Source organism: Ornithodoros turicata, chromosome 5 (assembly GCF_037126465.1).
Source record: "Ornithodoros turicata isolate Travis chromosome 5, ASM3712646v1, whole genome shotgun sequence".
NCBI lineage: Eukaryota > Metazoa > Arthropoda > Arachnida > Ixodida > Argasidae > Ornithodoros > Ornithodoros turicata.
The window spans coordinates 38,518,248-38,806,605 of NC_088205.1; the positions used below are offsets into that span (position 1 = coordinate 38,518,248).

Consider the following 288,358-nt stretch of genomic DNA (forward strand, 5'->3'; position numbering starts at 1 on the left):
AAAGCTGCTTCACCACTACAACAAATCTCATCCTCAAGCCATGCTCAAGCAGCTCAAGCAAATAAACCGCTGTCTGCTAGCGCATGCGTACGCGAAGCGAGCAGACTGCAAGGTGCAAGGCGGCGGCAAAGAAAGACACGTGACATCACTTCTAGCGCATGCGCAGCGCAACTGATTTTCCTCTCCCGAAGGCCAAGTCCTGAGGAGGGCTGGTTCCACCAGGGGCCCGAAACTCGCCAGTTCCTTTGCGTGATAAAGTGAGGCACTTCATGCGTTTCACGTCATCGGACGTCAGAAAACGTCATAAATTGAACGTCATGAAGACATCCGGTGGCTAGTGATTACTGATTGGTTCCCATGAGGATGAATTCGTTTTCTGAGCGATGATTGGCCGTTTTCAAATTTGTTCGCGAGCGCTCAAAAAGGCGACAGCGCGTCGGCTGTGCCGGCTGGAACCGGCGTCCACGGAGTCGCCGGCGTCCGTTTCGGACGGCTCGTGTTGTGTAGCGGTTGGGTTGGAGTATGAGTTGTGATTTTTCCTGTTTAAAAACGCAAGCTGTATCATGTGAGTGCCCTTGAACAGTCACATCTGCCAGGGAAGATGCCTGCGCAACATTTCTGCTTTGCTTCTTGGTGTAGAAACGATTCGAGAGTCCGAACGCCTCGTACCCGATACCCGGTCAAAGACTGCCGACAGGTAAGTCATTTGTCATTGCTTGTGACTTACAACACCGCATTCACTTCGTGTATTGTGAATAAGTTGCTTAACAGTCAGTAAATCGGGACCGGAATACGCTCTGACCGAGACAGCCAGCGTAGCTTTGCAGATACGATAGTAGACTATATTTCTGTTCGTGGAACAATATCATCTAAATGTTATGATTAAACACCCGCTCACGTCGTACCATATAAAGGTATGACGCTACTGTAAGTCTGACTCTCGGTGATTTCGCTCGACAAGTTTCGTCCGACGTTGACTTAGTAGCTGTTCTGTACGTAGCACCAAAGCCAAGTTTGTCAGGCTATTCGGCATTAATATATAATTGTCAAGTAGCGCAATAAAAGGTATTTTTTGTACTAAGGTCACTCATCACACCCCATGGCTACGAGCTTCTCACAACCCAACAACCGCGTTCTCAATAACACCTTTATTCTTTATATTTTTAATTGCAACTTTCACATGCATAGCTGTATATCTGATACTAATTTTCATCTTGCAGCCACTGAGCTCCAGTCCCCAGTAGCAGTCCTTGCCAGAGGCAGTCCGACATTATCACGCTTCTTCAAGCAAATTCCGGAGCAATATTGGTGTTATGTTGTTTTCGTTACCGCAGTCATGCTGTATACGTCTTGCTTTGTATAACCGCATGTCGCACAATAAAATACTTCATGTGACAAAAACAACCAAGGCTCAGTCGTATTCCTGTAACTCCCACTGCATTCCGACAAACTCGAACCAAAAACAGTGAATGGAAGAAAAACAAGGAACAACAAAAGAGGACGGGAAGCAGAGCAGAGAGGAGGGGAGTAGGTGAGAGAGAAACGGATGACACGTCATTTACGTCATTCGCGACATAATCAAAAAAGAAAAAAAAATAGGGTGGCTAGTCCTCAGTCATTGGTCCAGCTCCGGAGGTCACGTGAGTTTTCAGCTACAATAGATTTATACTACAGGTTGGCGCCCCTGGTTCCACTTACGGAATATTTTCTGAGACACGGAAAGAATCGTGGCACAATTGTGACATATCTGCACAGCTTTCCCGTTTTATTTGCACATGATATTACGTTAGAACTCAGTACATTAGAATACAGATTCATTATGAACGACATTTCAACATTAAGATGCATAGTCACACGACCGACAAAGAAAAAAGACTAGCACCTTATCTCACGAAGCTCAATGAATACCTAGCAACCAATGGTGAAAACCTTAGGCGAAAAAAGCAGAATACCTCGCTTGATTGAGTTGGGCGCAAATGCTTCTTGATGATCTACATTGAGTTTGCGTGCCCGCACGCATTTTTGCTCGTATATGAGCGCAATATATGCATTGAACAGTCACCTTCAAATGATTTTCGACAAATGCATGGTACGATCATCTGCATGACTGTGGTCCTACAGCCAAAGTTTGACAGTACAGGATGCAACACGCTGCGCCGGACTCACAACCAGAACGTGTTGGTGGCCGAGCTGGGTGGGGTCACCTGAAAAATTTCAGGGGGGTGTTGCAAAAATGCAGGGAGGGTGTACACCCCCCCCCCTGGGGGCAGTGTGTAGGGAAATCCCTGGATCAGCCGCACCAGTGGCGACGATATTTTCGAAGCGGTGCGTTTCGCTTTAGAGCTGACGGCTGACATGGCTCCTCTCGGACTCCGTGCCATCCGTGACTCTGTGCCTCTCCTCTCTGTTTTACCCTCTCTTTCGACCACCGTCCCAGCTCCACGTGACTTCTGCACCGCGTGACCATCTCCTTTTGAATTTGCAAGTCGGTACCCGCACTTTTCGCTCTGAGAGCCACCTCGTCCGCGTTGAAAATAGGTCGCGCGATTGCAAATGTTTGTGAGCAATTCCTGCATAAACAACGAGATTTGGCCGAGGCAGACCAACAATTAGGGACGACACAGACAAGTACACCCTAATTGTTGGTCTGCCTCGGCCAAATCTCGTTGTTTACGTCGTTTACAATCGCCCTGCCTCGTGTCTGAATGAGAGAGTGAGTGAGAAAGATGTAAGAGAGAATGGGAATAGCGTGGTTGGTTGTCCGTCCCCCCCGTACTTGAGAGGCGCTCAAAGGGAAACGGCGTGCTGGTGTGGTGTAGCGGTTAGCATATCTGACCGGAAATCAGAAGACCCAGGTTCGATTCCTGGCGTCAGCACCTCTTTTCCCTGAGTTGTTTGAATTCCTGTTTGAATGTTATACAGGTGCTGTTGTAACTTCATACTGAAGTCACTGAAGCTCTTACTTCAAGCTATTGTTTGTCAAGCTATCTGTGTAACATTGTACTGCATGTGGAAGCGTTTGAGTTGTTTGAGCTACAGTCTACAGTCGCCGGCGGTTTAGTCTGTTGGTTGTGGAACGTCGAAGTTTGCGGTTGATTTGGATGCTGGTTCCGAATCTGAAGCTACTCCCGAGTTCGTTTACTGGATTTCAGCCGCTTTTGAGGTATGTAGACGATGTATCGGATATGTTTCGTGAGTGACAGGCATTCCCGTTCTTTTTTTTTTGTGTGTGTGTGTGTGTGTGTGTGTGCTTTTAGTTCTGCTTGCAGGCATGAGCCCAGATAACACATGAAATCCCGGGGACATCCCATATTGATCCCAAGGTCCACGTCCCGTGTAGGACGAGTCTAGAAACCCCCCAATAATCCCTGACGGTAAGCTCTTCGGAGACGGAGATGCTCGTAGGACGTCCTAGAATCGCAGGAAAGTATAATATACGAAAGGATTTTCATTTCACTACTGCACTGCTTACGCCTCATTTGTTTGCAGCTAAGATTGCTGTTTATTATTTTTTTAGAATTCTATTGCATGGAAGTTCTCATGTAGATTAAATATACGATTTACGAAACGGCCGCTTACCTTGTTGAGTTAGGCATACTCGCAGGTGGAATCGCAGGCGTCGCAGACCTCGCAGACATGTCGCGACCAGGCAGAACACCATCTCCCATGGACGTCCGAAATAGATCCCAATGTTCATATCCGAAAATGGACCTCCGTGGGACTCCCCTGGGATATTTATGAAGGGATATACGTAACCGTATACCGCAGGAGGTCCTGTTACGGCTGTTTCACGAATTGTCAGAATCAGCTCCGTCATGGGATGCAGTATGGACCATGTATTGCAAGAGAGAGAGAAACGCGGGAAGATATATAGCACTGCACAAATTCGACTTTCCATGAACCAACTCACTTTCTGAAACCAAATGAATCAGAAACGGATGCATTACCTCCACGTCGACTTCATACGCCAAACAATTTCTCATTTCACTGTTGTTTGTGTACGCAATCGACTTAAACTTAGACATCTCACCCTTCATTTCGACTCACAGGCGAACAGGTCTCTCGAATGTGTAGAAACTCGCAGGACACCAATGTACAGTTTCTGTTTTCTATTTGGAAATGAATCAGATCCCTTTAGATCCGCGTAAGCGGTGGAGGGGGCCAAACGAGAGCCGGTCCCTCACCGGAGGGGGGCCCTTTGATAACGCGGTCCACCCCCGGGTGTGCCGTGTCTATGTATGCGCTGCCGATAATGAGGTCGTCGGGGCAGTACTGCTTGCGGTGCTGTTCCGGGAAGGTCTTTTCTTGATCTTCATTTCCAAAGCTTTTCGGCTGAGTGGCCAAGTCTCTTGTTTTTGTTGCTGTTTCCTTTCTTTTTTCTTTCTTTCTTTTTTGAAACGCCGCGCTGATTTTCCTTCATTGGAAACAAAGTTGAGCAACAGAAAATAAAACGACCGGTGATGGTGGCAGATGTTAAAAAATGTGGCGGAAACGCGCTTTATATTTTACTACAAAGCGTATACTGACTTTTGAAAAGTAAAAAAAGTAACACTCGCTCGAGATGCACGCTGCATCCCAGAGAACTCCTGCTTACGTCTGTATCTCCTGGTTATCCACAAAGTGGACGGTCGTAAGAAGTTCGAAGCCCGGCCAAGTGGACCCCGGTAGTATATCCGCTGGAGGAATTTCATTATTCTGCGGATATCCGTATCTCCGTGAAAGTATATCACATGGACATCTGTGGGACATAATTTTCTGACTGGGGCGCGCGCCTACATGAATAGCAAAGTATAAAGAACTAATATATGTTTTTAGAGTGTCATATATGTGTCTCTGATAGCGCCTTTCTATTATTGTCTCTGCAACACGCTCCAGAATGGTTTGAAGGTGTGTCCAAATTACGTCAGCCAGGATGATGTGTGGAGTGTGGACCCTCTCAGGATGCACTGGGGTGTACCACTGATAGGTCCAGCGTACGTCCCACAGACATCATAGCCAATTTTCTAGGACATCCTGTAGCTCCCGTGCTGGATGCCATGTGACGTCCCCTGGATATCATTGTGTTGTTTGGTAGCGCTGATATGAAGATCGCAAGATGTAGTGCGGTGAGACAGTTACTAACCGCTCTCTGTGCAAACGGTATGTTACATGCTTTGATGACTCCTTCACAGTGACATGCAGTTCTAGCAATGTGTTTTGAAATGGTCTTTCTTGCAGGTTAAGTTCGTACGTAGCGGCAGGCAATGGATGGAGTCGTTGCGAGCTGGTAATGAAACTCGTTCTCGCCGACGTTGGATAAAGGAAGGCGAACTGGACGGGAAATCACTGGTCCCCAAGTCTACGAAATGACAGAAGAACACCATCGCCGAGGAGCTGACTTCTTGACGGAAAAATTTGGTCGTCGTTACTCGTTGGTCGGACATTGCGAATACGTGCCCCACGAATTTAAGCTTTGTTGGATACGGCGTGTGTGTTGATGATCAAGGGTACGCTTTCAAAGACGTGTAAGTGCTGAATCAAGTTTCTGTTGTACATGGTTACTGTTTCGTGTGGTTGCTGTGACAGCTAGCCTCGCTCCCTATCGAAACGGATTTGTGGAGGCAAGGCAAGCAACCACAGCCTCACTAACTAACCTGAGACATCATAAACTCGGTTAGTTTAGTGATAGGTTAGGTTAGTTTATTGCGGCCGTGGCAGCCTGCCTTGCCTTCCCAAATCCGTTTTCGATTATGAGGAGAAGCCAACTTTCAAATAGTGACGCCTAGCAAGGAATGCGTTGTGTGATTTGAGGCTGTTTTGATACTGCTACTAATTTGAAGAAAGCGCAAGAGGCGCAGTGCAAAGGAATGAATTTGGACCTTGCTTTTCCGACGTCACAGAGCATTTAGGTAGCAAATTGCAGACTGATATTTACATCAGGGTCATTCTACGCCGAATGATTCAATGGTCCTACGCCCCCCCCCCCCCCCATCAGTTTTTTATGAAGGAAAAAAATACTTCGGACTACAAATAGGCATTTGCCGAAGTTTCACTAAAAAATATCGAACCTTCCCAGTCAACCACATCTGTCCTACGGATGTCCGGTTATTATCCCAGAACAAACTGCCTCAATCGATGTCCTATAGATCTCCGTAAGATACCCTTTAAAGGGACAGTCGCATTCTCCGAGGTCAATTTCGAAACTAATGCGAATTCTAATTCCTTGCCGACCACTGAAATGGGCCCGAAAATACCATTTCGATCCGCGGCGTACTTTTCGCGCAATCCGATGAAAAGGAAACCGGAATCCTTGCGCCCTCGCTCTCTAAAAGTGGGAGCAAACGTCACCCGGATAAGGCCAATCAGCGCGCGCCCTGGGTAAATACGAGCCGCGCGCCTGTTTGCCGATCGCGAAGCGAAGGCGAAGGTAGCAAACATGGAGTCTGAAAACGAGAGTGATGTTTCTCTGTCTGGGGGAGATTCTGCTGACGAACATGTAAGCGGTAGCGGCGACGAGTTAATGCTAGATGATGACCCAAACTCTACGGACCCAATGCCTCTGGAACCCGCCGACCATGCACGAGATGTGGCTGCGGCTAACCCGCGGGATGACATTTTTAGGTGACGTATCTCTTTGCATGGTTGCCGTCGGATGTGCGAAATAGTTTAGAATGTTGAAATTGTTGTCGGCAATGAATGTCGAAATGTGCAACAGTGCCGCCGTGCAGTGCATAACACAACACCCATTACCATCTGCCTCCATAGGGAGCTTCTAGTGGTGTACGCGCCTCAATTCTGCCGCTATGATCATTAACATTTTAGGCGACTCAATCCCCAGGACCACAGGTAAGCCTGCTGCAGTGCTCTTCCGTTTGCTGTGATTACGACCGTAATGATTTTTTCGGTTTAAATGACCTCCCATCAAGATTCGGAAGGGTAAACTCGGGTGCTAGTCGGGTGTTGTTGGTTACGCAAATTGTCGAACCTAAAGTGGACAGGGGTTGTATACAAAAGGGCGGCTATTCTCAGCAGCTTTTTGGCCTACACAAGTTTGTCCCCCATAAATCATAAGCGTGGCCGACAGCCGTGGAACGACCCAGAATCCTGGTCCAAGAATTCCATTAGGAAAAGTGAAGCAACACAGTCGCGACAAGCAGCAACAGCAAGACAAGAGCAACAACTCATCTAGTCGCGACATGCTCTCAATTATGCCAGTTAGCCACGGCCTGATTGGCAACACAAAACCCTGATTGACAGATATCCAGTGGGAATTCTGAAGGATAGTCTTACAAGTCTGAAAACAGAAGCATTTTGGGTGCCAATAAATGGGGGGGGGGGGGGGGGGCATGTTACTGAAGAATGTAAGAGTAATATATTTTGGGAGAAATTGGATTTTGCCGTAATTGGAGGGAAGCTGGTTCGGGAGGGAGTTAGCTGTTGGAATCGGGTTCATCCTGAAAGAGGCGGACCATTTTTCTGTTGTACTATGGTGCACACCTGCCAACCTTCCACATTCAAAATGCAGGAGACCCCGGAACTAAGAAAGGAATGCACAGGCTTTGAACTCCAAGGTTGGGATAGTGTCTGTTCTTCTGTTCTGGCCATTGTCTTCCTAACACTGTGGGAGATTTGGCAGGTATGCAAATGCCCACAAGATATAATGCTAAAAAAAAAGAAATGTCATGTGGATTTGTCTTTTCCAGCTGCCTAAGGTTCACAGCATACTCGTCATTCACGAGATGGGTCTGGGGATACCTTGGTCCAAGGAACAGACGACAGGTTCCTGGATGCGTTGTCCGAGCCATCAGGAGGGAGTTCCCATCTACCTCCTATCAAGGCTATCAGCGTTAGGACCATCGAAGCAAGGGTGTCTTGACAAGAGAGACAAACTGGTGCATACTGATGGCTGGAACTGGAGACATGTAGTGGCAAGACAAAAATTTTGCTGACATAGGCACACTTTGTGTAAATGAGCCCATGGTCATCCCCCTTGCCTCCCATCAGAGGTTTTGGAGGATACTATAGGTGTGTGGTGTACGGATAGGTTTATCCGTACACCACACACCAATAGTATCCTCCTAAACCTCTGATGGGAGGCAAGGGGGATGACCAAGGGCTCATTTACACCAAGTGTGCCTATGTCAGCAAAATTTTCGTCTTGCAGCAATTTTCGTCATTGCAGTGTGGGGGATGTTTTGTCTTGTCACTCTGTATCTCCAGTTGCAGTCAACAGACTGTCTACCCATCTGTACAGCAAAAACTACTACACGTGGCAGTATTAGCTCTGGCATCAAATCCAGACTGTACTGCACTAAGTTAGTGCCGAGGTGGGAATATTTTGAATTCTGTGCACATTGTCAATGCGGTGTAGTGACGGGAATAAAGAATGACCCTATAATTGTATCGATTTATTGTACAGTGGAGTATGACGGAGTGGGAATAACGAAATAGCATAGGTTTATTTGCCTCCCATTATGTATGGGAGGCAAATAAACCTAAGCTATTTTATGTTGTGCTGTGCTTCTACAGTAATATGGTGTGAAGTCTGGGCGGTTACAGGTACGCTGCCACAGGGATGTTAAAAGGGTTCATGTTGGCAGATCCATATCTGGTGTACTAATACGCTATGCAAGTCTGTGTCCATTGTTTCCTCTTCCTGGAATCAGGGGATGACAACCCCCTTGTGAGATGCGCCGTGAAGTGGGTCCCCAGCACTTGCTTCAGCCATGACCTCCACATCTGAAATATGGCCTCGAGTGTTAACACTCAAAAGAATACGTTGAGGGCCTAGCAGGTACAATAACAAATATAAAAATGACTATGCAAATAAATCTTCCCCTTCGCGGTCCCTATTTCACTGGCACAGTTATTTTCCTGTCGACATTACGTTATAAACGCTGGCAGCCGCATCACACAAGGTTCCTTTCACACAACTCGACAATCTTCAGGGCTTGTACATATCCATTATTTTGTGGGACGTGCAAAAAGAATTGCAATATTTTCGTGGCTTGACAAAACATACCAAATCCAGTTGATTCCGTTGACGTGCTTGCTGCCGCCTGAAATAGAGCCAGAAATTAGCAACAAGGCTGCAGTAGAATACTGATGCAAGTGTCTCGGACGTAGCCAAACACAGATTGCGATGCTTTCACATCCCTGAATGCTGCCATCAGGTTTACACTATGAACTGTAGAAACATCCACTAGCTGCAATAAGATTAGAATAATGCTGTCATGTGGGAGTGTTACGTTACTCCTGCATAATACTGGCGACAATTAGCACAGCAACAACACACCAATCTTTTTTCTCTAGAGTACGCGTACTATTGCGTCAGGATGCTGCAATCATTGTAATAATTTGTGTACATTAGTAGCCGGTGTGACTGTGACGTTACAATCGGCGGCGAGGCCAGGTGTTTGCGATTATGTTTACTGTGACAACTGATATTTTTCATCGCAGCGTATAGCTGTGACCACGCAAAATTGTCACTTACCTCCGTTACTGGTTCCTGCCCTTGTTCCTGATCGAATGTGGTAGGCACGGCGTCAATCTTCAGCCGCTTCTGTTTCTGCCGTAGCCCAAGCCGAACTTGCAATACATCTTCATCAAAATAGGCGTCGTCGGCGAAATGACAGGAACAGACGCGTGAAACATTCAATCCTTGGGCCACACCACGGTAGTGGCTGGCGATCGCTGCCTCCCACTTTCGTTTCGCCATTGCGAGGTCGGTGAAATGTAAGCTCGGGATTCGCGTTGTAAGTCTTTCTGCACCCGAGCACGTAGCACCGGTTTCCTGGCTGTGACATCGCACGTCAACGGCGTGAAATCCTAGGCCACACGCTGTAGTTCAAAGTACTTCGAAGGAAACGCGACAAGACAACAAGAAAAAGGGTCAGACGGGTCAGACGCACGCTCAGACACACACAGAATCTGCGGCGGGAAGGAGCACTGATCTCTATCTATAAAGGCTGGATGGCGCATGGGAGAGGGGCTCGCGGGGGAGAGGCGTGCATTCGGGCCGCCATGTTGGGAGGCCCTAAAGCGCAGTGTGCGCCCATAGAAAACAATGGGAGGCAACGGAGATTGTGAGTATTTATAGCGCTGCAGGCGTTGATCGTTGCTTGTCATCACACAATTTTGTAAGGTGCCAGTATACCGATGTATCCTAACAGTGTTTCACAGGTGTCCTGCCGTTCGATTCTTAATTACGTTATGTTTTGCATTCCGAAACTAGACCGTCACAGCAGTGCAGCGCTGGGGATTGTACTACAGTACGTTTCCCAGCCAATATTTCAACAAGAAACGATGTGAGGTTAACAACCACCATGTATGTAATATCCCGTGCTGCGTTCTGGACAAAAATTGTCCCATAAAGAACGGTCCGGGAAAGGATATACTCGCATGGTAGAAAGAGATCGTTCTGTAGAATCACAGCCGTTGTTTTAGCCGTGTATCGGTTTCGTATGATTTATATCAAGCACCGCCGCAGAAAGTGTCTTTTAGTGAACGACTGCGGTGCTTTGCCTCGCACATATGGACACACCGAAGCAGCCCAAAAACGTTGTGAGCGTGATCTAATTGCTTCACGCAATTAGAACACGCTCGTTAGGACAGTTAATCAGGTAGTGATGTAAGCTTAATCAATTAAGTTACTTAAAAGTGGTAACACCTCCTTGAGACGCAAGATTTACCTTTTTTTGAAGTACAGCCCTTCTATGTATGTTTGTTTCTTCCTTCATTTGTTCTGATTATTTGCAGGCGCGGTTGTGCCAAACTGAATGTCCTTCTCGAGTACTCACATGCTTTTGCTGAATACAACTGCAGCGTGAGCAAAGCTGCTTAGGAACGGGGGCCTGCTATCCAGTGCTCACTTTGTCATGCTTGTTATGTGGAGCACGTATGGTCTGCAACAGGATAATTGCAGCAGGACGATTTGGAGCTTGAAATAGTTGTGATTTTGTCATATTGGCCCTCGTGTACCCCGTCTGTGAAACGTAAACAAAAAAAATCTAACACGATATGCTTTTGTAAAGAAGGTCACTGATGGTGAGTAAAGAGAATATACAAGTTCAAGTTTATTCAACATTTTATATCAAGTTTATACAACATCAAGTTTATTAAAGTTATTTCTTGCACTTATGCGTTTCAGGATACAATGAACGTGCAGGGAGGTCACAAAAGACTACATTTATTGTTTTATGACCTTGCTACAATGACAATATATATTTTAGGAATGACAATGGACAGGTACTCTCTCTAAATTTGTAGCACTCAATTTTAGGTTAGAATGAGCAATGAATAGCAACTTCCCTCCTGGTATTTTCTTATATATGATGAATTTTGAATTTAATGTGATCAAATATGTGTTAATATAATAGTATATATAAGAATATAATACGTGATAAATGAATGTGATCAACAGTAGATGTAAACAACACCAGTAGCCAGAGAAGTGCATTCTCAAGAAATAATTTTCTTCTTATAGCATATATGTGCATGCCTATTAACTGAAACAATTATCACGGTTCTCACGGTTTTAATTTCTGAGAGTGTACTGTAGAGACGGCTTAGATCTACAACAGTTAATACAAGGTATTATATACTGTGAATACATTTAAAAATCCCATGTGACACATACTTTCTGGAGGTGCTGTGGTAATCAAAGTTTGTGGGCATTACGCAGGTTCTGCACCCATTTCTTGAGTATGTCGAGGCAGCTGTGAAGTAACCTGCATTGATGATGATTATTCCAATTTTTATGGTGCATCGACAACAAAGGAAATAATACATTAGAACATTGGTTTGGGTGCAACCAGTTAAAAATGAATATGTTGTTTAATAAATGCATTGGACAAATGTTAAAACATCAGTTTAAAACATGGTTTACAATCCCTGTATCTTCTAAAAATTAAAAAGATGAAAAACTATTCTAAAAAGAATATCGGGAACTCTTCTAAAAAGAATTATAATCTCTAATTATTATATTGCTGGGCGAAGGAGCCTAAAGTGTAAGGTGTGTTTCTGATGTGAACATGTAAGAAAATATGCAAAACTGAGAGAGGCTAACCACAGTGCGTGCACTGAGGTTGTTCCTTCCTGTAAAGTAGAAACCAGTGGATGAGGAACGTGATACTTACCTGTACACCCAGCCGTATCACACTACACAGATTATTCACTGGGTAGCCCTCATGACGAAACCTGTATTGAGAGACCACTTTTGCCTTAAAAACTGCTTCAAATAGCACGACACGCTACAAATTATTACTATCGTAACAAGCTGACGATACAGCTCAGACAAAGGCGTTATTCAAGTCGCGCCACACCATCGTTACGTAGGATTCTTTGTCACAAATCAAACCAAGGCACAAAACAATACCAATACATGAAAAAAGGTGACAATCGTGGTCTCATTATGACGTAATACCGAACTTGTGCGTGAAGGTAATTCAAAGAAATGAATGTGGCACTTGCTTCCGCAGAGAACACCGTGTACCATGCTAGCAATGCATGCAAAAAAGCGCTCGAGTGCTCGCACATATATTGATGACAACATTACCTGTGTAGTGTAACGTGTTCTTTCAAGCATATTATGCACTCAAACTGTATTTGCCGCCGGGTAAAATGCAAGTGTGCTCGATTGAACGTCGGAAGACCGATCAAGCAACCTGCATCCAGTGATCGTTTTGGACAAAAAAACACTTCATAATGGTCAACTAAATATACAGAATGGACGCCTATTTATTCTTTGATGAAGAGTGACTCACCTGTATAAATTTAGGCCCTGTAACCTTGCCAGTACGGTTGGTACGACCGTAATTGCAAGAAGTTGCCATGATCGCTGCGGCGACTGTTGTGAGCACCGTAAGATGGCGGCCGGTTTCTTCACGCTCGCGCTCCCTATCCGCGATCCAGCCTTTTACAATCGAGATCAGTGGGAAGGAGCGCCTCCCAGTGTTGCCAAATCTCGTTCGCACGAAGTCGCTAGTGGCGCCCCGAAAAGTCGCTAAAATTGGAACTGAAAGTCACTAAAAAAGTCGCTGCCGTTATTGTGCCCTTTTTCTTCGTTGCATGGTATGAAACAATATGGTGACAGTCCTACTAAGATGATTCAGCGAATGAGCGCAGTGGATGGCCAAGAGAGAACATGAAGAAATGGGCATGAGTGGATAAGAATGAGAGAAAGTAAATGAAATTCGGCACCTTGAACATCTTCTGCAGAAGTTTTTCTTGTTTTGTCCCCGGAGGCACTGAACATGGTTTGTTTATTGCTTACAAAAAGTTCCGATGCCTTCTCCTGTTTTTGCGACCTGCTTGTCTTTCAACCTCGCATAAATCTCACGCTTGCAATATAGGTGCACAGCACCCTTGTGTCAGTCTTTGACTGGACGAAGCTATCCCTTGAATACTGGCAGCATCACCTAGCTCATGCGGTATTTCTGATGTTACTTAAGAGGTATTTTGGAAAGCGCTTGCGTCTAGGCCACGTGGCGCGTCAGAAATGGGGCAAACTGGAAACAGCTCAAAGAAACGAGCGCTGCGAAGAACAACAACGAAACTGCACGACTGCGCGCTGCAGGGAACACGCTGAGAGATCTCCGTTACAGGTTATTGGCCCTGAGGAGTTAGGGCCAGCGAAAAGTGGCGCGATTTCATATTATTCTTCGCTAGAGTTTGTCGGCCACTGAAATGTGACAGGAAAATCACGATTCTTCCTGACTTCATGAAGGAATATTTGTGTCGCTAAAAAGTCGCTGAACATGTCCGAAAGTCACCAAAAAATCCGCTAATCCCAAATACAAAATTTTGTCGCTAAACAGACCCCGAAATCCGCTAAATTTAGTGACTTTTCCCCAAATTTGGCAACACTCCTGATGGTTGATTTATCCGGGTGACGTCATCCAGTGTCGGCGCCTTGCGGGGATTGCCGTGCGCGCCGGAAGCGCGAACATTTAAAAATCGTTTCTGAGTCAACTAAGTGGATTTGTGCGGAGAAAATTTGCCGGCGTACATTATGAACGACAGGGAACATGACCATAATAGTTCCGGAACATGCTTCCGGATGCGACTATCCCTTTAAAGGATATCTAATGTCCCAAAATTATACAATGAACTACGGACGTCGGATGGACAGAGGACGTCGTGTGGGCATCCGTGTCAGAAGACTTCGCAGTGAAATTCGATTACAATTAGTGCTGCGACTTCAATAAGCATTAATCTAGTGTACCTGGCTCACAAGTTGGCTTTATTGGTACTTGTGATCCCAAAATGCAGTTCATTACCGCGACGCATTTTTGACTGGGGTAGGAGATCATGCACGAAATCGAGAGCAGCTCACGGCTGGCAACAGTGGGCAGGCGGCCGTGGCGGTTGGTTTTGACCAGTTTGCCCGTCGATGAGTGTGTCAGCTACACAAGTTGGTACTTGTGCACGCTTCAGTTAAAGTATCGCTGAAGCAGCAACGTGTACGACAGGTAAGCTATGCAAAAACAGAACGTGAGCAGACGCCGCTCATAGTCGTCTTCCACAACAGGTCAGGCAGCAGGGAGCAACTGAGCCGGCCGCCATATTGCTGTCTCCAGGTTATCACAACAGCTGAGGACATCAGCTAATGGATATGTCAAACAACAAACGGTGTTCGCTCAAGCGGTGGCATCGCTGATCGAGGTGGGTACTGGGTACACCTATCCTGTCAGAGTGCAATATATTTCGGATAGCGAAGTGTTTTCAGGTAGTATTTCTGATTTGGGTTCACAGGTTCATTTTGCGTTGTGACATATGTATCTGCGTAGGTCTAGAACGACGCATGGAATTAACTGACGGTGACAAAATAAAGCTATGCTCAGTGTTGTAAAAGCTATAGCTAGGATGCTCCAGAAAAATCTTAAACCTGTTCTTTTGCAGTGAAGAAGTAGGAGCTGAGTTACACGCCAACTACATTCCTCCAGTCTAAGGGTCTGTAGCACTCGCAGATGTGCCGCTTTGAAGTTTCTTATTGTGTAATAAACGTTCTTTGTTCTGTATATGCTGTCTGTACTGTGTAACCACCACAAGTAAATAAAATAAAGAAATAAAATAAAATCATATACTACCTGTAGAACCCAATAGAAACTTGCCACAGCGTCCACAGGTTAACCACAGAACAGCCCCTACATGCCTCAAATTATCCAAAATGTGTCCTCTGTCCGTCGGCCAGGATGTCCTGTAGACCGGTTCGGGCGGTAACATTGAACAAACTATGTTAGTACAATTTCCATCCGTGGGAAGTTTCCCGACGTCCTGCGGATGTCTGGTTATCCGAGGTCGTTACTCCATGGGACATCCTAAGGTTGTATACGGCTTACTGGCTGCAGTTACGACGTCTGTAAATTGATGCATTTGGGCAAGTCCGCCCTCTCGGCCTCTTGCTGCGTAATTTGTGTGAATTTTGACTCCTCAAAACTCAAGAAAAGTTAAATATTTTTCGCCAACACATTGGCAAATTCTTATTGGTAGGACGGATTATCTATGGTATTTTTTAAAGAGAACTGAGGGGCGTCGATCACATACCTGCCAACTCTCCTGGATTTCGTTCAGTCTCGCGACTGTACGGACGCGTCCTCCAATCTCCCGGAAAATTGGGCTTTTATTCTCCAATTTTCTTTTAAGTGCTGCGCGAACGTATTCCTGAAGAATTAGACAGCCCATAGCACGTGTTTCGCGGCATGACCATCCATGGCTGGAGGTGGCGGCAGATGGCGTGTTTCGTTCTGTCAGTGTTTCTCGCAAAGATGTGCTATTGTCCTATCGTCAGTCCACTCTGGTACAGTAGTTTCGTCTCCTCCGATCGCGCTCTCCAAACAGAAGAAATATCTGTACGTGTTCGTCATACATGTAAAGTGCCCTTTCACAGGTTTTCTGGTTGAGCACGACCAGTCACAGAGTGCATGCGACTACGTGTGATCGCTGTCCCAGAAGATGTTCCCAAATTGTGACGGAGCGAAGGGCTACAGGTGTGGAAGCACGAAGACCACTGCAATCATCACTGAGACGAGTGCGGCTGCACAAAATGCAGTGTCCTGAAATGATGAGTCTTCGCAATTGCGGTTGACGGAAGCAACGATAGCGCCTCGCAGCTCCACCCGATAGTGGCTACTTATGACATAGAGGAATTGCAATACAGTGGCAGTACTATTTCAAATGCACAAGATTAATGTGTCCTCTCTCCCCAGTCGCACAACAGGCAGTCTCCCAAATTTGAGTTTCTTAGGTGGGCAGGTATGCGACCAGGACGTTTGGATAATTTGGCGAATGAATGACCCATTAAAATTGCCTGGTGTCTTTTTTTTTTTTTCAGAAGACAGCTTGGTCTGCCTGCAGAATTCGGTCCATTAGAACCCCCTAAACGCAAGACGAAGATGACTGCGGAGACCAGTACCCAAGTGGCGCAACCTGTGGCCACGCCCATAGCCCCTGCACGGTCGCCGAAGACATTCAACGGGGAGTATTACGACGACGTGGACGATTGGATCGACCACTATGAGCGGATCGCCAAGTTCAACAACTGGAGTGACGACCAGAAGCTCGTCAACGTCTATTTCTCCCTGGAAGGCACCGGGAAGACATGGTTCGAGAACCGGGCGACTTCGCTCACGTCCTGGGACGTCTTCAAAAGCAAACTCCGCGAGGCGTTCGCTTTTCAACAACGAGCTGAACATCTGCTCCAGAGACGGACCCAGCTGCCAAACGAAAGCGTTACAGGCTTCGTCGAAGATGTGTTGCGGCTCTTCCGGCGAGCTGACCCCAAAGCATCCGAGGAGAAGAAGGTTCAGCGACTCATGAGGGGCGTAAAAGAAGGAATTTTTCGCGCCCTGTCCCGGGATTCACCCGCCACGACCGACGCTTTTCTGGACGAAGCCGTCCGCATTGAGAGGACCCTGCTCTCTCGCGCTACCGTCAACGAACGACACCAGGGCTACGAGGCTTTCTCCACGACCGCTGGCCTCGACGTCGGATCGCTCAGACAGCTGATTCGAGAGGTGGTACGCGAAGAAGTACGAGCTCTCCTCTGTCCTGAGAAGGCTCAAGACCCTTTGTCTTCGATCGGTACGATCATCAAGGACGAGGTTCAGCAGGCAATCCAGACATCGTCAACCCCGACGCCGAAGTACCGAGACCAACCTACGCCGCCGCTGTGAGACAGGTGCCACCTACTCGTCCGTCGTACTACGGAAACCGTTGGACGCCTCCTCGGCCTGTCCAACCTACTCCGAGCGTCCCGCCACACTCTCAGCCGTTTCGCAAAACGGACGTTTTGCGGACTCCCGACTTCAGACCGCTCTGCTACCACTGCGGAGAGGCCAACCACGTCTATCGCCGATGTCCCTACCGACGACTTGGCCTTTCCGGTTTTTTACCCGACGCCCCCCGCCCCCAGCGCGGTAGTCGCCCCGCCGCAATTGAAGACTATCTACGGCAGCAGAATGCTTCTGCTGGCTCGCGACGCGACCTGTCCCCGAGCGTCCCCCACCGCAGCAGGTCGCCAGGAAGAGCACGTTCACCGTCACCGGCAAGATGACCTGTGTGGCGCAGCCCTAACCGGGAAAACTGAAGACTGCAGCTCCGGGAGGTGAAGCTGCGGACCGACGACAAGTTACAATTCCTCCAACTCGACGAACAGCAACGCAGCACCAACACGACGCTCGAAAAATTAGCAATAACCTGAAAATACTCATCGACGGCCATGAGATGATTGCGTTAATCGATACCGGAGCCGACGACTCTGTTATAAGTGGTACGTTGGCTAAGAAGCTTGGTGCAAACGAAGTGGGATGAGCCTAACATCGGCACTGCTGGTGGACACGTCGTAACACCGACTGGTCGATGCACGGCAGTCATACAAGTGCATGACATCCAGTACGTCGTCAGCTTTGCCGTCTTGCCGAACTGCCCACGGGATGTAATACTCGGAATGGACTTTCTAGTCGAAAACGAAGCAATCATCGACTTCACAAATGGAGTTATCTCTTTTAAAACGCCGGAAACAGCAGAAGACAAGTGGTGGGCACGAATAACCCCGGAGAAACGCGCAAACACGGATGTAACCGCCGTGACGACTCAGCACGTCAACCTGCCTCCCTTGTCGTCAGTCCTTGTGACCGCTACGTGCGAGAGAGCACCGACTGGCTGTTTGTTGGCTGAAGGCAACACGCAACTTCTCCTCGAACGAGGAATTGGGATAGCAAGAGGAATTGTGCCCGTAAGAAACGGAATATTCGAACTCCTGGTCACAAATTTTCGCCCGGAGCCACAACACCTGGCGAACGGCACGAAGATAGCCGTCATCGTAGATCAATACTCCAACACGGATGTTTGCCTGATGGACACTGCTCGCATCGCGGTCACCACGGAACACGAGGCCGAACATTTCGACGTAAACCCTCAACTCAATACAACTCAAAAGCAAACCCTTCTCCAGATGCTCAACGATTTCAGTGACTGCTTCGCTGCATCGTCGAAAGTAAGACAAACGCCCATTGCGAAGCACCGCATCATCGTCGACGAAAAGGCCCGTCCAATTCACCGCATGCCGTACCGGGTCTCCTGCAAAAAGCGAGAAACGATCCGAACGCAAGTAGAAGAGATGCTAAGAGATGACATTATCCAGCCGTCGGCCAGTCCGTGGGCATCGCCGGTGGTACTAGTGAAGAAGAAGGACGGAACACTCAGGTTCTGCGTCGACTACCGGAAACTCAATGAGATAACGAATAAGGACGTCAATAAGGACCCGTTACCGTGCATCGACGACACGCTCGATCGCCTTGAAAACGCAAAATTTTTCTCTTCCATGGACCTCAAGACGGGGTACTGGCAAATTGAAGTCGACGAACGGGACCGTGAGAAGACTGCCTTCGTCACTCCGGATGGACTTTACGAATTCAAGGTTATGCCTTTCGGCCTTTGCACAGCACCAGCGACGTTCCAGCGTGTTATGGATACAGTTCTCGCTGGATTGAAGTGACAAACCTGCCTGGTGTACCTCGACGATGTTGTCTTCGCAAGAACATTCGAAGAACATTTTGAACGGCTAAAGCAAGTCCTCGAGGATATCAGAACTGCAGGGCTGACGTTGAAGCCTCAGAAGTTTCGATTCGACTACGAGGAACTCAGATTTCTCGGCCATCTCGTGAGCAGCGACGGCGTACGCCCCGACCCCGAGAAGACGGCGGCCATCGCAAATTACCGTGTTCCTTCTAACGTGACGTTCGAAGCTTTCTTGGCCTTTGCGCCTACTACCGACGGTTCATTCCGAACTTTTCAAGAATTGCGTCACCCCTGAATGCCCTCACGAAGGACGGATCCACGTTTATCTGGAGTGAAGCCCAGCAACAGGCGTTTGATGAATTGAAGACGTGTCTACAGACCGCACCCGTGCTTGCCCACTTCGATCCAAACGCCAAAACAGAAATACACACCGACGCAAGCAACGATGGTCTAGGAGCCGTGCTCGTTCAACTTCACGACGGCGTCGAACGTGTCATCGCTTACGCAAGCAGAACGCTAACCAAGGCAGAGAAGAACTATTCGACGACCGAAAAAGAGTGCCTTGCACTCATATGGGCCATCACAAAGTTGCGCCCCTACCTGTACGGACGGCCGTTCAAGGTGGTAACAGACCACCATTCTCTGTGCTGGCTGGCTGGTTTAAGGGACCCCTCAGGACGCCTAGCGAGATGGAGCCTCCGATTACAGGAGGATGACGTAACCCTCACTTACAAGTCAGGAAGAAAACACAACGACGCCGACTGCTTGTCCCGAGCACCACTCCAGCGACAGGACAACAGCCTCGAGGACGACGACGCCTTCCTCGGTCAAATGAGCGCGACTACCATGTCTACCAAGCAGTATAACGACCCCGAATTGAAGACACTCGTCGACTATCTGCAGGGCCACGCCGACAATGTTCCTCCCATCTTCAGAAGATCACTCCCAAGTTTTTCCCTACGCAATGGTGTTCTCTACAAAGAAAACCACGCACCACAAGGCGCTACGTGGCTTCTCGTTGTGCCTGGGGACATGCGCATCGAGATTCTTGAATCCTGCCACGACGAACCGTCATCAGGTCATTTGGGATACAGCCGGACACTGGCCCGTATATGGGAAAAGTACTACTGGCCAAAACTGGCCAAGACCGTACACCACTACGTAAGGACGTGCCGGGAATGCCAACGACGAAAAACGCCGCCGGTACGACCTTCTGGGTACCTTCAGCCAATCGCACCGCCGTCGGCGCCGTTCGAGCAGATTGGGATGGATCTACTCGGGCCCTTCCCACGTTCGTCTTCCGGAAATCGTTGGATAATCGTCGACACCGACTACCTGACACGCTATGCTGAGACTAAGGCACTTCCAGAGGGCACAGCAACAGAAGTGGCGAAGTTCTTCATCGAGAACATCGTACTACGGCACGGAGCTCCGACCGCCTTAATCACCGATAGGGGAACGGCATTTACAAGCAGGCTAACGCAAGAAATCCTTCGACTCAGCCACACCGCTCACCGGAGGACAACGGCGTACCATCCGTAGACGAACGGGCTCACCGAACACCTAAACAAAACCCTTGCCGACATGATTTCGATGTACGTCGACGTCGAGCACAAGACATGGGACGAAATACTGCCTTACGTCACGTTCGCCCATAACACGGCTGTCCAGGAAACAACGGGATTCACACCGTTCCGGCTTGCACACGGCCATGACGCATCGACTATGCTGGACGCGATGCTGCCCCACGAACCCAGTGATGTAGAAAACGGCGCTCTGGACTTCACACAGCGAGCAGAAGAAGCCCGCCAGCTGGCCAGACTACGGATTAGTCAACAACAACGCGTCGATGAAAGAAGATACAATTTGCGCCGACGAGACGTACGCTTCAGTCCAGGCGACCTGGTATGGGTTTGGACGCCGATTCGACGACGAGGCCTGAGCGAGAAGCTACTGAAGCGGTACTTCGACGCATTGGAGACCTGGATTACGAAGTGGTACCTGAGGGCAGCGTTCCCTCTCGACGACCCCCGAGGACTGAAATAGTTCACGTCGTTCGACTCAAGCGGTACTACAGCAGGTAGCGCTGAAGACTGGCTGCAATGAAACAACATGAAAAAAAAAGAAGAAGAAGGAGAAGAAACGGCATCGAGACGATGCCCCGTCTACGGAGAGGGCAATGCCACGAATCATCATCGCGAAACTTCCAGGGCAGGCACGAAACGGTACATCTCATCCCGGCGCATGCTGAAGAAGAAGCAAGAAGCTTCCAGACACATCGCCTGCTGTCTGGCAAACGCACGTGCTCTTTCTAGACTTTTCGGCGCGACGCTTAAATGCTTGTGCGCTCCAAGCTGGAGCATTCATTCTTTGGGCTCAGTTGTGTTCAGAGAGCTATCACTCTTGTGTTTTGCTACCAAGTAGTCTAATAAACCGTTCGCTGTTTATTCGACGACTCGCCGACCCATTTCGCTTCGTGACAATATATTGGTATGTGGTGTTATGAACATAGCATTACTATCTGGTCAATGGCTTTCTGTATGTCGCTTGGAAGGCACTCAGCAGGCATTCTACCAAAAAAGGTAGAACATTCGACAGCTCTTTTGGACGCTCAATATCTGTTGAAATTTGTTCGTAAATTATTCGAACTTGATATTTTGCATTTTTGGACTTAGAGTCAGCCTACGGGAGTTCAAGATGTATCTTCATGGACCATAAGTAACTGGAGTTTGATATTGCAATATTATTTCTAGAAGTTCAACAATATGCGTTGTGATATTATGAACATTACTATCTAATCATTGTCTAGCCCTTGATAAGTGCCGTATCATCATTGTCTTGTCGCAATGCTCCGCAAACGTAAAGTGCATACGCTGGTGACTTTTGTAGTGTTTTAATAGCTTTACTTAAAATAAAGTTTTGTCAAAATGTGCTTCGCGTATGAGCTACTGCATGTCACTTTCACACGCACAGCTCACATTCCTGAAACAGTACACACATACAGAAGACCTTTTAGGTGTGGTCTAAGTAAAGGCTAATGAAGGTATATTCCTAGACATTATGGTTAATTAAGGGCTAGTACAGGGCTAGAAGCTGCCTCAGCCTGCCATATAAAAGGTCTAAAGTTAAGCTAGGGGACGTTGCCGGATGTCTAAGTCGAGACGTCTAGGTGGCGTAACCTTAGCTATGCTAGAGGAAGTTTAGAGGAACTCCCCTAGACATTAAGGCTATTGGGAGACATCTACTAGACCTGCCAGTCGTCCAAATTTAGACGTCGATTAGACATTTATTATTCCACCTTTGGCTACATGGGAAGGATGCTTCGCTTTCCAAGAGTGATGTAATATTGCTTCACCCTTCTTGCATAACTTCATGTTAAGCACTGTTGCATTCACTTTGCACTGTAGCTCTCAAGAGGCCGCCTGCAACTGCAGTCCTGCACTGGGAGCTGCTCTACCAAAACTCCAAGGTCAAGGTCCCCAAAGATGAATGAAGGGAAGTACCAATTACTTCAGATACGGTGTTAAAGGAGCACTAAAATGCAAAAAACAAGTATAACTTTACATTGCGTTACATGCAATCAGAGACGTTTCGAGGGGGGGGGGGTTAGAGGGGCAGCAGCGCAGCGGCACAGGGTGGTAAGTGTGGACAGCACGGTGCGCAATAAAGCGACAGCCGGCATATTTGGCACCCGCACCCAAGTAAATTAGCTCCAGTGTTGCTCCTATAAATTACTGAAAGAATAATAGGAAAGGGCGGTGTTAGAAAAAAGCACCACTTAGTTCTCTTTGTAGCACACTGGAGTCATGTGACCAACTACTGCAATTCACACGGATAAATTGGCACCGGAAACCGTTTGTCTCTGTCAACTGCTCCCTCACCCGTCTTCACCTCGGAAGGGCATGTTGTGTTAAGTACTGGGGGGTCTTCAGCTTTATCGTGCCCCAGGCGGACTTTGACATCGCGACTGCTGACATGGTAACATACTAACTTTGCACTTGCCATCATAAGTCAATATGTACATTGATTCCATTACGAAGGTGCAGTCAGAACTATACCAGACTCCTTGCTTCGGCACGAATGCAGTGAACGTCTGCCGCACGTGCTATGCAATGGCGCAGTCACTGTGAAAAACAATAGTGCGAGGGACGTGAAGATAATTGTTGTCAGTGGAACATTTGTGATAACTGTTGTGGGCAACGATTCAGTAAATCTGTACTGAAAAAGTGATATGACCAATACACATCATGCCGCACATATTATGGTGTACGTGCCACGGCCGGCCCCGTTCCAAATCCACATGAACACGAAAGGCAGCGCGTGCTTCTCCTGCTGTCTCATTGGGTGCTGCCAATCTTTGCTTCCCCTCTTCAATCGTACTCATTGCTGCCAAAGACTGTTTACATTGCGTTTTTCTTCAAATGGTTGTGCTTTCTGAGCTAGCTTCGATTACATTATACTATAATCCGAACACGTACTTTCATGTAAATAGTTCTTTTTGCATTTTAGTGCCCCTTTAAATAGAGCCGGTCTGCCTTCACCAGGTTATGTAACAGTTCTTTCTGAATTTGTAGCATAATAATCAAGTGGTATGTTTATATCCGAACGCGTACTTTCATGTAAATAGTTGTTTTTGCATTTTAGTGCCCCTTTAAATAGAGACGATCTGCCTTCACCGGGTTATGTAACAGTTCTTTTTGAATTTGTGGCAGTAGTATGTTGAAAACCTATAGCCCAGAATATGAACCTGTAGCCCGGAATGTAGGTGTCATCCTCTAGGTGCATGCAATAACTGGACCCTGAAATTTTAGGATTGAACCTGATTCTTCCCTGAATTTGCAAATTTGCAGTGCATACGCTTTTCCTTGCTTTCCGTTTATTTGCCTGTTACGCCTGTTATAGAATGCCAGACGCGTTTGATATTGTTTTACTTGCTTTTCCTTGAAATCTTAATCCTTTCTCCATAAAGGTGCGTTCCACAACCTACCTCCCCATCTCCATACTCACAAAGTGCATGAAGGTGCACCTAATGCTTCCTGATCCATGAATATGTCTGTTACGATGCCAGTGATGATAAGGTGGCCAGCAGAACTTTTTAGTCATATAAAGTGTTGCGACTCCTTATCTGAGGTTTTTGTTCATTGAAAGTACAATGTAAACTATACTGCAATGTGACTTATTGATTTGACTTTGTTGTATTCTATGGTATGAGAAGTACAGGACTGCACAGACAGATTTGCAAATGTTTTGTAGGTGTCCGTCTGTGGCATCATCATGCCACGCAACGCTTTGTACAGTGCGGGGAGGTAGGTTCCTAGCGAGAATGAAAAAGGAGATTGGTGCCATGCGTCAAAAGCTTTTCTACTTTTAACCAACTGTCAAATGACCATGGCAAGACGGTAATGGAAAACTTTACAACCACTTACGTACCACAGCATGTTAGAAATATCACTGTCACTGTCCGCTACGTCGTGATGGCTGTAGCTGCACTCTTCTCTATATAATGCTTTCAGATTGTAATTCCAGTGTATTTTTAGAGCTGAGCGCGGCTATACCCGCGGGTACCCGCAGTTACTCGCACATCGTCACCAGAGGTGGGCGTTTGTCCTCATTAGCCTCGCCCTCACCTCAATTTTCTTGGAGAAAAATTTTTTGAAGATGGTGTATTCGATGCGCGTTGGCTTTGAGTGACTGCCAATGTAAATGCATATACCTCAAGCGTGAGTGCATACAGGGGGCGGCACGAAACGTGTCATTTGACCATTATAAGAAAACGGCTTAACGGAAAAATATGGGGTAAACAACTTTCTTCTGGACATTTAATTTGTCACCAAATACAAATAGTTTCATCAATTTGCCATTGAAATACATTTTTGAAATTGAACTCATGAAATTGCTTAGTCAATGTAATGTTCTTTTTTTTTCTTCTTGGTGGTGGATTTGGCCTAGTCAATCACAGAAAACGCTTCGTGGAACGATTGTTATACCCGTAAAAGTTGCGCGGAAATTGAGGTTCAGTTGCGGGTATGCGAATGACGTGCAAAGTCGGGCGTCAGATCAGCGGCGAGAGAGAAGGGCAGTCCCCGCCCAGATGAGAGACAGAAGCTGCGGAAAGAACGAAAGATATCCCGTGTACGCGAAAAGTTTTCATAAAGTGCGCATTCATTAATTTTCCTCGCCTCACCTCAAAAACTTTCTCATAGTTTTCCTCACCTCACCTAAAAGAAATTGAAAATTTCCTCACCTCAAAAATTTCTTAAAAGATTTTCCTCGCCTCACCTAAAATTTTTTTAAACATTTTCCTCACCTCACCTCAAAAATGTTTTTGAAAATTTTCCTCACCTCACCTCAAACATCACCAGAAAAATTGGCCCTCACCTCAAATATCGTGAGGTGAGGGTGAGGAAACCCTCACCCTCGCACGCCCTCGTGAGGGTGCCCAACTCTGATCATCACGATTTGCTGGTAGGAATTCGCGATCGCTGCGGGTAGCGGGTAATGCGGGTATACCCGCGGGTATAGCCCGTATGCGTATATAGCCTGTATGCGGGTATACCCGTATTACCCGCACTCATAACCAACTAAGTGATCCCTCTCTGTCACACGCGAGTTCAGCAGTGCCCTATGTCGTTGGCTGTATAAATCCATGTGCCAGACTGCAGCACGTAAGTGCTCACATATAAAAGCCCCTGGGTGATTTGGGGGGATTTGTTGGACAGTCTTTTTTGAGCATGTCCGATTGGCCACAATGTGTACGAGAGGTGCAGGGTGCACGCCCGAATCTGTTGCATCTGAAGCATTCCATGTGGATGAGAACGTGGAGCTAACCTCAGCTGAAAGGTATCCAACATTTCCAACAGTCCAGCTTTTCAGGAAATGTAGGCCAACCAAATGTCAGTATAATATTCCTTGTTGTCACAGCAGACTGATTCGTTATTCCTACTACCTAACTGTTACTTTTTGTATATCAACAACCTCATCCTTTAGTTCATCATCTTCTGCTACAGGCCAACACAAAGTTTCTCCTCCAGCTTATACCAAAGGTAAAAGATACAAAAAAATTATGCTGAAACAGCCTTGGCAATACAAATGTTCGTCATTTGTTTATTACGAAGCCAAAACGGTGATGATCCGATGTACATGTTATTTCCAAGTGATGGGTACATCACATTGTATAAATAGCAGTTTATATTACAACAAGGGCACTTCCTTTGAACATGGCTTTGGCTTTATATGTACAGTGGCATGCATAGCATAACACAGATGCCTTGCATTTAAGGAGAAGCAGATTATCCTCATGTCAAAAGCCAGGCCATTGCTGTAGTTGCTGTAACTGTGAATGCAATTTTTCTTCCTTTGCTCTTCGGACATGGCTCAACTGTGAAAAAGAAGCAAAGGTGATAAATGCTAGCCATTATCAATGTTTAAAGTTATGTACAGGAAACATAATTAGCATAATAATATACCCAAATATCCTCATAACCGATACCATTTTGCAAGAGAAGGACAGATACAATAATAAACAAGAAAGAAAACTGAATTAACTATGTTTTTAACACAGCCGGGTCTGTCACTTACAGCCACCATTTTATGGAACGGGGGTACATACAGGGTGTCCCAGAACACATGATATTCAATTATAATAAACTACACGACCTAGAATCACGCGGTTAATGGCATTTGTTCTTACTAGGTTTTTGTCACTTCGTGATGTGAATGTCATCTAACTTAAGTTTTATTATGTAAACATTTTTACGAACTGAACTCTATAATTTGCAAAGTAAAGGTGGCTTTTTTACCCCACCAAAGTGAAGGGCATGCCAAATTTACTCTAGAGCTGCCAGATTTAACATAAATAGCATATAATATAATAACTTAACTTAACTTAACATAACTTAAATATAATTATAAATAAATAGACAAACAGGAATTTTGGCACAGGGCATGAAATTGAGCTATCTGTAACTTTTTTATCAAATGGTCTCAGTTCTACAAAATGCAGCGAGCTGGTCATCTATCATGCTCAGTGCTAAAAGAGAGAGTGCTGTGTGCATCAAGGCCTGGCAACATCTGACAGATATATTGAGCTGACTTACCATCCGCTTCTCCATGAACTTCAAGAGGAATGTGTCCGTGCTAGTTTTGCCTGCAAGGGACAACTCATCTCAGGAGCCACATGTAGAGTGCAAATAAGAATAAAGGTATGGCTGCATTATCTTAATAAATATTCTGAATCCTTTAGTCCCTGTTAGACTGGTAATGACCCCTCTTCCTCCTTCAGCAGCCTTCAATGCATCTGTTTCCTAACAGCTTATATCCATGGATGAAGTACCAAGAAATAATATGTGCACACTTAACAGATAACTGTCAATTCAAACAAAGCTAAATAAGGTGCACTCTGAGGAAAGCGAGGGACAGAACATCAGCTGGCTGGGCCCAGCTGAACCTGAATGAGAAAGATCCAACAAAAAAGAAAAACTTCGAAGAATTCAAGGAATCAAAAGTGTTGCACACCAATGGAGCAGCACAGCATTTGACTAGCAACAAAGCTTTCCCGTTAAGTAAGGGTGAACTGACTAGTTACTTGTTGCACAAAACAAAAGCTGAACTACAAAAGGGGATTCTCGTTAATTCAAACCCTGATAATTTAAACTTCCTGTTATTTCAAACAAATGTGAAATTTTTGTTTGGCCTACTATGTTTGCTATGTATTGAAAAGCCGCTTAATTCAAACTGTACCTTTGCCTAATTCAAACTTTTTACTCCCTTTTAAAACATTCGTGCCAGCAAAAACAGCCAACATAGTGTTGCTTTCACTAAGCGATACTGCATTGGCACTAAGCTCATAAAAAGGGAACTTGAAAATACTGAAAACACACTCCTTCTGTGGCTACAGTGACTACAGACAGTTTAAATCTTCCAGTAAGTGGGTCAGTCTTGCAAGGGAAGTCGAAACTAGCTTTACGGTTTAGGGTAATAGGTCTTCACGCACTGTGATAGTCCGATAAGGTGGTGTGAGGAATAGTATGGTTTATTATTAAAGGTGATCAGCAATGTCCGTAAGCAATGTCACTATCCTTCAGCATACAAGACCACAACAGTATATGCCCCCACAACATATTATCTTGTGGCATACATTTAGATGCAAGAAAACCCTAGAATCTCGTCACAATACCACGCAACTCTGGCATTTGGGCAAGGTTGCTTTCCTTACCATTACCAACAACCATCTGGAGTGTATTACTGGCGATGTTGATTGCTGTTTTAACAGTGCAAAAGCAGTTGAGGCTACAATGAACCAAACGATTGCCAATGATAAAGAAACCAGTTCAACATTATGGTGATGTCACAGAATCAGACATTTTGCTATTACTGCCAGCATGCTCCTGTCCTTCTACGACATCCCGGGGCACCACTGTGTCGAGGGGTGTGACCAGTGTCTTTTGTTAGCTTCCTTTGGTTCCTGGCTTCCGCCAATGAATGCTAATCCTTTCGTTTCGCCTCTTTAAGGAGAAGATTTGTACCCCCATATCTGATTGGACACTGCATCACGGGTCCAGTGATCATAAGAACCCTGCGTGCAGGCAAAGTAAAATCATCTGTTGAGGTGCACGTCTTCTAGAATATTGTTATTTCGAACCGTTATATACTAAGTGGAAGTGTCATTAGTGGTACCAAAGCATTGAAGTAAAACCAGATGCTGTATGGGTTGGTTCATACATTTCGCACTGAAGGTTTTGGCCTTCTGACTTGAAACATATTGAGGGAAGCTATTAGTATCGGCAGGGCCTTTCAAGCCTAAAGGGCTGCTGACAAAACATCAAAGCTAAAGGGTAAAATAAGGGCAAAAACAAAACAAAACGAGGGCCCCTACAAAACCAACGTGAAGGCTCCACGTGGGGCATTCGGTCCAACATGTAGCTTCCAGTCAGTCAGCACTCACTAGCCTTCCAAGTCTGAATTAGTTGTGTTCTGGAAATTGTTCTGAGTTTGTGAAGTGATCATCTAAAATCTACACTACTTGAAGAGGATCGTCGGGAAGGCACGTCAACTACAGCTCCGAAGTCAACATCGGTTAGAACTGAACTGGAACTCCACCTCCACGATCCAGGCTTTCCTTTTGCCTAATTGTTGCCTTGTTAAGCAAAATTTGTAATCAGTGTTAATGCTGCCCTGCGACATTGAATTGTCTAGTGTCAATTTAGAACCAATAATGTTTGTTAATTAAATAGAGTTATTATTACCAGCACCTGGACTTTTCCTTTCTCTGTGTGTTGTAATGTGTGTTTGTCAGTTAACAAAGAACAGTCCACCCAGTTGTTCTGAATAGTTGTGAACAGTATAGCTGGCGCACTGTAACAATAATTGGGGGGTTTACGTCGCGAGACAACTGAGGTTGGCGCACTGTAGCAGCCACACAGCTCAGCCCTCCAAGTTAGCAAAGGCCCACTCGGTGCGATCGTTTCATAGCCACAGTGTGATTGCACACAAATAAAGGGGCATACCGGCTTTCCGTGACAGGTGATCATGTACAAGCCCGAATGTTGACCAAAGTGTGGCTAAAACTCAATATGAATGAGCAAAATGTTCATTATAAATGTCACAGGTCATTAACATAGGAGATACCTCTAAGAAACTATATACCCTTACAAATCCTCTAAACAGGGATCACAATCGAGCAACAGGCTTGGATGAAGTGGTAAAAAGTATCAATACATAACTTGCAAAAAAGATGTTGACACCGTTGTTCATGTAAAGGGCATGCATGACTTCCAAAAAATGGCAAGAACGAAAGAGTTGAGTACAAATACTAGATGGAGTAGAAACTACATTACAAGTTTTTCTCAAGCTTTCCAGAATCATTCATCAGTGTTGTACGTATCGCCGTTACAAGTAACGCCGTTACAATAATCTATACTTTTTCGGTATCGGAGTGCGTATCGCGATACTTTCTTAAGTCGGTATCGGAAAAGTATTTCCGTTACAAATTTATGGTAACGCGATCTCTGTATCGTTACCGATACCGATACTTTTTAGTGCCCCACCCTTTCTTCTCCGACCATATTTCTCACTCTTATTCATTGTCTATGGTCCGCCTAGCCCTCGTCAAGAAGCTTGTGGACACGCCTACGTGCTCCGTAATGGGAATTATGGAATTATACCAAACACGTGTTCACCGTTTTTCTTTGAAACTGAAGGAAATAACCACGCTGTGTTCAACAAAAGAGTTGAGGTCAACGAACAGAGGTCAAGACTTTGACAGTGCGCTCTGGATTCCACTGCTAAGGTGCGGTGTCGCACTGAGTCACGCTCACATATACATGTGGCATTGTTAACTTCGGATAGGATTCCTTGGTCATTGGACTCCATGGTATGTGTGGGCCTGACACTAACGTAATTGTCACACTGGCCTCTGTCAGCTGCTGGAGAGACCACGGCTTGCAAGGATGGCAGAAGAAGATTTCAAGAACCAGCTATTGATAAAAGTCAAGCATAACGTTTCCGAGCTCCATATGAAATATGCTGTTTATTCACTGCAAAACTGTTCACGTAAGCGATATTTCTATGTTGCGTCATCTCCGTATTTCAAACAAAAGTATCGCCCCAAGTATCGCGTTACTTTTTTTTAGTAACGGTAGCGGTACTCCGTTACTTTAAAAAAGAAGTATCGATTTCGGTATTTCGATACTTTTTACTCAAGTAACGAGTATCGGTATCGCGATACCATATTTCGGTAACGGGTACAAGACTGTCATTCATACACCAGGTCAATCTGGTTGCACAACATCAAGCTAGGCTTACGGGTAAGTAAGTAGAGTAAGTAATGGAGTAGTAAGCACTGGTGAGCAAGTCAAAACTGGTAGAAATGGTAATGACCAGGATAGCAGTATGCCATGTTCACCAGTGTGACACTTTGCCATCAAGTAGAGCAATTCCCTGAAATTTTAAGTTGAAAACAAGCAGTTCCGACAATCTCAAGATGCGATGGTACGGGAAAGGACAGAAACAAGGATGATTAAAACGTAAGACAGCCTTATCTGTTGGTCATCCTTGTCTGATTTCATGATTGTTTGCCAGATTGCAATTGGTTGCCAGAACTTGAAAACAGCACTCGTGCTTCGTCGCCTGTGTACAGTTAAGGCCCTGTGTTTTGGGGTTGTATGTTTTTTTTAAATGGGAGGGGGGAGGGGATAAAATCCGGTGTTATTTCAGGAGCTGTTAATCGGGGTACAACCAGGTGATATCACATGGGAAAGTAGATTTTCAGGTGCAAAAAAAAAAAGAGTGCTTCTCGCATTTTAGATTGACAGAAGATGTGGAACAGCTGTTGTATCGGTTATCAGTTCAGGACACGACGCATCCCATGCATGACAGAAGGACACTGTCTGTTTATTCCAGGCGGGCTGGTTAAATAGTACAAGGGGGCGCTCCTGTGGCGGAGGTTGCCAACAGCAAGTACACATCTGATACAGCTGTGCTGGGTGTTGAATGCTTAGAGTTCTCCACTGCACGTATTGGTGGCTCTATTGGCAGTTTTCCAAGTCAATTCTCCGGTGTCACCTAGGGATAATGATGATGATAGAAATCGGGATTGGGGGTGGGGTACAAAATGGGCTTTACCCCAAAACACAGGGCCCTATGCATATTGTCTCAGCAGTTTCATTTGAATTTTGAACGGTGAACATCGGCAATGTCTTTCGTTGGCAGGCAAGTGTGTTCACGGTCTCATCAGTGTATTATTGTGTTTAATGATGTTGCAGTGGTGTATCCAGGGGGCCGATCGCTCCCCCCAAAAATGTCAGTTTATACATTGAATTTCCCTCTCTCCCCTCTCCCACTACACGCTCCGACAAAGAAACCCCCCCTCCAAGCCGAGGGTCTGGATCCGCCCGTCATGTTGTACTATTTCTTGACACGAGCATCAGTCTACGAACAGCTGATTGGATTTCAAACTGTAGCAGTGTTGCCTATGAAATTTTTGGCTGGACGAACACATTCAAGCACGTTTGCAGTGCAGTGACAAGAAATAGAATTCATGAGGCAGCATCATTTTATGTTTGACATATAGCAGGCAAAGACAGGACATGCTCATCAAGACATTGTGCACAAGCATGTGACGGATGTTCGTTGTTGGTAATACACTCTGTTGATATGCATGGTTTACAAGTTTTAAGTTGGTTGCAGTGTGCAAGCAAGTGTTATGCAATGGACTCTGTATGCTCAGTGCATGTATGTGCACCGGCCTGCCAGGTGACTATGTCAGTATGATGAATGAAATAAATTTCTGTTGATTGCAACACTTTTAAGAGTTGTTTTGGAAACAAAAATAACTGTATGACGTGCATGAAAGCTAGTAGACATAGAAGTCAGTGGCAGCTGGGACTGGCCAAACCAAGCGGCGAGCCAGACGGCAAGGCTTCTGATTGGAGGATTGAGGGAACAATCGCAGCATTCTGACTGTTCATGTGCCCAGTGTTGATTGAATTGTCTTATACTACAGGTTGTATGAGGAGTTGAGGCGGGCGGGTCCTTGTTCAAGGCAGCGTGATATGTTCTGGGACTTCTGGTTTCCATGCGATGGAGAAACGTACAAGCTACATGTCAAAGAACAAGCTCATGGTAATCTGGCACGCAGAGGAGCATAGAAATCATGACGCTGCTCAAAGATGACGCTGCTCAAAGATGACGCTGCTCAAACGAGACCTAAGTACGATACCAGAGGAAGGACAACCTCGTGGCGACGAAGAAGACACAGGAGGACCTCAATATCCCCCAGTCACGAAATCCCTGATCGCGTAAGATGATATGCCGTGTTTTAAAAACACGATATCACTATTTAACCACTCATTCACGTGTTTTCGATGCCTGTCCAAGTTGTATTAGCGAACGAAAGCCACATTTAGCAGCCACTCCACTAGGGCGGACACGACAGAGTGCAGATGTTGGTTAGTTTATTATTAGGTTAGTCCAAGTTCGGTGTTTGCATTTCTATGTCCAGGTTAGTCTCAGTTCGCTGTTGGCAGTTTCCCGTGCGCAACTGTGCATTTTATAGTCAGATAACTTCAATTCACAGTAGTTTATTTTGCAACGGGGATTTCAATCACTTTATTTCGAGGTACATCTGAAGAGACGCATGGCATTCCGGCATTCCAAAAAGCAACAAGCTTCCGGAAGTGGAAAATGCTGTCCTCACACGTGTGCTAGAGCTTCAACGACAAGGACTCGCGGTGAGATGCAAGATTATCAAAGTGACAGGGCTAAAGTCCGCCATGGACAGCATGGAAGACAATCTTCTCTGGGAGTGTCATGTCAACACTAGCAACAATGACAAAGAAAATGCACCTTGCGCTTCCGAGGATGATGATGATACGGACACGGACCTCTGGCAACCAAATCAAGTCTTATGTACTACTATGAGTGGAGAGTAGAGTTTTGTCCCTCATATTGGACGCCCCCTTCTTTTGAGTAAAAAATGTATGCTCTATATGCGAGCAAATACGGTATGTTGTAAGGCCAGATACATTCAATTCTCCACTCGCTTTTGTATCACCCCCCCCCTAACACACACACAGTGGCTCAAGAAGCCATGAGTTGACCAATAGGGAAAGGCATACCATCTAAGAACTCTTCAGCAATAACTTCTGACTCTTCTTCTGCAGACGAAGTGGCTACGCGGAGATTATCCTGGAGCGTAGACAGGTGGTAGGCTGACATGTGCAAATCCAAGACTTGACTGCATTGCTCAAATTCTTGCTTAAGCTTGTTTACCTCGTCAAGCTGAATCAAAGAGAGGCAGTCAATCAAGTTTAACTCCATAAGAAAAGTTGTTCCAAAAGACACTGTTGGCCGGTTTCACGTCAGTTCAGGCAGCGAGGTCCCATCGACCTCCTGGAATTTCATTATTTTTTTATATTTGGAATGAAAGGAAAGTTAGGTAGCAAGCGAGCTGGTGGTGACGATCCATGACTTGAAAACCGAGACGAGGTAGGGACGATAACAGACAAACACAAACACGGTCTCAAACTCAACTGTCAGGTTTATTGCACAACAACATTTAAATAGACACTAGGTGGGAGAGTGGGGAAAAGCCAACAAGTTCTTCAAAGCGGGAGACAAGGTCAAAGAAGTTGTGCTGACACAGTTCCCATAACTGAGGATACAAAGAGTTTCCCGAAGGAGCCTTCTATGAAGGTCAGCCTCCCTGGCCAGCACCATTGTTCGATTCCATAAGGGTTCACGTTGTTACAATCTTGTAAATGTTTGGCTACTTCTGACACACGGTCTTTATTCCTCACCTTCAAGGCATGCTCACGCAAACGGTCATTTAAGCAACGCTTACTTTGCCCAATATAACAAAAGCCACATTTACAAGCAATTTCATAGATGATATTCGATTGACACGATACAAACATTCGCTTATGATTTTTACAACTTTCTGCAGATTTACTGAAAGGTGTCAGGGTGTCCAGACGAAAGTTATTGCGAAAGGCAAGGTCGATATCGAATTTTTTGGCGACATGTAGGAGATTGTGTGATACGGTGCAACGCCTAGTATGCTCAATGGCAAGCTCTAAAGGACTCTGCTTTTCTGTCGAACTTTGCAAAGTTGAGGAGTTCATTGCCTGCACCACGTAAGCCCGAACCTAGTCCTGTTTCACGTAATATAGTCAACCTTAGCAATGTTCCCTTGTCTTCTTTTACTGCTAAGATCCTTTCTAATGGACCCAAATTCTGTCCAATGTAAAACCATCCAGGCTCGATATAGCCGCATGCATAACGAAGATCTCTTCTGCTATCAGTGACCCTCAAATGGCTTATGGCTAATGGCTCAAATGGTTTACCGATCAAGCTGTAAAACGGATCTTGCACTGTATGAACTCCTGTCTGCTTTCAGCGAAACGTAGCCTTCTACCATTTTCCTCCATAAATGATGAGCTTCGCTCTAAGAGCTTGCATCTGTTACAAACGAACAAAAGTGCTAGTTTTACGGTCCTCCATGTAAATTCTTTCGAAACTAAGAAACAGGAAGCTATTTGTATACTTTTGACCCCCTTTTCCGAAAACAATGGCCTTTTGAAGACGCAAATATGCTCGGTTCTCAATGATAGCAACCTTCAGTCACTATGCAAATCGATACAAGCTGCACCGTTTGATACTCTTTCTGTCAAATTTCTTATCAAGGATCAAAAGCCTGAGATGCCTTTAAGAATCGTTGTGAACGAAGGTCGTACCTGGCAGAAAATTGTATCTGCTTACATTCAGCAATCTTTGTCCACTGTATTTGAACCTAGTTCTCTCGTCCTAAGGAATTCAGAGTGTCTGTTTGAGTCCTTGAACCCCTTTCATGGTAAGAAATGTTTTTGGCCTTTCTTTGGACATTAAGGATCTATATTACTCCCTGCAAGTTAACCTTCTATTAAACAGAGTAAGAGACTTTTTAGAGCAGCAGCTGGTACTGTTTCAGTCCTTAGCAGGTATCTCAGTCAGTGATTTTTTGCGAATCTTAGAATTGTACCTCAAGTCCACTGCCATCTACATTGATGGCGTATTGTAGACTCAGAAAACGAGTATTTGTATCGGCTCATCTATTGCGCCAATGTTGTCAGAGATTTATCTACGGACTATTGATAATGCTATAGTATCGTTTCTTTCTGCATTCCGCTTCCCTTTGGCACTTGTAAAAAGATTTGTTGATGACCTTCTTATACTGTCTTATGAGAATGAGGGTCTTATTGATGAATGCCGCAGTGTAATAGCGTCTGCTGCTCCTGAGTTGGCCTTTACCTTTGAGCGACCTACCGGTAATTCTCTTCAGTACTTGGACCTAAGAATTACGTTCAATCAGGCTCAGTGTTGGTCCTATTGCAAAGAAAAACCTAAGCCGGTACTTCCGGCCCATAGTTGTCACTCGAAAAGTGTGGTCTGGTCTCTAGCTTACTGTCAAATGCCGCAAAGAAGTCGTGCATCCATAACCTTTGCTCTTCTATCAGCCACCAAATGGTTCGCCTGGGTGATGCACGGTATTCTCAGTCTTTGGTGATCTGTGGTTTAAACCTTATTAGCGCTAAGATGTTCTGTCCAGCCAATGACCTTGTGAAACCCCAAAAAAAATTCAATATCAACCTTGCCTTTCGCAAGAACTTTCGTCTGGACGACCTGACACCTTTCAGTAAATCTGTAGCAAGTTGTAAAAATCATAAGCGAGTGTTTGTATCCTGTCAATCGAATATCGTCTATGAAATTCCTTTTAAATGTGGTTTTTGTTATATTGGGCAAAGTAAGCGTTGCTTAAATGATCCTTTGCGTGAGCATGCCTTGAAGGTGAGGAACAAAGACTGTGTGTCAGAACTAGCCAAACATTTACAAGATTGTAACAACTGTGAACCCTTATGGAATCGAACAATGGTGCTGGCCAGGGAGGCTGACCTTCACAGAAGGCTCCTTACTTAAACCCTTTGTATCCTCATTTATGGTAACTGTGTCAGCAAGACTTCTTTGACCTTGTCTCCCACTTTGAAGAACTTGTTGGCTTTTCCCCACTCTCCCACCTAGTGTCTATTTAAATGTTGTTGTGCAATAAACCTGACAGCTGAGTTTGGGACCGTGTTTGTGTTTGTCTGTCATCGTCCCTACCTCGTCTCGGGTTTTCAAGTCATGGATATATTTGGAAGCTCATCGTACATAATGATCGACAGCGGCAAAATGAATAATTTCTACCAAATAGTTTTCGTGCAAAAAAATCGAGAAAATCCGGCCCTGAATTCTGAGAAGTTTTGCCGTGTTTGCACGCGTATAGCTCCTGAGCTTTAAAAGATATTGTAGTGAAATGTTTTAATGCTTTTGTATGCCTACAGGCCAGCAGTCAGAGTGCAAATTTTGGGCGCAGGTGCAACGCTTTGTGCTATCAAAAATGGTGAATATGCTCTCTCTCTCAGTTTTCTTCCAACTTCGACGTGTGATTTCTCTGGCTGTAGGTGTCCCTCATGACCATACTTGATATCAGTTCATTCAGCTTTTAATGCTCTTTTATCTGATGTGTCTAACGTGTGTATGCCCCCTACAGGGATCTGCTGAAGCTGGCAAACGTTTAGGCATATTTCGAAAAAACAAGGATTTTGCGCGTCCATTTCTCGAAAAGGCCCCTTTTGATTTCATTTATATTTTGCCAGGACATGGCCTGATGTTAGGCCTTTCATCTGACATAAAAAAAATTATCTGCTTCAAAAGGCATACACTGGTGATGAGCACGTTAAAATGTGGCCCTACAGTGCATGCGTACGCGTCTGAGCCCGGTTGGCGGTACCGCGGGATGGTGGATGTCTATCGATGTCTTACACGAAAAGGGACAACTTTGTATAATCAAAAGTAGTAGTTTATGTCGATATATTTACAAGACCACAAAAGCGGAAACAGTATTTTGCAATGACAGTGACAAATGATTTCACAGCATCAGTGACAAATGATTTTCTTGCTTTGCCACGCATGCGGACTTTGAATGCCACACTGATGTGGTATACACTTACCCATCCCTTTTTCTTTTACATTCTAAGTAGTACGTAGATGGAGTAAATGGACGCGCTTTAGGTGTTTTGGCAAGCATGTTATCAGATCTTGTGACCCTAGGATGACATCTTGCTCGAGTGAGCGCGTGGCATGGTGCTTGATTATTCCACCGATCGTGTCACACGCACTTTTGTCGTGGCCTATTCCTGTGAACAACCATGCCGCGCTAGCAAAAGTAGATTTGGAGAGCTCATAGAGCCTATGCTGATTTTTGAGGGGGAGTCACTTCTTCAGAAATCTATGAGCGATTTTCGTTCGAACAAGACCCGTGAACGCTCTAAACTATCATCATAATATTGGTACTGGAGTGCTCTCTTGGCCTTTCTCTAGTAAATGACATATTTTTTAGGGGACAAGGTTGAGCCGTTGATTTCTAATAAATTAAAGTTTGGTGGGTCTCGAACATGTGCTGCCATCTCGATACAGTGTCGCACACTAAAATATTTGCGAATTCGGGCTGAATACAAATCAACGGGTAGTCCTGGAATTCTACAAAATGTGCCATTGACAAGGGTAAAGCAAGGAGAACACGCCAGTGCTTCTGTTTTGACGATATTTTACGCCGGTTCTGAGCGCTGTGCAAACAAACTTTCTCTGTTGTCTTGCGCAGAAGTGATTCCCCCTTAAAATGTCTCTCTGCTCCATCTCACACGTAAATCATTAGCTCCAAGAGGAACATTCTCGTCAAGCCACTCTTCAATCGCAATGGAAGCTAACAGTGAGGGTGCTGAATCGTGACACAAGTCTTCGTTCACCACACCAAAACTGTACGTTTCCATGCCAGCTGTTACCACAAATGTGAATATGGAAATCTGTTTTCCCCAGTGGCACGTCCATAGCTACTGTCCAGTTTTCAACGAAATCAAAGTGCATTATGTGCATCTTGGAAGGTGGATTAATATTCTTCTCCAGTATGGCTTTGCTCTGAACGTCTCTAATGTAATCATGACAAATGTGAGATCCCGCCCACTTCCTTAGCTCTGAGAGGAAATGTACTGCTGCAACTGCAGCACAGAACACGTGTTTTGTGCTGAAAGCCCTCTGCATAACTTAAAAATATCATAAAATGAAGTAAAGCTAGCTTCGTAGGAACTTGCGGGAACCCTGGAAAGAGCATCTCCTAACACAGTATTTATTTGTACAGTATGCATATCACCGTGTACGCAGCTTGCAAGAGAGAGGTTCTTCCGCATCAGTACGCATAGATACTTTCAATGCCAACAAAACTAGACCTATCGTCGCAAAATTCTGTTCCTTCAAACTCAAGGATAAGGTCTTTTCAGCAGGCCACCAACTTAAGGGAGTCGGCCTGGGCGTCTCTAACGACTACTCCGCCTCCACTTGTTTGGCACGGCGACGTCTAGTGGAGCTTGGGAAAAGCCAATCCCTGCTGTTTAAACTTAAGTTTGACAAGTTATTTGTTAACTCCAAATGCTACTATATTATGACCATGGTGAATCCCGTGTTAAGGAGAGGGCGGCATAGCTACGAAATATGTACTGTCATCAGCTCGGGGCGTAGTGATAAAGCACAATCCTCTTCGCTTTCAGTTATCTCCACAAATATTCCGAGTGTTCTGAATAAACTAGATGATCGGTATGGGCTTATGTTCACCACTTCCTCAGACATTGTAGTATTGACAGAGACTTGGTTAAAGCCCTCAGTCAGCGATAGTGAACTTAAACCATGTTTCCGCAGCTACTCTATATTTAGATGTGATAGTGTCGAAGTGAGGTGGTGGCGTACTGATTGCTGTGAAAAGTTCCTTGTGCCTTACCCTGATTACCCATCATGTACTTGCAGACATAGAAACTGTCTGGATATGGCTTTCAGTGACTTACCCAAGCATTATTATTGGTGCCTATTACAGAGCTCCAGATGCTAGTAACATGTTTGCTCAGTCATTGCATGGCATCCTTGCCCATATCACCAGTAATCATGCTAATTCTCCCCTCATCCTACTTGGTGACTATAACTACCCGAGTACTGTCTGGCAGAATCAAGCATGCGCTCGAATTCATTCCTCACCTGAAGGGAGGGCTGTCCTCGATCTTTGTCAAACCTTCAACCTGTCTCAGCAGGTATCACAACCAACCAGGCAAACCCCCTCGTGCGTTTCGCTACTGGACTTAGTACTGGCTTCCCGTCCCAGCGATGTTAGCTCCCTATCAGTTCTTGACAGTCTTAGCGATCACAAGGTTATTCATTTTCATCTGTCATCAACACATCCATCAAATTGTGTTCATACAACGAAGGTTATCAGGGATCACAAGAATGCGAACGTTGAAGCCATTAATGCTACTCTTCGCGCCTTCCATGACGAGTTTGTCTTGGGTTTCCATCACCGTTCTGTTGAGGATAACTGGTGTCTCTTTCGTGATACCCTGAATAAGTCTTTCGACCAGCACGTCATCTATCCGCTCGTATCAGAAATCGCCTTGGTTCAGTAAACACATCAAAACACTGCTGAGCAAGAAGAAATGTTTGTTCAAGCAGGCCAAGAGACATAATAACCTCGATACCTGGAACGCCTACCGCGCCTGTGCTGTGTCTTACAAATCCACAATAAAACAGGCTAAAAAAAATACATGGCGCATGACCTGCCATCACTCCTAGTTAATAATCCCAAGAAATTCTGGAAAGTGATATCACCCAAGACTAACAACAGCGTCCGTCTTACCGATGCAACTGGCAATCAGATTCCACTTTCTGATACTGCTTCGAAGTTTGCCACATACTTTTCATCTGTTTTTGGCCCTCCAACAATGGATCATCCCGATTATGTAGCACCAAGGCAACATGCACAGATGGATGGCATCCTGATTTGTAAAATCATCGAATCACTGAAGCCGTCTACCAGTTCTGGCCATGACGGCATTTCTGCGAAAATGTTACTCATTACGAAGCACATCTCCAACATAATCTTAACCTACATCTGTTCACAGTTGCTTCAGGAACGGGTGCTCCCCACCGACTGAAAAATAGGAAAGGTCGTTCCAATTTTCAAGGCAGGAAGTAACCAATTATCGAGCAACTACCGTCCAATTTCATTAACTAGTGTTTGTTGCAAGATTTTCCAGCATATTATCTACTCCCACACAGTTAAAGGAGCACAGAGGGCCATCCAAAAAAATTTCAGATTAAGACATCTGATGAAAGTGTGTGTGTCATTATACCGAATAGCGTGAAAGGTTTTGATGTGTGCAATTTGTTTCCCAGAAAAAAACTCACATAAACCACCCTTAACTCGCCACTCCAGCTATAACAAGGATGAGGAGGTATGATGGCACGTCACCGATGACGGCATAAGGAGACTCGTTCTGGTTTGCCGGTCAGTGGGGGTCAGCGCATTGTCCTTTTGCCGCCGTAAACCTGTTTTGCCAGTTGTCCCGGAGAATTGGGGAGAGAAGGAGCGGCCGAAGCATTACCGAGCAAGGAGAAAGGCTTTATCAGAACCTCGAACAGCCGAGTAGCAGACGACAGCGGAGTAGCAGACATCATTTCTCTAGGCCAATCAGCAAGCGTTCTCCTTATAGCGTCAGCGCGAGGTTCCAGGCAGATCACAGGCTGGTACTGCTCTTCACCACCGTTGCGCACGGTCACTTTTTGCGGCATATTTTAAATTCAATTTCTGCGATAATTATGACTCCGTGGTGTAAATTACTTCGCATGGTGCATCTTACTGGCCTACTTAACAGTTTTATAGGAAGAAAACTGGGTGTTAAAAATGACTTCTGTGCTACTTTAAATTCCTCGAACACAACAATTTTTTCTACCCCATGCAGCACGGCTTCCGTCGTAACTGTTCCTGCGAAACGCAATTCGCCAGATTTTTACATGACCTACTTACTAATTCCGGCTCATTACTTCAGACAGACGCGATGTTCTTGATTTTAAGAAAGCTTTTGATAAGGTCCCCCACGAGTACCTTCTTCATAAGCTTTCTGTACTAAACCTCGACCAATTTGTTTTCGGTTGGATAAGTGAGTTCCTCCCTAACAGGTTGCTCTTTGTGCTGTGTAATAACAATCATTCCGACCATATTGCAGTCACATCCGGTATCCCACAGGGTTTCCCACAGGGTCTTTATCCCCCACAGAGGGGGATAAAGGCTGAAGTCCTGCCACCCTCTGTTCCCAAAATCACTTTTTCACAAGCATGGTGCCAGCAAGATACAAGCGAAATAAGGTGGACAGCTTCCTACATAGATGACCAGCACACTGCATTTGCAATGTAAATTGATCTGAAACCGTACTGAAGCATGTTGAAAATAAGTCTGCCAGCCATGCTCTATCAGAGGTCACATCGGTGTACCAGTTAATCCACAACACAATTCCACTGTCACGACACAATTCCAGTACCAGTAAGCCAGGACTACATTTAGTTTTCAAACCACCACCAATCATACATGCGCTGTTCTGCGTATGCTCCTCCACTTCTGATGTATCTGACTTATTTAATTTTTACTGCTCATGTGTAAAGGGAAATGTTGGGCGCTTGCTTTATCACAGATTCTTCCTATAGAGCTACATAACTGGCCTACTCCATTCCTGCTTCATTCGGCGGATGAACGCTGGCCATTCACCTTTCAGAAAATACAGCAGCTGCTAGCAGAGGACGGCCGCGATGTGTGTTTGGAAACCCAGCATGTGACAAGTGTCCGCGTGGCAACTCCTCCCTGAAGAGCAGACACCGCAGCGCGTGCTTACTATACGTCCTCGTCTGACTGCTAGGTGAAAATTTGCGAAATCCATGATATGGAAACCAATGTGCCCTCGTTCATGCCCTTGAACCTTATGCTGACTTCTTATATGTCAGAACACTTTCGTTGCGAACCGGTTACCGTCTTTATTTTTTCCAGTTCTGCTCCGGTTCGGGTTCAACAGTGCCACGAAAATTTCGGTTCGGGTTTGGTGCCGGCACCAATAACGGTTTGGGTATGGTTTTCAGTTCGGATTCGGTTCGACACCCTGCTACTAAGGCAATAAACAGGGCAGTGGTCAGTTATGTGCAGATCCATAACACCGCAAACCACTTTAGTATTCTTCGGCAATAGAGTATGATCAATCAATGACCTAGATTCATTTGATACTCTAGTATGTTCACGTATCACACTGAACAAGCCGAAGGATTCTAGCAATGACGTGTACTCTACAGGTTTTCCCGCTCATTTTAATCCATTGGACACTCAATTTAATTCAAGTGCTACCCAATTTAATCCAAGCAACACGTGTAAATATTCCATATGTATTTCGTCAATGTATCATGAGTTTATGACTGCTGATCCAACAACTCCTTGTTTTTGCAGTGTCATGCAATGTTTTATGGCTGCTGCTTCCCATTATGACATTTCATGCCTATTTTCATGATATGTACTATGAAGCAATTATATGGGACTATGCTTGCTTCAAACAGTGTCATATAGTGTCTTATAACTACCGTCAGCCACTATGAAATTCCATGACTATTTTCAGGATGTGCCATGAGTCGATTTTTGGGACTACTGCTGCTTCAAACAGTGACACGCTGTGTTTTATGACTAAGATGGACATTATGACATTTCATGACTAGTATCATGTTATGTGCAGTGGATCACTTTAGGGAACTACCACGGTTTCAAACAGTGTCAGAAAGTGTCTTATGACTACTGTCGGTCATTATGATATTCCATGACTATTTTCGTGATATGTGCTATTTACTGTATGTTTGTTTCGGTACGTTGAATCCGAAACAAACTCATGTGGGCGCGTATTTCTGTTATGCACGATACGTACCCGTGGTACTCGTTGAGATTTACGTTTAACAAAGTTTGATACGATTTGTTTTAGATGTTTTCGGCACATGTTGCGGCTCGTATGCCGCTTCCTAGCGAAACATTTCTGCTTCTTCTCTTAGCAGACGACAGTCTGTTTGCGATTGCTTTGTTGCGAGAACGACACTTTTAGCCGCCCTTCTAACGTTTTTATTTCATTCATTTTGTGTCTCTATACAGTTTCATTGGACTCTATTATTCCTGTTATTATATTTGTTCGTGTTCCATTTGTTTCTGTCGTATTTTGTATCCTTTGTGCCTTGCTGTGCGCCAGTTGACGGTTCAGGAGTGTACACATGTTGATTCAACGTCACTAGCGCCCCATGCAGAAGCTACAAACAACTATCGACAGACTGGCGTGTTTACGTCGGTATAGCGCATAGGAAATGCATGAAGACGAAAGTTTGCGTGGCCGTATTTATTTTGTTACGCAGTGCCTGATATCGACGATTTTTTTGTAGGGTTTCCTGCCGTAACTTCTTCACTCTGCGGCAGCGGAAGTCTGTCTGTCAAGTAGGTATCGCGCCACGCGCGAAAATGTGACTGACCTTTTATAGCATACACCCTGTACATTTCGTTCGGCTCGTGCCAGCTCAGTGACCCATATAACTGCTTTGACAGATGAGTAACCAGCACGCCTCTCTCTACCACGCATATGTCACATGGCTACGTAGCCTTTTAGCGTCCAATCGGGGGGGGCCGAGCTCCGAACATGATGTTTCAAATTACCAGCCAATACAGAGGCTTCATTATCAGAGTGCTCCGTTTGTTTGTGTGGAACTACATTTTGTGCTCCGTAGTTCTGAAATTCAGCGTCATGACATCTCTAACATTTTCAGCCGGTGCAAACTTCAACAATTGGACTTCCATCATATGACACGATTCGAACCCGTGTACCTCCCAGTCATGGCGTGACATGGCCAGCACACTAACCACTGTGCCACGCCAGCTGGTGACGCGACGCTGCATGGCTCAAACCAAAGTATGGCAGCCCAGTCGTTGAATTTTGAATAGAAGACGACTCACATTCATCTAGTCCATTTCCACAAATGAAATAAAATCATAGGTGGAACCCTTAATCATAACTGGTGAGGAAAGCGCCACGTCAAAATGACGTAAAGTGCGAGCGCAGGGCGGAGCTAAAGAGCGAAAGAGTGCAATGAATATTTCATCCGTATGCAAGCGCCTTTTGGTTTTGAATGCAAGTAATTGCAAGGGGTTTTCACTGGCTAAGTTGCAATAATATAACACAGAGAAACGCGTACCTTGTACACCTGTTTACGGCCCCTTTAAGTGAAGTAATGTGAGGCAAAGATATAAACAAGTATCCCGGTATGTCATAGGTTTCACCCAATTGTAACCAGAGTTTGAGGTAACTCGTTACTGTAACTAAGTTCCTTTTTTGGTAACTTGTAACTTAGCTCTTAGCTCTCTCTTAGTACTTTTGCGCTGTGGTAACTTTCAGAGGAACTCGTTTCTTTTTAGGGTAACTTTGCCAAAGAAACTTAAGTTAAGTTCCAAGTTACTATTCATTAGCTTTTCGCTCACGTCCACATATTTTCTTGCTTTCTCCCCAGTTCCTTCATAGCATTCTTTTTTTGTCGTAAAATGTGATATTCAATCAATGACAGTATTCTCAGGAAGTAAGAACCGCTGCCATTGAAATGAAGCATTGTGTGCCCAGAGGGAGTAAGATGCAATGCGTTCGAATAGACTTCTACCAGAGAAACGTCATCATGACGTTGGTAGATAGACTGAAACCGAAACAAATCAAAAGGAGACGGCTGGGTTCCACAAACAGGCACTTGTTCGCTGCCTCCCATTGAAAGAAAAGTAGGACCGAAGGTCGCGTCCCTTTCAGTGACCATCGTAATACCCTCAAGACCGTGGCTTTCGGGCACGACCTTGTTCACCTCTAGCTTCAAGCGTAGTTAAACTTTACCAGATTTGTGGCGCTGTCGAACACTATGACATCATTTGTTTATAAACAGGAAGAGGTCAATTGTTGGACATAAACGAAAACGATCTAAGCATGTTGCACTCCTCCGCAGGCAGCTCAAGGTCTAGAGTAGCTTGATGGGCTTGTTGGTACATGACTCGGAGAACAAGGAGCAGTCTAAACAAGGACAACGACACAAGAAGACACACAAACGAACGTTGATAGTGGAGCCTCTGTTTGTGTGTCTTCTTGTGTCGTTGTCCTTGTTTAGACTGCTCCTTGTTCTCCGAGCTCAAGGTCTACCTCAACTGCTCACGCGCGCTGCACCTGCTACAGTAAACCTCTGATAACTTGAAGTCGTAAAAACTGGAAAAACTTTCGAGATAAGCAGGGTTTCGAGTTAAGCGAACCACGAAAATTACGTTGCCACGATGTTACCACAATGCGCTATGTTATGAAACGTAAAAAAAAAAAAAAAAGCATTCCTACAGTAATAGTGCTCGTAAACAATTTCGAAGCCATTTATTTTTTAACATCATCTGAGAGGGAATAACTGCTTAGCATTCATGTCTGGGAGCAAGAAAGCATCTTCAAGCACTTCAATGCAACGCATGAGAGGCTCCTCCCGTCACGTTACTACCGTGTCACTCAGTTCCCCGCTTACTAGAACATCGCCATCGCAAAGCGCAAAGTCCTCAATGTTCAAGTCCTCTAAGGCCCGGTTTTACCAACACCAATTAACACTTGAACCAAGATCAATGGTCCTTAACTTAAATTTAACGCTCAACTGTGCAACCAACGTTTACAAAAAAGAATTGAGCATTAACTTAACAACGCTCTCCCCACAACATGCGAGGCGCATCACGTCGTTGCACAATTCATCACAGCCATTGAACTCGTCTGCTGGCTCCGGTACGGCGGTAGAAGACCAGAAACCTGCATGAACGAAACAGATAATGGCTTTCACGATAATGGCTTGATGAACTCCAGGCCTTTGACAAGTGCCACCTTCCGCTCCAAGGTCAGGGACTGTGCGTTGTTCACCCGCAATGAACGAAACGAAACGAAACGAAACGACAAAACTGAGAAGCTCACACGAATGCAGAGGAGGAGGAGGAGGAGGAGGAGGAGGAGGAGGAGTGACGTTGGATGGAAAGGGGAGTCCGGTCTGCCTGCCACAGCTAGCGGCATGTTGCATGGATGAGAGTGAGTAACTAGGACCACGGTCTGTGCTAGGACTGGAAGGCTCTGACTTTGACCTAGCCTGGGGAACCGAAGAATGCACGTTATCAGTCGTAGATACGGTGCCCTACAGGTGATGGAATTTCGAGATATCCGTACTCGGGCAAACAAAAGCTTAGATTCGAAAGGGCGCAAATACATAGGAAGCATTGGGACAAGGATCGGGACGCAAAATAAATTGGAGATATTTCGATATTTCGAGATAAGTGAGTTCGAGTTAACGAGGGTTTACTGTATTACCTAATGCTATTTTGTGTCCGAAGTAACTTGGAAGTAACTTGTTCTTTTTTTTAAGTAACTCAGTAACTGCGAGTCACATTTCAGGCTGAAGAACTTCGTTATTAACTTAGTTACATTTTTCACACGGTAACTTAACTCGTAAGAAGTTGCTCTTGATGGGTAACTTCTCGATCTATGATTGTAACCACATTTCGGAGAGACATGTCACGTCATACTTTACAGAGGCTTGGGAAAGCAAACATAACAGTGCATCAAAGTTCCTCCGTATGCTCCGAATATTGAGGTGTAGCATATTTAACGGTATATGGTTTCTAGGATCTCCTGTCATATACATCTGGACATTCTGTTGATGCCAAACATCACCACCCCCATCATTGGCTGCAATTTGAAGCCTCACCATCTTCATTTTGAATTTGGGCATCCAATGTAAAAGATTCATCTAATTTGCCCAGATATCGTTTTATTATTTGATTGTTTGTTATTATGTGTTGCCATGTGGCAGATTCAATGACACATTTAATTGACTGCGTAATTTGCTCCTTGAAATGCCACAAAGCCCTAACCTAATTCAATGTATATAGCAATTAGACTATTACTGATGTCTCAGCCAACACTGCAACTCAAGCCCACAACAGTCAGCTGGCAAGCCAACGCAGTGCATTTACATGGATGAGCTTGACGTAGTACAGCTTAACGTAAAGAATCTCAACCTGTACAAAGCGGTGCGACACATTGGAACCACTTTAATATTAAGTGCCAATCGTAGTTTTGTTTCTTGTCATTATATGAACTATGTTTCAAGTGGAGGCAGTCACTTGAGGGTGGCAACCCTCATTAACATCCTGTGGTACCGACAGCCCTTGAACTTGTGCCCACATCTAATTGTAACCGAAGATAATCATCATCACTATAAGCGAGCACACACTTCCACAGACATTGTTTCTTCTCCCCCCCCCAAAGTTTCGTTTACATGTAAATCGATGAGAGAGCTGACGTGAAACGCCAAATTGAACGAAATATAACAAGTTGCATTGAACATTGTAATAGATGAGCTCGAATGTATTATGACATTATTTCTGCCAACTTCCGAAATATCTCCGTTTTTCTGTGCACTTTGCAATATCTGTCCAAGGTGTGTCACGAAGCAGGAGTATGCATAAATTTCATTATTCATGCTTCACAACCAAACTTAATCCTTTCTTTCTAGTTGTATTATGTGAATAATCAATTTTATTAACCTGAACCTCCTTGAACTAATTTCTAGCATGGTCCAAAAGAACATCTGTATTGTTTTACTTCAAAAAGCATAGAGCTCACCTTAGCCAGGAGGTCACTTTTCCTTTGTTCTATGGCTGGCTTCAGTGCCAAGTTTTTTCCTGAAATAGTTTTTAAAATATTATTTAAAATATATATATTTTTAGATTTTCAACAAAGTAATGATACTAGCATCAAGCCAGTAGCCAACCATGCAAGGAGACAATTTGTTCAGGAACAACAAAAGAGAATCACAAATTGTGAACACATACCTGTCAGTGCAAGGACATTTCTAAGGAAAGCAATTAATGCATTTGCTCGTATAATTAACCCACTCCAAGCATGCACATTGACAGTTTGTACTTTAGTCTTCCCCATGCATTTAACACCCTGCGAATGGGTATTTAATGCATGACAACAACTGTCACATTTGGTTGTTGGAAATAGAAGTTAGGAACTTTACTGTCCTGGAATCCTCCGAGCAAGAAGACTGCCTTCAGGTTTGGAGCAATCAGTGCACGCAAGCACAAAGAAGCTGTGCTCTTAATCACTAAACAGACGGGCCCTTCAAGATAATATACAAGCAGAGATATAATGTTCTCAGCGGTTACTGCGACAAAACTAAACTTGCAAAACGAAATAAGGGCTGGTCTTTGATGTTCAATTTTGCAAGTAAATCAAATTCCAGCATTAGGTGTTACACCTTTGTCCTTCGTTGCACCAGTGACATTTCATCACCTATTACTCAGGATATACACCAGCACAAAACAGTTGAGTGAGTAACTCAGTGATAAAAAGCACAGAAACAATCCTTGAGGCCCACTACCAATCCTTTCCTTTGTAGTCATGATCATTAATCAGCAGGTGGTAAGAAGATGTTTTGACAATACCTCCTCAGAAAGAGCCGTTTGAAGGTGTTTGTATTATGCTGCATCATCGGTCTGTGCATTTAACTTTTACTTGCTCCTGTGTTATGTGCGGTTGCTAAAGTTAATTGTAATGATCTTCACATGATTATTGTAGAAAGCAAATTGGTGGCTACTTCGTTACACATGACTACTTGGACTACATTTTGGCACCCAAATGGCTACATTTCATGTCAGTGAGTTGACAACACTGTCTGGCAGTGTATCAACAGATACAGGTTTGAAGCATACAAGTGCTTGTTGCTTTACACAACACTTTTGCTTTCTTGGCAGTTGACAGCGTTTTGGAGGACATCTACCCAAGCTAGTTCGAGAGAAGTGGAACACAAGTCCCGTGCCAGAGATGTAGGTGTACAGTGCAACAACTGGATGTTTTCGTTAACAAGCCTTCAGAGAGAACATTCGATTGTACATGGAATGGGGTGTTACTACAGAACACGATATGACGAAAAACTGAGACGGTATAAATTAATAATGTGGGGCTTTACGTCACGAGACAGCTAAGACAGGGTATAAAACAAAGTGAGCTCTACTTTCTGACCTGTATATACGAGGAGGGGACCCACAAATAACAAGAAATTTTTTTTATAGAGGTAGGAGGGATGTTAGTACTGACGTGTGCCGCTAGGCGCATGTACCGATTGCGGATGTGAAAGCATGTGTGTTCCGTTTCCTTTTGGGGAAAATAGCAGCAAAAACTGTCACTGCTTCGAGAGGTTATCAAAGAACTATTGAGCCAGGCAAGGGTTAACGCATGGTTTTCGCAGTTCAAGACCAACCGTGACCTGGGCGTTGTTCAACAGGCAGAACCGCCAACAACATCCAAAACATTTGCGGTGCAATTATGTCTGATTGTCGCCGAACAATTGGCAAATTGGAAACATTTACTTGAATTTCTTGGAGTTCTTGTCAACGGATTCTGAAACAAGAACTTCATATGAAACAAGTCAATGCAAAATTCATTCCTTGTTTTCTCTCTAAGGACCAGAGAGCCAACCACTTGGACATCTGCAGTGATTTGAAGGATCAATTGGGAAGACTTTTTGTCCCAAATCGTTACAGGAAGCGAATCATGGTGTTATGAGTACGTCCTGGAGACCAAGTAGCAGTCAAATGAGTGGAAAAGTGCTAGAGCTGGGAGAATATTCGAAATTTGGAATACAATTTGAAATTCAAATGGTATACGCAACGAATTTTGTCTACTCGATATTTTCAAATAGTTTTCGAATAGTTATGAAATAAACCACGGCACCACTCCATTAGTGTACTTCGACCCAATCGCCATCTCCATCATCATCATGGTGGGTGCGTGCATTTGAGTTTTTTTTTTTTTTTTATGCTTGTTACGCTACATCGCCTTGCGGCATAGAGTAGCGGGGGTACAAAAACAAACAAATGAACATGAACATAACATTACAGCCATCACAGCAATATCACACGCGTCAAAGCTGAGAAAACCAAACTAAAACTGATACACTTCACTGCCGAACACAGTTTTCATTAACCCAATCAGTACTGTTTGCATTATTAAAAGTAAAAATATGTCTTTTGTATGTGTATGAACGAGGAGAGAAGTTTAGTCTATGAGCTTTCCTGTACACTGTAATTCCAGTCGTATATAGTTTTCGGAAAAAATGAATGCTTAAAAGCGTCTGTTTTACAATGATAGGGCCTCAACTTCCTGTGATGGTCTAATCTTGGTGAGATAAATGTAGGAGGGCTCAGATATAAATCCTTAGAAATACCAGTCCTGTCATTTACGATATCACCCAAAAACTTAAGTCGCAGTTGCCTTCTTCTCAGTGATAAGGTATCCCACCCAAACTTTGCCTTTAATTCAGTCACACTATTTCGGGCACCCATACAGTTGAATACCATTCTTGCAGCTATGTTTTGGACCTTTTCAAATTTTTGAATCAATGTAACTTCGTGAGGATCCCATACTGTACAGGCATATTCTAAAATCGGCCTGATCATTGTAGTATAAGAATCGCTTTTAGCCTTGAAATTAGCCTGCATGATGTTGCGATAAACAAAATGAAGCATTTTTATAGCTTTTGCAGAAACATAGCTTACATGCGAGTTCCATTTGAGGTCATCTCTAAAAATAACACCTAAATACTTATACTCCGAAACTATTTCTAGGTTGGAAGAGCACAACTGTTCTATACTGTTTGATATGGAAGTCTTGCAGTCTTGCACTGCCGCAGCGTGGTTCATATGGAGGAGGAGGGGATGCTTCACTAGCCACACGCAAAAAGGAGAAGTGCCTTATGGAAGTGCGTTGACTACTCCAAAACCGCTGGAACATGTAAAACGTGTGGCGCAACACTACGCACCAGACGGGCTCAAAGACACAAATCAGCGAAAGATAACTGACATGATGCAGCCCAAACACAGACTCCCCTGGGCAAAGGAAAGAGGCACTGGACGCTAAAGTTGCACGAACTGTTGCAATCGATTGCAGCCATCCTCCCAGAGCTGTTCTCAGCAGTATCCAGTGTTGTCACACCTACATATATTTCATGAGATCTACATACTTTTTGAAAAATCTGTAGATCTACAGAGATTTCTGAAAATCTCACGATTTTTTGCTCCAACAAATGAGTCACCAGACCCAATGTTTCACATCGATGCACAAAACAACGATGAAAAGCATCAGCAGAACGCTGGAATGAGTGCTTTAGTGACTGTCTTTAGACCACCATCAGTCAGGCTTCACTTAGCAGGAACTGCGATCCCTTGTGGGAATGAGATGGCGAAACGCTTTCAACCATCACATTTGAACAGCGGCTGCAGCAAACATGCTCGTTACATGACTTGAAAACCCGAGACGGGGTAGAGGACGATAACAGACAAACACAAACACGGTCACGGGGCTCGGGAATCGTGCGTGATATCACCCAGCTCTGAGATCGATGAAGAAATTCTAACTCAGCGGGTAGGATGGAGATTGGCTAGTCGATGAACAAGAGGACGAGGACACATTGCTTCCGTAACAAGCAACAACAATTTACTCTTTCGCAAAAGACATAACATCAACCAAAATAGCACACAACAGGAAATGCGCAAGTGTCAATCAAGACACACAAATGAGACAGGTATCGCATCACACGGACGCTACCGACTACAGTCGCCGGCCGTTAATTCGGACCCTAATAATTCATACTTTCCAATAGTTCAGACAAAATCTTGGACTCAATCAATAGCCCCCATAGAACCAATGCATTTCAGCTTCCAATAATTCGGACCGTTTTCGGGGCGACGGCTCGATAATTCAGACGGATTTTGGCCGACTTTCCCTACTTTTTGTGAAAATCCACGCTCCTAAATTCAAAATCGGAATCTCGAGCTTCCGACTCCCGCTCGCCGCCGGGCTGCCCCTCTGCCCCTCCAGTAGCCAGAGCTCTGCCAGTAGCTCCCGCGCTCTGCTCCCGCGGAGCGCCGCCTGCGGGGAGGGGAAGAGGGGAGGAGAAGCGCGCGCCCGCGCGAAGTTCGCGTTCATGTGATCGACGTTGCTGTTCAGACGCGCACTTCGCATGCAACATTCGAAACTGTGGAAATGTCGTCGTCTCCGACAACTGACAGTGATGACAATGCGATCAGTGGAGGATCTGCGCGGCTCGGGAATGGCGATTCCCGCTTCCATATCGTTTGACGATTACGCTGAGGTGGACCGCTGCACAGAATTTTGCGCTGAATTCACCGATGATGAGGTCATCGCCGAAGTTCTGAACCTGCCTGCGGATGGATCGGACGACGACGAGGATGACGCCGAGAACGTCGGCGAACCTCCGTCTATTGCGCAGATCCTCGCGGCCATCGATACGCTCGGACGAGTTTATTCCGACAGTGTGACATTATCAGAAATGCAGCGTGACGTTCTGTCTTGTGCGCGCGCTGCTAGACAGACGCGTATCGACACTTTCTTCCGCCCCGTGTAAATGTTTTTGTAATAAACGCCAGTGTGAGAGTGGATTTTTATGATTAACTACTAATTCGGACTGCTCGATAATTCGGACAAATCCCGTGACCATTAGAAGTCCGAATTAACGGTCGGCGACTGTAATGCGAATTACACACAAATAACGGTGTGGTACAATGTATATGATTAAACAGTAGCACACAACCAGATAACCAGCGTCAGGGATTCTACGTTCGAACATCATTCCTTCTGCACTAGAGGAGCGGACGTCAATATCCACACTGTAAAACCTATTTATCACTCAAGCCATGCAGGTTCCAGTTTGGAAATCAAATTTTTGTTCTTTCAGAGCACATCCTCTCCTGTGCGAGTGTCACCCAGGAGAATGGAATATGCCATGAGTACATAAAAAATAAACAAACGCAAGGGTTGCATACAAAGCATTTAAACCTGGAACCGAAACTAGACACACCCTTTCTCTTTTGCTCCGCATGAGTATTTTCAGGGGACGTGTTCCAGAGATGCTGATGAAATATTGAACATTGGGGAATGCCAGCACAAACAGTTTCTATGCTTGTTTCCAGTATATCGTGTTGCTTCTGCATTAACCTAGAATGTCTAAAGGTACCGACAGAGACTTCGACGTGGCGGGCCTGTCATCGTCAGCTAAAAAGAAAAGGTACGATCAAAAATATAATCATGCATGGGAGAAAGCAGCAGGCAGCTATGCAGCTGGCTAGCTCCGAGCAAGAAAGGCCCCCCTTTCGCGTTCTGCAAGGCATGTGGCATGTACTTATCGATAACCTCTGAGCGCTTCAATCAGCAAATCCACATCGCAACAGAAAAACACAAAGAAACTTGCAAAAAGTTAGTTGGACAACTGACACTTCTGGATGTTGCAGCACTAAGTCGAAGCACGTCCACTGAACAAGTCGACAAGAGAAGGGGAGATCAGGATAGCCACTTTTATAGCCGAGCAGATTGCCCATTCACCGTTGCTGACCATCTTCCTGAATTGATACAGATGATATGCAAGGACTCCGAGATTGCAAAGAAGCAGGCGTACAGAATAACTAAAGCGACAGGCATTGTAACAAATGTGGCAGGAAAGCAGAGTTCCCAAAGCTCATGTGAAACTCTTTGCAGCGAAACATTTTTGGCGCTAATCGATGAATCGACAGACCTGTCCATGCACAAGCACCTGTGCATTGTCACACGTGTCTATGACAAAGGTGAAATGAAAGACTCACTTTTCACACTCGTAAGGATTCAGGACTCGTTGGCTGCGGGAACCTACAATGCATTTGTTGCTGAGTTCGAGAATGCTCAAGTGCCTTACAAGCAAAATATGGTTGGGTTTCCAGCTGATGGCGCAAGTGTCATGATGGGCAAAAACAGCTCGGTAATGACACTGCTCAAGAGAGACGTCCCTGACCTCTTTGTTATGAAATGCGCATGCCACTCATTTCATCTGTGCGCGTCTTACGCTTGCGCTGAGTTACCGCGTGTTGTAGAGGATCTCGTAAGGGACATCTATAACTACATCGTGGTAAGCCGAAAGTGTGCCAAAATTTTTGAAAAATTTCAGCGTTTGCTAGAGCGCAAGCCTCACAAGCTCTTACATCCTTTGCAAGCGCGATGGTTGCCACTGCACACAGCAGTAGCTAGAGTGCTTGAGCAATATGATGCATTGACAGCGTATTTTTAGCCGCGGCATCCATAGAACGTCTTCTGGCGCCTGGTACAATATTCGAGAGGCTGGCAGACCCAGTGAACAGAATCTTCCTAGAGCTTCTTGACTTCATTTTTCCTACATTTAACAACTTGAACAAGTTGATGCAATCTGAGGAGCCCCAGCAGCCGAAATTCTGCGTGGCTGTAGTCACTGGTACCAGGACAATCATGGACAATCTGCAACATACCTATGTTATGAGCACTCCAGTGGACCAAGTACACTACAACGACCCAACACATTACTTGCCGCTTGATGACATCTACCTTTGCGCAAATGTCACAGCGACTTTGTCTAGCCAAGTCAGAGAGGCACAGACCTCTTCAGTAATGCCTTTAGCCACAGCATTTCCACGCCTGCTAAATGAGCTGAGCACACTGTATCTGGGTAGGAATAGCGAAGCCTCTGGAACACTAGCTTGGAGCACATATGGTCGGACTTGCCTCTGGTGAAATTCTGGAGCAGCGTGTTCCAAACCACTCATGGCAACGGCTCACCAGCATTTCAGCAAAACTCTGTGGGTGTGATGCTGTGCATACCCATTCGAATGCTGCAGCAGAAATAATATTTGCTGCAGTTAATTTGATGAAAATGAAGCAAAAAAAAAAGAAAGCAAGACAGGCTCGCAACGACCACCGTAACTGGCCTCCTGCACACAAAACACATGCTTGATGGGTCAAGCTGGTTCGCCTTTGCCGTTGACAAGGGTTTGATCCGTCCATCATGAAACTAGCAAGACTCGTCGGAGGAGAAGGACGTCGTAAGCGAATGAACCATTGGCGAGCCTCATACTAAATCAGTTTTCTTGAGTGTTGTGTGCTTGTGTGGACGTTACCAATGTGCCTCAAAGACTTGACTTGACAGACTTTGCAGTGAAACGACAACGTTTATAATTTGCGTCATACATGTACGCTTTCATTATGTTTTGTGGAAATAATATATAGAGCTTTATTGTTTTCGTGGTGTATTGTGATCCTTGCCAGTGCGCCACAGCAAATTCCGGCTGTGGCCTTCATCAGTCAAACGAAAAGAAGCCCTTACTCCACCACTATTTAGAGATGCAGGCAGACATTCCAGTTTTGAAGGCCAAACATTCAATACACTGAGCTTTGAATGGCTACAGATTTTTCAGATTCGGATCTACAGATAAATTTTTTTTTACTGTTGGAAACACTGCCAGTATCTCCCTGTGTGAGCCACATCAACACCAAGTGAGCGTCTCTTCTCTGTGTCAGGAAATATGTTAATTTATGGTGATCTTCACTCAGCCCACAACATATAAAGCAGCTTGCTTTCCTGCATGACAACTTGTAGTGCTCATAATGTATTCCTATCTAAGTTCACCAGCACAGTTCCGCTACATTATACGTATGTGCTGGTATATCTCCACTACATATTAGTATAATGTACAATGTACATTACAACTGTTTACAGTTTGTCAGCTGATGTAGTTTCGAAACTAGAGAATATGCATTGCTCCAGAATGCACTGGATCTTCAGACTGCCACTGTCTAAATAATTCATCATATTTTTTTTTACTTTTTTGCTTATATTCTGACAGATAATGCCTTGGATCAGCAGTACCTGTTTGCTGATGGACATACTGTGACAAGAATTAGCGACATACGTATTTGAAATATTTGAACTGCCATCAATAAGTATTCAATTCGATCTGCAACCAGAAAAAAATGTTTGAAATGTATTCACAGTGTATATGAAATATTCATAATCAATTTGAGACAAAAATTTTGTTATTCGCCAAGCTATAAAAAGTGCATCATCTCCGAGACTGAAGAAGGCAAGACAATTGAAATCAAATGTGAGAGCAATGCTGATCGCCCCCTTTGTCATGAAGGGCCTGTCCATTTTGAATTTGTACTGCAAGGTCAGATGGTTAAAGGGGCAATAAACAGGTATGCAAGGTGCACTCTTTTTGTAATGCAGTGTGATTCGTTTCCTACAGGGACGTTTAGCAAAAATTTTTGTCGCAAAAAAGTAAATAATGGCTCCAAACCAACCGAATATTCACTGCACTCTTTCGCGCTCATGCCCCGCCCTGCGATGCCCTGGCGACAATAGCGACACGTCATTTTGACGTCGCGCACCATCAACCATTCAAAATGCGGGGCGCCTATACACCGGTTTTGTTTTAATATCGAGTAGTGAGGTCAATTCTAAACATATTTACACTTGTCAAACCCAAGGTAGCCAGATCAAATGCTACCAAAAGCCCACAATATTCCATTTCATGTGCACACTATGTTTTCAGCGCTGTATTGCTCCACGAGGTCACAGCGGTGTTCTCACAACCGGTTCTCCCCGCACGCTGCTGTTTGTGTCAACGAGGCCCGTTATTGGCTAGGAGTATGAAATCTCCCCCATCTCCAGTGACTGGAATGCAGCTTTGCTACACGCGCGAGACGTGTGATGTAGGTACTCTCCGGGTAGGAAGGAGAGACCTACGCGGATTATGCTCTTTGAATGGCACTGTTTCATGGTAAATGCGCTCGCTAGAAGTAAATGAATTTCATAATTGGATATCGTGAGCCACGTTCTTTCATAGAGCATAATAACTGGAGAATATTCCTGGAGCTCTTTAGTACCCCTTTAACAAACATTTTTACGTTGGCTCGTGGCTTGTGCATCACGACAACGCTCCTGCACACACAGCATTGAGAATGTGGCAGTTTCTCACGAAAAATAGGATAACAGTTCCCCAGCCCACCCCGACCCCCACATACCTTGCAATGTTTTTATTCCAAGACTGAAAAGGAACCGTAAAGAAAAAGTGTTTTTAAGATGTGGAGGAGGGAAAGAAGCAAACAACTGAGGCACTGAAGGCTATCACTAAGGCCCCCAGGTTTCCCCAATTCCACAGAATCCCGAATTTTGCAGAATTTCAGGTTTTGCTCGAAATTTCGTGGAATTCTTGGTTGTGCACGGAAGTTAGTGGAAATCTGATTGGGTCGAATATCGACCAGTTCCTCTCGCAGCGCTTCCATGGTCATTACATGCACCACAGTCGGACACTGACACTTTAGCACGCTCTAACTTTTATTGTACGAGGAAAAAACCTTCAACTTTCTGTACACTCAAATGTCATGTACGGAAGCATGTGCTATGTAGTTCGAAGAATTTTCTAGGTGGGGTTTTCTAGATATGAGCACTCCAAAACCGCATTTTTTCGAACGTCACGTGCTGTAGACGCCTCCATGCGTGACACCAACCTGGCCTAGACTCCTAAATTTGATATCAAATTATAGAGCTCAGTCTCCACTACATGGAGATGCCTTTCTCGTTTCACTGGCATGTACACAAGTGCCGCAATAGCCACAAGAATATGAGCGATTTTCGTCGTCGCCACCAACTTTGAATATTTTTATCTGCAAAATAACAAAATCCCCGCCGGAACCGAACCCAAGCACTAGAAGCCAACATAGCTGACAGTGCGTGAAAAAAAATTCAAAGCCGTGAACGCGTTCATTAGACAGATATTGAACGTCAAAATGGCTATGCCTGAAAGCGCGCCGGACCTGCCATATTCTTTCGGATTTTTTTCCTCAGGAACTACGGAGGGTAGAGAAAAAATACTTGCTGTCTCATTCTCAGTTTGAGTCAGGCTACAACATATATTTTTTCAATAAAAATCACTCATGGTGTCCGGACCACCTTGCCTGAGTGGAGATGGAATCACCCTCCTCCTTTCTGCTCTGCTTCTTGTTTTTTGTTGTTGTTTCTTGTTTCTCTCTTTCACTGTTTTTTGATTCGTATTTATTCAAAGGCAGTAGAAGTTACAGAAAAACGACAGTGCCTTGACTGTTTTTGTCACATTAAGTACTTTATTGTGTGGTACACGTTTACGCAAGCGACACGTACACAGCATGTTTGCAGTAACGAAAACTACACGACATTAATATATTGCTTTGGAATTTGCTGGAAGAAAACTGATGACGTCGGACTGCCTTTAGCAAGGACCGCTGTGGGGTACTGGAGCTCAGAGAGAGAGAGAGATTATGGGTTTAATGGCACAAAGGCAACAAAGGCCATAGAGCGCCAAAACTACGGTGAGCCAACAAGATTAAAATTAGGATCAGATATACAGCTACGCATGGTGAAAGTTGCATGATGAAAGTGTGCAGTGTAAACACAAAGACAAAAGCTGGTATTCAATGAGAGAAAAAAGCTCGATAGCTATGGGGTGTGATGAGTGACCGAAGTACAAAAAATATTGTATATGATGTATTGTGCTACCTCACAATGATATACACAGGCTGAATACCCAGACAAACTTTGCTTAGGAGCTACAGGACAGCTACTAAGTTCACAACGTCGGATAAAGCTTGTCGAGCAAAATCACCGAGAATCACAGACTTACCATAGTGTCATGCATTTACATAGTCCAACGCGAGCAGTTATTTAATCATAACATGAAATATTTTTTACGGAAAGAACTACGATCTCCCATCGTAACTGCAAAGCTACGTGGGCGGTCACAGCGTAGTCCAGGATTTACAATGACTGTTGAGCTACGTATCTATGAAACATGAAGTGAATGCTGTGTTGTAAGGCAACAAGCAATAACAAATGACTTACCTGTCGACTGTCGTTGACCTCAGTATCGGAAGAACGAGGCGTTCGGACCTCTCGAATCGTGTCTACACCAAGAAGCAGAGCAGAAATGTTGCGCAAGCACTTCCTTGGCAGCTGTTTCTTTTCGAAGACACTGACATGGTCTGGCCAGCGCTTTTAAACAGGAAACATCGGAATTCATAGACCATCCGCTACACACGCCATGAGCCACCGAAGAAGGACGCCGTTTCCAGCCAGGGGTACGAAACTCGCGAGTTCATTTGCGGGATAAAGTGAGGCACTGCATGGTTTTTCAGTCATCGGACGTCGGAAAACGTCACAAACTTTACGTCATGCCCACATTCGGTGGCTAGTCCTTACTGATTGAACGAATAACCGAGAGACACTGGACACGCAGACACACACGAAAAGTTCTCAAACACAGTAGATTGTTCAAACCCTTTCCTTGGACAAAACCCCGGTTTTGTTGAAAATAGGCTCACAGTTGTTGCATTGGTGAAGATGCTCAACGCGCTCGCTAGAGATATGGCTCTTCTGTAAGTTCAGCTGGTGTTCTCGAAGGCGGTCATTCAAGCAACATCCAGTCTGCCCCACATAACGAACACCACAACTTAAAGGAATAGAATAAACCACAGCACATGTGCATGATACAATTGAACCTCTGTATGCAATAAGGGGATAAGTCGAATTATCCCCTTTTTAGTGTTTTTGTTGCAATGATATCTACATACCAGTATGTACCTGCTAAATAAAATTTAGGACCATATTGCAATTTATTGACTCGCTACAGGAAGGTAAGAAACGGGAAATGCATGTGTGTCAATGGGATGGACAGCCAGATCAGGCCCCTTTTCTACACATGCATACAAATGGCGTAGCTTAAATTTTGCTACTATGCGGAAATGAACTTCGACTTCCATTCGAAAAACATGTTCTTCCTACCTCACGTGATCGTGTCAGCAGGGCTACTGAGCGTTGTAATCGGAAAAATGTGCGCACTGTGCTAATAAGTCATATTTTACTGGTCATGCAGAACATTATTTTCAAGATTGTGCTCGTTTAGTAATGCTATAATCACTATCTAGGGTGCCCCACCGCACAAAGGTAACTTCGGCCATCCTGCCATCACCATGAAAGCTCGACTCGTGAAAACTTTTTTTCCTGCACGAAAACCCGGCACATGCGTTGTTATATAGAAAAAGGGGATATGTCATGCTGCTGGATTTTGTTCAATTTCTGCTAAATCACACATACAGAAATGATGCGAATGGGACATGCAATTAGAGCAGACACATGCATACGTGTTACACATTTTGCATTTGCGTTATTCGAGGAAACTTACCTGCAATTACTTTACCAAATATTCACTTGCAGTTTCCTCGGTTTGGGATTTTTCCACTTATCCCCTTATTGCATACAGAGGCTCAATTGCAGACTTATGCTTTACAGTGCATCCTTTTGGCACAACATTGAATGGAGTCAATTTACTCATCTTATAGACATTAGAAAAAAACACTTTCAAGCTAAAATCCCTCGGAACAGATAAAACGTTGTGGGAGACAGAATGACAATTATGTTGTCGGAAGATGACTTGACATCCTCATGGCTGTTGTCCAGCCGTACCTGTACAGCCAAGCTTGCATAAGAGAATAAGAGCCCTGGAGGGAATCACCTGCATGTCATAACCTGCTTGAACAAGTCTGTTGACCTGCCGTGAGATACTTGACGTAACAGAATGAAGACAACTTTCTGAAGAAGCAACTTTTAACGGGCTTCACATGATCCCAAGACATGATCCCAAACTTAACAAACCTAGAATGTGAACTAGAACATGGAAGGATGGGTTTGTTAGCATCGTTACCATTATAGACCAGAATGAGACACCAAGGGAAGATCAAGGTATTTCAACTTACATATTGCAAGAAGGGCACTCAACAGAAAATTTTAACTTGCTCCGGAGCAAGAGACATAATAGCATCGGCAACCATGACAGGTGACAATGACGGCTAATTATACGTAACAATAATATCGTCAACATAACGGTGAACGTATATGGTGTTATCTAAGCACTGAGTGTCACAGAAAAATTGAACAGCATTGTCAAGAGCACTAAGATAAATCTCAGCCAAGATCGGCACAACAGATGATCCAATACATACCCTGTTGGCTTGTATAAATGGCATGTTGTCCCTGGTTGCAACCATAGACTCCAGGTAAGTTTGCAAAACAGTCAGAAAACTCCCACAGACCCCAACTAACAGAGTTCTAAAAATCCGTTAAATTGTCATCGATGAAATTGAACACGCTGAAACACGCTGAAGCAACAGATGAATGTTCATGGAGTAGTATAAGTCTTTAATATCAAGTGAAAACAGTTGAACCTGCTGGGCATGCAAGGGCTTTGTGTACTCAATGAGTTCACTGGAGTTTTTCAACGCGGTAGAGCCTGAATGGGCGATGGATTTTAGAGCTTGTGGAAGAAAATCTGGTAAGTTCACTGCCATGAACCACGTTCAGATACCACAATATGTAAGGGCATGTCTGGATTGTGATCTTTGAGGAGGAATTTCATATCAATGGTGGAATAATTACATTTCTGGATAGCAGAAGCAAGGAGGTGTTCACAGCTTGAAAGTAGACCGACGAGAAGTGACTTGGACTTCTTCAGGGAACCATTAAATGGCTAAAATAGTGCCGAAAGAGCAATATCCACCTTAGACTTGAAAAGTTGGTTTTGGGAGGACAGCAAATTTTCCAGATTTGTCACTTTGAAGGAGCTTCAAATCCAAGGATTCAAGGTTCTTGACCACGTGAGAGAACTGACATGGCAGTGGCTTGGTCTTTTTTGATATGGCGCTTGCAGGAATTTGGGAAACACATCTAGCAGCGAAGAGGTTCTTAGCGGAGCGGTCAGCAATCTCGTAGGCAATAGAACCTAGCATAGAAGCCACATCAAGCTTAGTTGGCTTGACAAGAAGACAGAACTTCAGTGTTGATGATAGCAAGTCAAAAATGGGTTTCGGCAGCGGAATATTGCAAGGATTGATCACAGAGCCACTGATATGTTGGCCATGGTTACGTTGAGAAGATGGCACAGCGTGCGGATGAAGCAAACCCTTCTTGAAAACCACACCTTCGCAAAGTTCCTATTTTTTAAGAACACCCACTGTCGGAAGAAGATATGGGAATGATACCGGTTACCAAGAAGCTTGGTCCAGATAATGGATGAAATGCAGTACAAATCTTTTATGTGAGAAACAACAGATGACTTGTGAGCACGAAGGACTTGTAGAGAGAGATGCCACGGCAACACATTTGAAGAAGACCCCACTAGAGGAAAGGGTGGTACAATCTTACGACGAAGTGCAAACGTGAGGACACAAACATCCACTTCCAAGGAAGTAATGGACGTTTTCAAATTTGTGCGGGAGCACTTAAACAAGGCAGCAGCGCGTCAGCAGAGCTGGCTGGAACCGGCATCCATCTTCGGTGGCTCATGGCGTGTATAGCGGATGGTGTATGAATTGCTATGTTTTCTGTTTAAAAGTGTTGGCCGGGCCATGTCAGTGTCTTCCAAAAGTCACAGCCGTCAGGGAAGATGCCTGCGCAACATTTCTGTCGAAGAGAGAAAAAGTACACAAGCGAGCTGGTGTAACGTTGAAGTAGGAAGCATCACATTGAGCATGAGGAGAACGAAGTACTATACAGGAGGCTCACGAACCAGTAAATGAACAGTTTATGAACAGTACCAAAATCAGGTTGGGGAAAGTAGGCCACAGAGAGAGGGGGCTAGGGTCACTGTACTAGGGGAGGCAATTGTAGCAGCTTTAAGAATGATTCTGGAAAAAGGGTGAATGTTTGGGCCTCTTGGTACATACTAATGGAAGAAGGTAACCAGCTGTAAAAATCAGGACAAGAGAAGTAGAAGAAGATACACGGACGCTGGAATGAGTCATAATGATTTGGGACAGGTTATTTTTAACGAGATAGAGGACTCAGTTTTCGGAAATGTGGGAACACAATCAGAGCAGAAGATAACGTGCTTGGCCAATTCTCAAGGATTTTTTAAATTTTTAACTGAGCACATGAGTTCTTGGATACGTTCGTTAATGCAGCACCTCGTTTGCCCAATATAAGTCATGCCACAACTGAAGGGGATTGAGTACACGACCCCCGTCTTGCTCGGCACAAGTGGATTTCTGTGTCTTCTTAGTCGTGTCAGGAGGAGCCAAAAGAAGCCAAAACAGCTTGCCCAGAATTGGTCTTTATGATTGAAACCCCATGTGATAATCATTTGAGATTCCTGGATGTTACCTTTTCCCTACCTAGCGTGTGTTGGTCGTATGGGTGTTCAGACCTCAAACTGCTGTTGTCCCGAAATAGTTGCCATCCTAAGTCAGTCAAGCATGGCATCGTTAAGAGTCTGCTATCTTTGGCTATGAAAAAGTTGCGTTCGCATTTGGTCGCGTCTTCCCTGTACAATCAAATTTCCCGCCTTCGGTCAGCGAGATACTCCCGTGATGTTATTTTCAGGCACTTAGAAAATGTAATGGTTCCAAGCCCCCCTTCTTTCCTTTTCTCTCACGCGATTTCGCATTCCTTAGGAAAGATCTTAGCGTCGAACAGCACGGTGTGGTATATTCTGTCCATAGCAAGCTCATCAGCCTCACTACGTTTCTCCGCCCCAATCCTCCAGCCAGTGTGAAAAAACACAGAAATGCACTTGTGCCGTGCAAGACAGGGGTCGTATACTCTATCCCCTTGTGGATGAGTGGAGTTGTGGCATGACTTACATTGGGCAAACCAGCCACTGCATTAACGAATCCAAGAATACGTGTGCTCAGTTAAAAATAAAAACAATTCTTCGGAATTGGCCAAGCACGTTATCTCCTCCTCTGATTGTGTTCCCACATTGTCAAAAACTAAGTGCCTCTATCTTGTTAAAAATAACCTGTCCCGAATCATTCCTGAGGCTGCTACAATTGCCCCCCATAGCTATTGTGTAAGCCAACACTCAGTGACCCTAACCCCTTCTCTCTGTGGCCTCCTTTCCCCAACCTAATTTTGGTACTGCTAGTAAACTGTTCAGTTGCTTGTTCGTGAGCCTCCTGTATACTTCGTTCCTCATGCTCAAGATGATACTTCCTACTTCAACATGTCTGCTTTGCTTCTTGGCATAGTTCCGATACCCGGTCAATGACAGTCGACAGGTAAGTCATTTGTTATTGCTTGTTGCCTTACAACACTGCATTCACTTCATGTTTTATAGATAAGTAGCTCAATAGTCACTGTAAATCCCGGACACGATGTGGTTCCAGTGATTCAAGATTATATTTTTTTACGAAAAGAAATATAATCTACCATCATAACTGCAAAGGTACGAGGTTGGTCACAGTGTAGTCACTGTCCGACAGCCCCTACCACGTGGACAGCGCCACCCTGAAGGTACTATTAGAAGTGATACTAATGCTGAACAACTTCCAATTTAATGGCCAACACTACGTCCAGATAAATGGCACAGCTATGGGCACAAAAATGGCCCCAAACTACGCGAACATCTTCATGGGTAAATTGGAAACATGTTTCCTGTCGCGGTGCCACATCAGGCCATTCCTCTATAAGAGGTATAACGACGACATATTCATAATTTGGGACAACACTAAGAGTTCACTACTGGAATTCATTCGAGACTTCAACAACGCGCACCCCAGCATTAATTTCACCCACCACTATTCGACCACAACTACGAACTTTCTGGACGTCACAGTGACAGTCAGAGACCAGTCACTGGAAACTAAGCTGTACCGAAAACCAACTGACAGTCATCAATATTTACACTTCAATAGCTCACACACCCGTCACTGCAAACTCTCTCTACCTTATAGTCAAGCATGCAGATACCGCCGTATTTGCACAGAGGACAGCGATCTCGAACAAAACCTAGGAGATCTACGGTATTGCATTCATCGATCGCAACTACCCTCCCGATGTCCTAAATGACGCAATTGAAAAAGCTCTCCGTGTAGGTCCCAACCAGCCCACAGCTTCCTCAAAAACCAATGAGTACTGCGCACCAAGCTTAACTTTAACCTACAATCAAAATGTAGCTGGCATCGGATCCATTCTGAAACGCCATCTCAATATTCTGCACCAATCCGAACATCTTCGTGAAGTCTTCCCAGAGGCTCCCAAGATTGTTTATAGACGACCGCGAAACTTACAGGACGTACTGGTGAACTCAAAAGTCACGAGGGAACAAAAAGAATTCCTTGGCTGCATGCCTTGCAAAAAACCTTGCTGCAAAATTTGTCCCCTCAGTTGTCAGCACGGGACGTTACCAGCACCACCACAAACTTCAAATTCCATATCAATGGCACTTTTGACTGCGGGACTCAAAACGTAATATACCTTCTACATTGCACCATATGCCAAGCTCAATACATTGGACAAACCTGCACATTATTCAGAATTCGCTTCAACAACCACAAGTCCCACACCAAGACAAAACTGGAGCTTCCGCTATCTAGGCACATGGCCCTTCCAGAACATGCAATCGAGAAACTCGCTATTGCCATATTACAATCCGGATTCAACAGCGATAGGGATCGTGAAATGAAGGAATACCTTTTAATACATAAATTCAATCCGGCCCTAAATGAACACCCGGGACCGCTGTCCACTGTGAAAAACATGAAGAAATAATAACGCCTACAACACAACAAGAAGCTACACCCGTTCCCCCCGACGCAAACGAGTCCTTTCCACACAAATGCTTCATAGGGAAAGTCCCCCCCCCCCCCAAAAAAACCCCACACACGTGTGAAACACACTCGACAGGACTCCGCAAACAGAATTTATTACCTCCCTTCGGCGACCTCAACGCACTGCGATTTCCCTTCCCCCACCGCTGTAGAAGCACACGAAAGTGAGTGTTTTCTGTTTGACCAAATCATTATATCTTTTCACTTGAAAAAGAACGGTCCACTGTTCGAAATGTCTTGTCTATGTAATTTCAAAATGAATTAAATGAAGTCATCTCAAAATATTCCTTTGGTGGTGCTCTGTGCGAACTTATTTCTTCTGTGTATTAATACGGCGCTGTCTGAACATTCAAGACCTTCGAGAATATACAGTCGCCGTCCGATTTTTCGGACTCGGCGGGGATCGCGCAAGAGTCCGAATAATCGAGCAGTCCGAAAAAACGAATTTCGCTTCAAAATAAACTTCACTAAGCCCTAGTAGGCTGGAAAAATTTGTCGATGCTTTCCTAATGCGCTTCCAGCTCTGCCTGATAATTTCAGCTTTTATTTCCCGAAGCGACATTTCGTCACTGTAAGTACACTGACAGAGGCACCGCCGTCATCAAGTCCGCAAGTCGGCTTCACCTAACGCATGCGTGCTTTAGGTGAAGCTCGCTTTACAGCGCTGTCGCGCGACTCGCAGGCGGACAGCACGTGCTGGGCCATTGGCCAAAAACGAAGACGCAAAAGCGCTACGACAGACCTCTTCTACTCAGAGGAATGGGAAATGAACAATCATCACTGCCTATTTTTTTGCCTCAATATTTTAGTTGGTAGATTTCTTTTGATACGAATTTCAGATGATACCAATGTTTTCCGTCCCCCCATGAGAGAAATTCGCGGGTTGGGCAAACAGAGTCCGAAATATCGAGCGACGGAGCTGCACGGCGTCCGAAATTTTGGACGTGCTTATACATCACCTCTATGGGACCCGCGGCCGTTCCGCGAACGAGTCCGTATAATCGAGCATGTCCGAAAAATCGGTCGGCGACTGTATATATATATATATATATACAGGGTGTTCAAAATTAAGCTATCACAATTAAAAAAAAAGAAACACGAGTGGCAGGAGGAAGCCGCTTGTGCAGGCGGGTTTTGCGACCAGGCGGACACAAGGTGAAATGATGGTTGCCGCCCTTAAACTCGTAATTAACTAAAATCTGTTAATTAACTTTTTAATTATTGCAGTTAGCGGGCAAGTTTATATTGGAAATTTGGAGGCAGTCGCGTTCCTAGACTATTCCACTTTGTAGAATTTTCCTAGCTCACCCGTAGTCCAAGATATTCGCCTTCAAATTTTCCACCGAAACCGTCCAATTACGGATGCAGAACGAGAGCATCAGGCTGCTGACCCCGCCCCTTTGTGACGCAGCTGTTGCGTATGGTGGTCAGGTGGGACATGGGCGTGCAGCTTCAAGTGAACCTGATAACTCCGTTGTTCCGGAAGGTCATTCTCACACTTCGTTATCAGAGTGAAAGGGAAAGAGTTATCAGGTTCACTTGAAGCTGCACGCCCATGTCCCACCTGACCACCATACGCAACAGCTGCGTCACAAAGGGGCGGGGTCAGCCGCCTTGCGCTCTCGTTCTGCATCCGTAATTAGACGGTTTCGGTGGAAAATTGGAAGGCGAATATCTTGGACTACCAGTGAGCTAGGAAAATTCTACAAAGTGGAATAGTCTAGGAACGCGACTGCCTCCAAATTTCCAATATAAACTTGATTTTAGTTAATCACGAGTTTAAGGGCGGCAACCATCATTTCACCTTGTGTCCGCCTGGCCGCAAAACCCGCCTGCACAAGCGGCTTCCTTCTACCACCAGTGTTTTTTTTTTTTCATTGTGAAAGCTTAATTTTGAACACCCTGTATATAAAGAAGCATGTAAATATCTTGGTGTCACACTTACAAAAGATCTCAGCCAAGCTACTGGCGGAAACGATATAATTGAGGGAGCAAACCAGATTGTATGGCCATTCTGCTTGGGAATCATTCTCTCCCCACGTCAATCCTATGTGTGTCATACTCGTTAATACGACAGTTATATCAACAGATATACATCAACGGATATTAGAATTACCAAGATTATTCATACAAACACATACACATTCTCATAAAGACTTTACCTTTTAAACTTATTTTTTTCATCGACTCCTTAGTTTTTTTATAAAGGAGTTCAACTGTGTACTAAGTGTTTCATGTAGGTCTCCCGGCTGAATAATTCGTAAACAGGTGGCACCATCGAAGAACTTTGGTAAAGATCATTGGGACTGAGTGATCGTGAACCGTGAGCGGCTCATTTGCATACGCTCACTAATTAAATAATCATCCTAACTTTTAAATGTTACTTTGCACGCTTTTGGAACCCCTGTTTTACGTATCGGGACCTTCAGTGGAAAATATTCTAAGAAAAAGAAAAAGAAAAGAGGAAGAAAAAGAAAACAAAAACGCACTGACACGTTGGGATTTTTTTAGAGTAATTAGTCAGTTTCCGTTCACATATTTTTTGCATGGATCAGCTACCTGAGTGTCAATTTGATGTTCATTTGCCTGGTTGACACACGGGGGAAAGAAGATAAGGAACACATGTGCACTTTGTCTGACACTGTCCCTGATATCTTTGTGGGCATAACAAAATATTTTTAAAAATGAAACCAAGGAAAAAGCATTAAACAAATAAGCCCAACACATCTACAACAGGTATGCCACTAATAAATGAATAGCTCCTATGTGAACCCACAATAGGTGATGTGTACCGCTCGTATAGAAAAAGACATACTTGCAAGTGCTTCGTTCTGGCACATCATTTGGTTCTTTATTTCTGATGCCCTGAGGACCTCTGGTAGCTGCTCTACAAATTCAGAGAGTTTCTTCTCGTCTCTGGAGAGTTCTTCCAGCTGTGTCACACTACAAAATGGGCATTTCTTTAGGGAAAGGTACCATTGTAAGTGTGATATTGGTATGTCCACAAAACCAAAAGGAGAAACAGGGAGCTGTCCAAATATGCTAGTTATGACATGTCAGTTTTAGAAAGCTCTCGTTCTTCCCCAAATATTAAACATCATTTTAGCTCAACTACAACAGTTTCCAATGTTGTGTCTCTATCCAAACCCACTCCTTCGCCTCAAGGCAACTGATGCAGAAAAAAGTCCAGGAATATTGTTTGGTTTCCAATTGATGTGTGCTTTGAAGCTAATAGAGATTGTAACATAAGATGCTCTCAAAAGGCAAAGGTAGAAATAAAATTCAATGAAAAGCTTTGACAGGCCTGCGATACCTTGTACCTCCATCTTATAAGCAGTGGCGTGCCACGGGGGGGCTAGGGGGGGGCCTGAGCCCCCCCTACCTGCCACTGACCAACCCACGCAAATCGTGCAAATGCGAGAAGAAAATAATATATGGGGGGGGAGACCAGTGTGACGATCCCGAAAGTTCTTACAGTTCATGGCGTCTATCTAAGCGGCACACTTGAATGGTTTCCAAAGTATGAGCTTTTCAAAATCCTTCCAATCTCGTGACACCACCTCACTGGACATCAGAGTATAATCGTATTGTGAATGTCCAAATTTTTTTTTTCAACCCCATGCTGCGGTGTGCACAAGTATTGTGTGTTGTCGCACCCAGGATCAGCGGGGAAAGGGGGGGGGAGAGGGGGGCGGGTTTTCGTATAGAGCCTCCCTTTCCTTGGAGGTCTGGCTACGCCACTGCTTATAAGTTAGTTATAAGTTAGGTATTTTATACACAGGTTAATGGTAACCAAGTGGAATTACCAGAAGGTCATACCGCTGTTTGTCACACCAGCTTCAAAATGCCGTTTTGTGTTGCCTACACAGAATACTAAATATCAGCGGTGCCACGTATGCATGCCACCATAACCACGTCATGCCACATCATGGTTTTATTTCTCAAGCATTTACGGAGCCATTCAAAGTTGCTCTTACCTGAGCTGATCTAGCTGAAGAAATTGAGAGCCCAGCTTCGAGCCTGATACTGTGAAAGGCTGCAAGATAAAAAAAAAGTAAACTAACAGGTCAGCAAATCTGGCTGAAGCTTGCAAGATATGAGAGCTGCGCACACAACCCACGTGTGGTTTGTGACATTGAAAACAGTGTATATGTGGAGAGGGGAATACCCCCAACAACAACAAAAACTACAAAAAAAAAAGATAAAAGAACTGCTTAGTTATAATAGACACATTTACACTACACTCAAACATTCAAAGTACTATGAACCTTGAACAACAACTTTATTACAAGATTATGACTGGGGGGTTGCATCGCCAGGGGCGATACTCTACCCCACTGCTGGTGGTGAGGAGGGAATGAAATAATGAGCCCCTTCACAATAAGGATCGAAGTCCTATGGTATGCAGAAAGGTGAAGAGAGCTTTAAGGGCAGAGCGTTAGATTGATGTGGGCAGCGTTGGATGGATGGGCTGGATGTGGCCAGGGACCAAACAATTTTGTGAGAGAGAGGGGGCGAGGGTCTAGCTCGTTAAGGGATCCGGAGAGTACGGTTCTGGAAGGTTGGTAGTGTGGCCAATGGAGAAGAATGTGCTCTAGATCTTCTACAGCACCGCAGTGACTGCAGTGGGGAGAGTCAACTTGCCTCAAGCGGTAACACCACTTTGCTGTGAAAGCCACACTGAGGCGCATTCGATGAACTAATGCGGCATCTTGACGAGAGATATGTCTAGGCATGCAGAAACCAAGCACTGGATCAACTCTGCTCAGCATAGCTGGGGGAAGAATTTCAGCGGTCCATTGGCAGGTAGCCAGAGGAGTCACGAGGCGTCCAAGTACGGACAGACAATCTCCTCTCAGCAGCGTAATACGCGTCCGTATCTGAGACGAGAGAGCTGCTTTTGTGGTGCTGTCGACCTGTTCATTGCCTTCGACACTGCAATAGGCTGGAACCCATTCGAGAAACAGCCTGTGCCCTGCTTCGTAGACAAGTCTGTAAGCCATTAACACATCCATAACTAACGGTGTGGATGAGCCTCGGATGCCAGAATTTTCAATTGCTTGCAGCGCAGATGTGGAGTTAACGAATACGACCCAATCCTGTGGGGTAAAGTGAACTATGTGCTGCAGAAAGAAAAGTATGACATAGAGTTCCGCAGCTGTGGATGAGGTTTGATGCGAATGACGTTCTTTCACTACGGCTTCGGATGGGCTGACGAATGCCGATATGGACATGCCATTTTGAGATGCGCCATCGGTGTATGCTGCAGCAGAGGTAGAAAGCTTCGCGTCTACCAGAGCATAAAAATGGTTTCGAAGGACTTGAGGGGGAATCTGATCTCTGCGGTCCTGGATGTCCGGAAGACGTGCGAAGGTGGGTGGCACAGGCAGAGACCAGGGGGCGATCGGCGGTGTGATGTCCTTAGCTATGAAGCCAGTGAGAGCCTGGCGTGTCCTCTGCGCTACGCGATGGAAATCACTTTCAGGACGGTATCGGTACAGAATTAGCTTGCATTGGTGTGAAGCTTAGATAGTAAATCTGTACTCTATTATGCATTGACCGGTCTTGCATGGACCATATTTTTAGTAATGGAAATGTTGAACGTACCTTACTACATGATGGAAACTCTAAAGAGTCTGACACATTAAATGTGCTGTGCACAGTGCAGTGCATACACTTGCAAGCTTGTGCTAAGAGAAAAATCAACTGCTAACTGCAAAGATCAACAGAACACATTAGCTGGCATAGCAGGTGTCAGAACAAAAGCTCGGTTGAGATGCATGATGCATGATGTAAAACCCCGAGACTAGGGAACACGAAGGGACAGACACAACACGAAGTCTCAAACACAGCTGAAAATTTTACTTCACATACAAGAAATATATACACAACAGGGGGAAGAGAAACAACCAGTTGAGGACAAAATAGGAGGTCAGTTCGGGAGAACGAGAAGTCTGCTCAAGGCCGGACCGAGAATTACGGATGAGTGGCTTACAGAGTTCCCACAAGAGGTTATGCATTAGGTCTCTCTGAAAAGCCTTCTGTGAGGGTCCACTTTGGAAGCCTTTACAATTGTTTCATCCCATAGAGGGAAGCAATCTGAGCATTCCTCCAAATCCTTGGCAATTTCGGAGTTTGAAGCTTTATTTTTTACTTTTAGTGAATGTTCTCTCAAGCGATCATTTAAACAATGCTTTGTCTGGCCAATATAACAGAAACCACAAGCTAGGGTGATCTGATAAACAACGTTTCAAAAAATAGGGGATGAATTTGTTCCGGTGATTCTTGCAGATAACTTCAGGCCTGGCGAAAGGCGTGAGGTGGTCAAGACGGAAGTTGTTCTTGAAAACAAGGTTAACTTGAAATTTCTTCGCAACAGCCAACAAATTGTGAGACACTTTGTGGAAGTAAGGTAATACCACACGTTTGGAGACAGAGGGCTTAGTTTCAGGCGAACCAGGAAGCAGGGTGTTTAACAAACCATTTAAAGCACCAAGTAACAGCATAACCAGCATCAGGTAACCATCAGGCAGGTAACCAGCATCATTCAAATGGAGAAGCTGACTCTCCGCAGAGGGAAGGATATGATGACAACAAGATTTTTTTTACGGCATTTGATAGGATACCTGTGATCAAACCCCGTTCTACAGTTTTAGAGCGGGTTGTAACAAAACACTGATATCAAGAAACTGAAGCACGCCAACAGGGGGGAACGCAGCAGTGAACACAAGCTCCGGGGCCGCGGACAAAATTACATTCTTACATTGAGCAATAACACTCTCATTGGTGGAAACGAAAACCAGATCATCTACAAACCTTCTTACAACGACATCATTTCAAGACAGAGAGGATATAAAGGATAAAACAGCATTGTCAATTACACTCAGGTAAATCTCTGAAAGAACAGGCGCGATACTCGAGCCAATACAGATACCAGTTTTTTGGGTGTACAATTGCCCGTCAATACTTATGGCAGTTGATTTCAGATAAAGTTCTAGTAAGCACAAAAATTCAGTGACAGATATACCAACATTCGATTGAAAGCGCACCAAATTATCTTCAAGAAATCGGCATACTCTATTCAGCAACATATTCTCTTGCAGTGAATAGTATAGATCCTTGATGTCCAAGGAAAAAGCAAGGCATTTCTTTCTATGGAACAGTTGTAAATCCGAAATAAGTTGTTCAGAATTTTTCAAAGTTAACGCACTAGGGAAAAAATTGAGGAAAACCCATTTTGCAAAAAGGTCGAAACAATTTTTTGCTGGGTTTGATTCTCATTGATTATGGTTCTAAGCGGCATGTCCACCTTGTGATCCTTGAGCAGGAACTTTACGGCGAAAGTTCCACAAGAAGCAGAGCGTATACAGTTACATAGGCCAGTCAGATCATCGTCAAGAAGAAAAGAGCAAATCGACTTCTTGATCTCGTCTAAAGCATGGTTATACGGTTTCAAAGCATTTCCAACAGCTGCCGACCTCTTAGATGCAAAAACACTTTCAGGTAGAACAGCGAATTTTGCAGACTTATCAGTTTGCAACAGACATAAGTTCTTCTCAGACAATTCATTACGCACTAACTTAGCAGGAGAGAGATTACGGTTCAAAGGACGGTTTCTGGAACCCAAAGTATGCGAAATGTGGTGTACTGCCTGAGTAATGAAAGACGAGGATAAGGATGGATCAGTTATGACAGATGAAACCTTATAAATGCAAGCAGGTGGTGGCAAGTTGGTGCCTTAAATGGTTTGTTAAACACCCTGCTCCCTGGTTCGCCTGAAACTAAGCCCTGTGTCTCCAAACGTGTGGTATTACCTTACTTCCAGAAAGTGTCTCACAACTTGTTGGCCATTGCGAAGAAATTTCAAGTCAACCTTGTTTTCAAGAACAACTTCTGTCTTGACCGCCTCACGCCTTTCGCCAAACCTGAAGTTACCTGCAAGAATCACAGGAACAAATTTGTCCTCTGTTCCTCAAACGTTGTTTATCAGATCCCCTTAACTTGTGGTTTCTGTTATATTGGCCAGACAAAGCGTTGCTTAAATGATCGCTTGAGAGAGCATTCATTAAAAGTAAAAAATAAGGCTTCAAACTCCGAAATTGCCAAGCATTTGGAGGAATGCTCAGATTGCTTCCCTCTATGGGATGAAACAATTGTAAAGGCTTCCAAAGTGGACCCTCACAGAAGGCTTTTGAGAGAGACCTTATGCATAACCTCTTGTGGGAACTGTGTAAGCAACCCACCCGTAATCCTTGGTCGACCTTGAGCAAACTTCTTGTTCTCCCGAACTGACCTCCTATTTTGTCCTCAACTGGTTGTTTCTCTTCCCTCTGTTTGTGTATATATTTCTTGTATGTGAAGTAAAAATTTCAGCTGTGTTTGAGACTTCGTGTTGTGTCTGTCCCTTCGTGTTCCCTAGTCTTGGGGTTTTACATTATGCATTTGAATACAGGTTCACGATGATGCGAACAACCATCTTTTACGATTATCTGGGATAACTTGAGATGAAGCGTCGTTTTGCTTCCTCATGTTCAGTTGGACGTGGATCGGATAAAAATGGTGAATCTTCTTCCATACTAACTTTGTAACGTGCACAGAGCTGTCCACAGCCAACTAAGGCTGCAAATAATCTATGTTACATTCATCGGTGTTGGAGAAGCACTTGGATCCGGATTCTTCCTCTATGCGTTCCGTAAGCGCGTGGGGTCCCAGCGCATGACGCAAGAGCGACATTTCACGAACGCCTTTGGTTGGTTGGAGGAGACATGTGCTCGCTCCAAAATGCCGCTCCAAAGCTGCGTCCAGCCGAAGCGGAGCAGCAAACAGCGAATACGGCTCTGATATTGGCATCAGAAGTGTCGTTTTTCTTTCGTGATGATCTTGGCTGTTTGAACGTACTTAAGTTTGACTTCCTAGACATCTGTATTAGCTCGAATGCACGTGATTCATTTAGAGATCGTTCATACAGCGTGAGGGTGACGCTGTCACGCTATGGATAGATCCAGTATGCTTTGCGTGAGTGCCCCAATGGAAATGGGAAATGTAGTCATATGGCATGCTACATTGCTGTATGCTGCCATCAAAGATATGTCAAAGACTGACGTACTGCAACAGCAGATACACCGCCACAAAAGTAGCATACCACTAGACCTGAACAGTAAACTGAGTAGTGTATTTAAGTATATTATTTAAAAAGCCAAATTTAGTAATCGAACTTGAATACTTTCTCTGTACTTCTACGCATTTTACAAGTTACTTTGAAGATACTACTTTGTGTGTCACCCGGAGGTCAAGTGAAAAATTATCTTTTGTTGCCGCAATGCGTCATGTACATAATGCTTCAGCGACTGGGATATTCGGGACATCCACGTCCCTCTTGGAAATGGGGTAGCGTACAGCGCCTTGTGTTTGGCCGGTTTGGGGCACGTAGGAGGCAATGTGTGGTCCTGAATGATATGCGGGTAAACTATCCAGACCCCTATCAGACAGGATAGAAGTGCAGCGCCGAACTGTGACTTCAAAGTATATAGAAAGTAACGAGTTACTTTTAAAAGCCCTGAAGATGGTGCCTCAGTACTGCGGTGTCAAAGTAACGGCTACAAACAACTTTGGTATCTAGCTTGACAGTAGCGACGGTTGATCACCTCCTCTTACCGCTCACTGTTTGTCTTTTGGAACATGGAAGACAGATACCCCATCCAAGTGTCCATAACACGTATTTACCATTTCGTTGCTTAAAAACGATGTATAGCACGAGAAATGCACAGCGTGAAAGCGACCGATCCAGTTTGTTTACCTTTTTCGCTGCTCGCACGTGGTGCAATGGTCTTCTCCACGAATAGGAGCACCCTACACCACCACGCGTGTCACGCCACTCTCTCCCCCTCCTCTTGTGCGCAGAAGCTCACTTACAAAGCATATAGCCACATACTGCAGTAGGCTGCTGCTCCATTCACTTTACTTGCAGAAACGTAACACAGCATGTCTTCAACTGCTACGTATCCCACTGCATGCTGTGTGACGTCACACGCTGCCCACGTGGTTGCATTGGGAGAGGGAAATAATACGTCCTCCTTTCCACAGTCCCGTTTCGGTTACTTATGTATTTCATATTTGAGCATAATACAATCGTACAAGGAGAAAACAAAGTTTGTGGTTAGTGGTTAGAAAACAAAGTGGAAAATTCGAGAGCTATTATGCACCCAGCAACTATTTATTACTTTTTAGCGATTTTTTATCGTTGCAAAATCTCCCTTTTTTTCTCACCAAAGTTTTGAATATGAATCGAATATCAGAAATATTTGATTCATATTCGATATTTCACACACCTCTGAACGACTTGAACATGCTGAGCCAGTTTATGTTCAGTGTCAGACCTTTTACATATAAGCTGGTTAGCCGACACCGTAAGGTAGAAAACACTGTTGTTCAATTTCGTGGCGTCGTGCCAATCGTTGTGCACACAGAGCCTTTCGTGCACTACGTAGCGACTCTTGCTCTCGAAAGGAAGTGCCCCACAAGGAGCTGCTACTTAATGCTCCGAATCCTCGCCTGCTTACCAGCCACCCCCTATCGGCTTCTGCTGACACCTATTTATGCTTCGGAGTGCTTGGCTTGGCCCCAAAACGCCATAACAACCCAGACAATCTGTTCCCTTCAATATGTTGCAAGTGTGTTGCACCAATGTTACCACAGCGTTGAAGTGTTGCAGAGATGTTTCATGCCCACATTCATCGTTGTAGCAATATAGTATTTGTTTCAGTGTTCATGCTATTTTTCAAAGATTGTGTAAAGCTAACATTGCGGTGATGCTAGTGAAGCAGTGTTGAATATGTTACGCTGAGGTAATGTGGCGCTTACATTGTTGACGCAATGTTGCGCAAGCAATGTCAATGCTGTGTTGCAATTACATTTATTCCAAAATGCTTTTTCAGTAACGTAAATTCAACATTGGTGCCATATCTTTATTTCAATGTTTGTGCTGCATTTCAAAAGATGCGTAGAGCTAACAGTGTATTGTGCTGCCAAAGCAATGTTGCATATGCTACTAGACAAAATGTCCCAGTAACGTTGTTGATGTGATGTTTGGCAAGCAATTTTAATGCAATGCTGCAGTTACAATTTGTAATAGAGATGTTACTCTCTAGGTAACACCTGAAACATTGAGGCAACATTGAAACAAACAAATTGCGGGGCCATTCCACGCCAAGTGATCCAGAGGTGTCGCTCGAGAATTTTGTGTTAATTTTTTTGGTAGCTCCTTATGACTCTGAAAGCAACAGAACATTGGTCTTTTCTAACGAAATTGAAATTTATGAGGTGCAGAGCCCCTCAAAGATGCAGTGCTTGGAGAAGACCTATGTCGTTTTAAGCAGGCATTACGGCCCATGTAAGGCACGAAGCATGTTAAAAAGTGTCTTATTTGATAGGGGAGAGTTCATTTTACCGTATCTAAGCAATTTTCACCATCGCACTCGACGAGCTCGACGCTTGTGGCGTGCACGAAATTTGCAAAGTTTGTTCAAGTTTACCAATTTTTTTGCAATATAAAATTCTGGAATTTCTTCAAAATTTTTACATATAGCCCCATGCTGTACTTTCAACACAAAAAAATCCAACCCCTCCGGTGCACTGTGAGCCACAGTAAAAATTCTGAAAGTTGTAAAAATTCGACAACATGCACATTTTTTACCGAAAAATTCGGTGTGAAGAGGTCGGGATAGAAGCGGGATGTAGGTGTCATTCAATGCACCGTCTTCCTAGCAAGACGTAGCAAAAAAATCTCAGAGGTACTTTTTATTAAACTCAAATAATAATTTTATAATTGAAGGTAACTTCGCAAAAGTGTATGCGCGCTGCGGCGCATCGCACTGAATGAACAACTGAGCGAGTCACTCACAAAACACTAGACGGAAAGAAAACATTAGGCAGTCACATTGTTGAAGAGTAAATAACGGTTGCAAACACGTGTTTGTCTCTTTCGAGACCCGACGGTTGTGCAGTGAGCGCTCATCCCGATGGCCAACTTGCGCTCTAACGAAACTTTTCGTCAGCTCACGGTGGTGGTAAGTGAGAGATAAGTAAAGACACGGAGATAGGGGTCCATTCAGGCTTCATGGTACAATGTGGTTGATTTTTGGCTGTGTGGCATCCCGCATCCGTCAGTCGAGTTGTTGACATGACTAGAGTAATCACGACATGAACAGTGATCAAGTACTGCCTGCACCGAACACAAGCGTAGAATGCTTTAACCAGTAGGTTCCTTGGATGTGCGATTGTTCCTTTCATGTTTTTTTTTTTTCATGTGTGTGTTAACTCATTCCAGTATTGGGAACAGAATCTTTTAGCTGTCATATATATAAAACTTACTTAGTAGCTGTGACGTACGATCTTTTCGCTTTGTGCGCCAAGAGTTGAGACATACGTGCAAGAGAAAAATTTTGTCAGTCACGGGTGCTATCACTTTTGATATCGGATAAGCTATTTCCAGACATTTCTGTTGTGTACAAAGCTATGATACTGGGTTATTCAGGTCAGGTATAACGTTTCCTTGATAGACATCTTTCATACGGGAGATGGTTATTTCAGAGAAACATGGGCGAGCGTACGAGTACAGGCACATTTATACTGCTTGCCGTGTGAAGTCTAGCGTGTAAGCCTGACCTTAAAAATGACTTCAGGGAGATCTGGGAGTTTTCGCCTTTTTCCTTGGAGTCTGATCACTGCCATGGAACAACAGTAACCATGGGTTAAGTTAGCGGTTTTTTGTGAGTTGAACTGCGAAAGTCAAGATCTAAGCCAAGGAACAAGTCAAAAAGTCCCAGATCTCCCTGAAGTCATTTTAAGGTCTTGCTTATACACTAAAGTGTCTTCACATGACAAGCAGTATAAATGTGCATGTCCTCGTACGCTCGCCCATGTTTCTCTGAAATAACCATCCCCTGTATACAAGATGACAATGAAAGAAACGTTTAACTGACCTGGATAATGCAGTACATGTATCATAGCTCTGTACACACAACAGAAATGCCCGGAAGTAGCTTATCCAGTATCAAAAGTGATAGCACCCGTGACTGACAAAATTGTCTCTTATACATACCCCTTTTTTCCAAAATCGACAATCCAAAGTAGGGGGGTCGACTTATAATCGGGATCTACGCAACCACGTTGCTCTGCGGCCGAGGCGCTGGTCACGCACGCTTGCTTTCTAACTTGGAGGGAGAGAAAGGGAAAGGGGTGAGAGAGTCATACACATGACAAACGACAGCAATAACAGCAGTCAAAACGAAAGTTCCTTCTTCCGTTCTCGGCCATGGGTAGGGTTGCCACATGGCCGGTATTATACCGGCACGGCCAGTTTTTTGCTGGCTCTGCCGGTAGGAAGGTGATACCGGCAGCCTTTTCCGGTATTTGTGGCTCAAGATCTTTCATAGGGGCTTTTGCGGGGTTTTCCCTACAACCTTCCTCTACAGCCCGAATAAATCTGGAGCACAGATGCAACTCCGCAGTCACCAGTAGTTTTCTTAGTTATTCATTATCATTATTATTATCATTATTATTATATCTGTTATTATTATCATTGTTATTCATTAAGTCTTGTGTTCGGAGGGGACAAGATCAGTTGTTGTGCAAAGCTGTTGGTGGTTGTGTCGAGCCAGCTAGAACTTAGGCTGTATACAACCACCTCCGCCTGCAAAGAAGGGTTTGTCTGTGTCTATGCGCTTTTCAAAGTAAGTGGCAGTCCAATCCGGTTGCTCCAATACGATCCAGTGTAGCATTCATGTCTGTTTATAGCAATTTCTAACATCAATGATCCAGGCACACACAGGAACATATGTTTCCTCGTATTATCTTGGGCGAGCACGCTCACTCTTTCTCTCTCTCCATGTGTGCTCGTTCGACCCCTCACCCACTTTCCCTTTCCCGCGAGCCTTTCCTCCTTTCCCTCTATTCCACCTCCTCTTCCTCAGTCAGAATTTTTTACTATGAAAGGTGGCAACCCTAGCCATGGGTAAAATGCGTCATTTCTACCAGGCGTCATTCAGGTAACGTGCGATACTATTTCCCGAAGAGAGCAACAACTGCGCTGCAGAATGAGAATTTGGTGTTTCTGAACGCATCGTCAGAGAATGGAGAAAGCAACGTGAAGCGACCTTCAGCAGCAGCGGGACATGCAGCGGATTCACTGAAGACGGCAAAGCGTGACAGTAAACCCCTTGTAACGTGTGACATGTTGCACGAGGAGGCTAGGCGTCTTGCAAGTGACTAAGGAACAGGCCGTGCCCAGCTTACGGCAAGCCGTCACTGGCATGCCGGTGATACACGGCGGCCTGACAAGCCAGCTGCCACTGCTTGAGGTCAGCTTAAACAAACCGTTCAAAAGCTATGTCAGGCGGCTGTACAACGAGTAGTCGGCAAGATGAGGGCGCAAGATGACTCCGACAGGGCGGGTCAAGCGCATGTCGCTGTCCGAGGTCTGCAGATGGGTTTCGGCGGCGTGGGCGGCAGTGCCGTGTGACATGGTCATTCGTGCATTCAAGAAGTGTGGACTACGTGTTGACGACGATGTCTGCTCCACCTCCGACGAGATCAAGGAAGTGTCTTCCAACGATGAATAAAACTTAAGTTTTCGTTACCACACGTTTTTTCTTCTTCCATTTTCATGAACCTCGAAGTGGGGGGGTCGACTAACATTCGGGTAAATACGGTACATCTGAACTGTTGGCGCACAAAGCGAGAAGATCGTACATCACAGCTACTAAGTAAGTTTTATATGCTCGCAAGAGGAGTGGACAGCTAAAGGGATCTGTTTCCAATACTGAAATGAGTTAACACGCACATGCAAAAAAAAAATTATGAAAGGAACCATACCAGGAATTTACTGGTTAAGCTGACGAAAACTTTCGTTAGAGCGCAAGTTGGCCAGCGGGATGAGCGCTCACTGCACAACCGTCGGGTCTCGAAAGAGACAAACACGTGTTTGCAACCGTTATTTGCTCTTCAATAATGCGACTGCCTAGTGTTTTCTTTCCATCTAGTGTTTTGTGAGTGACGCGCTCAGTTGTTCATTCGGTACGATGCGCCACAGCTCCCATACACGTTTGTGAAGTTACCTTCAATAAAAAAATTATCGAGTTTAATAAACAGTACCTCAGAAATTTTTTTGCTATGACTTGCTAGGAAGATGGTGCATCGAATGACACCTTGATCACGCTTCTATCCCGACTTCCTCACACCAAATTTTTCTGTCAAAAATGTGCACTTTGTCAAATTTTTACAACTTCCCAATTTTTTACTGCGCCTTACAGTGCACTGGCAGGGTTGGATTTTTTTGTGTTGAAAGTACAACACGGGGGGTTATATGACAAAAAATTTTGAAGAAGAAATTCCAGAATTTTATATTGCAAAAAAATTGGTAAACTTGCACAAACTTTGCAAATTTCGTGCACGCCACAAGCGTCGAGCCCATCGAGTGCGATGGTGAAAATTGCTTACATACCATAAAATGAACTGTCAAATAAGACACTATTTAACATGCTCGGTGCCTTATGTGGGCCGTAATGCCTGCTTAAAATGACATAGGTTTTTGCCAAGTCATCTCTGAGGGCCTATAAATTTCAATTCCGTTAGAAAATACCAATGTTCTGTTGCTTTTGGAGCCAGAAGAAACCACATAAAAAATCACATAAAATTCTAGCGGGGGTCAAGCGGAACCTCTGGATCACTCGGCGTGGAATGGCTCTGCTGCAATGTTGCAATTTTTGTATGCAACATTGCCGAGGCACTTCAGTGTTTCAGTAACACAATGGTTGTACTATTTTTTTCTATCTGTGATTCCGACCAATAAACAATGAAACGAAATTCTCAGAAATTCCCGTAATGTTCGCCAATCATTTATCAATATGTTTTTGACGATGTGTTCAAATGTTGCGGAAATGTTTCATGCACAAACGGAATGTTACCACAATGCTTCTATTTCAATGTTGGTGCAGCATTTCAGATGTTGCATTCTAGAAACATTACGATTATGTTGCTGAGACAATGTTTCATGCGCTGCAGTGAGGGAACATTACAGTTAGATTTCTGATGCAATGATATTGAAGCAATATCGTAGCAATGCTAGGGCAACAACAGACCCTCGGTGGTAACTGAAAACTAAATAGAAAAATAAATTCAGGCAATATGCCAAAGAAAATGCAAAAAGAACACATAAGATGTCTGACAATGTTTAGTGTGACCTTTATGGGCAGAATTAATGCAGACTGTGAGATACATTATAATCTGGGACAACACTATGGACGTGCGATGGGAGACTACTACGGACAAAAGGATCGAAACGCAGACAACATATGCTCAAAGAAAATTAATCTAGCCCAGAACTTGAAATTAATTACAATTCATTGTTATGCACATGCAAATGCGTGCTTGGATACCCGATATGGTGTTCTTCCATAATAGTATCAGTGCGACCAGAGCCCTTGAGCCCTCGCGTGGCATAGTGGTTAGAATGATTGCCTTCCACGCCAAGATTAGGAGGTAACAAGGGCTCGAATCCTGGCTGTGCTGTTTGCGGTTTTCCCAGGATTTTCCAGTAGACTTTCCCAAACGAATGTCAGCAACGTTCCCCGTCTCTCCAGGACGATTACTGAACTAAGCACACTGTGCTATATAGCACATATATCACCGAGACAACACCGCAGTGCTCCGCCAGTGCTACTTTTGTAACGTTGCTACAATGTAAAATAACTTGCAGTGCAACTGATGACGATGAGCGCAATGCAATCATTAGCAATGTTGCATCAGCATTACAATGTCACATTTTTACAATGTTGCCTCTGTAACATTGTTGTAAAATAACAAAGGCAGTCCCTAGCAATGTCACATTTTTGTAATATTGTTTCCATAACATTGTTGCAGTGTAACGAAAGCGGTCATTTGCAACATTACTGCAATGTCACTGCAACAATTTGTGCTGGCTGGGACCAGCCAAAACATGTCTGACACGTCTGTGAGCTAGCGGAACTACGTTTCTACACTTCCGTGCCACTCCTTTCCACTTGATCGCTCCGTTTCTGAGATGGAGTCACCAAGTTTGACTTGAGTTATGGGCACCGGGAGTGTATTTGGCCGTTTAGTGGGTAGTGTCATAACTCCTTTGACGCTTTATTCTCCTTGTAACACACTCAATGTCCAACGAATCCATCCCAGAAAACGACTGTGGATGACGCTGCCGGGGCGGGGTTCGAGAGGTACTGTATAAGTAGTAATTTTTGCGAGGACCTATTTTTCGCGAACGCCATTTTTTTCCAGAATTTAAAGTCCCGCGAAATATTCGAAGCAATGACAGAAAAACACGATTAAGAAATAACGCCCAGGATGCTGATATATCTCATGTACGTGTTTATTACGCCCTTATACAGCACTTTCAGTTCTGCACCTGACTTCAGGACTATAGTTGTTATAGTTGCCACGTTTACACTTCTGGTTGTGCCGATCAGCGACTTCGCGAGAGACATATTCATTGGCAGCAGAAAAAGTTTATCTCCTACCGTATGGAGGATGGCATTTTCGAGCAGTTCATACACGTGGTCGCTGGCTGAAGCAGCAGGACGCGGCGACGTTGGCTTTATGTACCGGAGCAAGGACGTGGCGGTAATGAGTCGAAAAATATGAAGCTGTCAGGATGTTTACTGTGTCGATGTGGACACAAGACTGACGGGAGACACAGAAAGTCGGCAATGACCCAGATGCCACCCGAGTGATAACCCCTCATTGTAGCACTCTGAGTCAGAAGGGGTTAAAAGGGATGAAATGGGTTACGGGTTGTTGTCCTTTTGTTAGTTCAAGGTAGAAAGTTCCAAAGACGCCTCGTGCGGGGGCGACGCACTGCGGTACCGCGAATTTAAGGTTCCACGAATAATTGCCTGATCCTGGCTCCTCGCAGATTCGTGAATTATCGAGCCCGCGAATTTAACCACTTATACAGTAACCACTGGCGGGTGGTCACTACTATTGTTAAGTGATTGTAGATAATGAGAGACTGAGCGGAGTTCCAGGGTATGGGAAATCGGAGGAACCTCCACCAGATGTGAATACGGAAGACAAAACCGGTTTATGAGTCAGTAAAGGCCAACAAAGAAGAAACAGCCCGCTCGACACCAGCGACGGCGATGAATCTGCTTAACAATACATATGTGCCATATATCTGTACTATACAGGGTGTCCGGTGAGAAAGTGTCATTAAATTTCTAAAAATAGGTTTAACTTCAGAAAATTATGAAACTACTTGGAATGCACACACACACATACTTTTGCCACAGATTCAGGCCGTTTGCATTTGTGTCACACATTAATTAAGCTAATTTTGCTAATTGAACTCGAAAATTAGCCAAGCAAAGGTAACGTTTTTCTTGATGAATTTGGAAGCCAATGGCCATAGCACACTATTCGAACCAAAATCCCAGGTTTTTTCAGAAGATTTGTACAAAAGTTTGACAGCCGCTAAACCGTCCCCGTGTGAGGTGCGCTTGCTGATATTTATGTTTGCGGAACTTTTCGTTCCATCCAAATACCCTCCCTCCTATGCGAACAAGGACATAATCACGCCTTCCGCCCTTATCAACGTGCATACCGTCAGTCCCCAGCCACTGATAACGTCGGATACCGCGGTAATGCCCTCGATCGGGTGTGGCTGTTTCCACTTTGTCTCGATAAAGGCAGAGCCAGCATTTACGCAAACGCAAATTTCATGGAGCACGCCTTGCCAAGTGATGGTTTTGCGGGTGTCAAATTTTTGTATAAATCTTCAGAAAAAAACAATGATTTCGGTTGGAACAGTGTGATGTGGCCATTGACTTCCGAGTTCATCAAGAAAAAAACGTTACTTTTGCTTGGATAATTTTCGAGTTAAATTAGCAAAATTAGCTTAATTAATGTGTGACACGAATGCAAACAGCTTGAATCTGTGGCAAAAGTATGTGTGTGTGTATTCCAAGTAGTTTTATAATTTTCCAAAGTTAAACCTATTTTTAGAAATTTAATGACTTTTCACCGGACACCCTGTATATGCACCATACATGTTTAGTTCAACATCCGACTGTCTACATCGTATTCGCTTCTATTTTAAATTACTATGTGCACAGCCCTACTCACAACACACACCAAAAAAACCTACCAAAAGGCCCTAAAAGCCAGCAGATATGGGTGTCACAAGCACCCTGTGGAGTTCCAACAGCCTACTGAGATGAAAATCCTGAGCAAATCCCTCCTTTAAATATTCTGAAGCACTTACTTGCTGAACTGGCCTGTGATTCTGCTCCACAAATCCTTTCTGAAAAGTGGACGGCAGTGCCACTGGAACATTTTTTCTGCAAAAGCAGGGCCACTAAAGCTAGTAGGAAGTGCACACATACTCTGGAACAGTGTTCACTTACCCTGAGTTTGTGCACGGTGTTGGTGGGTGGTTGAGGAACTCTGTCACGATTCCATTAATTATCCTTCCCAAATCAGCATGCATTGAGAACTGAAAAAAAAAAAGAAAAAGAAATTAAGAAACAAATTGCTACATACAGTGTAAAAATAGACTGGGAGTGTTAACAAAACAGAGACTTGTTGTGTCGTTCCTTTTTCATTCCCATGTCTCCGGTGTTACACTCAGTAGAATGCTTTTTTGTTTGTTTTGAAATGGTTGCAACCACTTTGTGTCATAATCGCATATATATTGTTGCGGTTGCACCAATATGCCATTGCAAAAGCACACCCATGATTGGTTGTAAGATATTGACGGGAACACAAGATTCAATTGTTACATCGAAGTATCACATTAACAATGTGACCATACTATTCCGACACCAAGGTGGAACACTTTTTTTTCTTTTTTGGAGGGGGCAGGCTGCTGTCAGCCAACAAATCAAATACATCTTACTTTGCCGTTAACCAATGCCATTATTTTAAATCGATTTTCAATTTCTATTCTTTTTATTTATTTTTTGCATCTGACATACTGCCTGGCACACACATCTAGTACTATGTTGTAATCTGAATTGTCTGTAATCTGAAAAATCGTGGCAAAATGACTTCATCAAAAGAGATAACATTCGCGGTACAGTGGTAAGGCAGAGAACACGCCAGTAACGGCGCTCTGCACATGAGCAAGGAGTTGGCACTGCGGTCACCCAGCAACACTTTAGCGCAACAGGCCCATAGCCGAAAAAAATTTCAAAAAATGTTGTATTGAGGCGCACAAATTGTCATCCAAGCTCAGTTCTCCATCAAGTTTTCGCAAGATGCACCAGAATAAAAACTGTCACCTGCCCTTCCTGTTTGCTTCTCCTTTCAGATAACTATGTGCAGCAAACATGCTGCTATTATCAGCAGAAGCTTGGAAAAGGGAAAGTGAAAGGGCAGGTACATGGCCTCCTTGCATCACCTCTTTCGGAGATCTGAGTGCAATCGACACCCTGTGCGCCTTGAAACAACAGTTTTTGCAATTTTTTTCTGGCTATTAACATTGCAGTAGTGAATGTATTTTGCATTAGACTGTGGTAAATCCAGCATGCACTTTCTGTTTCTGTCAAGAAAATGTGAGGTCGACTTGGAAAATCTCAGATCTCAAATGGAAAAGTTCAATTTCTTGCGCATTAAGTTTGATGGAAGTGCTCAGAAGTCATGGTAAAATCTCTAGAGCTGTGCGAATAGCAAAATTTACATAAAGAATAGTTTACGAATATTTCACTTACACTGCGAATCGAATTCGAATAATCAGAAAAGGCCCAATTCGAATAATTTTGAATACCTCACGGTGAAATATTTTGTGGTGTTGCGCTCATAAGATGATGTTCTGTTCCAAACATGTGAGCCTTTTCAACCAGCATAACATGCCGTTCGAGGAGAGTCCCCCCCGTGTCGTGTATGGCAGGACTGCAATAGTGGGATGAACTGCATTCAGAATTAGTCAACATGTTCCATGCAGCCCACTTTATGTGCATCTCGTCATTTCTATATTTACATTGGGAATTTCCTGTACTTTTTTAAAAGCTGCACATATTTCCATCTGTTGATGAACATAATAAAGCGGGCTTCACCTAACGCTCGAGAGTAATGAGGTGAAGCCAACGTGCAGAATGGAGCCGCACACCAAAAGAGCAATGGCAGTAACATGAAGTGGGTATCACCTAACCTAACCTAACCTTGGATGTAATGAAGCAAAGCGCACTTGCAGAATGACGAAAACGATATTTCGCTTCAACGGGAAGAACAAGAGAAGCAGGAAGAACCGAATGAACAAGAAGCACATATAAATCTTGCTCGATGTCACCAGTAAATACTCCCCATCTTCAAATATATGCTCGCCCTTATCTGTCAACACCGGGCCACAAACACAAGTGCTCTCCGCCATCTTGTCATCTGCACCCTTTCGTTGCCCGACCAGGATACGTGGTGCATGAAAATCGAGAACTAGTGCAGAACTAGGTCAGCACTTCCCCAAAAAGAATGGGGACGCGCAGGTGCAGTGCCAGTGTACGACAAAAAGAATGAGAGAGTGTTGCACTCCTTGCACTAGTTCAGGAAGTGCAGGTAAAAAGAACACAGCGAAGCTATGGGCTATGAGATTTCAATTCTAAGTAATTCAGTTTGAATTTGTTGAAAGACTTTGCATTGTAGCTCTGCACCGTAAGATCCCAGGCAACTTGGTTTTCCTAGCATGGTTCAAGTTCAGACTGGCAAATAATTATGGGCAAATTTGCAGTTATTCATTACTGAAAGTATACAGGTAGAGTAAACGAATGGGTCTTTTTCACATATGCTTCGTATCCCAATGGCTCAGAGCGCGTCAAAACAAATCCACGTGGATAGCACAAAGGACCAAAACCGGTACAGAGTGGGACCGACAAGCTTGCGCCATTCGTGCGGTCTCCCCACTTCTTTCGTCCCCATACTGCGCCATCTAGTGAAGATGGAGATAACCCTCTCCGGCACCTCAAGGTCATGCGCAAGGGCCGTTGCGAAAAAGGTCCATTACCACAAAAGCAAAATCACTACTAATTCATTTTGTTGTTAACTACATAGCATAAGCGGGTGTAGCGGGCTCTGCGAATGAGCCTGCTTTTCAGACTGACTGCCTTGAATTCCTGCGTTCTCAGCCTGAAGGGCAGTACATTTCACCTTCATGGCTTCAGAGCTCTTAGCAAGACTGTCAGTATGGAAATGCATCCACAAAGGGGAAGTACATTTGGGCACGTTTTCGCTCTATGCCAAGTGTCTCGGTGAATATTTGTCCCCGTAGATATGTTAATGTAATTATCTCACCCTCAAAAGATGTAAGAATGTAAAATCAAGTGTGCGTCCTGTTATCAAGATGACACTGTTATCTTTGAAACTGATGTCAGTATCCAACTAACTTTTATCCTGTGCTGATGACAATGACAATACATCACTGCAGCAATTTAGAGGGAGACTGCTACAAAGAACGTGTTGCTATAATAATGCTACCTTAGTTCATACCACATGAGATAACGGTAGGAGCATTACATGCACAACTGCAAAAAGTACTATTATGTATGCTCTTTTGAGCACCCCAGTGCACTTCCATGGAAAAGGGTACAATCTCGCTTCTTACTCTGCTGGATATTGCTTGCAAACTCTTACAACATAACGTGTAGCAAGAAAGATTAGGAAGCATACTATCAGGAGCTAGGGTTCTGTCATAAGATTTTCTCCTACAAACAAGCAGTGGATGACCAAACCAAGATTGTTCCCACTTTTTGGAGACCTGCTATTAGCTTCACTGTTAGTGCAAAAGCCCAGTAGAGTCTCCCTTTAAAGGGGAATGGTAGATTTCAAGTGCACCAATATGAGATATCAAACAGTCCTCACTGCAGTCAAGGCAGGAACACCAGTAACGTGTTGCTCTTCGTCCAGCAGTGGATGTTCCACAGGTGGGGAAACCTTGAGCTCTGGTGATTCATGTGGAAAGGAGGAGGGCAGACAACTGGATAAGACAGAGAAAAGAAAGCTCTGTCTGAAAGTCTGTAATTATCTATACACTTGTAAGACATCTGTAAGTCGTCAGCAATCTCACAAAGGTCACCCATAAAAAATATCTGAGGGGTTGGATAGATCTGGAAAAAAATGAGGTTTCTGATGTCATTGGCTTTTGGTTACTCTGTTCATTAAAGCTATCTTTCGTACTGAAGCACACTGTAAGTAGAAAACATGCTAACTGGTGTGGAAAACTGAAATATTTTGCACATGTAGCAAGCACAAGTGGAATGCCCAACAAAATTGTACAGTTGATGCAACAGGGCCACTGTCAGTTTAGGGGATGAGGCAAGCAAACACTGAAGGTCAAACACAACACAAGCCTTAATATGGTGGCTAGATGAATATTGTCTGGTGTGAGAGGCGGCGCAGCCGAGGCGGCCCGTTCGCGGAAGACGTCAGGTGGCGCGCAAACACGGATGTATGCGAAGATTCTCCCGAACGCTCCCGAAGCGCGTCTGCTGAACGGGCCGTTTTCGCCCATGTGGCCGAGAAGTTTTGAGGAGGAATGGAACGGTGGGGGGTAAATATCAATGGAAAACAAAACAGTAATGGTAATAGCTTAAAACACATTGAAGACCGCTTATTCAAGCACGCAAATGAACAGGTATTCAGCTTCGTATGTCCCATGCGTAGCTTGGACGTCACAAAGCTGATGGCAACCCTCCTTTTTAACTTCTGTATCTCTTTCTTTTATCAGGTTACTTTTCTTTGTTCATTCTTACTTTTAGTTTCTTTTTTTTTTGAATGTCACAGCAACGAGGCCAGTTAATCTTTCTTTTTGTTCCTCGATATATAAAGTTTCCTATCAGACAATGAAGACACGATCATCTCCAAATTTCAACCTCGCAATGTCAAAACAAGATTTATTATACACAGCAATAGCAACAACCTGTTTCGTCCCCCCATCATGATATATATATATGTACATACATATGTACACAATGAAAACAAAGAACATCTGTACACGAGTCTGAATGCTCACATAAGTGTATTCACTGATGGAGACGCGCCTCCTTTGGAATGTTGATTTTTGCTCCGCTCTGCGCGAGGACGGTTAATGCCCTTTACGGGGTAGTGCATCCTCGTCATGCATAGAATTTTACAATGTTCATTGTGAGATATTCGCTATGGGTTTAACAGCCAACATGCTCAAGGCTTCGCCTTGTCAGTGATGGGAAAAGTATCTCAAAATTATACTTAAAGTAAAGTACCAAGTACCTGGCGTCATTAGTACTACAAGTACAGTACAAAGTACTAGGCAAAGTACTTCAAGTATTCATCAAGTACATTGCGAATTTAATTTGTATCACTTTGCATTTCACTGTTTAGCATATGTGTCTTGCTTGTTTGGCAAAACTTTAGCGAGCATTCTTGACAAATGCTCTAAAGCCATTAAGTCCTAGGTTAAGTGCTAACCCGTGAATATGATCTCAATCAGATGTCATAATTTGCAGTTTCATGTAGAGAGGTAACGAGTCATCTGGGCTGTGATTATGTATTATACCCTGACTGATCGAAGATCACCTGCCTAGTGTGGTGTTCCGGTACTCACCTTCTGTTATAACAGGCTAGGAAATTTCAAGGGGGAAAAAAGTACAGGCCAACGGAGATTATATATTTCTGGGCATTCCATGGTGCTTTTTGAAATACAACATGTTTAAAAAAGAATACCAAGAAAATAAAAAAAGATGAAGCACAATGCAAGCCATGACTTTTATAAGACTGTGATCTGCTGCAATCTAATCCATGTGACCAATTAAAAAACGTAAAATGTAAAGCATGTTTGTCTTTCAGAGTGTTCATCATGTAATGCAATCACACACTGTGATATAAAATGATTATTAATTGCTAATGAACGAGACAATATAAAAAAACAGAGAACCCTGCATTGGAAGAACTGAAATGACAATTTACCAAGTCATTGTGCTGCCGGTTGCAGTGTTATAATGTGGGATGTCTGTGCATTCCATTCGTTTTACACAATCGTAGAAGTGTTGATACGTATTCAACGTTCCAAGCCTCTCAACAATAAATTTGCTTCAACAAATATGCTCTTTAACAGCACAAAAATCCTTTTTGGTAAAACGTCAGACGGACTCTTGGTACAGCATCCCACTAAAAGCATTGATGGGCATGTGATGAGCATTTTTGATACTCTTTTGTGACTTTTTGTCTGGAGCCAAAGTTTGTGTACTTGAGTACTTCATGGGAAAGTATTTGGAAAAAAGTACTTTAAGTACGGTACAAAGTACGCGGTTTAAAATGTACTTAAAGTAAAGTACAAGTACACAGAAATGTACTTAAAGTTCTACTTGAGTACTTGGTACATCAAGTACTGCCCATCACTGCCCCTAGCACATGCCAATACTTCTAGAAGAATGTCTGCACTGCATGCACTTTATGATATGACAACAGCATTGTGAAGGTATCTTCAAGTTTGGAGACAAGCTTGAAGAGTGTTTCTGAATAGTAGCGTGGGCCCCACTGTTGAATTCGTTAATGTACGACGACGGATGATCGACGCTCTGTTCGCTTTTGCACGCCACTTTTTCTTCACAGGGGCGTCAGAAGTCTGCTAAAGGTTCACCATTCCACAGAAACAGTGCACAGCCGACGATAAAGTAAAATAATGCACTTCAAAGACGCGACAGCGTCGCTATCCCACCCTCTGATATGTCATGGCGAAAGAACTCCGCCCGGGGACCAGCCAGAGCGCCCAGAAACTAGCATACATCCGTTGAGCAGCGCGCCTGGTGGCCGTCTTCCGCAAGAGTCCCGCTCCGTCGGATTGGATGCTGTGGGCGCTCCTCACACCAGACAATATTCATCTAGCCACCATAGCCTTAAGATGCCCAGTTGCATACTTCAACTGATGAAGGTAGCTAGCATGAAGTAATTGGTCTCTGACTGACAATCAGGGGGTGTGAGTTCCAATTCCACTGTTGGTGCCTTTTCCTCAGCTGTTATCATTAAATTGAAGGCCACCATCTTCACTTGTGTCACTGTATGTGACGGACCTTACCATAGAACATATAAAAAAATCTCTAGGGTATTTTTTTATTAGTGCGAGAAAAAAAATTTTTGCCGACGGGTACGTCGCCACTTCGCTGGGTAAATTGACACCACGCTCGTGCTTCCCCAGTGAATGTTGGTGGCCCCTGATAGTTTTCTTTTACTATTTGCTGTGCATGTCTCGTTCGTCCGGATAGGCCGTCGAGTTTGTGACTTCCACATCAACTCACCTAGTCTTAGTCTTAGACTAGTCTTAGATTGAATGGAACAGTTCAGTTTCTCTTGATTTGTGTTTGCGTAACTCTTATTTACTGCGGTGAGACTTCTCTTTTTTTCTGTGACATTTTCTTAGCGTTGTCGGCGCTAGAGCCCTGCACGGGCATGGCCCCCGACCCGGCCCTTGGGCTGGGCCAGGCTTGTTATTGGCTGTGTGCTCTGGGCCGGGCCGGGCCGACAAAATACGACAACACTGCGGGCCGGGCCGAGAAGAGACACCAGCACGGCGGGCCCGGCCAGCAAACATTTTCCCAAGATGAAAGATGAAAGTCACTGAAAAGGTTAGCCAGCTGTAGGATTCGAACCCACATCTTCTGGATGTTCCCAAGAGTCACGCTCGACCAGGTCACGCAACTAATCCCACGCAATAGAGGACTATACTTGCGTAATTCATGTGCATATATTTGCAAAAACAAGCAAGGGACACTGCATTATGCGCCTGATTCGACCCTCTATAACATTCTCAAGGCGCCTTTACAATGCTCCTGACTCTTCACGTACGTATTTCACAAGCACGTTCGACCAGCTCCCTTGGCATAGGTGATCGCCATCAACTGGGAAGTGACACGTGTTCAAATCCCGTTACCGGCTGTGCTGTCTGAGATTTTCCCTGGGTTTTCCGAGGACTTTCCAGACGAATGTCGGCACAGTTCCCCTTGAAGTCGGCCCAGGACACATACTAACCCCTGTGTCTTCCACTCCTTCCTGCTGTCCTCCCTCCATCTGTCCACGTCTGTACGCCGCTCATAGCCGCATAGCAGTTGCTTTGCGGCGCTAACACAGAAAAAAAAAACAAAAAAAAACAAGCACGTTCGCAAAGCTTGGTGAAAGGGGTAAGGATTGGGAGGAGTTTGTCGACAGCATCCTCACACACAGCAGCCGGCGTGCATCCTGGATTTAGTTTGGTCTCGTGCTTTTGTGGTGTTAAACCGACTGTTCTTGTATGTTTGTGGCCCTACGTGTCTTGTCTTCTTACAAATTTACTGATAAGTTTGTGTGATAAGCGCTAGAGACGCGTACGTCATGGCTGGAAATACTAGCCCGGGGATCTGCGCGCTGAGTCACCGGGCCCGGCCGGACCGGGCTCCATTTGCTGAGTCACAGGGCCGAGCCGAGTCGCATAAAAGCATGAAGGCCCGGAAAAGTCGGCCCGTGCAGGGCTCTAGTCGCTGCCTCTCAACCCACCATGTGTATCGTTTGATAGAACAGCCCGCACAAACCACGCATACGCTGCTCTCCTGTCCTTGCCTCCAGGTAATTTGGTTCACACGTGGATAAAAGAAACCTACCTGGCGGAACTGCAGAGATCATCCAAGCTTCCTGATGGTCTCGCTTCGTCCATCATGCACAGACAGATCGACGAACGCGACGCTGAATATTTGTGTTCGACGCGTCGCGTCTAGCCTTACGACGCCGTAGCGAGACGCAGATCCCCTCGTGGAGACGTGGCGATGTATCAATCGGCAAAAAAAATTTTTCTCGCGCTTATCAAAAAATACCCTCGAGATTTTTTTATATGTTGTATGGGAAGGTCCGTCGCATACAATGATGCAAACATTATTTTTCCAAATCGACCTCCTCATTTCGAATTTCGCCTCTGAACATTGAAGATTTCGCTAAAAATGGCTACTTTACCAATTTTTAATACGTTACCAACTACACTCTCAGTTATGACGATTTTTTTTGCATGAGCGGCATCACGAGAGCTACCAGCGAAAAAATATTCACAAAAATTTAGCTGACCCATCAGGTGTAAAAAAATCACAAAATTACACGAAAATTGCGTTCGTGACTGGTTCCGTTGGCAATGACGGGGGAAGGTAAAAACACTGGAATTTTGCTGCGATTATAAAATAGACCTCCTTCTACGATTTAAAACAAATCTCAAGTTTCTAGGAGATCCCGGAGTGTCGCTACAAACTTATGGGAGAATGGTGGTTTCTACAAGGAATTCCCCCTTTAATGGCGCCTCCGGCGACAACTGTTGCTACTAGAGCATAAATATTTTGTCATGTGACATTATACATCCCTTGGAGGTGCCACGATTTTTTTCGGCTCGAATGGTGGTAGGTCGAGCGCAGTCATTGGATCCTTTCGCGTGGAATGACCCAGCTGTCACTAAGCGCATAAAATCGCCTGATGATTACGTAGCACAGGTTACGGGTGGGTACCTTGTGGACTGCAGAGAACTTCAGAGTCATTGGATCCTTTCGCGTGGAATGACCCAGCTGTCACTAAGCGCATAAAATCGCCTGATGATTACGTAGCACAGGTTACGGGTGGGTACCTTGTGGACTGCAGAGAACTTCAGACACCACTGTCGTATATTCACCACATATATGCACAGTTCGAGGTAACTCGTTACTGTAACTAAGTTCCTTTTTTTGGTAACTTGTAACTTAACTCGGTACTTTTGCGCCGTGGTAACTTTCAGAGGAACTCGTTCCTTTTTCAGGTAACTTTGCCAAAGTAACTTAAGTTAAGGTCCAAGTTACTTTTAACTCGCTTTTCACTCACGTCCACATATTTTCTTGCTTTCTCTCTGGTTCCTTCATAGCATATTTTTGCCATAAAACGTGATATTCAATCAAAGACAGTATTTTATTCAGGAAGTAAGAATCGCTGCCATTGAAATGAAGCTGAACCATTGTGCGCCCACAGGGCGTAAGATGCATAGCGTTCAAATAGGTTTCTACTAGAGAAACGTCGTCATGACATTGATAGAGAGACTGAAATCGAAACAAATCGGAAGGACAGGGCTGGGTTCCACGAACTGGCACCTGTTCGCTACCTCCCATTGAAAGAAAAGCAGGACCAAGGGTCGCGTCTCTTTAAGGGACCATATCGTAATCCCCTCAAGACCGTGGCTTTCGAGGGCGACCTTGTTCACCTCTAGCTATCGAGCGTAGTTCAATTCTACCGAATTTTTGGCGCTGAAGAACACTATGACGTCATTTGTTTACAAACAGGAAGAGGTCTATTGTTGGACATAAACAAAAACGATCTAAGCGTGTTGCACTCCTACGCAAGCAACTCAAGATCTAACTCAACTGCTCATGCGCGCTGCACCTGCGTAATGCTATTTTGTGTCCGAAGTAATTTGGAAGTAACTCGTTCTTTTTTATCAGTAACTGCGAGTTACATTTCAGGCTGAAGAACTTCGTTATTAACTTAGTTACATTTTGCACACGGTAACTTAACTTGTAACGGGTTCTTTTTGACCTGTAACTTCTCAATCTATGCATATATGACACGTCACATAGGATGTCACCACATATTTCACTGTATTAAAATTGTTAGAAAAACTTCATAGCATTAAATAAGACATCTTCTAGATACGTACATTTCTAATGTCAGAGGAACATTTCCTGCAACAAAATTAAGGTGGTATTCTTGGTCTGGCTGCACTTCAACAACACTGAAAATAAACAGAATTCCTGTTGAAGCTATGCAATATATTCAGTGGCTTTCATATATCACTGTAATCCACATGAGCGAAGATATTTTTCTGTTGTTACTAGGGGGAAAACCATTTCAATTTGGGCCTGCTGACACGGATATACACGTGGATTAGGAGTATTTCAAAAATCAAGTATCAAACAGTCCCATGCGTCGCACGTGATGGTATAATTTCAGCTAATATTTAACGTACAGAGATCGTGTCCGTGGGAAGGAAGTGATGCGGTGAAGGTTGTTTCGGCTTCTTACAGTAATTGCAAGAAATACTGCTTCTGTGAATCTCTTTTTTTGACACAAGGCCAATCAGAACGTAGATCCGAGACAAAAATGTAGAAAAAGCGTTAATGAAGGAATGGTCCAACCGTCTGTTGTGCGAAGTTCCTTACTTTGGACACCAAGAACGAATTGTTGCGACTTGCCGCTGTCTTTGTAACTGCAGCGGTGACTGTGGCACTGTTTCGGAATTTCTACGTCCGAATATCGCATGAAACATCGCTATTCCGCAGCGATTCTCAAGAAAATTTGTTACAAGTTGCCTCTCGCACTGCCATATCAGTGAATGATGACATCATCGCCGGACAGGGGTAAGAGAAGCCAGCGCCTCCTCTACACACAATGCCTGTCAAGTGAGCGCCAAACCAAACCAAACCGCCTGTCAATTCCTCTCCCTCATACGCGCCGAATCCTCCGCTTTGGCGCTGCCTTCCACACCGTCGAATTTAGCAGACGACATGCACGACATGCACCGCCAAGAAAGTTGCCATTCCAGAACGGTCCGCACTCAAGAGTGTTTCGGTTTCGCTCTAGCGCAAGCAAGCAATGTATCGCATCCTGCGTGGGTTTGAAAAGCTGGAGGCCATTGACGATTTTTTCGGAGAATCACACCTTTGGAAGGGCCAGTTACTAGTCAATGTTTTCGGCGTCGACGAAGCAGCGGTCGGTAGCGAAATCGTCGTTAAAGCGAAGTGCGCATTTCGGAATAAGTGAAGGACAGCGTGGTTTATAACGTCCGGTTCGAGGTGAGTCGGCGTGATCGTACCTAATATTTGTTCACTGTACATCAAAATGATATACCTGATCAGAAAAACATTGAATGCACATTTTACCCGCACTGAAAGTTGATTTAACTCGATTTCGGTACCTCTCCGCCCGTGAACAGTTTATGTTGCGCCGTGTACCTGTAAAGCGGGGAATTGCGGAAAAATGTAAGCACGCGGCAGCAGTGCTGCTACCTGAACAAGGAAGAAGACGCGACATGTACGGGGCAGCCACAAAAGAGGGGCAAGCCAAGCTCAAAGCCGCAGGCGTGACATGACAAAGCCCAGGGAACACATGGTAGTCAACTAGACGTCCAGACCTGTTCTAGCCCTAGACTTTAGGGATAGTGCCCAAACTAGACGTTGCATAGACGTCTAAAAGTCTTACCGTTATTTAGACGTCTAAAATTAGTGATTTACTAGACATCTTGTAGACATTTAGTAATTGACGTCTAATTGTAGACGTCTTGTAGCTGGCCTTGTATATACCACATATTAGAAATCATCAAGATTTTTGTTCTATTAGCTTTTTAAGAGGTGTGAACACATTCACACATCAAATACAGTCACTATATTATAAGAGGTGGTTCTAAGCTTAGCTTTCAGGCTTACAAAACTGAAGTTCAATTGTTACAAAACATATGCAGGAAACTGAATTACTTGATGGCAGAGTTAACATAATTGTGGTGTTCAAGTTGTCCGTGAACCGGCCCTGGTGACTGAGTCTGTTCGCCTTCTGATCCCTGGTTCTGTTCCCTGGTGATCGCTGGTTCGAACCCGGCCAAAACTAGCAGCAACTTAGTGCCAGGATACAGGTTGCTTAGACATGCCATCTTCCACAAGGAACATTAAATACGGTGTGTTATGTGGTGAGCTTTCATTGCACATTTAAGGACACTCAGGTGTGCAATCCACAGACCAACTGCTGTGGCGTCGCTCATGATCTCAGTTGTCTCGCAATGTAAACCCCAATTGTTATTAAGTCTTCCATGCTGGTATCTGTCCACAAGAGTCGTCACAAGAAATCCAAAAAATGTAGCCAAATGCAGAAAGAGAACTGGAATTAGGAGGGCCATCCAAAAATAAGTTTCCCGATATTTGTTATTTAAAGGAAACACCACTAGGACAAACTGAATGGTGTAGTAGTTGGGTGTGACATCCCGGCACTGCAGATGTTGGTTAATGGAGTGCCGTTCACCTATGTGTCAGGCATTCAAGCATGGATGTAATATTTCCGAGTACGTCTGACTATCCTAGTACGGAAGAGTTATCCTATTTTTCGTTAAAGAATAAAAGAGTGAAAGAGTACTTTAGAGAATATCCACTGATAGTTAACACCTGTTTATACAAAACACTTTACAGGCATTGAAATGGTGTGTCCTCTATACAGGGTCGTGAAAATCTGCACAATGAACAGTACAGTGGGAGATCAGCTATAACACCACGAAACGACGTTTCTTTTCTGAAATTCTGAGAATTGTTAACGGAGACTGGCGGGTCACTGGTACTGCACTCTGATACTAATGGGAACAAATTTCCTTCAGCATGGTCAACAAAAGTTATGCGAGATGGGGGCCACATTTGCTCGGTAACGTTCGTAAGGAGCAACGAATGAATGCAGCTTGCATTTTCCTTCAATGGTATCAAGACGGTCAAGATGAATTTCTTGGAACAATTATTATTATTAATGAAACGTGGGTGCATTATGCAAGTGCTGAGACAAAATACCATAGGAAGACATGATGGGTGCCCAGTGAAAGCATTCTGAAGGAGGTCAAACTCGCGTTTTCGTCTGGAAAGGCTATGCCGACAGTGTTTTAGGACTATCGTTGTGTGCAACTTGTAGATTACCTAACACGCACAATGACAGTAAATGCAGATGTACTGCGAGATCCTGGGAAAGCGTCAAACTACAATGAAACAAAAACGCACAGGACTTGGAAGGGTGTAGTACAACCACGTCAACGCTGTCTGCACTCGTCTTGAAAGACTCGGGATTTGTTCCAGAAATTCATCTGGAAATTTGCCAAAGAGAGAAAAAGTACACACGCGAGCTGGTACAACGTTGAAGTAGGAAGCATCACCTTGAGCATGAGGAGAATGAAGTATACAGGAGACACACAAACGTGAGTTTCCTTTTCGTGAGCTTCCTGTATACTTCGTTCTCCTCGTGCTCAAGGTGATGATTCCTACTTCAATGACAATTTGCCCAATCTGCTGTTCCATCTTCCTCTCAAAGCACCCCTCGACAGTCACCAATTCGAAAGTGATCATGAAACACAAATTGATCAGGTGAAATGCAAAGTGAATGCCTCACTTTGTAAACAGGGCATAGCATGGCACAGACAACGTATTGAATACTTGGTATCACAGTATCAAAAACGTTCAGCTAAATAAGGTGACTGTACTAGGGAGTAACGTTGAGCTCTAATCTGTACATAATTTTTTTCGATGTTGTGCTATACGTTTATTATTTTGATCACAGCAGAGGAACTTTTGTTGGATGATCCTCATACATGAAGGAAATTCCTTATTCTCTTACTTTCCATCACACGTGTGTGGAGCAGCAAGTACAATCTGTTTGCAAATGATCATACTGAGGTAATAAAACTGGACTCTGCAACAACCTTCAGAAACTATTAAAGGAATGGACCACATTAACTTTGTCCAATTATATTATGACCAAATGGATAGTATGTAGTCTTTCATGCTATGTGAGTTGTATGCCCATATATTGTAACAAAAGATCAGTCAGATGAAGGCAGTCTGACTGAGGTACGTAGATAATTTAAATAATGTCCATACATATGATGATCCGAGTGTTTTTGGCTCACTGACATGCATATACACTGACAGCATCCACAACTAGAAGACATTACCAGAATATAAGTGCTGTGAAGTAATATTTTATTTTACTGAATATATATCTTTTTTTTCTTAACGGAAGCCCGCATTTGTTCAGAGCAATGTTTCTTGAACTATCGTTCCTGATGGCGTTACCGTTGCTGGTAAATGTAAATTTTGTACGTTAGTAACTCCCCTGCACCAACACCTTATTGGTGTTGGTGCAGGGGTTGGTGCAGTGTAGCACCAACTGCTACACCGACTTAAAGAAATCAGCAACTAAATTATTGAATCACTGAAACGTCAATAAAAAAGACGACGACTCTGACGAATCGTGCAGCGCAGCACTATAAACCATAGCTCCACAAACACAGAAGCACTTTGCACGTAGGCAGCAGATAGCAGATGTCTGTTTACTGCACATAACATCTTCCCACAAGCTACACAGCTGCAGCAGTAAAATGGAATCTGACGTGACTCAGGGATTTCAGGACCCTTCAAAAAATCTTGAAACTGCCCATGGTATCTTTTTGAAACCGCTGAACAGGCAATGCGCTACATATTAGGCACACCTGTAGCTCAGTAGCAAAGGCACTCATAAAATGTTTGCAAAAAGAACAGCGATTTTCAACACACACATCACAAAATACGACACTCGTCGCTGCAACAACGATGGCGATTGCATAATGATGATGATGTTGGTGTCACTTCCGCTGGATTGGCATATGTGTTATTTAACATTTAACCTCCACCACCCAATTATAATGAACGGCCACGGAAATTAAAGATATTACAAAAAATAAGTACTCAATAAGCACGAGCTAAAGCAATGACAATGACGTCTGCCCGTCTACCCAATCACCATCCATCATCCATCCATCCAACCAGTTCGAACCAGTTCAGTTTCAACGGTTGAAACTTCAAACTTTCCGGACGCGCAACGGGTAGCAGTTGGGGTCTTCGCGGCTGCATGCTGCATTCCACTGGTTGTTATACGAAAATCTTTCGAAGTTCTAATCTCCCGCGCGTTTTGTCTTGCAATTTTTGAGCATAGCGAGAACGTACGCCGTACTGTCCAGTGATAAAAGCTGTTAAGCGCAGCGCCAGAGTACTGTGGTGGACAACGTTTCTTTGTTCTCTGGCTTTCAAGTTTAAGGGGTGAGTTCACTCTTCATTAAAGTATGTGCCTGTTTCTGTGCACCAAATCGCATGTAGTAGAGATGCGTGGCATAATATCGGAATATCGTTTCCTTTATTTCGGCTTCGTATCACCGATTGAAGCATATTGGAAGTGTGGGTTGACCTGACTGCACTTGCATTCAAAGTAGTGATTAACGTTGTATGTTCGGCAGTACAAAGTTTCATTAAGTGCCTTGGTTCGTCTTGGTGCTAAAATAAATACGGTATCACTAATTAACCATCGAGATTAACGAGTTTTCGATGACTGTTGAAGTCTTGAGTAAACGAAAGTCGACAGTTACGGTTTGCAGGGCGGACATGCCGGAACATAAATGCTGGTTAGTTCATTGTCATGTCAGCCCGACTTCGGTTGTTGCATTTTTCGCTGGTAGTGAAACTACACACTGAAAATTTTGCGCAAGTACTTTTGTTTGCATATCATGGTTTCATAGCAACTGGGTTTTTCTTTTTATAGGTGCTTGGACTATCTCGCATCGGTGGATATGAAAATAGTGGTAACCTACCCTACGAAACAGCTATTTGCACATAAGCTTAACAGTTCCCTGTGAGGTGAGGGGAAGCAGTTGTCACTGACGTGTGACTGTGTTGTCCTCCAATCTTCCTGGTGTTCGATGTACCCCCTAATCTTACTCTGGAGGGAGCCTCTTTAAATTTTTTGTCAACAAAGTATTGCAAATATAGTTGGTGGAAGACTCTAACTGCTTTCCATTTACATGGTTGTCTTGTGGTTAACGAAATCAAACTTTTTTTCAGATGCTGTGAAAGTCAGCAGGCAAGTGCGATGTAGAAGAAATGACTGCCAGAAGCTTGCTAAGGAACCGCACAACCTGTGTGGGCAGGAGACAAAATATTCATCAAACGGTACAAAACTAGTATTTTTGTGCTTGGTCGTTTTGAGACATCCTTGGTATTGTATTGAGAACAGCGTGACTATGTCATTCCGTCTTACTTCACCCAAACAGCTACCGGGTAGTAGTGCAAGATTTGAGTTCCTAAAAGGTTTATTCACTGAAGTCACCTCAGCGCCATACTATAGGTCCCTCAATGTTTAGTCCTTGCATTTGTTCGCTGCATTATGCTTTTTAGGTGACTATTAACACAAAAAATATGGAAATTGCTCAGAGATTCTACAAATCACAGAGCAACAGGTTTTAAACACGAGATATACGGTGAGTATAATATCGGTAACAGCTTGACTGAAATCTACAATAAGGCCGATGGCAGCAAATCTGCCTGCTAGCGACAGTGGCAGTCTCCTGCGGATGATGTCATGTGAATAAACTTGTATGCTACTTGTACGTACTTATAATATTTGACATAGTGATACAGCTCTTGCTTTGTATTGTCTTTTATAATATACACAGTGTTTATTTTTATCCTGTACAGAAGTTTTGCACCAAAGTTATGAGAGCAGCACAGATGTTTTTTTTTAGCGTAATGGACTGATGGAAGTGCTGCGCCAATCATGGAGTGCTTAGCCGTCGCCTGCTCGACCAGGTAAGGTCGTGTGTCACGAGAAAACGCCTGTCACATTGATGTACTTTCACAGCGACAGCTGTTACATCCTCATTTCACTGAGATCCTGGCAGCGTCCGCTAGAGCCCTGCGCAGATAAGATTTTTAGCATCCGCGTACTCGTTATCTGATCCGCACCGTTGCATACACAACCGTTTAGATCCGCAAGTTTCGAAGGACGCGTAAACACAGCCGGAAGAATGTTGGTATAATTTCGGATGCCTCCATGCTCTCATGGAAGGACTCATGGCGACAAGCAAAGGTAAACCTTTCAACAAACGCGATATGGAGAGACTTCTGGAACGCTTCCTCTCCGGTGCTCGTGTGGACGCCAAAATGCCTTCTCTCCCGTCTTGGCCGTGCATGGTTAAAGGTGAACCTGGGCATGCGCTCGCTGTCGGTGCGCAATACAAATAAATTGCTAGTAGAAAAATTACAGCATGCGGTATATCCGCATCCGACCTCGAGCCATCCGATCCGCACACCGCAGAAAGTGATAAATTCTCATCCGAATCCGCAAGTATCTTACTGATATTCGCTTCCATCCGCGGATGGTGCAGGGTTCTAGCGTCCACATCAGGTAGTGACGCGCAAACAGATTTTCAGCTGTTGCTGCAATTTGTGTTGTGTAGCTGTAACAGTTCTGTGATTTTTGTACGTGCAGCGTCTTTTCTTTGTGTCTCTCAGATCAGTGTTGATACAGCTTTTACTCTTATGTGGCCAGACAAGCATCCCGTGAAAGAGTGTGCATAGCCACTAAACAAACTAGTTAGAACTAGTAGGCTACATGATGCTTTCTGACATGGTTTGTTCTATTTTCTAGCCACAGTGAGTCATTGGAGGCAGTGCTGCAGCGCCAACAATCACTCATTGGAAGAAAGGAATGAGGTGGCCATCAACACCCTGCTGCCAGTTCAACACTCCTCAGTCAAAACACAAGACACCTGCTTGGCGGCAAAGTCAATCCAGTTTTAGACAGAGTTTTGTACCGTAGACTTCGTGTGTGGTTTACTGCAAATAAATGTTTATGCTGAGATCCGTGTTGCTATCAATTATATCACATTTCTGCATGAATGCATGCCAAGACGGTAGCAGGACTAATCATGGTCTAAAATAGGTCTAAAGGTGGCTAAAGTAAGGTACAGGAAATGTATAACCCTAGACCTGTCGCCTGAATGGAGGGATAAAATTGGTCTAGCTGTAGACTTCATGTCTAATACATGGTTAAGTGTCTGACCCTGTTCCAGACATCCAGGTCAAAAGAAAGTCTAAATCACGGCTAGGTACATAGACATCGGATGTCTAGGGCTAGATGGCTAGGTGGCGTAACGTTAGACGTGTTATTTGACGTCTAGTGGACGGATACTAGACATTTGGTCTAATTGCCTAGACATTCTATAGACGTTCCTTATCTCTTTTTTTAGACGTCATTTAGACGTTTACTAGCCCACCATGTGCTCCCTGGGAGGGTATCGCCGACCTATTTCCGAGTACGTATGTATAATGTGGACAGTGTGCTTTCCTTTAGACAGGAGCTAAGGTGCAGACCTTTCATATTGTATTTTTAGAGTTGATGAGGCTACAGTCATGTCTGCTAGGCATCGTTGATCATTTGCCAATGATCTTTCTCTACTGAATGCTGCTGATGTATCCTGCTGCATCGTTGATCGCGTTGGTTAATGGTAACTCTTCAGCATTTTTGTTGGAATGCTATTATGGAACACCGTGCGTGTCCATCTCGATCATGACCTTTAGGAGATCAAATAGATTCTCCGTTTGCTCTCCCATTATTACATTGTCGAAAATGCCATTCAGAACCTCCCACTGTAAGGCCCCCCTCGCTGTTCAGACTCCAGGCGGTTTTCTTTTTGCAGCGGGGAGACATTTGGTTGACTGGATGAAACATGTTTCATCCAGTATTGAACCGTGTACCTAGTATGGTGCCTCAAAACAATGCTTTACTGCTCTTGGTAATAAACAGCTTGCATCTGATATATTTCTCCTTGTTTGTGTAGTGTACCTGTACAGGTATATCAACCAAATGTCTCCCCGCTGCAAAAAGAAAACCGCCTGGAGTCTGAACAGCGAGGGGGGCCTTACAGTGGGAGGTTCTGAACGGCATTTTCGACAATGTAATAATGGGAGAGCAAACGGAGAATCTATTTGATCTCCTAAAGGTCATGATCGAGATGGACACGCACGGTGTTCCATAATAGCATTCCAACAAAAATACCAGGGGGTAGCTTCATAGCGGGTCTCTTGGATAACATAAGGTAAGTAAGGTCATTGCTTTTTTCGAAGTACCCTCGAATTTGTGATGTATCCAAGTAAATTTCTACCGCAAGTTGTTTGGGTATAAGGCCAGTTCCCACATATAGCGCTTTGCTACATAGCACTAGAAAATTGCTCTATATTTTCCTCCTCGCATTGCTAAAAACCGCTATAAAACCGCTCTTGTCGAAGTAGAGCCCCGGTCAACTTTTCTAGCGCTATATTGAGCGGTGAGTCTGCGTTAACCAATCGTGAGCTTCTTTCAGCCGTGACGTCACGGAAGCTGGGGTTTGTCTTGCTTCTGATCACTCGAAGCTGCAAGACGGGAATGCGACGACGACGACGCGAAAATGGCCACGAGTTTCATGGGCCGATGCATGGGTGTTTGGTTACTATAGTCTGGTATCACGGTCACAGCATCGAAAGTGTCATCCACCTTGATGCTGCGGATACCCGACGCCGACAGTAAGCAATCACGGCAGCACCGGTGCATCACGTCGCAAAGAGATATCCCGTGACCCCAGCAGGATAGCGCTAGGTGCTCGGTTGTATATGAGAACGGCAAACGGAAAAACAGCGCTAGGTTTCGAGCGCTATTTTCTAGCCCTATAGCGCTTTGCTACATAGCGCTAGAAAATTGCGCCATATTTTCCTCCTCGCATTGCTGCGAACCGCTATAAAACCACTCTTGTCGAAGTAGAGCCCCGGTCACCTTTTCTAGCGCTATTTTGAGCGGTGAGTCTGCGTTAACCAATCGTGAGCTGCTTTCAGTCGTGACGTCGCGGAAACTGGGGTTTGTTTTGCTTCCGATCACTCGAAGCAGCAAGGCGGGAAGGCGACGACGGCGACGTGAAAATGGCCACGAGTTTCAGCTGCCAATGCATGGGTGCTTGGTTACTAAGTCTGGTATCGCGATCAAAGCATCGAAAGTGTCATCCCCCTTGATGCTGCGGATATCCGACGCCGACAGTAAGCAATCACGGTAGCACCGGTGCATCACGTCGCAAAGAGATTTCCCGTGACCCCAGCAGGATAGCGTGCTCGGTTGTATGTGAGAACGGCAAACGGAAAAACAGCGCTAGGTTTCGAGCTCTATTTTCTAGCTCTATAGAGCGAAGCGCTATATGTGGGAACTCGCCTTAACTCTATATTATCTCCAGGTGGAATGCAGAGCGGAAACTTCGCGGCGTTTTTAAGGGGTATAAACGCTTTCCGCCTTTCTGTCTCCCAAAGTTTTTCGAGGAAGCGATAAAACCTTATTTTTTGACGTTTTGGAATCTGTTATGGTAGCCAACGACGCAACAGTATACTGTGTTCCCGATTTGTGGTGTGGTTTGCCGTGCGTTGGCAATCTGAAAGGCGGCATATTTAACCATGATCATAGCTTCCTATATACTTCAATGGCTTCAATGCCTGCCCAGTTGAGGCGGAACGGCCGTTCAGCGCACTATGCGGCGGCGGCGCCACATGCCTGGGGTTGTGATGATCATATCGCTGCGCGGGGTTGTGATGATCATATCGCTGCGCTTGCTGGCGCATGATGTTTCGGTTTCGTGTCGAATGTGTCGAGCGTCGTCTGCCACCGCGCATACGCCGAGATATCTCGACGCGCCCCAGGTCACTAAAACCGCGTGGAAAGGTTCTCGTTACCTGTACCAGGAGTCTCTTTTTTCAGTTAGCAAGGTCGCATCGTTTAAGTTCGTTTCTTGGGTGGAAGAATTGCGGTTTTTCGCTATAACTTTTGATTGGTGAGGTGCACTCCGTGTTCGGAACATATACTACAGCATCAATTTCTGTGGCACCTTTAGCGCAATGTGCGCTCCATTTTTCGCACAGATGACTTTTCCATACACACGGACTTTTTTCTTTTTCTTTTTTACGGCGGTGCTGTCCTGATCATCACATGTCATCAATGGAATAAAATCGGAACTTACCGTAGTTAGACCTTGAGTGCCTTCCTCGAAATCGGCTTCGCAAAGAAGATCTTTGCCAGATCGCATTTGTCCGTGACAGTCATGGCATAATTTGTTAGGACTTGTCTGAAGAACTTCGTACACAGCATGGTTAGTAAACGCCTGTGATGCTCGGAAGCAGGGCACTTAAGCTCGTCGCGTCCTGTGAGAACATCCACTGCGTTGTTAACAGCTTGCTGAAGTGGTGATTTTAACTTCCTACCCCTACAGCTGAGGAATGTCTCTATGAAGTCTTTCAGACCAAAGAGGACGTGCATTAAGCTATAGGACGGGTACAGGAGGCCGCCCCGGTCTTGGTGGTGAATTAGTCTGTCAGCTGGAGCACAAGACTGTGGTCTCACGAGCATAGCAAAGCACAGGTCGCAGTCGAGCTTTTCCTTTACGCAGCGCGCAAGGTACCCTCCAACCATTGACAAGGCTGCGTCGTCGGGAGTAGCAAGACGTCGTTGAGGGTTCGACAGGCTTCGTACGAGTGCTTGACAGGCCTGCTGTGGGAAACGACTCGATACGATTTCTTCGAGTGCTCCATGAGGGAGCGTAACGTCCGAGATGGTGCTGTCGTCGTGCAGGACGTTACTGTTTGCAGACACTGAAATTATTCCTGTCACGAGAGCCTTTTCTATCCCTGAGACAACAGTTCTGGCGTCGGTCTGGTCATTGCCTCCAGAAGATTTCCTGAGCCACCCGAAGAAAGACTCGATTGGGTCGGACGACATTTTTCGTGTGAGCACAAACTTGACGCAGTTGACGTTCGACAGCGTGGTGAATACGAGGCCTTCATAAGTCTCCTGGCTTAGGAATTGCTTTTTTGTGCTTTCTTTCTTCATGGTGTTAAGGTAGCTGAGGAAATCGTCTTCTAGCCAGCCAAGGCGCTCATCACCGGTATGGCGGTACTCTTTGCACTCAGGCCGATTCTGGTGGATATGCTGTGTACAGTTACTCACGTCCATGAGCAGGAACCAGCGGTGAATGATTTCCATGAATTTTATGGTGGAAGCAGCATTCGCAAAGCTGAGGTCACAGGCATGGCCAGCCTGTTCTTGAAGACATTTTAGGGCTGCTGACACCGGTGTGGACAGAAGCTGGACAGCGCGTTTCACGTTCATTTTCTCCAAGTTTGTTGGAAATACGTGTTTCCGCGTCATGAATTGAACGGGCTTGACCGTACTGTTCTGCTGCATTTTGTACAGGTTCTTCACGTGTACTGAGGAGATCTGCCCGTCCTTTCCAAGATCACGTGCTAAGAACTGTGACAGGACGTTCTTCAGGAGGTGGCACTGGTCGAATGCTAGGAAGAATTTTCTTGTCGGGTCATTTGGATGCTTGATGATGTGCGACAAGTTTCCACCGCACAGTAAGCGCATAGCAAGGACATTGACCTTGTGGTTGTCCGTTACGATGCGAACGACCTCGAACCCGACCTTTTCCACCTCTTGTAAAACGTAGAGAATAATCTCATGAAGCTGAGAGCCGGTGCAGTTTCTTGTCAGAAAATATCCTACTGGAATTCTGAGAGGGCGCGAGAGTCCATTCAGAACGAAGCATATTAGGGCATTGGCCAGAATCGGGTCATTGGATTCGGTAGGCTCTTGATCAGGTCCTAGTTCTACCTCCCCAACAAGTGCGTCACGATGCTTCAAGTACTGCAAACGCTCTTTGATTTTCATTTCGTCGACGACCAGGGAGCAAACTTTCGCTTGAGGCGCGCTTACTGCGTCAGACTCCGACTGCAGCCTTTTTTGAACCAAGGGTGTGAATCCCACTTGTCCGGCAGCCGTGCAAATTTTCCCCGTGTATCGCTCAAGCGTGCTCCGGCTCGGCAACTTTAAGAGGTCCTCAGGTAAGCATGCGTGGACAGGCTCTTCAGCACAACGGCATGGCGCAAGGTCAGGTCGTACCATGATGGTGTCTTCCGTTTGAAATTTTTGACCTGGTCCAACAGGAAGCTTGCCCGGTCGTCTTTTGTCTCAGCGGCGGCTACCACATCTAGATATTGAGACGCATTCCTTCCCTCCTTCAAGTTCTTCAGTTCAGTTTTAACGCTATCAAGCGAAAACTGCAGCTTCCTGATCCGGGATTTTAAGTCTCTCTCTTTACGTAACCCCCTGCGACGTTCGAGCACAGATGCGGACGTGCGGGCTTTAATGTCGACTTGGACGGCTTGGTCCTTTAGCGTGGGTGTCACATTTACGCTTTGCGAGAAAACGTTCACGTCTGCACAGCCGCTATTGAGACCGGAACCTTGCGACGATGGGGAGCTGAAAACTCGCCCCTCTTGCACAAACTCCACGCCATGGACAGTAAGTGGCGGCTGCAAAACGCAGAAAGTCTGCGGAATATTGGCATTAGTCTGTGCAGCTCCGTCCTCGTCCCTTTTCTTCTTTGGAGCTGGAGGGCTGCAATACGTGTCTTCAAACACACTCGGAACCGCACCCCTTTTCAGCCGACGTGTCTTGCAACTTTCTTTGAAATCGGAAGGCGTGAAATGGAGGCTGCAGACCGATGGATATGTTTTTGGGCACCAGTCAGGCCGAGAGATGGCTTTCAGCCACTGTACTCGAAGTCGCTCCTCACTTATCTCATGAAACGAGATGCCTTTGACTTTGTTCTTAGAGTCAGACTTGCAACCAGGCAAGCAACAGTATGACATGCCGACGTCTCACCTGTGCCAGGAGTGAAAGTGCACCACGGAAGTTTTCCTGACGCCGTCAGGGCGTCTCGGTATGCTGCCAGCGTCAGTACACGGTATGGCGATAACAGAAGGAAAATGCCCGGAACGAGATTTTCCAGACATCTGTCTTGTCAGACGGTCTCTGTCTCAGACGCTCTCGATGTGAAGAGCCACAGAATCATCCACCAAGTCATCCCCTCCCCGTAAAAAAAGTAAGATCAAAAGCAGAAAGGAGATAAGAAAGGAGCGAACCCGTGACCCTTCGAATCATGACAATCGATTGTCGTCCGACGTACGATATGATTTCGGCAGGTGATTCAGCAGTGCAAAGGCGCAGGGGAATTCATCTCCGCGATCGAGACCACAGCTATGAGAGGCAGTGACGTATAGCCAGAAAAAAAAAGTTTCGGGAGAGGATCTATGGGAAGCTCATATGGGAACTCCATGACTCAAAAGTCTGACTCTGGACAGAGATGCAAACACACGACAAGGTCCACGACTGAGTCCCCTTGTCGTGTGTTTGCATCTCTGCCCAGACTCAGGCTTTTCCACCAGCTTGTCTGTGTTATGCCATTTTCTCCCTTATATGGGACAAGCGGATTTCCGTTCTTTGTCCTACCCCAGATGCACTACGATTAGGTATGGTTTCGAGGGGGGAGGGCTAAAAAGCTCACCCCCCCCCCCCCATCGCTACGCCACTGACGAAAGGTCAGGCATATCCTAAGTTGCTTCGCGTTGTGTCATGGAAGCATTTGTTGATGTGAAACATGCAGGCAGTGGACGTGCTTTCAGGGTACAAAGAACACACCAAGCCTTATCCGAAAGGTTACAAGTGCATACTCTAGTTACGCCTCTAGTGCCTTTCTGGCTTCTCCGCTTTGGCAGAGGCGAACCCGAATACGCATGCAATCATTACGGAAAACCTACTATTTGTTGCTCACAGAGGTGCACTTGATACCTCAAAATAAACGAAGAGCATACAAATTTTCCAATTTATATGTATAGTGACAGGCTTGGAAGCAGATGAGGGTATAGGTTGACACCAGACAGACAGAACAAGCTGGCAGGCAGACGACGCTGCAGTCACGCGCGAAACCGAAACATCACGCGCCAGAAAACGGAGCGATATGATTATCATACCCCGTGTATGTGGCGCCACTACAGTGGACGGCCGGTTCGCATGGGTTCCGCTTCGACTGGGCAGGCATGCCACGATACATGCTTGGCTGCCTGGCTGTGCGGACCAGTCACTGCTCCCGCTTGGGTCCCGATTGGAGCTCGCGTCGCCGGGCAAACTTGAGCCAAGGTGACTTGAGCGCATCAGGCCTATTGTCTTGTTTGAAAGAAGGAGAGGGCGGGACCGGGCAGTGCCGTGTATGCCAAAGCGAGTCTGGCCATTAGGAGCAGCCTAAAAAAGAGGCTCGACCTGCCAATCAAATTGAGCGTTTTTCATTGGCTGCTGTTTTCTACGCGGGCCGCCATGACACCAAAGTTTTCCCGAAAATGGCGGCGTAGCTTGGAACGGCGAAGCGAGGATTTCATAACATTTTTTTTTCAAAAATCACGTCAATTTTATTCCGTAAGTGTACATTGTGTTGCAATTATCTTGCAAATCACCTTTAAATTACACTCCAGTGTCGATGTTTACCTGAAAAAAATGTTTCGTCGTCCTTTTAGGCCTATAGTAACGACAGCGATCACAGGCAAATAGTAAGAAAAAACGCTACGGATGGCCAAAAATTTGCATTTGATGACATACTTTTATCCATATACACACCTTTGCCCGTTCTTGATTCAATCTTGTTATATTTCATAGTTAAAATACGTATAATACCGGCAGTCTGTTCCAAGTAGCGGTTCTGCCGGCCAATCCAGTTTCCCGAAAATGTCGGTGTAGTGGTTGTGAAGCCACCGGTCAGTGGCGCCACCTAGGCGAACGGGTCTCCGATGTAAGCTATTGAATAAAGACTTTACTTGTTGTTTTGGTATGGGACGAGACGGGTCCTCTTCACTTAGGCTCCGGCTGCCCTAGGTCCTGCCTACTGGGCGCGGCCTCCGCGACATGGTGTCAGAAGTGTTGGAAGAACTTGACTACAAGACCAAAGGTACCGACCTCCGTTTGGTAACTCAGCATGGCAAAAACCTCGTCTGAGGCAACCGGCCAGCAGCCTTCGTGGTTAGGCCTAACGCTTCAACAACCGGAGCCATTCGACTTCAACAACCCAGCAAGTTGGGCCTCGTGGAAGACTCGCTTTGAAGACTATGCCGTAGTTTCCGGATTACAAGAAGCTACTCCGGAGGTTCGAATACGCACGCTACTCTACTGTATGGGGCCGGAAGCTCGCCCGCTTCTCGGCACTTTCTCACTCGACGCAGCTTCGCTGCAGTCGTACGACGCAGTAGTCAGCAGTTTCTCCGAGCATTTCGTGCATCCGGCGAACGAACTTTATGAGTCCTCACGTTTCCACAAACGTGTTCAACAACCAGAAGAGAGCGTGGACGGCTTCTATGCGGAACTCTGTAAGTTAGTGAAACGTTGCAACTATCCTTCGGGGACAGTGGAAGAGCGGCTAGTCCGCGACAGGTTCGTCGTTGGGCTGCGGGATGCAAGGCTCTCCGAACACTTATGTCGTAACGCGAAGCTTACACTCAAAGAAGCATGGACGCAAGCCCGTCAGTCGGAAGACGCGGACAAGCAACGAGCAATGGAGCAATCTCAATCTTCCAGTGAAGTAACCCGGGTGTTGACCATGGACGCTGCGCAAGCTCAGAAAATGCCGCCTCGTCGACGCTCAAACGCCAAACGAAAAACTGTTCGCCCAGGTGAAAAGGACGGCCGTTATGGCGACTCGACATGTTTCTTCTGTGGCCGTGGACTTCACGCGCGTACAGATTGTCCAGCGCGTAACTCTGTCTGCAATTCCTGCGGGAAAAAGGGCCATTTTGCGGAAGTTTGCCGTTCGCGGAAGCAGAAGTACAGCAACTTGAACACTATTCAGCTGCACTCTCTGGGTTGCCAACCCTTATTGAAGGCCAAGTTTGTTGACATTACGGTGGACGACTACACTTCACAGTTCAAGGTAGACTCCGGAGCCGAGGTTTCTGCAGTCCCCAGTGGATTTCCTACAGTTCCAGCGGAGCTTGACAAGGTTGAGGCCCTCTTGACAGGTCCTGGAGGCCAACCATTACAAGTACAAGGCTCGTACGTGGCACGCCTTTACTGGCACGGAAAAGAATCCTCGCAGCGTCTCTACGTCGTCGATTCACTCACAGTGCCTTTGTTGGGTTTTCCGGCTATCCAAGCCCTCGGAGTTGTTAAATTTCTCGGTACAGTGGCCACTCCTGAAGCTAGGCTGAATGCCGAACTGTTCCAGGGTCTTGGTACGCTGAGAGAGGAGTACACCATCCGCTTGAAGCAAGACGCCGTCCCATTTTCACTGAGCGCACCTCGTCGAATCCCTATTCCTCTTCGGGAGGTTGTTCGTCAAGAACTTAACAAATTGGAACACGACGGTGTGATTCGCCGTATCGAGAAACCTACTCCCTGGTGCTCTGGGCTAGTGGTAGTCCCGAAACAGGATGGGAATTACCGTCTTTGCGTTGACCTCACACGACTAAACGAAGTAGTTCTCAGAGAGCGCCATATCTTGCCAACGGTTGAACAAGTTCTTGGTTTACTCGGTAATGCTGCCGTCTTTTCTAAACTGGATGCAACAGCAAGTTTCCACCAAGTCAGGTTGTCTCCCGAATCACAGGACCTGACGACCTTCATCACTCCTTTCGGTCGCTATTGCTTTTGCCGGCTCCCCTTTGGAATCACCTCAGCACCTGAGTATTTCCAAAAACAGATGTCGAGGATTCTGGAAGGTCAGGAGGGAGTTGTCAACATGATTGATGATGTCCTGGTGTTTGGACGCAACCAGGAAGAACACGATGCAAGACTCAAACAGGTGCTGTCTCGTCTTGCGGTCGCAGGAATCACCTTGAATCGAGACAAGTGTCGTTTCGGTGTGAATGAAGTTTCGTTTTTGGGAGTCATCGTTTCGGCACAAGGCATAAAGCCTGATCCAGCCAAGATTGAGGCAATCCAGACAATGCCACCTCCCACAGATGTCGCAGGCGTCAGACGTCTACTTGGCATGGTTAATCATCTTGCACGATTCATACCACACGTGTCAGACATCACGGCACCAATTCGTGCCCTATTGAATTCCAAGGCCAGTTGGGTTTGGCAGCACGAACAAGAGACTGCATTCACAAAGATCAAGGAACTCCTAACGTCGAATCGGTGCTTAGCAAAGTACCACCCATCTTATGCTACCACAGTTTCGTCTGATGCAAGCTCTTTTGGACTTGGGGCCGTTCTCATCCAAACGCAACCAAGTGGCGAACGCAGGCCGGTGGCCTTTGCTGCCAGGGCAATGACTCCCACAGAACTCAGGTACAGTCAGACAGAAAAGGAGGCCTTGGCGACAGCATGGGCAATTCAACGGTTTGACGAGTTTGTCAGAGGCATTGCCTTTACTGTGGAAACCGATCACCTGCCCCTCGTTTCGCTGTTTGGCAAGATGGAACTGGACATTTTACCTCCGAGAGTTCAACGACTAAGACTAAAGACAATGCGCTATGAGTTCCAGATGCTCTACGTCCCAGGGAAGTTGTTAGCCACAGCTGACACGTTGTCACGGTGTCCTCCTGTGCCTCATGTGGATGCGGTGGAACTCTTTGCAGTAGAAATGGTTACACCAGAAGTGTTGCCTGTTAACTTACAGGCTGTAAGAAACGCACAAGTCTGCGATGGGGAGTGTAGCACTCTAGTCTCCTTTTGTGAACATGGCTGGCCACATAAGTCAAAGTTGCCAGTCCATGTGACTAAGTACTTGTCAGTGAAAGATGAACTTTCTGTTTGCGATGGACTTCTTCTCAAAGGCACTCGCCTTGTCATCCCGGCGTCACTGCGAGCAGCAGTTTTGTGTCTTCTTCATGATGGACATCAAGGTATCAACCGTACGAAGTCCCTTGCTCGCGAGTCAGTATGGTGGCCGGGAATATCAGCAGAAATCAACTCCCTCGTCACAAACTGTGAAAAGTGTGCGGGTACCAGACAAAACCCTGCACAACCGCTCATGTCCACTGACCTGCCCAGTCGTCCATGGGAAGTTCTAGGCTTAGACTTGTTCCACCTTAACGGCCAAGTGTTTGTAATGGTCGTGGATTACTACTCACGCTATCCAGAGGTAATGACACTGAGAAGCACCACAGCCCAAGTTGTAATTGGGGTACTTAAAAGCCTTTTTGCCCGGCATGGGATCCCTCAGCAAGTACGTTCGGATAACGGACCCCCATTTTCGTCGCGGGACTTTGCAGCCTTCGCCCTGTCCTATGGCTTCGACCATGTTACAAGTAGTCCACACTACGCACAGTCTAACGGAGAGGTCGAGAGGATGATTCGGACAGTAAAGGACCTACTACGTAAAGCAAAGGACCCGCATCTAGCCCTCCTGAACTACAGAGACACACCGGGAGTGACCGGTTTTAGTCCAGCGCAGTTACTCATGGGGAGGAGACTCCGAACACGAGTCCCAAAAACTGAAAATCAACTTCGTGCACAGTGGCCGAAAAGGGAAGAGGTGGCAGGCAGGGGTGAACCCTACAAAAGGAAGAAGGCCCAGGACTTCAACAGGCATCATCAGGCTAGAGAGCTGCCGCCACTTCAGACTGGACAGCAGGTCTGGGTGCGTCCAGAGCAGGTACGCGCCACCGTGCTGAGCCCTGCTCAGCGTCCAAGGTCTTTTGTGGTCGAGACAGAGCGTGGTGCAATTCTACAGCGCAACCGGAGGCACTTGGTGCCTTTCCTACAAAAGCTTCCTGCTCTTCCGGTACTACAGCCTCCAGTTTCAACGGACTCTGCACCAGGGACTGGTACCCCGGTCCTGCAACACGGTGAGCGTGACGGTGCCGGGTACACCCGTAGTGGCCGCCGTGTGATCCCACCGGACCGTCTAAACTTGTGACTCTCAAAGGGGGGAGATGTAGTGGTTGTGAAGCCACCGGTCAGTGGCGCCACCTAGGCGAACGGGTCTCCGATGTAAGCTATTGAATAAAGACTTTACTTGTTGTTTTGGTATGGGACGAGACGGGTCCTCTTCACTTAGGCTCCGGCTGCCCTAGGTCCTGCCTACTGGGCGCGGCCTCCGCGACAGTCGGCACCCAGTGAATACAGGTAATATATAGCTTGGATAGCCTGGGATTAATAGCGAACTGTATTTTGGCTCGTGATTGGCCAGAGAGCTCAAAAAGTGGGTGGAGCTGCAGGTCCAGACTCCCTTTGGCATACACGGCAGACCGGACAGAACCGTATATTAAAAGGGAGTCTGGCCATTGGGAGGAGTCAGAAAAAGAGGCTCGACTTGTCAATCACAGTTTCGCTCCACTGATTGGTTTGCTCTTTATCAAGGGGGTCGCCATGACACCTCACTGCCACCCAAAATGGCGACGAAAACAAACACAGTGAAGCGGGGATTTCGTGACAAAAAATTTTCACAGGCTATTCTGATTTTACGCTGCAAATGTACATCCTCATATACGTTTCTTGGAAATCAGTTTCAACTGATGCTCATCCATCGATATCTAACCGAAAATAATACGTTTTGTCGCCGGTGTTAGGCCTAGTGAGCAGGGCGATCACAACGAAATCATAATAGAAAACGGCACTGTGCTGTACAATCTTATATTTAATTGCTGGATTTCATGGATAATCATTCTTGCCTTTTATATTCCAACTATTCATTTAGATTTGTTTCAAAATCGTACCGACGACAGAATGTGCCCCAGCAGGTGGTTCTGCTGGCAGCGGTACAACGACGGAAGCAGACGACAACTCCCGACGTTCCCCACGCACTCTAGGTGGCGTTCATCAAATTTGCACCAAAAATCCACTAGTGTTGCAGATAGCGAGAGGTATCCATTTCAATCCCATCCAATCCACTTGCCACCCAAAATGGCGCTGCCCATGTTGGATAGGGGGACAAATAGTGAGGATAGGTTGATTGATAGCGCCCGATATTTCAAGACTCTATTGGTCAGAAAGCTGAAAAAGTGGGTGGAGCTTCAGGTATAGGCATGACCCATTAATGGCCAGACTCCCTTTTAATATACGGCTCATTGGGAGGAGTCACAAAAAGAGGCCCGACCTGTCAATCACAGTTTCGCTCCTCTGATTGGTTTTCTTTTTACCAAAGGGGTCGCCATGACACCATACTGAAAGCCCTTAGAAGTCGGCCCAGGACGCACATTCCCCAGGGCGTCAGTCGTGACGTTGCCCACATACGTGAGGCCGACAACGGCAAGCCCTTTCACCATCACCACCACCATGACACCATACTGCCACCCAAAATGGAAACGAAAACAAACACAGTGAAGCGGGGATTTCGTGACAACAAATTTTCACAGACTAACCTGATGCTGCAAATGTACATCCTAATATAAATTTCTCAGTAATCAGTTTCAACTGATGATCATCCATCGATATCTAACCGAAAATAATACGTTTTGTCGCCGGTGTTAGGCCTAGTGAACACGGCGATCACAACGAAATCATAATAGAAAACGGCACTGTGCTGTACAATCTTATATTTAATTGCTGGATTTCATGGATATAAACATTCTTGCCTCTTATATTCCAACTATTCATGTAGATTTGTTTAAAAAGCATACCGACAACCAGTGGCGTAGCCACGAGGGGGCTGGGGCCCGAGCCCCCCCCCCCTACCTGCCACTGACCGACCCACGCAAATCGTGCAAATCCGAGGAGAAAATAATATATGGGGGGGGGGGGGGACCAGTGTGACGATCGCGAAAGTTCTTACAGTTCATGGCGTCTATCTAAGCGGCACGCGTTGAATGGTTTCCAAAGTATGAGCTTTTCAAAATCCTTCCAATCTCGTGACACCACCTCATTGGACATCACAGTATAATCGTAATGTGAATGTCCAAATCAATTATTTTCGTTTTTTTTTTTTTTTTCAACCGCATGCTGCTGTGTGCACAAGTCCGAATAGTGATGCGTCGCACATGCCGTCATAGGGCTGTTGCGCTAAAGTTTGAGGAGGGCGACTGGAGCGCCACTTTGACCCCTTCCGTCGGAATGCTACGACACGCGGCCGCTCTCGCCCCGTATGCATAACTGATAGCAACGGGTAGGACGCGTCAAAGAGTGCGCCGTTCTTTTTTTATTTTTTCCGAAATCGAACTCTATTAGAATGGAATCGAACTCTACTAAAAATCGCAAACTGCTGTTGTGTCGTACGCATAACAGCAAGAAGATGGCTACGGCAAAAACTTGCCCGCCCAAGAAAAGTCCCCGAAAAAGATGTCCCCGAAAGAAATGTCCCCGACTGGCAGCGCTATTCCGGCTGCCGGCGATATGCAGACGGCTGTATTATCTACTCCAGAACTAGCTAATTCTTAAAATATGAAGCCCTGAAATAATTATTCCTGACTGCTGCCGCCGTTTACCGTTTTCAGTCATAGACTTACATTGCGGCTATGTAATATACAGGTATAATTATTGCAGTAGACAAATATCGGCACCTGTTCTAATGAAATAGAACACAAAAACTTTGACCATGTATACTTTTCGTTTTCTTGTATTTGCTTTGCAGTTTTCCGCTTTTTATATTAAAAGTCGACTGTGCAGCCGATGCTTCGGATAATTGTCGCTGTGTGACAGTAAGATCTCGAGTCTAGTGACGACGAAAACAGACACACACAGACAGAGTTTGGAGACATCTGTATGTGTCTGTTTTCGTCGTCCCCAGTCTTCGGGTCTTACTGTCATTAATTACACTCACCAGCTGACACCAGAAACTCCATATATACATATACAAAGAAAAATATAGCCGGAGCTCTTGCGGACTCTTACAAACATATGCATATACAATATATAGCCTCGTGTATATGTGCACAACCTTCGTTTCCGTACGCATTAAGTAAAAGTTAGACGTCTCTTTGAACGAGGCGGACATATGATAGCTGATTCCAAATCTAAATAGTCGAGAAGTTCGCTCAGAGGTCCCAGGAAAGAGCAACTATTTGGGGTTTTGAACCACAAAACAGTTTGTGTTTCTTTTAGATGTCCCGTTAATACTGTTCAACTATCTTCAATTATAACAGCGAGCGTTTTGTTAAGTCCCCATTGAATTCGATGAGCACCCTGCGAATTAATATTTGCCACGTTCTTGTTAAGCCTGATTTTTCTCAGAATGAAATTTATACTTTTACTGGTGCGACATACACGCGTTCTGCATATGTACATCGTGCCGCGCATTGTACACATGTTTCAGCGACTTTTTTAGAAAGAATTTGTCGATCCTTTTGACTTTTGTTCTATCCGGAAAACAGATGATAAACGATAACGCCACGCCAAGTTAGCCAGCGTAGACTGAGTGTCGTCTGCTAGGGAGCGGCCGTGTGTTGAAAAGGTCGCCGCTAGCGGCGCTGACACACAAAGTTGCTGCGCCACCTGGCCCAGCGCAACAGGCCTATAGTGTGCGTCACATGTGCGCCTTCGAGCTAAAGTATTCGAACGAGCACTGTGAGCACCGTTACGCGCGCCATCTACTGCTCCTCTTCTGCAACGACATTTAATACAGTGACACCAGAGGGCGCATAGCATGAGGCGCGCAAGTCAAATATATGTACTAGCAGACGACAGTTTTTTCTGGGAGTCTGGTCATGGAAAACGAGGAAATGACAGCTTGTTTTAGCGCTACAGTACATTTGTATGTCCACAAATATTGTGATAAATAATATGAAAAGAATCCGTGCACGACGACAACTGGAAAGACGGAAAGTAAGCGCACCAGTGTGTGTTGTTTCACGTTATTAATACTGAATATGCTTTCAGAGAGGCCCGTACTGCAACCCCAACATCAAAAATAAATTTCTTGTGTACCTCAACGACGAAGCAACGAACTTCAAGTATCACTTTAGAATGTCTCGAAGAAGTTTCGCGCGTCTTGTGAACATCTTGTGGGACGGGCAACAAAAAAACAATGGATGGGAGATGGAAGTTGAACTCATGATATTCCTTTTTTGGCTGGGGTGCGGCGCGGCATTTCGAGTGGTCAGCGCCAGCTTTGATGTCCCACGGTCGACGACATTCGATGCCGTCAACAAGTGTCTGCATCGCGTGATGACATGTCTGAAAAGGATGGTCCATTTCCCCAGAGACGAAGAGTTGCAAGGCATTGAGGAAGGTTTTGGGCGTCTTGCAAGGGATGCACGTTTTAGTGGCTTTGTCGGGGCTATTGATGGCACCCATGTCAGGATTGTCCCACCTAAGACAGGACGAGAAGACTATATAAACCGAAAAAAATTTGCCTCCATTCAAATGCAAGCGATCGTGGATCATGAGTGCTTCTTCCTCGACATTTTCGTTGGCTACCCAGGAAGTGTACACGATTCAAGGGTACTGCGAAACAGCCCAGTATATCGGGAAGCCATGTATCCCCCCAGAAGATACGCCCTCCTTGGAGACTTGGGGTACCCGTGCCTTGAAAACCCCATCCGGATTATCACGCCATACAAAAACTCAAATGGTCCAGTGCAGAGCAGGTTCAATCGAGCGCACGCGAGAGCACGTAGCGTTGTCGATAGGGCCTTTGGGAGAATGAAGGGCCGCTGGCGCTCAATCTTTACGAAAGCCCTCGAAGTCTCCACTAAAAAAGCACCGCTTGTAATAGCAGCGTGTGCCGCTATGCACAATGTGTGCATTCGCGAAGATGATATCTGGGACGAAGAACTCGTCGATGAGACTCACCCGGATGGTGAAGCTTCCGCTGAAGGTGTCGAGGTGTTGCCGCATAGGGACAGGCTGGCAGCACATCTGTCGTGCCCTAGCGATGCAGCGGTTCCCGATCATGACTACCACGCAACCTCATGAGCAGCTTCCTTTGCTATATGTGATAGGGAACCAATCACACCAACCACGCGTGGTACTGAAGCTTTATTATTGTTCCCATGCTATCGATCAAACTTTCTATACTTTCAGTTCGGCGACCCGATTCTCTTTTGATTCTGATTCGGTGAGCGTAGAAGACACTACAGTACACACACACACACACACACACAAAGCCGAAGTTATTTATTGAACGTGAGAGTCAGTCATATCGGCGTGCGAATAAAGTATAAAACTGTTCTAATAGCTGAGTCTGCTTGCGCATTTCAATGAGCATTTGCTCGTCAATACTTGGAGAAGAGTCACGGCGACTGCGACGCCTTTCAGGTCGCTCCTCCCTGATGTCGTCCTCTGTGTCTCCGCTGTTGCCGTCCTCTGCCTGTGTGTGCTCCTGAACAACAGCCATCGGTTCGGCCGACGACACGAGCACCGGAGGAGCGACTGCATGGCGCCCACTCATTACGATGTCCATGACAGTGTAGTAGGGCCAACGGTCTGACAAGTTTTGTTCCTCGTCGCCTCTGACAGATTGTTTGAGGTCCTGACGGTCAATGAATAGCAAAGCAGAGTAAAAGATATGAAAAACGCTTGTAAATTTAAAATGAGTAAGGCTGCTGGTAAGGGATAAGGAGAAATTTAAAAAAGTGCGATCGCGTATATACGTCATTCCACAGGTATTCATATACGTACACGAGTAATGAATTTCAAGCGATGTAACCAATGCACATACTTTGTATTTTTTCACCAAGTTCAGCCACTTTTTCCGGCATTGTTCTTCTGTCACAAGGTGGCGAAGCCCAAGCGCCGACAACACAGCCCTCGCAAAGGAAGCAAACGGAATTATCAACGTAAAGACACGAGCGCTCTGCGGATCACATAACAACTGTACAACGATGTGTGCAGTTGTTGATACTCACCCCCACCCCTGCCTGCCGGCATTACGTCTCCCCGTGAATAAGTTGGAAAGTTCGTGACGCTGGAGTATGAACCTCTTTGTCATTTCTTGAGAAACTACATTACCGAAGATAAAATGTTTTATTCAAAGATCTATGACGCTAGACTAATCGACGTGTACCACAAATGAAATGATACTGGACTTACATACGTAATTCCGTCCTGTGTTTGGCAAAACTCCGCGCGGTTCCTCCGTGGTAAGAAAAGCGCTGTAAATGTCGTCTGCTAACTTTATCGACGAGCGCGCCCTCCACCGTTTTTTTGGGAAAGCGCGAAACGCACCTCGCGAAGCCTGCACCGGAGCAGACTTCCCGAAGTGCGCCTTCTGTGACGCACACTATGCGCCATTCGAGAATTCGGATGGCGCACCATCATGGCGGAACTTCCGGTGTGCAGTATGCGGTGACGCATCTCAGGCTATTCGGACGCACCCATTGTGTGTTGTCGCAACCAGGATCAGCAGGAGGGAGGGAGTGGGGCGGGTTTTCGTATAGAGCCCCCCCTACTTTGGAGGTCTGGCTACGCCACTGCCGACAACAGAATGTGTCCCAGCAGGTGGTTCTGCCGGCAGCGGAACAACGACGGAAGCAGACGACAACTCCCGACGTTCCCCATGCTCCCTAGGTGGCGCTCATCAAATTTGCACCAACAATCCACTACTTTTGCAGATTGCGAGAAGTATCCATTTCAATCCCATCCAATCCACTTGCCACCCAAAATGGCGCTGCCCATGTTGGATAAGGGGACAAATAGTGAGGATGTGCTGATTGATAGCGCCCCATATTTCAAGACTTCATTGGTCGGAAAGCTGAAAAAGTGGGTGGAGCTTCAGGTATAGGCATGACCCATTAATGGCCAGACTCCCTTTTAATATACGGCTCTGGGACCGGGCAAAGCCGAGTCTGGCCATTGGGAGGAGTCACAAAAAGAGGCTCGACCTGTCAATCACAGTTTCCCTCCTCTGATTGGCTTGCTTTTTACCAAGGGGGTCGCCATGACACCTTACTGCCACCCAAAATGGCGACAACAACAAACAGCGGTGAAGCGGGGATTTCGTGACAAAATTTTTTCACGGGCTACTCTGATTTTACGCTACAAATGTACATTCTGATATACGTTTCTCGGAAATCAATTTCAACTTACGCCCATCCATCGATATCTAACCGAAAATAATACGTTTTGCCGCCGATGTTAGGCCTAGTGAACACGGCGATCACAACGAAATCATAACAAAAACGGCGCTGTGCTGTACAATCTTATATTTAATAGCTGGATTTCATGGATATAAACATTCTTGCCTCTTATATTCGAACTATTCATGTAGATTTGTTTGAAAATGACGACGACAGAATGTGTCCCAGCAGGTGGTTCTGCCGGCAGCGGTGCAACCACTGATCTCTATAGTAATAGGCTGGATAGCGGATTGAGGGTGCAACCGTACGGTCGCCGGCCGCCATCTTGGGAAGCTCAAAACATTGCCGTCCGCCACTCAGCTGCATTATGTGCATGCGCCTTTGCGTAGCACTTTTGTGGTGTCATGCCCGCCTGCTGTGGTTATGGGTGTGCTGACCGTACTGGCAAGGCACCGGGGACGACATTTCACAAGTAAGTGACATGGTTTTACAAATAAATGTGATTTATTAGTCCACGAGCGGAGTGACAAAACGTTGCTGTTGATGCATGTGCGCGGCACTTTGTGAATCGTATCTCAAGATCTAAGCGTTAAACTTTAAGCCGTACGTTATCTGCATAGAGTCATTGTGATAGTCTAGCCTTCCTGCAGTTCACGGGTATGGTCTCGGCACTCAGCAAGCGTTGAAGTGCGCTTGTCAGCTGTGATATCTACGGCTCAGTTTGTTGGTCACGGTATCGACGATTGCTTGCTTGGATTAGCCTTGTCATTCCTTCCGTAATTGATGGCATAAATTGTTCAATGCAGGTTCCCTCACGGCCGCCCAGAACATTTAAACAAAGTGTGCGGTAAATGTCAGGCGAAAGGACTGGACGCCGTCGACGACATCACTGGTCTGCAGCAAACATTTTAAAAACAAATGCTTCGACAGAACGGGCCAAACCGTTCGACTGAGGCCTGACGCTGTGCCCAACAAGTTCGACTTCCCAGAACACCTCCAGAAAGTAATAATGCATGCGACATATGTAGAGGCCAGATTTATATCCACTAAAAGCTAGTTGAACACACATGCATGAAAAACTCATTTATCTTGCTCAAAATATGTACCACTAGGAATTCACTTGCATGCATTTAAAATACGCAACAAACTCACTGGGGCAAAAGTATCTTACTTTATGTAGTGTACAAAAAGCCTGCAGAGTTGAAAGCATAGATCGAGAAGTTGCCCGTCAAAAGGAACTCGTTACAAAGTTACCGTGTGAAAAATGCAACTAAGTTATTCAGCCCGAAACGTAGCTTGAAACGTTACAGAGTTACTTAAAAAAAAGAACGAGTTGCTCCCAAGTTACTTCGGACACAAAATAACACTACACAGGTGCAGCTGAGTTCGACCCTGAGTTGCCTGCGTTGAGTTTTCGTTTATGTCCAACAATTCGAACGTGTTACATCTTATTCCCTGTCTGCACACGATGGTTCAGCTTCATTTCAATAGCAGCAGTTCTTACTTCCTGAACAGAATACTGTCATTGACTGGACATCATGTTTTATGACATAAAATGCTGTGGAAGAACCGTAAAGAAAGCAAGGAAATAAGTGGACGTGAGTGAAAATACAAACACACCAGCCACATGTCTCTTTGGTGCATTCCAGCATGTTTACTTCACTTAGAGACAATAAATAATTTTTCAACCTCGAATGTCTACTCTTTATTCTCGCTGCTTAAGCTTGCGACAACACATGTTTGAATGCAGCCCAAATGAAAACAATGTGATCCGTCTGATCAAAGAAGTTTCCCAGTGCTACAGCAGTATCGGACTGTACCACCTTGCCAAAGAATATACAGAGAAGGTGACAGCCAGGCCTCAGCTACGAAAGAAATTGTCAAGGTTGATCATATTCAACAACCAGTAATGCACTCTGCCCACTTACCTGCTTGACTGCTTCAAACTTGCTGTTGCAACTGGACTTGTGATACTTTGATGTTGGAACTTTCACCACAAGACCTTGCTACTTAGCCTTTTTATGACTTATTCACTCTACCTCTAGTCATTTTGAACTGTCTTTACCGCCATTTATTTCCCCAGTGCACATATTTCTAGTCGGTATGTTTTTACCGTCATATAGCCTTTATATCACATATCATTCTAGTCCTTTGGAAGTGCTTTAGTGCCGTTCGGCATTTCGTGTCATAACCAGTCATATCTAAACTTCCTGTGCAAAGCATAATGTTTATACCCAAGCATATTAAGGTAGTTACATAAACAAACGTGCCAAACATTCCCTGGCATTCCGCACCCCCGAGCAGAAAGGAAATGGGAGAAACACGGGAAGCAACACGCTGACGGACGACAAAGGAAACGTAACACAACAAATACAACACCACACAAAACCAGCAAATCACATAATCGTAGTTCAAAGTACAAGATTGGAACGACACGCGCTCACTCGAGTACAAAATAGACAGGAAATAACATGTATGTGACGGGATTTCACACAAAAAACGTAAGGAACTCAATCACGAGGGATTTCTGCAGCGATCCGTGGCAAAATTTTAGCGAAGCAGCAAGGGAAGCGCTCACAAACAGCAAAACTTGTCACAGCTTACATGCATTCCTATGGGCTGTAATCGCTCTTTTGAGCACCGCAATATGGCGGCCGGTGGTCGGTGAAGAAACCGGCCGCCATCTTACGATGCCCACAACAGCCGCCGCAGCGATCATGGCAACTTCTTGCAATTACGGTCGTACCAACCGTACTGGCAAGGTTACAGGGCCTAAACTTATACAGGTGAGTCACTCTTCATCAAGGAATAAATAGGCGTCCATTCTGTACATTTATTTGACCATTATGAAGTGTTTTTTTGCCCAAAACGAGCACTGGATGCAGGTTGCTTGATCGCTCTTCCGACGTTCAATCGAGCACACTTGCATTTTACCCGGCGGCAAATACAGTTTGAGTGCATAATATGCTTGAAAGAACATGTTACACTACACAGGTAGTGTTGTCATCAATATATGTGCGAGCACTCGAGCGCTTTTTTGCATGCATTGCTAGCATGGTACACGGAGTTCTCTGCGGAAGCAAGTGCCACATTCATTTCCTTGAATTACCTTCGCGCACAAGTTCGGTATTACGTCATAATAAGATCACGATTGTCACATTTTTTCATGTATTGGTATTGTTTTGTGCCTTGGTTTGATTTGTGACAAAGAATCCTACGTAACGGTGGTGTGGCGCAACTTGAATAACGCCTTTGTGTCTGAGGTGTATCGTCAGCTTGTTACGATAGTCATAATTTGTAGCGTGTCGTGCTATTTGTAGCAGTTTTAAGGCAAAAGTGGTCTCTCAATACAGGTTTCGTCATGAGGGCTGCCCAGTGAATAATCTGTGCAGTGTGATACGGCTGGGTGTACAGGTAAGTATCACGTTCCTCATCCACTGGTTTCTACTTTACAGGAAGGAACAACCTCAGTGCACGCACTGTGGTTAGCCTCTCTCAGTTTTGCATATTTTCTTACGTGTTGACATCAGAAACACACCTTACACTTTAGGCTCGTTCACCCAGCAATATAATAATTAGAGATTATAATTCTTTTTAGAAGAGTTCCCCATATTCTTTTTAGAACAGTTTTAATGTTTTTAATTATTAGAAGATACAGGGATTGTAAACCATGTTTTAAACTGATGTTTTAACATTTGTCCAATGCATTTATTAAACAACATATTCATTTTTAACTGGTTGCACCCAAACCAATGTTCTGATGTATTATTTCCTTTGTTGTCGATGCACCATAAAAGTTGGAATAATCATCATCAATGCAGGTTACTTCACAGCTGCCTCGACATACTCAAGAAATGGGTGCAGAACCTGCGTAATGCCCGCAAACTTTGACTACCACAGCACCTCCAGAAAGTAAAGGGATATGTGTCACATGCGATTTTTAAAGGCATTCACAGTATATAATACCTTGTATGAACTGTTGTAGATCTAAGCAGCTTCTACAGTACACTCTCCGAAATTAAAACTTGTCAGGGAACTGTGATAATTGTTTCAGTTAATAGGCATGCACATATACGCTATAAGAAGACAATTATTTATTGAGAATGCACTTCTCTGGCTACTCATGTTGTTTACATCTACTGTTGATCACATTCATTTATCACATATTATATTCTTATATATTATTATTATATTATCACATATTCGATCACATTAAATTTAAAATTTAGCATATATGAGAAAATATCAGTGGGGAAGTTGCTATTCATTGCTCATTCCAACCTAAAATTGAGTGCTACAAATTTAGAGAGCGTACCTGACCATTGTCATTCCTAAAATATATATTGCCATTGTAGCAAGGTCACAAAACAATAAATGTAGCCTTTTGCGACCTCCCTGCACGTTCATTGTATCCTGAAACGCATAAGTGCAAGAAATAAATCTTGAACTTGAATAAACTTGATGTTGTATGAACTTGACATAAAATGTTGAATAATATAATGAATGATATAAAATACTGAATAAACTTGAACTCGTATATTCTCTTTACTCATCATCAGTGATCTTCATTACAAAGGAAATATCGTGTTAGACTTTTTTGTTTGCGTTTCACAGACTGGGTACACGAGGGCCAAAATGACAAAATCACAACTGTTTCAACCTCCAAATAGTCCTGTTGCAATTTGAAGACCATACGTAGAGCTGCATTGTTTGGAACATGCTCCACATAACAAGCATGACAAAGTCAGCACTGGATAGGAGGACCCCGTCCCCAAGCAGCTTTTCTCACGCTGCAGTTGTATTCAACAAAAGCATGTGAGTGCTGGAGAAGGACATTCAGTTTGGCACAACCGCGCCTGCAAATAATCAGAACAAATAAAGGAAGAAGCAAACAAACATAGAAGGGCTGTACTTCAAAAAGAGATAAGTCCTGTGCCTCAAGGAGGTGTTACCACTTTCTAAGTAACTTAATTGATTAAGCTTACATCATACCTGATTAACTGTCCTAACGAGTGTGATCTAATTCCGTGAAGTAATTATTTGGGCTGCTTCGGTGTGCCCATATTTGCGAGGCAAAGCACCGCTGTCGTTTACTAAAAGACTCTTTCTAAGGCGATGCTTGATATAAATCATACTAAACGCATACACGGCTAAAACAACGGCTGTGATTCTACAGAACGATCTCTTTCTGCCATGCGAGTATATCTTTTCCCGGACCGTTCTTTATGGAACAATTTTTGTCCAGAACGCAGTACGGGATATTATATACAAGGTTGTTGTTAACCTCAAGTGGTCTCTTATTGAAATATTGCCTGGGAAACGTGCTGTAGTACAATCCCCAGCGCTGCACTGCAGTGACGGTCTAGTTTCGGAATGCAAAACATAACGTAATTACGAATCGAACGGCAGGACACCTGTGAAACACTGTTAGGATACATCAGTATACTGGTACCTTACAAAATTGTGTGATGACAAACAACGATCAATGCTAGCAGCGCAATAAATACTCACAATCTCTGTTGCCTCCCATTGTTTTCTATGGGCACACACAGCACTTTAGGGCACCCCAACATGGCGGCCCGAAGGCACGCCTCTCCCCCACGAGCCCCTCTCCCATGCGCGATCCAGCCTTTATACATAGCGATCAGTGGTGCAACTATGGTGAGCTAGAAGGAGCTAGAAGCTAGAAGGAGCTAGAGCTAGCTCACCATAGTGCAACGACGGAAGCAGACGACAACTCTCGACGTGCCTTACGCTCCCTAGGTGGCGTTCATCAAATTTGCACCAAAAATCCCCTAGTTCTGCAGATTGCGAGAGGTATCCATTTCAATCCCATCCAATCCACTTGCCACTCAAAATGGCGCTGCCCATGCTGGATACGGGGACAAATAGTGAGGATAGGTTGATTGATAGCGCCCCATATTTCAAGACTTCATTGGTCGGAAAGCTGAAAAAGTGGGTGGAGCTTCAGGTATAGGCATGACCCATTAATGGCCAGACTCCCTTTTAATATACGGCTCTGGGACCGGGTGGAAGCTCTCTGCGAAACTTTTGGCAGGCGCAGAACAATATAAACGCGCGCGACGTGACAGGCATGTAGTATTGTGCCATAGCCTCCTATATACTTCAATGCCTGCCCAGTTGAGGCGGAACGGCCGTTCAGCGCACTATGCGGCGGCGGCGCCACATGCCTGGGGTTGTGATAATCATATCGCTGCGCTTGCTGGGGCGTGATGTTTGACTTGATACCTCAAAATAATGGAAGAGCATGGAAATTTCCCAATTCATATCTATAGTGACAGGCTTGCAAACAGATGAGGGTATTGGTTGACACTAGACAGACAGAACAAGCTGGCAGGCAGACGACGCTGCAGTCATACGCGAAACCGAAACATCACGCGCCAGAAAACAGAGTGATATGATCATCATACCCCGTGAATGTGGCGCCACTACAGTGGACGGCCGGTTTGCATGGGTTCCGCTTCGACTGGGCAGGCCTTGGAGGAAGTTGGAGGAAGCACCATTGAAGGAAGGTAGGTGAAAGCCATAGAGATCAGTGGTGAAAGCACTAGCACTGGTGTCGTCATCGATTTTTGCGACATCTTTTACTGACGTATCTATTCCCAGCATTCACAATTCACATCAACGGGATCGAAACCGTCGAAAATCGTCTATTATTATTTCAGTGAACTTTCACGTTGTTTGTGATTGGTTTGCGTCCAAAGTATGCACACTTGTTCGTCGTATCTCTGAAGTAAGCGGTGTCACTTCTTTCTTATTTCCTGAGCTCGTACGAGCTTCTTGTTGTCCGTGCATATGCCAAAACGTGCCTATTGAAGCAGTGGTGTCCGCATTTGAAGCTAGGCCTAGTAGTGGTCTGATCCGCGTAAATTTCAGTTAAATGTTTGGTGCTCCGGATGCTTCGCTGTGAGGAGCTGCCATGACTGTGGTTCCTCAGTGTTAGAGCCATCGCCACTCTTTTGAACTCGCCGAAAAGCCACGATCAGCCGCAGTGAAAACTGCCTATTTTGGTTGAAAAACTTCACGACCCGCTGATACGGGTAAAGCTGAGTCGGATATTTTGATTCATTTATTCGTTTTCCCTGTTCTGCATTCTTGTTTTGCACTGTGCAGTTGCTTAACTATAAAACAGATCCAGTTCATTGCTGCTATAGGAGGGTCCTTTGTTCGTGCACATGCCTTGTTTGCTTTATTGCTACACTACGCTAAAGTAAAAACACACAAAAACATAGCGCATTTCAGAATAACTTACAGTCTGAACATTAGGAATTACAAGTGTTAACACGTGCAGCGATATAGCGCACTTTGACGCCATGTACGACCAACTAGCTTGCCTCATCCTGCTTTGTTCATTGAGATTGAAGTCAGGCGTTAGGGTTTATTTCAAAGTTCAACCACTGGTCGCCCCCTACGGACAAAGACTATAGTGGCGTGTCAACTTGAACTTGTTTCGGAGGGAAATTTATTATTATCGTTATAGCAGCATCTTAAAAACTCATTATGAATACATGTTGTAAACAATATGCAGTTGTGTAGGTGAACTGTAAGTTAATTTTTTGGTTCTACAGGTCGTAAGAAGCTGATAATCCTGGTGGCTTGTTGTTATCATAGGCATTGAAAATTGCCAGAGTCACCAGGATGAGCATTGCTGGAGCTACCCACTGCAGCTATGATGTGAACAAAACAGACTTGCTGTTGATCCTATGCAGATGAAGCTGGTAGTTTGACCCAGACAGGGAAATGTGGTTACATACACAGCAGCCTATATTAGTTTATGCTACGATTATTAAATGATTATATCTGTCACGTTGGTTCTTGTGAATCACATGTTGAGTGTCACACCATCACACAATTACGTATTAATCCTTGCTGTACATTGCACAAAAAAAAAAAAAAAAGCACAGAAATCACTTCAGTCACTTACATTTTTTTTTAAACCAAGTGGTTATCCTGCCTAATAAAATGCACCATGCAAAGTGATGCATTTGACAGATGCATAAATATTGCAAAATTTGATTTAAAAAATTGCAGCTAACTGCCCGCGTTGCTTTGATGTCATTACGGTACAGCCTGCTGATTGGTTTAAAGAAACGCCTGCTGCACAGGGACAACTCGGAGAGAGAGAAAAAAGCTGTCCTGATTGGAGTGCTTTGGAACTGTAATGACATCATCATTGATGTTTTTTTGTTGTCCTCCTCCTCGTTTCACCCTGCTGGGTGTGTTTCTTATATTGCATAGGGAGAAACTTTCTATAATAGTCATCAATTCAAGTGACATCCTTTCATAAGGTTTCAGAACGAGAAAATATTTGCTTTCTCTGCTCCTTTAAAGGAGCATGGAAGACCCTTTTTACTGCATCAAGTGAGCATACTACTACTACTTTCAGGAACTGTCACACAAAATACTTCATTTGGGAAGTGCGAATTTACTGAGAAAATTGCTTTGCAAGAGAGTGCGCAGTGGTGACGACCTCGCCCAGAGGCTCTTCGCGTCTCATGACGTCAGGTGGCAGAGCGTTTTTCATTGGCCACCAAGAATTATCTGCTAGCAAGAACGACCAGTCGAGACTCAGGACTGGTGGCGCTGGCCTCAGGCGAGGTACATGACGTTTCAGACTGGCAGCCAAGGGGAGCAGGTTTTCTGACCCGTGGGATTGAAAGCTTTCTTGCGCTCCAGGATTACGTGCTATACCAGCAGTTTTTGTGCGAATGTGTGTCACAGGGCTTGTGATCCTAATTTCTAGTTCTCCTGACGTGTTTGTTCTCGAGTCTTTCCATGCTCCTTTAAAAAGTGTGAGGAATGTTACAAAAAAAATTTTGCTCCTGAAGCATCAGACCCTATGCAAGGTAGCACCTAACAATGTGATAATTATTTGTATCAACATATTCATCATGGTTTTATGACCACAGGAAAAGTTATATACAAGCATCCCCACAATCATTTTTCGTCTCGATATACCAAAAACCTATTTTAGAGACAGTGGAATTTACCATACTCTTAGGGTTAAATAATAGTGAATCTATTATATAGTCCTCAAATAGGTGCATCTTGGGCTGTGTGTTATTGATGAAATCCAATATAAACCTAATTTATTTGGAATAGCAAAATGAGGGAGTAAAAAATCTATATAAGTTGTTAAAGAAAAAATGTATCAATACAGCATTATATGTAAAAACACAGCTATTTTATATTTAAATAAATAATATGTATGTCTTAATTTTTTTTATGTGTATTACAAAAACAAGAAGAAAAGGTCAGCAATGAAACAAAAATTACAAAACTTACACTGTTACCTCAAATATGACTCGAAACCTTTGTCAAATTTATCAGCAATAGTTCTTACAGTATTTTCCTTTTCTTCTGTGGATAAGTAATTGTTTATTATTCTTTGTAACTCTTGTTGTTTTCCTTCTTCTACTTTAGCATCACTTTACCTATATGGTGTAAGATACGAGTTCCAAAATTTGGAGAAACAAAGTTCAAAATTTTCATCTGCTTGAACATTCAGATGATACTTTGCGGAACGTTGTCGTCCTTTTTTGTTCCCCTCAAACACATGGTTTCTGCACAGTATGAACGTTCACCAGCTCGCCACCATTTGAAGTTTTATCCCCAAACAGATAATTTTGTCCAAGTAGCTCGTGTTCGAACTCTCTTCTTTGTTTTCAGGTCAACGTCTTCCTGCATTTTGCATGATCTGTGTTATCCTTGCGCCAGATAAATATAAAATTAATCAATCAATCTTCCTGCATTTTAATTTTTGGATTGGTATTTGTGCAAGTTTCATTTTTGTATAACAGCTGTCGTATGTTTCAGATCAAAAGGGAAAAAGCAGAGTCGGTGTGCAGCAGCTGGGGTCGTTGGCTGGGAGGAGGAGGGCGTAGCATGTAATGTGGCGTTGTCTGAGGGTCGGTCCTAGCGAGCATGCCCGCCCCGAGCAACACGGGCAGCAGCAGTCCCAGCAACACAGGGGGCCCCAACAACTCAGCTGTGAACGAAGCCTGTGGCATTCGCGATGTTTGGGCCTCAAACTTAGAGGAGGAATTCAAACGCATCATACATGTTGTACAGAAGTACAGTTATGTCGCCATGGTAAGGTCATGCTTTATTTCTTTACATGCCCAAATACTGTGACCCAAAAAATTTCGACTACCTTCTACTGCACCATAGAACCAGTGTGTCGCCATGGCCAGTATTTTAAATCATTTCTAGAAAGTTTGGTATCCTTTCTTCATTCTGCTTTGGCCATCATCACTAGCCTTTTCAGATGTCATAGTTGTCTCTCAATTGGTGGCCATACCAGCAGTGCTTCTCACAATTGGATATGGTGTTAACCAGTTATAGTGAACTTGGTGGCAGACATAAATAAATTTGCTGTGTGCTCTTCAGTGTGCAGTAGGCGGCATTACTGAACAAAGGCACTTTCAGAACTAAAAAACGAGTAGTAGACATGAGAAACATCAGCACAGGCCACTACTGAATATCATTGAAGAAGTAGCTTGGATTGTTTGGTTGGTGTCCGAGTTCAGCATGCTCATCAGAACGTAGGCTTGGCTACTTCGGGTATTGTGAACTAGGGTTGCATGTGCCAAAATAGTCACCAGTGCGTTTAATTAAACTGCGTCTGTTGATTTCTGTTTTTGTTAGTATGTTAGTCATAAAATTGTGTTCTCTTAACATATCGATAACATGAAACCCAATAAGCAAAATATTTTTGGAAATTTGCTTTTACATCCTCTGCTGTCTGTAATTGGGAGGAATTGGGTTACAGAAATCCCTCGTTAGCATGAAATTGCTTTTTACGAATTATCGCTTATTTCGAAGTTTCAGCAGGTCCCGATCGAAATGAGTGTATTTTGAACCGCTTTATTCGAAATTTACCGCGAGGCAACTCAGCATAGTACGAAAACGCTGGGAACATAGTACGAAAAAGTTGGGAACTATATATTTTTAATAAATGAAATGAACCAGACAAGGGTCATCCTGCTGTTTCGCAGAGGTAAAAGTTGCATATGTTAACTCGTAACAGAAATGTTTTCGTCAGGACAGGTAGACTGGATAACATGATGTTCTGTACGATGCTTATTGTTAGAAAGCTTCCCAAAAAGCCTCCTATCAGGAACGGCGGCACTGCCGATCTCGGATGACGACGACGGTATGGGCTCCTCAGAAGACGTGTAACTGACTGTCGTTCCAATGTTTTTCATCACAGCAGGAGGAATATCGTAGTCAAAGCAGCTTTTTTCATGACGCCTCAGACCTGAATGAATTGTCAAAAGCCATGTCAGGCTTCAGTTTGTTGCGTAGCTTGTTCTTAACTGCATTCAGCTGATGAATGTCCACTCCACCTCCGCATTGGAATATGGCAAGACCGGCATTGACAACACAAAGTTTGCGAGCTCCTGATATGGATTTTCATTGCAAGCGTTCCCGTGAGACATCACCTCGCACCAGAATCCCTGTGTTGACTCTGCGTGCTCCCAATTCCTCAGTGTGATGTTTCTCCACTGGGTGTCGATCTTCTCAATTTCAGCGGCATCCACATTCAGAGTTTAAGAGTGGTGCAATCGGTTCCTTCAGGGCACTCGGCGATTTCTCAACAGACAGCGTTGGTACCTTATGCAATACTTCGATGTTACCAGGGAGACGTTGTCTGATTTGCTCTACCAGCGCGAAAACAAACTTGATACAGCGTGCTCTGATGTTGGGACTCATCTTGTAAGGACATGCCACATTCTTTCATTTCCGCCCATCTGTTTCTCAAATAGGTAACGCAGATGCGGTCCAAGTTCGCTTCCAGTGTCGAAATAAGGGGGCACAGTATGGCTATTGGGAGAACCACCTTTTTGACGAGGGATGTAAGTAGAAGCGTTAGGTCATTCAGGAGCTTCGTTTGGTCTGCATCATTTGTCTCAAACTCTGTGTTTACATTCTGGACTTCTCAGTGGATAGGTCGCAAAAACGAAAATCCTTGTACATCGCGTATCTGAAGCATAGCACTCTCCGCGTGCCTCACGAGCTCAAGGTGGGTCGTCAGCTCCAGCCACTGGTCCATTATTCTGACCACGGCGCATTCGATTGACATCCACCTGGTTGCACATGACTGTACAATCTTTAGTGGCTCTTTGCTGTCATTTATAAGCGCGTACAATTCCTTGTAGGCGATCTGCCTCCCAGAAGACTGGGAGAACCAGTTGTACGTTTCGCTGATCAGGTGCTCAAGGTTCCTACGGAGCGTATCTGACGCCGCAGAAATGGATAGCTGTAGTGAGTGGCAGACACAGCTCATAAGAATAAGAGAGGGAACCCCTTCCTTGAGCCCTTGGTGCACTATCCTATTTATCCCAACCATCACACCTGCGTTGTCTGTACGGAGTCATGTCATCTTACCCTTTGCGAGGTTGTACTTTCATGATGAATCTCAATACCCCCCATCCCTTGAATCGCAAGTGATGTTGGTACCGAGCATTGTGTCGACAGTATGACATATTTCAGTCGTGGGTTCATGGGTTCAAATCCTTAAGGGCCAGCTAAGAAATATTTTTTTCCGTTTTACTAATGCCACACAAACATGTCAATAGCCATTTATTGAAGTTAATGATGATCTTTTGGCACAAAAAACAACTAAGATTTGGTAAACAGCAGATAAAAAAAAAGAATCCTTGGATCACTTGGATTCGAATCCACATTCTCTGGTTGCCGTAAGGTTGCTTGTAGGTGGAGCCGTGGGTGGAGCTACCGAGTTGCACGTGCGATCTCGAAATGGCAGGTACGACGTATCCGTTCATCATTTTGACGTGAAACTCCTCATTACACACACACCTCACAATCAGCGTGCATCGTGAAATAGCGCACACTTGTTATTGTTCCTATGGTGCATTGCGAATGTATTCAAAATAATGAACATTCAGCATGGAATATACATCCTTCCAGTAACCCACGAGACCTACAAACACTAACCCCTCTAGTCTAACACACATATGTTCTAACAGGACACAGAGTTTCCTGGCGTGGTGGCACGTCCAATCGGAGAGTTCCGCAGCACAGCCGATTACCAGTACCAGCTGTTACGCTGCAATGTCGACCTGCTCAAAATCATCCAGCTGGGTCTTACTTTCCTCGACGACCACGGCAACACACCACCAGGCCATTCCACATGGCAATTCAACTTCAAGTTCAGTCTCACGTTAGTACTTCCAACTCTCAAGAATCACTCATGGCCACCATTCATTGCAATTTCTGGCGCAAAAGTATGGCACACTTTTGTTTGAAGCAGTCGGGCTTATCACACGAGTTTCTTAGAATGATTTGATTTGGAAGAAATGTGTTGTGCGTTTCAGTGAGGAACTTGAGTGTGCAGTCTAAACTTGCATAGCTGGTACATTTGTTGTAGCTAAGACAATTGCAGAAGGGTTTCACTCTGGGCTCTTACTGTTGTTGCTATCAGTGAGCTTACAGTTCACTCTTATTGCGAGACAACAGAAACCTTGACCCATTCATCCACTCCTGTTTCCATACCAGCCTTTGTCCAGGTGGTTTGCAAATCCGTGCAAGATCTCCAACTGCAAAGGAAGGGCTGGAATAATAGTGTCAAACTCATGATGACTGGGGTAGACCAAATCCTCAGGCAGCTTGCAGGGCTACCTAGCACCCTACTAGGATATTATTAGGGCCCTCAGTTTTGGGGTTTTATTTTTTGTGAAAATCAGGGGGTAAATATCGGGTTGAAAATCAGGACCTGCCAGACAGGGTAAAATCGGGTGATATACTAAGAAGTGATGTATTTTCGGGCTAAAAAAAAAAGATACTTTTATGTGTTGAAATTAATTAATTAATAATTGGGGGTTCTATGTCGCGAGACAACTGAGATAATGAGCAACAGAACAGCGGTTGGTCTGTGGAGTGTTGAAATTAAGTGAAAGAATATTTATTAAGAGACTGGTTGATAAATCACTGTATAACCACTAAGGCTTGCACTGGCCCCTGTTTATAAAAAAAAATAAGTTGCATGTTCAGTAAAGCATCATCCAGCGATGAGTATTGAGAGCATGCTCGCGCTCGCGGTGGTATGCCTCGTATATCGTTGGCTGTTGCTGCATCCTCTTTGCTACTCCACGTACTTCACGTACTTCACTGATACAGGATACTCCCTACAAGATTTGAAAGTTGGCTTCACTTAACACTTTCGTGTATTGCGGGCAAACCCACTTCAAGGAACGTCGAGTGTTGCTTAACTCTGTTTCTTCACTGTTAAGCGTGATTTTTCCTGATTCCTTTGCTATTTTTGGTAACAGCACAAGAAAGGGTCTCGTCGACGTCCACGGAAAGCACTAACAGTACAAAAATCCAACACTGAAGTTTTCAACTTACTTATTGACACAAGCTTTCATAGCAGACTACATTTCTTCGGGTGTGAAAAACACAGGGCATTTTTGGTACGAAACCAGGGTATTACTTTGGTTGGCGTTGCCATTCTGCAAGGCGGCTTCATCTCATTATTGAAACGGATTTTGAGGGACAAGGGACGCTGTCATGGCCCCATTAATCTAACTTATCACTTAACTACCAAGTTAATGATGTCTTAGGTTAGTTTAGTGAAGTTAGGTTAGATTAATAGGGCCACGGCCGCTTCGATAATGAAGTTGGGAGTGCACGGCAAGCTGCCACAGCCGCACTAATCTAGCCTAATATATCACTAAACAAAGTGTATGATGTCATAGGTTAAAGATGGCTTTCCCGTAACACAAATAAATGAATCGAAAAGTTCCGCTAAACCTACAAACGTACACTTAGAGCAACACTAAGCATTCGTGAAGTTGAAGTGGGCTTGACCGCAATACACGGAAGTGTTAGGTGAAGCGAACTTTCAAATGGTGACGCCTACCAAAGGAACATTTTTCACGCTAGAAATCGGACCTGCATGCAAGCGTCCACAAATCCAAACCCGATGTGTTTTGTTTACTTCACCAGCAAGTCGGGAGCGGTCGCGCGATTGCCGTAGTTCGCGCGTGTGCGGATCAAGTCCATGGTTTGCACTTTCGCAAGCCCGGTTTACGGGTTTTATTGGGTTAAACCCGAACTATTTTGATGTAAATCGGGGGGTAAGAACGGGCTTCATTGGGTTTTACCCGAAAACTGAGGGCCCTAGATATTATCTTGGTTATAAGCATTGCTACTAGTGTTTCATTTTGGTGATGTTTCAGCCCTTCCTTCTGTTGATCACAGTTTATAAACTGGTTTCTTTTGCAGGGAGGACATGTATGCACAGGACTCTATCGACCTCCTCACGAATTCTGGTATCCAGTTCAAGAAGCACGACGAGGAGGGCATCGACCCCTACGAATTTGCACAGCTCCTCATGACATCAGGGGTTGTCCTGTCAGAACATGTCAAGTGGCTCTCCTTTCATAGGTACGGTAGCCGACCGATTATTCTGACTACTCCCACAGGGAATGCTGACCTTCGCCATAGTATTAATACATTTTGTAACTGTTCTTCTAGACAGATCCAAGTCCAAATGCTTGATTTTCCAGACCAAAACGTTTGCGGTGATGAACCAACACCACTATTTTCGGCACTGCGGTGGCAACTTCGAAACAGCCATTTTGCATTGTGCACTTGGATTAGATTGATAATTGGTATCCTAGGCGAGACTGCTGAAAAACTTCCAAATTGTACCTCTAGGTGACGCCATGGCAGCGCTGCGGCTTTCGGCGCCGACTCTTTTTCAAGAGTTGGGGCGCTCTCCCGGGTTTCTGTTTGTGCGCACTGTCTCTGTCAGCTTTTTCTGGGCACGCCTGTTCCATAAATTGTGCAGCGGGAAAGTGAGTCAGACTCTGCAGATGATCGTCCTGACTGTCCACAACCGTCGACCACAGGCATGATGAATGTGTTGTCGCTATTGTCAAATATGTACGGCATACCTATGACGCTCGCTCAAGTGCAAGCGGACATCATGATACACAGGCGCCAGATGCGATAGGGCATATAGACTTCTTTGGTGCAGCTGTAGTGAAATAATGTGGAATTTACTGATTGTCGGGTTTTTCGGACTGCTGTATTATCCAGACTTTTTTCCGGACACCGTCAAGTCCGGAAAATTGGTCGTCTACTGTATGCCCTTGCAGTGGCACCTAATTGTATCTAGACAATCTAGCTACAGTAGCTGAACGATTTTCTGACTTGACGGTGACCAGAAAAAAGGCTGAATAATACAGCAATCTAAGAAAGCCTGACACTAAATTCAACGATGAAAGATGGAAGTCACTGAAAAGGTTAGCCAGCTGTAGGACTCGAACCCACATCTTCTGGATTGCTTTGTATGTATTTGTCCTTTCTGTGTTGTTCCAGCCTCAGAACATCAGTTCTCTCATACTCAATTCAACATTATTTCACCGCAGTTTCGCCAGAAAAGTTTGATAGTGCCCTGCCACATCTGGCGCCTACTTGTCATGATTAAGGCCCTCGGTTTTCCGCGAAATTTAGCGGAATTCGGAATTAATTGCGGAATCCTTCGTTTGGCACAGAATTGCACGGAATCCCTTATTTTGAGGGGTGTGCGGGTATTCGACTACTCGCCGAATACAAACGACACCTCCAGAAAGTGGGCTTCACCTGATGCTTCCCTGCATGAGGTGAAGCCTGCTTTACGAAATTGTCCATGCCACAGGACAAACACAGATAGATTGTAGTTGGCCCATGTTTAAAGGAGCATGGAAGTGACATTTAACATGACTCGAAACCCTGCTTCATCTGTGAAGCTGTCCACAGGGAGTCACCATGCAAAATATTTTTGCTCTGCGGCGTATTGTCACTGCGCAATAAAATATACAAAACAGTCGGAAAAAGCAGTTGCAGATGAGAGACACGAGCCCTGCGTGACGTAGAAACTGCTCAGGGCCTTTTTTTCTTCTCAGCTCACGCGCCGTGCCGTTGGACGTCACTGGTCACGTGCCAGAGCCCGTGATATGTCTCAACATTTTCTGCTTCGCCAATGCGCTCTTTGGATGTGGAGAGGGTTTTTTAAAGGTGTGCGGAACAGAGCCTTGCGCTCGCTCTGTGGGTCACCTGCGCTCATCGTTCTTTCGCGGGAGCTCATTTTATGCGTTGCAGAAGACGTCGCAGCGAAAAACGAATATTTTGGGTGTTACTTCCATGCTCCTTTAATGCACATACTTGATCTGAGGAAGGGTCGGTGTCCCTCCCGTGTGCAGTTTAGCAGTGGCAGTGGGGGATTTTGACTTGATGTCTGAGAGGTTGTCTTTAAAATCAAGCCTACATGCCAGGAACATAAAAGGGTGTCCTAAAGATGTAACTTCCCCAGGGTATGTATTGAAACTCCTTCCTATAAAGTTCCTATAAACTTTATAGATGCTGAAAGATCTTTCAGCAGGTATAAAATTATTGCAGGCGACAGACCGCATCTGAAGAGACCACAAGATATCATATATGTAGTGCTGAGCCACAACAGTGCTTTGAATCTGTAATTTCATAAAATATTTTTTGTTGCCACATTATTCACGAAAATAGTGTTTCCTGTTTCAAGCAGCTAGTGACTGCTAGCTGTGGAAAATCGCGGAATCTACAAGTCTGTGCTGTGGAATTTTGAAATTGCAGCAGAAAAGCGAGGCAGTAGTCATATCCGCTCGTGTTTGTGCGAGCATCATGGGTTTGTCGCACATATTTGACAATAGCGACAACACGTTCACCATGTCTGCGGCTGACGGTCGTGGACAGTCCGGGCGATCGCCTGCAGAGTCGGACTTACTTTCCAGCTCCACAATTTACAGAATAAAAGTTCTCATAGCTAAGGCTCTCTGTTTTCTGCTTCGGCAAATTAATTCTGCGGCACCGGCTTGTAAATTCTGCGATTTTCCGTGGCGAGCAATCAACATCATTATTTAAGAGTTTTAATTTTTGAAGGCAACCTCCCAGACATCAAATCAGAATCCCCCACTGCAACCGCTAAACTGCACACGGGAGGGACGCCGCCCCTTCCTCATCAAAGTATGCACAATAAACTTTGGCTAACGTTATCTTAAGCTAAACTACAATCTGTCTGTCTGTCCTGCCGCTTGGACAATTTTGTAAAGCAGGCTTCACCTCATGCTGGGAAGAGTTAGGTGAGGCCCGCTCTCAAGAGGTGTCGTTTGTATTTGGCGAATAGTGGAATATCCAGAAACCCGAATATTAGGTATTTGATTCGCGAATCGCATACTTCGAGTGATTGATATTTGATTTCAATTTGAGAACTCGAATGTCCGCACGCCCCTAAAAAAACAAGGGACTCCTTGAAATTCTGTGCCAAACGAAGGATTCTGCGACTAATTCTGCAGAATTAATCGCGGAAAACCGAGAGCCTTACCCTGACAGCTGACGAACAGCGACGGTGTGCACAAACGAACTCGACAGAGTGTCCTGACTCCCGAAAATGTTCGCACCAAAAGCTGCGGCGCCACCTAAGGGTACAGTTAGGAAGTTTCAAAGCAGTCTCGCCTAGGATTCCAATTACCAATCCAATCCAAGTGCACAATCCAAAATGGCAGTTTCGAAGTTGCCACTGCAGTGCTGAAAATAGCGGTGTTGGTGCTTCTCTGCAAGCGTCTCGCTTCAGAAAATCGAGCATTCGAACTTCAATCTGTCCGGAAGAACAGTTGCAAAATGTATTAATGGTATGGCAAAAGTCACCGTTCCCCATGGGAGTCTGAAACATCGAACAAGTCCTAATAATCGGCGTCCAAAAAATCAGTCTGCGATTGTTTGCACACACAGTTTGTGCCATCCTCATTCCAAGTTACAGTGGACACTCGTTAATTCGAACTCGAGGGGGCCGGGATATTTGTTCGAATAAAGCGGAGTTCGAACTAATGGGAGATGCTCTCCTGGAAGCGGGCTTGGACACAGGGAGTGCGTGCAGACGCGCTGCGACGCACTTCGAGTCGTGTTGTACGTTCGCGGTACTGGTGTCACTTTAAGACGCATTTATATTGGCGTAATTGAAACCGTTGCTGCTGCCGAACTCCTCCACTACCGTCGTTACGTTCCCAATGCCTCACCGATGTTACGGCGGGAAAAAACGGCCAGAGCGTCGCGGCCGGCCGTTACGACTTTGAAGGAAATACAGGACTTATATGTTCACAAAAAGTCACCTACAGAAATTATGAAGCAAGTTAGGGTTGAAAGCAGTCAGTAATTTGCTCTTGCAACCATTCCCTGGAACGGGACTGTTAGCATCGTTTTCAATTTGGACACAAGTTCGAGTGCGGCGTCCACATTTTCCACAGAAGAAAAACAGTGCACTGTCATATTCAGTACCGATGCTACATCAGATGCACTTGGTAAAGGCACTGGTTCGCGGCTTAGGCTGTGTCAATCTTTGTCGCTACACTCCGCACGGTCCTCTGGTCCAGTTTGACTGGACCAGAATCAATGATGTGCGCGTCAGTCAAGAACCCAGTCTCCACAATGTCGTCTCCGCTGACATGGTGCCATATGGGCTAATGAACGATGCCAGTCAACAGGTTGTAGAACGATATGGACAGTCACAGAGTCATAAAAGCGGGTGACTGCACCCGAACACACCTCCTCCACCTTTTCTTCATAGCCTCAAGAGGAAGGGAGAGAAAGAGGAGAGGGATGGAGGGAGAACGCAAGCGTAAAAAGGTGAAAGCGTCCTTGAACAGCGCGGAATGCGGAAAGAGAATGGGAACCGTACGGAAGGTCAATAACCAGGGAGATATGAGGCACTGTGACCCGTTCCGGTCCGACGTGTGAGCACTTTTGGTTCGAATTATGCGGTGTATACGTTCGTCCATTCGAATTACCGGGAGTTTCTCCCCATCGAAATACATGTGACTTGGACGGGACCCGGACGAGTGTTAGAAATTCCGGAGGTTTCGAATTAACGAGATTCTGCTGTATTGGCTAAAGTCAATTTCTCACTGTGCACATTTGACCCATAATTGTTTTGCGAAGACATTTATGCAATCAAGTTGGTTTTGATGATGACGAGGTATGCCCCAATTGCCCACACTGACGAAAGACAAAACTGCCTTGCGTTCATCTTGTGTGTGTCTCTTCATAAGGCTTTTTCATGTATGTGTGGGACCAACACCACTTAGATGTATTAATGTCTGCTTGTGCATCATCACCATATTCATCTGCAAGACACTGCCTTCAGTTTTTTTTCCTCCTCCTCCTCTTTCAGTGGTTATGACTTTGGCTACATGCTGAAGCTGTTGACAAATCAGGAGCTCCCCTCGGAGGAGTCAGTGTTTTTCGATCTGCTGCGTATCTACTTCCCCACAATTTATGATGTCAAGTACCTCATGAAGAGCTGTAAAAACCTTAAAGGGGGCCTGCAGGAGGTCGCAGAACAGTTGGAGGTGAGAGACTTTGACATTGCATGTGCATTCGACATTTGAGCGAAAGGACTCCAAGAAAAGTTGTTTAGAGACGAGTAGAGGTGTGCAAATATTTGAAATTTGGAATAATGAATAATTCAAAGTGCCTTTAAATTGAAAAGCAAGGTTTCAAAAAGTATTCGGAAATTGGGATAATTATTCGAATTCCTCGCTCGTGCCTGTGTGTCTTGATGAAGTAGTGAAAAATTGCTGTAAGTAACACATTTTGATTGCTACTCTGTCGCTACGGTCTCCACGTTGCGTGACACAGTCACGTGGTCTCTGCAACGAAGGCAACGGCCCGCGAAACAAATGCTAGTTGTGTGCATTCGGTGATACGATCTCTGCTTGTAGCAATATAGTTTCAGTTCGTCGAAAGTTCCTTTTAACATTCAGTTTATAGAACTAGACACGGATGAATTGGACGGTGCAATCCCAGGAACGGCTCCCCGAAAACGACTGAGAGTTCTGCGGGAATTTTTCAAACGGAGAGCGTGATGTGCACTGTGCACATCCTGCAAAACAACGTTGAAGACCCCAACATGTACCATGTTGCCTCTGCTTAATCACCTCAAGCACCATCCTGGTGCTTAGAAATCATACGGGGAGTAAAATCTAAAAACCAGACAGACTAACCAGAAGTCACTGAGTGCCTACATGAAACCAAAACGGAAACCCACCGACGCTCTTGTGAAGCTACTCACAAAGAAGATTTCCTTGTTTAGCGCTAAAGGACTTCATTCTTAATCTGCAGTTGAAGAACCTGGTTTTTCCAGTCTAATTGAGGCTGTGGAATGGGAGTATGTCGTTCCGAGCAAGACCACGTTTTGGCGCTCTGTCCCGACTTGTACAAACAAGAAATGCAGCGATTCAAGTCCGAATTGAGCAACTGTTTCAAGAACGGCACAGAGTGTTACTCCATTACTACAGACCGTTGGACTTTCTGCGGTGGGGCACTTAGGTGTCGCTGACGTGTCATTTGTTGGAACTTCACTGCCCATAACTACACCTTGGCTTGCAGTGTGACAGACTATAATAGGCAGCATGATCCACTAAACTCTTGGAAAATACTCGAGTTAGATTTGATGCTACATCGGTGCTATTCTATTCGTATTTGATTCGATCCTTAAAATCACTATTCGCACACCTCTAGACTAGCGCTCCTGCAAGATATATATTTCAGTTACGCTGTGAAAACAAGCTTTGCCTTGAAATGGAACATGAAAGGTTCATTTGCAGAGAAAACATGGTCTAGGATATTAATGTAAGAATGTAGCAAATACAGTAAAAGCTCGTTAATTCGAATCCCACGGGGATGCGAAAAAAGTTCGAATTAAATGAAGTTCAAACTAACGAAAGACAAAGTATCAGACACGCGCAGCGACGAGTGCTTGATGAACAGTCAAAAAATGTATTTGTGAAATAAATCAGTTATCATTCAGCACGGTCAAGCTTTGTTTGCACGTACGTGCCGTAGTGCTTAGTCTTGACCTTCGTCAAAGCTAAAGTAAAGGTGCGCGAAGTTCGGTGCACCTCCATTTTTAACGACCGCACTGACAACTCCTCCCCTTCCTCAGCCGCGTCGCTGTCCGCAAGTCCATCTTATGCGGGTTTGTCTCCGACAGAGATCTGCGCAATTATCGTCTCGTCGTTTAAATTACCGCAAATGGCTGCGGAACTATCTGCGTCAATGAAGTCTGTGAAGCAAACATCTTGGATCATGTCACGCACGGTTGCAGGAACTATCTCTTCTGCCTTGAGGTCGAACTCCTGTAGGCTGTTTTCATCCACGCTTGCACAACTTGGGGCAACAAATTCACAGCGGCGAAAACAGTTAGCAATCGTTGCTGGGCTGACCTGTTCTCACTTGCGCATCAGCATGTGTAGCGCAGTGAACACTACCGCTGCACTCGATACTTCACTCGTGAACTAATAACCGACATTGTGCACGTGAAACGATGACTAGCAATGCAGGCAAGACTCCGAAAAAAGACAAACGGCCTTCCCAAAAGAAGGGGAGAGAAGGAGAAGATGGAATTTGGTGGCGTCTGCTAATTGAGAGAAAGCAGGAGAGGGCCTAGTAGCTTGGCGCTCAGCCATGCGCCAAGCCGCGAAGAGCTGAGCAGAGCAGAGGAAAACGTCTTTCGATTTTGGCGCGCAGTTTGAACCCTGGAAAGCATGTGATTGCGGGCATGCAGTTCGAATTATCTATAGCGAAGCCGATTTGAGTGTGAATTAATGGGCTACCTTATACATTGATGTATATGGGAATATGGCGGGACCCATAGGTGGGCATTTTCCTGTGGCCTCACTCATCCTCACCTCACGAAGCACAGACCTAATTGGCCTCACTCACCCTCACCAAATTTTCCTCACCAGTAACCATAGGTGGGGAGTAACGTGTTACAAAGTAGTGCGTTACCGGTAATGCGTTACACTCGAGTAGTGAAATATGCTAACGCATTACATTTGGGAGAAAAGTAATGAGTAACATAACGTCATTACATTTTTAATAACTAACGCGTAACGGCGTTATGCGTTACTGCATGTGTTCGGGAACATTGCTTGGAACTTGAAAGCTTGAGCGAGGACCGCGCCTGCAGAATCCAAGAAAATCCCCAATTTTTTCTATTCATCTTCAACAATGACAAGAAGGTCACGTCGACACCCACGAAGAACGCAAAAGAAGAGTTATTGACCTACCCTGGTTTGGATGTCACCTTTGTTTACCAACTCTGTTTTTCACTCCCTCCGGTATTTTTCGGACGAATGGGACAAAAGCGGCAGAAAAATAGCCTCTACCCTCTGAACGAGTAACGAAATACCAAGGGATTGGCTGTTTGGATTTGTACTGTGTGTAAAAAAAAAAGGTCACCGTCTCTATCAACCTTGACAAGGACCACTCAGCTGGTCATTAGGCGTCCTCTCAGCCCAACGGGCGAAGCTCACAGATGAAAATTTTGATCATCAACTACTTCTGCGTTGCAATGAATCGTACATGTAAGTTGTCTTCATGCGTGACCCTTGTTTGTGCCCAACATTGCTTGTATTGATTTGCGGAATGCACTTATGTGACTCAACCAAAAATTGTATATATTATAAGGACAACTGATGAAGTAATGCAAAAGTAACGGCATTACTTATCAGAAGTAACGGTGTTAGTAGCACGTTACCTACTGCCGCAACAGTAACGAATAACGTAACATGTTACATCTTGAAAAAGTAGTGAGTAACGGTAGTTACTCACTACAAAATAAAAGTAACTTCCCCACCTGTGCCAGTAACCACGGAGTAAGAAGACTAGGAGGTGAAACTGCCCATAGAAGCAAGCGGCGCGCGACCAGAGACTGTCACGTTGGGGGGGCGAAAAAAGGCAGTTGCTGACTTTACGCGACAGATGGCACGGCGGCACTGTCTTCCATTTTGTGCTTTTACATGGAAGGCTATGGGGAAAGCAGTGCTTTTCACGAGTCGTACGGCAGCCTCTACGGATGATGACAAACTAATGAACGTGAACGATCTTTGTCTTGGCAATAAATGTCACGCTTCTCAACTACATAGCGCTTCTTGTTTAGCGAAACCAACGGAAAACAATTTCATTCTCTTGCCTCTCGGTTTTGTTGAGCAGACGACAGGAGCACGATGATCGCGTAAGCGTTTCATCATCATCTTCTTTTCTTGGGTTTAATTCACGTGCTTTAGTCACGCCGCCGGACAAGCGACAGTATCACGTGACCGCATGCTTCGGAAATTCTGCGTCCTCGTGCAACAGATGGCAGTGCGGGCCGGGCCGGGCCGCCGAGCGCGCGCTCCTCGTACATTCTCTGGTCGCGGGAGAGAGTGAAGTTTCATCTCCTAGTCTTCTTACTCCGTGGCCAGTAACTAAGCCTCAGTCACCCTCACCCTCACATTCCAACCAAACCCTCACAAACCTCACCTCAGGGCATCAGGATCCTGAAAGGCCTCACCATCCTCATCCTCGCATGCCTTCACCTCATGAGGCTATTCACAACCCTTATGGCCTCATCTGTCTTCACCTCATAAGGGTCCTCATCCTCACGTGTCCTAACCTCATGAGGCTGTCAAGTCCTCACGGCACCTCACGTACTAGTGAGGACCCACATGGCCTCACGAGTCCTCATCCTCACGTGCCCTCACCTCATGAGGGCCCTCATGGCCTCACATACCTTCATCTCATGAGGACCCTCGTGGCCTCACGACCCCTCATCCTCACGAGCGGTCGCCTCGTGAATACCCTCATGGCCTGACGTGTCTTCAAGTCACTGGGAGGCACATGAGCCTCAAAAGAACTTTCCGTCATGTTCACATGACACGTCGGCGTTGAACTACTGTGTCGGTAGTTGGTACTAATGATACTACGCGGCATTAAACTGTTTATAGGGTTTCGTGCTGTGCTTGGATAAATATGGCAACAGTTGTTACTGTGACAGTGAGGTTTAACGTTAGTGTTTGGCATCAGCAAAGAGGAGCCCAAACCCAGCACCTCATCCGTGAGACCCCTCACGAAAGGGAGATCCCTCACGAAAGGCCTCACTGCCTCATCCCTGAGGTCCCTCACGAAAGTCCTCACAGCCTCATCCCTGAGGTTCCTCACGAAAGGTCTCACGGCCTCATCCCTGAGGTTCCTCACAAAAAGCCTCACAGCCTCATGCGTGAGGTTCCTCACAAAGGGCCTCATCAGTGAGGCTCCTCACGGAATACGTTGTACCCTCATGCATTGATGCCCTCACCGTGGGCCTCATGAGGGACAATGCCTCACGACTGTCCTCGTGAGGTCTGGCCTGATTCACCCTCACCTCATCGTCGTAAAGTGAGGCGTCTTCATGAGGGTCCTCATGGGTGAGGACACCCAGCTATGGCGGGACCATGATGACTTGTTCGAATTATCCAGAAATTCGAATTAATGAGGTGTGAAGCGAGCTTTTACTGTACTATATTCAGTAAAACCTCGTTAATTCAGATCGTACGGGACCTACGAAAATGTCAGAGTTATCTGAATGTCGAAATATCGAACGGACAATGAAATACAAGGTGTACTTGCTGTTCCGAGGGTAACTGAAGGTATTTTAAGAATAACTGGAAAGAGTTGTTTGCTATTGAGAGCAGAAATGTGCGGTTAAAACGAGCTTCCTTACTGCTGTCTAACTCTCGACTGCACTTGAGCTTCCGGGAGCATTACAGTCAAACGTCGTTACAACGAAACGCGATATAACGAAATTCGCGATAGAGCAAAATAATTTGGATTCTCCTGCACAAGGCCATAGAGATCAATGTACATTAGACCCTCGTTGTAACGAAGTCGTCGGGACCGGAAAAAAATTTGAGAAAAGCGGGAGCACATTAAATACGGTGTTATTTGACCAAAATTGCATGGGAGCGCGTTAGAACAAGTAATTTCAAGAAGACAACGAGAAGTGGAGTCTTACGAACCTTTGTTGTGGCGAGAAAAAGCTCGTAATCACAGAGTGCAGCAACAGCATGTTCTTCCAGTTCCTTGAGGACCTGCATAAGGGTGTAGCCACCTCCACCGCATCACTTTGTTGTGCAAAAGACGAAGTATATTACGGGTTTCCGCTATCGACAGAATTTCCTGGGGTACGCCCTCCAAGTCCTCGTTTTGACTTTTCGCACGCCACGTCGACGATTTCCTCATCCGTGGTGGCACCAACAACGAGCTCGCCCGCATCCAAGAGTACGAACGAATCGAAGTTGTCGTCGGCTTCCTGTCCAACAAGTTCGTGAACCCTCCTGGGAGGCTATGTTCGCTGATCATCGAGATAAGTAATCGGAACGTGCCCATTGGACAGCGCTGCACACGGTGCTGCCGGCTGTCCAATAGACGCGTTCCGATTATTTTTCTCGATGCATCAAGTTATCTCTACGCTCAACGAACTTGGCCTCCCTGTACAGGTCTGAGTTGGTGCAATGCTCGGGCTCTGTTCGAGCATTCCAAAAGTGCGGCCTTCGACATCAGGATGTTTGGTATCACGGACGCGCATCCTTTTCCTTGACAAACTTTTCTCGAAGCTGTCCAGTACATCATGTTTCTCCTTCAGTATGGTTGAGAGAGTAGAATATTGAAGTGCTTGGCGATGTCAGATTTCGAATGTTCACCCTTTTCTACATGGCGGATGAGGGAGACTTTCTGCTCCAAAGTCAAACGCCTCCGTTCAGACTTCGGTGGCGTCATGCGTCATGTCGAAAAGCAAAGCGACAGTTGCTCTCCCAACTGCTACGGGCGCATCACGTGGTCGGAGAGATGGGTAACTGCACGTGTGCCACCGCTCTCGCTCTCCTTCGAGTTGCCCATCCCCCGTCATTGCAGTTCGCAAGTGGAGGGAACATGGAAACAGCGGGATGCTGCATCGAGGCGCTCCCGAGTCTTGCGTTCTCGTACTATGAGAAGTTGGCGCGCGGTAAACTTCAAATAAAGTGGTTCCAAATAAATGCATTATGATTGGGACCTGGTGGAACTTCGAAATATGCCATATTTCGTAAGAAGCGATTTCGTTCTCTCGAGGGACTACTGTATTTTAACTCCCGCTACAACGAAATATTTTTAGCCATTGCCTCGATACAGTGAAAGAATCACATAAGGGTTATGACCCTAAAGCTGACTTCACAAAAACAAAGGGCATAAGCAGCATCCTGTTCCCGCGGCAAAGGATGGCACATGTAATTAGGGTCGGGTGGAATCTAGTGCCTACGAAAGGAAGTCTGAGTCATTGGAAGGTTCGGGATTTTCCTATGGAGGTTTCCTCTTTTCACGCGGGTTTTGAACTGTCCGGTTGCAGCCAAGTACAGGATGAAGGTACAGCAACGACGATGCAAGGCACCATCGCCCGTGCGTGGGAAATGCTTCATTCGCGTATCGCTGTACGTGATGAAATCAGCCGAGATGACTAACATGTCGTAACAATGGAGAGCCTTACGGAAGGCTTACTGCCATAGACGTGTTTAGGTTTGCAGGATCGCAACACGATAGAGAAAGCTGCGAAGACTTTCATGGCGTACAATGCGCGTGAGACCACATCTTCTAGGCATGACGCAGACGCGAATAACTGGCTATTTCACGCAAGAATAAAATGCCGTAAGTGCCCTTTGCCGCTGTATTTGTAGTTGTCATTTTTCATGAAAAACTTTTCCGCATCGTAGCCAGTGTTATTGACGCTTATGTACAGCACGCGCCCTGGCTAAGGTCGCAATTCGTGACCTTTCATTCAATACAACAAAAGAAATTGCGGTCCCCGTGAGTTAAGTTACATCGAGGTTCTACTGTATAGCAGAACTCCTCCAAAACAGCAAGGGCTTCTGCTGCTTTGGCATGCGCCACGACAGCAGCAGACCCTTCATAGTTATTGCCCGACATTCACTGACATTCCAGTTATTGTCTGATGCAGCCTCATCCTAGTCTTCTTCTTGTTCTTCTTTGTATGGGTTAAGAGTAGAGTTTGAGGTTTTTGGGTTTTACCCGATTCTTCCCCGAATCGCACATTTAGTGATTCGGGTTAAACCGGATTTCTACCCGAACCAAGATCCTTGTGTCATGCGGCGCAGAAACACTGTGCACGACTGTGGAAGAGAGGGAGGGATCACCAATGTAGGTGACACCAGTGCCGTGAGGGCGAAACGCATGGGACACGCTTTCCTCAGCATCAAAGCATAGCGCGGGTACGCCGTGGCCTTGTACACGTGGTGAGGAAACGCCCTCGGACAGCCACCCGAAACATGCAGACAGAGCGAGTGATACGCAATGTTGCTACGTTCGTCGACCACAAGCGTTCGCGTGCGAATATCAGTATTCAGCAGATTCCGGCGAGTGCATCGACAAGTTGCCAGAAAAATGCTGCAGCGGGCGTGGCTTCCGGCAGTTCTGCGTGTGTCGCACCTGTTCCGTGTGGCTGTGCCAGCCTGCGGCCGAAACAATGCCCGGCGCCTAGCAACTTAGTAGCAACTTAGATAGTTCCATATCTGGAAAGAAATGAGTCCCGAGCCAAAGTAAGCAGAAGTGCCTATGAATCGCCGAACGTAACTGAATTCTGATGCTCATTTCTCCTACTTTGGTGAGGAAACGAAAACTAAAGCGCTTCTTACGTGAAGACTTGTAGCAGCGTCACGTTAAGCGAAGTAGTACTTTAGTAGTAGTGCAGGTTTGCAACACCATGCAGATTTGAATTGCCATTCCACTCAACGCAGGCTTGAATTGCCATAGACGTTTTAACACAGCCCTCATTATGTCACAGACAGTGTTATTACTTAGTTTAAAAGCTGTTTTCTTTTTACATTTGTGATATGTATAACAAGCCTGATAAACCCGATCTTTATCTGTATCATGTGCAGTAAACTCCCGATAACTCCAAGTCGTAAAAACCGGAAAACAATTCGAGATAAGCGGGGTTTCGAGTTAAAGGGTTACGCCAGGAGCAACTCGCAAAAAATGACAAAAAAATGGATTTTCTGGAAGTAACATTTTTGGTGACAAAAATCTGTCTTCTGTATGATCAAGGGCTGTCCGAATAGTGATTTTTGAATTTGAATTCGAATCGAATACGAATCGAACTGTAAAATCTTCGAGTAGTAGCAAATCGAATAATGTTGAATACCAAGCACAAGTATGTGCATTGAAACCAGGTGCTCAGTTGTAGTTTGTGAGACTCTGACTGCAAACTATGTCCTGTCTAGCTTTGCTTCGAGGGTGGTTCCATAAGTTTCCGGCTCGACCAACTTTTAATAGTCATAGAGACGAAACAAGTGTATCACTTTTCGACATAGTCACCCTTAACTTCGATGCACTTTTGACACCTTTCAACCAGCATTCTTATACCCTTGAAAAAATAGTCTGAAGTTTTGTCCACAAAATGCTGGAAAACTGCCTCTTGCACCTCACTATCGTTTTGAAATCTCCGTCCTCTGAGATCCCTCTTCAGGTTTGAGAACAGGAAGTAGTCACTCGGTGCCAAGTCTGGACTGTAGGGTGGGTGGTGGATTTCTTCGATGCCGCACTCCTTCAGTGCAGCCTTGGCAACAGAAGCCGTGTGGACAGGGGCATTGTCCTGGAGCAACCGGACACCTTGACTCAACCTACGCGCCTTTTTTCCTTGATGGCATCTCGCAGTCGGTGCAGGAGTGAAGCATAATAAGTCGCATTCACTGTGGTGTCCTCTCTTTGAGGTCGATGAGGAGGATCCCGTGACAATCCCAAAATATTGTTGCCATGATCTTCTTTGTGGATTGTGTGATCTTGCTTTTCTTGGGGGTGCTTGTCCTGGTTTGCGCCATTCCATCGACTCCTTTTTCTAAAGGGGGTCATATAGAGCACCATAGTCTCATCCCCTGTGACAATTGACTTCAATATTTCTTCTTCGTTTTCTTGACAGAGCTCCAAAAACTCTTTGGCACAGACGGCGCGCTTTTGAACTGACGAGAGAAGTCGTGGCACCCATCTCGCACTGACCTTTTTTATGTGAAGGCCCTCGCCGATTATGCGAAAAACGGTTGTTTTGGAAAGCCCCAGCCTTTCTGAGATTTCCTTCACCTTCAGACGGCTGTTGCTCGGCACTCCCTCCTCGACAAGAGACAAATCAACGATGAAAGATGAAAGAAAGGCTTTGTTTGTATCTGTCCCCTCTATGTTGTTCCAGCCTCAGAACATCAGTTTATCTCTTGTTCAAGAGACAAATTTTCTTGTGTCACCACTTCCACTGGACGACCATCGCGTGGATCATCTTCAATGGACCCTCGCCCCCAGTCGAAACTGCTTAGCCCAGTCTTTTACTGTTGTGTACGACGGAGAGGCTTCCCTGTACACGTTGTCCAGTCGCGCTTTAATTTCTTTAGGCGAAAGTCCCTCTTTTGTCAAGAATTTTATCACAGCGCGGTACTCGATTTTTTCCATTTTAACTGAAGAGTGCACCCTAGCTGTTTGAAATGCTGCTCTCCAACCGACAAAAGCATGGAGGGTTGAGGGTGGTGCTCCGGCCCTCCAACAGATGGCGCCACGCGTCCTTAATTGCATTTTCAAATTCGCGCGCATTTTCTACCTCGGGGCCGGAAACTTATGGAACCACCCTCGTACACCAGGAAACTCAAACTTGCCATCACTTGCAAGTGCAAAAGTTTGCACACTCCCTCTAAATGTTACCTTTAATTTGTGTTTCACATATTTCATTGATGAACACATTTGTGCTAGAATTGTCCTGAAAATTGTAATTCTGTATGGAATCTAGTACCCAGACATAACTTAGTCGACCGTGTGAAGAAATCCCTTTTTCTATGGTGTCCAGCTAAAGCTCAAAATAATTCAACTTACTTAAACTTCCCCGCCAACATTTGCTGAAATATTTGTCAAAAGTGGCAATTTTCAGTGATCCCTCAAATCGCTCTTTTAAACCATGCCTGCAACCCGGCGGCACTGGTAGAAGTGTAAACTAAGCTTGGCCTGACGCTCGGAGACATGAGGCGAGGCCAACTTGCGGGATATATTAAAGTCCGCATGTGCAAAACGTGTAAAGCAAGCTTCATCTAACACAGAGTGGCATGAGGTGAAGCCACCTTGCAGGATATATTTGAGTCTCAGAAATGTAAAGTAGGCTTCGCCCAACGCTCAGAGGCATGAGTTGAAGCCAGCTTGCGGAATTTCGAATATATTCGAGTATTCGATAAAATGTTATTCGGTTCGAATACGAATAGCACGGTGCCGTTATTCGGTACAAATATCGAATATTTCGAATATTCGCACAGCCCTAGTATGATCCCGAAGTATTTTTGCTCAAATCAGCCTCAAAGTGCCTCAAAACTAGTTTTCTCTGAGGCATGGTAGCATGCAATATCGCAAAAATGACAAACTGGTCGTTTTTCAAACAGCCGTGTCTCGGGAACGACATCACCGAGCGACGCCATCTCTGCACCAATCGACAGTACTTTTAGTCCTCTTCAAAGTTCCAGCGCATCCGAACTTCTCCAGTGAGAAGCGCTCTCATGAAGAGGGAAAGTTCCAAAGCCCCGAAGCTAGAAATTCGTGCCACGTGATCTGTTCGCGCGTTACGATTGGCCGCTCCTGCCGCTCTGCTCACAGAGCATCTGCTCTTTCTCACGAGGGGATTGCGATCGCAACTTTTAGTTCCTATTTCTTGCTGTGTTTTGGAACGTGGACGATTCTTGTGATGGACAGACGAGTTTTGAAATGAAAGTATGGCACCGTCCAGCATTTCGGAAGCCGCAAGCGGAAGCTGTCAACGACAAAGAAGAAAAAGGCTTCTGCGCCGGAATTCAAAAGCGAGCGCTTCGTTGTCGTGTTTAGCGGTGGTGATGTCATCGAAACACGACCAAATACTTCTTTTGATGTTATTGTCGAAGCATTATCCAGTACTTCTTCCCATAATCTTGTGGAGGCTGTGTCATTCACGAGCACAGGTCGCACAGTCCAAGTTCATTTGGAGTCATCGTTTGTGTTGCCAGTGGTGTGCCGCGGGACTACAAGCGTCGTTGACTTCCGCATCTGGCACTGAGCCAAAACTTAGGCTAATTCGTGGGGATCTCGACGATTGGGATTCCCAGGGTTTTCTCCAAGGGTTTGTCCAAGTAGCGTCGAGGTGGTTGGGGGGGGGGGCAAAGCTTGCAGACCCCCCCTCTCCCACCCTTGATCCTCAACCCTGAGAAACTGCAGAACCCCTACGAGCATCTGTTTTGCAAAGCTAACAAGAGCTAACCAGCATTGGACAAAGGTTTACTGCCTTGTCAGACTTTTGATCAAAGACAAAAGCAGCTAAAGTGCATCAAACAAAGCGCCAGGATGGCAAAAGGACCTGTGCACAAAAGGACACAAAAGACTATACTGCTGGAGCCTTCTAATTTGCAGTAAAAATACCGTGAAACTTTGCGTTACATTTTCTCAAAACAACTTTTCGCTCTACCTGCTGCACTTGTGAAACTGATATCTCCGCAACGACTCGGTCTACATTGATGCGGTCTGTTTTCTTACAGTCACTGAACATTCCTACAGGTCGTGACATTTTATTTTTTCAGGTAAATCAATTTATAAATTATGCTATCGTCATACGTTTCTATGCTGGATGCGTCAGTTGCGACTGCATGCAGAAAAATGAAGACTAAAAATTGTCGTCGTGGAAATTGAAAAAACTAAGATTGTTACGACCTCAACCATACATTTGGGAATACACTCCAAGTTCAAGCTGTCTTCTATCATATTTTTCAAACTCTGCAGGCCTTTCACAAAATGCAAAGATTTTGTAATATGTAAAAATTTGTGAAAGAAAAGTTTTAGAGATACCATAATATTTTTTTCTGGTTAATTCATTTTGAGGGCATTATCAGCGATGGTGCAAATTTTCATCATAATCTATTAAGAAACAAAAAAGTTTGTGTTGATCCCCCACATCCTCACTTAGGCGAACAGCAAAAATTATGTTGACACAATGTTACCACAATGCACTATGTTATGAGACGTTTAAAAAAAAGGAAAAAGCGCTCTTACAGTGATAGGGCTCGTAAACAATTCCAAAGCCATTTATTTTTTAACATCATCTGAGACAGAATAACTCCGGAATAGCAATCTGCCTGGCATTCGCCTTTGGGAACAAGAAAGAATCTTCAAGCACTTCAATGCTACACATGAGATGCTCCTCCCGGCACGTCACTACCGTGGGCACTCTTGACGATTTCAGTGTCACTCAGTTGACCGCTACTGGAACAACGCCGTCGTAAAGCGCATAGTCCTCGATGTTCCAAGTCCAAGTCCTCGTTGCACTTTCATCACAGCCACTGAACTAATCTGCTGGCTCAGGTACGGCGGTGGAAGACCAGAAGCCCGGATGAACGAAACAGTTCTCGATGATGGCTTGATGAACTTGCTGCCAGGCCTTTGATAAGTGCCACCTTCCGCTCCAAAGTCGGGGACTTCCGTGTGCGTTGTTCAGCCATCACGCCACGAAGAACGAAACGAAACTAAACTGAGACGCTCGGACGAATGCAGAGGAGGAGGAGTGACGTTGGGTGGAAAGGGGAGTGCAGTCTGCCTGCCACAGCTAGCAGAGCACGAGTCACTAGGACGGAAAGGCGTTGACCTTGACCTAGCCTGGGGGACCGAAGAATGCACGTTATCAGCGGTAGGCATGCTGACCTACTGGTGATGGAATTTCAAGATATCCGTACTCGGGCAAAAAAAGCTTTGACTCAAAAGGGCCCAAATACATAGGAAGCATTGGGACAAGGATCGGGACACAAAAAAAGTTCGAGATAACCGATATTTCGAGATAAGCGAGTTCGAGTTAATGAGGGTTTACTGTAATACCAGAAATTTTACACTCGAATTGGTTGCTGAGGTTTTCCATCAGATTTTTACCCCCCGAGCCCGAAAACCTCAGACCCTAGTTAAAGGGACGGTTTTCTGCCCCCTGCCCCTCTCATAAAGCGTACCATTCGATTGCCCTTTGTTGAAAATGGAATACTGCAAATTTACCCAACAAAGCATGTCACAGTTTATTTATTTATTTATTTATTTACCCTCAGGGCTACAGCATTAGAGAGGGGAGGGGCTTGAAACAAAGCAGGAACAACGTGGAATAAAATAAAAATAAAATAAACAAAATAATCAACAAACGAACCAAAAACATGAAAAGATACGAAGGCAGAAAAAATAGGCGAAGTCAAGTTGCCGGTGGTGAGTCAATCAAAGAGTAATATTAAACGGTAGGAACAACTTATTTATTTACACATGGTAAACAAGACTTTCGTGCACGAGACTGCACTTCTTCAGGTTACAAAAATATAAACATGGTACAGGCACATATATACAGTTGAAGGGGGAGTTCTGGCATGAGAGGGTAACAGGTTGATGGGAAGGATGCAAACACAGATAAAAATCAAAAGAACATAAATACAAAAGCAGGGGTATCAGAAGCTAAACATAACGCGAGCCCAAGGGCTTGTACACAGGAAACGAGAACACTTGTTGGTGACGTTCGAGGAATTAAGGATAAAAAGGGGGGGTTACGGCGACGGAATGAGGACACAGGTGCGGAGTACAAAGGTGACCAGTGGACCGTGAGAAAGTGAAGACGGAGGTACCCTCCGTCTTCACTTTCCTCATTCCGTTTTCCACTTTCCACTTCCAATTCCACTTTCCTCATTCCGTCGCCGTAACCCCCCCTTTTTATCCTTAATTCCTCGAATGTCACCAAGAAGTGTTCTCGTTTCCTGTGTACAAGCCCTTGGGCTTGCGTTATGTTTCGCTTCTGATACCCCTGCTTTTGTATTTACGTTCTTTTGATTTTTATCTGTGTTTGCATCCTTTCCATCAACCTGTTACCCTCTCATGCCAGAACTCCCCCTTCAACTGTATATATGTGCCTGTACCATGTTTATATTTTTGTAACCTGAAGAAGTGCAGTCTCGTGCACGAAAGTCTTGTTTACCATGTGTAAATAAATAAGTTGTTCCTACCGTTTAATATTACTCAAAAACATGAGCATAGATAGTATCACTGGTGGACAATCAGATCAGTATGTAAAGCTTAAATAATCTTGCGCTGCATTCAAGTGGTCGTGAAGCAGTTTTCTGAACTGTGTACCGTCGGTGATGGAGGTAATGTGACCCGGGAGATGATTCCATCCTAGTGAAGTTTTAGGTAAAAATGAGTCAAAACACGTTTTAGTAGTACAGGATGGAACACCAACTTTCTGGCGATGATCAAGCCTTGATGGGACATATGATGGATGTGCAATTAAATGGAATTTTAGCGTTTCGTTTTAGTAATATATCTTATGAACAGACAGAATCGAGCAACCTGGCGGCGAACAGTCATGAAAGATGGGTTAAGGACTCATTTCATCGCAGTGACACTGGCTGTATGACTATAATTCCCGAGAATAAACCGTGCAGCACGGTTCTGAACCATTTTCAGTTGATGAATGAGTGATTGTTGCCCTAGATCCCACACCGAAGCGGCATACTCTAATTTAGGAAGAATTAACGTTTGGTAGAGTGTTAGCTTTACGTTGAGCGGTGCAAGTCTGAAGTTGCGGCGAATGTACCCTAGAGTGCGTGTGGCGTTATTGGTTATATATTCAACGTGCTGACCCTATGAGATATTAGAGGATACGTGTACGCCGAAATATTTATATAGTGTAACTTGTTCTAGTGCGGCGTTACCAATCATGTATGTGGGACATTCGCTGTGACTACGAGACACTCTCAGGTGTTTATATTTAGTGAGATTTAGTTCCATATGCCACGTGGAGCACCATGACTGTAGTATGTTCAGATATGACTGTAAATGCATGGAATCTGAAGGTTCTGTTACTTCACGATATAAAACACAGTCGTCAGCGTACAGACATACAGAACATGAAAAAAGGCCAGGGAGATCATTAATGTAAATTAGAAAAAGCAATGGACTGAGAACCGATCCTTGTGGTACCTTGGACATATAGGGAACTAGGCTTGACAAGCTGTTGTTAGCTAGAACGTATTGATGACAGTTGGTTAAGAATGATTGGATCCAGGCGATAACATTACTATCGATATTAATCGCGTGTAGCTTATGAAGCAGATGTACGTGACTGACCTTGTCAAATGCTTTAGAGAAATCAATGAATATGCAATCCGTGTTTGAACCACGATCCAAGGCCTTGTTAATGCCTTGTTAATGAAAGACACCAGCTGGGTTTCACATGAGTAATGTTTTCTGAACCCGTGTTGGCTGTGATGAAAAAATGAGTTAAATTCGAGGTGCTTGACTGCGTGTGAATAAACAATGTGCTCCATTATTTTGCATGAAATGCTGGTCAGTGAGATGGGGCAGTAGTTAGTAGCGCACAGTTTGTCACCAGATTTAAACAAGGGAATGACTTTCCCAATTTTCCAGTCAGCCGGAAGACAGCCAGTTTCGAGTGATTGGATGAAAATACGAGCAAGGAATAACGTTGAATATGTTGCCGTGTTCTTTAGGAACTTGGTGTTGATACTGTCGTGATCACTACTGGATGACAGCTTGTGGTTGTTAATTACATTCATGACACCGTAGACATCAATAGCTATAGGATCCATGATGACATAATTATGTGATCCACATTAAATCCACATTATATTACCAAACGGTTATTAAATAATCACCAAACGGTTATTAAATAACGGAATTAAATTGATAAAGATTGCAGAGCATGCAGAGATCTGTGTTGGCAACAATAAGAACGGCTACGTCGCCCTGCGGGAAAGTTGGCGTTAGGATAGAGAAATCATCTGCTTTTATATGCGTTAGTGCACCGGCGTGAGCAGACGACTTTCAGAAGCGACTGGGGACTGCGGCAACTCTCGTACATTTTCTTTCAGCACTCAGGCGAAAAATGCGCATTCTAAGAAGTGGCCCACAGGGTGGTTTAGAACAACTATGTTAATCCTGAAGAGAGAAGTGAAAAGTCGCAGGACAACCCCACCCGCAATCACAAATTTGTAGTCGCCGGCCATCGACGCACGCAGTCGCGTTACATCTCTGACCAAAAATATATTACGCATGCTTCCATTACATTCCCCGTTGCACACTGATCACGTTTCGAAATGAAGTGTCGCTGATGACATACATGGAGAAGGAGTGCGTGTTTATTTAAAAACCGCATTAAATACTCGCGGAAAGAAAACATATGAACTAGCTTCCACATATCCGATGATGTGCCACATTATCGGAGACCACACAGTCAGTGCACAGACTACATTCTCAGCTCGCGGAGATCTATGTCTGAGTGTCCCCATTTTGAGAGCAAAGGGGATGACTCAACCCAAGGTCCTTCTGCAGGTTCCAATCGCCATGACAACTGCGACGTACCCACAGGCCAACGTCATGCGTGACGTTGCATCAGAGTGAAGCACAGGTTTCGTCGTCTGCTATTACGGCACATTTCGACAAATTCCTCGAAAACGACTTGGTTATTCTGAATGAAACTTTGCCGATGAAAGATTGTATTTGTTTGTTTGAAAGATGTATTTGTCCTTTCTATATGTGTTCCAGCGTCAGAACATCAATCGTTTCATGAAACTTTGCCAGTTGTATGTGTACAGTACTCAGGAAGATAGTTTTGGCTAAGTTTCGGAATCGCCCTGCTGTACGAGACCGTCCCTTTAACAGTTGGTATGCATACCTCTGGTTGCGGGTTTGCAGCGGCGCTTTCGTTTACTGTCAAGCTTTTCACCTTCGATGGTCCTGAAGATCTGTGACTCATTTTTTACGTGTCCTGTCAGTGCCGTCCTACAGGGCTTTCAGTAATTCCACTCTCATCACAAGGTCCTTAGTCTCATACTTAGCGTACTTCCAAAGACTTGCCATGGCGCTTATTACGTCACAGCACTGATAACCATAGTGATACGTTTTTTCAATCATTCTGACAGTCACTGTTTGTGCCAATGCACTTCCCTCAAGCCGTGACTGTCCGAATTATCCAGTGTGCACCCATCTGCTTCCGAATTAATGGGTGTTTATTGCCATAGCCTAATATAGATGTCCTGCCGGGACCGCATGGGTAGTCTGAATTTCTGTATTAATGGGGGGTCTAATTAGTGAGGTTTTACTGTAGCTTGCAAAAAGGGAAGTATTGCCAAACTGCTGCTCCTGTATATTTGCAAACTTCATTATGTCATTCACTTACTGCGCCATAAAAATTGCATCAATATTTGTTATATATTTGTGTTTTGTTCTTTGCATTTCGTAAGCATCCTGTTACTCTACTAAAGGCTCAACGTCGGAGTGACATGACATGTCTTGAATGGCAAGCGAAACCACGTTTGCTACGCAATGACAAACAAAAGTTCGGCGCGAGCAAGAGGGAAGAGGTAGCCAAGCCGAAGTGTCGATGGCAATTCGCTTGGAACAAAGTGAAACTATGCAGAAAGTGCGGAATATTTGGTCCCGTTTTTTACCCCCAAGATGTCCGAAAACGGTTTCAAATATTCGGAAATTATCAAATACCTATTTCTCGAATAGAATACGAATAATTCAGTTTTGTTATTTGATTCGTATTCGATATTTCGAATATTGGCACGCCCCTAGTTTTAATGTATTAGCTTAGCATGAGGCATACATGCCTACAGGCCGGTTTCACGTCAGTTCAGGCAGGCAGGTCCCAACCACCTCCTGGATTTTCATTATTTTTTTTATATTTAGAAGCTCATCGTACATGATGACAAACAGCGGTAAACCAAATAATTTCTACGGAATAGTTTTCGGGCAAAAAAATCGAGAAAATCCGGCCCTGAATTCGAGTGTTTCAGTTTTGCCGTGTTTGCGCGCGTATATCTCCTGAGTCTTAAAAGTTACTCCAGTGAAATTTTTTTACGCTTTAGTATACCTACAGGCCAGCAGTCCTAGAGCAAATTTTGGCACGCACGAACACCGCTCTGTGATATAAAAAATGTCAAACATGCTCTCGCGCGCAGTTTTGTCCCAACTTCGACGCGCGATTTCTCTGGCTGTAGATATTCCTCACTGCCATATTTGGTATCAACTTATATATACTTGGTATATTCACTCAGCTTTTAATGCTCTTTCATCTGATATATGTTGCGCATATACCCCCTACAGGTATCTGCTGAAACAGGGAAATGTTAAGGTATATTTCGAAAAAACAAGGATTTTGAGCGTCCGTTTCTCGAAAAGGCCCCTTTTTATTTCATTGATATTTTGCCAGGACATGGTCCGATGTTAGACCTTTCATCTTACATAAAAAAATTCTGCTTCAAAAAGCGTACACTAGCGAATAGCATGTTAAAACGCGGCCCTAGTCCGTGTGAGTACGTGTTGGAGCCCGCTGCCGGTACCGCGGGATGGCGGGCCTCGAGTCGATGCTCCCTTTGTTTGGGCAAGGTTGTCTGGCGTTAGCCTTACCTGAGCTATTCCTCAGCAAGTTTCTTACGTCCTGCTGAAGAAATAATTCACACCTGGGAGTTAGTTATTTCCAACGAAGCATCTGAATGAAATCCTACGTTGCCGTAAAGCCGTATTTCAACGGCTAGGTCGAACTCAATGGTCAGCGAAGGTAAAACCTCACTCTTGCAAGCTCCGCACACGGTGATACCAATACTGTACAAATAAATATGGAGTCAGGAATTGCTTTTTCCAGGGTTCCCGCAAGTTCCTGCAAAGCTTACTTTACTTCATTTTACTACATTCTTAAGTTATGCAGAGGGCTTTTAGCACAAAACACGTGTTCTGTGCTGAACTTGCAGAAGTACATTTCTTCTCAGAGCTAGGGAAGTGGGCGGGTTCTCGCATTTGTCATAGTTACACTAGAGACGTTCAGAGCAGAGTCATACGAGAGACGCACCTAATGCACTTCTATTTCGCTCAAAACTGGACAGTAGCCATGCCTAGCGAAATACAAGCGTGCCACTGGGGAAAACAGATTTCCATATTCACATGTGCGGTAACAGCTGCACGGAAACGTACAGTTTTGGTGTTGTGAGCGAAGGCTTGTGTCACGATTCAGCACAGTCACTGTTGGCTTCCATGGCTATTGAAGATTGGCTTGACGAGAATGTTCCTGTTGCAGCTAATGATTTACGTGTCAGATGGAGCAGCAAGCCATTTTAAAAATCGGCATAGGCTCTATGAGCTCTCCAAATCTACTTTTGCGAGCGCGACACTGCTGTTCAGGAACAGGCCATGACAAAAGTGTGTGTGATAGGATTGGTGGAATAATCAAGCACCATGTCACGACACCTAACTTGCATTCACTCGAGCAAGACATCATCTTAGAGTAGCAAGACATGATAACGTGCTTGACAAAACACCGAACGCGCGTCCATTTACTCCATGTACGGGCTGAGGACGTGGCGTCTTTTCGAATGCAAAAGAAAAGGGAATAGGTAAACGTATACCACATTAAAGTGGCATACAAGGTTCGCATGCGTGGCAAAGTAAGACATCGGAAAGTCGAGGCTGAGAAACATTCATAGCTAGTACCGTGGACAGTGAATGCAGAAGAGTGACGTTTTCATAGAAAGTGAGTGAAATCATTTGTCGCTGTAATTGCAAAATACTGCTTTTTCGCAGTCCTGTAAATATATCGACATAAACTACCACTTTTGATTACACAAAGTTGTCCCTTTCTTGTACGACAACACAGAAGGCTCGCCATTAGCTATACTGGCAGCCGGGCTCCGACACTTACGCACGCAGACTAGGGCTGTGTTTTAATGCGCTAATCGCCAGTGTACACTTTTTGAAGCAGAATTTTTTTACGTAAGATGAAAGGTCTAACATTGGGCCATGTCCTGGCAAAATATAAATGAAGTAAAAAGGGGCCTTTTCGAAAAACGGACGCTCAAGATCCTTGTTTTTTCGAAATATACCTTAACATTTCCCTGTTTCAGCAGATACCTGTAGGGGGTATATGCACAATACGTATATCAGATGAAAGAGCATTAAAAGCTGAGTGAATTGATACCAAATATGACAGTGAGGAATATCTACAGCCAGAGAAATCACGCATCAAAGTTGGGACAAAACTGCGCGCGAGAGCATGTTCGACATTTTTTATATCACAGAGCGTTGCTCCTGCACGCCAAAATTTGCGCTTGGACCGCTGGCTTGTATGTATACTAAAGCATTAAAAAAAATCACTGTAGTAACTTTGAAGACTCTGGAGATATACGCGCGCAAACACGGCAAAACTGAAACACTCGAATTCAGGGCCGGATTTTCTCGATGTTTTTGCGCGAAAACTATTCCGTAGAAATTATTTGTTTTACCGCTGTTGGTCATCATGTACGATGAGCTTCTAAATATTAAAAAATATGAAAATGCAGGAGGTCGATGGGACCTGCCTGCCTGCCTGAACTGCATGTGAAACCGGCCTACAGTAGAACCTAGTTAATTCGAAGTCGTCTGGACAGCGAAAAAATTTCGAATTGAGCAGGCCTTTGAATGAAGCAAACCTGGGCACATGGTGAAGGAAACTATTTATTTGCCGAAGAACTCACAGATTTTCGTCTGCCGCTTTCCGAAAATGACATCGCACGTCACCGTTCGTTCAAGATGGGATATGGAAGTCCATCATACCACAGTGCGTGCCGTTGGCTTAACAAAAAACGACAGTGGGCATGCAGATTCATAGCCGCCGCCGTCATTCTGTTCATTTACACGTGCCGTGTTGAGAATGTCCCCCATGAGAGTTGTGGCACAGGTCTGTTCTGTTATCTTCTATCCTGGCGAACTCTTCGAAAGACGAGAAGTCTCCTCAGAGCTTGCATCACCGGCAGGAGCTTACAGCATGTTGCAGATCCACTGATGAGAATGCTTAACCCCTCGTGGCCAAGAACATTGGGCAAGAACGATTACGCAAAAGTGTTACGACCGACCTCTTCCACTGAAAGTAATGGAAACTGAGCAGTCACTGTCTACTTTCTTGTCTCGATTTTTATATTTTATTTAATTCTTTTGATACAAATTTCAGATGCTGTGAATATTTTCTGTTGTCCCGCAAGATTCATATAATTGAGATTCTGCTGTATCTGCACTACATCAGGGGTTTCATTCAGGGGCACTACATGGGGTTTCAACTCATTGGGGCCGCAGGTTTACGTTATCACAGTCGAACCTTGTTCCAACGAAATGTGATGCAGTGGAGACCACTTATAACGTAACCGCTTATAGTATGGGACCGCTTATAATACAGCTTTTTCCGACCCCCGATATTCTTCCCATAGAACATAATGTATAGGAATACTGCTTATAATGGTCCATCCCGACACGGGATACCGGTTATAGTGCGGTCACCGGCATCCTTCTCGAAGTAAGTGAAGGGCAGAGCACATTTGTCAGCAAATTCAGAATCGTGAATCACCCATCGCGAAGAAAGCTTCTGTTACCTCCTTGTGACGAGGCGGGCAAACAATGCAAACAATGCAATGTACCTCATGAAAGATCGTGAAGACTCGTGAAAGATCCTGTAATTGTGACTGAAATGGGGTGTTGTGGCTATGGCTTTCTAATTAGCGCAAAAAAATGCTACCTTTCTTTGGGAATTTTTTTAGTTCAGTTAAGCTAATTAGACAAAATAATAAGGTACACTGATGGAAACCACCTGTTTGGGCGGCAAAAACCTTCACAAGTATGACGCAGAAAGTTTCTAATTTTTATCTCAAGTACATTTGTTTTTATAAATAGGGGTCACTCTTAAGTGAAACACCTTCTGTAGTCACAGGACGCCATGTGAACGAAGAAAAAAAAAGAGGAGGAGAGAAACCAAAGGTGGCCGAAGGGGTGGCGGTCCTACCTAATGCTTAACGGCGACAGGATGTCTGTCTGAGCTCGGGGGAAAATGGGTGAAAGTATGTTTGGCTTTGGGAATAGGGAGGTTAAAACTCGATCAACTGATGAAGGGAACCAGGAAAGAGTTACTCTTTGAGCAAGCCTTGCGCCACCTGTGAGTGATGTGGCAGAACTCGTTGTGAAACCCGGTTGGCTAACAAAGTGTCCCCAAAATAACCGGGAATAGGCCATAGAAAATGCATGAGGTCAAGAGTTCGAACAATTTTTACCTCCTGTGTGCGCGAACAGACGACGTCTGCAAGGAATGCTAAAAAAATTTCAGGAGAGTTGGACTTTTATCTTTGTTTCTTATGAAGTGACTGAAATGTGGCACACTTGATTGCCGCACCCTGTAGGCTACAAGGGACAAAGGAGAAATGAGCACTGCAGCGTATTAATGTTGCTTCAAAAGTAGGTATAACACCACAAAATTTGTGAGACTCAGGTGGTGTATTTAGCTACGTTGGTCACCTCCTGCACCAATCTTTAATAAGCATCAATTGCATTCCTACCAACCAGAACCTGAGCCTGACCTATGACCTAATAATAATAATAATAATAGTATCTATCTATGACCTATATGGACCTTCAACACTAGTTTGTTTGGCTAGGTTTCACACATGGCTTTTAGTGAAATTCGAAGCTGCTTTGTAAAGCTGACAAGAGACTTGCAGAGTAGAGAATTTGTTTGTTTTCCAAAGAACATGTAAAAAACAATGTGCAGTACCAAATGTATTCAAACAAATACAAATATAATTTGTTTTAGGCATGTGCATGTCAGCAGATTACAGGCATGGAAGGATAACGTACATAGTTTCGTTACCGTTTCAGTTTTCGTTACTGCTATATTTTCGTTTCTGTTATCCGTTTCTGGTACCAGCTTTTAATTTCGTTTTCGTTATGTTTCCGTTACTGTTTCCGGTAATGGAATTTCCTTTGCTTGTTTCATCAGTTCCTGGTTGGTGTCCATATTCTACCTAATTTTCTTTCGCCTGCTTCATATGTGTCCCCACGATTGGATCATTCATTGAAACTAGAACCCATCAATGGACGGACATCTCGGTACTTATTTTCCTCCTTCCCACGCGCAGTTGTTGAATGGAATAGCCTTCCACAGTCCTTGGTCACAATCACAGATCATTCCACATTCAAACGCTCACTGTCCATGTACATCGGTATCTAATATGTATACCATAGCCGCGTATTCACGTTTAATTGTTTATTAACACAATATTTTTTATGTGTCCTGTTTCATGTTCTTGGTTACTTGGTCAATGTTATTATGTTTCTTATGTCAATGTTACTATGTCATGATATGCTGCCATGTTATCGTTTTTGCTCTCCCTCATGAATGCCCTTGTACAGGGTCCTTGAGGAATGTACATAAATAACACACAACACATACACAACAACATTAATAGCTATTACCCGAATTCAATACCGGACCATAATTTTCGTTTCCGTTTCTGTTTCCAGTAATGGAGGAGAGTGGTATGCGTTTCCATTATCGTTACCATCTCCAATTTTGGTAATATACCGTTTCTGTTTCCGTTACCATTACCGTTACCCGTTAGAGCTGACAGGAGACTTGCAGAGTAGAGAATTTTTTTGTTTATATTTTCCAAAGAACATGTAAAAAACAATGTGCTGTACCACCTGTATTCAAAGAAATACAAATATACTTTGTTTTAGCTATGTGCATGTTAGTAAGATTACAAGTGACCGATGACACACAGTGGCTCTCAAGGGTGAGAACATAAGTATACTACCACTGCAGGCACTGTCCGGAAATTCTAAGTCACCATTTATCAGAAAGCAAAGACCACGCACAGCCTAAGGATCATATTGAGCTCCTTCCATTATTCTTTTTATTGACAGCACGTTGGCTGCCATCCAGTTCATGAAAGTGGCCTTTATCGTTAATAGAACGGTTCAATAGTAAGCGAGCTGGTGATAGTATCCATGATGGCGAGACCCCAAGAGGAGGTACAGGAAGGGACACACACACACACACAATGTCGAGACATTGTGTATGTCCCTTCCTATCCCTCGTCTCAGGGTTTTTGCTATGGGCCTTCACTATGTTTCCTTCCTGAAACTTTATATATTTTTATGTAGAATTATGAAGGTACAGCCAGGCGCTGTTCGGAAATAAAACAGTACTTTTCTTGAAACAAGAATGCATAGAAGGTTCAGTCATCTTCAGCATCGCAGATATCTACGACGCATGTTAAGCACTTTGGAATGTCACCGACATGTTATGGAGGCCGGCTCCTGATTAGTGGTTTTCAACAGACAACTATTTGTCATATCATTTTTAGGCACAAAAAGCAGTTTTGGCTCCTGTATGTTGACACAGATATCTCTCTGCATACTTTGCCATGACACAAATATGAAGCAACAAACATATTCTCTACTTTATTATAGTTATTAGTCTACACTGCAAAGAATGTGGGAACAGTCTTGTACCACCTACACTGTTCAAAATTACTTTCACACAACACACTGTAGGTCAACAAGAGTCCAAAATGATGTCCTCTCCCTCCGCATTGTCTAAAAACTACTTCTTTCTCCTAACAGTCATAGAAAAAAACTTTTTCTATGACTTCGCGTAAGGCGAAGTTTGTACAAGAAATGCACATGTTTCGTTTTTGAGCAAATCAGTATTCAGAGCGCTACCATACTGTGGTGGGCCTGCAGTGCATTATGTGATGCAGTACACAATGTAAAAAATTTCACCATAGAACATTTCCTCCGTTATAATGAGTCTCCCCCAGTCTTTCAAACTCCCATTTCCCATAGTGGTTTATGGTATGACACAGTATTGCTAAATATTTACTGTAGTTTACCGGTTGTAGCAGAAAAGATACCATCGTTTCCAGTCACAGGACACAAGCTATAAATGCTATACGGCAACGGTACATCCTGCTGTCTAGCAGTTGTTCATGTTCAGACATGGTATGGTGCATGCAGGGCAAATTCCACGGTTAAAATATCCAAACCTGAACAACTGTTAGATTACACGATGTAGAATGCTGTATGGCATCTGTCCCGTGTCTTGTGATAAAAAACAATAACATGTGCTTTCGCTCATGCTGCCCAGCACAGGCGAAACGAGCTGCATGTGAGGATAACAACTTGAAACCCGAGGCACGGAGGAAAAGGAATGGCTATACCATCACCGTGTCGCTTGTTTCACGTTGTAATTGTGTACATACCAGCTCGCCTGCACCTGAGAATAAGTTTGATGCATTGTACATGCACCTTAGACATGCAGTGTGTGGTGTGTTGTGATAGTAATGCCACTGCCAGTTGAAAAAATAATGCTCCAGGTGGATTGTTTCGGTACAATCTTGAACTAAACATACCGAGGAGTAGGGCACCTGCGTGACGTGGAAGTAAGAACGTAAATGTTAGCTCACGTCATTCAATAATTAACATTATGAATATACTTCTGCAGATCATACCAACAATAGCACACAAGGTGCTCTGATATGTTCTGCAGGAATGTGTCTGTACTCACAATATTAGTACAGCAGCTACAGAAAGGCATAAAACAAGTTTTTGTATTACTGACACCACTTGAATGCAACATAACAGCTGACAGATTTACCTTACTTAAACCCTGAGAAAAAGAATGTACTGTTGCACACATGATGCTGCTTGAATGTAATCCTGAAACGTCTCGAAAAACATAACTTGTGACCGAAACACATCAGCTGGAAGATGTAGATTTACCTTACCCAAAACTGAGAAAAGGTATGTGCTGTTGCACACATGAAACTGCTTGAATGTAACCACTGAGGGCTCTGGAAGAACACCTTATTTGTGACGAAAATACAACAACTGAACCAATATTTAAATTTAAAATACACAAGATATGCTGCCGTGCACATGATACTGCTTAAATGTACACACTGAAATCACTGGAGTAAGAACACAAACGCCTCAGGCATGGTTGCTGTAAACCAGCGAGCAACAGCAAGGGTATACGAATAAAAGAAGTCGAGCACAAGTGATGCAATGCACTTGATTCATCAGAAAATGAAATTTCTCAGTACCGGGTGCAGATGTCACTGTTCCGTCAACAAAAACAGATGAACTTTGAAGGGGCGTCTGGTTGGCAGTGGTGACAGCCTTCAGCTTGAAATCGAGAAGGTGATAGTTGGGACGTGGAGTGCAAGCTTTTCGGCGGTGCCAGAATGCCTGCGAAATCATTTAACAAATTAGGCAATACCAAATCAGTACTGAAAATAAAATATGAAAATACACCCGCTGGGGCCTATTCTCTAAAAGATGATGCAGTAACTGACACATAGTGTATTTTTCTTTTCTTTCTATGTGATGATATTTGCACTGCATGACTGACTTGTCTAAACATTATGCGACTTACCTCCATCTGCTGGTTGTTCTGCCTCTGCAATCTCCAGCTACTGATAAGGTTGGCACAGCATCCCGGTCGAGATATCTTTGGCTTCGTGTGAAACAACAAGTTGCACATTGCTTCCGTAACATTCGTATGGGCGAAATTAATCGCTGCACTACCCCAATCTCAATCTGCTCAGTAGAAGAAACCGGCCGGCTCGGCGGAAAAAAACAAGCCAAATGTCATGCCAAGCTGGAGCATTTCCCGACCATGAATGTGTCGTCCGCACTGGGTTTGCGGGCCAGAAAACGGAATGTCAGTGAAACTAAAAATTAACTTTTTTGAAAAAAAAAACGCGTAGAGTTTGGAATAACTATTTTGCACACATAATCAGTGTTCCGTTATGCACACATTGTGTGAGTACCATTCCATTCTGTAACATTCGAAAATTAGCGTAGCTGAGCTTGAAATAATTCTTTTTTGAAACATTGCAGATTTAAGCCTTTGTCTAAAAATTCGGACTGCTCGATAATTCTGATTGATTTTGTGGCTCCTTCAAGTCTGAAAAGTCGGTCGGCGACTGTGTCCTGGTTCACTACACAGAGGTTTTACTGTACCAACTAGGACAGCGATAACGCTGCAGAATAATTTGAAACTGCTCTCGCTGTTGTTACAGATAATCGCAAGACATATATGGCTTTAGATGAAATAAAAGCGGCACTGAACACGAATGTCGCGTGGTAAGCGGGGCTATATACGAGGGGTGTTCAAGTCAAACCGTGACTTCCTGTCTCCTGAGTGTACAAATGGCTCGCGCTACTTCTTTTTCGTCATTTTCACACGCGACAGGCCTCCACGTTCACCACGTCGTGGTCCAAAGTTTGTGCAAAACAGAAGACACGTGCTGGACAAGATGGCTGACAACGAGGTGAGCACGCACAACGAACAGCGAATTGTCATGAAGTTTCTCGTGAATGAAGGCGTAAAGTCATCTGAAATTCACAGAATATTTCAGGCTCAGTATGGCCACGATACACTTAGCCGCAGCAAAGCGTTTGAGTGGTGCAAACGGTTCTGAGACGGCCGTACATCAGCGCAGGACGATCCCAGCCTGTTCCCAGCCCTGTCTCAGAGTTCCAGAGAACACCCAACTTGTGGAGCGCCTGATCCTCAAGGACCGACGGATAACATGTCTCGAACTGGCTCCCCTCCTCAACAATCCCCTGACACCCCTCGTATATACGAGGGATCAAAGAGTCTCCTCAGTCACAACAACTTCATTAATGAACAGATCCAAGCAAAACTTGCATATATTACAGCCTGAAGTCTCATGTACACGAAGCTATTGTTCAACATAGTCACCGTTACTTTCAGTGCATTTACACCACTGTTGAACCGAAGTATCAAATACTGTTTTTAAAAATTCTGGAGTTTGATTACTGACCCATGCCTTTACAGCTGATTTTACTTCATCCAAGTCATCAAATCTGAAACCATGTATGCCAGTGGGTCCCAAAGTGTGGGTCCCACAGATTAAAAGAAAAATGCCACACCATACCTGCTATTCTGCGTTACCAGGAAGCCCATGGTAGCAGACACGAAGATGTATCATAAATGTGCTTGCATGCGGGGTACGCAACGCTTTCGATGCATCACGTAGCCTCACTTGCATGCGCCTGATTTCACTTGTGCACGAGGGCCAAAATTTATTTTGTGAGAACAACAGTCACTTCTACTGTAGGTCACAGCGTCTGCGTCTACTGACTGCTATTGACCAGAAAAGCCATGAAAATATTGCTTCTATTTGCGACAACATACTTATGTGAGCTTCACTTCTCCGCTCTGGCGACACGCAAAACAGCAGCAAGTCACAGCTCAAGATTGAGCCTGGATTGAGTGTTGTGGTGTCAAACACAGTCCTCGTTTCGAGAAACTGTGCTTCATAAAACAGGCTCCCTCCAACCGCTATGGAGAGGCAGCAATGCTTTCATGGCGGTGCGCTGCTGCCATTGCCATGCCAGACTTTTTGGCGCAGAGAACTCGCTCTGAATGTAGCTCCAATAAAATGTCATTGTATCGGTTTAGCTAATCTTCTAGCTCTGAGATCGGAAGACGTCCAGCATTGCGACGAGGGAGCCGGTTGGGGGTGGTTGCGACATGCTCATCTACATTCTTATGTGCCATGGGACGGCAAAGTTTGGGAACCACTTACGTAGGCTGTCCTTCATAGGCCCAAACAGCTGCCAAATCAGAGCTGTACGGTGGATTAGGTACAACCGCGCGTTCCTTCTATACTTCTGGTCATGTAACTCCGCCAAAAGTTTGCTTCAGGGTCCTCCAGGTGCGACAGGTGGCACTCGCGTGACTAGGGGTGCACTACTCACAGGCGTTCATACAGGTGCTGCCTGTAAACAATGTGAATGTGGCTCATAAAGTGTTCAAACATCCTTAAAAGAATTATGGTAGCGTTACATCATGACATATATTGGATGCAGCGTGTCACGGAAACATGGTGGTTTTCCCAGGATGCTGTACCGCTGGGACCTATTCGTGGTCACACTAGGTGAAATATTCTCCGTCCTTAACTTCTGGATAAAGGAGGGACCGATTCACCAGCAAAAGTTCCGCATAGCGGATACTCAGCAACACCAGTCCGGACAAATAAATGAACAGTGGTCGTGCTGCCCTTTGTCACTTGACACACGTCCACATGTGCCACGCAATGAGACAAAGGAGAGATGCTAGTAATGTTAACAACTAATTTAATTAACGCAACAATTTCTATCTAGAATTACGAGAACACTATCAACAGCATGATAACCTTTGTACAAAGGGAAAACAGACAATGGTAAGATTGAGATACAGTAGAATCTCGATGATACGAGTCTCACGGGGTCGCGGAAAAAATTTGTATCATCCGAAATTCGTATCAAACGAATTAAACCAAAATAAAAATTGAGGCAAGAAAATAGACAGTGACTGTTCATTTTCCATCACTGTCAATGAATGAGGTTGGTTGTAACGCTTTTGTGTCTCCGTTTTTGGCCAATGCTGCCCAAATCCGCGAGATGATTCAAAAGGTGTAGCACGTGCTTTTCACCCACGAGTCGCGCGACAGTGGTCTAAAGCGAGCTTCTCCTAAAGCACGCAGGCGTTAGGTGAAGCCGACCTGCGGAATGGTGACGCGTAATGTTTCCACAAGTTGTCCTGATATGTTCCCTCCACGTGTTCTGGGGTTCTGGTCACTGTTTTCCGCCAGAGCAATGTCACACAGCTTCAGGGTTTATTGTTGCGAGGGGAGTAAAAAGGTCAAAACAGAGATAAGGTGATAAGGTCCGTTCAAACCCTTTGATCTTATCACCACCACCACCACCACCACCACCACCACCACCACCACCACCACCACCACCACCACCAAAAGGAAAGTCATTGCTTGCATTGCGCTACATGATGTAAGAGAGTTCGTGGTGAGGATCACCCTCCCTTGTCGAAAGACGCAGCAGCATGACTCGCGCGCTCTCGCGTCACGGTGGAACGACCTCTGTCGCATCCTCGGCTCATTCGTATCATCCGTAATGGCAAGAGAACGTGTTCGTATCATCCGAACTCTAATACATGGGAAGAATAGGCATTCCGGCCGGGACCGGAAAAGAATTCGTATCATCCCGAAATTCGTATAATCCGTGATCGTATCATCGAGATTCTACTGTAATTGGTCAGCTAGAGTTCAGTTACGTATAGGATGGAAATAGAATCGGTCTTAGCTGATCAGTAATTGATGATGGCAGTCTTCAGAGGGTCCTCTTGGTGTGGCTGGCAGAGAAAGTCCCAATCGATGATCACCACACACACACTTCACGTCACCAAACGATATTGACAAACCATTGCGGAGGGAATAACTGTTTTGAAATAGAATTTTGGTAGCTTGTGCTGAGATGGCCGACTTCTAGTTACATGTTTGACCGACTGCCCCAAGTCCAAATCTGCCCTCTCTTTTTATGTGTTCGGTTTGCTTATTTTCTCACTGTACATGTCGCCCTCAGAGGACAGGTGTTTTACATTATATCTGTACCTATTCGGCTCCTTTGCCGCCAACTCTAAACAACATATGTCTCTAGGTGCGGAAGTGACATCTTGTTTCCTGCACTCTCCTTAAAGGGGCACTAAAATGCAACAAGTTCACCTCAAATTACATTACGCGCTATGTGATTTTCGTACTTGTTACCATAATTCAAAACTTTGATTGTGTTACGAAGCTACATTCCAACCGGACTCTTTCTTGCTTTGGCTAAGCAGAGAACGTCGTTTCAGCTTGTGCATCTGTGTTTTTAGTCTATGCTGCGCGTGCCACACCATGAAACACCCCCTGTAAAAAACATAGTGCGCGTTGCGAAGCGGACTGGCGTCGCTGTTTGAAGAACGTGAAGGTAAATGTTGTCAGTGGAACATTCGCGAGAACTGCTGTGGGCAACAGTTCAATGAATTCATATTGAAAATGCAAGAGTGCGCATCATGCCGTACATATACGGAACACCATGATCGGACCTGTTCCAAATTCACATACCCATGATAGGTACGTGCGCGCTTCTCTTGCTACCTCATTGAAAGCCATCAATCTTTGCCTTCTGGGGTTTTAGCCTCGGATCCATGGTTGTAATCATTCAATCTGAAAAACAAAAGCATACATAGCATCATACATAAACAGTCACTGTTGCTGTAGTACATCAAAAATTTTACACAAGGAGGCATTATTTTTTTATCCAGCCTGGTACATATACGGCATTGCCAAGGATCGCGGTTCTACTGCACTAATGAGCGGGTTCCGAACTATGCATTACTGTTCAAAACGATGCTCTCATGCATGAGAGCACAGTGGAACCTTATAGTTTCCCATAAAAAGGACAAATGCAGAAGTCATTGCTAGTGCAAGAAGAGAGCACTTGCTACATTCGTTCTTCTTCTTGATAACCTGTGAGCTGAAATGTGCTGATCAGTAAACCATCCCAATGAAGAACATAGGGTGCCGGTTGGTGACATTGCATGTTAGGGCGACACAAAGACAAAGAACACAATGACAATGATTGAGACATGGTGTTGTGTCTGTCCCTTCGTGTTCCCTAGTCTCGGGGGTTTTACATTATGCATCATCTTCACCAGCTCGCTTGCTTCTTAGCCATTTTTCATTAACACAATGAATTCGCAACTTTCAACCTTTACTGTGCTTCTACGACAAAGAAGAGTATCTTGAAGAAGCATACAGGATAAGGAGAGGGGTATGATATGGATAAAAGAGAAACGAAGGAAAGACACATACCCTGTATGCTTGTTCGAGGTACATTTCTTAGTCATAGAACACGGTAACGGTTGAAAGTTGCAACTTTGTTGTGTTGTTTTCTGGAGAGGTGTGCGAATCTGAATATTTGAAGTCGAACCGAATATTGGATTGAATGGGGGAAAAAATGTAGAATATTGACTATTTGTGCAAAGTTTACAATATGTGCCTTTTACATAAAAGGTTTGCAATTTTTAGGCCATGGCTATATAGTAATTTTTCTGGCGTTAACTGTCACAAAAGAGAAACGCAATTCTTCTGTGGGGTGCTGGGGATTACTGGGGTAATTATCTTGATTTAAAAATTTTATGTCAGACAGTGGCATGTTACATAGATGAGGCTTTAATTGTTTCTGAACATCCACCGGTCACTCGTGAAACAAATAAATTGGTGTCCTGTTTCAGCTTTGCCATGACATACTTTAAATTATTTGCTGGAATGCGTATGTCTCGCCTGGGGAAGTTGCGTTGCTGAAATTTTGAACATAAGGGACACCTTTAACACAACCTTTTTGTTCCTAGGCTGCACGCGTTACTTAAGTCTTTTTAAAGGCAACATCCCAGACATCAAATCCACCCCACCACCCACCCACCCCTGCCCGCTACGCTAAAGGGTACGTTGGAGGAACGCTGCCCCTTCCTCAGGCAAACTATACACAATTAACTTGAGCTAACGTTATCTTAAGCTAGACAACAACAGTCCGCCTGTGTCGGTTCTGCAGCACTGGTAATTTCCTAAAGCAGGCTTCACCTCTTGCAGCGAAGCACCAGATGAAGCCCACTTTTGTGCTGATGTCGTTCATATTCCGGGAATAATAGAATATTCTTATAAATGAATATTGGGTATTCGATTCGCAAATCGAATACTTCAAGTGATTGATATTCAATTCGAATTCGAGAACTCGAATATTCGCACACCCCTAGTTTCTTTGTCTTTGTGTTGCCCTAACATGCAACCATCCCACATTCTGAAAATGTCATTACTTCCATTACTGTTTACTTCCATTCTGTCTGTTTCACTAGCACTTACAATTCCAATGCTGGTTTTCAGTGTCCATGAAGGATTTTCGAAGTGCAAGTTGTTTTTACAGTTTTCAGTTTGCCTCATGAGAACAACACCTTGTTTCATTGTAAAAATAATTTGACTGCACATTTGCAAATAAACATGTATGCCTTGTGTTAAGCCAAAACACTAATACATATTCCATATTAGCCCTTTTCAAATGCATGTCCTGGAGCATTTTTCTAAGGATCAGCAGCACATAACTGAGAAGATGTTAGTTTACTGGGGCTTAACTGTTCTTAAGCCTTTATCCTATGACATGATATTGGAAATTTAATTCAATACTCGAAGGGCAATTCTGCAGATATTTGTATTAGAAAATTTTGATATTCACACACCTCTACTTGACCCATAAGAAGATTGTGACATAATTTCAGGTGTTCCGTGCTGATCAGTTTTGTTCACTTTGGTCAATGTACTCATATCCGTATGTGGATTGGTGACCCACTGTGTGGGAAATTGGAAAAACGTATCTCGTCCTTCTGGCACATACATTGACTCCAAAAGATGTTTTTCTTTTGGTCTGGGCATTTCCATTCCCTTGATGATGTTTACAAGCGGTCACAAAATTCTCAAATGAAAATGCTTCATATGAAGCGCAGCACGGCTCTTTGTAACTTATGTATCACCTGATGTGTAAGTCTGCTCCAAATTAGTTATTTATAGTTTATTATTATTTGTATTTTGGTGTAGCTGGAAAGGATTGGACCACAGCACCAGGCGGGAAGCGACAGCTTACTCACGGGTGCAGCCTTCTTCAAGATGAGAGAAGTAAGTCGCTGGATTTGTTTGGGCTTCTAGGGTGATCTTGGAGCATTTGTAAACCTTGCTAAAAAGGCAATAATGAGCAGACGGTTAGACGCAGTTTTCTTATTATTGTTGCACTAGATAGAAACGCAGATTTTTGACATCACCTTCTTGTCTGTTCTGTTGTGATCAAACTCGATCTTATTAGTCCTTAGAATTACGATTACCATAAAGCTGGCATTTTTCATTTCTTGGTTTGTATACTTGATACTGCTTACTAGACGTTGCTGGTGTTTCCATCCAGTGCTGTGCAGGGAGATGGTGAAACACAGGCAGAGCTGTTACTTTGGTTTCGTTTGTACTCTGAGGTTGGCTTTGTAGCGCTCACTTGCAAGTGGAGGGTTGAAGCCAGAATGAGCTGCAGTTCGTGATGGTTTTTTGACTCACCGTCAGCAAGTGCAGGGTGTGAAGCACTAGACAGAGCAGTGTGGGAAGGTGGTCTATGGGTTGCGTGCGGCACTGGGATATGGTAGCCAGAGTGAATTGAGTTAGGCAGTGCATGCTGCACTACAGGCGCTAGAGGGACCGACATGTTGAGCTTGGGTGCTCAGCAGGTAGTGGTGAACTACTCAACATGTTGGACAAGATAAAGTTTTGAATGTTTTGAATAAAGAATGATGTTTTGAATGTGAGATTACGTATTATATTGACAGGAACAATGACACCTATGAGCATTCGTGAAATCAACAATCGCACCTCGTCCATGAGTTTGTATGTGCAACTGCCTGCTGACACAGCTGGGTTTTATATCTGTATGCTGGTAAAAAATCCCTCAAGCATATGTAGGGCTTTGTGCTTTCGCGTTTTATGTTTCCTGAAAATTTGGGGGCCAAAAGTTGGGTTTTATTTTGGGAACTGTAAAATCTGGTAAAACAGGCAGAAAAGCAGTTTTTCAGGTGGAAAATAAAGAGTGCTTCTCGGAATTTAGGTGAACACAAGATGCAGAACAGTCGTGCTGATCGTGCAGTACTTAGCATTCTCTTGTGCCCATCTTGGTGGCTGAATTGGCACTTTACCAAGTTTGTTTTTGGGATTTTTCTGGTTTTACCCCAAGTGATAATGATGCAAATTGGGGGTGGGCAAAAATGGGTTTTACTAGGTTTATAACTCTACAACATACATAAGTCTCTAAGCATGTATAGGGCCTTGCGCGCTGCACAGTTTTGGTTATGTCGATGGATTTTTTGCACTTGGAAGTAGCCCGCTCAATGTCTCCTTTACCAACATCGCGATAGTGCGAGTGAAGGAAATTACTTGTCAGTGTCACACAGGCAGTGTGCTATGCTCCTGCTTTCGGTTTGCAATCCACTTCACGACACCAAGTCCACTTGAGCATTTCTATGAGATTTGCCGTAAATATAATAGTATTTGAACATGGAAGGATACAATTACTAGAGCACTGCACGGACCCGGGCTTACCTGAAAGCCCGAGCCCGTGTAGTGCTCTAGTGAAAGCCCGAGCCTGTCGTGTGGGCCGGGCCGGGCTTCACGTTGTTTATGCGGGCCTGGGCCGGGCTCGGGTTTTAGCCAACAGGCCTGGGCCGGGTACGGGCTTGACAACTCTGGCCATGGTCGGGCATGTACGCGAACATATTTCATGAGACTGGACAGCTGAATTTTCATGTCACCTTTTTTTCCATTGGGTATGGGATATCATGGTATTCTCTTAGCTGAGAACTATCACTTTTTTATATGTGATCATGCTTATTTCGTGTAATGGGTCTGGATTTCACACGTGCACTCACACACATTTGAGGATGATAGGTGTGGCGGGTGCACTGAGAGTCCAGCACGAGGGTCAGTTAAGTTAGGTGTTCCGACATATTTCGTTCGCGTGAATGTTCAAGAAAGGGGAACTAACACCGGTGCATGCGCAATAGAGCGTAGATGAGTCTCTCTTGAACTGCAAGGTACACTACATACATATCGCCCACGCGCCGCTGCGCGCTGCCTTCCCAAGCAAGCAAGCACCAAGCACAGAGCGGCTTGACGGCAGAGAAACACAGCCGCTCCGTTCAAGCGAACCTCCTCACTCTCCACCAATTAGCTGCGTCCTTTTCCTCACTGTGCTCTTTAGTAAATCTAAATATGCCTCGAGAACACATAGAGCAGAAGCGGGCCCGGGCTGTCTATAGAAATCTATAGATGATGTCGGGACCAGGCTGGGTGTAGGCCGTAGGAGCCGGGCACGGTCCTGAAAATTAGGCCCGTGCAGTGCTCTAACAGGTACCCATCGTTCCTCTAGTGATTGAAAGCCATCTTGATCTGTGTACACCATCTGCATTAGAAGTTTAATTAAGACCCCCTTATATAGCCTGGTGACTATGCCAGATCACATGATAGTTATCGCCCAAACATGAGCGCCCAGACGCTTGTGTTTTCAGTCGTTTAGATCACGCTAGGGGCTAGGCGGTTGCTCGTGTTGTGGTTCCGTCGTCTGCTAATCATGGTTACGCACGGTTTCATGAAAACTACGGGTGAGGTTTCAGTGCACAGTTATGTGTACAGCCTTCTGTTGCACCTTTGTGACAAAAAAGTTGCAGAGTGAAGTAATAAAGTACCAAATATTTTACTGATCAAATACAGTGGAGTGTCATCAATTCAAACCCTGACAATTCAAACTTCCTGTTAATTCAAACAACTTTGAAATTTTTGTTTGGCCTTTTGTGTTTGCAAAGTATTTAAAAACTGCTTAATTGAAACTTTTTACTCCCTTTTACAACATTCCTGCCAGCAAAAAACAGCCAACACAGTGTTGCTTTCACTAAGTGACACTGCATTGGCACTAAACTGACAAAAGGGAAACTTCAAAATACTGAAAAGGCAGGTACTCCTCCTGTGGCTACAGTGACTACAGACAGTTCAAATCTTCCAGTAAGTGGGTCAGTTTTGCCAGGGAAGTCAAAACTAGCTTTTCGGGTTAGGGTCAAAAGTCTTCGCGCACAGTGATAGTCCAATTATCTGGTGTGATGAACAGTGTGGTTTATTACTAAAGGTGATAGCAGTGTCCATAAGTACTATCCTTCAGCATACAAGACCACAACCGTATGCCCTAGCGACATAATACTCTCTTGTGACGTACATTTAGATGCATGTCTGATAATTCAAACAAAAATTCTGGTCCCCTGGAGTTTGAATTAATGAGAGCCTACTGTACTACAGTTGGGCCTACGGGGTTAAACATGCATTGCAGTCCTTTAAGGAAAGCAGCTCTATACTCGTGTGATGAATGGTCAACATGATTAATACCGGAGATCTTTAGACAGTTTATTCATTCATGCTGTAATGCTGTTAGTGAAGATCATATGATATGTGCTTTGTGCTGTTCCTACCTAATGCCACTGGAGCACTCCGCTCATTAGATAGCTCTTCGCTGCACATCTCTTACGTCGGTCTGAGTTCAGCCCAGTTCTTCCTCAGAATCATACTTGATGCTGTCATTGTCCAAGTCAGGGAAATAATGAAGTGAAGGAAAAATTATTGATTGTTCACAGAACAATGATGATCTGGAGCGGGGATTCTCAAACTGGGTTCTGCGACGCCACACCAAGGGTTCCGTGGGCAGTTGCCACGAGCATGAGCTGTCATATTTACTCGCATATTGAACGCACACCAACTTGAGCGGCGAAATGCTGTTACTTTTTTGTTCCCTGCACATTAAAAGCACCCATCTTGTGCAAATCGCATCATTAAACGCAAAAATCATCTCTAGCAGCACCAGCCAGCGTATCGCACTCGCGCGGCCGCTCGGATCGCACAATCAATGAGATGGAGTGCCTGGTGTCAGAGTGACTGATTAACAACTAATGCGCTGGACATGAGATAGAACGAAAGACCATTTGATTTGGGAGAATCGCGACGTTCGATTCCCGGGAGACCGCCGCAGATATCTCAGAATAAATCGTGATGATGATTCAGAATTGTGACGTTGGATTTCTGGGAGATGACCGCGGATCTCAGAATGAAACGGAAATTAAGTGTGCCTTAAGTGTTGAGTTCCAATTTCCCCCCGTGTATTGGACCCACCCTTTCAATGGCAGCGATGTTTCTGGGAAAAAAATGTGCGTCTTATATGCGGATAAATGTGGCATAAGGAACTCTAGCTCGTTACAGTCGCAGCTAAATCCCCACTGGGAGTGTCCTTCAGTGCAATAAAAATAAATGTGCTCTCTCTGATTAGTTTTGTGTGATCCCACTTGTGTTCTTTCAAGAGTAGATCTGGTTAGCTGGGGGGGGTTCTTCCAGTGTGCCCGCAAATGTGCAGGGGTTTCCTTTGCCTGCAAAGTTTGAGAACCCCTGGACTGGAGGACAGAGACACCATGTCCACGGCCCCTAAACGAGCTGGGCGGCTTCTCTCTCACGTGCACTTCCCCATTTCCAGATATTACTGAGCAACCGAATGTCTGACTGGTTTGAGACCGGGAGAGAAGAGTGCTAGAAAATTGCTAGTGCTCAGAAAGTGCCAAGGGATCGCATACACTTGCCAGATTTTTTAGTCAGTGGCACAATAACGCTTTATTTCTAAAGTCTCTGTTCAGTTTCTGAAGGTGGCTTGAATAAGCTGTCTATGCATATTGCTTCACTGTACAGACATAGGACAGCACATTGCGGTGAAATTCTACCAGTGTAGCACTCTGACTGTATACTCATGATCGTGTTAACTGCTGCAGGAATCGCAGCAGTTGTTGCAAGCCTGAGCCTTATGCTGGCAAGTTCAGAAGTCACGATTTCATCATCAGTTATCTTGGCATAAAATTATGCGCAGCTGTTGCCATTGGTGTACCTATCAAATCTTACAAAAGAGGGGATTATCACGTCTAGGTCAGGGAGATCTACAACCGAAGCTGGCCCATCTGGTTTAAAGGAGCAATGAGGTGGCCTCGTTCATCAAGTGGTCCACCAGGAGTTACCATGCAAAATATTTTTGCTCTGCAGTGCGTTCTAGCTATACAATCGAATTTACAAAAAACAGCCTGAGAAAGCAGCCGCAAGCGGCCGACACAATGCTCTCGTGACGTGGTGAAAGCTCCGTGCCTTGTTTCTTTGTTTTTTCTTGGCAGCTCATGTGCCGCTTACATATGTTTGAGCTGTGCCGCTGTACATCACTGGTTACGTGAGGGGAGTAGCGTACGTCACGCAGTCCTCTTGTTCTGTGATGTGGTCGTTTCACGAGGAAAAGGATTTTTCAAAGGTGAGCGGAACAGAGCCCTCACTCTGTAGGTCACCTACGCTCATCGTTCTTTCGCAGGAATCCACTTTATTTGTTGAACACTCTGCACCAATAAACAGAAAAACTTGGGTGTCACCTCAGTGCTCCTTTAAGAAAAAAAGAGAACACAACTGGGACTCGATCCTCAACTTTTCGTTATTCCGTACCATGTGATAAATGCACAGCTTCGCTATGATTTGTCCCGTGCGATGACCAGTCGTTTTGTTTCTTCGAAATCTTAGCCTACGGAAACGGGTTTTCATGTCACGTTTGGAGTGTGCCAACTTCAAATAATAACAATAACGAAAGGTATGTTGAGCTCAGCATCGGGCCCCTGCTCAGGATCTGGCAAAGAAAGTTGCCAGGAAGTGACCTTGTGGATACACCATTATGTGGAAAAAAAATTCTCTAGAGCAAGGCGTCAGAATGAGAAATTAAGAACAGCTGTGCACTGTCCTAGCACAAATTAGCTTAAATAGTGTGGAAGAATTAGGTCTGTGGAGCGAACAGCATTTCATTTCCAGTATTCCACGAGAGGATAGTGCAATTTGCCACTACAATGCGCTGCCTAACTCACTTTGTGGTGGCCACCGATGATGGCCACCACAAAGTAAGTTAGGCAGCGCATTGTAGTAGCACATTGCACTGAGCTTCATTTCAGCCTCAATCCCACTGCTACACACAAGTGATACAGCCGTTAACCCACTTCTGTGTCCAGTGCTTCACATCCTGCTCGTGTTAACAGTGCGCTCACAAAACCTGTACACAATACACTTCCTCACTCAATAACAAAACTTCATTCCAGCTTCAAAACTCTTTTTGATGGCGATCTGTGTGCGTACCTCAAGCCAGGTGGAGTTTCTGGGAGTGGTAGCAATTCTCTGGGGAATAACCATTATCCCTAAAACTTCCTATGACGACATTCGATATTTTCCCGCACTATGGTGCAAAACAGCTTCCTTGCATGTGGTTACACCATGTTGGGAATTTGAGGGACACTTATAATTAGAGCCTGAAGTTTTTGGGAAATATTTTTTTTCTAAATTGGGGGGGCAAAAATCGGGTAAATAAACATGTACATGTACTCTAAATTCATGCAAATTCGGGTGGAAAAACTTCCAGTATGGTATATTCGGGGAGAAATCGGGCTCAGCTACTCAAACTAAACATACTGGTTTGATAGAAAGGGTGATGGAACTGTATTTTCTGCCAAACAAGTTAGTGTGGATTCCCACAGACGTCTCAGTGAGGGCAATTTGGCGGGTAAAAGTCTGGTTTCACCCTAAAGAGGCAACCGTCAATTCAAGGTGCAAATTCAGGGAAGAATCAGGTTAAACCCTAAAACATCACTCTACTTATACTACATCACTCTACTTATAACTCATAAACAAATAAAACATCACTCTACTTATAATTGAGACACTGGTGGTACTGTCAGCAGCTAATTTTTTGGCTGCCTTTGAGCCATAAAATCAATGTGATTATCTAGCAGCCTGAATTCTTATTCGAAGGTTAGATTCATAAGTAAAGAGAAAACGGTTGAGAGCGTTAAACAGTTTAATTTGCGAAAAACGAGACTTTCGTGCAGTAGGCTGCACTTCTTTAGGTTTGAGGACCTGCTACAAATAGTCAAGAATATATCAAATCCCAGTCACAAAAGAGTAGAGGGCGAGGGTTGAGAAGAATACAAATAAATGTACTACAAAGGAGGTGACTCCTTTGTAGTATGACTATGAAATTAGGTTGAACTTAGGTTGACAGTAAAACTGTTCTACTCAAGTTTGTGTCTATTTTCTAAAGTAGTTCACGATTGCTTGTTGCTGCTTGCAACAAGTCTTGTAAGAGGCAGTGCCTGCTCCTACCATAACTATCCTATTTTCGGTTGTTGCTGATCGTACAACAGATACTCTATAAATTTTGCGGGCCTAAATTTTCGTGAATCGAGTAACAGGGACATATTGGCAAGCGCTAAATTTTGCGAGCTCCCCGAACTCCTCTATCTCATCCTTCTCTGTTTTGAAATTTTCATGTGCCCTTAAAGTTGGCGAATTTTCTTGATTCGCAACAACTCGCAAAAATAAAGGGCTTGCAAAATAAAAGGGTTTTACAGCATCACAAATGCTTACATGGGAACAATGAGTGTAGCTGGCCTGCCGGACGTGCCTGATCATCACATGCTCTAGAATCCCTTGCATACCTTCTACAACGCGAAACCAAGCGAGGTTGGCATCAGTTTGGCGAGACAGGAGGCAGTTATGTGGCCTGGAGCATATTCGGTCGTTTCAGCATGCACTCTTTCTAGTGGAAAAATTTACAATGGCAAATGAGGGCTCCTACTGTCTTGACATCACAGAAGCAGGAAGGGGCAAGGGCATGTTTTTATATTGAACTGCACACTACTAAGATACTGTTCAAATACAGTGCACCACAGTGCTAGGATACTGTTCAGCAATAATTCTGCATGACAGACTGCTTAGGGTTTCGAGCGGTCCTAATAGCCATTTCCTTGTGTCAATACTCTGAAAAGTGGTGCTGTATGCTATGAGACAAGGTCTACGCAGAGGGAAAAACTCAGGACATTTCGTTGATGAGCATGAATTAAAGGAGCCCAGAAAGCCATCCAAAAGATTTTGTTTCCGACGCATTATGAAAGGATATGACTTGACTTGGCAACCAACACAAAAAAATTTTTCACACACATTTTCCTGGAAAGAAACTCCCCTGAATTCCAACATGCACGTTCCTGCTCAACTTGCTATGCAGGGCGAAATGAGGAGGAGGAGGAGGAAGCAAAACATCACCGGTGATGTCATTACGATTACAAGAAAGACCATGCTCCAATAGACGATATGCAAAACCCAGCGTCGTCTTGTAGCACGCACGGAAACCTCCGGAATTCCGCCATGTCTGAGGCTCCCTCCCAGACCAGAGTCATACGCACGACTCACGTCCAGCTATTCTATCACGTGTCTTGCCTCACACATGTGCCGTTTCACTATGTTATTCACATGGTGAGATGAGGGGTTCAAAAGGGCATGCTTCTGTACGCCCTATCCTTCTGGGCATGCTGGTAAGAGTGCTTCTGGATTCCTTGTTGCATTGGAGCGCTGTCATTTCGATTTTGGGAGAGAGAATTACGTTAACCTAGTGCATAGGGGGGGGGCTGCTCTTTGCCCTATGACATATTAAGACACTTCTGTACAGTTCATATAAGCACTGTTTAGTGCACTGTAGACAGCATAAACATTTGGTATAAAAGCTTGATACGATTGCGGCAAGTATCGGTGGTCAATTAACCTAAAACTATCTATGTTTCTGGACACTATCAATGACTTATTGATAGTTTTGCATCACTACTTCATCACTACGAGTTCCCATGGTAGTTTTCTCTCTGGCTTCTTCTTGAATGTGAAGACTGATGGCACAGCAAATTCATAGAGGCCCTGTCTTCCATTTGGCATGTTGGGGCAAAATCAGACTCTTTGAAGTGTCGTGAACACACCTTTGCTCTGTCAGCTTTCAACTTATCTTTTCTCATGATGGCTAGCAGTCATTTCTGTTGGAGAGAAGACTGTAAGGTGAGCATGAAGTGACCTGACACTAAACGATTGAAACAGTCAGAGTGCACCGTCTCAGGGGCACATCTGAGGAGGACCTATCCGTCTGGTAAACAGTCACATGAAATGCGGTGCAACCAAACGTGACAGTTATGTGGTAGATGCTCAAATATTGGAAACCCAGACTCACCGAGCTTAGAAAGATCACATTTTATACCAGTCCGTAACAGTGAGTATCACAGTGGGTTTCATAGCAGCAACTGCAATCGTACTAAGCTTTTATTTTGTACCAAATGTTTCTGCTGTATAAAGTGCACTAACGAATTCTCAAATGAGCTGTACTGAACTGTATAAATTTCTCCTGGGATGGGATAACAAAGCATTGTTACACTAGGTTAACGTAATTTCCTTGCCCAACCTATGTCACCGCGCTCAATGCTTTCGATGCATTAAGGAATACAGACATTTGAGGCTCTGTTACCTAGTTCACATTCCCCTTTGAAACCCACGTCTCATCACACAAATAAGATAGTGAAACAGCATATGTGAGAAGCATGCCATGCGAGAGAACTGTTGTATGACAGTCGTTTGCATTGCTCGGGCCGGGTAGGACGCCTCAGACATGGCAGAATGACGATAGCTTCCCGGGAGTGCTACAAGATGGAGCTAGGTTTCGCATACAGTCTATCGGGGCAGGCGCTTTGCACATTTTTATTTTTTTTTTCAGTTCTCGCAGTGTAGCAGACGACGTTCTCCAAATCTGGTAGCGGGCGACTTCAAAGCAGCTTGGGCGGCTGGTTGCGAGCATTGCGACCGTTGCGCATGGTCGAGATTTTTAGAATGGAATTCTGCAAGCTTGATGTCTGTTGAATGAATCCCTTTGCATAGTGTATTTTAGTAGTTGGGTTAACGGCTTGGTATAAAAAAGGGTAGTGGCTGGAGCGCTTTCGGTGCTTCTTTAATGTGTTGGACTCCAGGTGGAGGTTTGTTATTGATATGAAGGAACAGTAACAATTTTCCAGCACCTGTGCTCCTGTACTGATTGAAAGTGCATGATTTATGTTCGTCCCACTAACGGCAGTTGGTGCACAAATGTGCCATGAGGGACAAATATCAGTAACTCTTTCTTTATTGAAGCCTGGTTTCTCTCATGAGAACAAGCCTTTCAAAATACTGTCCATAGAGGAATTACTGACTGTGTGTGTATCAGCCATTGTGACAAAGAACCATATCAACTGTTTGCCACAGTAAAAAGTCATGTGAAATGCATGTGACCCCATGGTTAAGACTACATAACTTCACTTGGTGAAATTGCTAATGAAGTGCAGCGTAGCTGGAACAACAAGGTCCCACATGAAACTGAGCAGGCATGGTGCACACTATGAAATAAATGGAGGAAATGTTTCCGCACTTCTATGATATGAAGTCTGTGTTTGCACTGTTAGGCAAGCAGAACTATTCTGACAGGTATGTTCATGACCTTTCCTGGAAAGCACATGACCCAGAAGTATTTGCACATAAAATATACGCACATGAGCTGTGCTTTACCACAAGAACTAATGAAGGATTGCATAACTGCAATGCATTTTTCATAACTTAGAAATTTTTTGGGGGGTTCAAAAACATTCATAGTATGATACATATTATGATTCAAACTTTGAAACCTAAGTGCTTGACATACCACTAGAGCGTTATTCACCATTTTATTTAAAACAAGAAAATGATTGAATATACAGGTCCTAGTGTTGTTATTGTGGAGGTAAATCTGTCTAGCATTTATATTGACCGGGATCTTTTTCTCATTTGAGGGTACTAACATTTGAGATAATGCTACTTTCATTGTTATGCACCATAATATGTAATCAATGACCATGAGACTGCTTCTGCTGCTTAGAAAATTTGTATTAGCATGTGTAGCACGCAGTGGCATAGCCAGACCTCCAAGGTGGGGGGCTCGATACGAAAACTCCCCCCCGCTGATCCTGGGCGCGACAACACACACATACTTGTGCACACCGCAAAATGCGGATGAAAAAAAAAATGATTTGGGCGTTCACAATACGATTACATGTAGGCTGTCATGACCAATGAGGCGGTGTCACGCGATTTGAAGTACGTATTGTGAAAAGCTCATACTTTGAAAACCATTCAAGAGTGCTGCTTAGATAGACGCCATGAACTGCAAGAACTTTCGCGATCGTCACACTTGTCCCCCATATATGTTATTTTCTCCTTGGATTTGCACGATTTGCGTAGGTCGGTCCGTGGCAGGTAGGAGGGGCTCGAGCCCCCCTGTGGCTATGCCACTGGTAGCATGTACGGTTTCCATACAGGAAAAAGACCCTCTAGAGTCTTCTGTTATAGCAGTAGTTGTAGTAGCCATGTATTGAAAGTTGAGCATGCACCTTAATCGCATGAAGAAGTTACTACCTCAATGCTAGCCTTTAATGCAAGTATTTCACACTTTTTGATGCAATGCTTTTGTGTCTATCTCCACTTTGCTCATGCACTGCAAGTGAATTAACTGCACACCTCATCTGTTGCTTGTGCTCACTCCATTCTCTTGCAGAAATTCACTCCTCTTCTGCTTAGTGAGACCAATGTGTTGTTGCCCTGGGAGACAGTGTCAAAGTTTTATACAACATGACTCGAACATTGCTGTTAGGGTAGTGGACAGTTTTCGTGAACCTGCTACATTGAATGTGAGCACAAATAAACTTTCTGTGCAGAATTGCCGCTGCCTATTACAGGTACTGTAATGAAATTCAGTTTCTTTGTTATGCAAGAAGCAACTTGTTGTAGAGCTACCTGCAAAGCGTACTGTAACAAATGATACATTGGGGATCCAATAAACATGCTCGTAAAACTGTTCCTGTGACGAGTCTCATTACCTTGCAATCGAAGACAGGAAGGACATTCTTTTGATCTAATTAGATGCCAAGAGACAGAATTACAATAGCCTTTCAAACACATTAGTTCCCACCTTTGATCCGCATAGCATATTCTCAAATGCGAATCAAGTGCGGAGAAGTACATAGTTTCATATACAGTCGAGCCCGTTTATAACGATATTGACGGGTACTCGAAATCCGATCGTTATATCAGAGTATCGTTAAAAACAAGCTTTAGCGACATTTGAGCGAAACGGGATCGCGTCAACGAAGTAGGTCTGCACAAGTAGAACGACGCTGAACACGTGCGTTTGTTGCAAGCGCAAAAGCATTTTATCTAGCTCTAAATTGACAGCTTTGTGTCGAAAGGTTTTCCAAGGACAACATAACCGCCGAGACCACGTGAGGCTCTGCACCTTCTAAGATCGCCGACTTCGTCCATTGCTTATCATCCAGTGCCGTAGTCCTCGTCATTCGCACTGTTGGAATTTCATTGTCCATCAGAACGCGCCTCCCCCACGGGTCATTCGTCGATGCGTGTTTGGGTGGCGACACACAGCTGTCTGCCAACACACGTTTTGGGAGCCACAGTACTTAGCAAGGTTTTGCACCAGTACAAAATCCGTCGAGCACGTGGAACTTTGGATCGAGCCACGAGTCTTCCCTCGTCAAAACGCGTCTCGGAGTCGCAGACGCCATCGTAGCATGCAGCAAACCAGAAAAAAAAAAGAGAAGACTTGAAGGCGAAAGAACAATGTGGAGAGGGAACCTCCTCCACTTCTCGCGATCTCCTTCTGCCCTTTCGAAATCCCCGGCAGTCATGCGCAGATAAATAGGCTGAGCACGGAGCCTAAGGCTCTTGAAAATGCCACAATAATTTGTTTTCAGTGAAAAGGTGCAATCTTGCTTTTCGATTTTTACGCGTTTTACCGGCCGCCGGGAGAATTCTGATCGTTATACGCTAGCAAACACCGATACACCGATACGCTAACATCGATAACACTAACATAAGACTCAATGGGTGAGCTGACGGGAACCAGCAATATCGGCGTTATCGTTATATCGAAGGTCGTAATAAACGGGCTCGTCTATATGTAGTTGAATGTTACTAACAGTGGTTACTCTTTCTTGACGTTACTATCAGCAGGTTCAGATTCCTGCTCCGTCAAGTGTAGGAGCTCACAGATTTGGGACAGAAGTTGTTCTTAATGTCAGCGATTCTCAAAATGTTAGTCTGGTGCCTTCGATCTAACATTCCTTGGACATCTGCAAGTCTGTCCCGCTGACCAGTGACAGCATCTTGATGCTCGTCATAGAGCAGTAACTGAATGCATTCATGGAGCAGGGGTCAAGCCATGTCTCAGCATCTCGATGTAAACAGGAGGCAAAAGGGGAATTGAAAGATGACTATCCTCTGGGGCAAGGTGTGCAGCAGCAACTGCCAAGAACAGGAACCAGACTCCAATTTTGAACTATGGCATAATGTTGGCACACCCCAAAGACTGTGCGACGGTAGTATACGCACATCATCTTGATGGGCTGGAATTGTAAATAAATGCTGCGATTGGCCTTCACGTGGGAACTCATGACCAAATGGTGAAATAATACATTTATCATGTGAAACAGTATCACAAAGCTAGAGATCAGAGCCCAGATCCTCCTTTACAGAATAAGTGGATTAGAATGGTGTGGCATTGTCAGTGTTGCTACCTCTCTTTGGTATTCAGATACTGACTGCAATTCGATAACCCAGATAATCAAATTTTCGGTTGGAAACGGATACTTTTGTAATTGAGTAGTATAGGTTAGGTGGAAGCGGTGTGTACAAAAGAATGCTCAAAACAGAAGTTTGGCAGAAGCTCTGCCCTCACCGTGGATTAGCACATTGAATAGTCGCAGTGATCTTTACCTTGTTATGGTGGTATTAGGTTAAAGGGTGCCATGTATCAGCAATATTTGCACTGAAAGCAGTAACCAAGGGACATCACACCACATCATAAAAAAGATCAAGCATCCAATCTAATCACTGCTATTTATTTGCTACACAATAGAGCAATGACTCAGTGTCACCCTAAATGTAATTGGCAGTGGGTATTGTAAATGTTGAGTGTTTTAATAAAACTGGAAAATGCTGTGATCGTAACTGAGGTGTAATCACACTACGACAGCTGTCCGCAAATAATTTCAAACAGTTTTATTCTTAATTATAAATAAGCCTCGTTATTGCAATAACCAAACTTGCTATAGGTGATGTGTTGTCATTATTGTTGCTTCAAAACCAAACCCCCTTCGACCTCCATAACGTATGCTTTAACGCATTTAGCGTAACACTGCTGGAATACAAGTCCCTGTTTTTAGTTCTTACACCGTCCTTGACTGACACTAATGTTACAAGCATATATAAGACGATAGAAAGTTTTTTTTTTTGCGAGTTCTTACTGTTATTCCAGATATGGGGTAAACCTTGAAGCCCTAAACTGCTGTAAGAAATGTGAATTTGCTGAATGAAGTGCCCAGTGTTTACTTGCGTCGTTTCAGTGGCACACATGCTGAATATCAAAATCCTAGAAACCATGGGTCGACAGTGATGTAAAAGATGACACACACACACAAAACCCTGACTCCAATTTTTAATACCTTTAATTTAACCCTACCTTTTGCCCTATTCTCCATAATAATATTCCATGCACCATGGAGGCTCCAGATTTAACGGTAGATGCATGTGTGATACCTGTTCTAAACATACGAAACACCACAAATGTCACTGTCGCACCTGAGTTTAATGCACATATATAAAAGGATTATATAAAAGGTTTATGTTGAAAAATAATTTGTCATGGATCCATAGACTCAACCTCAGCACAGAGGAATGGTTGCTGCAACCATTTTGGCTCGTGAATATAAGATTATCAGCTCATTTTAGATTGTATAACTGGAAGCTTGTTTCACTGTGTAAGAAATATCTTATGCTATCTTGTACATAGTCCATTGTTCCCATTTTCAGATGTTCTTCGAAGATAACATAGACGATGCCAAGTACTGCGGCCACTTGTACGGCCTGGGAACGTCGTACGTCATGAACGGCAACACCGCGTACCACGAAGAGGCGGCACCCCCCACAGCGTCCAGCATGTCCGCTGCTTCCTGACACCAGCCGTCCTGCGCCCCTCCGTCGTCACCAAAAGACAAACAGCAGACTGTAGACAGGAGTGGTCTCCTCACCACCCAAAACCTCCTAAATGCGACCGCCACTCCGCGAAAATTTTTTTCCTGGGCGACTTTGCTGCTCTTTGCAGCCCTTTTTTTAGTAACCCTGAACCTCAGAACTGCAACTGTATGTATATACGTATCTGTATATACGTAGGTATTTTTGTGCGTTATGTTTTGGGCACACATGATATTGAAAGGTAACAGAAAAGAGAATGAAAGAAAGAAAGAAGGAAAAAAAACAAGTAGAAAGCACAAAACGTTGGCTGCTTTTGTGAACTTTCTCCTCTCCCTGTCTTTGAATCATGCTTGTGTTGGAATGAGACTTGAGAGACGTTAGCTTTGTCAGTTTCTATCTGACCATGTGGTGTAATCAGGTGTAGGTTATGGCAGTATGTGCTTCTCTTGGCATTGAAAGCTATCACATATTACAAAATCTCGCACTGTGGAATGGGTTGATAACGTTGAAGAGAAACCCCTCTTTTAACGAACGTTTTAGTTGCAAGAGGTTCTCAAATGTGCCATGTCCAATCAACATGCTCTTCTTTTAACTTGCTTTGCATTTTCTTAACTAATAACTTTTAAGACATATGTTAGGATTGATTATGAGGGTTAAAAGAGGTGTTAAGTTTGCACGTATGAGCTTATAATTGCCACCGACTTTGCTCAGGTTCACCTTTTACCATTTTTAACAGGCAAGCACATCTGGTAGTAGTAGTAGCATGCGGTATAAGTTTTATCCACAGCATATAGTTTGATCATAGTAGTTACTCTGTATGACAAACAATAAAACTTGCTGTTTTCTACAGAACCATGTTAGCAGACCTGCAACACGTTCTTTTTGCTCAGTATAATTCTAATTCTCTAGCTCTCCTGTTCACTTTACCAACCTGCCATACTGAGAGTAGTTTTGAAAAATGTAAGTATTGACCTCAAGTGATCATGCCTATTTAGTAAGATCAAAAGGATAAAAATTTCCAGCCATCAGATGCAGGGATGGTTTCAGAAATGTTTTGAACAGAAGGAAAATGATTGAAGGTATAGGTGTTTGGGGTCAAAAGTTTGAGCCAGCGTTTCAGCTATTTTATGTTAGTAAAGCGATGCCCACAATTGCGACATTTTTTACGGCTGTTGCTACTGTATGTACTTCCTTTACAAAGGCCTGCTGTTGTGTGGGATTGGTAGATCTTTGTACACTACTTTTCTATTGAGATTGAGCTCGTGCTCCATTTCAGCGCATTTTTATTTCATGAATGAAAAGCATCAAAATTTGACTTCAGTCATGGAACACTGACACTATGCTGACACTTTCATTCCAAACATCAAGTTGTGTAATGTGTGTGTCTGTCTATCATGACCCATTCATGAGACAATGCACTTTTTTTGTTTGTGCACAACTCTGCTTGAATGCTATATCCCATGTTGCTTTTATATGCTTTAGTTTCAGATGCTATGGTCTTGACCATGAAAGGTTGTGAAGCCTGCAGCTTGTGTAATGAATCATGGTTCGATTGGGAGGTCAGCCTGTATAAAAGCTCTTTAAATGCACACGATGCATACAGGAAATTTGTCTCCTACAGGCTGTGCACATTTCGAAGACAGCTTCTTTGGATCAAGCAGAACCTAATTGGATCTGCATGAGTGCAGGCAACATATTCTCAATACTATGTCAAATTGCTTTACAAAAATGCAAAAATAAAACAAAACGAAACAAATAAAAACCCTGTCTGGTGGGATCATGGAACTTACCATTCTGGAGGAATATATAAGCTATGCATTTGGCTATCAACACTGATATACCAAAGCATGCACTCCAATTAATGATTATCTAGAGTAGAGTATTAGCACCAATGTGGAAAGTACTGCAAGGTAGGACCAGTATCGGAAACACAATAGCAACCCTCCTCCTGGAAGCAAAAGAGCGACACATTGGGGACATTGCTACACATGTGAGTGCAGACCAGGCACTGCTAAGTGACAGATTGGCACCGGCAGTTTGTGATGCCAGTGCTATGAATCGTACGTGTGCAAAGTCTCCAGGTGCTGTCCTGGTGCATGGCCCAATCATGATGATGTGCTGCAAACCTTAGCATGCATTCTGTAAATGCAGCAGAGCTCCACGGTATTGGGTTACAACGGGCATCAACTCTTACATTCTAACTACAGTTGTTTTGGTGTGGCAATAATTCTTCACACGACAACACAGAAATATCAACTTCTGCATGTCTTTTCTCAATGGTTTTGGGTGCGGCTTGTAACAATAAAGAGGAGGCCTATCTGTCTTCATCATGCTGTGTGACGTTTTCCCAATGGCAGTGATTCCATGTTGTAAATAAAAGGGCACACATCCAGATGCTGGCCAGTTTCTTTATTTCACACCGTGTAGCTCTGGAAGAGGGGTCCTTTGACCCTTGCTTGCACAAATGTAGCTGAAATGGAACTCAGCCGTAATAAATCTCGGGTGGTTACCGGTTTATGAAACGGTTCACATGGAATGTCTGATGTTTCAAGCCAATTCAATAACGCTTTTTGTATGAGACGAAATGGGGGTGAATCACTTCAGTATGTTGTTATTTTGAGACAAATTAAATGCTCTCACAGGAATATCGTGGGGATCCATGAGCAGAAATCGACATGGACTAGAGCTCCATCAGCTCACGCTTTAACTATGTTCCAGTGCTATCGCATACCACACCAGCCGAAGCAAGCTCCGTGAAATAGCCATTCATGCAAGTAGGATTCCCATTTAGAACACGGAAGACAATCGTCACACACATACGTTACGTTACGTTACGTTACGTTACCACAGATTTGCAACACTACTCTAGATCTGAAAAAGATATAATGGCCCTACTTAAAACGAACAAGTTAGGAACGACCGTCAAAGTTTGCATTAGCCCTATGGAAACCTCCAACGGATACAACGATATGACTCAACATGAACAAATTGGTCACTACAAATGCAAATACTGTTAACCCTGTAGTTCGTCACTGCATTTCTCCTCTAGGGTAGCAGAAAACGGACGACACCTGAAGTGCGTGCACTCGCAAGATGTCATGTGACGGATGAGCGATTCTTTTTTTTTGGGGGGGGGGGGGGGGGTGACCAATCACGTAGAAGCACCCTCCCCACTTTTCACATGTGCGACGCCCAGTCTTTCTCTCGACATCGTGAAAGGTAGTCCTCGCTCGCGGCACATCCACGAGAAGGTGAAAGTGTATATGAAAGTGGCCATAACTCATGAGCTCTCTAAAGGTAGGCATTAAATTGCCCTTATCAATGGCTGTGCAGACGATAAAACTGCAGTGGATGGAAATCAAGCGCAAAGCTTTGGAAAGTGTCTTCAAAGGGCTTGATTTATTCAACCGCCCCTGACCATCACAGCTCGTGAGGCCAGCTATGACAGAGAAGGAAACTATAGCGGGTGCAACTATGACAAACGTCTCTAGGAGAAAAGCTGCTGCTGCGAAGCTTACAGAATTGCAAATCTTTTTGCGAGAGGTGATGTGCAACTGATAGCACGTTTAAGCGACGAAGCCGCTGTTGACGATGTACGGCCCGTAAAGTCAACGAACTTTCGGAAAACCACAAGACACTGCCATCGCCTTCACCCAGTTTCATAATGATGGAAGCACTGCGCTATGTTCATTTGCTTTGTGATTTCGCGCACACATAGGCGCTTCAAGGCGGCCTGCACCGTCCACATACAAACCGGCATAAGATATTTTCAGTAAAAACTTTCACATAAGCTTGACGCATGTTCACAGTTTTGACGTAACTACAATTTTCTGCCATCGCCACATATAACGAACTTCAGATATGAAAAACTCATTGCATGATACGGTCGAGTTCATTATAGCAGAGATTCACTGTGTATGCGTGAAGCACTTGAAGGCGTGCACCCTCAATATGACAATGGGTGTGTTGAATAGGTGCTCCTCCTTTGGCGCACGTAAACAGGGAGTATGAGACACATGGAGCAGCCACTTAACAGCAAAAAAGAGCTTTGGGGAATTGCACAGCTCTCTCGATAACGCCACTTCCTGTTGTCTGCTCATGCATTGCACAGACTGAGCATGAGGTGGCTTTGTTTGGACGACAGTGGTTTTCGCGATGCGAACGACGGAAATTTTTAATAAATGCCACAGGAGCAATATTCAATTAACGTGACTGCTTTGCGTGAACATGCCTGTATATTAAAGCCCTGCATGACCCCGTGAATATTAACTGCTGACATCCGTATGGAAGTTGCCCAGTAATAGAAACCATGATGGCAGTTGAAAAAAATATAGATACAGAGTCAACCCTCGATTTATGAACAACAACTGTCCCCATGGAAAATGTTCATACATATATCGAGGGGTTCATAAATCGAGGTGTGGACAGAACTCAGGAGCGCTATAAACGACAAAACTTTCTAGAGACGTTCATTTTCAGATATACTAGGTTATAGTGCACATTACCTTAATTTGTATCTACTTTGCTGGGAAGGGATTTCAACTGCCGCACATTTCGCTAGTCGTTCTCCTCTTCGAAATATATTATAGCAGCTTCAATGTGATCTCGAGCGGATCTACTTGTCACAGAACCAATTTTACACTTACTTTGCTCACTATCATTGTCTTTTTCACCCCGGTGGTAAGACCTGAGTGCGTCCATCTCGCTCCTTCATTTCGGAATCCGAACACCAAATGGCAGCTGTCTTGGAAGTATGCCAATCCGTGACACCAAGGATGAGTCACGTTTCCTCACACAGTATCCCCATGTGGTATCAACTTTCAAAACAGCTACGTCTTACCTCAGATATGTTGTGCTCCAAATTCCATCTTTTTCTGACCTTCTCGTGACCAGCCATAATCAGTTCATAAATCGAGGTCAGAAAGCTTTAAGTTTTCCAATTCGTACCCACAAAATCTGTTTACTGTTCGGAAATCAAGGGTTCACAAATCTTGGGTTGACTGTATATAGTTTCCTGAAACGGGAGAACTCTGTAACATAATATGTCTGTATTTCGCTTCCACGCATACCATTCGAAATACTAATCGCAAGTACTTTTCTGCCAGCTCCAGTCACTTGCACCCTGTGGATCGTACGTTGAACAGAAAATATGTCATGCCAAATGTTGCAAGGGCTGTATAATGTAACTACCCATTCCCGTTTATACCCGTTGCCATTCTACCCTTTCTCAAAACTCCTTTCACGCTGAACCTGCCACAAAGCAAACCATACTGTTTTTTCTCAAAACAACCTATTCGCACATTTGCCGCGATCATGCAGATTGTATGCACAATGAGATAGGAACTACTTTACTGGAAACTATACTACATCAACTTTGGATGCTTTCTTGTTTCGCCATACGTGACATGCAGGGTGGGAGAGTCACTGTTGCTGATACCAAGGACTATAGCAGCAAAGGGCGCACATAATCAAGCTATTCATATAGGAACATGGGTTGTTCCATGCCAAATGATCCGGAAATGCTGGTCAACCCTGCCCCCATATTTGTATGTCAATTTCTTGGTGGCTTCATCCATTCAGGCAGTAACAGAGTTCCATTCATTTCCGGTAAAAATAAAAGGGTATGCACCCGTTCAAAACCAGTGTTTAGCAAACATCTCTGCAGCCCACCTAGGGCACTGGGAATGTTATAAACCATAGCCAGCAGAAGAAAGACTGTGGTGCTACAGTCACTACGATAGCATGCTCATACAGAGACGTGCCATCAACGCGCTCAGTTTGTAAGCACTCAAACAAGCATTGGGCCTTGTGTTTTAGAGTAAAACACGTTTTTACGTCCCCCGATTTGCATCTTCGTCATTTAGGGTAAAACAAAAAAAACCCCTAAAACTAGCTTGGCAAAGTACCAATTCAGCCACTGATATGGGCACACCAACTGTTCAACATTTAGTGTTCATCTAAAATGTGAGAAGCGACCTTTTTTTAATTTTCCAATCAAAAATCTGCTTTTCCACCCGATGTCACCCGATTTTACTGTTTTATGACTCCTGAAATAAAACCTGATTTTTAGAAATCATAAAACTAGAAAACACAAGGCCCTTAAAGGGACCATCTCGTACAGCTGGGGCGATTCTGAAACTTAGCCAAAACTACCTTCACGAGTACTCTAGACATACAAGCGTCAAAGTTTCATTCGGAATAACCAAGTCGTCTTCGAGGAATTTGTCGAAACGTGTCGTAATAGCAGATGACGAAACCTGCGCTTCTCTCATGCATACGTCACGCATGACGTCGGCCTGCGGATACGTCGTCGTTGTCATGGTAATTGTAACTTGGAGAAGCACCTTGGGTTGAGTCATCCACTTTGCTCTCGAAATGGGGACACTCAGGCATATATCTCAGCGAGCGGACAATGTACGAGGGGTGTTCAAGTCAAACGGGGACTCTCTGTCTTTTGAGTGTACAAATGGCCCGCGCTACTTCATTTTCGACATTTTCACACGCGACAGGCCTCCGCATTCACCATGTGGTGGTCCAAAGTTTGTGCAAAACAGAAGACACGTGCTGGACAAGATGGCTGACAACGAGGTGAGCGCCCACATCGAACAGCGAATTGCCATCAAGTTTCTCGTGAATGAAGGCGTAAAGTCATCTGAAATTCACACAAGACTTCAGGCTCAGTATGGCCACGATACACTTAGCCGTAGCAAAGCGTTTGAGTAGTGCAAGTGGACCCGAGACGGCCGTACATCGGTGCAGGACGATCACGGCCGGGGCGGCTCAGAGCCCAGTGTCAGAGTTCCTGAGAACATCCAACTTGTGGAGCGCCTGATCCTCAAGGACCGACGGATGACATGTCTCGAACTGGCTTGAAAGACGGACCTTTCTGTGGGAACGTTGAACACTATCATTCATTAACAGCTCCAGTTTCAGAAAGTTAGTGCCCATTGGGTCCCGAGGCAGCTCTCCGTGTATGACCAGCAGAGAAGACTGGAAATCTCCCAAGAGCTAAGGTACCGTTTCGACACTGAAGGACAGCCGTTCCTTGATCGGATCATCACGTGCGATGAAACGTGGGTGCACCATTTCACTCCTGAGTCTAAACGCGCATCAAAACAGTGGAAGCATCCGGGCTCGCCAGCTCTCAAGAAGTTCCGAAGCACCCCGTCTGCGGGTAAGGTCATGGCTACGGTTTTCTGGGACAAGGCTGGCGTTGTTCATGTTGATTTTCTGCCCAGTGGTACCGCCATCAATAGTGCATATTACTGCCAGGTTCTTAGGGATGTGCATAAGGCGCTGAAGCAAAAGTGGCCGGGTCTCATCACCAAAGGAGTCCTCCTCCTATAGGACAATGCACGTCCGCATACCGCGCACCTCACGACACGCACCTTACAGGAACTTGGCTGGGAGTTGCTGCCATATCCCCCTTACATTCCAGATCTCGCCCCCAGTGATTTCCATCTCTTTGGGCCACTGAAGGCATTCCTTGGGGGCTGCCACTTCAGCTGCGACGAAGAGGTCAAGAATGCGGTCCGATCATGGCTGCTACGCGCCGGTAAGGATTTCTACGCTGCTGGCATCCAAGTGCTCGTGAAACGCTGGGACAAGTGCATTAGTGCAGATGGAGATTATGTTGAAAAATAAAACTAACTGCTCGCCTGTAAGTTCATTTTACTTTTGCAAACAATGAAAAGTTCCGGTTTGACTTGAACACCCCTCGTAGTCCGAGCATTGACTGTGGGGTCTCCGATAATGTGGCGCATAATCAGATACGTGGAAGCTAAGTCACGTGTTTTCTTTCCACGAGTATTTAATGAGGTTTTTAAATAAACGTGCACTCCTTCTCCATGTACGTCGTCAGCGACACTTCATTTCGAAACATGATCAGTGTGCAAGGGGGAGTGTAATTGAAGCGCTCGTAATATATTTTTGGTTGGAGCTGTAATGCGAGAGCACGCGCCGATGGCCGACGGCTTCAGGTTTGTGATTGTGGGTGGGGTTGTCCTGCGATTTTTAACTTGTCTCTGAGGTTTAGCATAGTCGTTCTAAACCACCGTGTTTGCCACTTCTTAGAATGTGCGTTTTTCACCTAAGAACTGAAAGAAATCGTACGAGAGTTGCGGCGGTCCCCAGTAACTTCTGAAAGTAGTCTGCTTACGCAGATGCACTAGCGCGCGCAAAAGCAGACGATTTCTGTATCCTATCACAGGCTTTCCCGCAGTGCGACGTGGCCGTCCTTATTGTTGCCAACACAGATTGCGTGATGCTCTGCAATCTTTATCAGTTTAATTCGGTTATTTAATAACTGTGACGTGTTTTGTCGGGTAAGTTCGCGGTATTCCATTTTCAACAACGGGCAATCGAATGGTAATATCAGAGGGGCCGGGGGTACAAGACCGTCCCTTTAACAAGCACCTCTTAATTTTGCAGCATCAGTATGAGATTCTGAGACACGAACCTGACCAGCCAATATGGGTACTAACCCTAATAACGAATGCAGTTATGGCATTTGATAGTCGAAGCATAACTAAAAAAATTCACTCTTCTTTTTGGTATCATGATGACAATGTAGTTTAGAAGACATCCCAAGTCACAGACAAAGCAGGCCAGTTCACGGTGTATCATCCCACCACACAGACACAACCTGTGCTTTGTAACATCAAACGTGAGCCCTCTGCCAACACCCTCACTTATAACAACAACTCATATGCATCATAAGCCATATCCAGTGACTTCAATATAGGCGGCCTGACTCTTGAGTGTTTATGATTCTGTTTCTGATTTCTTTCCATTGTGATCAGTTGCCTATATCTAGTATCTTTTATGATTAATCCCATCTTTGTTTTCTTCTGAGCACAATTACCACTACATAGTGTGGCTAAAGAATTATTACATTCTTGTGCATGACAGTACACAATTAAGCAGCACTAATGTTCCACAGATGTGCAAGATCATGTCATATTATGCAACATTTTTCTCCCAAAGTGATGTTCATTTCAGGTCAAGCCTTATGGGCAGAAATCCTAAGATCCTCTGTCTTAAGAAATATCCAAGAGTGGAACAAGCACGCAGGTGGCATGGTGCACTGCAAGTGCAGGTTGGAGGCAGCATACTGCACCAGAGAAGAACCACGTGTTGAATGTAGCTGTGCATTTGGCAAAAGTACTGCAATATCTACACAATATCGAATATGTCAGTGCAGGGTGTCTACCAACCTGGAAAACCGGGAATTATCTGGGAATTTTGATGCAACTGGAAAAGTCAGGAAATTTGCCAAAAAGCAGCTGTCAAAAGTCAGGAGAAATCGCAGTCAAGTGCCTTGATGATGCGCAGCAAACTGCGAGTGCTGATCAGTGGCTGAGCTGTCACCAGCGTTGCCACGACCAGCATTTCGCCAATATGACCAGCTCAGAGACAGAAAGGTACAGCAACTGTTATAATATTCAAAATTGTAAGCGTCAAATATGTATTTTGGGACTACACCTTTTTTATCAACTCGTGAGTATATGAGCGTGTGCAATAAAAAGCACCTGGTTGAGCATGCAGGACATTCCATAGCCATCACAAGATTGGGTTCGGACGTGTATTCATTGGCTGCTGTTAGCAATTTGTTGTCTGCGACGTGGTAGACTTCCATTGATCCTCTGCAACAGCGACCTTACTAATACTTAATAAATGATATGTTTTATGAGGGATCTGTATCAAAACGTAGCAGCAGGTACCAAGTTCCCTTTTGTTTTGGTCAGGGAATTCGCTTGCAATAGTCAGTGAGAACCTGGAAAGGTCAGAGAATTTGAAGGCTGCAATTTGGTAGACACCCTGTATGTGCCAAATTACTGCAAGCGGGAGGGAATACTGTCTCCAATCGTTCAAGTACCTAAGCTGCTATGACAGATAGGTACAACAACACTCGGTCTGAACCACTGAAGTTTATAGAGTCCAGTAAAATAATCGCAAATCCAAAGTCATGTTTTCCCTGCATACTGAGCCACGTGGAAGCTGCACTTGTCTTGTCAGCTATTATCACATGTTCTTCTATTAATACTTCCTTCACTTCAAGAAAGGGGTTTTTCTACTATGCTTTCTACAAAGTTTTCTACTATGAAAAGCGAGAACAGCTCAGGGAGGTGTTTGCAGCACTTTAGGACTACTGTACCTATCACTGCAGCTGTCCCTGAAATATCCACTTTTGCTGGCTTGGCTTCAGGTATTGTAGTGCTTACCACTCTTATGAAAAAAAAAAAAAAAACAGCATCCTGTTGCTAGTGAAACAAACACACACACACGCGCACACAAACAAACAAACAAACAAACAAACAAAGAAAGAAAGAAAGAAAAAATACAGGAGAGGGAATGATTGTTACTCATAATGTAAAGGTTAGTTAGGTTTAAAGTATTTTTTAAAGCATCGAGCATTTATTTAAAAATGGCCCCCTTCATAACCAGCAGTCTTTCATGAATGACAAAAAAAAATAAAAATATCACACACAGGTGCGAAATCATGACAAAACTCAAACTTCCCTGAAATTCACTCAGAGCTCTGTATGCCGTGTGTTGCTCAGTCGTGGACCCCGCTTTACCTTAAACTTCTTTTTTGGCATCTCCTTTTCTGCTGATGGCGGTACAGCCTCCTTCTCCTGTACATGAACAGATCTTGCTTGTGTAACCATAACGACTGCAGTATCAATAAAATAATTACAGCAGCTGTGATATTTGGCTTTAATTTGTCAGACGCAGGGATAATCAGTCCCCTAGCACAGTCAGTATTGACTGGTGGAAAGCGACCAAACCACACACTAGAAAAAAACTTCCACAACGTCACTTGTACAATGCTGCTGTAGTTTGTCTAGTGTGTGGTTTGGTAGCTCTCCATCAATCATGTACCAACCATACCCATTCTTTGGCAATCAGTATGATTTGGCACTTGCGTATAAGACCAGATTTGATCCGGTATCTACAATATGTGTTAATTTTAGGCTGGGTTCGATCAAGCCCAGCTTCCAATATACCAAAGCAGTACAGAAGCACTATGTACACGTGTTGCATTCGAAATATATACCATTGTAGTCACACTAACAACTTTGTAACCAAATCTCAATGTGAAATAAGCTTCCATTTACCTAACTATGCGTAATGGAGGTGTCGTCTGCCATACACACTGCTAAAGAAAGTACTTCAAAATACAATACGAAAAACTTTCTTTTCCTCAACTTAGATAACACTCAAATGTGCAAGTAGGACATCTTTCCACACAATTCACAAATAAAAAGTACAGGATAGCTACCTATAAAAGTTTACCCAACATGGCTCCCATCTTAATTGTTTTCTCATAGGGATTTGAAGGTTTCTGGTTGTAACTTTGAGTTGCGATGTTGAATCGTTTTGAAATTTACCATGATGAAATGTACCAATTAGAGTTCCACGCGGACGCAGGAGTTTCCCACCTGCATTGAGTAATTGGTGGGTACGGCATACCAGCATGGGTAAACTTTTATAGGTAGCTACCCTGTATATTTTCATGGTTTGAGCTTGAGAAAAGCTCTCGAATAAAATATCAAGAAGTCATACACTGGTTACCTCATACATGCTGTGTACAGTGAATATACAGATACTGTGACATTTTCTATGACATCCATGCAGTTACCCACAAAATGCATACACTTCCAAACAAAATGGCGAGAGATCAGGCGATCCTTGTGGAGACGAATATATGGGCGTTGGCAGGGGGTGCAAAAGGGGGCAGTTTCCCCCCCCAAGGCATGCACATCACAGCCTCTGATATGTACGCTGACTTTCGCTTCATACTGTTCTTTCGCACATCACATATAGAAGTGCAGCGATCGTGTTGTGCTTGTTGGAGACTTTGTTTTGTAATTTTCGCGGCTCTAGCTTTAAACCCACATTGGCCCATCAACCAGTTCCGAAGCAGCGGTTTGACTTCTTGTTCGCCACCCCTCAAGTAGCGTCACATTGTGCAAACGCTGAAGAGGGCCGCGAAAGAAGAATTCGGTGAACGAAGAAAATAGGGCCATAAAACATCTGTGCTGCCTTTTGGACTCTCACAGTAGGAAAGGCTGGAACATAAATAGGAAAAATACACAAGAAGTGCAAAGAGGGAGAGAGAGAAAACACGACGAGAAATGATGCCGTACTGGTGACCCTTCGACATATTTACTCGCACATTTTGCGCCATCGCATAATTTGCGCACCCCTACTTTAGCACTAAAAATGACAACAAGAAAAATCACGTAATTTGTGCACCCGCGTTTTCGCGCGCGGATATTGGGCATGAGCGTCTCAGCGACCGTGGTGATTGCTTTTCGCAAGGCCGTCAGTGCTACCGAAGTTATTGCGGTGCTTTTATTTGATTTGCGCACACTTTCGGGTGATAGTCAAATGACGCGATGAACGATACTGTCACTTGAACTACAAAACGTGGAAAGAAACGCTGGACAAACATGTTAGGACAAACATTAGAACATAACATGACAAAGTTGACGAACATAGCGTGCTTTCAGTTGTCAAGTGTAACTAGCAGCATCTCGACATATTTCACCGGTATATGAGCGGTAGTGGGCTGGCATTTTGCTGACAGTCGGCAGTATTTGGGTACTTCCTAGTTGCTCAAGTATTTGGGTACTTCTTTCGCGCTTGTGCAATGCAGTCATAATGTCAATATTGGCTCTAATGAGAGCCTATACAAAAATTTTAAATTTTGCGGCGTTTGTATATAGTAATGCATGTTTCCGCACAATTTGCGCACCCCCAACTTTTCCGACTTTTTTAGGGAGAAAAAGTGCGCAGATTATGTGAGTAAATACAGTAATGGGGTTTTAGAATGGAATGAGGGTGCTTGCTCCAAATTTAGCGTCTATTACGATCAAGTATTTGTGAATTCCTGTAAACTCTGCAGATCAGGGGTTTCCAACTGAAACTGAGTTGCGGGCCGCATTAGCCTGGCGTACACCACGGCGGGTCGCAGATAGTGAACGTACACAAAAACTGCCTCTGATCTGGGGGACCGTGTGGCCGAGGCCAAGGGTTCCTATCATGATAGGAACCTTTGAACACCCTGTGTGGGTGCGCAACGTCCGCCTCCAGAAAAAGATGTAGTAAGGGGGTAGGGGTTGCACGCTTGCCCCTCCTTGGAAAAAATCCTGGGAACGCCCATGATCTTCTGTGAAGGGTTTTGACGCTTTTGCGATCAACTGTGACAGGGCAAAGCTTGCTTCAACGGCGACCTCACTTTCTCTGTTAACCTCACAATAAAATGTCCTTTTGTCTTGTGGCTGCCAATTTCAGCCGCATCACCTTTCTTCAGGGATCTTTCCAGTAAATTCTGCGTACTGTCCTTGTGAAGTGCTTCGTAATGACGTTGGAGATTGTACTCTTTCGGAACAACAACAGTTTTTGGGCAAACCAGACATTCCAGGACGTTGTTCATATCTGTGAACACAGCGACGTAGCCAGAAAAATATTTTGGGAGGGGTTCTATGGGGGACTTTCCTCAGTTCTCTCTCCCAAATGCACTACCAAAGGTACGATTTCCGGAGGGGTTTGAACTCCCTAAACCCCCCCTCTAGCTACGCCAGTGCGCAAACAGATACGGCTGCGTTCCAGATTCAACTCGATTACGTAACAACCTGCATTCCTGAAATGGGTCGCCTACTCGAGAGTAGCTACGCGAGTCGACTCGTGTTACTCCCTATTAGATGGGGGTAGCTAAAAGAAGCGATGTCAAAGCTGTCGTCTGCATCGAAATCTATGGCCATTTGCTTTTGCTGCAGCTTGTCTCAGCTGCATCATGGAGGACTCCCGGAAGCGCGTTTTCCAACCTGATGTTTTCTTCAGAGCACTATGCACGGAACCACATATACAGCACACATCATCTCGCTGCATGTGAAGATCGAAAGCTGCTTCTACGCGTTTTTGAGCTAACTGCGGACCAATGAGCTGAGCAAACACGGGGGTGAATACCCCTAACTCATGGCATGAATGTTTTACAAACACACGCAGATGACCCCATACCGAAGTCAACGCCGTCACACTAAAGCGAAGCAGCAGCCAGCGGATCTGATCTCCTGGGGCCTAAATGTCACCGTCGGTGTTTAGAAAAATGATTGAGCATCACAATCTTCCGAACATATCCTAGAAGCGTCTCCACCACCGAAGACAGTGGACGCGGACTGAAGACAGTGAGGAGAGAAATTTCATGTGCAAACAGAATGTGCTACTCTATGTTGAGAAATAAAATGTAACATATCAATTACCTTTTACATTGCCTACATCGATTACATTCACCTTCAACAGTGGCAGCACCAGACACGCATGCTTCGACACCGGAACAAAGGAACTGTTTAGTATTCTGTTCTGAGGTCCGGACATTGCATAAGTGACAATATGATACCAATGACAATCCACAAGGCATTCACAAACAAGGATAACGGCTCTGCTACTCTTCCAATGCCTCCTCGATAATTCCGCCCATTGGACAAAGAAGACGTGTCACGTGTCATCTCTGGTGCGAAAGATCGCCAGAATAGACCTCTCCCTGTTTGTAAATAAATGACGTCATAGTGTTCGACAGCACCACCAATTTGGTAAAGTTGAACTACGCTCGAAGATGGAGGCAAATAGACCTGTCCCTGTTTGTAAACAAATGACGTCATAGTGTTTGACAGCGCCACCAATTTGACAGAGCTGAACTACGCTCGAAGCTAGAGGTGAACAAGGTCGCGCCCGAAAGCAACGGTCTTGAGGGGATTACGATGGTCCCTGAAAATGACATGAACTTCAGTCCTACTTTTCTATCAATAGGAGGCAGCGAACAAGTGTCCATTCATGGAACCCAGTGTACCCCTTCCGCTTTGTTTCGGTTTCAGTCTGTCTACCAACGTCATGATGACGTTTCTCGGGTAGACGTCTATAAGGTCGCGCCCGAAAGCCACGATCTTGAGGAGATTACAATGGTCCTTGAAAGGGACGCGACCTTCGGTCCTACTTTTCTTTCAATAGGAGGCAGTGAACAAGTGTCCATTCATGGAACCCAGTGCACCCCTTCCGATTTGTTTCGGTTTCAGTCCGTCTACCAACGTCATGATGACGTTTCTCGGGTAGAGGCTTATTGAAGAGCTCGAAGCATTTTACTGTTTATTTTCCTTTTACCAAAGCTGCCCTGTTCCCTCCTATTTTAAGACTGCAGTGGAGTAATATAGGGAGAAAAATACAAAATACTTCGTGAGGGGTTCTACGGAAACTTCCACTTCGGAGGAGGATTTCACTCTCGTTCTCGTCATCCCACATGCACAACCAAAGATAGATGTTCGTGTGGACCTGAATCTCCCACGTTAAAAAAAAAGAAAGAAAACAAAGAAGAAGAAAAGAAAGGCAGCACAGATGTTTTATGGCCCTATTCCCTTGCTTTTGTGGACCCCGTCACTTGAGAGGTGGTGAGTTGGGACAGGAAGTCAAACCCTCGACTTACTAGATTATAACGACCATGTCATGGGCACCCCTTCCCAGCACCACATTTGGAAGCTAGTGGTGGCACTACTCATCGGCCCGGTTATTGCTTCCTCAACTTCTACAATACTTTGTACTTCGCTTACCTTAGTATTTTTGTACAAGCTGTGGATGTCCCACGGAAGATTTTTCATTCTAAAGTTGATTATCTCCATCATTCTAGGCGTTTTCATAGGAGCTGTTGCTGTTGTCTGCAACGGTAGTCGTACGTCCACTTCTGCGCGTTCAAAATTCAAAATTCTATTGTCCAATCATGATGTAGATCTCGCGGGCCGATGGGTAGCGCCCTTAGCGGATCGTGCGGACGGGCTCCCCGTATGGATTGCCGATTATGACATGGTCGTTATAATTTAGTAGGTCGTGGTCAAACCACAGCTTCGGAACTGGCCAATGGGGCAATTAGGGTTGTCACGTTTCGCAGTGGAAAATACCGGCTGAGGGACAGGACGTGGGAGTCGAGGAAAAGAGAAAGTGGGGGACAGGTGGAGAGGCATACAGAAAGGGAGTGAGTGCTTGCTCAAGATAATACGAGGAAACATATGTTGCTGTATGCAGCTGGATTATTGAGGTTAGAAATTGCTATACATAAGCAACAATGCTGCATTGGATTGGATTGGAACAACTGGATTGGATCGCCACTCACTTTGAAAAACGTGGCGACACAGATGAACCTTCTCTGCAGGCGGAGAACTCATGTTGGTTGTATACGGCCTAAAGTTCTAACTGGCTTGACACAACCACCAACAGCTTTGCACAACCATTGCTCCTGTCCCCCCCAAACAGAAGAATGTAATGAATACCTAAGAAAACGAGAAAAATTCTTTAAAAAAAACTTTATTCACCACAGTGCGAAATGGGAGTGAGCAAAAACCTGCAGGATGCTACTTCACGAGGTTCGTCTCACATACAGCAGTGCGGCATCGACAAGAAAATAATGATAACTATACTAATTGCTACTGAAAATTTTTCGACGCCTGAATTTCGCGGCAGGGCTAAAGCCCCCTGAGCCCCCCTTGCCGTGCCCCTGGTGCAGAAAATATTACAGTTATTTGTCATACACAATCAAAAACAAAGAAAGAGACCAGAGTAGTTTACCTTGACATGCTTAGCACTGTAAGGGTTGAAGTAATCTGCTTGTTTCTCTATGATGCCCAGCTCTTGTGCCATCTGCATCAGAAATAATGCATTAGCATATTTCTTAGCTCATGGCACACCAACAACGACCAAGGCTAGTCAACATACCAGGTGGCATAGCTTTGTAGTTTTTGCATCATATATTCCAGTAGAGTTTGCAAAACCAATGGCCCAGTAGATTGTCAAGGCACTTGATCTGTCCAAGCCGAGTACACCGTGTGTAATATCAGGAAGGCGAAGAAGAATTTCCCCCATAAAGGCAGTGTTTTCTAGGACTTGAGAGAGTGCTGCGAACCAGCGATATAACATTAGAACCTCAAAAAAAGTTTGCATTAGGGTTAGCAACTCTCTGCTTGAACTATTTATGAAACAAACACATATCCATACTCAGATATTAATGCTGTTAGCCAGTTCATTACACTTTAACACTTTCAGTACCTCTTAAGCACCTCTCCTTTATGACTGGAAAGTGACCAACATATTCAAAACAAAACTTTGGTGATACAACAAGGGCCTTTAGAGAAGTGAGGTCATGTGCTAAAATAGGTACTAGGCTAAAAACACAGAACTGTCAGTCAGTTTCAGAAATTTTTCATGTTGTGTTCAGCCTGTTGTGTTCAGCATCTGTGCCCCACCTACAGATTTCCTCGTACACATACTGTAAATTACAGTGCCAACTGATTTTCATATCATCTTATCTCTTATTATCCAATGACGGCAGTCGACAAAAAGTCAGGGAGTACCAGAGGCGAAGAATTGAACCTGCACCTCTCTCATTGTCAATCTGGTGTGCTACCATTATGCATATTTACATTGCTCTCACACAAATCTGCAGACAAAAGTGCTTCAGTGTACCAAGTGTCACATTAAAAAATGGAAAGTTACAATGCTGTTTGTAGGAATTGGCCATCCTGCAAAAACAACACCAGAAATGAAAAGAGACATGTCTTAATTTAGATTGAAGCAAGATCCTCAGGTCTGGAGCAGTGGATATTTTGAACGGACTGCTCTTCTACTTCATCATCATTGAAAGTGTATTTACAGGCTCCGGAGATTGTGCGCGAAAGAAGCACAGGGCACTGTACGTCTGCATCTTGCATTGACGGAAACACCCAACCACTGACCCCTGAGACTAAGGTGAACCTTTGTCCTTGAGGTCTTTGCGAGGGTTGAGACGTAGGTTGGTCAAACTGCTTGTTTACATCAAAGTAGATTAGGAAGAACAGAATGTTAAGGAATGTACTGCGAGCTTCAGGGCCCGCTTGCACGAAACTCAAACGAAATACTCACTCAAGCATTAGTGTGCATTGAGTATTGCCCTCAAACAGTTTTGTGCAAGCAGGCCCTGGATATATGTAGCTTACCACCCCCTTTTTTGTAGTTGTTAGTGAGGGCTTGGGATATAATAGATAATGAAGTCGTGAGCACACAGAGCTTGGGACGAGTTAGAGGAGAATCTACTTGTGAAGTGTTTCAAGTGTTTCATTTGATTTATTAGTACCATATGGGTGGATTGTGTGGAACTGGTGTATGAGAAATGATTCATTCAATGAAGCAGCAACAGACAAGGACAAGAAGACGAACAGAGTGACTGCTAACTCGCAACTGGCGTTTATTGTGCAGGCACAATGCAACGCAAAGCAATCACAAGACGAACAAGGAAACAAAGAAAAGAAAGGAAACATGAAAAGGAAAAAAAAAATATCAGCTCGTAATCTTATCGCCTGTGATAATCCTGATCCCAAATACAGGTGTTCACGTGGGAGCAGCTTGACGGATACCACGCTAACGCAACTGCCAGCGTTACATTGTTCTATTAAAAATGCCTCCCAAATTTCTCTTGGGACTTGCTCCCTGAAACCACCTTCAGCTGATGTATCAGCAAACACAGGCTGGCAGCTGCAAACCCAACAGTGCAACAGCAAATTCCCAGACGGAGTGCAATTTTTTACAGAATAAGAATGTTCCTGCAGCCTTGTATTTACGCATCGTCCAGTTTGGCCAATGTACGTCTTCCCACATGTAAAGGGGATCTTGTAGACGACACTCTCACAGCATGCCAAGAAAAGTTGTTTGTGCTTCATTTGGCAGCCTTTAGATCCACTTCATGGTTGACCCTCTGGCACAGCTGCACCAGTTGTATAGGGGCCGACAGAACCACAGCTACATTGTGCCTCTTCCCTAGATTCATTAAATTATGCGATAGGCCATGTATGAGGGTGAATCGAATATAAACAAGACTTTTGTTGCAGAGCCCGTTCTATCAATTGGCGTGTGCTGCCACTTGTGCACGAGCTAGGTACAGGGTGTCTACCAAATTGCAGCCTTCAAATTCCCTGACTTTTCCAGGTTTTCACTGACTATTTCAAGCGAATTCCCTGACGAAAACTAAGGGGAACTTGGTGCCTCCTCCTATGTTTTGATACCAGATCCCTCATAAACATGACTTTTCCGAAATAGACGTATATCCCCCCCGTCATAAAACAGACCATTTATTAAGTATTAGTGAGGCTACCCTACTTTTCTGCCTCAGAGCTTGTCGTACCGGCGAACTGCTACTCGCGGCACGCCGCTCAACCACCGGTCGATCGCAACGCGAGTCATCACGGCACTTGTCCGCAATTTTCCCTGACTTCAGCTGCTTTTTGGCCAAATTCCCTGACAATCCCCTGACTTTTCCAGACACATCAGAATTCCCTGACAATTCCCTGTTTTCCAGGTTTTCCAGGTTGGTAGACAACCTGTAGGTAGGTAGGTCAGTAATTACATGAAAAGCCGACCAGTCTCGTTACATTTCCTCAGTAGCCCGTCATACGATGTCTGAGAAAGAGGTACACCCGTCAATTGCGCAACATATTATTATGAAGTTTCCTGCTCGTGAGGATGTAAAACCGACCAAAATTCTGCACAGATTGACGGCACAGTTCGGGAATCAAATACTGTCAAGGCCACGTGTGTTTGCCTGGCATAAGGAATTTGTGGAAGGCCTTGACGGGGTTGAAAACGAAAGCTCCTGTCAAAGCTAAGACTCGGCTGTCAGCTGGCAAGGTGCTTGCAATTGTTTTGGGGGACCAGCACAGCATTTTGCACATTGATTTCTTGCACGATCGTTGCACCATCAATGCTGCATATTACTGTGAACTTTTGAGTGAGGTTAAACTTGCTTATTGCAACAAAACGCGTGACCAACCAACACATAAAGCGCCAGACCCCACACTGCAGCCGTCACATGTGCAAAATTAAGGGAGATGGGCTGGACGCCACTGGAACACCCTCCCAATAGCCCTGACTTATTGCCTTGTGACTTTCACCTGTTTTGACTACTCAAACAAGCACTGGGAAACCCACAATTCGACGATGACGCAGTGGAGGAGTTTGTGCGCAACTGGCTGCTGACAAAACTGACTTCTTTTTATGAAGAGGGGATAAAAAAGCTACCGACCCACAGGGAAAAATGCATTTCCACATCGGGAGATAATGTAGAAAAATAATGCACACTTGTTCTTTTTTCTTACTACAAATAAAATATATATATAAAATGAAAGTCTCGCTTATATCCACCCTCGTATGTAAGGGATAACAACAGGCCTGCCCTGTGCTTTTTCTTTCGTCTTATCCACAGGCCTCAGCAACCGTGCAAAAATGGTTTCTGCCACAGAACTAAACAGTCCCACCTGGCGGAGTCTTGACATCTGTGTCCAAAATGCTGTGTCAATGCCATGTGGGAACGACCTGAGCAAGGCTGCTGTAATTGCGCTGCTTGTAATGCCTCTATTCACAATCTTCCTATGCGCAGAGTCAAAGGGAAGCATCCCTTTCTCAGAGAGCGGCATATAGGACCTACACCAATGGTGACTCGTAAGAGCACGTCCAAAAATTGCAGATCCCCATTCTCTAGCAACTCCATGGTGAACTTTAATCCCCTTGATACAGCTCCAAACACACCCAAGAAATATTGCTCTGACAGGGAACACCACCCAAGCGGAGCACCAGAAGAATGAAAACAAACAAACACATAATTGTCCATGTACCGAAAAATGCAAAAAGTACACTTTCACTTGAGAACTGAATCAACCCGCACATCCATTGATCCCAGGAAGATGTCACACAGAATAGGACCCTATTGAGGTACTGCGTCTCTGGATGTAGAATTCGCCACCCTCCTTTATCACAGACAACTTCAAGTATGTCTTCAAAATTTTGAGGAATGTCTCAAGTGGTAACCCTGAGCTGTTCTGGAATCCAACCATGCCTGTGTCCTCTATGAGGTCCCGTACTTTGCTCAAAAGCACACCCTTGGGAATAGAATAGAACAGTTCTTCTACATCTGCAGAAAACACCTTGAAAGCTCCAGTTTGTTCTGCCTGGAGAAACTCCAAAAAGGGTTGAGAATTATGAATCAAGTAGGGGTCAGGGATCTGAAGTTGGCGCAGATAGCACAGGAGGTAACCGGACACATGTCTCTGGCATGCATGTCTTTCAGAGACGATTGCCCTAAAAGGAATTGCATCCTTATGCGTCTTCGCAGTAAAGAAGCCGTTCAGAAAGCACTGCCCTGCGCCCCTGACCAACCTGCTCAGACTCTCGAGGTCCGCCTCACCAGAAATTTAAATACTCAATCTCCATCAAATCATAGAGAAATGATTCTCTAGCATGTCTGACACATGTGGACCTGAATCTGGTGTCTAGTATGCATAATTTCATAAGGTCAAACACACAGCCTGGGACGTTAAAATGTTAAGAAACTACTTTAGATATAGTTTGTTTAGTGTGCCTGTTCTTTATTGGTTGGTAGGGTGGCAGTTCATTGGTTGTCCCAATTCACCAATGTGCTGCATTGAGCAATGATCACATTCCATGCAGCGAATCACGTTGGAGCTACAGCATGTGAATGCTGCTACAGTGAGCTACAGCTGCTACAGTGAGCTGTGAGCTACAGCTTAATGCAGCAAGTGTAGCTACTAGCTGTGTGTGCTGTACGTGTCTGCATCTTTTACAGCACGAGGTGGTCACATGGGTGCGTTCTGATGTGTTGGGGTTGGTTCTGTTAATTCTAGCCTTCACCAGTATCTCTTCAATGTCTTATTTTTTCTGTGTCAGTATGTGACTTGAATAGCATGGGTAAACACAGTTTTCAGTCTGTGATTACCACAAAGTGGTCCTTATGCTTTTGCAAGATAGCTTTTATGTTTGGTAGCCTGTAGGAATATTTAATACTCAGATTGATTTGAGAGGTGTTAGATTGTTTTCCGGGTTCAAGGACCTCATTACGGTCAAGCAACATTGCCTCACAGTGGAATTTGGTGAGAAATGTGTTTGGATAATCTCTTTGGGACAGGGTGTTGCAGAGTTCCTCAAGCTTCTCAGTGTAATCTGAGTTGTGTGAGCAAACTCTACGAAGTGCTTTGATGCCAAGGTATTCCAACATTGCAGTGACGTGGGCGACGGCTATGAAAGTGTTGTCTGTTGTTTGGCTTTTTGTACAACACACTGCGATGAATTTGATGTTCTCTAATGTTATGATTATGTCGAGGAAGTGAACTGTCTGGCTCAAGTGGTGCTGTGTAAACTCTATTGTGTCATGTGTGGTGTTTAGCAAAGCTACAAGGTTTTGATATTCGATGGAAGATGAAAGTCACTGAAAAGGTTAGCCAGCTGTAGGACTCGAACCCACATCTTCAGGATTGCCGGTCCAGGGCTCTACCAATTGAGCTAAGCTAACACGCCTTCTCAGCGACTTCCAGGGTGCGTCATCTGAAGGGACAAACCAGCCACTCTCTCTCACTCATCCTCCTTTCACTCTTACATTTTTGCTCACTCATACACACATTCATACGACGGGATCGACGCATGCAGCAACTGATGAACATGAAAGAACTGATGTTCTGAGGCTGGAACAAGGCTGAGGCTGGAGGCTGTCCCTTCTATGTTGTTCCAGCCTCAGAACATCAGTTCTTTCATGTTCATCAGTTGCCGCCTGCGTCGATCCCGTCGTATGAATGTGTGTGTGAGTGAGCAAAAATGTAAGAGTGAAAGGAGGTTGAGTGAGAGAAAGTGGCTGGTTTGTCCCTTCAGATGACGCACCCTGGAAGTCGCTGAGAAGGCGTGTTAGCTTAGCTCAATTGGTAGAGCCCCGGACCGGCAATCCAGAAGATGTGGGTTCGAGTCCTACAGCTGGCTAACCTTTTCAGTGACTTTCATCTTCCATCGTTAATTTCTTAGGCAAATTGAGGCTTTGTATGTATTTGTCCCTTCTATGTTGTTCCAGCCTCTGAACATCAGTTCTTTCATTTTGACATTCCTGTTGTCCGTGCTCCCAAATTATAAGTAGGCCTTCAATATAGCAAGGATGTACAGTATATCTGCTACTGTATATCTTTTGAATATCCTTTTATTACATTTGCATGCAATACTGTACCTAGTATTATATACAAACTGAATGTAGGGACTCCTCGACGCAGTATGTTGGTGAAACCGGACAACAATCAAACAATCTCATGTCAGCTATAGAACGGACACGCTATACATACTCTGCAAAACTGGTTTCTGAACACACTCCAGGCTAAGTATTTGACCACATTAAATTATACATAAAAAAAAACTGGATTCAGGTCAACACGTGACAGATAGCGAATCATTTTGCATGCAGATGCTCAACACAATCCACACATAAAGCATTATTAAATCAAAAGGAGCTCTAGAAATACAGTCGAACCTCGATGTAACGAAACTCACAGGGAACATAATTTCTTTCATTGTACCGAATATTTCATTGTATCGAGCCTGATGAACTATGGTGGCCAGTTAGGGCACAGAATAGAAATTATTTCGCTGCACCGCAAATTTCGTTAAGTAGCGTTTTGTTATATCGAGGTTTGACTGCACTTCACAAGTTGGTTCTACTCTAACTCTTCTTTTTTCCTCTGCATGCTCACTACTTCATTATCTGTTACATCCCAAACCCTCACTATCCACGCACATAAAAGAAGGGAAGAAACTCATAATTAGGGCCCAGATTTTGAAGCATTTGCCTAGGAATGCTTATAAACGCCTAAATGAGACATTTTCTGGGTTGCCTGCCTTTTTATCGACTCTGCTGAATTGTAGTCTTTTTCTAACATTTTTAGACGCCATAACAGCCTTTTTGTAGAGGTGTAAGTGTGAGTGCACCTTTCAGGCTTGTGCTGAATGCTACATTTTGCTTTTGGTTTCCTTCAATACCTTGGTTTGCTGGAAGGGGTCCATGATCAAAAGATGTGACTTCTCTGAGCCTTTCAAGGAGAACTAACAGTATTATTCGATATAGCGTGGTTCCAGGCCGCCTCAGCATTCGTGTACCAGATGTCAAAGCTTGTATGGTATCGTAGCCTTTAAACGAGTAAGTTTTCCTTGGTGGGGCATTCTGAAGCACCAACAACACCAAACAGTGCACAAGATTAACGTGCCTATTGTTCCATTTTTAAGGGCCTAAATGCCTCCCTATTTCCACCGTAATTAGTGCCTAAATTTCCGGGCCCCACTCATAATATACAATGAAATTTTACTCAACCCCGAGACAAGGAAAACACAGACAATCACAAACACATCTGTGTTGTCCTTGTCTCGGGGTCAGTCAAATTTCATCATGTATCACCAGTTAGCCTGCACTTTGACTCTTATTCACGTTATAATATACCCCTTTACTTTGTTTTTTTCTAGTTGACTTTTCTGTAAACAAGCATTCCACACTAACAAAGTTCCCCCAGGACTGCAATCTGAGGCTTTAGCTTCAATTTCTTAATTTAGTGTCAGTTACTTTGAATTTTCAGGCATGAATCTCTCATTTTCACACCACTTCATGAACCTTTCAATGCATGGCGCTGTGCTTAGGGAGGTATAGGGAGGCATCCATGCCACAGGCAGTATGCATGCCGAAGTGGAGGTGAATGAGTGGTGGCAAAAGGCTCCCGAATGAAGGGGTCATCTAGGGATGATGAGAATACTGAAACTATAAAAATAAAGAAGGACAACAGGACCAGAAAGAGTCACAGTAACAGGGATTATTTATATCAAACATGTTAAAAAAAGAACAATCGTTTTATAAACGCTTACCGCTGCACAAGTAGACATACACCCTCACATGCCATGTACCTTGTACCCGTATTAAAGGCCATGCTTAGAAAGTTGGCAATTCCATTCCAGCTGATCTTCAAGACAAACCAAGCAAACTTTAAAAATGTGAAATTTGGATTCTATCGCACAGTGATTGAAAGAATGCATTTTTCTACTGCCTTGGGCATATTTTTATGTAAGAGGAAAGCCTCATGGAAGTTAACAAAATTTGTGAGTGTATTGCATGCACTCATATCCATAAGATATCAGAACCTAGAGAAAGCAAGTGAGGGAGAATAAAGTTCTAAGCAGGGATTTTCATCTCAGGGGGGTGCTGCAGGTGTCACTGTTTCTTCTGTAAATGATACGGCTTTAGGTTCTCGCCAAAATCACACACGCAGCAGGCACTTTTGTGCACTTGGAAAATACTACACCAGTTCAAAGATTTGTACGGTTCATGCCTGACTAGGGGCACAAGGCTGAGGACATGTTCAAAGCTTTAATGAGTTTCCTCGATGCACATGGCATAAACATCAAGGAACGTTGCGGGCAGTCATATGAAAATGAGTGGAAAGTTTTTTTTAAATTCCGTGTTAGCGCCGCGAAGCAACTGTGGCTATGAGCGGCATACAGACGTGGACAGATGGAGAGAGGATAGCAGGAAGGAGTGGGGGACAGGGGGGTTAGTATGCGTCCTGGGCCGACTTCAGGGTAACTGTGCCGACATTCGTCTGGAAAGTCTTCGGAAAACCCAGGGAAAACCTCAGACAGCACAGCCGGTGACAGGATTCGAACCCGTGTCACCTCCCAGTCTCAGCGTGGAAAGCGATCATCCCAACCACTATGCCACGGGAGCTGGTGAGTGGAAAGTACAAAGGTCTTCAAGCACTAGTACGGCAGAGAAGTCCTCTGGCCACGTGGGTTCCTTGTTCAGCGCACCCTCTGAATGTGGTGGCAAAATCAGCTGCTGAGTGCTGCCCTGCTGCTGTTTGCTTTTCAATTTCCTCGAGCAGGTATACGAGTTCTTTACAGCATCCACACGAGGTGCTGAACGACCTCACCACAATGGTTTCCGGCAAGTGCTCAGAAAAGCAACCCGTTCCAGTACAAAAAGGATTACCTGCACACGATGGCCCTGCAGCGCGGATGCTGTGCGGTTGCAAAAAAAAGAAAAAAAAGAGAAAACGGTTTCCTTTTTTTATCAAATAGATCTTATTACATGAATAAGGGTGAGGGCGCAGGCTAGCTGGTGAAACATTCTACTGAGCGAAACCCCCCCGAGACACGTTGCTGTGTCCAAGACTGTGTTGTGTTGTCCCTTTTTCGTTCCTGTGTCTTGGGGGATTCACTAAGTAAGAGATCCAAGTAATTTGATCTAATTCAAATTTGTTTGACTTCAAAGTAGCACAGAAGTCATTTTTAATACCCTGTTTTCCTCCTACAAAAGTGTTAAGTAGGCCAGTAAGATGCACCATGCCAAGTAATTCACACCACAGAGTCATAATTATCGCAGAAATTGAATTGAAAGTACGCCGCAAAAAGTGACTGTGCGCAATGGTGGCGAAGAGCAGTAGCAGCCTGTGATCTGCCTGGAACCTCGCGCTGACGCTATAAGGAGAACGCTCGCTTATTGGTGTAGAGAAATGTCTGCTACTCGGCTGTTCGGGGTTCTGAACAAGTCTTTCGGTAATGATTTGGCCGCTCCTTCTATCCCCAATTCTCCGGGAGAACCGGCAAAACTGGTTTACGGCGGCAAAGGGACAAGGCGCTGACCCCCACTGACCGGCGAACCACGAGTTCTCCTTATAACGTCATCGGTGACGTGGCATCATACCTTCTCATCCTCGTTATACCTGGAGTGGCGAGTTAAGGGTGAACGCACAGAGCCATGTTTATGCGAGTTTTTTTCTGGGAAACAAATTGCACACATCAAAACCTTTCGTGCAATTCGGTAAAATGGCACACACACTTTCATCAGACATCTTAGTCTGAATTTTTTTTGGATGGCCCTTTGTACCCCTTTAAGTCAGGGATCGGTAATGGGAACAGAAACAGAAACGAAATTAGATTTGGTAACAATACCGGAAATGGGAACGCATACCACAGTACTGCATTGCCGAAAACAGAAACAGAAAGGAAAATGGTCGTCCAGTATTGAACTTGGGTAATGGCTATTCCTGTTGTGCAACGATACGAGTGACTTGTGACTATTTTGTCTTTTATTTTCTCTATTCCCAGTAAGATATGCTCTGCATACTACACAAGAACATGGGAAGTGCAATATGAGATCTCCACAATGTACCCATCGCTTACGAAATTGACAGGCTGGTATCAGAAACACATAATGGAAACGAAAATATTGCAGTAATGAAAATGGAAACGGTAATGTAAATATGCCCATTACCCTTCCCTGCATTTAACAGCCCTGGTAACTGGCCATTTTTTCTCCACAGTCATGAAGTACGATGACATGACAATGACCGTTTCGGTTTCGTTTCACCCATATACGACACTCAGTGACAACACGACTGTGCTAGCACCTTGTACAGAATCTACCTCGTCGCACTCCAATCCATTTAATTTTGTTTGGCAGTTGTTCATCACAACTCGTACACTAACTATACACAAAACAATAAGCCTGTACACTCGAAAAACAGAACTTCACCGCATAGCACCAACCATTGCCACGAAGGATAGTGTTATTTCTTCTGATTTGAGGATAGAAGGGGGTGTACGCCTTTTTGTGTCAGTTATCATATATTCAAACTGACACAAAAAAGGCATACGTCCCCTCTCTCTTCGAATCAGAAGCCATAACTCCCATCATTCGTAGCAGTGGTTGGTGTAGAGTGTGGTATGCGGTGAAGTTCTCTTTTTAGAGTGTACAAGGAACTCAAAGGGTATTTAAGGTCAGTTACAGGAGCCCCAGACAGAAAAGTAACTAAGTAGAGCCCTATTGCTGTACCAAATAGTGAGTTTTTCTTTATAATAAATGTAAGTTCACCAGCCGCATGACCTGATGACGTCATCGCATCACATGGTCTCATGACGTCACAGAATTACTGAATAAATCTTTTGAACGAATCACCAATACGAACTGAATCAAAATGCATCGATTCACTAAAGAGAATCATTTTCACCATCACTACCAGATACCTCCAAGAGCAGCTCATTACTGAAAGAGTACTACCTTGACAGACAAAAACTTCTAGCTACATGCCCCCAGCATTAACACTCATACTCTTCAGTCCAACATAGCAGTACGCTGCACATCCACTAGGCCTGACGTGTTTATCCAAAAAATGACTCAGGTGCCCCGAATATCTACAGTCCTTAGGACAATTACATTGTGCAGTGCGTTGAGGGCCATTGGTGTATTTCGTACATGGTCATTTGAACTAGGTATTGTCTCATTAACTGGGCTCATTGATGATGATGACAACGACGGACAGAAAAAACACTCATTCATTGCACTCATTCATTAGTTGAACCCTGCTTATTCTTTGTTGTGCTTCATTGTCGTCTTTGGGTTGCATTTATTCAGTTTTTCTACTTTCTTTTCTAATAACGTGTTCTGGAGTAGCCTGTCCAGATTTTTGTTATGATTCACATATTCATATTTTTTTATTTTTCAATGAATCAATCAACCAATCTAAAAAGTATTTAAGTTAGATACTAAGTGCTGACATTTTAAAAATATTCAAGCACTGGTACTGCAGCAGTACGATACCAAGTTATGTACAAAAATATTTGAGGTAGAGAAATATAGAGAAAGGTGGGAAAATCCCTAGGCATAAGTATTGTTCCTTTCCAAAATTATGCACATCTGGGAGGGTGTGTATCATGAACTGAAATGTCTAAAAATAACAGAGGCTGCAGGTAGTATCAGCGGCCAACGTAAGCAGACTCGGAAAACGAAATGGTTTTATAACTGCGAGAAAAAGTTCTGTATTATGTGCATCAGGTGGAATTTGAAAGAGGTTGTGACCATCTTCTTGCCGAAGATGGTCCACCTATGTTAACTGAAATTTTCAATCAGACATTTGCAACCTCTGAGGGGGTGCCGATACTGTGTTTGAAGGTGGGTCATATGCCACATAATTCTACAGCTTTTTCCTGCGTTATTAATCCTCTTGTCGTACATTTTAATCCTTATGCCATGACATTTAATCCTTTTGCCATCAGAATTAATCCTCCTTTCATTATTTTTAATCCTCATTTCACATAATTTAATCCGTATCTCATGCAATTTAATCCAAGTGAGTATGTGTGGGCTACATGACCTTTTTTGTGTCTATTTTGGGACAGTTCCTATGTGTACGCATATTGCACATGCTTTTCACTAATATTGTGGGTTTCTGCACCATAATGGGATACTGCGGGACTGTCAATCTGGATTACGGTGTTGTGGGACTATAACCATGTCTACGAGTATTACCCATCGTTTTCATTAAAAACGTGGGTTTGTGCATTGTAATGGGATACTCTGGGACTCTGTATATGGATTACGATATTGTGGGACTATTTCCATGTGTACGGATATTAGCCATGCTTTTCATTAGATATGCGGGTTTCTGCACTGTAATGGGAAAATGTGAGACTGTCGATCTTCATTACAATATCCTGGGACTATAAGCAAGTCTACGGTTATTCCCAGTGCTTTCCATTAGAAACGCGTTTTTGCACTGTAATGGCATACTGTTTGACCGTCAATCTTAATTACGATATTGTGGGACAATTTCCATGTCTATGGGTATTACCCATGCTTTTCATTCAAATGCAGGTTCCTGGAGTATAACGGGACAGTGTGGGAATGTCTCTCTGGTTTAGGATATTGTGGAACTATTCCCATGTGTGAGGGTATTACCCAGGCTTTTCGTTAATATGTGGGTTTCTGCACTGTCATGGGATACTGTGGGACTATTCCCAAGTACCGGGTATTACCCATGCTTTTTGTTAAATATGTAGGATTCTGCACTGTGATGGGATACTGTGGGACTATTCCCATGTGTCTGGGTATTACACATGCTTTTTGTTAAATATGCGGGATTCTGCACCGCAATAGGATACAGTGGGTCTATTCCCATGTGTGTGGGTATTAAACATGATTTCTGTTAAATATGTGGGGTTCTGCTCTGTGATGGGATACTGTGGGACTATTCCTATGTGTGCGTTTATTACCCATGCTTTTTGTTAAATATGTGGGATTCTGCACTGTAATGGGATACTGTGGGACTATTCCCATGTGTGCGGGTATTACCCATGCTTTTTGTCAAATATGTGGGATTCTGCACTGTAATGGGATACTGAGGGACAATTCCCATGTGTGCGGGTATTACCCATGCTTTTTGTTAAATATGTGGGATTCTGCACTGTAATGGGATACAGAGGGACAATTCCCATGTGTGCGGGTATTACCCATGCTTTCTGTCAAATATGTGGGATTCTGCACTGTAATGGGATACTGTGGGACTATTCCCATGTGTGTGGGTATTACCCATGCTTTTTATTAAATATGTGGGATTCTGCACTGTGATGGGATACTGTGGGACTATTTCCATGTGTGCGGGTATTACCCATGCTTTTTGTTAAATATGTGGGATTCTGCACTGCAATGGGACACTGTGGGACTATTCCCATGTGTGCAGGTATTACCCATGCTTTTTGTTAAATATGTGGGATTCTACACTGTAATGGGATACTGTGGGACTATTCCCATGTGTGCGGGTATTACCCATGCTTTTTGTTAAACATGTGGGATTCTGCATTGTAATGGGATATTGTGGGACTGTTCCCATGTGCGCGGGTGCTACCCATGCTTTTCAACAAATATGTGCGTTTCTACACCGTAATGGGATACTGTGGGACTGACAATACTGATTACGATATCCTGGGACTATAAGCATGTCTATGGGTATTCCCCTTGCTTTTCATTAAAAACGCAGGTTTTTGCACTTATGGGATACTGTTGGACTGTCAATCTAGGTAGCGGTATTGTGGGACCATTCCCATGTCTACGGATTAAAAGTGTGGGTTTCTGCACTGTAATGTGATAATCTGGGACTGTCAATCCTGATTACGATACTGTTGGGCTATTCCCACGTCTACGGGTATTCCCCGTGCTTTTAATTACAAACGCGGGTTTTTGTGCTGTGATAGGACTCTGTGGGTCTGTCAATTTGGATCACAATATTGTGGGACTATTTCCATGTCTACGGGTATTACTCACGCTTTTAACTCAAAATGAGGGTTTCTGCACTGTAATGGGATACTATGGGACTGTCTATCTGGATCACAGTATCCCATTACAGTGCAGAAATTCGCATAATTAATGAAAAGCATGGGTAATACCCTCACACATGGGAGTAGTCTCACAATATCCTAAACAAGATAGACAGTCCCACAGTATCCCTTTATACTGCAGAAACCCGCATTTTGAATGAAAAGCATGGGTAATACCCATAGACGCTGAAATATTCCAACGATATCATAATCCAGATTGACAGACCCACAGTATCCCATTACAGTGCAAATAACCACGTTTTTAATTGAAAGCAGGGGGAATACCCATAGACATGTATATAGTCCCAGGATATCGTAATGAAAATCGACAGTCCCACAGTATACCATTAAGGTGCAGAAACCAGCATATCTAATAAAAAGCATGGGAATACCCATAGAAAACCTTATAGTCCCAGGATATCGTAATCAAGATTGCCAGTCCCACAGCATCCCATTACTGTGCAGAATCCCACATATTTAACGAAAAGCATGGGTAATACCCGCACACATGGGAATAGTCCCACAGTATCCCACCACAGTGCAGAATCCCACATATTTAACAAAAAGCATGGGTAATACCCGCACACATGGGAATACAGTCAACCCTCGATTTATGAACCTTCGATTTATGAATTCCCTCGTTTTATGAACACGAGCATGGGGAACCAAACTTTTTCCGTTCATTTTTCCCTCGTTTTATGAACCTCGATATTCGAATAATGAACGGAATTTCTGGGAACCAACTAGGAGTTGCCCAGCGTTTTTGCCCTCAATTTATGAACGGATCGTTCCGAGGTCAACAGAAACCTTCAAAGGGATAGTTCCGTGGTCTTATGAGTGACGCCTGAACGGACAAAACAACTTCCAGGTATTGCACCCTCGGTTCTTAACCCCTCGAATTCCGAACAACAAACGGGTTTTCCAGGGTCGCACAAGGTGCGACCAAGTGTTCCTGACCTCAGTTGATGAATAAGGTGGTCGCTGTCACCCGGAGATTAATAAACGGAGGTTAAAAATCCCGGAGGAAATCCGAGACCAGTCCAGTGCGAATGTGGTGACATCTCTTGTTTCCAAGATTGGCACAGCAGAAAGCATGGTCCCAAGCAAAATTAAACAATTTAGTATTGCATAATAAACAGAGTGTGAATGCGCTAACGTCTGTTCTTTGTGAGATTGATCCAGCAGAAGGCATGGTCAAAAGCGAAATTACACAATATATGGCATTATAAACACAATCCCAACTCGGAAATACTGTTGCATTTGCTCGATAGAACTCAGTTAACTGAATTTTCGATTTATGAATCCTTCGATTTATGAACGATTTTTCGGGGAAACGAGGGTGTTCATAAATCGAGGGTTGACTGTAGTTCCACAGTATCCCATTACAGTGCAGAATCCCACATATTTCACAAAAAGCATGGGTAATACCCGCATACATGGGAATAGTCCCACAGTATCCCATTACAGTGCAAAATCCCACATATTTAACAGAAAGCATGGGTACTACCCGCACACATGGGAATAGACCCACTGTATCCCATTGGGTGCAGAATCCCACATATTTAACAAAAAGCATGTGTAATACCCAGACACATGGGAATAGTCCCACAGTATCCCATTACAGTGCAGAATCCCACATATTTCACAAAAAGCATGGGTAATACCCGCACACATGGGAATAGTTCCACAGTATCCAATTACAGTGCAGAATCCCTCATATTTAATAAAAAGCATGTGTAATACCCACACACATGGGAATAGACCCACTGTATCCCATTGCGGTGCAGAATCCCACATATTTAACAAAAAGCATGTGTAATACCCAGACACATGGGAATAGTCCCACAGTATCCCATCACAGTGCAGAATCCTACATATTTAACAAAAAGCATGGGTAATACCCGGTACTTGGGAATAGTCCCACAGTATCCCATGACAGTGCAGAAACCCACATATTAACGAAAAGCCTGGGTAATACCCTCACACATGGGAATAGTTCCACAATATCCTAAACCAGAGAGACATTCCCACACTGTCCCGTTATACTCCAGGAACCTGCATTTGAATGAAAAGCATGGGTAATACCCATAGACATGGAAATTGTCCCACAATATCGTAATTAAGATTGACGGTCAAACAGTATGCCATTACAGTGCAAAAACGCGTTTCTAATGGAAAGCACTGGGAATAACCGTAGACTTGCTTATAGTCCCAGGATATTGTAATGAAGGTCGACAGTCTCACATTTTCCCATTACAGTGCAGAAACCCGCATATCTAATGAAAAGCATGGCTAATATCCGTACACATGGAAATAGTCCCACAATATCGTAATCCATATACAGAGTCCCAGAGTATGCCATTACAATGCGCAAACCCACGTTTTTAATGAAAACGATGGGATAGTCCCATAACACCGTAATCCAGATTGACAGTCCCGCAGTATCCCATTATGGTGCAGAAACCCACAATATTAGTGAAAAGCATGTGCAATATGCTACACATGGGAGTTGTCCCAAAATACACAAAAAAATCATGTAGCCCACCCATAGTCACTTGGATTAAATTGCATGAGAAACGGATTAAATTATGTGAAATGAGGATTAAAAATAATGAAAGGAGGATTAATTCCGATGGCAAAAGGATTAAATGTCATGGCATAAGGATTAAAATGTACGACAAGAGGATTAGTAACGCTGGAAAAAGCTGTAGTAGTCAGGAGAAATAATCTTGCAACATCTGGTGATCTCAGGTAAGATAGTCCAGGTGCTGTGGATTCCAAACAAGTATTTTGCAAGTGGTACATCAACTAAAGAAGATAGTGGTTTGAGGAAACACATTCTTCCCAAATTTTACTGTGCTTGTTTTCAGTGCATGCAACACAGAGTGAATTCTATGTGCCCCAATAGGTTGAAGTCCTACTGATGCTTGCAGAAATTCACAATTTTTTTTTGCTTCCTGTATATTGAAGCAACTATGGAACAACAATTATGGGTGAAAGAATATATGTATTTAGCTGACACCACCTATTGTTTGATCTGCCAAATTTTTCCACGTCCCATGAAGAGGTTAGCACGGCCTTTTTAGTACAACACATGTGCACAACTTCGGCAAAAAATAGCACCGTCTGACATGTTTTTATCCATGACCACCTTCATGCGGGTTCTAACATTTCTGGACAACATACAGATATGTAGGGAGCAGTTCGAAGATATTTCATATGCCAATGTAGTCTCCATAATATCGAGAAATGCGGAAATTATAAGAAAAATATTGTCTCTCACTTTCTGTACAAAGACAAACCAGGTAAATTTTTAATGGTGCTAAGACTGTGGCCAGCACTACCAGGGCAATCAACAAAATGTGTTTTTTGTGTGTGTGTGTGCATGTTCAGTGATACAAAGCACACCCTTCACTGGAGCGGCTGATTTTGGTGTTAACTGTAAAATCGCATAATACAGGTGTGAATGCCTGAAAGAAATAAACAGAATCTACAACACTTCAGCAGGAAAGTAAAAAACAGCATGAAAATAGTACAGGATCAGCTGGCATGAAATGATCTTATGTTCATTGCACACAAAAAGCTTCTGTAACCAGTGGCGTATCCAAGGGGAGGGGGGGGGATCGCTCCCCAGTTTATACATTGAATGTCCCTCTCTCCCCTCCCCACTACGCGCTCCGACAACGAACCCCCCCCCCCTCCCAAAACCGAAGGCCTGGATCCGTCCCTGTCTGTGAGCATTAAAGGTACTGTAAAGCAGTAGACAAGCATGATATGCCGGTGATGTGACTAGAGACTTTGTTGCTTCTAAATACCATATGCGGAACCATACGACCGACAACGCGCTATAAATATTTTTAATTTGCCATGAAAAATGCCGCGTAGTGGAGCGGTGCGACGCCTGGTGTCAAACAACCCCCTGTACAGCGGGCAACACTGAAAATTGGTATTACAAACTATTACATCGGAACTTCGTTATTTTAGTAACCATATTATTAGTTTCCCTGTTTACTTATGCATTCTGAAACCCCTGTTAACAGTGTTTTTTGCGAAGTAACCCAGCGCTGGACGCTGGCCATGGAGGCTCTCCCTACTTCTCTGCTGCGCCTGCGCGCTCCTTCTGTTCGCGGCCTCTTTCGAACGATCTGTGAACAAACCCGAACAAACTGTGAACAAACTAGTCCCGACGCTGTCTGGCTTCTTGAACGTCTGACACATTTTTTTCAACGGCTCAGCATTTCATTTCAGTTCGCTTATCCGTTTATCCTCAAATGTGGATCGTTGTGTGGATTGCAGGGCCGGATTTTATGGTGGATTGTGGTGAATTGTTATGTCGGGCCCAGTGTTATACGCATGCAATGTGGTTGCCGCCGTATGTGGCAAGGGTACGGATTCATTTCGAATACCTAGTACAGTGTTGCCTGTAATCTTTAATTGTAATTTTCTAATTAATTGCGCAGTCGATTGGAATGAAACTTGAGCAGTTTTTGTCCTGGTGGCTTGGACTATCGAATAGCCACACTAAATGACATTTGATCGGTGCTGCTTTACAGTACCTTTAACAGATCTAATTTAAATACAAGTACAGGTTGATTGTGTGTGAATGCATGAGCAGCAAGCTTTCCAGATAGCTTCTCCTGATCCAGAAGAGTGAGTGTGCATCCGCGCCCACCGCCTCCCCTGTTCTACTGCGAGTGGTGCCGTCAGATCTTGTTCAACTACGACACAGAGGTACTCAACCGGAAAAAGCAGATCAGACCGATGAGGAAGGTATTTCTTACCGTCTCTGACGGCTTCATCTCTGGGAAATGATGCACCGGGAATATAATCGGAGCGCTCAAGCATGAGTTTTGACTTTATGAGAACCTACATGTCACAAAGTAGATGAATATCATGGTGATGGTGGCTAGTCATATTACCTCATTTATTTTCTGCACTACTGCGCTGACTAGACGTGATTGCTTCTCAACATCATTGAGCTTTAATATGGTCTTAACGGCTTCTAAGCGGTCCACCTGCCTAAGTTTGAATACCTTTCGATCTGAGGCACTGTTAAGAAAGTATGCCTGAACACCGACTCACTTTGTTCTGTTCCTGTACCAAGTCGTAGTCATTTAATAATGCTTTTGAGTTTCGAAAGGATACAGTGCACGACGTCTGCAGGCGTCTCAACTTCACCTTCGGAGTTACTGCATTTCGAAAGTCCAGCGAAACACACAAGACAAATGATACGCAAACTGTCACTGGGGTGCATGTCAACGAGGCTGTGATCCTTTTCAACCCAATCTGAATGCAATACAACTGGAACACGTTACTTTACGACGTTCTGAAACCATCATCAAAACAGTCGCCGAATGCAAAGCTCAACACGTGTTGCCATAGGCTCTAGATTGGGCAGAGTACGCTCATCATCTCAGCCGGTCCAGCTGACGTTGCGTTAGCTGTGGCCATCTTGTGTATGTTAGCATGGTTTCGGTTTCCGTAATGGGGCGAGAGCACAGGAAGAAACAAACTACCAGGCGCTTGAAAGATGGAAGTCACTGAAAAGGTTAGCCAGGCTGTAGGGATCGAACCCACATCTTCTGGATTGCCGGTCCAGGGTAGAGCCCTGCACGGGCCCCCGACCCGGCCCGTGGGCCGGGCCGGGCTTGTTATTGGCTGTGTGCTCCGGGCCGGGCCGAGCCCGGGCCGACAAAATACGCCAGCACCGCGGGCCGGGCCCGGGCCGTTAAAATACGCCACCACCGCGGGCCTGGCCGACAAATATGTTCCCGAGAGTCACGCCCGGCCGGGCCACGCAGCTAATCCCCACAATGGAGATGCATTAGTTCATATCATCATGCGCTTGCGTCATTCCTGTGCATATTTTGCAAAGACATGCAAAGGATACTGCATTATGCATATGATTCGACCCTCTAGAATATTCTCCAAGCCACTTTACATTGCTCCTCACTCCTCACATATTTCACAATCACTTTGGCAAAGCTTGGTGAGAGGGGTAGGGACTGGGAGAAGCAGTTTGTCGACAGCATGCTCTACCTGCGCAAAATCTTGACAGTGTAACGATAACGCCCATGCCCGCATGCGTTCTGGATGTAATTTGGTCTCGTGCGGTTACGGTGTTAAACCGTCATTACTTGTATGTTTGTCTTCTCTCTTTATAAATTTGCTTATAAATTTGTTGGATAATCGCCAGAAACGCGTACGTCGCGGCTGGAAATACTAGGCCGCGGCCTAGTATTTAGAAATATACCTAGTAGAAATACTAGGGCCGGGCCGCATAAAAATATGAAGGTCCGGGCCCGGGTCGGGCCGGGCCATTTTTCGATGCGCCCCTGCCGGGTCGGGCCCGGAAAAGTCGGCCCGTGCAGGGCTCTAGTCCAGGGCTCTACCAATTGAGCTAAGCTAACACGCCTTCTCAGCGACTTCCAGGGTGCGTCATCTGAAGGGACAAACCAGCCACTCTCTCTCACTTATCCTCCTTTCACTCTTACATTTTTGCTCACTCATACACACATTCATGCGACAGGGATCGACGCAAGCGCGGCAACTGTTGAACATGAGAGAACTGATGTTCTGAGGCTGGAACAACATAGAAGGGACAATTAATCACATACAAGGCCTCAAATTGCCTAAGAAATTAACGATGAAAGATGGAAGTCACTGAAAAGGTTAGCCAGCTGTAGAGATCGAACCCACATCTTCTGGATTGCCGCTCCTTGCAGTAGAGTTTCTCCAGCAGCTGGAGCGCCCTCTACCAGCCACGTGTTAACATTTGAGTAGTAACTTCGGGCGGGTCTCCTGCTTTCCTTCGGTTTGACTTGTCTCGCTAAATGATGTCCACTCAAGTGAAGCTTATTACAATCGCCCAGTACAGCGTACCTTTATTTAGTGGCTCTAGGTTAGACAAAGTTACACTGCACGTTTGTAATTTTTTGTAATGAAACATATAGACGCGACGAGCTTGCTATGCATGACTCTAGCCAGGCAAATCTCGCCGAAATTAAAAAGGAGTCTTAACTCTAGGAGGACTCTTAACTTAAGGAGTTTTAACTCTACATATCTAACAAAAACCATAGTAATACAATAACCGTTCAACCGCAACATAACAATTGGGCAAATAGACAACGTCTGAGATTACATGCGTGCGGAAATAGAATTCCGCAAAAGTTAGGGATTTTGGCATGAGTCCAAGCCAGCACACGTTACGACAATACCCCGGGAAATCTTCAGCCGAATGATGTGCATTCACAGACCCTTGACCCTTTGACAGCGCTACTCTGTCCAAAAAAATGTCCAGGCAGTTCATGGGTCAGAAACCGTGTCATAACAACAACCAACAACTTTAGCTACAGTATTTCTGAGGCCAAGTAGAGCAGGAACAGCCGCAATGCAGTCAAATCGTGTAGTCAAAGCAAGCGAGGATACGCACCCTTTACTACCCAACATTTTGCTGCGCAGCGCCGGTAGGCGACATCAGAGCCGTATATTAAAAGGGAGTCTGGCCATTAATGGGTCATGCCTATACCTGAAGCTCCACCCACTTTTTCAGCTTTCCGACCAATGAAGTCTTGAAATATGGGGCGCTATCAATCAGCCTATCCTCACTATTTGCCCCCCTATCCAACATGGGCAGCGCCATTTTGGGTGGCAAGTGGATTGGATGGGATTGAAATGGATACCTCTCGCATCTGCAAAAGTAGTGGATTGTTGGTGCAGATTTGATAAGCGCCACCTAGGGAGCGTAAGGCACGTCGGGAATTGTCGTCTGCTTCCGTCGTTGTACCGCTGCCGGCAGAACCACCCGCTGGGACACATTCTGTTGTCGGTATGATTTTTAAACAAATCTACATGAATAGTTGGAATATAAGAGGCAAGAATGTTTATACCCATGAAATCCAGCTGTTAAATATAAGATACAGCACAGCACAGTGTACAGCGCCGTTTTTGTTATGATTTCGTTGTGATCGCCGTGTTCACTAGGCCTAACACCGGCGACAAAACGTATTATTTTCAGTTAGATATCGATGGATGAGCATAAGTTGAAACTGATTTCCGAGAAATTTATATTAGGATGTACATTTGAAGCATAAAATCAGGTTAGTCTGTGAAAATTTTTTGTCACGAAATCCCCGCTTCATTGTGTTTGTTTTCGTCGCCATTTTGGGTGGCAGTATGGTGTCATGGCGACCCCCTTGGTAAAAAGCAAACCAATCAGAGGAGCGAAACTGTGATTGACAGGTCGAGCCTCTTTTTGTGACTCCTCCCAATGGCCAGACTCCCTTTTAATATACGGCTTTGCGGGACATACGACGCTGGCTCCACCTGCGTGGTGCAAGGAGCGGATCACGGTCCCGCGAAAAGTTCGCTTAGGGTACAGTGCCCTAGACAGTGCCTTAGTACAGTGCCTCTTCTAGGGCACTGTACTTAGGGCGCCCCGACGACACGTGGCGGCGCATCGTCGCTCGGGAGGAGACTTTCGTGTCCGCCGCTGCCTGCGCGTATCGATTGCATGTGTTTCTGCGGGTGTTTGGAAGTGAGAACTTTTTCTCTTTTGGTGCTTGCGTTTTGCGTGCGTAAACAGAGGTTCATTTTTTAAAATATCCTTGAAATTTACTGCAATCTTTGCACTCTGTTCGTGTGTAAGAATGATCTACACAGATGAAGGAGACTGATACGAGCACGCAGCATTTTGGAATGACTATATTCCTCGGAGCCTTAACTTTACGAGAAGTGAATGAAAGTATTTTTTTCTTTGTCTACAAAACTGCGATGACTTGGTATACGGGAATAAATACAAACCATTCGCTAATAGCCTTATTGGAGGTGTACTGCGATGAGCGTGATTTGTGGAGCATCAAACATTATAAGAACCGTAAAATTTTCAAATGATAGGTCTTTCAACATGATGTCAATACAATAACATTTCTTATGGTACAACTTGCGAGGAAAGATGCAGCAGTAAACGAAGTTAGCTAATACCCGTTTACTCGTTTACGCACCCGTTTACATACCGGCTTATGTATTCGTTTTTGCTGAATCGGAAGCGGGGAGAGGGAGGGATGATGTTTTCACTTTTTACCTTTTCATTTTTCTTTTTCCTTTCTGATCTGCAATGCGTGAAATTTTTCTGCGGCCTATATATACACTACAGACTCTAGAGCTCGTTCATGGCCGTGTATAGTGCTACAAAATATCGTTTCTTTGGTTTCATCATTACTTTCAAGCGAAAGACCGACTCATTAAATTTTCTGCATTTCTCCTTACTTATCTCTTTCCGGTTATTATATTTATTTGTCACCAGATACTGCAACGTTTTTTTGTAAGTGTAGTTCTTGGCCAGTCCTAAATTTTTTTTCCCGAGCTATGAGAACAGTGGCCGCTCCCACATAAAACTTCATTCTGTAGCAGCACATGCCGCTACAATTATATCATTTTAAATAGTTTGTTCATTGGAACGTCCTGGAACTGATCTGACTGATACGCCGAGGCTATCTCCAACGCGATGAATTTGACACCTGAATCTCGTCAGCCAATTTCTATAACTGAAAAGTGCTATTAGGGCGGCACTTCGGTAAGCGGAAATTATATCCTGTTAATTTAGTAACCCGGCTTAAATCATGTTGGAATCTCCTTTTTACAACTGGTTGGTCAGTCAGTCCAAGCCGCAAAAATAGTAGTTGTAAAAAATAGTAATTTTATCTCTGCTCAGATTGCAACAAACTGCATGCTACCGAAAGCGGCATTACTTTATAACATGACCAGAATTCAGGGACACCTCCTTTGATGCAGGTTCTGCCTGATAGCAGAAGAACATGTAGGAAAGCCAACTTGAAAGAAAAGTATGAGGTGAGGAAGAAGGAAGATGGAAAGAGGCGTGGGCAGACGAGAAAGGGAACATCAGATATCGCGCGCGGAGCTTGGCTGTCAGCAGCAATTGCCTAACGCAGAAGCAGAATGAAAACGTGATAATCAGTTCTTTTACCAATCCTTTCTTTGCTGTACTCTGCTGCTCATAATTCTGGGCTGCTACTCGTAGCGTGTGGAACGGGATGACCGGCACTCGTAAGGCTGGTCAATATACATTTTTGTTCTCTCTGTGAGAGAGTGTGTGAAGGCGGGGTAGTTGGACGCGGAGTGGAGGCGGGGTAGTTGGGGTAGTTGTACTCTCTGTGAGAAATGGGGATGCCGTCGACGATTAGAAATGTGCGTCCTGGGGCGACTTCTAAGGGGACTGTGCCGGTGTATGTGGGACAGCGTCGGAGGAAAACCTCAGAAATTACCCTACATTTTGATAAAAAAAATACTCCATAGGCTACTAAGACGAATTCAGTAACTGCACTTCACTTTGTTACGTGTACCTTGTTGCTCCGTTATCACGGTATCATACACTTCAGTTTGTTCTCGGCCTTATCATGAGGGCCTTTCAATGCTGAATTCCAAATTTTGCGTGTTACAGTCTCTTCCCGACACCATCAAGAAGGCTTGTCGGCTACCAACGCCCTCCCCTAAAAAAATGAAAATAAACAAACAAACAAGCGGAAGAGTGCTTATTTTCGGAACATCTATATAGGTGGCAGCAGCGTCACGTTCGACACAAAAAGTGATTGGTAAACCAACAGCTCCTAGGTAGCGTCGGGCTGCGCGCTTACGTCGCATATGGGGGCCTTTCTTATACTTTGTGATCTGCTTCGAGCTTTCTTCTCGTTCGCTCTTTCATTTACTTCATAGCAGCATCCACAATATAGTAACAGCGGGCCTTCCTGTGTGACGTAGGGCGCAGGCATTCTCCTTATCTTGGAGGTGTTGGGTAAACTCTGCTCAAATAAGTACGAGAAACCGAGAAAAAGGAAGAAAGGTGCAATCGCAAACTGTGGAGATAAGATGGTAGGGAGCAACGGACGTCATATCAAAGTTTCCTTTCAACGCACCAAGAGTAGAGTCGCGCTTCTGGAATTTTTGTGGGCGTCTTATTTGCTTTATTGTGGAATGGAGTGAACATGGTAGAAAATTTTAGCAAACCGTTCATAACGTGGCTTTCCTGAACGTGGCTTGCCAGTGGATAATATTCTGAGTCTTACATAACTGCAAATTGGCACCGACAAGCATGATAACCTTACAAACGGCCTGCTGAAACTGCTTTTATGCGCTTGCTATTGATAACCTGAAATAAGAGACTTCAACTAGCAAGCAACGACAGTTATCGCAGTCCCATATGAAGACATTTTATAATATGTATGCGAGAAGCGGTAAGGAAAAACGCGGATTCAAGTACAAGTTTTCTCACCCCCCCCCCCCCCCCCCCCCCGCAGTTGTTCGAGACTGTGCTCACTTCCGTCTAAGCCTCGTTCCCAGGGTTAGATCGGAGGGGGTCCAATGTGGGATTTCTGGCTCACTCCGCAAGAAACGGAAGCTGGATGGGATATCACGAATCACCTACGAAACACAAGAGCACGACAGAACTCAGTGTTTCAAGTCTTCAAGTTCTTTTGTTTTTCGTCAAGACTGTTCAGACATTGGGGACACATATCCCTATGAACCTGCTGATCGACGTTGTGTGTGTTGGTGATGGACAGTATGCTTTCAGAACATGTAAGTGGTGAACCAGGTTTCTAATGTTGTTGTTCTATGTCTTGCTAGCGATTTTCAACTGCTTGGTGAATATTCCCACATATAAAATTTTGAAACCTGTGAAATCATCTGAAATAGCTTTGACCTTTATATCTACCACTTGTAGTATATTCACGTCTACTGTTTTGTTATATGTGCAAGAATAATAAATGTTCACACGGAAACGGCATCAAGTGTAATTTCTTTTTACAGCTAAAACATGATTTCTGCTCGATTTCGTTCCCATTGACATTTCAGTGATTTATTATCAAAACTCACTAAATTCTCGTTTCTTTCAATAGGTATTTGTCCAAGATCGTTGATTGGGAATGGCAAGTTTTGATGACTTTCAATAAGAATTGTGAATGCGATATCCACTTTAACCGAAAGAGAGATCTGGGCTATTTTGAATTGGATTATTTTCAGCAGTAAGGCAGCTTTAGTAGTGATATACTGTACAGTGTATCACTGTTGAAGCTTTGACTGCTGGAAATAGGCCAATTCAAAATAGCCCAGAAATCTCATTCGGTTAAAGTGGATATCGCATTCACAATTCTCATTGAAAGTAATCAAAATTTCCCATTCCCAATCGACGATCTTTGACAAATACCATATTGAGGAAATGCTATAAATTCATACATTGTTGTAACGTTGCACACATACATTACTGAAACGTTGCAAAATTTACGTTGAGAGGACGTCACAGATGCATACGTTGCTGTGATGTTTACAATGGATGTTGCGCTAATGTTGCAAATGAACGTTGCAGATAACGTTGAAGTCGCGGACATTAGCAACATCTGAGCAATGTTCCAAGCTGACATTTAGACAACGTTACTGCAACTTTTTGTGCTACCTGGGTCCCGCATTGCGCGTCTTTAGCAAAACCGCTGTACCAGCTACTGCGGAAGCATTCCCAGTGGGCTTGGGGTCCTAGGCAGGAGGAGGCGTTTCGCTCCTTATCACAAGCTATAGCGGATACAGCTAAATTGTGGTTGCCAGATCTTAACAAGCCGTTCGTTATGCAAACTGATGCAAGCGATTATGGGCTTGGTGCAGTGTTGTTACAGGAACACGACGGTGGTCTATGCCCCGTCGGGTTCGCTAGTCGCACACTGTCGCCGGCGGATATGAACTATTCCGTTACGGAGAAGGAGTGCTTGGCGGTAATGTTTGGCTTGAAAAAGTTCGACATGTATTTGGATGGGACAACTTTTACCATTCAGACCGACCACCAAGCCCTCTCTTGGCTGCAGCGGTTGAAGAAACCGTCAGGCAGAATAACACGCTGGGCATTAGCACTTAGGGGCTATTCCTACCATGTAGAATACCTGAAAGGAAACGCGAACAAAGTGGCGGACGCTTTGTCCCGTGCGCCACTGGGTTACAGCTGTATGAATTACAGCAGGAATCTCAGTGTCAGAGCAGGTCATCGACCGGTTGTGTGGGTGACTTGGACCTGGTTAGAGCCGCTAGACGCGGGAGGTCCTCTCTCCCAGCGGAAGAGAGAGAAGTGGAGATTGGGTGCGCGTGCGATTACGCTAATCTCCCAGAAGGCGTGGAACGGCAGACCGAGGAGGGGGATCTCGTGGCCGCGATTGGTTTGAATCGGGCAGGTAACTCCTTGTCTTAGGGCACGATCGTAAGCAGGGAAGAACTCTTAGAGGCACAGAAGTCGGACTGTTTATGTCTGCGGGTGCCGGAAAAGCTGGCGGATAATAGCGCAGCTCACACCGGTAACGCTTGCAGATATGACGACGGGTGCCTGGACTCATATCTCTTGAGTGAGGACGGGCTTTTGCCTGCGATATATGCCCGGATTAGACGAGGAGGACGAGAGTGTTTCCCCCTTCAAGGTCATAGTTCCCAGGAAATTGCGAAGGGTGTTTATGCGTTATTTCCATGACTCAGCCCTTGCGGGTCACGGCAGTGGCAGCAAGATTTTTCATAAGTTATGCCGCGTCGCGACCTGGCCGGGGATGAGGCAGGATGTTATGCACTTGATCCGGAGCTGCCCTGTGTGCCAGAAAGCGAAACCGAGAGGTCAGGCAAAGCATTTTTCTGCATTCCGACGGGCAAAAGTGACGAGACGCGTAGATCGGCACAGAACCTGCCGGAAGAACTTCGCGCCTACGAATAACACACGTTTGAGCGAAGTAAATTTCGTGGCGTGTTTATTTTTAATTGCAGAACCTTGCACACAGTATTGAATAACAGTTCAACTGTGCGAAGAAGAGCCGGGCGTATCAAAGCTTGTTGGATCTTCCCATTGCGCTCCCTGTCCTGCGGTGCTAACAAAACGCCACTATCAGGACCACTTCACACGCGACGACTTCGAGGACAAGGAGACTCGAAAGAAGTTGAAGTGGACGGCAGTCCCAAGCAGTTTTGCATACCGGACACCTACGAGGCTGAGGAAGGCTCCTATCCCCCGTTCTTCGCACGCAGAGCTCTCCGAGGAGTCACCAAAAGACTTGCACACTGAAGTTGATGACAACATAGTGTAAGATCAAGGGGCAGTGGAGGATGGCAATGCGTCGAAATATATGTAGATATGCACTATGAAAATTATTGAAAACTATTCCTAAATACTGATCAAGGGGCAGTGGAGGATGGTAATGCGTCGAAATATATGTAGATATGCACTATGAGAACTACTGAAACTTATGAAAACTATTCCTAAATATTGAGCTGTAATTGTGAGTGAATCAACTTTGCAGAGAAAAACAACACCGTCACAAATTTCTGTGACCAGAGCATCGAGGAATATGCACAGGAAAAACCTGCAGACAAGTCATGTGATGGTCCCCTCGACGAGGTCGCAGTCTTAAAAGAAACGAGCAAAGGCTGAGACGGAATGTAGTGACTTGAAGCTCACGGTCTACTCCTCATGGAAGATCAACTGCTTGCGTTGGAGCGGGGGATTGGAAGAACAATCCATAGCACTTTACATGCGCATGAAAAAACGTTGGCATTCACATAGCCATTGAACATACCGGTCCACGACACATCCAGTGCGCATAGCCCAGAATAAGGCGCTTCGTGCCATGTTATCGCTATCGCCTCAAGAAAGTGTCTCTTTTGTATATCATGTTTTCAATATACCGTCGGTTCAGGTTTTGCTTATGCGTAGATTGTGTGTAATTGTTTTCAAACTGCGGCACAGTCTAATTTCCGTACCGTTTGTAAGTTTACAGGCCAAGACCTGCGTAATCCCATTAAGGAATCAGGGATCATTTGTCTTGACTTTGCCTAGTATTCGAACCAACTATGGCTACTTTTCTTTCCAGTATTTCGCGGCCAAAGTTTGGAACTCGCTTCCACCTTATATTCATACTTGTAATTCGTTAGTGGTTCTCAGGAAGATGATTCATGATTATTTCATGGGTGAAAGCGCTGTGTAATTGTCGTTGGTGCTTTACATATCAGGTGTTGACTCTTCATGTTGTTGATATTGGTGTTTTCTTCTTTGATTGAAAGGTCCTGGTCCTGTATGAGTCGTTTGTAATACTAATTATTTTTTATTTTTTATTTTGTGTTTCCTAGCGATCACTGTCGTATGTCAGCTTGAGTTGTATTCATACAATATTGGATCAATTCCACGCCTATGGCGTTTGATCCTTCTAATTCGTGCCGTATAATGCATTCAATTTCTTTACCCCATTTTGTATGGCATTACCTCTGTACAAGCTGTAAAATAAAACATTTGAACTGAACTGAACTGAACGTGTGAAATAGAAATTTAATTGCGAAGAGATGATAATAAAACTGGTGGAGGTTATTTATGTCAACCTGAAGCTGCACACACGAGCACTATAGTTTTATGTCCATAAAACAAGTGAACTAAAAGAAAAAAAAACTCATCTATAGAGCGCAAACGAGACTCGACGATGCCTTTTAGAGGCGAACACGCGCCAACATAATTCGTCTGTTAGCTACAGAATACAACAAACTATACTGTAGTGACGCTCGTGCCCTGTTTCATTAAGTATTAGCCGAGTCCCACCACAGGAAGTCACGAAATTTTTGGTGCACAGCCGCGAAATCAACGCGATGTAACACTGACTACAGCTATCCTAACACGCGATCCGCGGCGGCTTGGAAGCAATATGGCTGCCCGAGCAGACGACGCGGAGCGGTTGCGGTACTCCTCCCCCGGTACAGTGACTCTAACCAGCGGAATGCGATGCGCTTTGCATTGAAACGACCAGTGGAACACGCGCGCGCTGGCCAGTGCAGGTTTTTCTGCACTAGAACGACCAGTGGAATTCGCTACGATGAAAGATGGAAGTCACTGAAAAGGTTAGCCAGCTGTAGGACTCGAACCCACATCTTGGGGCTCAATCTTGATGTGCACATAGCGATCGTTATAGCTATTTTTCCAAATTTGCGCGCTCATTCCGTCACGCGCATTGGCCGTTAACCGGGGAGCACGAGCGTTTAGCGAGCGTTACGGGATAGCGAAAAGTTCAAAATCTAGCCCATAGACTTACCGGGGCATGGGCTCGCGCTGGGCGCTGCTAGCAGTTTCCCCTCCTGTCTTATTCTTACTCCGTGGCCCCACTTATACAATTTGCAGGCAACATTGAGTCAAGTTAAATGATATCAGCACCATAACTGTGAAAGATTAACTTCACGTTCAGTGTAGTAGTAGGTTGACTTGTGTCCACCTTTCCATGCAGTTCCTTTTTCTATTTTTTACCAACGAATCCACCGAAAACCATACGAACGTTCATCACACTTGAACAGAAAGTCATGCTTAATACAAACGTAGTTTGTCTCCACTATTCCGCAGTGTTTTGGATGGTTACTGATTTGACAAATTCTTATCACTCAAGGTCCATGCTGGCCATGGTGTTTGGCTGCCAAAATCTACATGGGACATAATCTTCCGAGAAGGAAATGAGAGCATGTTTGTAAAGAAGATGGCGGTAGCGATTTGGGGGAGAGATGCTCTCAGTGCTAGGAGTGTGCACGGTATTCTCCCCAATCGTGCAAAGGCTGAGGGCAAAGTCTCGGCGCAGCTCCCTATGACACCCCAGAAGGTTGCTGCAATCCAGGGTAAGCTCTACGGCAACTGTGCCCACCTCAGATTGGGTATAATTGAAGCGTTATCGGCAATAGTGGTTGGAGTCAAAAAGCGGTTACTGTTATTATTTGTGAGATATTTATTTTCACAAGTCGACAGTTCTGCAGTTTTCAAAAATATTTGCAGGGGCATAACTTTGAGATTCGGAAACGGCTTGCATGGCAAAGGATGGTGTACAGTACAGTTTCTTATCTAGTCTACACTTATGCCATCTTGTCACTGTTATACGCTCACAGTATTCAACATAATCGCCGTTACCCCACATCTTGAAGGCGTGAAAACATTTCTTGTACTTGACCTTGTTACTCTTATGTTTGAAAAGTAACCGTGGGTTAATATTGACATATTTCAAGTGACTTTAGTATTAAGGAGGTTTCACTGCACCACTATTGCCGGTAAGGCTTAATTTGTTTTCTTCCATGAGAGACAAATGTCACCAATCACCTGATTCAAGTATTGCCTATACATGCACTGGCAAGCCTATGGCATCAGAGAGGCAACAGGATGTGTCCGTCGATCTCAATCCTTGCATCTCTGATGAAAGTCTGTCTGGAGGGTGAGTTCCCCGCGTTCCTAAGTGCTTCACTTTCGAGATTCCAGAGGGGTGTGTGCCGAACGGTGTTGCAGATTTGTCCGCTCAAATCAGATTTAAATCAAATCCAAATCAAGTCAATCTTTACTCGTCAAACCAAATCGTTTTTTAATCGTGATTTGAATTTCCATGCTAAATCAAATCCGCACTTAGATCCGAACTTGCCAAATCCGTTATAAAATCCAGGAGTGTCGTCGTGTTGCCCAGTGGAGGCTCAGCACATCGAGGTCCCTGCTTGCTATGCTTTCAGGTGGACGGAAGCAGACTGCGACATTCTTGTGTGGGTGTGATTCGCCCCAAGTCCATATACGCCCTGAAACAGTTACTGAAATCCAAATTCAAGTCCCCCGAAGAAACTTCATTTCAACCGTATCCCTGGAAAAAATGCGGATGCAATCCAAATTCTGCTGAGAACGTTGGTCCAAATCAAATCCATCCATCCATCCATCCAGTTTCTGGGGAGCCTAAATCCAGATTTAAATCACACCTGTGGTTCCAAATCTGCAACACTGGTGCCGAACTAGCTTCCTGCCACCTTTCGTATTTACACGATTACATGACGACCACGATTGCAAGGTGGTCCCTGAACTTTAGCCTTAAGAATGAGGGGGGAAAAGTTTACTCATGTGCCAGCTGAAATTAGCAGCATTACCAGCCAAATTGACAAGCAACAGTCAGTGGCAAGAAGGGTTTGACTTTTATGCAGTAATTGAACCTATGAAGCGCACATTGCTGTGACGTTACGATACGTGGTGCATCACTGTGTATCTGAGTAACACAAATGATCTTGCTTGCCAGATGTTTGAATGTAAGAGCTCACTATTATTTTCTTTTCTTCAGACTCCTTCACTCACTACAAGAAGATGAGAGGAGAGGAGCAGGGAGAGCTGCCAAAGGACGAAGAAAAAAAAAAGAAACAAATTTGTCGTAAAATGCCTCAACGAAAAAGCCAGCCAATTGCGAAAAAAAAATTAAAACTTTTTCTTGAACAAACAGGTGTTCCTTGCATAAATTGCCACTTAGCACACCCAGCCAATCAGGAAGGCTGTCATAACGACATCAGGTAGACGTCATGTCATCATCAGCATCAGAACGCCTTTGACGTCGGCATCAGCATCAAGGCACCTCTGATGTCGACATCAGCATCAAGGCACCTCTGATGTCGACATCAGCTAGTTTTGATGTTAACATCAGCATCAGGAATGCGTCCCATATAACATCAGGCCTGATGTCGCTTTTTTCAATAGGGATTGATATAAAACAGATGGTCCCAACCGGAGGGGTATATTACGCGCCTGTGTTTCGGCTATCTAGTTTTCCGTGCGGCTGGCACGGTAAGTGGTCGACGTGTGGGTGCCTGGAAGGTGCGCGACATTTTGGTGTGTCGGCGCATGTTGAGAGGTGTGCGCGGGCAGGTTGAAATCGTGTGAGCTGTCCACACGCCCGTGTTTCCCTACCCTGCTGTAGCGCGTCGCTCGACAAGAATCTACGTGCGTCATACCGGTGTGATGAGGTAAGCCATTTTTTTTTATGAGATGGACTTGTTCATATTGCGACGATCTTAATATTTCTAATATTGGTGCTTCCAGTATAGAGAAGGAACGCGAAGGTGCGACTATACGGGATGTTCGGGGAGAGAGCAATCTGAAATTGTGTTTCTTCAAGCCTAGTTCTCACATACGACAACGGCGCACGGCAACGGCGAACGGCACGGCAAATTGTGTCGTTCCGACGCCGTAATGGCGCCGTTCTGGCCGCCGTCTCACGGCAAAAGGAAGTTGAGCCATGCTCAACTTCTGCCGTGCCGTGGTCCCGCCCACATCACATCCAACCAATGAACGGCCCGCACCAATGAAGATGGCGGCTTCTCAGCTTGATGCCGAGAAATTAATTGAACTTGTGAGAAGGTTTCCTTATTTGTATGATTTGTCGCATTCTGATTTTAAGAATACACAGAGAACACGTGCAAAGAGAACACGTGGAAATCCATCTTTGCTCGCCGCGGCTCGTGATGTTCGACATCACGTGAACACGGCAGCACGGCGAGGTGGAGCGACGGCGACACGCACGGCGGCGGCAACGGCACGTCACCGTTGCTGTTGCCGTGCGCCGTTGTCGTATGTGAGAACTAGGCTTCATACTCAGCTTGAGTTGAGTACGTGCGTGCATAGCACCAAACAATTTGTTTAATAAGCATTGGAGCGTCAATCACGACATAGCATCACTGTGCGTTGTGCTCGATTTAATTACTATCTTATGTTGAAGTGCACCGTCTAAAACTGCAATATGCGTAAACACGGGCTGGCTAAAGTCGCGTGAGCTGTCCACGCGCCGCATGTTTCAGATATTGCTGCATGGTGCTCGTGAATCTATGTGCCCGTCTGCGTAGGTGAGCGCTTTTTTTTCCGAGATGAACTCGTTCATAGTGGGGCGTTGTGCCCTGAACTTATATTTCTCCTTGGGTCCTTGGTCCTCCTCCTATTGGGTCCTTCCAGTTGTGCTCTGCGTACGAGCTGTGTCGCATGAAATATACGCTGGCTATGTTTCAACAGAATATTCTGAGGGGAGCAATGTGAAATTTTGTTTCTTCATACTCAGCTTGGGTTGAGTCTTCTTTTTTTTAACCTTGAGTACGTGCGAAGCTTCACTGCATAGCATTGTTGAATAAGCGTTGGAGCGTCAGTGCGTCTTGAGCTTCACCACATAGCGCCATTATGCTATTGTCATTCTGCTCGAGTTATTTATTTTCGTGTGTTGAATGCGCGCTGTCTAAGATAAAAACGGACCCAAGCTCTATAGGGTTTATTGAACATTCAAGTTGTTTTTTTCTCAAACCAGCTTCTCTGCACAGCATCAACTATCGATGTTTTCTCGATCATGTGCTTCTTCCTGCTCATTTCGAACGCGTGCTGACTTTCTCTGATTAGCATCACGATGAGTTTTTTTGCACTTTGTTTAATACACATTGAATTTTTTTTGTGTGTGGTTCTGTCACAAAAGTGGTTCTTAAGAATGAACGCGCTCCATTGCATCATTTTCCATTCTGCTTGATTGAAACAATTTTTAGGGTGTACTGCAAAGCACACACATCCTAAACGATCCTAAGCTTGTTCTCAGTGGTGGGCTTGACCTAACGCACGCATGCAACCAGGTGAAGCGAACGTTACTCGTGTAGAGTGTGTTTTGAGATGTGTACCCTGGAATTTCCCATTTACCAACTGTGCCTATGTGAACAGCGGGAGGCGGCGGCATGTAAGCTGTTCAGCCTTCTAACGCTGGCTCTCTAGAAGTATGAACCAGTTGGATAGAAATGAGTCACCAATGCAATGGTGCGACGCAGCTGTCCATCTCTGCAAAGAGGGTAATCACAAACGGCGCCATCTCTTCTATGTGTAGGGAACCTTCTTTGGCGCCGTCAGAGCATGTGAAAAAGTTTCATTGTGCACCAGTAAGCAGCCAGATGGGGTGGCCTTCACCTAACGCACGCCTGCAACCGGGGGAAGCCAACTACTTGTGTAGAGCGTGTTTTGAGATGTGTACCCTGGAATTTTTTTCCCCATTCCCAACTGTGTCTATTAGCGTCCTCGATAAACTTGCTCCGGAATTGCCCCGAAACCACAGTGGTGCGTGACGCTCTACACTGGCGGTGACCTGTGCGGAGGCATTATCGAACATGAAACTGCACTGCACTGGTGGATCTGATGGATACTAGCATGCGCTACCTAGAGATCTGTGCTCGTTGTGGCTCGTAGGCTGCGCGACCCGTAGCGAGAGGCACCTGGCGAGCGGCACCGATCGAATGCCATGCTGACGATGACTGTCTGCTGCTACTTGCCCGGCTACACCTGGCTACTTGCCGCTTCCGCCTTCCTCCGTGCTTCCGGCAGTCGCGATGCTTCTCGGGATTGCATTCTGGCGCTCGGCCGCTTTTCTCGGTGTGGGTTCGGGGCAACTCAGTGCTGCACTGAACGGGTGCACTCCTTTAATCGAGGACGTTCAGTGCGCACCAGTGCAGTTTATCGAGGATGGCAAGCCGCACCAGGTCGCACCGGGGCGCACCGGTGCAGTTTATCGAGGACGCTATATGTGAACAGCGGGAGGCGGCGGCATGTAAGCTGTTCAACCTTCTAACGCTGGCTCTCTAGAAGTATGAACCAGTTGGATATAAATGAGTCACCAATGCAGTGGCGCGACACAGCTGTCCATCTTTGCAAAGAGGGTAATCACAAGCGGCGCCATCTCCTGTATGTGTAGTGCCGCCGTCAGAGCATGTGAAAAAGTTTCATTGTGAACCAGTGAGCAGCCGGATGGAGGCATGGGCCGATAGCAGTTGGAGCCTACCAGCCCCAGGCTAAATCTATCTTATGGTAAAAGTTTCAATATCCCACAGTTAAACTTATATTATTTCATCTAGAGTATTAGAGGGAGTAGCAGTTGGGTCTACCGATGAGTGGAAGTGACCAGTTACAGTTGGAGCCTGTTAGGGGGCTCTAGACATAAGTGACCAATGAGAGGCTTATAGTCAGATGGGCCAATGAGCAGACCACTTGCAGTTAGATGAACCGATAGCAGTTGGTGTCTATCGAGGGATCTGAGTTACCAATGAGCGCAAGAGATGACAGGGATCTCTCTGATGCAGCCGAACCAACCCACAGCTGGAAGAGGAGGCTGTTATACCAAATAAAGGTTGAAATCAACAATTGTTGTGTGTCTTGTCTGAAGCTGCTGCATTGTGGTTTAGGAGCGACACGCTAGCCAATCACTGTTCAGTAGGCTTGGCGTGGACCAATCAAGGCCAGACATCGGTAGGCTTCGGTGTGAAAGGACAATCAGCAGGCTTAGCGTGGTTCGGCTTAGAAGTCAGTAGGCTTAGAATGGACCAATCAACATGAAGTAGGCAGAGCTGGTGAAAAGTTGCGCCATCTGGTGTCAGTGGGATTAGAACGGGCCAGCGAGGGACAATTGGTAGCGGCCAACTAGAGCGTTTAGAAAGTCTGGTAGAATGATCAGTCGGCTTAGCGTGGACTGGCTTAGAAGTCAGTAGGCTTAGAATGGACCAATCAACGTGAAGTGGGTGGAGCCAGTAAAAAGTTGTGCTACAAGGTAAGTAGCATGGGCTAATCAGGGCCAGCTACAGCAGAACCAAGCTGTGCCCTATGATGCAGCTGGACCAATAGCATAATTTCTATTAAATGTGTAGGGAACCTTCTTTGGCGCCATCAGAGCATGCGCAGAAACGATGTGAAACCAATGAGCACCACAGTGGAGGCATGTGGTTAGCACGGGCCAATAGCAGTTTGAGCCTACCAGCATATGACCCCTGCTAAACTTATCTTATGGTAAAAGTTACAATCTCCCACAGTTTAATTTATCTCATCTAGAGATGAGTGTGAGTGACCAATGAGTGGCTTGCAGTTCAATGGACCAATAGCAGTGGGTGAGTGACCACTTGCTGTTAGATGGACCAATAGGAGTTGGAGCCTATGAGGGAGCTGTGACCAACTAGAACCAATAAGGAGCTGGGTGAATGGCCACTTGAGGTCAGATGGACTAACGGGCAGACCACTTGCAGTTAGATGAACCAATAACAGGAATCAAGGGAGCTGAGTGAGCAATGAGCACGAGAGATGACCGCACAGAATTATGGACCAATGATGTCTCTGATGCAGCTGAACCAACCCACAGCTGGACTAGGAGGCTGTTCTACCAAATAAAGGTTGAAATCAACAATTGTCGTGTGTCTTGTCTGAAGCTGCTGCCTGGCTTAGGAGCGACAATTTCAGGTTAGCCAATCACCGTTCAGTAGGCTTAGCGTGGACCAGTCAGGGCCAGCCATCGGTAGGCTTAGAATGGACCAATCATTGTGACGGGCCAATCAGCGTGAAGTGGGCGGAGCCAGTAAAGAGTTGCACCATCTGGTGTCAGTGGGCTTAGAACAGCCCAGCGAGGACTAATCGGTAGGCTTACATTGGGGACGGCCAATCAGAGCGTCTGGAAAGTCTGGGAGGGTGATCAGTAGGCTTCGGCTTAGACGTCTGAATCGGTAGGCTTAGAAATGACCAATCAACATGAAGTGGGCAGAAAGTTGCACACCACAAGGTAAGTTTGAACATCTGAGATAACACATCATGCGGGCGCGAATGAAGGCTATGTTCAGCGGGCCAATCGGTGGCGGCGGCCAATCAGAGCGCTTAGAAAGTCTGTGAGAGTGATCAGTAGGCTTATAATGGACCAATCAGCGGAGCACAGCGATCGGCGTGCACCAATCAGCGTGAAGTGGGCGGAGCCAAGTAATTAGCATAAAGGGCCGGAGCTACGGTCAACCAATCAGCGATCAGTGGCTTAGCATGGGCCAATCAACGTGAAGTGGGCGGAGCCAAGCCAACTAATTAGCATTAAGGAGCGGAGCTACGATCAACCAATCAATGATCAGTAGGCCCGGCATGAGGCAATCAACGTGAAGTGAGCGGAGCTAATGGCGGCCAATCAGATGGCTTTGGAATTGGCCTAGAACTGGATTGTGTTGGCTTAGCAGTGGATTTTAGCTTAGAATTGGATTGAAATTGGATTAGAATTGGATTAGAGAAAACTCTTGGCTATAGGACATATATTTATACTACTGATAGTTGTACTCGACGCTTGCAGGCTCAGCTCCTTCTTTAGATCGACAGCCATCAGAAACGGGTCGACCAAGTTTGCAGCAATTACTGCCCTGTCCTCGTCCGACGTCGTTGCTCGCGGCCGTCCAGACCTTGGTGCATCTTCAAGTTGCCCTTCATCACGGAAGCGCTGAATGATACGGTTCACCGAAGACAAGCAGCATCCCATCTCTCGAGCAATCGTTCGGTGAGAGTGCGTAATGAATCGTATGAATCGTAATGAATCGTAGCGAATGCGTATGAATCCTAAAGATAAAGGTATCATTTTTCAGCAATTTAAGCAATTTTAAAGTATTCAGCAACATCCTAACTGCAGGTAATACCTTGAGAGTCCGCGCCTGCTTCGAGACGGCCCTATTCATTTTTTTCCTTTTCAGTTATCTACCCCAGTACGTTCACAGCGTGGTCTTCAGTGGACGGCACTCCGTGAGTGTGTGGGGCGCTCTTTTGCACTAGGGCTCTGGGCCTCTTGTCCGCCTAGACAGGCGCTTCAACGGAGCAGCATACGTTAGAGTAATCGAAGATCATCTGCTCTTATACGTCCATGACGGTCCTTTCCCTGACGGTTGCTTTATGCTGCAGCAAGACAGAAGCCCGGTTCACATGTCGTCCACTGTCCAGCGCAGACTATACGATCTTGGTATCATGCAGCTTGAGTGGCCCGCGTGCAGCCCGGATCTGAACGTGATTAAAATATACGGGGCATGATGAAATTCCGAATGAACAAAAAGCGGGTGCCAATTCGGTCCAATGATGCCTTATGGGAGATGATAAACATGGAATGGACGTCTCTCAAGGAAGATGTAGTTCAGTCGACCCCCGTTTATCCGGACGGTGCCGTTCCCGGCGAAATCGTCCGGATACCGGAGCATCCGGATAGATGAAACGACCGAATAGAAACATCCTACAGAGCAAGGTTTAATTAAAACACAGAAATCTCGTCAATGATTGACAGCTGTTACATAGTAGTGTAGGCACTCGATTCCTGCAAACTTTTGCTAAGTGCATAGAGTTGAGCCACGCTGTTGCGCTGCTCGAAGAATGTCAGTGCGGAACGGAAAGAACATCATCGGAGGTAACAGCAGTAGTAAGTACTGGACTCTCACAGTGCACAACGCCCAACTGGCCTGAACACGATTTAATTAGCAATTAGAGCTAATTTTGGACCCCCCACATTAATCAGCACCCTCCAGGGAGCCACCACACTTATTGGGGAAAGTCTAACTCGTGTCCAGACGAGCTGAGCGTTGTGCACTATGAGAGTCCATAAAAAAGAAAAATAATAGGCAGAAAATAAAATGAAAAGATAGAAATAGAGTGGAGAGAAACAATTTATTCGAAAATCAACGATGCCGCGGCGAAGAAGCCGCTCCGCAACACCCGAGTGACCAGCGCCCGCCATGTTGGTAGTTTGCACCCAGCAGTTGCAGAGATCGACGACAGGTGGCCACGTAGTTGCAAGGCATCACACCAGATGCCGTCACCGTCATAGCTCTAGACGAGAAAGACAGAACAAGATACTAGCGGCAGGTAAAAATGGCAGCACTGCTAAACAAGTCTAGGCATGCGAGAGAAAAGGTCTAACCGCTACTGCTAAACAGAAAACAGTACACATCGGGGAAAAAGGCTTACGGGGACGATCGCTTAGGCCTAACCACAACACTGCGCAGCTAACACAAGGCGGGAACCACACATCACTAAACATGCGTCAACAGGCTTGCTCACCGCAAAACAAGTCTAAACATGCGAGAAAAGGCTTACGGGGGGCGATCGCTTAGGCCTAACCTCAACACTACGCAGCTAACACAAGGCGGGAACCACACATCGCTAAACATGCGAGAAAAGGCTTAGCACGAGCGCGGTCACCGCTAAACACGGCAAACATACGAGAAAAGGAGCGCGTCAAATCACTCACCTTTTCCCCCGCGGCAACTTCCAGGCAGAAACTGAGCGAGCGCGGAGAACACACGTCTGCTCTCTACGAGAGCCAGCCAGAAACTGAGCGAGCGCGCGGAGCGCACGTCCGTCTTCCGCGACAGCCCGAGAGAAACTGAGTGAGGCGACGCGCAGCGGCAGCTATGGATGCGCGCGCGCCCTCTGCTCCACCCGTCCGCGCATGCGCGCGCGCGCAGCTCCCTCTGCGCCGCCCGCGGGTGTTTTCGGTTTCGGCTCTCCGCTGCGCGCGCGCTCCTAGCTGCGACGGGTGGCTTTTGAGTTTCACTTTCGTTTCTTTGCGCGCGTTTATCTCTATAAAGGCAGCGCGCACCGTGCTCGCGTCATCACTACGTGAAGATGTTCAGCTACCACTCTTTACAAAATTGTTCCCGCACCCACGCTTCTTGGGAAGAAGTGGAGAAGGAATGTTTCAACAGCGAAAGTCCCCGCAACGAGCTCGTCATCACTGCTTTTCACTACGTGATAGACATGGTAGGCTTTGGCAATATAGGAGAGATCTCGCCGGGGCCGCTGCAGGAGATCGTGCGTCGGATCTACGCCCGTTACAAGAACGTCTGCATAACGGTTCCAGACGGACCCCTGGGACTGATGAGCGAATTTGTGAGCTTGTCCAACGCAGAATTCAACTACATCGCTGCAGACATCGTGGACCTTCTCGCTCGTGCCATCGCTCATATTAAGCACGCCCTGCGGAAGCAGCGACATTTGCAAGCAGTCTACATTGCCAACTTTGTCATTGATTTATTGAAATACCGATTGGTTATTGACATGCAACGCATTAAACAGTCCGAATAACTTCGACGAGACTCTGTGTGTTCTTTCACTGAAACATCTTTATTGAATACAAACAAAAGAGTTGGTCAATAGATGCCTGCACCCTCCCTCCCTTGTCTGATCATCTCGTAATGCTGCGTTCGTGAGGTCAGACGTGCCAGAAAAGGGGAATCTTCATCGCAGCGTCGTCATTGCGCGGGTCACTGCACCAGCACGATGACGGAATGGTCATTCTTTTCGTACACCCATTCCGCTACCACACTGCCACGATGACCCGTGCTTCTCCTGTCTGAGAGAGAGAGAAGCATGTCTCGACTAGAACTTTTATTCTCGATTACATGCGCGTGCAGCTCTTTGTTCCACGGTTACTCGATGCCTGACGTCGACGGCCTCGGGCTCTCTTCCGGGTTTTCCGTTGCTGCACAAAGAGGGAGTACTATCGTGATGCGATATGCGTCAAAACACTAGGAAAGCTTACCGTATTCGCAGCTCCCATAAGGGAAGGAGTGTACGGCATCCACGAGATAGCGTTTGTCGTCGTACGGGACCAAGCTCTTCTTGAGTCTCGAAATGGTGTACATCGTTTGCTTTATACTCTGGATGGTGCACTGCTTCTGAGAGACCGCCTTTTCATTGAACAGAGAATCTCGGTACACTTCGTGCAATAAATGTTTCCTCACCACGTCTTTCTTAACTTCTTTCGCTCTCGCGATCTGTTTGTGTGTCCCAGCCAAGAGAATGCTGTACATTTTCGCTCGGATGGCTACGACTTCCTGAATAACTCCGCCCACCGTCTCGTCTTTGAAGTACCCCATCTGATTCGCGTGCTCGTCGTTGAAAAGTGGGTGGTCTGGCGGATAGGAAGACAGATCTAACTCACTCTCAATCTTCATCAGCTGCTCTTCCAGGCTTTCACACGTGAGAGAAAAAATTATGCTGTCCGTGTCGCTATAGATCAATTGCACTGGACACGTCAAGCGAGAAAAGAGCGACTCGTAGACGAAGCTGTACATTCGGACTTTGGATATTTCAAGAATGGCAAAGCCCACGTAAAGGGGGTGCGTGCATTTGATGCGGCGTTGCTTCATCTCGTACAAGATGCACTTATCACTCAGAATGTGAAAATGCTGACTGTCGACGGAGCTAGCTTTTCGGAGCGCGCTTTCTTTGTCGTAGGCTAGGGCATACTTTTTCATGCGTCTCACATTTTGTATCGACTTACCGAACGTGCTGTTCGACATGGTTTTGTACAGAAGTCGCTCGAATTTCGTGGTCGCGGCATTCCTCAACGCGACGTTTCTCTGCACGAAGGTTCGCAAAAAGTTGTCTTGGCGGAATGAGAGGATGCTGTGAACACGTTTTATTTTCATGCCCAACCTCACGTACAGAGCGAGCAATGCATAATGAACGACGTAGCGTTCTTTGTCATAGCACGTCAGCAAGAGTTTCGTTGTGGAAGGGGCGTTCAGCGCCAACGCATCTTTCAGGTGGCGTTGGTAGGGGGAGAGTTCGTTCTCGTCCACGCACCTGTGTTCGGGTGCCAGGGGAAAATCCCTGGTGAGCGCGTGCAGTTCTTCAGGATATGACAAGTCTACTACGTAGACGTAACCCACTTCCGAATCGTGAGGAATGTTGAGAAAATTGATCTCGCTCCACCTCGAAGGATCGACCCACTCAAAACCACCTGTCGGGAGATGGAAAGTCATCGCGTACGGGTATAAACTGTTCACGTCGAGGTACTGGATAAAAGTCTTTTCTTGCTGGGGATCGTAATCGTCACACCCCTCGTGATTAGCCCGACAGTATCTGTGGAAGCTGTTACAAATGCCTCCCCTGATTCCCTTCTCGATTGTTTCGTACATCTCGCGATCGCTCATGAGCTCGAGTTTGACTTTGGTGAGCTTCAGAGCGCTGCTCCACGCGTAACTGGCGAGGGACACTGCGCGTAGGATATCTAACCTATCCGTCTCTAGCGCAATCTTGCTGAAATACAGTACGACGTCGCAGAGCTGACAGGCGTCGAGCGTGACGTAGAGACGCGTGTAACCGCCGAGGTTCTTACATTCGAACAATTCGAAAATCTCGAGGGCGTACTGATAGTCCTCGTCCGTGATCTCTTGGTCGTTCAGGTCACTTTTGAAAGCTTCCTTTGGCGGTAGTGCGGGCAAATTGTACGCTTCGAAACTGTCGACGAAGGTGTACGGGTAAATGCCTTTCCTGAGAAGGCTTCGGAAACGGTCACCATACGTTTGACGGGTACAATGAAACGCGTTCTCGCCACCGCTGGCGAGCAGGGTTTCCACCAGGTTCGACAAGGAGAGGTTGAAAAACTGCGTGGTATCGCGGAAATGGAGATCGCCAATGTTGAACCCTCTTATCTTTTCCGAGCTCGAAGCTAAGATCCACGGCTCGCCCAGATTTAGAACGTGCATGTGGCGGAGAAGGGAGCTCAAATCGTACTGTAGGTTGTGCACACACACGACGAGTTCTTTGGTGTTACGACACGTAAGCTTACATGTATCACACAGCGTCGCGACAAAATTCGAAGAACCGGGCTCTACGAAGCAGGTGTGGTCGTGATGCGATACCTTCCGCGTATGTCGGTTAAATTCGATTCCACAAAATTCGCAGTGTGTAGCGCTCGCGTGCCGAAAGTGGTCTTCCATACTCATGACCAATGGCGCGGGACAACTGTTCAACCTATCGATTTGATCGCTAAAATGCTTGAGCGAGAGCAAGCATTTCTCTGCCGCGTTGGGTCCCAAATAGCCATCTAGGCCTAGTATTTTTCCGTCCCAACTTCTCACTACAACGATGCAGTACGAGCTCATCCTGTGCACACTCACGGCGTCCTTCACGAGCGCGTCCTTTTCCAAAACGCTCTCCGTGTCCAACACCGCGAAATAGGGATAGGGATGCATGTACTGTATCTTGTTGAAGGAGACACTCTCCCCCGCTTTTGGCATTTCGAGAATCACTTCGTTTACGTCTCGACACAGACGTCCGTGTTGCTGCAATGCCTCTCTCGTTCCGTAACCGGACGTGCATTTCTCGCACTAAAAGTAGTCACTTCGTCCCATGAAAGTGCTAAATTTTCGGATCCCATAGAAATGCTCCTTAACCTCGAGCAAGTGGACTTTATCTTTATAGAGCGTACAGGGAACCCGTCCGGTAGATATCGAACTCGTCTGCTCGTCGAACACGTAGATGTACACGAAGATTTTGTTTTTTCTCTCCCACAGGGAAATGTCTTCGTAAGTGACTGGGAAGCAGGGCGGCCAGTACGTTACGCGCGTCTCCGGATTCGAAGGATTCATGTACTTGCGGTATCTAACATAATCGTTTGGGTTGTTTCTCAACGGATGCAAGAGTGCCAGCACGCTATACTTGAAACACTCGTTTTCGTGATTCGGAGGGAGTTTGACGTTTGTGAGAGTCTTTCGTTTTCTTTTTAGCAGCTCGGGAAGCTCGATCGTGCACCCAATCCGCTTCGGTTTTAAGCGCGTTAGTTTTAAGTCGACACATTGGACGTCGTTCGAGGTGAAACCAGACCCTTCTCTCGCATAATTTTCAACGCGTTGCGAGGATTCTGCGATAGCAGCATTTATCGCGCCTTCGATTTCTTGACGGTTATGAACCACTCTCATGTGAAGGTTCACGTGAAGGAGATGAGAAGTCAACCCGTCGGCTCCGTCCTTAATCATGAGCGCTTTCGAGCACAGACAAAATTTGAAAGGCATGGGATATGCTTCGAGGACGCGCGTGATTACTGGAGCTATGCTCGGTAGATAGAGTCGCAAATCGTCGACGTTGTCATCGTGCGGGGAACAGAGAAGCGTGTACCTAGTAGCCGTTCCGTCAAATGCCTCGTCTGTGACAAAGAAAGGAAGGAATCGTCTCTCCGTGACGGAGGGATGATTCTCTACGACGTGTTCTCGTAATTCAACGATTCTACGACCCTGGACAGGCTCAGCTTCGTTTCGAAATTCTGGGCTTGCATCTGGTGATTCATCTCTAACCCTACCAGACAGAGGAATGAAATCTGCATACGACTGATCCCCTTCCCACATGAGCAATTCGTCTGCATTGTCATGTCCATCTAGGGGTTCGTCGTCGTCGTCCATTTCAGGTATTACGAAAGGTGGACTACTGACTCTGTCGTCGTCGTCATCGTCTGAAAGGATGACTGGGCTGTTACCGAGATTCTCTATTCTAGCTTCGTGCTCTCTTTCTACGGCCACGAGCATGGCATCGATGGGGTCGTACTGACATACGAGACAGCGCGGCACTGCGGTCAAACAAAATCAGTACGAGATTCCCCCTCACGAAACAATGCTCACTTTTCCCTTCAGTTGAGGAACGCTTGAGATTGATGGTGAGAGAGGATGGGATGAGGCCCTGTGTTCAGTATCATGCGGTGACAGCGGCTATTGGTTCCTGACAAACAATGTCATGCATAGAATACACTTTCACAGCAGAGACGGGCAACTTACATTTTGCTCCACGTCGTGGATGGATGGATGCCCCTCGTGGGCTTCCTGTCAATCGTCGTAGAACCAGCGCACCTTTTATAGTCGCTACACCGCTGTCCTCCTCCTCGCATTGCGACGGTGTCGTCTGTACTTTGACCACCCTGCCTTCCGTGGCTGTCGCATATGACAATGATGTCATCGACGTTGAATAAAACATTACACTAATTTCTAGCTAACACTCTGGGACGACTTGTATATGACGACGAGAAGACCCAGAGTGGGATTCGAACCCAGGATCCTTCTACACTGGGCGCGACACACTAACCACCAGTCTAATTCGTACTGCGTGACGTTCTTCGTATTGCGGGGTTCGTGTCTACACACGTCACAACATGTTCAAACACGTCCAAACATGTTCAGACATGTTCAGTGACGTCACAACATGTTCAAACACGTCCAAACATGTTCAGACATGTTCAATGACGTCATAGAGAGGAAGAGAGAGGAACGAGTGTGTCCAGGGGCGACTTCACCGTCTGTGTCCGAACATGTTCAAACACGTCTTAACATGTTCAAACACGTTCAATGACGTCATAGAGAGTGAGAGGAAAAGCTTTACTATAAATGACGAAGCGAACGTTCGATCGTCATTCCATCATGATCAGCTTGGTAGATCCTCGTAAGTAATACCCATGACGTCATCATCATCATCATCGTCGAAATGTTTGAAGAGTTTCGTTTCCAGTATACAACACTTTTGCTGCGCGTGAAGTCGGTTTTTTCCCGCCTCACATATTTCGGGAGATTGGCAGCGCCCGCTTCTTCTGCACCAATTGCGGTGGATTGTGGTCCAAAGGTACGCTTCCTCGTTATTTTTTTAATACGTTCTATAACCAGTCACATTTTTTTTTCAGAGCAAAAGCATTGGACGGACCGATTGATTCGCCCGTTTCTCGGCTGTCGGACGGTACCGTTCGACGTACGTTGCGAAGGACTTCGACTATTGAAGGAAGATGGAGAAGATGGACCATCAGTGTCACTCTGTGACTGAAGAAGATTGTACGTGTGTGTGTGTGTGTTTGAGTTAAAAAAAACATGCGTTTCTCACACTCCTTTCGTTGCAGATTACGAATGGCTACTGACGGGAGATCTACCCCTGGTCCTAACCTTCAAGCCTCCTCCAAAGACCTTCTTTTTGCGAATCGGCGATCAACTGACTACCTGTCGCTGCGGTGGACTCTGGTCGAGAAACCCCAGCCATTGGTTAGACTCGAGCCTTCGTCCGTATTTGGGCTGCCTTCCCGGCTACGAAACCAAAGCTGGAGCCTAATTCATGTGTAACGAGAAATAAAAAAACGGTTGTCTACTCTCATTCCGTCTCAGTCATGATGACGCCCGAGCAGAGGTTTGCCACCTTTGTGCAAAAGCGAATGTATCGGGACTTGCTGCGATTACGCGATTATATTCACGGCGATAGCTGCGAGGGAGACTTTCGCTCGACTCTCAAGACGATACCCTTACGTCTGTTCACCGTCAGTGGAACGATTACAAAGAAAATAAAGCGTTTCGTAGATTACAAGCTCGAGCTGTTGGAAAAGTATAGACGAGGAGAGACAGTCGACCCGTGTCTCATCAACGCGGGTTTCAACCGACCTATCGTCCGTCGCTACTGGCTTCTCCGCACATCCCTCGACGTCACGGTGCAGACCGGCGATGACGGTGAGCGTCGGGTCAGCACGTTGGAAGATCGTCTCGCAAGGGTCTTGTGTATGTCGTGAATAAATAGTCTATTTTTTACGAAACGAGTTCGCTCACGAGGAGACGTTTTATTGTTTCGTCATTCTCTTTGAGGTTACTGGAAAACATGGATACACAACTTTTCAAGCTGTAGCGTTTCGACATGCGCGTGGCTACGTAGATACAAAAAAGCCCGCAGTAAGGCGAAAAAGGCGATTGAATACACTTGTCGTTATACTCGTCCACTACAGGTAAAGTCCTTCGAAGGTTTGCTTCGATGGGGGGAAGTCCGTAGCTGTCGAAAAACACGGCAGACTCGTCGTAGTTTTTCAGGTAGAGCACCCAGTGCTGCCCGCGCCGTCTTTGCTCTTCGGTATTGATGATTAAATAGCCGGGCTTGCGTAAAACGAAGGCTTCATGGAAGCACAAATGCCTCTCAGCATGGAGGAAGCGAGGGGGTTCAGGGACACGAGTTCCAAGATGTCGCTCTCGTACATCTTTTCTTATGAGAAGGTGACCGTACGGTCCTTGTCGACGCACATGAGCTTGGGACACTCGGAAATCAAGAGGACGGTGACCGCGTGTGGAAGGGCTTTAGCGAAGCGTAATTGCAGGCGAACGTTTCCTTTTCGCCACTCGTTCAAATGCGAAGGAGAAGAACACTTGTCCACGTCCAGGTTGAAGTAGAAAGGAACCCGTTCGTTTTAAATCGCTCGTAGCTATACTTGAAATGTTTCTCTCCCAGTTCTTGCAAGAAGTTAAAGTAGGGAATTTTGACGAGGTCGTTCTGAAAGTTGTACTCGGCTCGCACTTGCTGGCCGTCCACGGAGAGCATCGAATGAGACAGGTCGTAATGGCGGAATTTGTAGGGGTTCGATTGGATGTCGCCGAGAAAGTCGGACGTGGCGAGCAGGGCGAAGCATAATTTGGAAGGTACCCTTTCGGGGTAAACGTTTTCAAAGTGAGCGTCCAAGCTCCCGGCACTCAAGCTCCGCACCTTGGTTTCCAATCCGCGTAACACGTAGATGGCTGGCGTGGTCTGAAGCCGCCGCTCGTATTCCAAAAACAGGGAAGGTGCCAGCGTCACCTTTTTCAAGTGTAACGTCATTTCTTTAATGTCCACCTCGTAATTGTACGTTTTCTTGTTGTTGGGGACCGATACGAGTTTAAATTCGTCGTTGTTTAATAGGAAAACGACGCGAATTTCGACGGCAGGTACCATCAGGCGCGGCTGTTGAAACAGGTCGGTATTGATCTGACCGACCAGGTTAAAGTATTTTCCACCCTTCGTCGCTTCGTAACGTTGTTTCGGACCGCGAGACGAGACGTCGTAATCGTTCTTTAAATATTCGTCGTCCTCGACATAGAGTCCAGCCGCGTGCACTGTTTCTTGAGCCATGGGCGTGGAATGAAGTACGACGTCCAAAATACTCCTGTAGGCGTACAACTCGTTGGAACTGACGAGCTTGTTGTTCGCATAAACGGTGACCGTCTTAAGCATGCCGCTCAACAGGTGGTTTATTGGGAAAACGACATCTTTCTCGTCCATTTCTTCCCCGTCGTCGCGAACAATGCGCACGGTCAAAGACACAAAACTGCCGTAGAGATCCAAGTGTGCCCTTCGCAAATTTTGAATAGAAAATTCGATTACGGAATTATTTACCCCGTTGACCGGATAAAAGAGTTGGTACGAAGTATCTTCCACGCCGTATTGAATGGAAGGGGGTTCGAATATCATCACGTCACTCGTAAGACAATGCGGTGACCGTTGCGTCTGTATTTTTGCTTTCGTTGACGTCATGATGGAGCGCGCGCAGCGGATGTGTGACCTTCACGGCGTACCAAAGATATCTGCAGGTGCGTCGTGTGTCGGCGCCTTTTGTTGTCTTTTGCGGCGTTTCTTTCCATTGTTGTTGTTTCCAGAGCCCTCCATGGAATCCAGCACGTCTCTCCCCGTTGCTATGGCCGTCTTTTTTACTGCGCGCGATATTCCTTCGCCATCGGCCAAATTCCGCGCCAAGCGCTTCAACGTTCTCTTGGCGATCGGTTTTATTTGCTGCCAGATGGGAACGATAAACTTGGATATGTTGCTCAACACACCGCCCCCTCGTTGGAAAAGGGGTCCCGTGTACACGGGAATTATTTTGGGGGAATTACGGTACATATTTGAAATGCAACGTTAGATTGGTTCTGCCTTTGGACCGCAATGGCAAACGTCTTCCCGTTTCGTCCGCGAGAACGATCGTCACTGAAGGAATTTCGAATTGAAACAGGTTAAAATACTGGATGTTATCTAACGTATAGGTGACGACGTGCTTGTCTTTCTCATAATAAAAGGGTAGTATTTTTAGTATTGGTTTTTTCCCGCTCCCCACGTACGTGGGTTCCACGATATCCGTGTAGACGATTATGTTGTGAAACGTGGGTTCCAGGAGTACCTCGACTGAGCTCGTGGCATCCTCCCCCGTAAACACGGTACGCGATTCGAAGCCCAAAAGCACGGCCAGGTACTCGGAAAGTCTTACGGTGGAGGTGCCCTCGGAAAGCCGAATTTTACATTTCTGTTCGGTTCCGTCGAAGCTGAAGCGCGCGCGTTCGCCTACGCGCTGGTTAATCGCATTTAGAAGTGCTTGCGGCGTCGCATAATAGCCGGGAGGCAGATGTACTTGCAAAGATCGAGGAATTTTCGTCTTGATCGTGAAAGAAAATCGGCACGCTACGGGGAGAGAGACGCGTAGCGTTTCTTCGTGTCCCTCGACGGGTGTGAGACGTAGCAGCTTGACAAAGGGTTCCGGTACGTGCAACCCTTTCGGTGTTTTCAGAGAGTAGACGTTATCTGCGAATTCTAGCGAGGCGTCCAGCTTGTGCGTCTGGAAATACTTGTTGAGTGTGTTCCGTAGGGACGTGGTTTCCGAATTCAGAGTGACGTCGCCGAAAGCGACGGGTGTGGCGTGCTCCAATAAGATGGAGGTGGCTTCGCGTTCGCCCAATTTGGGAGGTTTCACCGCACGTCCTGCTTCGCGGGACGCTAGCGAGGCGTCGAGCGCTTGCGCGAGCCGAGGGTCCAATTCCACGGCTTTCACGTCCACGGGTAAGACGAAGTCGTATCGCGATTTATTGTACACGAAAGAAACGTTGAATTCCGAAAGGGCTTTTCCCAAATCCCTCTCGAGATCCGAGGTGACACGAAAAGTTCTGCCGGCTTCCACCGTGTCCTCGAAAGAAACCGATTTTCGCATCTTGCCTTTCGTACCCGATATTTAAAAAATCGTTACTTATGCTGAGATCCATCAGACCGACTTTATACCGATTCGAGAGCTGAAGCGGACTATCGAAAGCTACCGTGAAGGCATTGAGTTTATTCGAGGGAAACTTATCCATGCTGGCGTTCGAGAGCAGGTGGACGTAGATGTCTGACATCATTTCCCAATCTTGACCACGTCGCTGCTCGGAACCCAACTGTCGTGTTCTTTGTCGTAACCGAACCAGCGAACCAAGGAGAAGCTCTGACCGTTCAGTTGCTTCTTTCTCAGCACTTTCGTTACTGGCCAAGGCTGATTGGCGTCTCGGGTTACGACGAGTACCTCCTCCGGGTAGAAAGATCCGTCCACTTCCTTACCCCGGTAATCTTCCAGGTGTACGACGGGAGGAGAGGTGTCTCTCAGGCGGGAGACGGTGAAAATCTGAGGCGACCAACTCCCTTCCGAGCTCTTATGAAAACCTTTTCTGTGTAGTAGGACCCTCACTTTATCCCCCAGTTTGAGCTTCTTTTTCACGGAGGGTACGGCGGGCTTCCCATTTATCTTATTGAACAGCTCCAATTCGTTTTCGGGCGTGACTTCGGACGGGCTGATGCCCAAAGTCCTGTGTTTGGTGTTGTTGTAGTCGCGCACGATCTTGGGAAGCGCGGAAACGAAGTGGTATTTTCCCGTTACTCTAAAATAACGGAATATTCTGTCGCGTAAAGTGCGTATGACGCGTTCTGCCTGCGATGCTTTGATTACTGGAGAGAAGGTCGAATACGTGTGTACCTTCTTTCGTGAGAGATACTCCTTGACGGTCTTGTTGTAGAATTCTCCGCCTCTGTCGCAAAAGATGCGTGTAGGTACGTTACCTCCCCGAAAAAGTCTTATCATGGCCCTTTTCATTTCGGCGGGGCGTTTCGTCTTTAGTGGGAGGGTGCGCAGAAAGCGGGAGAGGGAATCGATTGCCACGAGAATGTAGCGGTAGCCACCGTTGAATCTCTTGTATTTTGAAAAATCGGTGAGATCCATTTGCCACACGTCGTTGATCTTGAGCGCGATGATGCGCCTCCTATTAAACTTTCTTCTGACCGGATGGTGTAGCGTGTAGGCATCCAGCTTTCTGAGAATGGCGAGAGCCTTCTTTTTGCTCAAGTGATGCGCTTTTCTATAGCGTTCCACACCCCCCAAACCACCCTCTGGTTTCTCATATCCCTCCATAAGTCGTCCACGCAATGGAGGCCTGCTGCTGCTGCTGTTGAGGCTCGCGAGATTTGGGTAGAGAAATCAGATGCAATAGTTTCGAGACTTTGGGGAACCAGGAAGGTTTCTTTCCCGTCTTACGTTGCAACACATAATTGACGAGTTCGTAAACGGAGGAGTGTCTGATGGGCTTGCCCGACACGGAGACACAACCCTCGCGATCCCAGGAAAGAACCTTCTTTAATTCCGAGACGACCCTTTCCGCTTCCTCTTCGTCCACCTCAGGAGAGAGGAGCGAATAGTCAAAGTCATTTGTAGCGTCGGACGCCTTGTTTTTATTGTCGTAGGGGTCAAATCCGTACTGCTTTAGTATGCGATACAGTGCTTGCAGTATGAGTTTCACTTTGACGTCGTCACTCTCCTTCGAGGAAAGAATGTTTCCGATGGAGGAGGTGGTCACTTCAATTCTCTTGGCCATTGGCGAAAAGGTTCAACACGGCGGAAAGCAGGAGAGGAACCACCGACGAAAGAACGCCCTGTCCTCGCTGCTGAGACAGATAGCGCTTCAAACGTTGCGGATTCTTGTGAATCTTTTTGTAGGCGAGCCGTCGTAAAAAGCGTTTGTGCTTCTTCAAACGCGCGAACGTATCTGGAGCTAGAGCCACCTTTCCGTTCAATACATTGAGGCAAATTTCGGAGAGGTGTTTCATGTCGGACGAGGACGAACGTCTCAAGACGTCGCGACGGCGTGGAGGGGGTAGAGTGGAGAGTACTTTGAGTAAAGTGAGGTGAGGGCGGAGATTCATTTCGGAGCGTAGATATATTGACGTTCTCCCGGAAAGATATTGCTACGCAACCTGTGATCCTCGTGCGTATAGTTGTAAAGATCCACGAGTAAATATGCGTGGGGCGACGACATCGCTTGTTTATATGCGTCCAGAAAATACTCCAATCTTTTTCTGCCAAATAGCTGTTGGCCGAAATGTTCCATCTGGTGCACGCTGCGCACAGTGCGCCACAGGACGACGTAACTGGCGTTTTAGGATATTGTTCTAAAATGGCTACTGTCGAAAAAGATGTTTTGAACGAGTAAGAAGATCGACGCGTTGGCATGGTGAGAACCCCAAATGAAAAGATCGGTCACCTCCTTCAAGGAACCGGCGTCGGTCATGTGATCGTCGACGACGATCAGCGTAGCGCGCGACGTGTCCCACTCTCGCGGTAGCTCCTTGGTAAATTTTACGGAGTCCCCGAATTCGTCCTGCATGCTCGGCGAAGCATATTTCTGCACGTAGAATATTTGTGACGGAGGCTTGTCTACCACGTCGTTCAGGTTCCTCAGCACGTTAGCAACGAACGTAGATTTGCCGCACATGGAGGGACCACTTAAGATACAGCGAAAAGGATGACGGAAACGAAAAGGTTCGGGGGAAGACATGTTGCGTGCGTACACGTTTCACGAAGAGAAAGAAGAGACTGAGACTCGAAGAGAAATGCATCGCTTTTATTTACACATCCTCGTCGTCGTCCTCTACATCGGAACTGCGTTCCCACTACAGATTGTCCAGGCTAAAGTTGGACTTCTTTTTCGCCAGTCTGTCCGCCGCTAAGATGCGGTCGAGCGTCTTCATCTTGTCCTGACACATTTCTTGACGCGCTTGCAACCATTCCAGGCGGTGGACTTGAAAGGCTTCCTCCACGATGCCGCGAATAAATTCGCGAAGTTCTTCGTTTTGTATCTTTTCGTTGCGACGACGAGAAACGCAGGAGAATAAACCACACATGGCGTTTTCCACGTATCGGTCAGAATGATGACGCGAGCACGGTGCGCGCTGCCTTTATAGAGATAAACGCGCGCGCAAAGAAACGAAAGTGAAACTAAAAAACCAATCCGTCGCGGCTAGGAGCGCGCGCGCAGCGGAGAGCCGAAACCGAAAACACCCGCGGGCGGCGCAGAGGGAGCTGCGCGCGCGCGCATGCGTGGACGGGTGGAGCAGAGGGCGCGCGCGCATCCATAGCTGCCGCTGCGCGTCCCCTCACTCAGTTTCTCTCGGGCTGTCGCGGAAGACGGACGTGCGCTCCGCGCGCTCGCTCAGTTTCTGGCTGGCTCTCGTAGAGAGCAGACGTGTGTTCTCCGCGCTCGCTCAGTTTCTGCCTGGAAGTTGCCGCGGGGGAAAAGGTGAGTGATTTGACGCGCTCCTTTTCTCGCATGCTTAGCGATGTGTGGTTCCCGCCTTGTGTTAGCTGTGTAGTATTGAGGTTAGGCCTAAGCGATCGGCCCCCCGTAAGCCTTTTCTCGCATGTTTAGACTTGTTTTGCGGTGAGCAAGCCTGTTGACGCATGTTTAGCGATGTGTGGTTCCCGCCTTGTGTTAGCTGCGTAGTGTTGTGGTCACGACCTACTTAATAAGAGAGCGACCAGGTCACTTTCCCAAATCCCTATGGAGCGGCTGTCCGCGGAACCTCCTCGCAATTTCCTCCTCTCACAGGTGAAACGCCCGCTTGGCGCGCTGCCCACATTCCCTAAAACAGGGGGACTCCGCATTGGGACATGTGACGAGACGGTGTTCGTATTGACTCGTGTACATCTTTTCGACGTCCATATTGATTTGTAGTGTACAACATCGACTCCTGTGCTCGTTTTGTCGGGGTATACTTTACATGGACGCCGTTTTCTCGTGCGATGACATATTGGTACACAGTACAAGGTACTTCATTTGAAAAGCAAGTTCCCCCATACCTGGGAGAACTTGGGAGGTACCCGGGTTCGAGTCCCGGAGCTGTATGTGCAGTGTGGATTTTTTCGTGGGTTTTCATCAGACACTTTTAGACATATCGCCGCACAATTCCCTTGAAGTTGCCCCAGGACGCGTTTTCCTCCAGGGCTTTAGTCGTGACGTTGCCCACATCTGTGAGGCAGATAACAGTGAAACCTTTCACCACCCCACATCGCTGTACAAAACCAATCAACTCATTGGCGATCCAGCAGTGGAGACAATCATGCTCTGGCACGTGGAAGTGTGCGCAGGGACTGAAACCGGGGCGAAACCGAAGACGACTTGGAACCCAAATTTCTTCCATATCCACATCTGCAATCCACCATTCGCAACTAACCAAAGCCGCAACCTGAACCGAATTATGTGATTTCGGTTACCGGTTCATAAGAATATGCTCACGCGTGAACACGATCAGCTTGGGATGCGATATATATTTCTTTACAACTCTGATTAGTGGCGTTGAACGTGCTTCTGCGACATCCACGCAGCCAGCAGATACATCCTACAGAAAACCGAAAAAGTACCGGTTCAACTGCTTGGTTACCGGTAACCACAAGCATTAAAACGGCGAGCCTCCTACCTGTAACCGCTTTCAGAGTTCTGACACTGAACCGTAACCAAACCGATATCCGCTTCGGTTCCAGTCCTTCAGTGATAGACTAAGTCCCGGTTTCACCATCACCAATTAGCATTTGAACCGAGAACAACGGTGTCTTAACTTGAATTTAACGCTTAACTATGCTACACTAAAGGAAGTTACTGTCACTGGAATATTCATCAGATCACGCAACGCTGGATCTTAGTCCAAAGTTAACCACTGTTGGTAAAAAAGGGCCATAGGTTAAGAGCAGTTCCTGCTGCTCTTCCTGTGGCGATACGCTCCTGTATGCCGTTATTTATATTTAAGATTAATTTAAAGTTGCACGCACTGAACAAGTGCGTCTGTATGTACACACTCGGTATCTCCAAAGTGAATTGTTGTAGGAAATCTCTTCTACATGCTCAAAAAGAAAAGGAAGAAATGTTAGTAATATGTTAAGGGGCAAAGTAAAAGTGACCGCAGCTGAATTGCAAGGTTTTGGAGAAATATCTCAGATGGATGACAGCACACTTTTTTGCTTTTCACGCGAGGAAGCATCTTGCCTTGCAAAAAGGCACTACGGAATAAACTATGCTCATGAGAACTGAGGTCTTCGTGGCGGTTTGGTGCGTAAAGATTACGATATGTTTGGCAAAAAAAAAAAAAGAAGGCACAAATATCTGACGCGGATGCGAAGAAGTCCATAGAAAGCTACCGCATAAGCACTACAACCCCATTGAAGTAGGGAATGTCGGCAGCGCCACCAATGCTCCTGCGGCAAACATGTGAAACAAAAAAGCAGGCGCTGGAAGGGGGGTCAAGTGAACTGGTCGTTCTCTTATTAAGTAGGTCGTGGTTGTGGTTAGGCCTAAGCGATCGTCCCCGTAAGCCTTTTTTCCCGATGTGTACTGTTTTCTGTTTAGCAGTAGCGGTTAGACCTTTTCTCTCGCATGCCTAGACTTGTTTAGCAGTGCTGCTATTTTTATCTGCCGCTAGTATCTTGTTCTGTCTTTCTCGTCTAGAGCTATGACGGTGATGGCATCTGTTGTGATGCCTTGCAACTACGTGGCCACCTGTCGTCGATCTCTGCAACTGCTGGGTGCAAACTACCAACATGGCGGGCGCTGGTCACTCGGGTGTTGCGGAGCGGCTTCTTCGCCGCGGCATCGTTGATTTTCGAATAAATTGTTTCTCTCCACTCTATTTCTATCTTTTCATTTTATTTTCTGCCTATTATTTTTCTTTTTTATGGACAGCGTTCCATACGTTCCAGGACTCTCATAGTGCACAACGCTCAGCTGGTCTGGACACGAGTTAGACTTTCCCCAATTAGTGTGGTGGCTCCCTGGAGGGTGCTGATTAATGTGGGGGTCCCAATTAGCTCTAATTGCTAATTAAATCGTGTTCAGGCCAGTTGGGCGTTGTGCACTGTGAGAGTCCAGTACTTACTACTAACAGCAGCAATCACAGTCAGCAGTCATAGCTGCACACGCGTCATCATCCTTATCAACGTCAACGTAATCAGAAACCGCAGCATCATCTACAGAAGTCGCAGTGAGCCTCTGTATCAGGGATCGCAGCTGAGCTAGGGGAAATGTCTTCATCGGCCAACGGGCCGTAAGCAGCAGGCCCTCGGGTTGGAGCTCTCCCCTCTAGAACCGGACAGTTGCTCGAGATATTTCCAAATGACTCGACTGGTCAACGTGACCCAACGCACACAAATAGAAAAGGGGGTCATCGTGCACGGTTGTCTCCCCTACGGAGGAATGTAGGTCCCTGACGTGTGACGGGAATAACCCCAAAACAGCGAAAAGGGTGACAAAGCGGGGTCAGCGTCTCCTCTTACTCACGGTAGTCCAGATAACTGAAGCTGGATTACAAGAATTTTCGACTTTCGTTCCCTGGAATTCTTGTCCGAGTCCGGAAGCTGAAGTCCTGAAGCGAGAACAAAATGCATGGAGGAAAATCCGTTCCCGTGCCTTTTGTCCGGATAAACGGGGGTCGACTGTACTACACCTCGTGGGCCGGCTCTATCAATCGCTGCCAGACCGCATGTCTGCTGTGATCTCCGCGAACCTGGGGGGGGGGGGGGCTCACGCGGTACTAAATAAAGTATTAATAAAGTGTCATTTGGCTCTTTCTTCCCTCTCTTGTTTCTAAGTCTATATCGTACGCTTTTATTTGCCAGCTCCCGTCATCCCCAGATAAAATAACAGTAAGACGAGAACGAAAAAGAGAAAGGAAACTGCAGAAGCCAAGTGTTGTCGCTCTGTGTCATTCCTGTTACCTTCCAGCTGCGAACTGCGATAGGAATTTGGCTGGTGAAACGATCCAGGGGCATGCCCTTGTGGGGTAATTGCTGCAAACGCCAGGGTGGGTCGCTGCCTGTGTTATGCCCTGCGCCCCTTCAAAATGAATGGACCTGTCCGCTTCCGCCAACTTCCGGTCGCCGCTAGGGTGGCGCAGCGCGGAGAAAAACGCCGCTTGCGTGTTCCGTGGACTTTTGGCGCAAGCTGTACAACAGCAAGCAATGCGAGATGTCCTTTTCCTTCGCAGGAGGGTGTGGCTCTTATCAGAAAGTGCACATCAACGCATAAGCAACTATAGATTTCCCCTATAGAGGGAACCAATTTATGTTCAAAAGTTTCTTAGTTGTACTACATGTTTTATGTCTCTTTTTTCTTCTTTTTCCCAGCCTGACGAAGTGGTGCAATACACTGCTCTTCCACTGGCACCAGTGGCTGTGAGTAGTAGAGAGGGGTGTAGAGCCGAGCCCCATGAGATTTAGAAACATGGACCCCCTGAGCCCTGCGCGTATTTTTCCCTGCGCGGCGCGTGTGGGGAGGGTTGTCCGCGCGCTTATCGGCGGGGGAGGGCTGCGCGTGCGCTCATCGTAGCATATTTTTCAGCCTGGGCAGACTTCTTTGGCAGACTTCACATATTTTTCCGATACAGCAGGTGAGCGGTTTACATGCACAGACATGCAAAGAAGGGTCATACACAAAAAGGACAAGTGAAAATATATTTATTAATGCCATTCAAGTTGAGATATATTTATTAAAGCCAATAGTGCTGGGAATTGTGATGCCAATCAGGTGAAGGAGAAAAACCCAGCCGAAAAAACCTTCACCACCTGTAACAGGGCGGTGCTCGGGTGGAGGGTTGCTGTGGTGGGCGGAGCGTGACCGGAGGGCTGCGTGCGTGCTTACCATTCACCCTGGGCTGACTTCTTTCACAATTTTCCTACTTGGACCGATTTCATTCCCGTGACAGGTGGGCGGAGCGTGACCGGAGGGCTGCGTGCATGCTTACCATTCACCCTGAGCTGACTTCTTTCATAATTTTCCTACTTGGGCGTCGCGTGGCCGGAGGGCTGCGTGTGCGTTTACCATTCAGCCTGGGCCGCCGACTTTCGTCATTTTTCAGCCTGGGCCGCCGACTTCACATATTTTTTCAGCTACAACACGTGTGGAGTTTACATGCAAAGGATAGCCATACACAAAAGTACAAGTGAAAATATATTTATTAAAGTCATTAGGAATTATGTTATGACTCCGCGTGAATGGGAAAAACTTAGCCAAAAATCTGAAATAGAAGGAACACAATACACGTAACAATACTTATTACAGGTATGATACAATAGCATTGAATAAGTATCACAAATCAAACACAATATTTTTATTAGTGGAAGTTTTCAATGAATCAGAAGTGATAGCGCATTTAAGATATTCTTAATCAATACGATTACAATCAAAATTATAAAAAGTCTGAGATGTAAGAATCTGATAGGTGTAAGTAATTTCGAGCACATTAGCTAATATTCCAATGTGACACAAATTTAATTTCTATTGAAGTGAATAGCACAGACATAAGGCAATAATTCGAATCAACACATAGCATTAATATAGAACCTAACCGACATGTAGGGAAATAATAGCTACTCCATATCAAAACGATCACCACATTCAATCAAAGAAGATATTCTTAATCAATATGATTATAAACAAAATTATAAGTTGTATTATAAAAAGTCTAATATTCCTATACGCGAGAACCATATTTGCAATAGCGGGAAGTTCTGATAGTTGTATGTAATTAACTGTGAACAGCAGAGACACTGGAAGACTATGGGACACGAACACAAGACGAAATAAAATCTATACACTACAAAGAAGATATTCCACTTCACCACATAGCACACTCCTAGCCAACAAACAGAACAAAGAACGACACGAACACAAGACGAACTTCACCACATAGCACGATCCTAGCCAACAAACAGAACAAAGAACGACACGAACACAAGAGGAAATAAAATCTATACCAATACAAAGAAGATATTCCACTTCACCACATAGCACACTCGTAGCCAACAAACAGAACAAAGAACGACACGAACACAAGAGGAAACAAAATCTATACCAATACAAAGAAGATATTCCACTTCACCACATAGCACACTCCTAGCCAACAAACAGAACAAAGAACGACACGAACACAAGATGAAATAAAATCTATACCAATACAAAGAAGATATTCCACTTCACCACATAGCACACTCCTAGCCAACAAACAGAACGAAGAACGACACGAACACAAGATGAAATAAAATCTATTCTAATACAAAGAAGATATTCCACTTCACCACATAGCAGGCTCCTAGCCAACAAACAGAACAAAGAACGACACGAACACAAGAGGAAAATCAGAAGAAAAAATCAAACTCATCAGAAAATAGACATGTTAAAAATGAACTTCACCACATAGCACACTCCTAGCCAACAAAGAACGACACGAACACAAGAAGAAATAAAATCTATACCACTACAAAGAAGATATTCTTAATCAAAACAACACAGTGATCTATCATTCAGAAAATCAAACTCATCAGAAAATTAATATTCCTATACGTGAGAACCATCAATGCAATAGCGTGAATATCTGTCACAACATTTCGAGCGCAATAGGGAATCTCAGTTTCATATTCCAACATTACTCAACTTTTAATTTCTTATTAAGTGAACAGCATAGACGTAAGGAAATAACGAGAAACAACACAATCAACAGCTACAATTAATAGAGAGCCAAACCTGCGCAACATCCAAACATAGAGAAATAATAGCTAATCAATCTATCAAAGGCGAAATAGCACAGACTTAACGCTGAAGAACAGAGGAACACGGGGCGGCACGTAAACAACAATAGAGGAAAATAATCTATCACTGAACCATCATAAAATCGACCAATATACAATTTTCATTCTAACAAACACTACGAACCTTGATGAAGGTATCCAAGACGTAGGAAATATGCACTGTTTTCATTCTTTTCCTCAAAGCCAGGAGACTTTATGTCTCTATCTATGTGACCATAGCACAGCGCATGCTTTATCTCTCAAAGGGTTGGGGCTATATTCCTTCGTCCAGCAAACAGAACGCTCTAGAGGTCAGATAAGAGAGTTCAAAGGCGATATATTTTATTGTGCAGCGCAAATAGATGTCGATATCACTCGCTGGGGTCACTATCTTTTCGCATCCTTTCCCTGAAACGGAAATCTTTCGTCAAAGTGGTTGACAAGTCGGCTAAGTTTGTAGAGATGCGATATTGTTATTGAAGACGCAGAGAAAGTCCAAATTATTAATTCGTAGCAACGATACTCAATCAAAAAAAAAAAAAAAACGAGAAACAAATTTAATTACGTCACTGTTTGTAATATCTTGCAACAGAAATTTCTAATGAACCACACAGAAATATCATATGTGAAATGCAACTCAGAGTTATGAGGCATTCCAATCTTAGAGGTACTTACTTATGTCAATCGAGTGAACAATTGAAACAAATACAAGACAATAATTATCTCGAGCGGTAAGTTCACAACTCATAGAATATCAGTCGAGTGAATACTTGAAACAAAATCAAAACAATAATTCTAACGACAGGTGGAGATTATAGCATTCTAAATCAGATAATAAAATTTTAATCAATAAAATAAACATAGATATGCTTTTAATTAAGTGTAGACGTGCACTTGAAAACAGAAGAGACAATTGCTCTACTTTGAAAAGATGGACAGATTTTGTACGCGATACCATAAGTCATGGGAAGATGTGATAAAAAACTGCTTCGAAAAGGAGGAGCCGCGAAACGATTTCATTATCGCTGCATTTCAATACGTCCTAGACATGGTCGTATTCGGAGATATGGTACAAACTACAGAACTGAAGGTGCAAGAATTTATATGCCGAATCTACAATACTTATAAAAATATCTGCACATCAACGTCGGAGGGGCCATTGGGATTGATGGCGGAGTTTTTGAGGTTTGCCAACGAAGAATTGAAATACACTAGACCAGATGTAATTGTAATCATTGCAATGGGCATTGCGTACATCAAGAAAGCAGTCGGATCAAATTATCATATACAAGCGGTCTATATCGCACGATTCATTACGGATTTGTTGAAATTACACATATCTGAGATGGAAAGTACATAAAATCTTATCACGTGATATATTCCACTACCACGGCAACGCAATTATTTTCTTCTACCAGTCTCTGCAACGATGTCGAATCAACAGAAGTCCAATATTGTCGTGCAAGGTCTGATGTATTATCACCTGTTGAAACTCAACAAACATATCAATTGCGGTGGACCACCGGACGATTTTTATCTAATACTCTCTTGTACGCCATTCAAGAACCTTCATACAAAGAAAGGAAGCATCAATAAGAGACTGTGCAAGTTCATCGCGACAAAGTGCAAGTTGTTGAAGCAATACAAACACGGCGACAACATAGCGCCTGCGTTAATCAACGCTGGATTCAAGCGCCCAATAATCAGAATAAACTATTTAATGTCTTCGGAATTCATCGATGAAGACAACAAACGAAAACTTCAGAGTTTGAAATAGAACTGTAATTTATCGAAATAAACAAGCGTATAAGTGAAACAATAATTGTAATCTTTGTCATCATTAAAATGAATTCTTCGCATCACAATGAAAAACACTTTACATTTAGCATGGCTAGACTGAGAACAATGATCGCTAAGGAAACGAATATTCCACAATTTGTGTAAGAATTCTCATATGGAATGAGACCTGACCACCAAATAGGTTTTACTCGACTACACTCTGTACAAATTCAACACCCAATGGATAGAATTGCCGGAGAAGGATCGGTCACTGAAATTTAGAGACATGATACATCGGTCTATGATTACAAAAAGGATCACTAATCTCATGTGAAAACTTATCATATTTCATGAATTAAATTCCACAGTGCATGTATATTTCTCAATCAGTTGCACTATCCCAGACTTAGTAAAAGAAGAAAAGGCCTCTTTGACAAGCAACCCGATTGGAGTGCGGAACAAATAAATAAATATTTTTGTCAACACAGTTGTCCATTGTTTGAGTAGGAAAAAGGAGCCGTCCAAGGCTTGCAGTGGGGGCCAAGATATGGCAAAACGGGAAATAAGGCAAGATAACTGATTGCGGCGGGTCGTTCGTGACAACTTTTACAATCGCATTGGGGTTCACTGCCTGGGAGATAATACGAAGCCTTCGCGAAAAGCGAATCTATTATCAGATGCCACAATGCAAACGAAAGATTTTACGAGCACGACGTACAGGCCAAGTCTACGTTTCTAATCACGTAGTCTTCGTAACACACGGCACACAAACGTATATGAAATAATTTCCAAGTGGCAATCAGATTTTGGGAGAAGCGGATCACACAACAGCCATCAGAAGTGTTTAACCAATGTACAATGAAGATGAGCGTTATGCATAAACACAATGGAAGATATGTTATATTAATTATAATAACCAGATCAGCGCAGGTCACACATAAACGTAGATCCAATTCACAAAATATACTTGAGATTTCCCGTAACCATACAGAAAATCTATCACATTATTTTAGTGTCATGGCATCTGGGCACTACAAATGGGCACTACCCGGGTCGACGAACCCGTTTCCAAAAAAAGCAACACGCTCGCGTGCGGTACCGCGTTAACGCGTCGGGCGCAAAATCGCGTTCGGTTTCGGGTACGGCATTATGGAAACGCGGCCCGGCGTGTTGCCGAAACGTCTTCGACGACGCGGGTGACCCTTTCTTCGAGTCTTAAGTAAATTTTCGTTCGAAAAATATTCGTAACTTTTAATATCCGTGACATAAAGAATTCGCATTATGTTATAGTGTATACAGAAAATATCAATCCATTCGATTAAATTCCCTGACATCATGAAAGAGTGCTCGTCAAAGTGAGCGACCTAAAGCTTGCGTATTGTGAAATTGCACATTCTACAACACTGATCATAAATCGCAACACTTGTTCAAATTGTGATTAAACTCTTACCGCTGTGTGGTAGTCAACACTTCTCCTTAATGTGGCTTGATAAATTTTAGCAATTAATCCACAATCAAATATCTTGTATAGTATGTGTGAGTATATGCACAACTTTTTAATCTATATCTTTACAAAAATGCAAGAAATAGCGTGCAGTTTTGATTTTGAAAATTTAAAGAAGAAAATTAGCTTTAGTGTGGAATTTGCGTGTTACAACGTTATGAGCTAAAGACTTATAAAATTAAAGTATGGCCTTTCCATTTGTAGTGCCCAGATTCCATGACACTAAAATAATGTGATAGGTTTTCTGTATGGTTACGGGAAATCTCAAGTATATTTTGTGAATTGGATCTACGTTTATGTGTGACCTGCGCTGATCTGGTTATTATAATTAATATAACATATCTTCCATTGTGTTTATGCATAACGCTCATCTTCATTGTACATTGGTTAAACACTTCTGATGGCTGTTGTGTGATCCGCTTCTCCCAAAATCTGATTGCCACTTGGAAATTATTTCATATACGTTTGTGTGCCGTGTGTTACGAAGACTACGTGATTAGAAACGTAGACTTGGCCTGTACGTCGTGCTCGTAAAATCTTTCGTTTGCATTGTGGCATCTGATAATAGATTCGCTTTTCGCGAAGGCTTCGTATTATCTCCCAGGCAGTGAACCCCAATGCGATTGTAAAAGTTGTCACGAACGACCCGCCGCAATCAGTTATCTTGCCTTATTTCCCGTTTTGCCATATCTTGGCCCCCACTGCAAGCCTTGGACGGCTCCTTTTTCCTACTCAAACAATGGACAACTGTGTTGACAAAAATATTTATTTATTTGTTCCGCACTCCAATCGGGTTGCTTGTCAAAGAGGCCTTTTCTTCTTTTACTAAGTCTGGGATAGTGCAACTGATTGAGAAATATACATGCACTGTGGAATTTAATTCATGAAATATGATAAGTTTTCACATGAGATTAGTGATCCTTTTTGTAATCATAGACCGATGTATCATGTCTCTAAATTTCAGTGACCGATCCTTCTCCGGCAATTCTATCCATTGGGTGTTGAATTTGTACAGAGTGTAGTCGAGTAAAACCTATTTGGTGGTCAGGTCTCATTCCATATGAGAATTCTTACACAAATTGTGGAATATTCGTTTCCTTAGGGATCATTGTTCTCAGTCTAGCCATGATAAATGTAAAGTGTTTTTCATTGTGATGCGAAGAATTCATTTTAATGATGACAAAGATTACAATTATTGTTTCACTTATACACTTGTTTATTTCGATAAATTACAGTTCTATTTCAAACTCTGAAGTTTTCGTTTGTTGTCTTCATTGATGAATTCCGAAGACATTAAATAGTTTATTCTGATTATTGGGCGCTTGAATCCAGCGTTGATTAACGCAGGCGCTATGTTGTCGCCGTGTTTATATTGCTTCAACAACTTGCACTTTGTCGCGATGAACTTGCACAGTCTCTTATTGATGCTTCCTTTCTTTGTATGAAGGTTCTTGAATGGTGTACAAGAGAGTATTAGATGAAAATCGTCCGGTGGTCCACCGCAATTGATATGTTTGTTGAGTTTCAACAGGTGATAATACATCAGACCTTGCACGACAATACTGAACTTCTGTTGATGCGACATCGTTGCAGAGACTGGAAGAAGAAAATAATTGCGTTGCCGTGGTAGTGGAATATATCACGTGATAAGATTTTATGTACTTTCCATCTCAGATATGTGTAATTTCAACAAATCCGTAATGAATCGTGCGATATAGATCGCTTGTATATGATAATTTGATCCGGCTGCTTTCTTGATGTACGCAATGTCCATTGCAATGATTACAATTACATCTGGTCTAATGTATTTCAATTCTTCGTTGGCAAACCTCAAAAACTCCGCCATCAATCCCAATGGCCCCTCCGACGTTGATGTGCAGATATTTTTATAAGTATTGTAGATTCGGCATATAAATTCTTGCACCTTCAGTTCTGTAGTTTGTACCATATCTCCGAATACGACCATGTCTAGGACGTATTGAAATGCAGCGATAATGAAATCGTTTCGCGGCTCCTCCTTTTCGAAGCAGTTTTTTATCACATCTTCCCATGACTTATGGTATCGAGTACAAAATCTGTCCATCTTTTCAAAGTAGAGCAATTGTCTCTTCTGTTTTCAAGTGCACGTCTACACTTAATTAAAAGCATATCTATGTTTATTTTATTGATTAAAATTTTATTATCTGATTTAGAATGCTATAATCTCCACCTGTCGTTAGAATTATTGTTTTGATTTTGTTTCAAGTATTCACTGGACTGATATTCTATGAGTTGTGAACTTACCGCTCGAGATAATTACTGTCTTGTATTTGTTTCAATTGTTCACTCGATTGACATAACTAAGTACCTCTAAGATTGGAATGCCTCATAACTCTGAGTTGCATGTCACATTTGATATTTCTGTGTGGTTCATTAGAAATTTCTGTTGCAAGATATTACAAACAGTGACGTAATTAAATTTGTTTCTTGTTTTTTTTTTGATTGAGTATCGTTGCTACGAATTAATAATTTGGACTTTCTCTGCGTCTTCAATAACAATATCGCATCTCTACAAACTTAGCCGACTTGTCAACCACTTTGACGAAAGATTTCCGTTTCAGGAAAAGGATGCGAAAAGATAGTGACCCCAGCGAGTGATATCGACATCTATTTGCGCTGCACAATAAAATATATCGCCTTTGAACTCTCTTATCTGACCTCTAGAGCGTTCTGTTTGCTGGACGAAGGAATATAGCCCCCAACCCTTTGAGAGATAAAGCATGCGCGGTGCTATGGTCACATAGATAGAGACATAAAGTCTCCTGGCTTTGAGGAAAAGAATGAAAACAGTGCATATTTCCTACGTCTTGGATACCTTCATCAAGGTTCGTAGTGTTTGTTAGAATGAAAATTGTATATTGGTCGATTTTATGATGGTTCAGTGATAGATTATTTTCCTCTATTGTTGTTTACGTGCCGCCCCGTGTTCCTCTGTTCTTCAGCGTTAAGTCTGTGCTATTTCGCCTTTGATAGATTGATTAGCTATTATTTCTCTATGTTTGGATGTTGCGCAGGTTTGGCTCTCTATTAATTGTAGCTGTTGATTGTGTTGTTTCTCGTTATTTCCTTACGTCTATGCTGTTCACTTAATAAGAAATTAAAAGTTGAGTAATGTTGGAATATGAAACTGAGATTCCCTATTGCGCTCGAAATGTTGTGACAGATATTCACGCTATTGCATTGATGGTTCTCACGTATAGGAATATTAATTTTCTGATGAGTTTGATTTTCTGAATGATAGATCACTGTGTTGTTTTGATTAAGAATATCTTCTTTGTAGTGGTATAGATTTTATTTCTTCTTGTGTTCGTGTCGTTCTTTGTTGGCTAGGAGTGTGCTATGTGGTGAAGTTCATTTTTAACATGTCTATTTTCTGATGAGTTTGATTTTTTCTTCTGATTTTCCTCTTGTGTTCGTGTCGTTCTTTGTTCTGTTTGTTGGCTAGGAGCCTGCTATCTGGTGAAGTGGAATATCTTCTTTGTATTAGTATAGATTTTATTTCATCTTGTGTTCGTGTCGTTCTTCGTTCTGTTTGTTGGCTAGGAGTGTGCTATGTGGTGAAGTGGAATATCTTCTTTGTATTGGTATAGATTTTATTTCATCTTGTGTTCGTGTCGTTCTTTGTTCTGTTTGTTGGCTAGGAGTGTGCTATGTGGTGAAGTGGAATATCTTCTTTGTATTGGTATATATTTTACTTCCTCTTGTGTTCGTAATGCATTAAATGCATTTATTTTACATCTGAATCTGCGCCTGATAACACATCGTCATGTCCGGACTCCCAAACTTCAAACACACTGAGCTGCCTTATGACAGCTTTGACGGATTTCTTTCAGAGGTGAAAAACAGTTCCTGAAGGCTCTTACGTGTGTCTTTTTATCGCTATTCATTAGTGAGGTGAAGTAGAATCACACATTCCATTCAAAGTTCAAGTTCCATTCAAAAGGAGGGGTGTGTGCAGCCAGCACAGTGCAGTGTTTGTGTTTCTTTTCATGACTTGCCTATGCCTCGGTAGAGGAACGCCAACTCCTCTACATTCCGCTGGAGCATTCCATCACCTTTACTGTGGAATTCAAAGGCCAGCAATACCATAGGCAGGAAGAAAAAAAAAAAAGGCCAGAAAGGCACTTACGTCGCTGCGCAACTCTTGCGCCTTTACCGCAATTCAGTACCGGCCAATCATTTTTCATTCCCATTTCTGTTTCCGTTAACTGAAATGTGTAGTGTGGATTTCCTGTACCGTATGTGCTTTCTCCTCAGACGTTGATGTACTAACTCTTTATACGATAATGTTCTGTTTTAGCATGACATTTCTCTTCATTACAACTATTTATATCACGAGTCCAGAGTCCACGAGAGAGATATTTTTTTTTTTAATACAGCTAATTATCCTTTTCAGGTACTCGCTAAAAATGAATCCCCTGGCCGGATCCAAAGAAGAGGCAAGGGCTCGGAACAGTGACCCAGAAAGTGTTCTCCTTCGTGGAATCCATAAACGTCATGAAGCGACCACCTGGGTGTTGGGGCAGTAGTTTCCCTTGTGACAACTATGTTATTTCCCTTTGACTCATTTTAGAGTAACCGTTAGAAGCCCACGAGAAAATTTAACGTAAATCAAATGTCTTGACATAGCTCACACACAGGCGGAATTTGCACGGACTACACCCGCTTGTATTTTGGTATTTCAAACAGATGCAAAAAAATGTTATCCGAAGAGTTTGTCACATGGAACACAATAGTCCGTATTCACCAACTTACTTAAACCGTTCCTTTAGTGACGTCGGGTTTAAATCGATCACGTGAGACTTTCGTTCGCCAATCCTGGATCACCACCCCATGCTCTACCACCTACTGCTGCGAAGCTTAGGGCACCGCACATAGCGAGCTTCCTGGATGGCGCATGCGCATTTCGCCAGAGTCTGCCAGAAGCGATGGTGGCCGGTAGGCCTAATCCCCGGTTCCTGAAGAATTTTTCATCAAATCTTGGGTAAGTTCTGATTGACATAGTTACTAGAAGCGCCCAGGACACGTATTTTATCACAATGGGATGAATATTTGCCTCGAATATTCCATTTCGATCATCCACCCAAGCTACTTAAACTGGTGGTTTAAGCCCCACGCATTTGAATGGGACGTATTTTAAACTAGGGGAGGGGGCTAGTTTAACGTCGGTCTAAGTACGTTGCAACTACTGTGAACATGTGTGTTGAAAAAAACTATCGTAGAGTAGTTCCGGTGGGTAGTGTTGCACTATTTCGAAGTTAACTGGTAAAAATTAAGCAGAATCGTTTTGAATGCACGGTTAGTAAAGAAAACGGCGTAACGCTTGACCGAGGGCACGAAATGCGGCAGTTGTTTCAAGGCGCTATTGCCTGCTTGGCAAACGTAAAAAACTCCGTCAAAGTGTGGTCGAAGAGAGTGACATCTGGACAAAACTGGACAAACTGGACAAAATCCATATACCAATCCATGTGACCGAGAGAGCGTGCGGATGGCCGAACTAGCCGAACGTCGACATGCATCTTCAAAAACAAAGTATAAGTAGTGTTGGCGAGTGTCACCTACTGTGATACACACTGTAAGCGCCCCCGTCGTTGTACAGTAAGAGCAATAACACGCCAGATGGTTGAGCGAAGCCCCGATGGAGAAATTGAGGGGCGTTATCCATCTGGCATGTTTATCAACCATCCCGGTATCTCTTCCTGGCATCATCTCTTCGCAGCGTGTCCGATCTCCAGGCATATTTAAGAGTACAATAGGATTGATCATGAAGTGTATTCGTGTCTTGCAGCTGTTGTGTGGATACTATCAAGGCATGGAAATATTGCATGTTGTTGCACTACGCTGAACACAAAATTTGAGCAGATTTTCCGTTCCCAGATGATGCAAATATCGGAACAAAAGCGAACGAGGTCCCCATTTCCCCTGGATTCACATGCAAGCATAGATGAAACTGAAATGTGTCCTTCACTTATTTCAGCATGCCACAGCAGAAGAGACCAATGAAGAACAGTTCTTCAGGCATCGTGTTATAACTGCTACATGAGAAGACATTCAAAGAGACAGCTGCTTACTTCTGTATTGATTTATCATCTGGTAACAGTAGATATACTTTGGTAGGGCTGCTTCTGCAAAAGACATTACACAGCAATGTGCTAAAGGAGACTGCAAACCTTTTGGAAGCATCATTACTTTTCGAGGTTAACTATTGCAGGTACAACACCATGACCAATCACCGACAGCTTTTGTGCATTGTACAAGCGCAGATATTCTGGAGGTCCTTTCTCGAAAATTATCTGTTATGGACTCATTTATCACAACAACTTTGTATTCGTGAGCCTTTTGTTTATATTCAGACAATAAAGGCTATTACGTAGTTCCACTAGGATTACTTTTTTCATAGAAGCGTGCGCTCTCAATATCCTGCTCAATTAGTTGCCCAGGTCACATGAGAACATAGGTGAGCAACACCGCACAAGGAAAAAAATTCCTTGCTACATTCCACATGCTGACTCCACTAATATATCTGAGGTGTCGTACTGCAATAGAGTTGAATTGCACAGGAATAAAGGGCAATGCGTACAGAAACTCTGAAGCTCCCTTGCTCCCATTGCACCGTGCTTAAAGTTGAAAATTCGATCAACTGCAGTTACTGCATATAGCACCTTCCAGATGAATATAACAAAACATAGGCTATAGACTCAGAAATAGATGGTATTAACAATTATAATAGGAGTCAGCTGGTACATGCAACATCAAAATGCGGTTCTGCCATGCTAGAGCATGAACGCATGGACAAATTGTACATGGCCACATGAGAGTTGTCGACTACTTAAAAGAAAGTTAGCTTGCGTTAACATGGGTACATAGTTGTCCAGTCAGTGCAGCCGTTTATATCCACACTGAGCACACGAGCACGTGGAAGAAAATGCACCCATGTTAACAACAGTAGCTATCGTGCCTTTAAGTTATTGACAGTTGCCGTATGACCGCATAGCTTTTTTGTGCTCATTTGTTCCATGTTGGATATTGATGACAGCAGTCAAGCAGGGTAAACAAGCACCCATGTTACACTAGCTCTCCTTCTTTTACGTTGTTGATAGCTGTCATATGGCCCAGAGTTTATCTATGTGCTCATGTGTTCAGTGTGAATATAGGGCAAAACAAAATAAGGTGTCACTTTTGTGTCTCCTGAAGCTCCAGGCTTTTCTTTCAAACAAAAATGTATGCATGCTGTTCTGCATCATTTTGTGAGTAGGACTGTTAAAAATTACTCGACACTGCAGCTTTACACTGGTGTGATCACCAATATGATGCACCAATATCCTTCCAATATGCATTTGTGTAGCACATCACTGTACTTTCAATTATGTTACAACTTGTTCTCCTTGCACCGGCTCAGGTGCATGTAAGTGTCCACGGTTTTTGCTGTATGACATGTCCTGTACATTGGTACTCTCATTTCACACCAGCTCTCCTCTGACTTGACTTACACTCCACCCCTATCTGTACAGCAGTGAGGGGAGAATGAACAGAATATGGGCATACTACGGTCACAAAGTTCTGATGTAACTAAGAATGTGTCATCAGCATCATGACAAATGATTCTAACATCTATGGATATGTCATTCGAAACAGTACCTGAATGCTGTTGCAATACGAGACTCCATGACATACATTTACTGCTCGAAAGCTTCCTTCCTTCACATCATCACCAGGAAAATATGTGCCATCTCGTGCACACTGATTTCTCTGCATGCCTGGCACCAAATGCCTGTGACGCATGATTGTACATATATGTGTCACACCTGGTTATTTATTTTGTTTCAGGTGAGCAGTTCCTCAACGCCATATGTGAAGAACATGTATTGCTATACAAAATATGGCTGGCATTAGCTTAGGCTTATGGCATGCCATGCCATCCCCAACAAAAATCATGTCTGTGTAAGAGCTAGCTTCACCATAGCTTCAGAAATTTTGTGGATGTGTGTGTGACATTTTTCATTTCTTTTTGATGGGAAATTCACACTACATCTGTTTCTTTTTAGAACCCCACCTCTCCCCCTACATTTTCTATGGCACCCTTAGGGGCGCTAAAGTTCAGTAAAGTGGACCGAAATAATTACATGCTCGTCTTGTGTGCCAACGTAATGCATATGCCCAGAATCTGTGAATCTGTTGCTTTGGGTGCTGGTATCCTGCAAACCATCTCCCATATGTCATGTATTAATTTCCAGAAGTTGCCTGAAGACAGTGCAAGTTCATCACTCGTTACTGGTTAGTCATGCAGAGGCATCTATATTATTTTACCACGAATTCAGCATTGTGTCCCATACATCTGCTCCCAGACTTTGTCCTTGATGATGCAGTACACCATGCTCACTACATTAAACTGTCCAGTTGCATAGATTTGTGCTTATACAACTGGATGAACATGTCGGCTTCTGCAAAGTGACAACTACCAATGTGGCTAAAAAATAACAAAAATTGTGCAAGAAACATACACAATCATGTAAATTTCAATAAAAGTAATACAGTACATTGTAGCTAAGATGCACCTGATTTCAAGTTGCATCCTTTTCTTTGTATGAGCTTATTTGCATTGTGTCCATTTTTCCACTGCAGACTTCCTCTTACGGTATGATATAGATCAATACAGAAAGCGAGCAGACAATGATCAGTGCTGCTGCTTGCTGTGGCACTGAGATTTCATGCTAGAACGAGCGCCTTTAGGTGTGCCTTGCTGTGATATTCCACTGTGTTGTTTCTCAAGAAATAGCACAATCTCTCAGTGCAAAGGTGTACAGTCAAACTGCTTAACCATACAGTGCAGAAATGCAGCCTGTGCAATAATTTTTCATAGCTTTATCATCTGTGCAAACAACGAAAATTTGTCGAAGCAGGCCACAAAGATGGACGATACAAACATGTAAGCCTCAAACGTCCAGTTGAGTTACTTAAATTGTTGTCTGTATTTCAGGATGTCTCCAATCTAGTAAAGCATGGAAAACTGGGAATAGTCTGAGAACTATTTCATGACTGGAAAACTAAAAAATGTCAAAGTGGTGAAGAGCTGAATAAGGCTGAATAAGGAGTGATTTCGAAGATCGTAGTGCATGATGCGGTCGTCCGTGTCGTCGTTCTTCTGTCCGCATCTTTTTGTTGTCTACACATCATGAATTTGTACCAACTACCCCGCCTTCATACGCTTGTTTAGTGCATGATATGCTGTTGGCAGCCGTATTATAGCATGGCATGAGCTGTGGGGAGTTTTTAGGCATTGGTGGTGGCGGTTTGGCATGTAATGGTGCGACGATAATGCTAGTGAAACTGCTTACAATGCCAGTATGGGGTCGAGAGAGAACATTTAGATAGGAAATAGAGAATAGATAGGATAGACAGATGGGAAAAATAGATAAGTCCTCAACCAGGTGTGTAAAAGTGTTTCGGTAAGAATATATGGCTTTGAACAAATAAACACAATGCAATTATTGAACAAAATATCAGCACAGGCTTGTTTGTAGCTGATGTTGCAGCTGTTGTTGTGTGTATTTGCTTTGCTCCATTCCTGTTTGCTCCATGCTTGAAACACCACTATTGAAACCGGTATAAGACATCTTTCTTTATGAGATATTTGGTTCATTTTAACATCTATATTTTGTGTACATGGTCTCAATAAACTACAACTCCTGAATGGCTCGGATGCAGTGTAATGGCATTAAAGTGTGGCCGTTTATTTTAGTAATTATTACGTCTGTGATGTCAAGTGCATCATAGCAGATGACAAGTAAGGACAAATATATACATTAGGCATGTTCCCATTTTGTGAAATTTCAGCAGAGCAAGAGACAGTCACAACCTAATGATGAATCTTTGCTGGCTGAAAAGAACAATCAATTTAGTGCTTAATGATTTGTACAATAATCTTATATGCTGAAATGCAGAAATAAAAGAGATCAGCAGGGGTAAGCACAGCATCGCACTGACAGGGGGTCACGACACTGGCAACCTCCACGCTCACAAGCAGGGACGCCCTAGGTAACATGACGAAAACAGCGCTAAACAAACAGAGAAAAACACATACATACAGGACGAGGACGTAAACAAGGCAGCACCCTGAGTACTTTTTCGTATGAGTCGCACTCCAAAGAAACACGGTCAGCAAAGAGATGCTCAACGCGTTGCAGATTTGTGACACGCTGAAAGTACCACGCCGATTTCTAAAAACTATAATACAGTTAAAGTTATGCGTGTGGGAGTCACCTGCAGGATAAGGCCACCCTTGCAACAATGTTATTTCTGTTTACATAGCCTACAGTGATCAAGCACTTGTACACACGTTGCGAACATGACATCAGGCTCGAAAGCGTATAAAAGACGCTGCTGGAATGCCCCATCAATCGAGAGGCTATCTTGATCATTGCGGTTCACCACACAGATCGCACAACAGACGATAAAAAAGCAATGGTCAGTGCGGATGACGTTATTATAAACGCAGCCACTATCGACGACCGAACACCGACAAAAGCAGCGTTTAGCGCGTTCACCTGCGCGAGGATACGTCCTGCTGCCTTTCAAATAACATGGCAAACGCTCTCTATATACACTTTTTAGCGATCATATCAACCATATCTCGCAGAGCTTGTCATTAACAAAAACAGAGGTAGGCATAACCGCCGATTACCGACACCCTGATCCGTAACCACCTGCAGCAGCGCCAGCGCCGCCTGAACTTTTCTTCCGCTAACAACCTCATAATCAAAAAACAATCGGGAGCCTTCCCCTTCGCAGTCCTATCGTCTGCTACTTTCTCCCTCCTCTCAACCATCTCATGACACTGGCAATAGTGCGCGTGCGTTGTGGTCATCCTTTGGTCAACCGCTCTTCATAGCCGCAGAAATCACGTGATCGATTTAAACCCGACGTCACTAAACCAATGGTTCAAGTCGGCTGGTGAATACGGACTAATGTTTTTGTAACAATTTCAACAAAAACAACAGCCTGGCGTAGGGAAGTGACACGATCTTGGGTCGGCGCTAACAGTGCGTCTCGGCGAGACGTCAATGTTCCACGGTGACGGCGCTACCTGTGGAGGCCGCAGTGCAAGCTAGCAAGTACATACACAAAGGGTAAATAGCCGAAGCTCTGTAGCTGCACGTTGAGCATATGTTAACAATTTGATCGTGCACCCCCAGCCAAGTACAGCTGTTTCGTCCTACTTGGGACTCGTCAGCCTGGCGTAGGGAAGTGACATGATCTTGGGTCGGCGCTAACAGTGCGTCTCGGTGAGACGTCAATGTTCCACGGTGACGGCGCCACCTGTGGAGGCCGCAGTGCAAGCTAGCAAGTACATATACAAAGGATAAATAGCCGAAACTCTGTAGCTGCACGTTGGGCATATGTTAACAATTTGATCGTGCACCCCCAGCCAAGTACAGCTGTTTCGTCCTACTTGGGACTCGTCAGCCTGGCGTAGGGAAGTGACATGATCTTGGGTCGGCGCTAACAGTGCGTCTCGGTGAGACGTCAATGTTCCACGGTGACGGCGCCACCTGTGGAGGCCGCAGTGCAAGCTAGCAAGTACATATACAAAGGATAAATAGCCGAAACTCTGTAGCTGCACGTTGGGCATATGTTAACAATTTGATCGTGCACCCCCAGCCAAGTACAGCTGTTTCGTCCTACTTGGGACTCGTCAGCCTGGCGTAGGGAAGTGACATGATCTTGGGTCGGCGCTAACAGTGCGTCTCGGCGAGACGTCAATGTTCCACGGTGACGGCGCCACCTGTGGAGGCCGCAGTGCAAGCTAGCAAGTACATATACAAAGGATAAATAGCCGAAACTCTGTAGCTGCACGTTGGGCATATGTTAACAATTTGATCGTGCACCCCCAGCCAAGTACAGCTGTTTCGTCCTACTTGGGACTCGTCAGCCTGGCGTAGGGAAGTGACATGATCTTGGGTCGGCGCTAACAGTGCGTCTCGGTGAGACGTCAATGTTCCACGGTGACGGCGCCACCTGTGGAGGCCGCAGTGCAAGCTAGCAAGTACATATACAAAGGATAAATAGCCGAAACTCTGTAGCTGCACGTTGGGCATATGTTAACAATTTGATCGTGCACCCCCAGCCAAGTACAGCTGTTTCGTCCTACTTGGGACTCGTCAGCCTGGCGTAGGGAAGTGACATGATCTTGGGTCGGCGCTAACAGTGCGTCTCGGTGAGACGTCAATGTTCCACGGTGACGGCGCCACCTGTGGAGGCCGCAGTGCAAGCTAGCAAGTACATATACAAAGGATAAATAGCCGAAACTCTGTAGCTGCACGTTGGGCATATGTTAACAATTTGATCGTGCACCCCCAGCCAAGTACAGCTGTTTCGTCCTACTTGGGACTCGTCAGCCTGGCGTAGGGAAGTGACATGATCTTGGGTCGGCGCTAACAGTGCGTCTCGGCGAGACGTCAATGTTCCACGGTGACGGCGCCACCTGTGGAGGCCGCAGTGCAAGCTAGCAAGTACATATACAAAGGATAAATAGCCGAAACTCTGTAGCTGCACGTTGGGCATATGTTAACAATTTGATCGTGCACCCCCAGCCAAGTACAGCTGTTTCGTCCTACTTGGGACTCGTCAGCCTGGCGTAGGGAAGTGACATGATCTTGGGTCGGCGCTAACAGTGCGTCTCGGTGAGACGTCAATGTTCCACGGTGACGGCGCCACCTGTGGAGGCCGCAGTGCAAGCTAGCAAGTACATATACAAAGGATAAATAGCCGAAACTCTGTAGCTGCACGTTGGGCATATGTTAACAATTTGATCGTGCACCCCCAGCCAAGTACAGCTGTTTCGTCCTACTTGGGACTCGTCAGCCTGGCGTAGGGAAGTGACATGATCTTGGGTCGGCGCTAACAGTGCGTCTCGGCGAGACGTCAATGTTCCACGGTGACGGCGCCACCTGTGGAGGCCGCAGTGCAAGCTAGCAAGTACATATACAAAGGATAAATAGCCGAAACTCTGTAGCTGCACGTTGTGCATATGTTAACAATTTGATCGTGCACCCCCAGCCAAGTACAGCTGTTTCGTCCTACTTGGGACTCGTCAGCCTGGCGTAGGGAAGTGACATGATCTTGGGTCGGCGCTAACAGTGCGTCTCGGCGAGACGTCAATGTTCCACGGTGACGGCGCCACCTGTGGAGGCCGCAGTGCAAGCTAGTAAGTACATATACAAAGGATAAATAGCCGAAACTCTGTAGCTGCACGTTGGGCATATGTTAACAATTTGATCGTGCACCCCCAGCCAAGTACAGCTGTTTCGTCCTACTTGGGACTCGTCAGCCTGGCGTAGGGAAGTGACATGATCTTGGGTCGGCGCTAACAGTGCGTCTCGGTGAGACGTCAATGTTCCACGGTGACGGCGCCACCTGTGGAGGCCGCAGTGCAAGCTAGCAAGTACATATACAAAGGATAAATAGCCGAAACTCTGTAGCTGCACGTTGGGCATATGTTAACAATTTGATCGTGCACCCCCAGCCAAGTACAGCTGTTTCGTCCTACTTGGGACTCGTCAGCCTGGCGTAGGGAAGTGACACGATCTTGGGTCGGCGCTAACAGTGCGTCTCGGTGAGACGTCAATGTTCCACGGTGACGGCGCCACCTGTGGAGGCCGCAGTGCAAGCTAGCAAGTACATATACAAAGGGTAAATACCCGAAGCTCTGTAGCTGCACGTTGAGCATATGTTAACAATTTGATCGTGCACCCCCAGCCAAGTACAGCTGTTTCGTCCTACTTGGGACTCGTAAGCCTGGCGTAGGGAAGTGACACGATCTTGGGTCGGCGCTAACAGTGCGTCTCGGCGAGACGTCAATGTTCCACGGTGACGGCGCCACCTGTGGAGGCCGCAGTGCAAGCTAGCAAGTACATATACAAAGGGTAAATACCCGAAGCTCTGTAGCTGCACGTTGAGCATATGTTAACAATTTGATCGTGCACCCCCAGCCAAGTACAGTTGTTTCGTCCTACTTGGACTCGTAAGCCTGGCGTAGGGAAGTGACACGATCTTGGGTCGGCGCTAACAGTGCGTCTCGGCGAGACGTCAATGTTCCACGGTGACGGCGCCACCTGTGGAGGCCGCAGTGCAAGCTAGCAAGTACATATACAAAGGGTAAATACCCGAAGCTCTGTAGCTGCACGTTGAGCATATGTTAACAATTTGATCGTGCACCCCCAGCCAAGTACAGCTGTTTCGTCCTACTTGGGACTCGTCAGCCTGGCGTAGGGAAGTGACACGATCTTGGGTCGGCGCTAACAGTGCGTCTCGGCGAGACGTCAATGTTCCACGGTGACGGCGCCACCTGTGGAGGCCGCAGTGCAAGCTAGCAAGTACATATACAAAGGATAAATAGCCGAAGCTCTGTAGCTGCACGTTGAGCATATGTTAACAATTTGATCGTGCACCCCCAGCCAAGTACAGTTGTTTCGTCCTACTTGGGACTCGTCAGCCTGGCGTAGGGAAGTGACACGATCTTGGGTCGGCGCTAACAGTGCGTCTCGGCGAGACGTCAATGTTCCACGGTGACGGCGCCACCTGTGGAGGCCGCAGTGCAAGCTATATGTATGTTTACAATTCGATCGTGCACTCCCAGCCGAGGACAGCTGTTCCGCTTCAGGAAATTTATTACGTACAACAGTGATGATATCCACAGTGCATGATGACATATGTTACAAGATATGACTAAAAACAAGAAACTACCAACTACTACGCTTCATGAAGCTTTCCAGCTTAAGCTGCGCTCTACATGTGGATTACGTAATGCGTGTTAAGCGTACGCGGCGTGTGCACGGTTGCTGTACATGTACGTTGTCTCTGCCGTTACGTCTGCAGTAGGCTATGTCGTGCGTTGCCGTGTTGTTGTGTCAGACAGATCAAGCCACTTCTCACTGTAAATATGTCGTGTCGCTGCCACGTCAGTGAGAACGCTCTGGCGCTGGTGCAGTGCAACTCATATGTACGGAAATCCCTGACAGCTTCACGGAGTGATGCTACGGCTGCTAGTGTAGGTAAAAATCTCTGTCGTTGAACGATTGCCCTGTTGCGGGCTTTCCACAGCGTCTGAAAGCCCAAAAAAGTCGTCAAACGGACGCAGACGATCACTTGCTGTCTGCGGCAGGGTGTCGAACCGAAACGTTTTTCGTTCCGGTTACATCATAAACGATCCGGTACCGGTTCTACTCCGGAGCAAAAAAATAACGGTTCATACCGGTTTTTAACCGGTTCCGCTTCTGCTGGGAATACTCATCCCCACAAAAAAAAAATCAATGTTGCAAAATGTAAACCCGTTTATTCAGCATACATGGTATTTAATATTAATAGACAGCTGTGAAATTGGTAACTCCTGGTTCCTGTAGGTTACTGTCTATTCAAATGGGCTTTCTCATTTCTTGAAGCCCATGCTACAAACTGACTTGTTTGTCGTGATGTCATACATAAAGTACTTTCTTGCTGGGTTGGAGCGATTGCGTCCCATCCGAATGTCTGTTGCTACTGTCAAGCCAGCAAGCACCACCGCACGAGTACGACGCAAATCGAGGAACACCTTCACTCACAAACGCGCTCGACGGCTCCGTTTTATTTTCTTGGTGTCCTGTCCACAAAAGAGTTGCCACTTTGCACGGGCTTGCTCTCGCGTGTACGTAAATGTATTCAACTTAGCTGCTCTCAAGCAAGGGACGCGTTGCGCGACATTACCGATAAAGAAGCTGTTATGCAGCCCCCTTGTTGTTTAGTTGAGGAGAGTTTGGGGGGATCAAATTAAAACGAACACTACGGCACATTGCTAGAGAGTCACATGTACCTCGAAGTCTGTGTGCGTGCGCGAACGATAAACCATTACAAAGGGAGCCTAAGGGTCATACTATACCGACATACATTCCATCGTAACCGTAACCCTCGTATAGTATCCATGACATGACTTCAGAGCACACGACGTCTCATTCGCCTATCCGTAGTCCAAACCGGCGAAGTTTTTTCTTGGACCGAAAACCGTTAAATTATTTTTCGGTTTCCCTCCTGAGCGAAAAAAATGTATACGGTTTCGATTCCGTTCCGGTTCGCACCAAAATAGCGGTTTTTTTCGGTTTTCGGTTCCGGTTTTCGGTTCGCTCCGACACCCTGGTCTGCGGTTCAAGCTGAAGGGCTCCCCACAGCAAGGGGCATTGCAGCGAGAGACACCGCGAGACCCGGGCCCAAAAGATCCGTGACACACGGCATTCGTACAAGACGCGTTGTACAGTTTCGTTTGCGTCACAGAAAGCGCAGGAGGCGTTGTGCATGATGCCCAATCGTCGGAGGCGGTCGAGGGACGGGAGAACATTCCACCAGGCGTGCCACATGAAGTCCTGAGACGCGGAGGCGAGATCTCTGGACATACGACTCCTGAATGGGAGGCGCAGCCCTCTAAGACGAGCACGAGCTTCTTTTGAAAGAGCTAAACGTTCCGAAATGCGTATGGCTGGCGTCTCTAAAACGTCCCGATCCAGGAGGAGAGGTTCAACCCTGCGATACAGCGCAACCAATGAGGCGTAAAGCCGGAGAGGACGTTCGGCTCGCACTCGGTCAGATAGCGAAGGAATGTCTGGCAGAAAGCGTGTCTGCACAGAGCAGAAGTACATGGCGAGCATGTGTCCGGGACTGCAGACGTCTCGGAGTACCG

General features: G+C 44.9%; 8 protein-coding genes, 7 long non-coding RNA genes and 1 other non-coding gene across 26 annotated transcripts; 7 read left to right on the forward strand and 9 right to left on the reverse strand.

Moving 5' to 3' along the window:
• Positions 1 to 2,804: 2,804 nt before the first annotated feature.
• On the forward strand, positions 2,805 to 2,876 carry Trnas-gga (transfer RNA serine (anticodon GGA)). Its single transcript has one exon. It is a non-coding gene; the product is annotated as a tRNA-Ser (tRNA).
• Positions 2,877 to 8,378: 5,502 nt separating this feature from the next.
• Positions 8,379 to 9,896, reverse strand: LOC135395550 (uncharacterized). The gene is made up of 3 exons (XM_064626692.1): positions 9,473 to 9,896; positions 9,002 to 9,038; positions 8,379 to 8,718 (listed from the first exon to the last, which is right to left on the reverse strand). The coding sequence occupies exons 1-3, from the start codon at positions 9,695 to 9,697 to the stop codon at positions 8,642 to 8,644; spliced, it is 339 nt and encodes a 112-aa protein (XP_064482762.1). The 5' UTR covers positions 9,698 to 9,896; the 3' UTR covers positions 8,379 to 8,641.
• A 16,193-nt stretch (positions 9,897 to 26,089) lies between these two features.
• Positions 26,090 to 96,397, reverse strand: LOC135394380 (vacuolar protein sorting-associated protein 37A-like). Of its 3 annotated transcripts, XM_064625102.1 has the most exons (11): positions 96,161 to 96,390; positions 95,659 to 95,733; positions 88,860 to 88,974; positions 85,418 to 85,506; positions 85,276 to 85,351; positions 69,962 to 70,020; positions 68,800 to 68,927; positions 48,114 to 48,172; positions 33,615 to 33,777; positions 27,096 to 27,145; positions 26,090 to 26,377 (listed from the first exon to the last, which is right to left on the reverse strand). In XM_064625102.1, the coding sequence occupies exons 1-11, from the start codon at positions 96,265 to 96,267 to the stop codon at positions 26,300 to 26,302; spliced, it is 999 nt and encodes a 332-aa protein (XP_064481172.1). In that variant the 5' UTR covers positions 96,268 to 96,390; the 3' UTR covers positions 26,090 to 26,299. The 3 variants fall into 3 exon arrangements, with proteins under 3 accessions (XP_064481172.1, XP_064481173.1, XP_064481171.1); XM_064625103.1 differs by lacking the exons at positions 26,090 to 26,377; positions 27,096 to 27,145 and adding an exon at positions 31,365 to 31,560 and having other exon boundaries at positions 96,161 to 96,391; XM_064625101.1 differs by lacking the exons at positions 26,090 to 26,377; positions 27,096 to 27,145; positions 33,615 to 33,777 and adding an exon at positions 45,885 to 46,578 and having other exon boundaries at positions 96,161 to 96,397.
• A 173-nt stretch (positions 96,398 to 96,570) lies between these two features.
• On the forward strand, positions 96,571 to 115,410 carry LOC135394382 (uncharacterized protein K02A2.6-like). Its single transcript, XM_064625104.1, has 2 exons — positions 96,571 to 96,793; positions 111,318 to 115,410. The coding sequence occupies exon 2, from the start codon at positions 111,418 to 111,420 to the stop codon at positions 115,297 to 115,299; it is 3,882 nt and encodes a 1,293-aa protein (XP_064481174.1). The 5' UTR covers positions 96,571 to 96,793; positions 111,318 to 111,417; the 3' UTR covers positions 115,300 to 115,410.
• Positions 100,510 to 103,404, forward strand: LOC135395551 (uncharacterized). 2 transcript variants are annotated; one of them, XR_010423164.1, is made up of 5 exons: positions 100,510 to 100,813; positions 101,310 to 101,404; positions 101,609 to 101,716; positions 102,242 to 102,352; positions 103,194 to 103,404. It is a non-coding gene; the product is annotated as an uncharacterized LOC135395551 (long non-coding RNA). The 2 variants fall into 2 exon arrangements; XR_010423163.1 differs by having other exon boundaries at positions 101,609 to 102,352.
• LOC135395552 (uncharacterized) lies at positions 106,581 to 107,802 on the reverse strand. The gene has a single exon (XM_064626694.1). The coding sequence runs from the start codon at positions 107,793 to 107,795 to the stop codon at positions 106,581 to 106,583; it is 1,215 nt and encodes a 404-aa protein (XP_064482764.1). The 5' UTR covers positions 107,796 to 107,802.
• Positions 108,440 to 109,264, reverse strand: LOC135395744 (THAP domain-containing protein 5-like). Its single transcript, XM_064626838.1, has one exon. The coding sequence runs from the start codon at positions 109,262 to 109,264 to the stop codon at positions 108,440 to 108,442; it is 825 nt and encodes a 274-aa protein (XP_064482908.1).
• A 4,088-nt stretch (positions 115,411 to 119,498) lies between the features above and the next one.
• LOC135395745 (putative nuclease HARBI1) lies at positions 119,499 to 120,230 on the forward strand. The gene has a single exon (XM_064626839.1). It carries the CDS (start codon positions 119,499 to 119,501, stop codon positions 120,228 to 120,230), a length of 732 nt encoding a protein of 243 aa, XP_064482909.1.
• Positions 120,231 to 122,623: 2,393 nt separating this feature from the next.
• LOC135395553 (uncharacterized) lies at positions 122,624 to 123,398 on the forward strand. The gene is made up of 2 exons (XR_010423165.1): positions 122,624 to 122,804; positions 123,139 to 123,398. It is a non-coding gene; the product is annotated as an uncharacterized LOC135395553 (long non-coding RNA).
• A 624-nt stretch (positions 123,399 to 124,022) lies between these two features.
• LOC135395554 (uncharacterized) lies at positions 124,023 to 124,770 on the reverse strand. The gene is made up of 2 exons (XR_010423166.1): positions 124,261 to 124,770; positions 124,023 to 124,197 (listed from the first exon to the last, which is right to left on the reverse strand). It is a non-coding gene; the product is annotated as an uncharacterized LOC135395554 (long non-coding RNA).
• Positions 124,771 to 128,829: 4,059 nt separating this feature from the next.
• LOC135394383 (CCR4-NOT transcription complex subunit 7-like) lies at positions 128,830 to 193,873 on the forward strand. Of its 6 annotated transcripts, none has more exons than XM_064625108.1 (7): positions 128,830 to 128,865; positions 132,170 to 132,445; positions 135,346 to 135,539; positions 137,603 to 137,764; positions 142,560 to 142,737; positions 176,545 to 176,622; positions 186,152 to 187,983. In XM_064625108.1, exons 2-7 carry the CDS (start codon positions 132,278 to 132,280, stop codon positions 186,296 to 186,298), a joined length of 927 nt encoding a protein of 308 aa, XP_064481178.1. In that variant the 5' UTR covers positions 128,830 to 128,865; positions 132,170 to 132,277; the 3' UTR covers positions 186,299 to 187,983. The 6 variants fall into 6 exon arrangements, with proteins under 6 accessions (XP_064481178.1, XP_064481176.1, XP_064481181.1 ...); XM_064625106.1 differs by lacking the exon at positions 128,830 to 128,865 and adding an exon at positions 128,897 to 129,086; XM_064625110.1 differs by lacking the exons at positions 128,830 to 128,865; positions 186,152 to 187,983 and adding exons at positions 128,899 to 129,086; positions 187,994 to 188,294.
• LOC135394385 (uncharacterized) lies at positions 155,343 to 174,105 on the reverse strand. The gene is made up of 3 exons (XR_010422867.1): positions 174,022 to 174,105; positions 171,670 to 171,862; positions 155,343 to 155,869 (listed from the first exon to the last, which is right to left on the reverse strand). It is a non-coding gene; the product is annotated as an uncharacterized LOC135394385 (long non-coding RNA).
• LOC135394387 (uncharacterized) lies at positions 167,497 to 169,598 on the reverse strand. Its single transcript, XR_010422868.1, has 2 exons — positions 169,485 to 169,598; positions 167,497 to 169,297 (listed from the first exon to the last, which is right to left on the reverse strand). It is a non-coding gene; the product is annotated as an uncharacterized LOC135394387 (long non-coding RNA).
• Positions 193,874 to 201,875: 8,002 nt separating the features above from the next.
• LOC135394384 (coiled-coil domain-containing protein 134-like) lies at positions 201,876 to 227,908 on the reverse strand. Of its 3 annotated transcripts, XM_064625114.1 has the most exons (7): positions 227,656 to 227,908; positions 227,430 to 227,551; positions 227,292 to 227,376; positions 208,246 to 208,424; positions 208,099 to 208,170; positions 207,647 to 207,769; positions 202,029 to 202,118 (listed from the first exon to the last, which is right to left on the reverse strand). In XM_064625114.1, the coding sequence occupies exons 1-6, from the start codon at positions 227,762 to 227,764 to the stop codon at positions 207,695 to 207,697; spliced, it is 642 nt and encodes a 213-aa protein (XP_064481184.1). In that variant the 5' UTR covers positions 227,765 to 227,908; the 3' UTR covers positions 202,029 to 202,118; positions 207,647 to 207,694. The 3 variants fall into 3 exon arrangements, with proteins under 3 accessions (XP_064481183.1, XP_064481182.1, XP_064481184.1); XM_064625113.1 differs by lacking the exon at positions 207,647 to 207,769 and having other exon boundaries at positions 201,876 to 202,156; XM_064625112.1 differs by lacking the exon at positions 207,647 to 207,769 and having other exon boundaries at positions 201,876 to 202,118; positions 227,656 to 227,906.
• An 8,271-nt stretch (positions 227,909 to 236,179) lies between these two features.
• On the forward strand, positions 236,180 to 240,907 carry LOC135394388 (uncharacterized). The gene is made up of 3 exons (XR_010422869.1): positions 236,180 to 239,181; positions 239,689 to 239,765; positions 240,642 to 240,907. It is a non-coding gene; the product is annotated as an uncharacterized LOC135394388 (long non-coding RNA).
• Positions 240,908 to 247,773: 6,866 nt separating this feature from the next.
• LOC135395555 (uncharacterized) lies at positions 247,774 to 248,525 on the reverse strand. The gene is made up of 2 exons (XR_010423167.1): positions 248,376 to 248,525; positions 247,774 to 247,954 (listed from the first exon to the last, which is right to left on the reverse strand). It is a non-coding gene; the product is annotated as an uncharacterized LOC135395555 (long non-coding RNA).
• Positions 248,526 to 288,358: the final 39,833 nt, after the last annotated feature.

Excerpts from the sequence above, each read along its gene's own strand:
- LOC135395550 (XM_064626692.1), bottom strand. The coding sequence starts at position 9,697 with ATGGCGAAACGAAAGTGGGAGGCAGCGATCGCCAGCCACTACCGTGGT. Across the intron at positions 9,039-9,472 it reads GGCAGGAACCAGTAACGGAG|GCGGCAGCAAGCACGTCAAC; the intron begins GTAAGTGACAAT and ends GCTCTATTTCAG. Across the intron at positions 8,719-9,001 it reads AACGGAATCAACTGGATTTG|ATGTGGAGGTCATGGCTGAA; the intron begins GTATGTTTTGTC and ends GCCATATTTCAG.
- LOC135394380 (XM_064625101.1), bottom strand. The coding sequence starts at position 96,267 with ATGTTTCATGCGATATTCGGACGTAGAAATTCCGAAACAGTGCCACAG. Across the intron at positions 88,975-95,658 it reads GTTCCTCTGACATTAGAAAT|TTGTCTGCCCTCCTCCTTTC; the intron begins GTACGTATCTAG and ends TGTCTTATCCAG. Across the intron at positions 85,507-88,859 it reads GTGTTCCTGCCTTGACTGCA|TTCTCAATGCATGCTGATTT; the intron begins GTGAGGACTGTT and ends TTTTTTTTTCAG.
- LOC135395552 (XM_064626694.1), bottom strand. The coding sequence starts at position 107,795 with ATGCAGCAGAACAGTACGGTCAAGCCCGTTCAATTCATGACGCGGAAA.
- LOC135395744 (XM_064626838.1), bottom strand. The coding sequence starts at position 109,264 with ATGTCATACTGTTGCTTGCCTGGTTGCAAGTCTGACTCTAAGAACAAA.
- LOC135394382 (XM_064625104.1), top strand. The coding sequence starts at position 111,418 with ATGGCAAAAACCTCGTCTGAGGCAACCGGCCAGCAGCCTTCGTGGTTA.
- LOC135395745 (XM_064626839.1), top strand. The coding sequence starts at position 119,499 with ATGGTCCATTTCCCCAGAGACGAAGAGTTGCAAGGCATTGAGGAAGGT.
- LOC135394383 (XM_064625108.1), top strand. The coding sequence starts at position 132,278 with ATGCCCGCCCCGAGCAACACGGGCAGCAGCAGTCCCAGCAACACAGGG. Across the intron at positions 135,540-137,602 it reads AACTTCAAGTTCAGTCTCAC|GGAGGACATGTATGCACAGG; the intron begins GTTAGTACTTCC and ends TTTCTTTTGCAG. Across the intron at positions 137,765-142,559 it reads AAGTGGCTCTCCTTTCATAG|TGGTTATGACTTTGGCTACA; the intron begins GTACGGTAGCCG and ends CTCCTCTTTCAG.
- LOC135394384 (XM_064625112.1), bottom strand. The coding sequence starts at position 227,764 with ATGCACCCCAGTGACAGTTTGCGTATCATTTGTCTTGTGTGTTTCGCT. Across the intron at positions 227,552-227,655 it reads GCCTGCAGACGTCGTGCACT|ATCGAAAGGTATTCAAACTT; the intron begins GTATCCTTTCGA and ends ACAGTGCCTCAG. Across the intron at positions 208,425-227,291 it reads AGATGAAGCCGTCAGAGACG|CACTCTCTCAAGTCCTAGAA; the intron begins GTAAGAAATACC and ends GCTGGTTCGCAG.